The sequence below is a fragment of the Coenobita brevimanus genome, chromosome 95 (assembly GCF_032717465.1).
Source record: "Coenobita brevimanus isolate Jiangsu-jjx chromosome 95, ASM3271746v2, whole genome shotgun sequence".
NCBI classification, from domain to species: domain Eukaryota; kingdom Metazoa; phylum Arthropoda; class Malacostraca; order Decapoda; family Coenobitidae; genus Coenobita; species Coenobita brevimanus.
In genome coordinates, this window is record NC_137048.1 from 26,628,861 (window position 1) to 26,917,218 (window position 288,358).

The 288,358-nt window shown below is 42.2% G+C and overlaps 1 protein-coding gene and 1 pseudogene across 1 annotated transcript; one reads left to right on the top strand and one right to left on the bottom strand.

Annotated features, from left to right (window-relative positions):
• The first annotated feature begins 41,543 nt into the window (after nucleotides 1-41,543).
• LOC145413262 (uncharacterized) lies at nucleotides 41,544-184,434 on the top strand. Its single transcript, XM_080282991.1, has 17 exons — nucleotides 41,544-48,867; nucleotides 49,093-52,539; nucleotides 65,769-65,981; nucleotides 75,472-75,599; nucleotides 81,053-81,232; nucleotides 93,252-93,456; nucleotides 96,837-96,935; nucleotides 106,901-107,060; nucleotides 110,400-110,605; nucleotides 111,702-111,922; nucleotides 119,082-119,429; nucleotides 119,988-120,111; nucleotides 121,013-121,157; nucleotides 125,274-125,427; nucleotides 136,530-136,574; nucleotides 163,200-165,287; nucleotides 184,422-184,434. The coding sequence occupies exons 1-16, from the start codon at nucleotides 41,574-41,576 to the stop codon at nucleotides 163,449-163,451; spliced, it is 13,221 nt and encodes a 4,406-aa protein (XP_080139117.1). The 5' UTR covers nucleotides 41,544-41,573; the 3' UTR covers nucleotides 163,452-165,287; nucleotides 184,422-184,434.
• On the bottom strand, nucleotides 155,289-155,407 carry LOC145413350 (5S ribosomal RNA; annotated as a pseudogene).
• Nucleotides 184,435-288,358: the final 103,924 nt, after the last annotated feature.

The window sequence follows — 288,358 nt, forward strand, 5'->3', positions numbered from 1 at the left end:
CCTTCAAAAAGCTTGGGTCAAAGAAAATGAACTTGGTGGGAAAAAAGTGCTGGGAGTTTACAGCAGAAGTAAACTTCTGTAGGCAGGTGGCGGGGTAGTTTACATGAGGGAGAGACGGAATATATGTAGCCAGGGAGAGAGAGAGAGAGAGAGAGAGAGAGAGAGAGAGAGAGAGAGAGAGATCGGTATCCTTTCTTGATGGCCCAGAGTCAATATTAGCAGAATGGTTTACCCCCTAACAGCGAAAGAGAGATAGGTAGATAGATAGATAAACAGATAGGTAGGTAGGTAGGTAAGTAGGGAGTGAGAGAGAGAGAAAGAGAGAGAGAGAGAGAGAGGAGATAACAAAAGAGAGCAAGGACCAGTAACAGGTGGCTGCAAACAGTGACTAAGAGACACAAACAGACGTCGTGTGGTGGGGCAACAGACTTTCAAGGCAGCACATATGACTTCCAGTATTAGCACATTTGCATACACATTCCTTAGGGATTTACTCTTCTCTGCCTACTCCCCCAGCCCTAACCTACACCTGTTCATCCCAACCCTGATCTACACCTACTCACCCCAACCCTGATCTACACCTACTCACCCCAACCCTGATCTTCACCTATTCACCCCAACCCTGATCTGCACCTACTCACCCTAGCCCTGATCTACACCTACTCACCCTAACCCTTATCAACACCTGTTCACCCCAACCCTGATCTACACCTATTCACCCCAATTTTACCTTCCCTAACCCTCATCTTGCACAGCCATTACTTATCGTACCCCATGTCGCATCCACTCCAACTCAGCAGTGTAGCCTAACCCAGCCAAACCTAATATAACATAGTTTTATAACATATACTAACGCAGCTTAACGTAATCTCATTAACCTAGCGTCATGTGATGTAACTCAATCTAATCTTACTTGACGAACCTAAGCTAATCCACTGCCTTTACTTAACTAGCCTGACAATACATAACTAAAGCTAATTTGCCTCAACCTAACCAAACCTAACCTAGCCTACCATAAATTACCCTAACCTGGCACTTGCCGTCACCAACTCTAAGCAACCCTTAATTGCACCACAGCACCGCACATCCTCTCCCACACTAAGAGTAACCACAGTTGAATAATCGACAGCAGTTCTGTACTGAAAGTAACCAAACCATTTCTATCCTGACCTGACCTGATCTAACCCAACCTCAGCATCCTTCACCCAACCCAGGCAACCCTTGTTTGCCACACAACTGTCCCCTTTCCACCCCAGCTAAGAGTTACGACTTTCCAGTGACCTCCAAACCTGTTTTCCCTCCCAACTTAATGCAGCCTAATCTGGCCTAACGCAGCGTCATCTGATCTAACCTAACCCAGTCCAACCTAACCTAGCCAAATCTTACCAGAATTACCCTACCTTACCCTAACCTAACCCTAACTACCCGAACCTAACCTGATCTTGTCTGACCAAAGCCAACATAGCCTGGTCTAACTTAACCTAACCTAACCGCACACCAACCCCACCCCACCCCTCACCTTATCCCTCACCTCACCCCAAAACACATTCTTTAACCCACTTCCTCCCCCACCAAAGAGTTACCACTCTTTAATAACCCCGTGCCCTGTTTCTCCCATCCATCCTGACTTATTCTGACAGGTATAATTCCCCTCTTAATTTCTCCGTGATGAATTGACTGCTCCCTCATTGGATTTCTTAAAGGGAGGATGGAAACTGTTCGCTGATTGGTCCTGGGGCTTTGTTTACTCTTGGACTGACCAATGGGGTGCTAGTTGCTTTCCTGTGAGTTATTGTTGGTGCGATTCTGGGTAGTGTTTTTCTTTCCCCTCTCTCTCTCTCTCTCTCTCTCTCTCTCTCTCTCTCTCTCTCTCTCTCTCTCTCTCTCTCTACGAATATCTGTCTCCTTCCGTATTATTTTATTGTATTTGTTTCCTTTCCTGTTCTTTATACTCTTACTTTCATGAATATTCCATTTTGTTTCTCTCTCTTTTCTAGTCTTTTATGCTTTCTGGATTTCTTCTTTACTTTTATATTGTTTTATTTTCCTGCTTTTTTTTCTTCCTTACTTCCGTTGTTCTTCTTTCCAGTTGTTGTTCCGTTTTTCCTTTTTCTATTTTTTTTCTTTCGTTTTATTTTATTTCCTGGCTTTTTGTCTCTCTTTTAATTCTATAGGTCTCCCTTTTCTCAGTTTAACCTTTAATCCTTCCTTTATTGATTTTCTTTCGTGTTTTCTTCCTTTCTTTTAGTTTCAGTATTTCTCCTTTTTTTCTTTATTTCACCCTTGATTCCATCTTTGTCGCAGTTTGATATTTCTTCTTTCCTTTGTTATTGTCATTGATGGTACTGATCTTCTGGTGTCAGTGTCATGTGTCATGTGTGGATAATAGATAGAGCTGGGTGTCATATGGTGTCAGGTGCGGATGTGTGGTGTGGTGGTGTTTTGTCAAGTGAATATGTGTGGTGTCGTATGGTGTCAAACTCCGTGGTGTTAATTCGTATCGTAAGTACAGTGAAGTGTGGTTGTGTCATGTTGAGTGATGTAATGTTGTGTCATACGATGTCAAGTGGTATTATATGTGTTAATCGTGTTTGTGTGTTGTCGTGTCTTGGTGTCATGCAGTGTAATGGTGTCAAATATATATGTAGTGTTATGTGTCAGGTGGCGTCAGGCAGTGTGTAATGGAGTCAAGTGTCTGTGGTGTCATGTTTCAGTTGGTGTCATACGAGTATAGTGTATAATGATATCAACTATGTATACAGTGTCAAGGGTAGTGGTGTCATGCGGTGTGTAATGGTGTCAGGTGTGGCGGTGTGGTGTCAGATGGTGCCATGTGGTGTGTAATGGTGTCAGGTGTGTCTGGGTGTAATGTTGAAGGGTGTCAGCTGCCGGGGGTGTGACCTCGTTTATACGGAAGAGAGGCGAGGTCAGTCTGCTACGGGTTGTTGGCCCAGGGCGGGGCTCCTCTCATGCCCCCCACCCCCACCCCTTCCGCTTCACTCGTCTCCCCACCCTATCTCACCCTTGCCACTTCCCCCTTACCCAACCCCACCCCACCCTTCCTGTCCGCTTCGCTTCTCCCCACTTCACCACTCTCCCCACCCAACCCTTCCTTTCCACCTCACCCCTCTCCCCACCCTATCCAGTTTCTCTATTTTATTCATTTCCCCTCACAGCACCCCCACCACCCCACCCCACCATCCTTTCTCTGCACACCACACACCTACCTCCTTACATTTCCCCCCAACGCTACTCTTCTTTTTTCCCTTCCTTGTCGTCTCTCTTGCCTCCCTTCCCAGTCACCCCTCTCCTTCTCACAATACTTCCCACCCCTTCCCCAACCCTCTTGCTTTTTCACTGCACCCCTACCACGTCCTTCACAGCACCCTTTCTCCTCACCCCCACTACATCCCTCTCTCTCCTCACTTTTCCCCTCACCCTCGCAAACTCCTTCTCCCAACTCCCCACCACCTCTGTACCTCTCAGTCAGCTCTCCCCTCTCCCCTTCTGTCCTTACCCCTCTCCTTTTCGATCTCATTTTCATGCCGACCCCGACTGTAGAGCGTGGTGGTTGTAAGAGGGGAGCCTTGTTGTTTTATTTTCCTTATCTTTGACTCATAAAATTGGTAAGCCTAAAACAGCCTACCATGGGCACAGTAGCTCTCTCTCTCTCTCTAAAAAAAAAAAAAAAAAAAAAAGGAAAAAAACCAGTAGCTTTCTTGGTTTCCTTTTTTTTATTCCCTCTTAATCTTTGTAACCTTCCCCTCGGGCCATCTTTTTTTTGTCTCTTTTCACGCTTTTCCTTTTCATCATTTCCCTCGTGCCCTCTGTTCTCCTCTTCCGTCTTTCCATCTCCTCTTATCCTCTTCTCTCCTCTCCAACTCACTTTCCCCCTTCGTCATCCCTTATTCTTCACTCGTATCCCTCCACCCTGCAAATTTTACCCCTCACCCCTTTTACTCCACACAACACCTGTCCCACTCAGCACTTCTTCCCTCACTCCATCACCTCTCCACGTCCTTCTCCACCGACTCCTTCCCCTCCCCTATTCTCCTTCCTCCTCCCCCTCTCCCTGCTTTCTCCTCATCTCTTTCCTCTCTCTTCCCACCCCCCATTTCCCGCCTCTCTCCCCTTTGCCCTCCACCATCACGTACATTTCTCCCTTCCTTCCCCCTCCCTTCCTCCACCATACGTCACTACCCACTGACCTAGTTCAGAGAGAGAGAGAGAGAGAGAGAGAGTTATATATTTTTACTTACCGTCTTTCATCTCTTTCCATTTACGTCATAGTTTACTCAGTCTCTTTCACTAGTGTCAGTCTCCTCCCTTTTCATCTTAATCCTTACTTGATTCTCTTGCTCTTGTATTTTATTTTTCTTCCATCCATCTCTCCTTTCTTCTGCCCTCTCGTCTTATCATCCTTATTTTTCACTCTTTAAGATTTAGTTCTTTCATAGATATTATGTATTCATTCATTCTTGTAGCCTCACACACACACACACACACACACACACACACACACACACACACACACACACACACACACACACACACACACACACACACACACACACACATATATATATATACCCTATATATCCATACACTCCCATCAGTGTGTGCCATACGTTCTTTCGCATGGTCTCTCCTTACTTGTTATATGCTATATCTCATCCTGTTTTTATTTTTTCTATCTCCGCTCCGATTTGTGCTTTAATTCCATAATTCCCTTTGTTTTTCATAGTGAAGGTGTGTCTTCCTCCCCTCCACATCGTCTCCTCCTAGTCGTCCTTCTCTGTAACGTCTCCCTCTCCTCTATTCTTTCCTTCTCCTTTAATAATCACATTTCCTTCCACTGTCTTCTTTCTGTCTTTTATTTCCTCCCTCCCCTTCCTCCCCTCCTTCCCCTTCCTCCTCTCCTTCCCCTTTCTTCCTCTTTTCCTCTTTTCGCCAGTCCTCTCCTTTCTTACCTGCTTCCCCTTTCTCACTCCGTCTTCTCGCATACTCTTGTCTCCTCTTCCTTCCTTTCACCCACTTTTCTCTACATCCCTACTCCAATCCCTTTGCCTCTCCTTCTTCTCTGTCTCCTACTTCTTCTTCCTTCCCCTTCCTCTCCCTCTCGCTCTTCCTCTCATTCTCCCTCTTCCCCTCCATTTTCTGTCTTATACACATTTTTTCCCTCTTCCATGCCCTCCTCTCATTTCTCTTTGTATTGTCCCGTTTCCTTCTCTCTTTCTACATTTTTATTTACTTGTCACATTTGTCCCTTTCCTCCCCCTTCTCTCCATTTCCCCCTTGTTTTTCTTCTCCCTTCCCTTCCCATAATATCCCTCTCTCATCTTTCCCTTTCTTCCCTTCCCATGCTATCCCTCTCTCCTCTTTCTCTTCATTCCCTCCCCTTCACTTCCCTTTTCCCTCCTCTTCCTCCCTCTGCATCACTCTCTTCTCTTTTTATAACATTTCTCCCTCTACCCCACAGTTTTCTTTGCCTTACTTTCCTCTCCTACCCACCCTCATCTTCCACTTTCCTTTTTCTGTTCCTCTCCCTTTCACTTCTTCATCCCATCCTTCTCCTCACATCCTATTTTCTTTTTTTCTTTTTTTTCTCTCTCCTCCCCTTTCCTCTCCTTCTCCTCTACCTTTTCCTCTCCTGCTCCCTTCCCCTTTCCTCCCCCATCTCAGCATTCCTATTACACTCCTCTCCCTTTCCTCTCCTTCTCCCTCTCCCCTACTGTTCTCATCCTGTTACCCCCTCTTTCCTCTTCCCTCCTCTTCTCTGACTTCCACTTCACTCCTTCCTCTCTCCCTTACCCCTACCTCTCCCCCACCCCTCTCTCCACACCGCCTCCTCGCCTCCAAGTCCTCCCCCCCCCCTTCCACCACGTCGTCTGCCAGGCTGTCTAGTGTCAGGAGGGGGCGTAGATCCCCCTACTGCCTTAACCCCCCCTTACTTCCCCGGACCCCAACCTCTTACTCCCCTCCTCCCTTGTATTGGCTCTGCTCTTTTGCGTGGAGAGAGAGAGAGAGAGAGAGAGAGAGAGAGAGAATGATTGTGTGCTTGAATGTACAATACTTACATGAAATATACCCGAGCGTATGTTTACGTGGGCGTATGTGCTCTCTCTCTCTCTCTCTCTCTCTCTCTCTCTCTCTCTCTCTGTATATCTATAGCTATATATCTTTATCTTTCGCGCGTGTTCGTGTGTGTGTGTGTGTGTGTGTGTGTGTGTGTGTGTGTGTGTGTGTGTGTGTGTGTGTGTGTACGTTGGTCGATCTAAGAGAGAGAGAGAGAGAGAGGAGGGGGTAGAGCCTAAGCACGTTAAGTAGGAGCGATTCTATTTTTCGCGGTATTTTAGCGACATGTGAGAGACTGAAGGTGAAGGCTGGCTATTTTCACACAATGGCGAGTATCAGGAACCACCAATACACATTTATAAGACCTCCAATATCCCGTTCTTCTCCTGATAATCTGTTTAGGGCAAGATTTTTTTTTTTTTTTTTTTTCACTCTTAGTACCGAGAGACGATTTTATTCAGCATAGAGGAGCAACGCGATTTTTTTTTTAATTCTTAGTACCGAGAGACGATTTTATTCAGCATAGAGGGGCTTGTATTTGTGGAAGGATTGGAAGTATATATCTGCATTACCCCTCACTTCAGTGCCTAATGTTTTTATTTTAGTCTTGCTTCCAGGAGGTGTCTCCGCTCACACCTTTATAATTTGCATGCGGTAACAACATAAGATTTTAAGAAATTACTTTACATACAGATTTAAGGTGAAAGGTGTCAGTAGCGGCATCATCATCGTCAATATTCAACGAGTATTTCACATTGATAAATAGAATACTGTAGATTGGATACGGAAAAGAAGAAAATGAAGACAAATACGTAGGAGAACTATCAACTGAGTGCCCAGCTAAAAAAAAAAAAAAAAAAAAAAACAGCAACAGGCTTTGATAATCACTTCCGTATACCTCTGAATCCCCGACGCCACCAGCACTACCTCGTGTGGCAGAGAGGCATCGTACTGTACTGATTTCACCTTAACTTGGCCTAGATTTTCACACGTTTGCTGCATATTTCACGTAGCTCATTGACAGAAAAAGACAAAGCTATGCATCATTTCCATAGAGCACTTCCTCTTGACCAGCGCCAGATTCTAGTGTTAATCTCTTGTAACGGGTCAGCATTCAAAATAGAGAGATGACACTTTTAGGCCAAGTTAGAGTGAAATGGGTATAGCTGGCTACACTAGTAACCCCTTCACTGCGAGAGGTCTTCCATAATACGATTAACATTGTCTAGTGAATGAAAAGTGAAGATAAAAAATAAGCGATCCTGTTGAAAAGCTAATTGATTTTCATTTGCCCGTATATTCTTGTGCCAATTTTTTTATGTTTTTGCAATATACAGACGATTTTCTTCAACCTTAGGCAATCTTTATTTTTTCTCGTTATCTCGTCTTTATTTTTTGCTTGTTTTCTCCTCTATGTTTGTTTTTTTCTCATTTTCTTCTCAATTTTTTCTCGTTTTCTTTCCTTTCTTTATTTTTTTATCTCGTCTTTATTTTTTTCTTGTTTTCTCCTCTTTGTTTTTTTTTCTCGTTTTCTCAGTTTTTTCTCATTTTCTTTCCTTTCTTTATTTTTGTCGTTTTCTTTTCTATATTTTTTCTCGTTTTCTTTTCTTCCATTTTTCCACATTCTCCTTTCTTTTTTCTTTCTTTTTTGGATCCTTCATTCTTACTGCTAGGATGATATATATTTTTTCCCCACTACAGTCGTCTGGCAGCAAAAAAAGCCTAAAAATGACGTCCTCTGTCTGAAGGGGCGAATCTCAGCATTATGGGAGGTCTCTGGTGATATATAAGCGTGTAAGAAGAGCAAGAGTATTATGGGGGAAAAAAACATCGTACTATAGGGGTTAAATATTTCAGAGAAGAGGTAAAAGTTTCTCTCTCTCTCTCTCTCTCTCTCTAACATTTTTATTACTGATGAATCTCTTATGCTTTATTTCTGACAGGTCTGTAAAAATGTCATTAGTATATTGACCTGAATGAATGCTACTTGTGATGAGAGAGAGAGAGAGAGAGAGGCACACAAACAGACAGCGACAAAGAGAAACAGAGAGAGACAGAGACAGACACGGGGCGTAAGAGTTGAAAGGTGAGCGAGACAAAGAGAGAGCGATAAAAAGTGAGAGAAAGAGAGTGCGAGCGTATATGAGTGAGATACGCCACTGCCAAGGGTTAAAAATAATTGGTCAGAAGAGAAGGGGAACAGGAGGGTGATGGGGTTAGGAGGAGCAGAGAGAGAGAGAGAGAGAGAGTTTGGAAAAGGGAGAATGTAAATAGCAAAAAAAAGGAAAAAAATGTGTGTGTGTGTGTGTGTGTGTGTGTGTGTGTGTGTGAGAGAGAGAGAGAGAGAGAGAGAGAGACAGTGTAAAGAGAATATAAATGGCGACAGAACGAAAAAGGGAGGAAATACATGTGCGTGAGAGAGAGAGAGAGAGATAGAGACCGGTGAATGATAACAGGATAGAGGGTGGACTGGTGAAAGAATATTTTAAAAGAGAAAAGGCAAACAGAGGGATTAAAACCGGAAGAGAGCGAGAGAGAGAGAGAGAAGGGGGGTACATTAAGACAGTGTATTAGGGGAGATTAGGGGGGAGAGCAATAGGCTTAGTGTGAGTGAGCAAGTATAAGAGAAAGTGAGAGAGTGAGAGAATATGAGGAACTGTGTGTGAGATAGGGAACTCGTAAATGTGTGTGTGTGTGTGTGTGTGTGTGTGTGTGTGTGAGAGAGAGAGAGAGGGGGGGGGGATAACTGAGTAGATTGGTACAAGCAGCAAACTTAATTAAAGAGGAAGTTATAGGCAATAAATGTAAGAGAGAAGATGAAAGAGCATGAGAGAGAGAGAGAGAGAGAGAGAGACTGAAAGAAAATGGGAAGGCGTGAGATAATAAAAGCAGATGAATTATAGGAAAACATAGATGACTTTTATCTTTATTTATATGTTGCCTGACGCTGCATCATATGAGTAAAAAAAAAACACACTAGAAAAGAATCATGTCTTATTTTTATCCCTACTTAGCAACGACCCCTCCCATCACCACACGTCACCCTTTTTCTAAGTCCTACATCGCTCTCGGTCTGCTTCTCCTTCCTCCAATAGCTACACTTCCATACACCCTCCCTCATAGACCATACCCTGTACTTCTCCAGCTTGCCTTACCACTTCATACTTAATCTTCCTTAATAAAAACCACAGTCATAAATTTGTTGGATTTAAGAATAGCATATCGGCGTTCATAAAACAAGTGTAGAATAATATGTTGCCTATATTAACGAAAAATATCAGACGTATGTGATGTTTTAGTTAACGTATCCCCCTGTCTAACTCGTCTCTTGGTAGGTAAGTTATGCATACATACGTCAAGCACACACACACACACACACACACACACACACACACACACACACACACACACACACACACACACACACACACACACGAACATGGAGATTAGGCGGTTGGTAGTAGACGGAGAAATTACTTAGATAACTATGAGAAATTAATATACTGTTGAGACTTTGGGGTTTCTCGATACCTGAATAAAATTACTTACTGACAGCGAGATAGAAACTAAAAATAAAAAAAATAATAATGTCTCAAAGGAATATATTGTATTGTTAAGCTGTACCGGGTAATGGGGTTTGTTGGAGCATGTTATTGTTATCAGTATTAATTAGCAATACGGATCTTATCTGATTGTTGAGGAGATATGCAGTTGAGAGAGAGAGAGAGAGAGAGAGAGAGAGAGAGAATTCCTTCACCTGCACTCCCTCTGGTACATATGCAAAGGAATTAGAATGGCATGTTAAACGAAATCAGTATATAGGAGACGAAGGAGATAGGAGGTACGATTTTTTCTCCCACCCACGAGTATAACATCTGCAAGGAAACTGTCGAGAAATATATATCATGTCAAAAATATAGGAAGGAAATGAGAGATTAGAGGGAAGATAGATGATAAGAAGAAAAGGAGATAGAGATTGGATATAAGACAGGCCTTCTCCTCAACTACCTCTCCCTTTGACAAAAATTGACAGGGAAACTTTTGAAATGATGTTGTGTCCAAGAAATAGTAAGAAGAGATGATCAGTATGGAGAGAAAAGAGAAGATAAAATGTAAAGGAGACAGAAGAGAGGGTTGGAAAGTTTCTCGCAATTATCATTTCCACTGACAGAACACAAAGCATGGAATCAGTAAAAAAAATATTATGTCAGAAAGAGAATAAGGAGAGAAGATTTGAGATTCATGGAGTAGAATGGCATGGAAGATAAGAACCAGAGGAGATAAGCAAAGTGATAAGGAAAAGAGACTGGGGATTTATGGAGAAGAGAGAGAAAATAAGAACCAGAGGAGACAGGGAAGAGAGGAAATACGGACGGCTCTCTCCTCACCCACCAGTCCCTCAGAATGAAGCTGTATCAGATGAAAGCAAATTGATTTTATAGGGAAACGTAGAAGGGGAAAAAGGAAAAAAATTGTAAATATTTGAGATAGGGAACTAAATAGGAGGGATGGAGGAATTGAGATGCGAACCATGTGAAGGAAAAAGTAAAAACAGACGAGTAAAGGACATAGAGAATTACTGAATATGCAAGAAAGGATGGATGACTGAAGGAAGGATAGATGGATGGGTAGATGGGTGGATGGATGAAGGATAGATGACTGAATGGATGAATGAATGAAGGATCGATGAATGAACGGATGACGGAAGGAAAGATAGGTAAACGTATGGATGAATGAAGGATGGATAGATGAATGGATGGAAGAATGAAGGAGGAATAGATGAATGGATGGATGCGTGAAGAAGGAAGGATGGATTAATAAATGGATGGATGAAGGAAGGATAGATGAATGGATGGATGTATGAATGAAGAATAGATGAATAGATGGGTGAATGAAGAATAGATAAGTGTATGGATGAATGAAGGAAGGACAGATGAATGGATGGATGAATGAATGAAGAACAGATGAATGGATGGGTGATTGAAGGAAAGATAGATAAGTGTATGGATGAATGAAGGAAAGATAGGTGAATGGATGGATGAATGAATGAAGGATTTGCGTAGATGAATGGATGGATGGATGAATGGAAGAAAGAAAGAAAGATACCAGTACAAATATCGGAAGACATGTAAGAAGGGGAAACAGTTGTATATAGAGTGGAAAGAGAGGGGGGGAAGGTAGGGAAGGAAGAGGGGAGAGAGGGTGAAAGGAGAAGGGAGATGAAGGGAAGAGGGGAAGAAGACAGTGAGGGAAGGGAGAGAGAGAGGGGGGGGAGAAGGAAAAAAGGGAAAGGGAGGGACAGGTAGAAATGAGAGTGAGATGCGAGGGGAGAAAATGACAGGAAATGAATGAGATGGGGATGATATAAGGAAAGGAAAACGAACGGGAAGATGTAGGAGAGAGAGAGAGAGAGAGAGAGAGAGAGAGAGCGAGCGCAGATAATTTCAGGAAGTTAGAGAATTTGAGAAACAGAGGGGAACGTCGAATGTCAACGAGGGGAGAGAGACGGACGTAGAAGGATGGGAGAAGGGGAAGGAAGGAGGGGAGAAGGAGGAGGGAGGGAGGGGAGAATGTAAGAAGTGAGAGGAGGTGAAGGAGGAAAAAAGAGGGGAGGAGGGAGGGGAAAAGAAAGAGTGAGGGGAGAGTTTGTATGACGTATAAGAGAGAGAGAGGTTAGGAGAAAATGGAGGGGGTTAGGGGAAGAATGAGAGGAGTTGGAGAGGGGAGAGTGTATATAGGGTAAGGGGAGGAGAGGGGAGGTAGGAAGAGGAGAGAGAGGAGGAGGGGAGAGGGAGGGGGGAGTAAGGGAAGCATGTATGGGGGGGGATGGCGGAAGAGGGCGAGGAGTGAAGTTGTAGGAATGAGGAGGGGAGAGAGAGTGGAAGAGTGAGGGGGAGAGGTGAGGGGGGAAAGAGAGTGTGCAAGAGTGAGGGGGAGAGGGAGTGGAGAAGTGAAGAGGGGAGGGAGAGAGATGGGGGGGAGGGGAACTGTGTAGGCTCAGCAGAGAGAGAGAGAGAGAGAGAGAGGAGGGGAATACTGAGAGAAGAAGGGGAGAAGTGAGGAAGGAAAGACGTGATGTGAGGGGAAGAGGAAGGGGATTCGGAAAGGGAAGAAAAGGGAGGCTAGGGAGAATGCAGAGGGAGAGGGGAATATAAAGGAATGGGAAAGGGTGGAAGGGAGGGGAAAAGAGAGAGAGAAAGGTGCAACAGAGGGGAAAGCGATGGGAAAGAAAGGAGAGAGGATGATGAGATGTATGAATGATAGGGGGAGAAAAAATGAGGTAAATTAAAGGAAAGAAGGGAAATGTGAAAGAGAGGAATAGGAGAAGGGGATGAGCTGAGAGGGGAGGAGATGGGGAAGGAATGAGGGGAAAGAAAGAGGGGAAGTATGGAGGGAAGAGACGGGTGAAGGAGAGAGGAGAGGAGGGATGAGGGGAGGGAAAAGATGGGAGAGACGAAGGAGAGGGGAGAGGAGGGATTGAGGGGAGAGAGTGGGGTGTGTTTGGGTGTGTATGTGTGTGTCCCCTCGTAGCGTCAGTGTGTGTGTGGCGGTGGTGTGCGGGTGAGGGCAAGTCGCTCCCCTCCATTCTGTCCGTCTCCCCTTACTCTTGTATTACCATCTCTCTCTTCGTTCTCTATCTCTTATCTTATCTTTTGGCCTCTTATCAAATCGGTCTTTCTTCTGTCGCTGTTTCTTCTCTTATCCACACGTATGTCTCTTTTTATATTACTTATTCTCTGTCTCTTATCCTCTCTCTACCCTTGGCCTTGTATTACCAGCCTTTCTCTGTCTTTGCTGGGTCTTTTTCTCCTATCTTATTCATTGTTCTCCTATCGTACTCTTATATCACCTTTATCATCCCCTCCTCATTCTGTTATCACTTTCCCAGTCTCCCCCCACTCGTGTATTACCCTCCTTTCTTCCTTGTCTGTTTCTTAGTCACTCTTGTCTCTTCTCTCTCGCTTTTCACTCTTGTATTTCTGTCCTTTCTCTGCTTTTATTTGTAGTTTCATTCTTCAATAATTCTTTTCTCTGTTGTGTCACTCTTGAATCACTTATCTCAGTCTGCCCTCTTTCCGCTTATCTCACTCTTCTCACACACTCATATCACTCTTCTCACAGACTCATCTCACTGTTCACACACTCATATCACTCTTCTCGCACACTCATCTCACTCTTCTTACACGCTCATCACACCCATCTCACACATACATCTCACTCTTCTCACACACTCATCTCACTCTTCTTTCACTGATCACGCTTGGCTCATTTTCATCATTATTTTATCACTCCTTTAGTCTCCCTTTCTAATCACACTCTTATTCGTCGTTGTGTCAGACTAGGTTTGCATTCTGCCATTCTCTCTCTCTCTCTCTCTCTCTCTCTCTCTCTCTCTCTCACACACACACACACACACACACACACACACACACACACACACACACACACATACATCCCTTGTCTCATTCTATTGCCTTACTCTTCTCATTCTTGACTCAGTTTAACATCATTCTTACTAGTAAAAAAAAAAAAGTTTATTTTAAGATCATTCTCAGCTCATTTACCGTCCTCGTCTCATACAGTGTGGTCTTATCAGTATTAAATCTCATATGTTCTTTTTATTCTTATATTCTTAGCTTATCATTCTGTTGCCTACATTCTCATTTCTGGACATTCTAACCTTACATACGTTCTTATTCCACTTTTGTCTCATTAACATTCTAGTACTTACATTCTCCTTTAATTCCTTTATGAATATTCTAGTCTCTGATGGTCTGTTAGTAATTTTCTTCGTCTCATAAATATTCAGAATTCAAGAGTATTCAGGGATCACTTTAATATATATATATATAGTTTAATTCCTTCAGCATAGTGGCTTGTTTTATATTGTATTCATGCTTTCTGTAATTACTTTTATCCAGGTTAAGAGAAAGACACTTCATTTAGACGGATTAGTAATCATCTCCATTCCATTTTTAAGATATTGTCAGTACCAAGACTTAGATTTTGAAAAGTTGTCATTTTACCGATGAGATCAAACATATTCATCTCATTCTCGTCTCACTCATCTCAGTCTCGTCCTTGGGTCACTGCTCCGAATATTAGCTTACGTTGTTTTTCCCCAGTAAGCGTCTGTATTTTTCCCCTCGCAGTTCGATAAGATTAGGATTTGAATTTGTTATCTCGCTGCCTGTAGTGTCATTCTGTTGTGGTGATGAGTGGTGGTTGGTGGTGCTAGTGACTCCTCTCTCTCTCTCTCTCTCTCTCTCTCAACCTTCTGTCAGTCACTAATCTGCCTTCTCCCTCATAACAGCACTTCTCTCTCTCTCTCACAAATACACTCTCACTCACAGCTGTCACTCTCACCCACACCCACAGAAGCGATTATTCACTCACTTTCCTTATTCACTTTCTTACCCACTGTTTCCCACTCTCTTTCTCATTTACTCACTTTCTTTCTCACTTACCCTTGAAACAGTCTTTCTCATTATCACTCGCATACTTACTTATTCACACTTATAATAGCACTTTAATACCAGTAGATTAATATTCGCTTACCATAACAGTGGCACTCACTCACTGATACACACTTATTGTCACACTTCTTCATGTTCACACATGGTTTTAATCATCATTTGTTTTTCCACATTTGAATCAGTTGAATTATCGTCCTCTTTCTCTTTCTCTCTCTCTCTCTCTCTCTCTCTCTCTCTCTCTCTCTCTCTCTCTCTCTCTCTTTCACGAATTAACAAGAAAAGAATCATAAGAATGTTCATCAGAAAAGAAAGTGACAAATAACTGAACATGGATCTAAAAACTCGACATCAGAATTGAAAACAAAACTTGAATCAAGACAACTAGAAACCTGAAAACCAAACTAGAAAACCAAAAGAAAACTGTGCCTACATGTGAAACCAGGAGTGTAATTCTCCCAAAGTGACGATGTAGTGATGTAGTGACGATGTAGTATAGGAAAGAAAACATTAAGTGAAACCAGACTGAGTGATAGAAAAATGCGTTGTGTGTGTGTGTGTGTGTGTGTGTGTGTGTGTGTGTGTGTGTGTGTGTGTGTGTTTTACCTAGCTGCGGTCGGGGGATAAGCTTGGTAAATGAAAACACTGATGACTGCCAAGGCAATGACTTTCATTTGGGAATATTAAAAAAAATATAAATGTTAGTCTTTTCGGTATTATCAACACATACACACACACACACACACACACACACACACACACACACACACACCTGTATACGGTTTACGTCCTACCCATCCGTACTTTTTCCGTTCCCAGTCTTACATTCTCGTGACCTTACCAGATAACCAACGGAGACAGTCTAATTAATTGATCTTGTGTAATCGACCCATCCTACGCGTCCAGACATTGTTACTGGGCACGAAATGGGGTTTAGAGTAGTCACCCTTTTTACGTTTTCTTTAATGTTAATATTATGTCTTTGCACTTTGACTTACCGACACACGCGCACACATAAACGCACTTTTTTGCGCACTCTCTCTCTCTCTCTCTCTCTCTCTCTCTCTCTCTCTCTCTCTCTCTCTCTCTCTCTCAGTAACTGCTTGATGGGCTATAATCTAAACCATAACACATTCCTAAGTCAGCCTTTTTGGTGGATCTTCTCGGCCATTCGCAGTTCTCAAATAATAAACACTGGCTTGGCATAGTGTTAGAAGTAAAAGCTTATATATGAAGAATTTTTGTATATATATCAAGAATTTATGTATATAACTTAAGGTCGCATGGAGAGCCAAATGTATCAAAGGGAGTGGATAGAAACAACTTTGATGGGAATATTCACCCCTTCACAGCGATGATTACATTTCTGTTTTACTCTTCTTACTCCCGGACCTTTATTAATTTTTCCTTTCTCTCTTTGCTGTTATTATTATTATCAACTTTTTTTTTTTTGCTTACGAAAGATGTATAATGAAAGGATTAAAAACAATCGCCAATACGAATATTTCACCGATACCTCGATGCCTTTCTAATTATATTACTGCCTTCGCCAGCCTTTTTTTTTTTTTTTTTTTTTTCCCCCAGCTTTGGAGAGACCCCTTTGTACTGGAAGTAAGGAAATGGAGAAGGACTTTGAAATATAGGGGAAGAATGCATGGGCGACGATGAATTAGGGTGCCGCGAAAATGTGTGATAGGGAATAGATATTTTTGTCTCGGCCGCCCTGGTTAAACTCCGGGAATGGACGTCTGGTAATAGAGAAACTGATTGGCGAGGGAGAAAGGATTGTTCCCTCATTTTCGTTGTTATCATTACTTTGGTCAGAGAACTGGAATGGCTATATCATTAGAAAATACGTGTGACTACAGTATCACAGGACGTGTTCTCTGGTAAGCCCGATGGAGTGATGAGTATGGTGAGGAAGGATGAAGGTTATTATGATTCCTCGCCAGTTTATTGCACGCACATGCGGTTCCCTGCTCACTCCGGTAGACTGTCTGTATGTTGCTAGACGCTTTATCCTATAGTTTCCCTTGGCAGTGGATGCGAAGGTGGGGTCAAGCCCTAATTTGGAGTGGCCCTTTACTACACAATGTGCATACCCGGTACATTAAATAAACCAAAATTTCAAAATGGTGCGCCAGTCGGGGGACCATGGACCTCTGCGGCTACGCCCCTGCTTCTCTGGCTGGCCAGGATCTTGGTCGAAGTTTGTTTCCCCATTGCCCTTTCTTACCCAACAGTTGGACACCTGGATATGGATTCGATTATTGGGTCTCTTATAGTAAGGGAAGATATGGGGCTTACTAAAATAATCGTCAGTCTTATTAACCCTCGTATACTCGATACTCGCTAACCCTCGTATACTCGATACTCGCTAACCCTCGTATACTCGATACTCGCCAGTTTAAGTTTTTATTTTTTATATGTAGTTCATGCAGGATGTGACAAAATATCTTTCTGACTTCCCCTTGTCAGTTCCTCACCAATTTCTCTCTATACTCCAAGTCACCCTTCCTTAGGTACTCTCTTTTTTATTGCTTTGTCTCCTTCTTGATCTTCACACGCCCAAATCCCCTCAGTAAATTCCTTTTAACCCCTTAAATACGATAGGCACATCGTAAACTGAAGCACATCCTCTCCTACCGCCCATAATAGAAATTGTTGTGCTGAATTTAACTGCACCGCTGTTATCTATTTCGCTCCTGCTTCATCACACTCACTCATTTTTCCACGGTCCTTTAAACAGAAGAGCCATAAGTCTGGATCCACTTTGCCGAGTGAGTTGAAGGTTAATTTAGCATGACGTGACACTTACAAGTACCACTGCTCAAGGCGCTCTTTTGGCCGAGTGGGGAACGTGTGGAACGCGCCCTACACTCCCGGCCTTTTGTTGTCAGAAGTCATAAAGCGTTGTTGTTATGGTGGAGGGGAATGTGTGAGTTCTCGAGAGGCAGACCATACACAATTTTTCTCCCTATAGAGAAATGCCGTGTCTTCACTCCTTCCATTCCGATTACGCATTTTTATTTATTTACTTATTTATTTATTTATTTATTTACTGCAACCTCCAGACATTTGTACTCATAACAGAAGGGTCATTGGGGTTTATTACTAACCTGTTCGCTACCAGATGTCCCCCCTTTTCAAAATAAAATCGTCTAGTGATACAATAGAAAGTTATCATAGAAAAATGGTTAAGCACCTTTTGGTGTCGGTTAGGAGCTGGATACTAGAAGAACAGAGAGAGAGAGAGAGAGAGAGAGAGAGAGAGATTGTCAGGGTAAGGGAATGGGGTGTCAGAGGCAGGTAGGTCATACTCTATTTTTTTCCGCCTAATGAAGTATCGTGCCTTAAGCTGATTCTTGAAGTATCGTGCCTTAAGCTAATTTTTGAAGTATCGTGCCTTAAACTAATTTTTTAAGTATCGTGCCTTAATCTAATTTTTGAAGTATCGTGCCTTAAACTAATTTTTGAAGTATCGTGCCTTAAGCTAATTTTTGAAGTATCGTGCCTTAAGCTAATTTTTGAAGTATCGTGCCTTAAGCTAATCTTTGAGGTTTTGTGTCTCAAGCTAATATTTGAAGTATCGTATCTTAAGCTAATTTTTGGAGCATCGTACCTTATGCTATTTTTTTGAAGTATCGTGCCTTGAGCTAATTTTAGGGGTTGGGTGAAGGGCAGAATACTAGGAAGGGAAAGAAACGAGAAACTAATCAGTGGAAAAGAAAACTGTTGAGTCAAATTAGTTATTAGAAGAGAAAAGACGGCTGTTTATTAAAACGAATGCAATAGGAATACAGGTATAATGATAAAGCAAAACAATTCATGGACCGTATTGTTTGTCTCAGTAGGTAACGCCATTCATAAAACTGTTTCGATTACTGCTACCGTGAATGAGGACAATGAAACAGTGGAGAGAGAGAGAGAGAGAGAGAGTAATGCCCTCGAAAAACAATCACCTATACGAGTACATGTGCGTCGCGGTTGCAGGGTCATTGGTCGTTTCTTCCAGCTTGGCCAATAAATTCTAGACAGTCATAAATCGTGGAACATGAACAGTAAAATCTGAACACAGCGATGAACATTAACAGCCTCTTTATTGAGCACCAGAAGCAATGAACACAAAAAATTCAGGTCTAAACAGTCTCATACTTGAAGACCACGAAGAATAAACTTTTAATCAGTCGTAGTGTTTAGAAGTGCGAAGAATGAACTAAGATTCGTATACATGAAGAACACGAATAATGAACTCTTATCAGTATTATAAGAAGACGTAGAATTATCCCTAATCAGTCTCATGAAAAATGGGCTGTTATCAGTCTTATAGCTGATGAACACGAAAATTGAGCTTTAAATAGTCGTACAGCTGAAGAACACGAAGAATGAGCTCTTATAGGTACTGCAACTGAAGAACACGAAAAATGAGCTCAAAACAATCGCATAATTGGAGAACAAAGACATTATACTCTAAGTATGTACATAATGTTACAATTGAAAGACAGAACAGTGAACTTTAAACAGCCGTATCATTAGGCAACAACAACACCAAGCCCATTATGACTGAACACGAACAAAGAACAGTGAACAGTCTTTCCAGTCCTATACATGGATAACACGAACAGTGGAAAATATCAAGTGTTCTAACCAGCCTAGAACTGGATAACGTAAACAGCGAAAGATGAAAAATAAATTCTTCTAACTAGCCATATCGGTGAATAAGTAAAACGATGGAAAGCGAAAAATAAAATCGTTTGACCAGCCTTAACTCTAACCAAAACAATGAACAGTTGAAGATAAAGCCTTCTAATCAACCTCACAAATGAATGAATAAAATGAACAGTGAAAAATAAAGTCCTATAGCCTTACAAATGAACAATAACAAAAAATGAGGAAGAAGTAAACAGCATTCTAACCAGCCGAAGAACTCAACAATAAAGCAATGAGCAATGAAAAAATAACTTGCCTTACAACTGTACAAGGATGAACAATGAACAGTGGAAAGTGATATCTTCTAACCAGCCTTACAATTGAACAACTTGAACAATGACCTGCGAACATTGTCATCTCTAAACGTCACAAAATAAAACCCCACCAAAATGCCTGTACAGAATTCCTCCCTTCTTCTGATGGAACAATACATAGCCAAGTGTAAGTACATAGAGAGGATTTTGTGTGTGTGTGTGTGTGTGTGTGTGTGTGATGTTTTCCTGGCTATGCGTATGTGTCTGTGTAGTCTGTGAGTGTGTGTGTCTGTGCGTCTGTTGTTTGTATATATATTCTTATTATTTAATGTAACTGGAAATTCAAACAGTAACTATTTACATTCCTCCATGTCAGGAATTTAAAGCCAAATATTCATTGAACTTTTGTATTTCATCTCTCTCTCTCTCTCTCTCTCACACACACACACACACACACACACACACACACACACACACACACACACACGCACGCACACGTTGTCTCTTTTTTCGATTAAGCAATTACTGGATCTTCTTTACTTTTTTCATTTTCATTTTTATAGCACTTTAAGACTACGCGTATTTTTAAAGAAGTTACGTGTTCTTCAGAATTCATGGATTATGTGGTTTCAGTTATATTATTGTCTCGCACATTTTAGTGAATGTATGATTGTAGATCCGCAAAATAAGTTCCCTGTTGACATGCAGTAGAAGGAGAATGATCACTGTTTGCGTATTCCCTGCATGTTGTAAAAGGGAACTAAAAAAGGCAGGAGTGACGGAGTGAAAATGCCCTCTTTTGTATCAGCCTTAGAAATTGTTGATCCCACCTCCCAGCGTCTGTGTTGTTAGAGTTCGTGTGCCAAAACTTGGAGATTGTTCATATTTCCAACATTTTCTCGACGGTTATTGGTGAAGTAAGACAAAACTGCGACTCTACATTCTCCCCGTGGCACTTCTTCGTGTTAGCATCATATTATAGCATTAATCTCTTGTTACAGCTCAGCATTCAAGATGGAGGAATGACAGTTATAGGCAAATTGAAGTGAACGGAGTGTAGTAAGTCTCATGGCGCAGGAGGGTGGGGGGAGCACCTGAGTCTCATGCTAATTTGTTTGTTCCCGAGGAGATGAGACAGCTTGTTCATGAGACTTAAGGAGTAGGATGGTGATGATGATGATGATAACGCTCTAAGGATCCTAGAGCTCACGCTCACCTGAATAAAATCGTCTGGCGTTAGCTGGAATAGAGTACTAGAGTTGTCCATGCCATGAGAGGGTTATTTACTTATCGATAAGGCGTGGAAAGCTAAGAAAAAGTGTGCACAGAAGCAATGGTGACAGGAGCATGAGGAGGGAAAAACCGAGAAAGAGGCTGAAGAAGAAAGTGGGACAAAATAAGAGGGTTAGATTGGTGGGAGTGGTGATGGAGAGGCTTTGTGTGTGTGTGTGTGTGTGTGTGTGTGTGTGTGTGACGGAGAGGTTGAAACTTCTTCTTCTGCCTCGCTTTTTCCTTCATATTATCCTGGTATTTATCACTCGTCAGGTCCTCATATTCTCTTCTTCCGCTTCATCCTAGTGTTTTACCTCTAGCCTTTTGTGCCGTATTTTCCACCTCCAACGTCAATTTGTTTACTTCCCGTTTTTCTTCTTCGTTTTCTTTTATCTCCCCATCACCACCTTCATTATTTTCTTCATCACCTTTTGCCCTCACTATACCTGTTTTTGTCAACATTTATTTTTTCGTCCTAATCTCTTATATCCTTTACCCTTTTTTCCCGTATTCATCTGTTGCATTCTGTACTGTACGTTATTTTTTCATAAACTTTTTTTTTTACTCCTAAATTATACCTCCTGTCTGTCCTTTTTTTCTCCTCATCGTCTCTTACTTTCTCTGGTGTACATCTTCTCTTTGTCATCTTATTTTTCCTCCACTACATCTATTTTCTCTCTTATCTTCTCCCACCACATCATCGCCACATTTACCTCCCTCACCTCCCCGTCTCCGAAACCTTACAACGCCTCTGACCTCGTCCCACTGATCTCATACCCAACTCCCCATCCATGTTCGAGACGACTCCTAAAAAATAAGTCACACGGGCGCAGTGATCAATGCTGTTTATATATCTAGTCACTGTATAGTCACTGTTTTGGTTATATATGCTGTCTGTTACCGGGAGATATATTTGTAAAGGATATTCACCAGTTTCCCAGTAAAAATCTCCATGGCGGCTATGTATTGGAAGGAATAATTTGGTTTAGCAGTATATTTCTAGTTTAGGTACAAAATCTTTAGTGCGGTAGTTGTTTATGATAAAAATATGAGCATGCAATCTTTTACACGGATTGGTATAGGAAAGTTTATAAATTCGGCTCCAGAAGATAAAAGTATGAAGAAGCAAGTCTTATACACGACACATGCTTAGGTAGGTTTATAAATATTACCCCGGACGCTGATAGTATAAACAAGCAGTTATTCGACGAGTGCTCAGGAAATTTTATAACTGTGGCCGCAGAAGTCAAATCCCAGAGTTTATCCGAGATGGTCATGATAAAAATCCCTGTAATTTGCTCTTCTGCCATCTAGTAATTACCACTCTCTTCCACCAACCCAAATCGCTTTCCCTCATGTACTTTTCCACCGAGTCCTTCCGCCTCATTCTTGGTCATCCTCTCTTTATTTTCCCATCATCTTGACTTAAGTACTTTTTTTTTCCTCCTTCAGTCTGTTGCTTTTTATTTATTTATTCATTTTTCAGTCCCTGGACGATTTTGTTCGGTTAAAGATAAACGTCGTGTGGTGAAGGAAATTGTTGAAGAATGTATGTAACTTTTTCAGCTCGTAAGGGGAATAAGCTTGCCTGTTAACAACATCATCATCAATAACAGCAAAACAACAACAAAAACAACAACAATAATAATAATAATAATAATGATAATAATAATAACAAGCCTGTTGGCGATGATGGCCAGCTATAAGCGGACCAAGCTTTGTCAACGACTGGAAGTGATTTCGGTGTAAAAAATCACTCCTTTATGGCGGTACCGAAGTACAACATCCCACCCCAGACTCATGTCTCAGGGTCAGTAACCTTCGGATCCTTAGCATTTCACGCGAACCTAGTCTTGATTTTATTGATTTTAGTTGAAGTGCATTTGATGACTTTTGAACCCTGGCCTAGTGGATATAGGTCATGTATGTATGAAGCACTTGTAGTACTCATTAACGTCTATAAGCATGCAAAGTTTCATTCGAGAGCTAGGGAACTTGAAATTCGCAGAATGGTCCACCAGATGTACAATTTCTAGAATGCACTGCCAGCGACTGGAAGTGAGGTTCGACACTAAATGTCATTTTTGTATGGAGGTAGTCCAGTGCAACAGTCCGTCCAAGAATAAGGACCCTGGTGTAATAATCTTTGGAACCTTAGCATTTTGCGAGAGTATAGTTGTGATTTTAGCTGTTTTCACCGTGTTCGCATTTGATGACCCCTGACCCCTGACCTGGCCAATGTAGCACATAGGCGTACGGTAGAAAGTTGTAGCTTATAGTCAGTGCCTATAAGCTTGCAAACTTTCATTCATTTCCATCGGCCCGCTGGGGAACAAGGTGAGCATTTTTGAAAACCGGTACTGGTTGCTAGGGACGTTGAGGCCAATATTTGCAGGGATGCCACTCGAAAACTAGAGGAGAGAGGGGAAAATGAATGGCATACTTCCAATAGGGAATGACCTCAAGATTACGCCTAAATAAGTCAGAGCTTTCTGCGCCCACTGATAATGTTTCTACAGTTCAAAACGTGAAAAGTACGAAAAAAGCAGTTTTTCGGCCGTTGCTATGCAAGGAGTAATTTCCTAGCAACCAAACCTTGCGGACACAACTAGGTCTTATGCTGGTCATTGTGTCCAAAGTTTGTCAGAATCGGCTAATTCTGGAGGGTAGAAGTGCCTGCCACAATTAGACAAGAAAGAAAGACCAAAAGAAAGAAACCAAACAAGAAAACGCGACTAACAATAAGGGTAGCATGAGTTTTTTTTTTTTTTCTTTCTTTTTTTTAAGCTGGCCAAAAGACCACCGCCTATCCTCAGATACTCTTCCACCTAAGCCTTCCTCCTCGTTCTTGGTCTTCCTGTGCCCATTCACATAATTATCATCTTTGCCTCTGTACGTTTTCTTTAATGCTTCCAGCATACTGACACCACCCCAGTACATTTCTAATAGTGAAGAGGTAGTCTTTTCTTTATAAAAACATTCCTTGGAAGCTGAATGAAATCGTCTGACTTTAGCAATAAGGAAAAAAAGCAATTGTAATTCACCGAGTCGGTCAGAATCACTTGATGGTCGTGATCGTCAGCTTTTACCCTCCCGGAAGAGAGCTGAGAGCTCATATAGTCCGATCTAAGGGCAAGGCTGTGACCTGCACACACACACACACCCGTCCCCTTGATCGAGGGGGACAGTAACCGCCCACTTCGTCAGTGAAACTTTTCGCAGCCTGAGCGAGGCGCGAACTCCCGTCTGCCAGATGGCAAGCGAGAACGCTACCGAGCTAGCGAGCGGTGTGCTATAGGGGTTGTGAAGAAAATGTATTCCTATTCCAATACAAAATGTATCCCCTGAGATGAATAATATTATTTGGCAGGAGGATTTTAAAAATCTATCGTACGAGGACTCAGACAAGTATAAATGTTTCTCGTGATTTCGTTGATCTGTCTAGTTATCTGGCTGTCTGTAGTCAGACGCCATACTCCCGTTAAGGGGTGGCGGTTTATCTTTAAGTTAGTTGTTTTACGGGGAGGGGCTCATTCCCATACGAGTTCCCTAAGTGTCAACAGGTGGGTTGGCGGAGGGTTAATGCCCCTCCCGGTAAAACAAGCAACTCAAACGCCCACCCCTTCTGGATTATGGCGTCTGGCCGTAGATAGATAGGTGGATAGATTTATTTTTATTACAAGTAATCATTGGTCTGTTGAAAACAGGGAAAGCGTACGCCCCCCACACCCCCAACATCTGTTGCTGAGAACAAAAAATCATTTTTAACGTTTGTGCGTCAATGCAGGACGTTATATTTTTACAGCAAAACTCTGAGTTTATCCTAAAATGTTTCGTTTTCTTCGAAGTATCATTTGAAGAAAACGTTTTCATTTAAGAGTTTTATAAATAACTCTGGTATAAAGTTATTAATTACGTTATGTATGAAATATAATTGTGTGTGAATATTCAGTAGTCAGTTGGGGCGTACACCGTCACCAACCCTTCAGTGTTCAAGACTGTGGTGCTTTGTTTCGAATCCCGTCACCTTACAAGATGCAGTATAGTACTGTTACAATTCTTTATATTTATTATTTTATACTATGAGTATGGGTGTCATGAGCCCAGGAAGTATGCAGGGAAGATGAGATTTGGGAGAAAATACAAATGTAAGAATCTGTGAGGAAGAGAGAATTGGGTAAAGGAGAGGCCGGTGTCGAGTACTGTGGCAACGCTTTGGTGACGCCGTTGTCGAAACCACAGCCTTCCTCCTACTACGAACTCCTCCCGTCGCCGCACCCTCCCCTCTCCTTCCTTTTCCTCTACTTTAGCCTCGCCGCCCTTCCACGCCCCTCTCCCCTACTCCCTTCCACTATCCCAGACTCTTATCCTACCCTCCTATCTAATTCCTCCACCCTCCCACAGCCCTTCTCTCCTCTCCACCTTCATGCACCAATCCCCTCCAGTCTAACCCCTCCACCATTCCATTCCCCTCCACTCTAACCCCTTTACCCTTCCTCTTCCCTCCACTCTGCCCTTTACTTCCCTCCATTCTTACCCTTCACTTCCTACATCCCTCCCATCCTGTCCACACTAACCCCTCCACTTTCCCACACCCCTCTCCTCCCCCCTCTCTCCTTCTACGCCCTCCTCCCTCCTTAATATCACCCTGCTCTATGTTACACACCCTCGTCTTTGCTTACTACCCTCTCAGTTCCACCACCTTTCATGTTTCACCGCTTCAGAACCACATTTTCATGATCCGTCAACTTCACTTCCTTTCATTTCCATCCTCACAGTTTCACCACGTTTCATGTTTCACTTTTTCAGCCTAACATAATTGTATTCCTCCATTTCAGCTCCACCTCTCAATTCCATTTTTTTTTTTTTAGACCGAGGATGAGGTGGAGGGATGGAGTTGGGAGGTATATGAGGGAGGGGGGGGTGAGTTGGGGGGAGGGTAGTCAAATGGTGGGTGACAGCGACTTGGAGGCGTTTTGTCGGCGGCCACCCTTTGCGGGATTAGGGCGTCGGGCTATAGATAGATAGATAGATAGATAGTATTCATCACTTTCATAGCCATTTTCAATCCCGTATTTCACTTTCTGAATTTAATGCCACAGCATCCAATAAGTCTCGTCCATCTTTACTGCCACACATTTCATTCTTTCATCCAATGTTAATCCGATCGTTTCATTTGCCTTTTTCCCGTTTTTTTGTGCATTATTCTTGTGGCTTTCATCTTTCATTCGTCAATCCTTAATTCCTGTTCTGTTCTCTGCCATTCAGTGTTCACACGCTAATATAATTCCCACAGTTTTTGGTTTGTGTTGTTGCTTTACTGAAAGCGGCGATGAGAAATAGGGAGGTGAGTATGGAAGTTAAGAAGTCACTGCATGATAGTATTGTGATCCCTACCCTTACGTATGGATTCGAGGCGTGGACCTTGCTAGAGGGGAACAAGTCAAGAGTGAGAGCAGTGGAAACGAGTTACTTGAGAGGAGCATGTGGAGTGACATGGAGGGACAGGTTGACGATTGAAAAGTGAAAGAACGTTGTGGGATGGATGTGGATGTGATTGAGAAAATTAGGAGAAATATAATGAGGTGGTTTGGACATGTGGAGAGAATGAAGTGAGTTGGGGGTAGGACAGTCAAATGGTGGGTGACAGTGATTTGGAGGCGTTTTGTTTGCGGCCACCCTATGCGGGATTAGGGCGTTGGGCAATAGATAGATAGATAGATAGTTTTAACTCCTTCATCTCTCGTGGCTTTATATTTTAATCTTCAGTTTTCAGTCTTCACCCAGTATTCCTCTTTTACTTTCTGTCGTCCAGTTTACACTCTCTCTCTCTCTCTCTCTCTCTCTCTCTCTCATAATTTATTCACTTTCCAATCTTCGTCTTTCCTACTTCGTCCTGTAATCTGTTTCATCATTCTTTACCCTTATCATTCACTGATCTCCCTTTATTCCAATTCGTCTTTGTCTTTTCGCTTTTCCAGTTCTCCTAATCCCTCTTTTCCTGTGAAACTCGTTCTCACACCCTGCCTTAAGAGGATTAGGAGGGGTACAGGACGTAAGGGACGTGGAGAGTGAAGGAGGAAGATTGCTTTTCTGGGGGTGGTGCATGTATTAGCACGTCCACCTGGCAACTAGAAGAACCCTAGTTCGATTATCGGACTGGTAAGACTCTCGGATAAACATTGTTACCATATGGTCTGTCCCTGTTCACTCAGAAGTAGCCGACAGCTGGGGACGAATATAACTTCTGTTGTTGCGTGTTGTATCTAGAGGATAACTGGGACTTAGAAAAAATTAATTGCCCGTTTTAAATATGGAAATGCTTGTGCTAGGGAAATTAGCTACACTAATCTTAATAAGATACAAACTTAACAGTCATGTGCTGTTCATAGTAACAGTTTTATTTATGTACAGAAACTGATTTTATGTTACTGTAGTATAAGAAAATGAGTTAAAGGAACTTACAAATGCACAAAATTAACCCGTACATTAAACTTGGCATTATAACGCGAAATTTTTATAATAATTACAAAAGACTAAGTATATAATTTCTCTTCTTTATATATACTGTACGTCTTTCAAGAAAACAGTTTACACACCGTACTTGAGCACGCTTAGGATGATAATGGATTCATCAAGCTTAATAGTGGTTCACTTTCACCTCCCTTTCCACTATACTGTTTGTCTCTCACAATCTCACTGTCTCTCAGTTTCCCTTCTCGCTGTCCCAGTTTCCCCGCGTACAAGGTCAGATTCCCAAGAGAAGCCGGGGGGGGAGGGGGGGTTACTCATGTATAAAGGCAACATAGGGTGCAGGATGACCATGTACCCTTAACTCCTTCGTTACGATTACATGCTTTATTTATTCATTCAGTTCTTTATTTATTGCTACGTCCAGAAGACTTAATTCGAGGGGAAAAAATATAGCTTTAAAAGGGTTAATGTCTGTATCTAACCTCTCCTGTTCGAAAAGGCGCTCCTACAAGGTATAACATAAGGAAGAATGATCACTGCACATCTAAAACAAAATCGTGATCCATTATATATATATATATATATATATATATATATATATATATATATATATATATATATATATATATATAATCAGTTAATACTTCTCGGTATTATAATTTTGAATTCGTGTACCAAATATATTAAGTAATAAGATTAAATTAATGTAAGTGAAATATAAACTAAAGATACGTTAAAAAGAACTGTCGTTCACAACTTGATAAACTTGATTATGAAATAAATGGAGGGTAATGGCTGTAGAAATTTGTACAATACAAAAATTGTACAATTAGCGAAAAAAAAAAGCTTAAAAAATAGTTAAACTTTGTGCAATCTCCTCGTAAATATTTGCGAGACTACTATAGAAATTCTGAGTAGGCTCTTGCCAAACTTTTTCCATTTCCCCAAACAAGTATTTTTGATTGCACATAATCGGTTTCATCACTACACAAAAATCAGCTTGATCACTGCACAAATCGGATTGATCACTGCTCATTTTGTGATCACTGCACACTTATATCAAACACTGCTCTCCTAACCTGAATCAAATCGTCTGACAATAACGAAAACAAAATTCAAATGATATACTAAAGGAGTTTAGAGTCACGAGACAAACTTCCGGTCGATTCCATGTTGCACCAGAAGAAGATTTGCATATACATAAAGGCACAAGAGACACGGCGAAATTCACACTCTTTCATCTTACCTTCCATGCAAAAAAAAAAAAAAAAAAAAAATCCTAGATGCGACAGGGAACTGGTCATGACTGTAAATCTGCTTCCTGGACTGCATTAGCCTAGCCCAGGACCCTTACACCTCAGAGGGAATAGCATGAGATTGGCTGTTTTTCTTTTCGTTCCTTTCTTTGCTTGTCTGTCTCATTACTGCCTCCTCATATAGTCTCCCATACTGCACCTTCTGTCTATCACTATCTCGCTGTGTGTTCTGCCATCTCTCGCATTCAGTTCTTCGGTTTCATACAATTTCCTGTCTACCTCTCCTTTAGTCTCCATCTGTCTCTCACAATCTCGCTGTTTGTACTGGATTCCCTTACGTCCAGTCTCTCTCAGTCTCACATCATATTCTGTCTGTCTTCATTTCAGCTACTTCACTCGCGGTTTTCTCTCACCGTCCCTTGCCTCTGCCTTGTGTCTCTAAATCCATCTCGAACAGCTTCCTTTGTGTGTGTGTGTGTGTGTGTGTGTGTGTGTGTGTGTGTGTTTATCATGTTTGTCCGTCTCTGTCTTCTGACTGGCAATCTCTCTCTCTCTCTCTCTCTCTCTCTCTCTCTCTCTCTCTCTCTCTCTCTCTCTCTCTCTCTCTCACATCTTCCACCTTGCTTTATCTCCCTCCATCTCTCACCATGCTTCCTATCTGGCCATCGCAGCGTGCCTCTTTACCCATCCCTGTATCTCAGTTGTCACACAGATCAGCAGCCTCTGTAAAACACTTCACCCACCCACTGAGGAACTCCATCTTACGAGGTGTAACACTAAGACGACGGGAGAAGCCTTAAAAAAAAAGACAGAGAGAGAGAGGTAGAGGGAGAGAAAGCTAGGAAGGAAGAAAGAAAGGAAAAAGAAAAATGTGAGGCTAAAAAATATCATACGGCGACTTCTTTTTTTTTTCTTTTCTTTTTTTTCGTTTATTTGGGCTTCTATCAGAGGGTTTTATGGAACTTAGAAATATCAGCTGAAGTGACGGGGTTAATTACATCGCTACAGCAAGAATGAAACTAGAAAACACACACAGAGAGTGCCTCCGCCAGAACCAATAAAATTCATGGCATACAGCTGTAATTCGTGTTTCCTACCAGACGAATACCCGTACTTTTACGGTCTCACACAGTCATTTAATTCTATGTTCTGAGACTGCTCTGTTAAATAATCTCAGAGATCGTATACCTTCGCCAACGCCAATAAAGTTTTAGACTTCTAGCATCAGAGTTCACCTCAAAATTTAATAAACTCTTCCACGACCCACTTTCCACTTGTTCACCAGATTTCATTGGGGTCCATTAACTTTTTGAGATACCCTGTACACTTTTTAAGATATCTTGTACAAAAACAGACAGAAAGGCACTGACGACTACATAACCTCCCGCAGCTTCCGAGGTAATAAAATCTGCATCATGGACTGAGGTGGTTAAAGAGTAATGGACACGGAAAAGAAAGTAGGAACAGGGCTTAAAAAATGGAAAGAATTGGAGAAAGGAGAAGGAGGGAAATAAGCGAAAGGGAAAAACTGAATAAAGGAATGAAGACTATCATGATGGTAGAATTACAGAATTTGACGGAAAATATTTGGAAAAATTGAAGAAAACAGAAGCTGAAGAAGGGAGAAAGAAAGAAAGGAAAACAGAGAAAGCGAAATTAATAAGACGAAGGGAAGGAAAGGGTACTCAGACGGAAAAAAAATGTGAAAAAGAAAGAGAGCAGTGAATTAAGAGAAGTAATGAAGGGGAGAAAAACCGATAAGGAGATATAAGATATACACAAGGATGACAGATAAGATGAGAAAGAAACAAAATGGGGGGAAATGAAACATGAAAGATACGAAAGGAGAAGAATTAGGGAAAAAATGAGTCGAAAAAAGAAGAAAAACAAGGAGGAAAGAAAGCGGAAAAGAAAAGAAAGAAGATGAAATGGAGAAGCGTAAAGATGAGTAATATAAGGAAGGAGAGTAAATGTACGAGTAGAAGACAAGGAGAGAGAGAGAGAGAAGAACTGCCACATACTCTGCCAGCAAGGTTCAAATTCCCTACATTGTTCCCTGCCTCACCTCTGCCTCACTTCCGCTTGTCGTACCCTACCTGCCTCACCTCTCCTGTGTCACCCCACTATACATACTTCCTCCTGCCTCACCCCTACTGCCTCACCCCTGCCTCATTTCCGCCCTCTCCTCACCCCTCCTGTGTCACCCATCATACTTACCTCCTTTCCTCTCACCCCATTCTCTCTCTCTCTCTCTCTCTCTCTCTCTCTCTCTCTCTCAGATATTGCCATTTTTTTTTATTTATCACTTAATTATAGATAGTCGTGTGTGGATAGTCACATGTGCAGATAATCAGGTGTATGGATAATCAGGTGTGTGGATAAACAGGTGTGGATAACCAGGTGTATGGATAGCCAGGTGTGTGGATATTCAGGTGTGACGGTAATCGGATGTGTGGATAATCAGGTGTGTGGAAAATCAGGTGTGTGGATAATCAGGTGTGTGGATAGTCAGGTGTGTGGAAAATAAGATGTGAAAATAATCAGTTGTGTGGGCAACAAGATGTCGGAATAATTAGGTTTCTAAATCAGTTAAACAAATTAGGCACTCTATACCTTGGTATAAACAGAGGGCGAGTATCTCTCTTGCCTGATGCCGTATCCTGTGAAGGGTGGGTATGACGTAAGAACCATCGAATACTTCTATCCCTACTCTGTAACGATCCTTTTTATCACGACACATCACGCGCCTTCTGTACTCCACTAGATCTACCATAGGCTATTACATACATCTTAGATCTTCCAAGCATCTTTGTCCGTACTCATAACTGACCCCCCCTTCTACAACTTACCACCGTCACTCATGTTGTAATCTGTTGATGATGTGGATGGTATGTGAATATATGTGTAGGAGCATTGGCGGTAATATGCTAGCAACGACCCTTGGAAGTACAGACATAAGAATGAAGTTTGGATACAGGCTCGGTAACTAGCCACAAAATGATACCTTCTAGACAACCACACGTATGCATAATCGTGGCTCAAGCTGAGGCTCTCACTTAATTATTGGTCTATTACGCAATTCAGATTTCTCTTTCCTGGTGTACAACGGGTTGTCATTCTCATAGGGAAAATGGCCATAAAATCTGCCTAACAGAGATGTCTTGTGGTATCTCTGATGCTTCAGGAAACCACACAACTTGTAAAGCGTCCATTAGGTGAACTCTTCTTACCCACACAAGCATGGAACACTAGCTTTCAAAATGTCAGTACTACTGAAATACAGTTGCCTCCACGTACAGCTACAGGCGATTGTGTGTTTGGGGATTTTATGTGGCACTAGTATATTTGTTTGTATTTCTTCGTGACCTCACCAGTACAAGGGAGTAGTTACAAAACAGTAGACTTGAGATATAAACAATTACACTAGTGTCACAGGAGACCAGACCTCCAACACTCTACCCCTCGATGAACTGGTAAATGGAGACTGTAGCACACTCAGTTAAAATTCCTTCTCCTACGACACAACACCCTCCCTCATGATCCTCCCCACATCAACCATTTTGCATATTGATTTCTCAGCACCAGTCACACATGTCCCTGCTCGGTAAAGACTCCTATTTCCGCGACACAAGCCTCCCTCATACAATTATCCTCCCCCTCCCACGCCCACCGCACTGCGTATTACTATCCCGCCAGCACCGCTTCTTTTCCTTATACTTTTCAGCGGCGATGCAGAACCCATAATTAAGGAGACGGAAGAAGACAATTGTTTCTTAATGGCGGGTTGGGTGGGGCTTTTGTCACCCCTCAGCAATGTCCTTAGCACCCTGTATTATATAGGATGTCGAATATTATCTGACATGATAGGCAGTTTTTCTCTCTTTGTATGGTGTGGGAATTGGACCCTTGTTCTTGTTTTTTTTTTCACGTTTCTACTTCTTTCTCATTTCATTTTCATTTTCCCTTTTTCTTTTTTCCTCGTTCATTTCTGACAATGGCATGGTATCCACATTAGCACGGTGAAGGGTTTTATGTGTTTTGTTATGAGGTTCATGCTTATGGCAGGCAAGTTTATTAAGTGAGGAGAGACCTCTTTGAGCTAAGGAAGTAAATATTCTGTATTATGTTAGTATGCAAATTTGAGTAAATATTAAAAACTTATTTTTTTTTTTTTTAATACCAGGGTGAAATATGCAGACTAAATCTCTGTTTAATCTTCTTCTCTCACGTGAATACCGCTTCTGGTGTGTATGAGTAAGTGAATACATAAAACTCTGGACGGAAGGGTAGACAGTCAGAAGATGGAGTGAGAGAATAATCCACAGAGGGACCCAGATACGAGAGAAATTTCTGAGTAATATTTAGGTATCTGTTCTTTTTTTATAATAATTATTTAAAGTGTTTGAGTATTTTTTTTTTTTTACTTTTTTTTTTTGCTACCTATGTTTTAGTACCATCTACTGTCGTATTCATATATTTCTTTCTCTCTCTCTCTTTCTCACACACACACACACACACACACGCACACACACACACACACACACACACACACACACACACACACACACACACACACACACACACACAGTCTCTCACTACACCCCGTCAGCCTCATTATCTCACACATCCCCCCCCCTCTCTCTCTCTCTCTCTCTCTCTCTCTCTCTCTCTCTCTCTCTCTCTCAGCCAGACAGTCGCTGGCCACCCTAAGCAACCAAACTATCGAACTCGTCTCCAACATCATTTCGCCTTCCACCCTGTCCCCTTCTCATTTAACTCTCCCCCAGCCTTTCTCATTATCTCTAACTCGTCCCTCCCTCTCTCACTATCTCTAACTCTATTTTCTCTCTCTCCCGCAGCCATACAGTCGCTGGACACCCTCAACGATCAAATTGTCGAGTTCGTCTTCAGTGGAGCGGGGGACTTCGAGGAGGAGCAAGATGGCGGCTGCCCCAAGCAACGCGAGGCCCTCAAGTCCTCCATGGCGCTTATGAGGAGGCTCCTTCTTGACGCACAGGTGAGAGAGAGAGAGAGAGAGAGAGAGAGAGAGAGAGAGAGAGAAGCATGTCTTAGATTGTATTAACTTTTTTTGAATATATCGATAAACATATAAACAGATAAATAGATAGATAGACGGATAGGCAGATAGACAGATAAATAGAGAGAGAGAGAAAGAGAGAGAGAGAGAGAGGGGGGGAGGGAGAATTGAATCTGACCTCTTAGAGCCATTTAATTGAATCCTCCACTTAACACGTCATCCAGTGAGGGGGCAGTGGCAGAAGAAACCATCACTTGTTTTCAGGAATAGATTTCTTGGAGGGTACGCTGCTTTACCGTGGCGAAGAGCTATACCCTGTTTACTCTAACTTGGCTTAAATTTGACATCTCTGTATCTTGAATGCTGAGTTGTAACACGATATTGACACTAGAATACGATGCTAGTCACGATAAAGTGCTATGCAAAGGACACGGAGTCGTGGTATTGCCTTATTCTGCCACTAAACTACGTGAAATGAGCTGCAAAAGGACGAAAACTAGGGCCAAGTTAAGGTGAAAAGAGTAGAGTCAGGTGCAAGAATAACAGGCAGGTTCACAATTAGGGACAGACGGAAAGCATTCCTCTCGCATCACATTGTCAGAGCCGGGCCTACGACGTACTGGGCCCACATTCCTAAGCCATTGTAACAAGTTCTAGTAAGCCATCGATGCAAGTCCACAGCAGCCACAGAGCAAATCGCCATGGTGATTACGTGTGAGACTCGTACTCCAGAGTCATATTTTCACATCATCATATAAACAGTTTTAATCCGTCCATAATTTCCCCTGAGTATAAATTATGAGTACAGAAAATACACAGCACAATGAAATAACTTACTGTGCATTTTTTTTTTTTTTTAACCAGACTATGATATCACGCCATGATATTTATTCATCGTAGGCTTGCAGACCCTATGTGCATTTCCAAGATATGTTGCAAGTATAAATTTCCAACAGATTTGTTTGTGACTTCAGTAATGTTAAACCAGTATGTTTGTCGTTTGCCAGTGACTTCAGGAATGTTAAATCAGTATGTCTGTCGTTTCCCTGTGACTTCAGTAATGTTAACTCAGCAAGTCTGTAGCGTTTCATTGCTTTACACTTTAACTGGCGTCATTAAGATCAATTTGCTGTAAAATTCAACCATCCAGGCAGAAGATATAATAGCAGATTCGGTCATTACTATACACTTTTAAATCTAACTTGGCCTAAAATTGCAACCTCTCCATCTTGAATTTTGAGTTATAAAAATTAATACGAGAACAAGCTGCAAGTCACGAAGTAGTATGGAAAGGATGTAGAGCCGTAACATTGTCTTTCCTGTCACTAAACTTCGTGAGATAAGTACGAAAGGACGAAAAACGGGGCCAGATGAGTGTAAAAAAAAAAAAAAAAAAAAAAAAAACTATACAACACGACATTCACGAAAAAATGGGCGAAAATCCGATCAAGTTAATGCAAAAGAACTATACAACACGATATTTACGGCGCCCTAAACCTTCAACAGACAAGGGAACAGTTGCTGGGTAAAGTCAACTAGGATAAGGCTGGGTTAGAGCTTTACCCTGACCTGGCAACGTGGGTGACAGATGGAAGAGAGAGAGAGGGGGGGGGGGAATGAAGGTGGGGAGTAAGGAAGAAAAAAAAGAAAAGGAGGACAGTGGGAGAGGAAGGGAACAAGGAAGAGAGAAGAGGGAGAAAGGAGAGAAGGATTCACAAAAAGAAGGATACATGAGCTAGGATGGGAAGTGGTGGAGGGAGGAAGGAAGAGAGCAGGGAGGGAGAGAGAAAGAAAGAAAAAATAAGAAGGGAAAGGGGAGAGGTTGAGAAGGCGTGTGGTGTATGTAGGAAGGGGATTAGGTGAAGGGTGTGTGCATGGGGACAGAGAAAGAGAGAGAGAGAGGGAGAGAGAGAGTGTTAAAAATGTCAGCGTCAGTCATAGTTATATACTGTATAGACAGTTTTCTTTTCGCATCTGTGTAGGAATGTGTTAAAAGAACTGACCAGTGTGTATATCAGAAGTATAATTATCCAGTTCCAACCCATATACCTACCTGTTTTCTATCATCCTGTCCCTCTCTGTCAATCTGTATGTGTGTATGTATGTCTGTTATGCAGTATACTAATGTATATTATGTACATAATATATATATATATATATATATATATATTTATTTGTTGTTTTTCCCTATCAAGCTATCTCTGTCTCAGTCAGTCATTCTATATCTGTCACTGTATCTATGTATCCCCTCTTAGAGTAAATTCCGCAAGATGGTGGAAGACAACAAGCAGCTTGCCTCCCGCATCGACGGTGACCTGCAGACGGCGCACCAGGAGGTGAGCCTACTGCGGCAGGAGCTGGCCGACACCAACCGCCGGATCACGCAGCTGCAGGCCCTCAACCACCACCCCAGTGACGAGGATCAGGGCAAGGAGGAGGCACAGCAGGACCCACCGCCACTGTCACCAGATCCAGCCTCGCCTATCAATGGCTCGAATAAATGTGAGTATTTGTGTGGGTTTGCACGGTCGTATACTTAAAACTTAAATCGCGAAGGGGAGGTATCTGTGGCTGTGTCTGTATCACTCACTGTTAGGTCTGCTGCAAGACCGGGCTTTCTCCTCAGAGGGAAAGTAATTGCCAGATTTAGCCCTTCCCCACGCTGGCGAAGTATGGATCAGGAAAGGACTGTAGGAAGAGTAATGTATGTGCAAATGAATGTGTTGTATTGGTTCTGTTTTGTGTGTGTCAAATTGTATACTACTTCGGCAGTCTTCAATTTTTTTACAATAATTTCTGAAGCACATAATGATAATGGAACGTTCTGGGTTACTCTTTGATTTTGCTGACAGTACTCTTTAATGTTGGAGACAGGTGTTCAAATCTAATAGTTACATGTGTTCTGTAAATGTGTGTAAGAATTTTAGAGCTTGTCATCTCCTTCGCGAGTTAAGTTTTAAGCATATGATTGTCAGTTTCTGACATGAACCTCCGTCACTGTCATGTGCCATAATCTTTTTCTGTTACATTTTGTATATGAGCTAGGGGCCTGTGTTTTCCTTAGTGCGCGTCCATACATGTCCTTGAACATGTTTTGACAACACAGCTGGCAGCATGTTTGGATACATGTATGCAGCAGTGTTTGGACGGTTGTATGCAAACATGTTTCAGTGCAGCGTCGAACTTACTGGCAGCAGAGGCGATGGGATAAGTGTGTCCATACGAGGCAGCTGAGACTTCATCATGATGTTACCAACATGATCTGGACGCTGCTGTTCCGAGCATGTTTGCAGCTTGTTCGTTATTGGTTTGTTTACATGTTGCCGGTACTTGTTCCAGCACACGTGTGGACGCGCACTTACGCGTAAACAGGAGTTGCTGTGCGCTGATAATGTCACCTGCACCATACCACTGTCTACGATCATTACCTGCTTTTTCACCATGTGTGCCTCGTATCTCCTCTGTTCTCCCCCGGTGACTTTACGGTTTATATCTTCATCAGCTTACGAGGAATTCAGACATCTCTTAGCAATTTATTATGCATATTATACAGATATATTTTTGTATGGTATTTTCCTCCTTTCTCAGTTCAGATATTTTACAAAAATAATGTGGAAATATACTGAAGATTAAAACGCACCCTAACCGAGGACAGGACGACTTTGCCCAATTACCTGCTTAGATACTGTTTTTCCACTTCATTGGCAAAGAATAGGAAATATCATATAGTGCGGTGTGTAAGCAGTAGCAGTGATGTTTTGATGTGTTGGTGGACTGATGGAGAAACTAAAACAGTACATTATTCTCTTAAAAGTAGTGAAATTGCAATCTTTCTATCTTGAATGCTGTACTATACGAGATTTACACTAGAATATGATGATAGTCACGAAGAAGTGCTATGGAAAGTGTGTAGAGCTGTGGCATGGTCTTACTGTGCCACTGAGCTGCGAGAAATATGCTGCCTGAAGGACAAAAATCTCCGCCATTTAAAGTACATGAACTATAATCACTACACAAAATCAAATAATACCTTCTTGATACACAGTGATTCAGCCATGTAATGTGGGTGTGCTGTGTGGGTGTGGGTGTGGGTGTGCTGTGTGGGTGTGGGTGTGGATTTACTGTACGTTTGGTCCGTGGGATGTAGGAATAATGGTGTAGATATCGGTGAGGGTGTTGGTGATATGTACAATTCCTTTTGGGTGTGGGTGTATTTGAGTCCCGTGTGGGTGTCAGCGTATGGGTGTGGGTGTATGTTAGGCCCTAGTGGGTGTAGGTGTGGGTGGGGACGGGGTGGATGAGGGCGTGACGGGGCGGGTGTGGGGTGTCGACAGGTTTGTGACGCAGTGACAACTTCGTCCCCCCCCATCTCTCTCTCTCTTGCTAGACACCGTTTATCACTTAATCTGCCCTCTGCTCTTACCTCCCTACTGTGCTCTCCACTTCCATTCTTTCCTGTCCACGCCTCTCCTTAATCGACACTTAACTTCCTCTCCATTCTCCCTCCCCTCCCCTCTCTCTGTCTCTCCCTCTTCATCCATTATCTCTCTTCGTTCATCCCTCTCATACTACATTGTCGCCTCTCTTCCCTCTCCCTCTTGTTCATTGTATCCCTTCTTCCTCCCTCCCTCTCTCTTCTTTCTCCCCCTTTGTGTAGCTTTATTCTATTGTTTCTTAACTTCCATACTTTTCTGCCTTTCTTCTACCATTTCTCGGATCTGCCTATCCTTCCTCTTCCTCTACATTTCACTTTCTCTTTTTTCCTCTCCTTGCACTTCTCCTCTCCTTTTACTTCTGTTTTCCACTCCTTTCCTTCTCATGTTCTCCTCTTCTTCTCTTCCTTCTGTGTGAAAGCATTATTATAAAAACCTATGAAGGACTTCAGAAAAAAAGGAGGAAAAACTAATGGAGTGGATTTTACAATCAAGGAGACGGAGGGAGGAGGGAGGGAGGGAGGGAATGCAGGAGAAACGGGGAGGGAGAGAGGGAGGGAAGGGAGGGAGGGAGGGAGGGAGGGAGGGAGAGAATGCAGAAGAAGAAGAAGAAGCACTGGGGAAGGTAGAAAAGAGGAAGGCATGTGAGAAAAGGGTCGAAAGAAAGAGACAGGAAGATAGAAAAATATGTGAAGTGATTAGAAAGCGAACGAAAGTGTGTGTGTGTGTGTGTGTGTGTGTGTGTGTGTGTGTGAGAGAGAGAGAGAGAGAGAGGTCATGTTAGGTAATGGGAGGTGAGGTGAGTTCAAAGTGGCGCCATCAAGTTTAACCCTTTTAACCCAGGGTATATTTTTTTATCAGTCACTCTGCCAGTCGATAACTCAACTTAGAAAGACCCTTTGAACTTGAGGGTTAGATAAAGCTTTCATTAACCTCTTTATTACTGAGAGTTCTTCCTAAGTTGAGTACAGTCTTCTGGAGGCAGCGGGAATTAAGCTTAAAAATCTTATAGTACTCTTAGTGCAGTGCTTAGTACGATCAAGATTTTTATTTATTTTATTCATGTTACTGCCTGACTTTTTTTTTTTTTTTTTTTTACTTATAGAGACCTCTTATTTTGATGGAGTTAGTTGCAGTCTTTGTTACTCGTACCCATTTGATTACAATTGTCCTTTATTATTAAATCCTTCGAGGTAATGACTTCATTTATTTAAGAAATCATACTGAAGAGGTTGAAGGACATTTGTTTTTAGGGTAAAATCTGTGTAGTTTAAAAGGGTAGATAATTTTTTGGTTCTTGTCATGGTTGTTTAGCTGTTGTACAAAGGAGTACAAAGGAAGGCAAACAGCAACAGACTTTATAGTCATTTTGAAGCTGTTTGTTAGACACTATACTGTACTTGTTTGTGTTGGTGACAGGTGGACGCTTGTTGTGGTATTGATGGTTGGTTGTAGAGGTGGCAGTCGTGGTAGCGGCGGAAGTGGCTGTGGTTGGCAGGGACTAATATGTGTGGTAGCAATAGCAGTGGTGGTTGTAGGGACGAGTGTGATGGTGGCAGGAACGGTTGCAGGGTGGAAGTAGGGACAGATGTGGTTGTTAAGGGAACAGCTGAGGTGGTGGCAGGAACAGCCGAGGTGGTAGTGGGAACAACTAAGGTGTTGGCAGGAGCGGCTGTGGTAGTGCAGAGTGTATGGTGGTGGCAGGATATATTGTGGCGGCGGCAGGATTGGAAGTTGTGGTGTTGTGGCGCTGTGATGGTGGGTGCTGGGGACATCTGCGTTGGCAACACAAGTCGTCACTGATGGCATAGTGGGGACAGGCATGAGGGAAGAAGTGATGTCAGAGATGGGCGTAGTTGTGGAAGTCCTATATGTGATGATGGCAGTCACCAGTGTGGCTATTGCAAGAAGGTGGTAGTAGTAATGACAGATGGATGTTGCTATGGTATCCAGATGTGATGGTGGATGAATGGAATGTTATTGAGGCAGTATTTTATGAGATGGGTGTTGGAGGTGAAGTCAGGAAGGAGGGTGGTGATAATGACAGTGATGTGTGTGATGGCAGGAAGGAGGATGGTTGTAATGACAGTGATGTGTGTTATGGCAGTGTTGTGACATGGTGATGACTGGAAGAAGGGTGGTGGTGGCAGTGATGGTAATGACAGTGATTTGTGTTGTGGCACTGTGATAGCAGTAAGATGGATGGTAGTAATGATTGATGAGTTTTGTTTTATCAGTACTGTAAATGATAGTTGGCAGTAGCGGTGGTGGTGGTGGCAGTGAAGGAAGATGGCAGCACAAGTCGTCTTTAGCGGTGTACAGTAGTTACGAAATATTGTCTCGATGGCATTAAAGAGAGTGGAAATTATGGTAGTGGGTGTCATGGCAGTGCTGTGATCATGGCGGTTGTCAGTGGAGGTGGTGATGGAGGCAGTGAAAGTGGGAGCACAAGTCATTTCAGTTGGTGTAGTGGTTGGATGAAATACTTCAGCCATATTATTAAGGAAGTTGTTAGTAATGGCAGTGGGTGTTGTGGCAGTGCTGAGATGATGACAGTGGATGTTATGGCAGTGCTGAGATGGTGGGTGGCAGTGATGGTGACAGTGAAGGAAGGTGGCAGCACAAGTCGTCTCAGGTGGCGTGGGGCTCTTACACGGCTGGCTGCCGCGCCCTTGTGTCTGCCCACCAGCCCGAAACGCCTCTTGTCTTGGCATAAACATGATACGGGGATGACGCTCTCGGTGCCGCCTCGCTAACACCCGCTCAGTTGCTCATTTGACTCCCACATGTAAACACTGGCCAGGTGAATTCGACCTTAAAGATGTTTCCGTGTAGGCTGGGATATTTGCTCACAGCTTCACGATACTGATAAGTAGACTTTCCATTAAGAAATATTTCTAAGGCTTTATTTTGCTGTGAGTATTTTTTTTATATATATTATCTGCAAGGGTGGATAAAGAGAAAAAGAACTGGAGTGTGCAGGCGTGCCGAAACACAATGTCCCCGAATCGATAAAATGCCGATCGTCCGTGATGGAGTGGAAGGGTCTCTGGACGTACGTTGGTCACCTCATCCCTGGGTCCGCCAGGACGGACAACGACGTGGAAGATGAGGAGTTTCTGGACGTCCCTGAGGTGATGGAGCCGAGGAGGAGAAGGCGGGGGAGGGCAAGAGGAAGGAAGATGGGATTTGAGGAAGAGGGAAGAGGTGCGGCGTCTGTCGGAGGGGGACCAGAGGGCTCATGTCCCCAGAGATCCGTAACAGAGACAGAAGGACGAGGCTTTCCCCACCCACACAGCGACAGTGAAAGCGACAGCAACAGCGAGAATCCTGAAGAACGGGAGGAGATGCAGGTGGGTGATGATGATGATGATGATGATGATGATGGGGACAATGAAGATAGTGAGGAAAACGAAGAAAATCCCGACGTAGAAGAGGTGGATGAAGAGGAAGGGGAAGTTAGTGATGAAGAGGTTGTAAATGAAGACAGGGATAATATAGACGAGGCTCCCCCAAGCTCCTCGAGCTTGAGTGAAGAGGAGGGGGAAGAAGAAGAGCTGGTCGATACGGAAGTGGAAGACAACACAATGGGAGAGGGACAAGAGCGAAATGAAGAGGTAAGAGAGACAGGGGAGAATGAGGAAGAATCTGGTATGGAAAAACAAGGGCACCCAACTGAAGGTACAAGAAGTGAAATATGCAGTGATATAAATCTGAGCATTGGGGATGATGGAGAAATGGAAAGTTTTAATAAAGACGTAAGTGATGGGGCGAGCTCAGACAAAGGAGCAATGAAAGACTCGTTAGAAGGAAGATGTGGGGAAAACAAAGATGGTGATGGTGGGACAGGAACAAGTGGCGAAACTGAAGATATAAAAGATTTTGCAGAGAGAAAAGACGATGGAGAGGTTAAGAATGATGATATGTGTGGTAAATGTGATGACAGCACAGCAAAAAGAGAGAAATCAGAGAGAAATGGAACAGATACAGCTGATGATAAGGCAGGTGAAGAGGACAGTAGGAACATCACGAGTGGCATAGATGGGGCAGATTTGACCGAACGTGATGATGGGGACAGTGAAGAGGGAGAGACGGGAGAGGAAAGCGATGAAAATGGGACGGAAGAGAAGAGTGATAGAAATGAAACGAGCAGCGAAGAAGATAAATGTGAAGTCGAGAATAGTGACAGCGAAATAAACACTGATGAACAAGAAAGAAAAGCACAAGGCAGAATAGGAGCAGAAGGGATAAGCATAGAGAATTGTGAAGAATCAGACTTTGGAGAGAAAGTGAAAAGTGAAAATAACAAATGCAGTGAAGGGACGGATGTTGATAAGAAAGAATATGTTGAGGAGGACGGCACAGAAGAGAGGAAAGAGAGAGCATCTGACGAAAAGGGAAAGAGAGAAAAGTTACAGGTAATAGAGAAAGAATCGATAAGCCATCATTTGGAACCCAACGAAACTAAGTACGAAAACAGAGAAGAAAAAGATGGGGATGAAGGCACATATGGCTCAAAAAATAAGTTGATGATTGACGATAACGTAATAGAAACAGGCAAAGAAAATGTTAAACTGGAAATTGATGAGCCCAAAAGTGGAGAGGAAGTGAAGAAAGAAAATAAAAATTACGAAAATATACAAGTTGATGTCGAGGAAGAAAGAACTGGAAACAGAGAAGACTGCCATAATCATGATGATATGAGGCAAAGTAATGAATGCAGTAACTGTGGAACAAAGGAAGTATATGAAAGGTCCCCAGCAGGCAATGAAAGTGAAGATGAAAAAGAGAAGAATGACGTAGAGAGCAAAGACAGTAAAATAGAAGAACACAGACAGGCCGAAAACGAAAGCTTAGGTGCAGAAAACAGAGGATATAACGAAGACAGACAAATGAATACCAAGAAAACTGGTGTTGACGTAAATGCGAAAGACAGCAAACAGAAGGAAGAGGTTATTGAGGATATAAGAATCGATCAGAATAAAAGTGAAGAACACCAAGTTCAGAAAGAAGAGGAGGAGGCAGAAGATAACTATGAGAGGAAGATAGAGAGCAGTGGCGATGCAAAAGCCGTAAAAGATTATGATAATGATAAAGAAGAAGACGAGGAGAAGAGAAGTAGAAATGAACAGGAAGAAAATACAGGCGATAACCATGAAGATAAAGAAAAGAATGACAGAGAAATTAAAGATAAAACAGATGATACGATGGAACACAAAGCTCAGGATAAAAATGGAAATTCGAAAGACAGCAACAATGAAGGTGGGGATGGTGATTTGAAGAACGATGGCAGGAAAATGGACGATAGTAGACCCGGAGACATGAGAAGAACATTAGACAACAATAACGATGACGAAGAGAATGTTGTAACTGAAGACGAGAAGGACATGGACGAAAATAATCACGGAGACGAGAATATAAATAAGGACAGTAATAATGAAGAGGATGATAAACCGAAAGGCAGGAAGAAAATAGAAGATAACATTGAGACTACGAACGCTGAAGGAAATATAAAAGCCAAGAAAAACAAAGATAAGGAGAGTCTTGCAGAGAAAGACAAGAAGATAACAGACGACACGGATGAGAATACAAGCGACGAAGGAAGCACAAAAGCCAGGAATAACGAAGACGAAGAGATTGTTGCAGAGAAAAACGGGAAGAGAACAAAAGATACTGTTGAGAATTCAAATGACGATGGAATAACGAGAGGCAAACATAACGAGAACGAAGAAGGCGCAACTGGAAAAGACAGGGGGAAAAATGAAGATAAAAACGAGAATGTGGGAAGCGAAGGCAGTGTTGGGGAAGAAGACAGGAAGAAAAATGAAAACAAAGATGAGAGTACGGGTGCAAATGGGACTAGCATGGAAAAGAAGAGATTACCAGAGGAGGACTTAGCCTCAAAAGTGCCTCAGTTTTCCGACGTGGCGAAGCAGATCATGAGGGAGGTGCAGGAAGGGCGCAGCAGGAGGAACAGGCATCTTAGGGACCTACGAAGCATCAGGCCAAGAACCAGAATATTCACCATGAGGAGGTACAGGGAAAGGAGTGTGCCGGTGGGAAGTGGAGGAGCTGGAGAGGAAGAGGATGAGGAAGGGAGGGAGAGAAAAGAGAGTGGAGGACGGGAGAAGAAGGAACAGGAGGAGGAAAGCAAGGAAAGGAATGCAGAAGAAGAAGAGAATGGAAAAAGCGACAGGAAAGAACGACGTAGTGAAGAAAGGGAGAGGAATAAACAGGCAAATGAGTGTGACCAGAGGAACAAACAGGAGTTTGGAGGAGGGATGAAACGACAGGGGGAGGAAGGAAGTGAAAGGAACAGACTGGGAAAGGAAGGTAAAGAAAAGGAAGAAAATAATCAAGGAAATGAGGGAGGAGAGTGGGAAAAACGGGAAATTGAAGGGGAGGTAAAACTGCATGAAGGAAAAGGAAAAAGAAAAGGAAGAAAAGAAAAAAGGAAGACTAAAGAAAAGGAAGAAACTTCGGACATGGAGAATAAATCTGTATCGTCGGAGGAAAAGACTGAAGCAAATACGATTCGGTCGCCCACAAAAAGCTTTGAGGTTGGGGCGTTTGTTTACTCCTCCGTCGAGTTCTACGAAACACTGCAGAAAGCACAGAGGTCGCCCGAGATGGAGGAAGGGGCGGGGAGACAAAAGCTCAGGCACACGAATTTACCTTATGACCCAGGAAAGCAGAGGAGAGTCGCTACTTCCCCCCAGAAGGTAAAGGGAGAGGATTATGCAGAGGATTTTACACCTGAGGGAGCGACCATAGCCCACACCCAGACTGTTGAGGGGGAGTATGCAGCTTTTAGTCAGACACAGGAGAAGTCAAAGAGGGTTTATTTGGAGGGTATGATAGGCAGGAGTGATATGGTTGAAATTTGGCATTCAGATAAGAACCAGGCAGTAGAGAACACGGCCACACCTGAAATTAAACAAGTGGAGTCCTCTGGTGGCGGCCATACGAACCCGTCTATGGTGGTGGGCGGGGAACAGCAACCTGACTCTCGTGATCCTAAAGGGTCGGAGGAGCAGGGAGGAGCAGGAGGAGCGAGGGAGCGACAGTGGAGACAGGTCGCGGGTGGCGTTAAGTCGCGGGTCCACAGCGCTACCACACTACCACCACCACACCACCTTGCCACCACACCTCACCCCACCTCACCCAACGTCGCCACATCCCTCCCCACCACACCTCACTCCACCACATCTCAACTCTTTACACCTCACCCAAGGGAAGTTGTGTTACTCAGTGGTGATGTTGCTAGAGGAAGTGATGTTAACAGTGACGAGAATGAGACAGTGAATAGTGAGGCAGTTTGGTCTGTTAGAAGAAGAGACAAAGGTGGGCCAAGAGGTAGAGAAAGAGAGATAAGGTGCACAGAGGGTTTTGATTCGGTGCCAGCAGAATGTAGTCAGTCTCTCAAGGCCGTGTGTAGTGAGATCCAGAGCTGGTCAGAGAGTCGCACCTCACAGGACGAAGCCACAGCGTTACCACAAGGCCCGGGTAACTGTACTACCGTCTGTCTGGAGGTCCAAGACAACGCTAATAATGAGAACAGAGAGAACGTAACCAAACCTCTTAAGTGGTATGGCGACAGTGATGTTGATGGAGTGAGTGGAGACAGAGAAGGGTCGATGAGATCAGGCAGTGGTGGACAAGGTAAGGCAGGCCCCACGTCCTCGTCAGAAGATGGGGGTGAGGTGGAGGGGCTGGAGGGGCCGTGGGCAACCCCTCAACTAGCCAGAGTGGTGCAGGAACTGGTGGTGTCTAGGAAGTTCAATATGACGTCAGCACAGGCAAAGGAACGTCAGCAACACATCAGTCGCCTGGATGGGCGACAGAAGGACCGAACCTTAATTTTTGACAGCTCTAAGATCGGTAAGGTGAAGGCGTCGCAGCCTGAGGACCGGCCAGCCACCAGGGTCGGTCAGGGCGAGAATCCCAGGGCGGGGCTAAAGGGGGCTTCGAGGACCACAAGACGAGGCAGCAGTGACAACACATCCCAGATCACTGTCAGAAAGTCATCGCAGCAAGTGAATATTGAAAGTGACAGAGCCGGCACATCAGGAGACAGTCAGAGCCCTGGAGATGAGAGCGACATCTTTAACACTAGCACCGACACTGACAGCACGACCCACAGACACAGAGAGTCCCAGCGACAGTCCTATGGTAGACACACGCTGGAGAGGGTTGGGAGGACTGACGGCAGGAGAGGATCAGGTTCGGCGGGGAGACAGCGAAAAAAATCCATCGGAGACTCCAGCAAGGGCGAGACAGGGCGCATGAGAAGCAACAGTGCTACCAGCAGAGTCCAGCCCTCGCCCAGAATAGAGAGGCTGTGTCGGTCGCCGCAGGTCCGCAAAGGCAGTCTATCTAGGGACACCACCACCAAGTCCACCTCCCCCAGGCACTCCCCAGCAGGCCGCCGTCGTCACCCACACCCCAGAAGCTCACATCAACCGGAGTCTTCTAAACTTGCCGTCGAGATGACAGGAAATTCCTCAAATTCAAGTTCATCCCAAAAAGAACAGTTATCATCGAGCTCCACTACCGTTATTTTATCCACTGAAGGGGTAAATGTGGCAGGTGAAGCTCAGAGTTCATCTGCAATGCCACTTGACGAGGACTTCCAGACTCCTGAAGAAGTGATAAGTGTAAATACCCGTGAAGATAATATAACTGTTTCAAAAAGGAAGGTCGTTAGTGAGTGTGATAAAGAAGAGGAGAAGGAGGGTTGTGAGATTTTAGAAAGCCCCCCAAACAAGACAGAAACAGAGAATAAATCCCAGAGTGATGAAACGAAAGACATAAATAACCCTCAAGAAAGTCCCACATACATCCCTGGAAGTAAACAGACAGACACAGAATCCTCATTGCCTCCCCAGGCTTCACAGCAACAGACAAACGAGGATTCAGTCAGCCAGATTTCTCAACCATTCAGCAACGACCAACCCCAACAACGTACTCTTTACATGGCGGGTAAAACGAGTGGCAAACTGGACTCTGATATCATCCAATTTTTCGAGGCACAGCAATTGAAACCGCGGGAGATATCACGCAATGAGAAGGCAATTCCCGAGCACTTCCGAGGCGTAGGTGATGGAAGAAAGTTGGATGATGATGTGCACAGTTCTGATGATTGTAACGAAGATGGAGAAGAGGCTTGTCAGGAGGAAAGCAGACTTGAGAATACGAAAACTAATGTTGTGTCACCTACGAAAAAGAATGTTACATCCACTTTTGATATAGTTGTAGGGGAGAGAGAGGCGATTGTAGGTAAGGATAGCACAGCAGCAGGAAAACAAAGCAAAACATACAAAACAGATGAGAATGCTGGGAAGAACAACAACATTTTCACAGCTGATGTAAATGTTGGAGCATGTGAGGCGATTATAGTTATGGAAAATACAGCAAAAAATAGACAAAATGAAGAGGACAAAGAAGAGAATTTTAGTATTAAGGAGGTTAATGACACGCACACCGACCCCCTCGAGTGTGGTGACAGCAGCGGTGAAGGGTTAGGAAGGCGTGAAGAGCTGGGTGGAGATGACGAGGCTGACGGAGCACAGTGTAGCGAGGGAGGCACGGCAGGTTGGAGTGCTGTCCCTGCTGTAGGAGAAACAGGGAGTGTGGAGGGAAGTGAGACGGTGACGAAAACTCCAGTCACAAGATACGGAGATGAGAAACAGACGCAGTGTAAGGATAGCAGTGTGAGTGGAGACAACATAGGTGGAGGTGACAAGGTGATGAAAGCTACAGTCACGAGGAGGGGAGATGAGAAGCAGAGGCAATGTGAGGAAGACAGTGTGAGTGGAGACACCATGAGTGGAGGTGAGGCTGGAGGTGAGACGAGGATAAAAACTATAGTCACGAGCGAGGAAGATGAGAAACAGCGATGTTGTGAAGGAAACGCTGTGATTGAAGAAAACAAAAATATTATAACTTCTGGAGGAGAGGCTGAAAGTGAGACGATGATGAATGTTATATTCTCAAGCGAGAGAGATCAGAAACAGAGGCAGTGTGAGGAAAACAGTGCGATTGGTGAAAGAGATAGTGTTATGCCGAGTAAAGATGATGGAGGCGAGACAGTGACAGTAACAAGTGAAGATCAGAAACAGACACGATTTGAGGATGAAGGTGTGAAAGCGAGTGAGGCAAGCATCGTCAGTGGTAGCGGCGGTGGGGGAGGGAGGGAGGCGAGGGATGTTGTGGGAAAATGTGACACCAGTCGCCAGGTAGTGAAAGGAGACAGGGATGAGAATGAGAAGGAGGCGAAGAAGAATGCTTTTGTTGCGGAGGTGGACGATGAAACCCCAGGAACCACAAAACCAGCCAAAGCAAGATTCGTAGAAGAAAATGGAACCGCGAAACCAGCAGAGACAAAAACCCTAGAGGGAAATATGATTGACAAGAGAGACGAGATGATCGCTCGCTTCAAACAGGATGACGGCATGATGATTGAGAAGATACGCTCACGAAAGGGCGCGACAACGGAGAGAAGCAAACCTGACGTGATGGCCAGACTGAGTGAGCAGGCGAAGGAGGAGATCTGCTCTGTTTTACGAAAGTCAGTTGCTGGGGAGAAACCTGGTATTGTGGAGGCAAAGGGAGAGAGAGTGCTGCAGACAAATGAAGTTGACGAGGCAGCAGTGACAGATAGTGTAAACGAGGGTCAACTGAAGGAAAAATGTGACTCTGAAGTTGCCAGCGGTCCATTGCGAGAGGGAGTTCTAAATGTGACTGCTTCTGATTTCGTGATGGATGAGACGAGGGTGACGGATGCTGGGAAAAATAAAACCCAGGATGAGGGTAGGACACCAGAGGGGATGGGGACTTGTGGGTCAGCCGTGCAAGACGATCCTACAGCTAAGGTTGCCAGTGCGTCCCTCAGCAAGAGCCCTGGGCAACTGGGCACAATACCTTCACCCCCTCCTCCCCCTCCTCCTCCTCCTCTCCCTCTCCTCCTCCCCCTCCCTGGCTTCTCCTCATATCACTCCGTTTCTCCTCCCCCCATCGTCCCTCCCAACTCACCTGACATAAATATCACTGAATCGACCAGTAACCCTATGAAAGCCGATACAATCACTCCCGCCGATGCCACAGATACTAGCAACCAGGATGTAACTTCAAAAATAAAGGAAAATACAAGTCGGGTATATTCAGTGGTGAGGGTATCGGAGAAGAAAGATTATAAAAAAGTCAATAGAGACTCGATCACATTTCAGCTAACGTTGGTCAGAAGTGGTCAGGGTCAAGCTGGTGGAATGACTCAAGTACTTAGTGACGGTAATACTTCCATGATTGCTAAAACTCCTGAAAGGAACATGAAAAATAATGAAAGTATATCTGAGGCTAATAACCAAATTTCAACCGTCGGTAGTGAAGATAAAGGAAAGGATAGAGGAACGTTTTTAGAGACCTGTGTTGACGATTTGGTGGGTCAGAGTTCCACCAAAGGCAATGGTAATGCCAGCATGAAGGAATTAGCGAGTGAAACTGATGAGATACGACAAGAACACGGTAGCAACATCGCCACTGGAAGTCCACCTAGTGAAAGTGAGAAAGGAGGAGCAGGAGAGGGAGAAGTATCAGGAGGTCAAGGTACACGCAGATTGGTAAGAGGAGGCCATCGGCGGCTCACTAAAACTATTTCAGAGGGCAGTTTCAGCATGGTCCAGAACAGCGATACAGGAACCCCACAAAAGCTGGCCAAACCCCCTCACCCGCCTTCCTTGGAGAGAAGCCGAACTGAGAGTGAATTCAGCCCCGAGAAGTTGGTGTCAGCCGCGTCAGGAGGTACTAAGGTGTCAACAGTGAGTGAAATTTTTGCACGTGGTGTGTGTGGCCGCCTGAAAGCGAAGAGCCGCAGTGTGGAAAACATTCGCCTCTCCAGTCTCAGCTGTGTTGAGTTCCCCAACTCAGCCGACGCCCCCACCCCGCCACCCTCTGCTCCACCCATATCCTCGTGCAGGATTGTGGGTGTCCTCAGGAAAAAGGATTCCAGGGAAGATGTCCTTGATTTAATGACCGCACCTGCATTAGAGAGCCACCAAGTTGTCGACACAGAAGCAGCTTGCATCAGTCTCCCGTTGGCAGTGGAGAGTAAGCTGAACCTCAGTAAAGAACACAGTAAAAGTACAACAAATACACCAGTAACTGATTGTGCAAAGCCAACCGTGATGGAACAAAGTCAGCCAAACCCAATATTAGTTCAGCAAGAACAGACACAATCAGCAGCAGTGACTGAGGAGCAACCATTGTCTGTAGATAGTCAGCAGATGTTGCTTGTAAAAGAATCTCGCACAGAGCAGCCACAGGTACCAGCAGTTCAGTCAGGAAATCTTAATGAGACCAGTGATAGAGAAAGAAAACTTGCAGGTAATCATGATGCTCGTCCAGCGAAGCTGTCTCTTCCTAGCGCTGGCCTGAACAACGACCCCATCTATGAAAACGTGGGCGAGGCACTTCAGCACCAGCAGAAGACATCAGAGGCTGGGGACCACACGCCCACCTCACCAAAGCCCAGGTCACTCATAGCAAAAGCAATTCACATTTATGAAAATTTACCGATTACAGCTACTAAAGGTGATGTGGAAGGTCCGGTGAAGGCAGTGCAACACGACAAGGAGCACAGTGAGGACAAGAAGCCACCTCAGTCCCCTGGTCTGAGCAGCTGGCCAGCCACACCACCATTGCCGGAAGTTTCTTCACCCCAGCGACGTTCAGCATTCGAGAAAACGTCCCTCAGGAGGAAGCAGCAGCCTGAATCAGAGAGCAGAGCAGAGAAGCAAAAATCGAATTATATGAAGCAGAGGACAGCCAGAGTTAGTATTTTAAAGAAACAAAAATCAGACATCACAGGTGTGAGGCTACAGAAGCTCCAGTATTTCGACAATGAACTTCCAGGTGAGCTACGGCGATCATACTCAGTGAGTGGCAATGTCCAGAGGAAAGGCGGGCTGAAGGTCGAGGATGACCGAAGCCCAGACAGCCCTGAATGTGATATAGGTATGAGGGAAGGAGAAGTGAGTAGATCAGAGCTGAGTGAACTAGAAGGGCGGTGTCAAAGCTCCATCAGTGCGGGCAGCAGCAGCAGCAGAAGTAGTGCTATTGACAGGATCCTTCAAACTTGTGCCCCCTGCATCTCCAGCAACACTACCAGCTCCACGCTCGACCTGTCCTCCTCCTACCCAGCCCACTCCACTCCCCGTCAACCACACACCAAAAAAGACCCCAGCCTGGATGAGGATGAGGCTGGACCGTCCTCTAGCTATGCGAGATCCATCCCTCGCCGCCGCAACCAGCGAGCCAAACGTCAGTATAAGTCATCCTACTCCTCCCCAGACGTCACAGCTCTAGTTGGTGGAAAAACTTCTTCCATAGGGGCAATAAACCCAACAGGAACATCGATCACTGAGTCTGTCACACCCTCGCCACTTACTTCAGATAAATCAGCTTCTAATTCTAAAACAGGCAAGGAGACAGAATCTCAGAGAAATAACAATGAACAGGTGCTTGGAAGCAATATGACTTCAGTTCCCAGCACCTGTGACAGTTTGGAGGGGACAGACCATAGTACTAGTGAGCAGGGAGGTGGTGAGAATAGCTATGTGAGCTTTGAGAAGGACTGCCTCACCCCTACACCAGAGCAAGGCACCAGCGCTGACGACACAGACTTCTACAGTGAACTTCTGGATACAATTCTTAGTGTGGTTGATGCAGAGGATCCGTCCTCTCCTACACAGGTGGAAACAGAAACCAGTGCATGTGATGCTGAAACGTCACTCTCACAAGCAGTTTCACAGGCTCGAAAGGAGGAAGGGGAAGAAGAGAAACATGGATTAGCCTCTAAAGGTAAAGGGGATCAACACACAGTGTCAGAAGTAAATGAACATGGGAGAATCTCTGAGGATAAGGGAAATAAGCAAGCAGTGACAAAAGTAAAAAAACCTGGGAGAGTTATAGAGGGTAAGGTGAAGGCTCAGTCAGTGAAGGGGTACACTGATCGTCCAAGTGACTCAGACTCCACCACCAGCGTCGATTCAGAGCTGGCAGAGGTAAGGCGGAGGATCACTGAGAGGTTCCCCCCCGTGCCACGTGCCGATCCTGAGGCCAGCCAGGAGTCTGTGTTGGCGTCCCCTAGTGCTGTGTGCCCCATGCCAGACTGCACTGCATGTCGAGCCTCAAGCAACTCCTCCCAGCCTCTTGTCTTCACCTTTGACACGCCTTCCACTGAGCCTGCACGCGCTGCAAGCCTTCCTTACGTCGACCATACCTGCCAGGGCACCTCACACGATCTCTTCAGCCGGTCGACCAGCCTCCCACATGACCCTGAAGTCTACCACAGCACCCAGGTCGTGTGTCGTGGGGATGAGGAGGACGAGTATTGGAGTGCCGGAGAGGAAACAACGAAAGGTACTCCACTTGTCACTCCACGTCAGGCCCTACCGCGTCTCTCCTCTCCCCAGAACTCCCCACCAGACAGTTCCTCACCCCATGACGCCTCTCCCCAGGCGGACTCAGGCGTTGAAGGGTGCAGAAGTGATGCAGGTGAGAAGAATAAGTGTTGAAGTGCCTGGATCAGTTGAGTATTAGCTTGTTATTTTTCTAATCATTATTCTCTCTCTCTCTCTCTCTCTCTCTCTCTCTCTCTTCTTTTCTTCTGTATCCCCGCTGTTTGCTTTCCTCTGTTCCTTGTACTCTTGTACACCGCTCGTCACCCCTCCCCCTCCGACTCCTCTCTCTTCTTCCTCTCCTCCTCCATCCCCATTCCCTTTTTCGCTCTTCCTCTCATTCCCTTGCCCCTCTTCACTCCTCCCCTTCCCTCCCCTCTTTCTTATTTCTCTCCCTTCCTCCACTTTCCGCTTTTCTTTCCTCCCCTCACTCCTCCTCCGTCGTCCCCACTCCTCCCATCTCCTCCTCCCCTCTTACCCCCTCCCCTCTCCCGTCCATAATCTTGCTACGCCACTCATTGCGTAACAGTTTAAAATTTCAGAAGTTTTGCGTAATCTGATTAGATGCTAATTGGATCCAATCTGCAGTAGCAAAGGTTTTAATTCTCTGTATTGTGGAGTGTGAGAAAAAAGGGTAACGTGAAGGAGATAGAAAAATGAAGTGGAGGTATACATGAGGGAGGGCGGGTTGGAGTGGTGTGATCCAGTACTATGAATAAATGAGATGAAGTCTGGGCGTCGTGCAGTAAATAGATAGACAGAAAGGCAGATAGACATATTAACAAGAAACAGATAGAAAGACAGAAAGTCATAGGTTGAGAGATGGACTTAATTTTCATCCGTTACTTACCATTGCTGAACACCGATAAAGATAGACAGTAATGGAGATTTAATTTTTTAACTCCTAGCAATGCCTTTTTATAATTTCTTCTTGCTACAACAAGGCTATTTTATTTTGGTTGAAAGCCTTATGTAAGTGAAGGGTTAATGATGGCAGTATGAAACCCCTCCAGTCCAAAAAGCGTATTCTGAGCTGAATATAATCGTCTGGAGATTGCAAGGATGGAAATTATAAAGACGGTATCGTAGTGAGAGGTTTCAGGTGGATGAGCCAGTTGGAATGTGTAATATTATGTGAATTGGGAGTATGTAATATTGTGTGTACATAGTTGAGATTTTGTCTACCCAACAGTGCTTAAGATGCCAATGAACCGATGGAGTGTGTGTGTGTGTGTGTGTGTGTGTGTGTGTGTGTGTGTGTGTGTGTGTGAGAGAGAGAGAGAGAGAGAGAAAGCGAGAGAGAAACTCAGTAGCTACTTAAGCCTTGTAGTGGAACTGTGGAACTGTCTTTCCTCAGTCCATCAGATCATCTAGTATTAGCAAGAATAAAATTTTGGACGTGCCTCGCCGACTGAAAGTTTTAATTGAGGTAGATTTTTTCCTGTTCATTGAAAAAAAAAAATCCTATCAGTTCGGTAAAGTCATCTGCCATTCTAATATAATCGTCTGCATCTTAAAATACATAGAGGAGTATGATGTCACTTTCCTTGTGGATTTTTTTTTACCCTCCACCTGACAGTCAGAGGAGGGTGTTGTTATCACTGGGATCAATAGGTGTGCGTCCGTAGAGCTAGGCGGTAAGGTGGCTGACCGGGCGTAGAAATTTCGTTTCCAGGCCAGAACTCAGAAAGTATTCACTATAGAGTCATGAAATTTTACATAGTTATGTGTCGTATAGTGGACTGGTGCCGTTTGATAGATAGAATGCTGTGTGTTAAGTATTTTTTTTTTTTTCCCGGACTAGGACTCAGAAACTGTCACAGGAATATGTATATTAATATGCCTCCTGGTGCCTTTTGGAGGTTAGAATGCCATGAGATATTATAATGTTATGAAATTGCAAAAATACACTAAACTGATTATTTTCATGCATTGTTTCTATTAATTTTTTGCATCTATTACACCTAGGAGGCAGAAATTGTACATGATAAATGGTTATACGAATATCTAATTATGTACGAAATTCCATGACTGTACCTATTACGCAGTCATACAAGAATGGCTGCCTAAATGAGAAAAGCACTAGTCATAATTTCATCAGATCTGCTTATAACATTATTACCATGGATAAACTGCTGACATTTTTAAGCTTCAGTGTCTCTGTGTTATACAGGGGTGACGGGGTGAGGGCCGTTTTGCACATGGTTAGGTGTGCAGGGAGGTGGGGGGGTACGTACTTGGTCAGATGGAGAGTTGCAACAGCGTAATGTTGCTTTTTTTTTTTTTTTTTTTTTTTTTTTTTTTTTTTACAACCAGATAATCATGAAGATCTGAAGATAGGAAAAGACACTTTTATTTATACTTTTACCTGTGACTAATTAACATACTGGAAATTCTCTTATCCAGAATAATCAGGGAAAGAACGCTCAGAATTCTTATTATTCATATGATAATTTGGTTGAACTGGAGGATTCTTCGGATACCGGTATTCTGCTCTGCACCTGGAGGGAAGCTGCATTGGCATATAGTCCATTAATCCGGTCACATATTTTGAGGCGCCGTAGCTTTCAGTCGCATAATTTGAGGCGCCGTAGCTTTCAGTCGCATAATTTGAGGCGCCGTAGCTTTCAGTCGCATAATTTGAGGCGCCGTAGCTTTCAGTCGCATATTTTGAGGCGCCGTAGCTTTCAGTCGCATAATTTGAGGCGCCGTAGCTTTCAGTCGCATAATTTGAGGCGCCGTAGCTTTCAGTCGCATAATTTGAGGCGCCGTAGCTTTCAGTCGCATAATTTGAGGCGCCGTAGCTTTCAGTCGCATATTTTGAGGCGCCGTAGCTTTCAGTCGCATAATTTGAGGCTCCATAGCTTTCAGTCGCATATTTTGAGGCGCCGTAGCTTTCAGGAAATTATTGACCCACATTTTATTTTTTAATATCTGGAAGACGGGAGGCTGTCCTGTGGCAAGTAAGATCGTATAGTGTTAGCCAGAGTAAAATGTATATAAAGTCAGCCGCCACTTACGGATTAATCCACGAAGTTAAAATTTCACTGGTGGTGTGTGGGGGGTGCTCACCATCCACTCACTCGATGTAGTGCTGTTTTGGGTGTCTGCCCTTTCCTCTCTTCTTTCTTTCCTCTTCTGTCTTTCTTTCCTTCATTCCTTCCTGTCCCTTCTGCCTACGGGTGACTTTACACTCCCTCCTCAGTCTTTCTTTCCCTCATTCCTTCCTTTTCTTTCTGCCTATATGTGACTCTACACTGAGTGATAAGCCAAATGGTTTCCTATACACCAGGAAACTATTTACTACGCTGGGTGATAACCATATAACCGAATTATGGCGCCTGGTGGTAGGTGTGTAATTAAGTTGCTCCAATCGGACTGAGCCTGTGTAGGTATATATCCAAGGGATGGTTGGGATTTATTGCTCATTTAATGCCACTCAGGGATGAGTGAGGCTGGTCACTCTCATCTTATATGTCAGGACCAACTTGCCTAGCCCCGGGCTCCTATGCTCCTCATGGAGCAAGGTAGGATTGGGTGATGGATGGATGGATGGTTAAAATTTCATTGCCTGTTTCGGAACGCAAAGTAGAGAGGAGTAAGGACACTATATTACTCGTATTTATTTGTTTATTTATGTATTTATTTAGTTATGTTGACTTTGGTGGGAATTGATGGACCGGTAATGGCGAAAATGATAATTTGCGAAAAAGTGCGTACGGAACCTCAGAGCTGCAGTGTCCATAGTATTTTCTCCGAGTAATTAACGGCACTTTTAATGAAAATGCGAGTGCCATTCCGACATACAGTACTTTCCATTCCAACAGTTATGGACTTCCGAAAGGGCTGATTCCAGGTGATTGATGTACTGTAATTTATTTTCTACATCCACCGCCCCAGCATGACCAGCGGTGTCTCCCACATGATCCTCTGAGACGTAACAGTTTCAGTTTCCTCTGGCCGTGAATAAATACACCTGTAATAACGTCTCCCGCGTGATGCCTGACTGGCATGTAAAGAACTGCCGACTTGTCTTCGATCAGTATTGATGTCCTTCAGCTCCCTCTTACCGTCCTGATGACGATTATTATTATTATTATTTTATTATTATTATTATTATTATTGTTGTTGTTGTTGTTGTTAGTATTATTATTATTATTATTATTATTATCACCATCATCATTCCTGCGAAATAAGATGGTATAAATTTCGGCAACTCGTCCTTTACCGTTGCGTAAGATTCCGCCTGTGTGTGTGTGTGTGTGTGTGTGTGTGTGTGTGTGTGTGTGTGCGTGTGCGTGCGTGCGTGCGTGCGTGTGTGTGTGTGTGTGTGTGTGTGTGTGTGTGCGCGCGCGCGCGCATTAACTCCTCGTAGGCTATATGATGGATCTGAATGAAACTTCCCAGGTGGGTTCCTCGGGTTACTGGGAAGGTCTTCCGCTATAAACAACTTTTTCACCCATGATATTTAGGGGGGTCAGCCTCCCTCACCAAACTAATATTTCTCAGAAATTGTGAAAGGAGGGCATATACGGCTTTGATAACTTTGTACATGACTCTGATCCGTATTGCGATATATGGGGAGCGCAACCATTAGTCATTCTTCTCCTTATTTTTGTATTTCTAATGTCAACATACTTTGCCTCAGCAACTTATAAGATGGTGAAAAGGTGTAATATGCGGAGTAAATCGCTGAAGTCCGTGTATCACCCAAAATACGACCCTTAAATCTCTGACTGCGAGAATGGAAGTGAGTAGTTTAGTCCAGCTACCCTCAGGCGATTTTATTCATAATACCCACAGCAGCAAGCAAGCGAAAAGCTATATTTGAAAAGCTATATAGTTACTTTTTAGCCATGAATAGTGAGCTTTGTATTTATTCCAGCTAACACCAATTATTTAGCTGGAGAGAGACCGCCATAAGGAAAGGGTTAATCTAATTACAGCCAAAGAATATAGTAAGTTTTATTATTGTTTCATTACTTGCCTGAATCAACGTCCATTAGAACTTTTCAATTCGTGTGTAGAGTAATTACTGTGTGTTCCTTGAATATTGACAGGCTTTGGTCATTCTCTGTTCTAGCGGTCTTCAGATATGTGTAAAAAAATAAAATAAATAAAGCCCCTGTGTGTTCTTCAGCCATTGAAAATCAGATATTCCTTCAAGCATTTAAGTATTTTGTTTGTCTCGTTAGAGTTTGTATGGTTTAAATTTAACTCTTTGTATTTAGTGTGTTCTTCAGTAACTCAGTATTATTATATTTCGTTATGGTGTTCCTGAAACGACCAAAGCCAGTTCTTATTTCCTCATGGCTTTTTTCAGTGTCGCGAAGTACGTGTGCTTATGCGTTATGATGTTCTTCAAGCATTTATTTATTTTCTCCCTTCTTAAACATGTCCCTTATACAGTCCAGTTATTTTCTTCTTCATTGCGTTGTTCAGGTATTTTATTTAGTGTCCATTTTGGGGGAGTATTCAGTAATGGCATTCGTTGCAAAATAAATATGTTCAGGGTTTAATTTCATGAACACAATGACGCCTCTTGTTATTTGAGCTTGCTGCTGTCACTCGGTATTATTAGCTTGTAAGAGACCTTCGAAGTGAAAGGGTAAAAAAGTGCCTGGTAAAATTTTCTTGTGTGATAACCTACTCTTCATCTGCCACCCCCGCCTCTTCTTTCACCACCCTCTTCTCTAAAAGTTGATGGATTTTTTTTTTTTTTCTGTCGTAAGGAGCATCTAATATCTCTCTCTCTCTCTCTCTCTCTCTCTCTCAGGTCCTGTTAAGTTTTGTCAATTTCGAAGGCTTGAATGATGAGTAGAAAACTGAATTAGATTGTTGTTGTTGTTGATGCATCGAAACTCAGATGGTGCTTTTTTTGTTCTCCGATAACTCAAACTCTCATTACATCATTATGGCTTTTTTTTCGAGGAATGTAGGACTGTTTCTTCCTTCCTTCTCATGTTTTTATTTTATTTTATTTTATTTTTTTTTTTAGCATTTCCTTCAGTAACTTAAACTTCACTTTGGCGATTTTATTGAAGTATTTCATTATTGCGTATTTCTTGTAATAGATTGTTCTCAAATTGTGAATCTCAGCCTTTGTAGAAAAGTGCAGTCGTCTGAGCGTATAAATGAGAATAATGTGATGATTTTCGATATTGTTTGGTCAGTTTCATTATTTCATCTTCATTCGCTCCGTTAGTTCGTTCATTATTGTGATGTGAGTTATGGCTGCGATGGAAGCTAATTTATGCTTACCGGTATAATGTAGTTGATTATTCCCATGGCTCTTCTCGACTGACGGGTTTGATGGGAGAGACTCGACCTCAGGACAGCTCAGATGTCGACCACAGGAGCTACCAACCCGTCCCTCCCTCTCCCCCTCTTTCTTCTCCTCCCGCTGCACCTCCCTCACCGCTTACTACCTCAGTCCTGGTCCCGGCCTCAGTCGTACACAGGTCCTGCCTTACCTCTGCCTCGCCTTTGTTGTCTTATTCCTGCCTCACTTTCAAATACTCCGACCTCGCCCTCCGGCATCTTTTCGTCAGTTGCACCTCATCCATCCCCCATTGCTGCGCTAACTTGACTCATTCACTAGGCCTACCTCATCTCTTCCTTACCCCTGCCTTACTTGTGCCTTAGCCCATCCTCACATTAGTCCCAGTTCTGTCTCATTCTTGCCTGAATCTGCCCGTCGAAATCTTAAACTGAGGCAGTGTGACGTGAACTGTAAGGCAAGATGAGATTTAACGAAGAACATTCTCCCTCATACGACCCGCCTTGAGTGTACAGGATCGTAAGAAACGTCGAGTCTGCTGGAAGTGAAGCGACGCGGATTGAAATGAGTGTTATACAACGAAAGAAATTCCTCCAGATCATCTCTCATATTACAAAGAATGAATACACATCACATAGCTGAGAAAGATTCGTTGTGGAATGAGTTACGTAGTTTAACTAGTGCCTACAAGGAACGTTAACTTATTCTGTTGCACTGTGACAGTCGTATGATAAACCAACCTGACTTATTTACCATCCGCCAAAAGTAATGAACAATATTTGAACAGTGTAAGTGCGGCCATGTGATATTTCTCTCATCTGAGACGTCTCATATTGGTCTCTAGAGCGCAGTGGGGTTCCTCTGGGCTGAATGAAATCGCCTGATATTAAACGAAGTATTCGAATATTCAGATATCATAGTTATTGTCCGGAGACTCAACATCAGACAGTACTGTTTTCATGACTGATCTGTTTGTGCTTCTAAACTGTGTGCTTTAATCCACTCAAGCCTGAAAAGGTTAATGATCGGTGAAGAAATATAAACTCGTCAACGACACCATGGCATTATTACGCTCGGTCAAGTAAATGAACGTTAAAACAAAAAAACTGGCAACAGAGTCGGCTAGTACAGCACGTCCCATACTCAGACGCTCGAAACAGTAATGAAACTACATGTCATAACTATGCTGCATTTCTTGTCGAGTAAAAACTACGATGTATAAAAATAACAAAATGGGCTCTAGTATGGAGGATAAACGTGCTCTATAAATTAATGCACTGGAGATGATATTTATAGAGTACATACGTGCAGAGTCATAATATAATAGCGTATTAGCGTCGGATTCTAAAGTGTGTTCATAATCAAACATTCGTGAGATTTTATTTGTTAAATGCCGTGCAAAAATATATTCAGTTGCGAAGTGTACCAGCACCTGATACTACGTAGATCTCCACAATAAAATACGTAAATTCAGGTATTCGTTCATGATCAGACTTTCTGGACTTCATTTTTATTACGTTTCATTCCGCGTAAGACTACACAAAAATCCCGAGATGGGCAACAGCGTCGGGTACTACAGCGTGTCCCGTGATCTGAGCACCAGTCGAGTCAGCAGCCCCGCCCTCACAGACCTCTCCCTGTTGACGGACCCTGGCGGCGGAGCGAGCAACGTCCAGCGCCTTTCCGTCACTTGTTTGGACTCCGAGTGGCATCTTCCTCCCCTGCCCTTCCTCACTCCTTCGAAATCCATCGATATAAAGACCGCCACCTCCTCGCGTAGTGTGAACAGTGAGCGCTCCGTAAAGTCTTGCCCGGAGGTTCGAAACAGTTTGGAAATACCTGACAGTAGTTGCGTGAGGGATGATATTGCATATGGAGAGGAAGCACTGGGACAGCAGAATATTAGCAAGCGGTGGCAGCAGGAGGATGACAGTGACTCCTCCAGCCAGCCATACGTGGATTCGGTTCAGGATATGATTTATGCTATAGAAGGAGAGGGCAGAGAAAGACTAACGTCCCAAGGAGCCACAGATACCAATCACACTGAGCCAGAATGCATGCGAAAGGACTACCACACTCCAACCACGTCCACTAGAGTTATTGAATCTTTAATTAGTGAGCTGCAGGGGAATGATGGGAATTCGATCGATGTGACCACCAACAGGGTGCTGTTGTCCCTAACTGACGAGGATGAGGAACTGCTTTTCAGGGATCGTCCGGTTGTGTATACAGCCAGCAATGCAGCGGACTGGAAACTAGGCACTATTTTAGAAGAGTCCGATAGGAACGGGGACAAGAATTTGAAACCAGTAAAATACACTGCTAGAATTGATTTACATAAATGCAGCTCGAGCGAGGACGAAGTAGGCATAACTATCGGCAGTGTAGTGAACGTGAACGACATTGAAGCTGAGCGGGAAAAGGAGAAAGGGATTCAGCAGTGCCTGGAACCGTATGAAGACAAGATTGTGAAGATCGAGGAGTGCCTCTTGAACAGCAGCGACAGCCATTCGAGCATTAAGGACTCTCAAAAGCGAAGAGAAATGGAGAAGCCTGACCGCAGTAGCAGTCGAAGGCAGTCTAACGTCGACGTGTCCACTGTGATCGAAGGAAACCATAACATAACGTACTTACGTTTCGGCGCGGGTTTAGAGGATGACGTCACTGAAATTGTAGCGTCCGAATACTCGAAGTCCGACTTAAACAGTACCGAAGAAACAATAATTGCCGAGGACGCCTTGCTGAGCGAAATTCACATGCTTATTAATGACTACACTGCCTATAAAGGCGAACAAGTGGTGCAAGGAGTGAGAAGCGAGGATGGCGGGATAGAAATCAGTAGTGCAGTCCAAAGAAGGGGAAGTACGAGACGCCGGGGAGAGTCTACGAGCGTAAATAAATCTTGTGGAAGTGGAGAGGTGACAAAAGATAGTGAGAAGAGGGAACGGAGTGCAGGTTTTGATAAAGGAAGCGGGCAACACCAAGAAACGTCCATAGAGATTACGGAAGTGAAGGAAAGCTGGAGACATTTGTACTTCCGACACCCCTCAGCTGGATGCTCCTCGGTCCTTAACACTGGAAAAACAGGTAGCGCCATCACGTATTTACGAGTATGTGTCTAAAAGGTGCACGTATTATTCCATAATGTAGTTGACTGTGTGTGTGTGTGTGTGTGTGTGTGTGTGTGTGTGAAGCCGTCGTTTAACAGCCATGATAATTTATAGCAATTAAACACAATCAGTTCGTAATCCGCATAATACGGAGCTTCTTCTCTATGCTGTTTCAATCTACGCTAGTTCTAAAGACTTTTTTTTTTTTTTAATTCTCTGTAGGTTTCCATCACTTACATCCACTGCCCATGACCTAGTAAAGTTTTCCACAGTCCCACTTCACTTCTCTGCTCATCAATTCCTTCACTTCCTCACATTTCCAGTCTTCCTCTCCTCCTCTTATTCCCCCACTTTTTGATCTCTCCACTCTTCCTTTCTTCCACTTCCTGACCTCTCCAAGTCTTTATCCATCCACTTCCTCACCTCAGAATTCTTCGATTCATCTACCTTCACATATCCCCACTCTTAAGCGGGTATCACACGGGGACCCGTGAACATTTTGTGCAGCACAAAATGGACGTCCAAACTGAGCTTGGACGTCCATACCCTATCACACGGTGGACGTCGACGGCCACCTTCTTCTTCTTTATCGAGTTCACCCCACGCGACTGGGAGGTCACTTCCAACTCCCTAGCAGATGACGTGTTTATTAACATCAACAATGGATATGAACCAGATTGTGACTTGCAATGGGTGCTGCAGTCCTAACCCTGCAGGATGAGGAAGAAGCCTCTGCAAGAAGACGAAGGAGGGCATTGTGGATGAGAGAATGGCTCCCACGGAGTGAAGAAAGCAGCCAGTATAGAAATCTGCACAGTAGTGCTTTCTTCCCAAGTATGCCTTTCGAACGTGCGCGGGCCTCTCTTGGAAACAATCAATCCACATTTCATCATATTTACCCCATTTTGGTATATATGAAAAGTTTCTGTGACAAACAGAAATATTAAAAGTACAAAGTTTACTGACGGTTTTGAATTATTCATAATATTATATACCACCTCAACTAACTACAGAGTAAAAGATAGCAGAGGACACATGCTACATGTAAACTCCATAGAGAAGAAGGAGACTACCAAGTCGTGGACGTCCACGGTCACCGTGGACGTCCACGAATGGGTCAGGCGGACTTCCACCCGTGGACGTCCATGACCCTCCCGCGGGGGCAAATTTGGACGTCCACGGCCAGTTTGGACGTCCACGAGTCTCCCGTGTGATAGCCCCTTTAAGCGGGTATCACACGGGGACCCGTGAACATTTTGTGCAGCACAAAATGGACGTCCAAACTGAGCTTGGACGTCCATACCCTATCACACGGTGGACGTCGACGGCCACCTTCTTCTTCTTTATCGAGTTCACCCCACGCGACTGGGAGGTCACTTCCAACTCCCTAGCAGATGACGTGTTTATTAACATCAACAATGGATATGAACCAGATTGTGACTTGCAATGGGTGCTGCAGTCCTAACCCTGCAGGATGAGGAAGAAGCCTCTGCAAGAAGACGAAGGAGGGCATTGTGGATGAGAGAATGGCTCCCACGGAGTGAAGAAAGCAGCCAGTATAGAAATCTGCATAGTAGTGCTTTCTTCCCAAGTATGCCTTTCGAACGTGCGCGGGCCTCTCTTGGAAACAATCAATCCACATTTCATCATATTTACCCCATTTTGGTATATATGAAAAGTTTCTGTGACAAACAGAAATATTAAAAGTACAAAGTTTACTGACGGTTTTGAATTATTCATAATATTATATACCACCTCAACTAACTACAGAGTAAAAGATAGCAGAGGACACATGCTACATGTAAACTCCATAGAGAAGAAGGAGACTACCAAGTCGTGGACGTCCACGGTCACCGTGGACGTCCACGAATGGGTCAGGCGGACTTCCACCCGTGGACGTCCATGACCCTCCCGCGGGGGCAAATTTGGACGTCCACGGCCAGTTTGGACGTCCACGAGTCTCCCGTGTGATAGCCCCTTTACTCTCCTCCACTTCCTCACATCTCCACTCTTCTATCCATCCACTTTCTTACCTCTTCACTTTTCGATTCACCCACATCCTCATCTCACGACTCCACTTCCTCACCTCTCCACTCATCTATGTATCCACTTCCTTTCCTCCACTTACTCACCTAACCACTCTTCTTTTTATCCACTTCCTTTCCTCCACTTACTCACCTAACCACTCTTCTTTTTATCCACTTCCATTCCTCTCCGTGCTTCCCGTCCTCCATTTACTCACCTCCACTCTTCCACTTCCTCCTTTCTCCACTCTTCCTCCGCTTGCTCCATTCTCCGCTTCCTCCTTTCCTCTCTTTTATTCATTCACTTCCTCACCTCCTCCACTTCCTAACTTGTCTGTTCTCCCACCTTTTACTTCTCTCTCTCCACTTCTGTCTTCTCTCCAGCTTCCGTCTTACACTATTATCAACCTCGACAATTCTCCACTTTATTCCCTTTCCACGACTTCCACCTCTCCACTTCACTTTCATCTCCCCACTTCACTTCCACTTCTCCACTTCACTTCCACCTCCCCAATTCACTTCCACCTCCCCACTTCACATCCACCTCCCCGTTTCATTTCCACCTCCCCGTTTCACTTCCATATCCCCGCATCAATTCCACGTCCCCACTTCACTTCCCATACCATACTTCACTTTCACCTCCCTACTTCGCTTCCACGTCTCCACTTCACTTCCACCTCCCTACTTCGCTTCCACCTTCCTACTTCACTTCCACCTTCCTACTTCACCTCCGCCTCTCTGCTTCACTTCCACCTCCTTACATCACTTCCACTTCCCTACTTCACTTCCACATCCCTACTTCACCTCCACCTTTATGCTTCACTTCCACCTACCTACTTCACTCCCACATCCTTACATCACTTCCACCTCCCTACTTCACTTCCACCTCCCTACTTCACTTCCACCTTCCCGTTGCACTTCTACTTTCCTGCTTCACATCCATATCCACACTACATCACATGTTCTCTTTCCGTGATTTGCACATCACTTTCACTCTCCACCTCCCCACCCCTTTTCTCTGCCTCTCCGCTGTAATTCAGTAAGATGCAATTCTGACATGAAATTATAATAACAGTAATTGCTAATCATGACCTCGCTCCTTGAACAGTTGCATAGGGACCTGCGATATAAGCCTACAGGTCATTCATTTTAACTTGGCGGAGATTTGTATCCTCTTTCAGCTTATCTTCCGTAGCTCATTGGAAGAATAAGGCAATACTACGCCCCACCATCCTTATCATAGAACTTCTTCGCGACTGGCACCATATTCGAGTATTGAAATTGTTACAGCTCGGTACACAAGATGGAGAGATGGCAATTTAAAGCCTAACTGCAGTGAACAGAGTTCAGTTTTGTAGGCTGTTATGCTCACACACACGTCACCTGGTGGGTGGTGCAGGGTGGATGGGATTTAACTAACTGCCAAGTTGCACCTTTCTCTCCCCTCCTCCCTGGCCTGTCTAATTGTAAGCTAAGATCTTGTGGAGGTGTTTTAGGTTAGCCCTAGTAAAAGGAATATCTTGTCCCCCAGTTACAGAACCCACTGAGCCTGGGGACGTAATTTTCTTTTTATTCATCATACCATTAGATGATTTTACTCAGCTTATGAGAGACTTTGAACAACAGGGATCGATATAGCTTGGAATTCGATGGGCCTTTCCAAAGGTGAATAAAATCGTCTGGTAGCAGCAAGATTAAAAGGAGAATGACATAATCCGGATTGTAAGGATTGAGAGCTAGCGTAAATCAAAACACCTTCTTAAGGCCCCGAAAGGTTTCGTAACGGTGAGCCAAACTTACCTGTATTGCCCATAGAAAAATACTCTTAGTCGTCCCCAGAGAGTTTGAGAAAATGACCCTCGTGCTGTTGATAGGTATAGATCTAACCTTTCTTGTTTCTAACCCCCAACAGACCACAGTGAAGGCACAAGTAACCAGCTGGTGGAGGAACTGTCACAGCTTCGGGTGGAAAATGAGAAGCTGACAGCCTGGAACCGCAGCCTGCAGAGCGAAGTGGATGAGCTGAGACGAGTGAAGGAGACCATGGTGGAGGGAGACGATAACCTCAAACCGAAGATAGACGAGATGGCCATGGAGCTGACACATGCTAAGGAGGCGCTATCTGGTGAGGGACTTTGCAAGATTTTGGGGGGGTTTAAATGGAAAAGGGTGCTGATATTGGAGAAAGGGAACTGGTGATGGGAGGTGAAAAACTGAACCTAAAGATTGATTAGATGGTCAAGGAATTTATGTGCAGGAGACTCTTTCTGGTGAGGGAGTTTGCAAGCTTTTGGGATTTAGCCTTTTTACATCGAGATTTTTTTTTTTTAATTATTATTTTTTTTTTTTTACTACCCTGGAATGATTTATTCAGCTTAAGAGATTTCCAAGTAGAATAGTTGGATGTAGCCTTCATTTTCTCTTTCATCATAAGAGATCTCCCAAAGCTAATTAACCCCCTCGCGCACCATGAGTTTTCTGTACGTATGTGTGACATGATCAGAGAAAATGCCACGAGAGCAGGCTGGACTTGCGCACAAAGGAAAACATTCCCACGTATTTTATTTGCCCCAGAAATTGGCAGTAATGGTATAAATTGTATACCAACAACTTCCCTGATGTTTATATTATACGATAAGCTAATAAAAACACACAAAACTGATGAGTAAAAGTACTGTGAAAGTACCGAAATGCGGTGAGAATACTGTTGTTCAAACAGTGAAAGTAACTGCCCTATACTGTAGCACAAAACTTTGCTTGCATGATGCAAGAGCTAAGCATATGTCTAGATGCAGAATTTCATGAGCTTTCATGTGGTATTGGATTCGGATACTACTTATAGTTTTCGAGTAAATCACCAAAAATCGTGTGTGCCTCCTCCCCCCTGAACTAAAAACTGAGAGAATGTCGACTGTTTGAGGGTGTTGGCTTGGAAATAGACACCCTTCCCTGTGATGCACCATTTATTGGCACATTTCATGCTAAAACATAAGTTTTGGTGAATATTTTTATCCAGAATTGCCTAATCAGCATCCCTTCAGACCGCCACTGCAAGTGCATCATAGTGCGTCATCAGTTCCTCTTCAGACTAAAACCGTTTTGACTCTTATTGAGTCATGGTGCGCAAAGGGGTTAAAATCATATTGGATAACATCATTAAATATGAAAACACATCATCGGATTGAAGGGCTTAAATTGGATGAAGGGAGCTGAGGTGACTGGAAGGGACTATGGTGGAAGGGAGATGATAACATGAGGCCGGGAGATACTGGACAGCTTGTTTGGGTTTAATCTGTTGGGAGGGAAAACATACTTTTTCTTTTTTATTCTTACTAACTCTAGACAACCATATTTAGCTTCAGAGAGATGTCTGGTAGTGATGGGGTAATTAACTCGCCCCATACCCACAACGTATGATGCACATTGCAACTTTTTTTCACGCTCAGGCCCCACAACGTGCGATGAACGTTTTGCTATTGCAGGGTCCGTCGTTTGCACATTTTTCAAATTTCGCACGTGATTTTTGGTACATATACACGGGACACCTTCCTCTACCTGATGCCAGGCAGGGAAATGCCTTAACCCTCGTGACCTCTTCCCCCCCCCCACACCATTGTCTCAGCAACTCAACTGTTACCATTGACCTGGCCAGTAAAGACATGTCACACCATGGTACGAAATTCAAGGCCAGAGTGATTCCCCATCAGTGACAATGTGGAGGACAAAGTTTACGTAGTGTTAGAGGAAGAAACAGTCAGAAATGATGATCAGGTAATGTTGCCAAAAAAGGTGCGGTATGTTGATGTGTTTGGTGAGTGAAACCGCTTATATCGCCTATATTACTGTGTGAAAACTAATATACTCTTGTACTACATATAAATTCGTATCAAATGAAAAAAATTAATGCTAATTATGAGTGGTCTGGAATAGTTATGCCTTCCATAGAACAAGTTTTCTCTGGAACCAGGTGCCATTGAAAACAGAGCCAGGTGAGGGTACTGTTAGCTGTAGCGGCATTTAAAACCTCAGGTGAACAGTTTCTCTGTGAATTTTCGATGTTTCACATGAAAAGCATAGGTTTGAGCAAAAAAAAAAAATCGAAAATTTTTCAGGTTTTGGGGGTGGGTTTTGTAATAAATTAGTCTGTACGGGGTGGCTTAAATGTCATATCCAATAACCCCTCAATTTCAAAACGTCTTTACGCAGTGAAATATGAAAAAGTCATCGAAATGAAGGAATTCTTTTTCCAATCCATTTCATTATGATGATGTCATGCTTATTAGCAGTCACGAGACGCATTTACTCAGCTACAAAGTCTTTCCAGTTAGAGAAAGGGTTAATTACTGATTAGCAATCGTTTGGTGGTGGTTTCAGCATTCAGCTCTCAAATTACAGGTATTATTATTATTTTTATTTTTATTATTATTTTTATTTATTTATTTATTTTTCCCCCGGCTCTGTACGTTCGATCCTTGCATCCCCCATCCTTCATCATCCTACACAGTTTCCCCTTCTTCCATCCCCAGCTACTCCTTCCTTCCTTACCTGCTTTCCCTTCCCCCTCCTCAGATTTTACAACTCTCTCTAGCTTCCCCTTCCACTCTCCTCAGCTATCCCTTCCAGTCTTCCCAGCTTTCCTTTCCATTTTTCTCCTGCCACTATACCCCTGCATCCCCCTCCACTCTCCTCAGCTTCCTCTTCCACTCACCCCAGCTTCCCCTTCCATCCTTCCCAGCATTGTGATAAACATAATTCTGCATAATATTAAGAAAATGAAAGTGTTCAGTTATTACAAATGTGTGTGTGTGTGTGTGTGTGTGTGTGTGTGTGTGTGTGTGTGTGTGTGTGTTCTTACCGAATTGTATCTTCACAGGAATGAGTCAAGCTTGTACTGTCCCATGTATTAAACCATTTTTATTGTACATATCCTTAAATTTATGAATTGTTTTGGCACACACTATTTCGTTCGGTAGTGCATTTCACTGATCAGTTGCCCAATTTGGGAAACTAAATTTCGTTACGTCTTTATCACCTCTCTTTTTATGCAGTTTTTTGCAGTGCCCTCTTGCCGATGCTTCCCCATAGGTTATATATTCACTTATGTCTATTTTCTCCTTCCCTGAGTTTCATTTATATGGCATAATCGTCTCCACTTTTCCTTCTCTCCTGTAGTGTTGGTAGATTAATTTTTTATAGTCTTTCTTCATAGCTTAGATCCCTTAAGCTTGGTACCCATCTTGTAGCAGTCCTTTGAACTTTTTCAGTCTTAGCTATGTGTTTTTTGAGATGAGGATTCCTGACTCCAGACTTCTGATGCATACTCCAGGGTTGGTCTTCATTTATGTATGTGAATGCTATTCTCAAATTTGCCAGCAGTGTACGCATGTTCCGTACCTTCTCACTGATGTGCTTAGCCGGAGATAGTCTGTTATTGATAATCACACCTAGGTCCTTCTCTGTTTCTGATGTGTGTAAGGTTTTGCTTCCTAACTTATAATCCCAATCAGGTCGTTTTCCACTTTTTCCAAACTTGATTACATGACACTTGTCCACATTGAATTCCATTTGCCATGTATTGCTTCATTCATGAGGTTTATTTAATTCTTCTTGTAGCTCTTTACAAGAGTTTGTGTTAGTAATTCTCCTTTGTATTTTTGCATAAAATGATCCACAGGTATACATGGCGAGTGATGAGAAGGGTGGGTGGTGAACTGAGTGAAAGGAAGGCAATGATTGATTATGTGTGTGTGGATGAAAGGATGCGAAGATGTATATTGGATGCAAGAGTTTATAGAGGTTGGGGGAGTGGACTTTCTGACCACTACTTGGTGGTGGCCAGAATTAAAGTTCAAGTAACATGGAGGAATAGAAGAAGGGAAAGACGAGAGGAAGGAGTAGTTGCAAGGAGAGTGGAAAGGTTACAAGAGGATGAGAAAAAGGCAGAGTATAAGAGAGAAGTGGAGGAACGATTGGGCAAATATGAATTGCAGCAGATGGGGGACGTGGAAGGTGTGTGTAGAATATTTACAGAAGAAATATGTGCAGCATGTGATTTGGTGTGTGGAAGGAAGAGAAGACGGAGGGGGGTGCAAGGAACAGCGTGGTGGACTGAAGAGGTGAAACGGGCTGTGGCACAAAAGAAGAAAGCATACAATGAATGGATGAGAAATAGGGGCGTGGAAGAAGTTGAGAGGTGGAAGAGAGAGTTATATGTAGAAAGAAAGAGAGAGGTGAAAAGATTAGTAAGAGAGAGTAAGAAGAGAGTGGATGAGGAATTTGGAAGGAATTTGAGTGTAAAGTGGAGGGACTGTAAGAAAATGTTCTGGAAAGAGGTGAAAAGAGTAAGACAGGGTGGAAGTGAAGTTAGCAGGGGAGTGAAAGATAAAAATGGTAGATTACTAGTGGAGAAGGGAGAAAAAGTGAGCAGATGGAGAGAACACTTTAAGGAATTGTTGAACGTGGAGGATGGAAGTAATGCGAGTATAAGTGGCTGGGGAATGGCTGGGAGAAGGAGGGAGGTGAGAAGACAGGAAGAAATCAGTAGGATAGAAGTTGTGGAAGCAATGAAGAAAGTTAAATCAGGGAAAGCCCCAGGAATTGATGGAGTGTGTGGTGAAATGCTGAAGCATGGGGGAGAGACAGTAGTAGAATGGATGTGGAAGATGTGCAGATTGGCCTGGGAGGAAGGTAGAGTCCCGGAGGATTGGAAGTCAGGTATAATTATGCCCTTGTACAAAGGAAAAGGGGAAAAAGAAGTGTGTGGTAATCATAGGGGCATTTGTCTTCTTAGTATAATAGGAAAAGTGTATGGTAGGATACTTATTGACAGAGTTAGAGAAAGAACAGAGAAATTAGTTGGAGAAGAACAGGGAGGCTTTAGGAAGGGAAGAGGTTGTGTAGATCAGATATTCATTCTCAGATGTTTAGTGGAAAAGTTTCTAGAGAAGGGAAAGAAGTTGTATGCGGCTTTCATGGATTTGGAGAAAGCATATGACAGGGTGGATAGACTAGGATTGTGGAAAGTGTTAAGAATATATGGAGTAGATGGGAAGTTGTTGAACGCTGTGAAGAGTATGTACGATGGTGCGAAGGCTGCAGTGCGTGTGGATGGTGAACTAAGTGAATTTTTCTCTTTGAAAGTTGGGTTGAAACAGGGATGTGTCATGTCTCCATGGTTGTTCAATCTGTACATGGATGGGGTAATAAAAGAGGTACAAGGTAGGGTAGTGGATGTTGGAGTGGCCCTGGTGAGAGAGGATAGTGTTTGGAAACTCCCTGTACTGTTGTTTGCAGATGATACTGTGTTGTTGAGTGAAGACGAAGAGGAGCTGCAAGGCTTGGTGGATGAGTTCGAGAGAGTGTGTAAGAAACGGAATCTAAAGGTGAATGTAGGGAAGAGTAAAGTGATGGTCTTTGAGAGAGGTGAAGTCATTGAATGTACAGCGAGGTTGGATGGTGAGGAATTGGAAAATGTGAGTACGTTTAAGTACTTGGGTAGTGTGATGAGTAAGGATGGAGGTTTGGAGGGTGAAGTGCTTGAAAGGGTACAGCAGGGAAGAAACGTTGCTGGTTCTTTGAAAGCAGTGATAAGAAACAGGGAAGTGAGCATGGAAGTGAAAAAGTTACTACATGACAGTATTGTGATACCAACTCTAACGTACGGAAGTGAAGCTTGAACGTTGTTGGAAGGACACAAGTCAAGAGTGAGAGCCGTGGAAATGAGTTATTTAAGAGGAGCCTGTGGAGTCACATGGAGAGACAGACTGACGAATGAGGATATAAAGGAGCGTTGTGGTGTTGATGTGGATGTGATAGGAAGCGTTATGAGGAACACACTGAGGTGGTTTGGCCATGTGGAGAGGATGGAGGGTGAAAGACTGACGAAGAGAGTGTATGTGAGTGAGGTGGAGGGGGAAAGAGGGAGGGGGAGGCCGAGGATGAGATGGAGAGATGGGGTGGAGAGGTATATGAGAGAGGGGGGTGTGAGTTGGGAGCAGGGGAGTGAAATGGCGGGGGACAGGGCGACTTGGAGGCGATTTGTTTGTGGCCACCCCAAACGGGATTGAGGCGTCTGGCAATAGATAGATAGATAGATAGATTTTTGCATCATCAGCAAACATATTTAGATAGCTTTCATATCCAATATTGCTATCAGTGTCATTTATATACGGTACACAAAACATAATTGGTGCCAGCACTGAGCCCTGTGGAACTCTGTTTGTTACTTCCGTCCATGATGAGTAATTTCCCCTTAGTACTGTTCTCATTTCCCTTTTTCTGAGGAAATCTTGCATCCAACAGCACAGTTTTCATTGGATTCCTCCTTGATGGTACAGTTTCCATAAAAGTCTTTGGTGCGATACTCTGTCAAATGCTTTCTTGGAATCTAGATAGATACTGTCCACCCGTCCTTCTCTTTTCTGTAATGTTTCTGCTACTCTATCATAGTAGCTCAGCAGGTTAGTAACACATGATTTTCCCTTTCTGAAACCAAACTGTCTTTCTGTTATCATATTGTGTTCTTCTAGATGAAGAAGATGATTTACCCAAACTTTTCTTATCAGCTTTTCTAATATCTTGCTTTCAACACTGGTTAGTGATACTGGTCGGTAGTTGAGTGAATTTTGACTCTTCCCTTTCTTGAATAAGGGAACAATGTTTGCTTTCTTCCAGATATCAGGTAGTTTACCTTGACCCAAGGAATCCAAATATTAAAGATAATGGTCTGCTTAACTCCTTTGCACATTTATGTAGCACCCACCATGAAACTTCATCAGAACCATTTGCATTTCTTTTATCTGATTTACTTAACTCCTGTATTTCTTTTTTTTCTGATAATTGTATATCTGGTAATATGTGTGGGGATGCATGTTCCATATCATCCCTCTCAGAATTATTTTCTTCTGTAAAAACTGATCGGAAATTCTTATTTAGTGCTTCACAAATATCTTTCTCTTGTGTGTAGATGATCCTTTCATCCTTAATGGATTGTATTTTATCATTTACTTTGGTTTTGCTTCGATTGTAGCTGTAAAATAGCTTCGGTTGATCACTACTTTTATTTATGATGTCTTAAACTGTCTTTGGTCTTCTCTTCTTATTCTTGTATAATCGTTTTTTGCTTGTTTATAGTTGTTATATGCCATCTCACTATTGTGTCTTCTGTATCTATTCCACAAGTCTCGTTTTTCTTTTGATTTTTTACATTCTGTATTAAACCATTTCGATATTTTCTTTTCTGCCTCGTTGTGCTTTGGGATGTAATTTTGGACTCCTATTTCATAAAGTTCACAGAATTTTTTATATATAACATTTAAATCTTGTCCTCAAAGCTCCTTTCCCAATCTGTTTCAAAGAAGTACATCTTTAGTTCATGGTAGTTCCCCTTTTTATAGTTTAGGCCCTTTTTGTAACTTTCATTACTGTTAACTGTCATATGCAGTCCTGAAGTTGCAATTTAGTACTGCATGGTCGCTTTTGCCAAATGGAGGGAGATACTTTATATTGTCAGTATCGTTTTCTTGTCTAGTAAATGTAAGATCTACTACTGATGGTACATTGAGTCCTCTTCTTCTGGTGCTTTCCCTTACATGTTGCGTTTGGAAAAACTCCTGCACAAGATCCAGGAGCTATTTATCCCAACAGCTTTCATGGCTTTTTACATCTAGAGTATTCCAATTTATATTTGAATTGAAGTCTCCATTTAATATATTTCTTTCAGATTTATCTTCCATTCTATGTAGTAATATCCTTAAACCTTGAATTGTACTTTCTGCCAGATCTTCATATTCACCCCTTTTGCAAGTGTTTGTTTTGAGTGGCATGTATAAATTTGTCACAGTTAATTTCCCTTCAGATGTGTTAATTTCCAATGCAATCAGTTTTACTTGTGAGGTTGTATCTAGTTTTATTTCTTTGACTTTTAGATTTTTCTTTGTTAAGATTATAATTCCTCCTCCCTTTCCTAAATTTCTGTCTCTTCTCCATGTATTGTATTCCTCTAAGTTTAGGGTATCATTTGATATCTTTGGGGTTAATTTTGTTTCAGTTAGGCAAATAATATGTGGTTCCTTTTCTTTGGTATAGTCTTCTGTCTCTAATAATTTAGACACCATTCCATCTACATTTGAGTACATCTACCTAATCATCTTGTTTACACACTTGCCATAACTTGAGTCTACTACCTTCCTCCTTTTTGTTCCCTGTTGGTTACGTACCACTTTTGTACTTGCTATCTATCTATCTATCTATAGCCCGACACCCTAATCCCGCAAAGGGTGGCCGCAGACAAAACGCCTCCAAGTCACTCTGTCACCCACCATTCGACTCCCCTCCCCCCAACTCACCCCCCCCTCCCTCATATACCTCTTAACTCCATCCCTCCACCTCATCCTCGGTCTACCCCTCCCTCTCCCTCCCTCCACCTCACCTACATACACCCTCTTAGTCAGTCTTTCATTCTCCATTCTCTCCACATGTCCAAACCACCTCAGTGTATTTCTCCTAATCTTTTCAACCACATCCACATCTACCCCACAACGTTCCTTCACTTCTTCATTCGTCAACCTGTCCCTCCACGTCACTTCACATGCTCCTCTCAAGTAACTCATTTCCACTGCTCTCACTCTTGACTTGTTCCCCTCTTGCAAGGTCCACGCCTCTGATCTTCCCTCATTTTTTTTTTTTTTTTTTTTTTTTTTTTGCCTCCTCCTCCTTTTCTATTTTAGTATTCCCAATTTCTTTTGACTTAGGCACCTTTTTATCCATACTTTTTCAAAATTCCTCTTTTTCTATGAGTGTTGTTTGCATTTTTTAGCATTTCCTCCACAGTTTTCATACTCTGGAAGGTTACGGTACTTTCAGGGACTTTGACTTATTTCTCTCATATTTCCCTTGTCTTTTGTGTTCCTCTGTGTCTTTATTACAGATTTCCTCTGATGCTTCCTTCAGTATGCTCATTATATTTGCCATCTCATTATTGTCACTGGAAATTTTGTTTTTTTATTTCTTCCTCCTCTATACCAGTGATTACCATAGATTTGTTAATATCTGCTGAATCATTGACCAATTGTGGGTTGTTTTGGATTATTTTTTTCACTTCCTTTCTTATGCTTCTTTCTTCGACTCATGTTTCTAAGTCTTTCATCTTTTTCACTGTTTCAGCATATGTAGTTTCCACATCATCTTTGTAACGTTGCATGACTTCATTCACCTGGGTTATCTTCTCTTCAGTATCTCTGCTTTGGTCTCTGTATCATTTCTGAACTCCTCCATAATACTTTCATGATTGACTCTGTAGTTGCCATTTCACCAATCTTCCTTTTGAGTGAGCCCATCTCAACTGATAGCTCATCTATTGTTGTGTCTTTCTAGTTTAATTCCTTTACTAGTTTTTAATTTTCCTCCTTCTGCATGTGCAGTTGCTTCTTAATTTCCTCCCTTTCACTCTGGAATGCCCATCACAATTTGTTCACCCTCTCTACTAATTTGTTGTGTGTGGGGGGGGGGGCCAGTGGGTCATATTAGGGTATTATAAGTTAACTTCACTAGCTAATTAAGTTAGAGCATATCAGAATGTAGTTTTGTGTAATAACCACATTTTCCTTTCTTCACAGCCCTGAAAGCAGACAGAAAACGTTTGAAAGCTGAAAAGTTTGATTTAATAAACCAAATGAAGCAGCTCTACGCCACATTGGAAGATAAAGAAAAGGAACTACGTGACTTCATCAGGAATTATGAGCAGGTATTGTAGAATTAAGAATTTACCTCAGCCCATCCTTCGGTGGGATCAGAGGTTGAGACAATGATGAAGAATGTCTTATAATTTGGCAGGAAAAAAGTATAAGTCATTATGCATTAATGCAAAATTCCTTTCTAATGTAAGAGGTTGAAGATTAAATTTATTACAGTACAGTATTCACTATTCCTTGTAGAAATTTTTCTCCAGTGTTTATTCCATCCCAGAAAACTGGGAAGAAAACTCAGTATAGTACAGGCGTACCTCAGGTTAACAATGTAATTTGTTAGGTAAAACCTAACAAATTACATTGCGGGGTATCATATATCGGGGTACATTTTACATGTAAAGTAATGTGGAGCATTTACCATCCTTGGGTTTCCTCCCAAACCAAGCCCAAAACTCACCCAAATGAGCCCAAAAACAAGTTTAAAGCAAATTTAAATGACCTAACAGCTGTCAGAGGAGCTAACCTAAGCCTGACATCATTAAATAACTCCCTAAAACCAACAACAAAAATTTGAAAATCGTCAAATATAAGTCTGGAAAAAATCAAACTTAGTAAACTGTACCCCAAAATGACAATATTCACCCCACCTATGGCTAAAACACATTAATCTAAGTCTAAAAGCAGTTTGTAAATCAACCTAAACACACAATTTTAGTCTAAAATATCATCAATATTGGTAAAAAAAAAAAAAAAAAGGTTAAATGTGGGTTTGGTCATCTTTAGGCTGGGTATGGTAATATTTCTACCCCCATCATTAAGCCAGAGTATCGTTTATTGAGGTATTACTGTATTCTGGTGGTGTACAGTATAATTCCACTACATCTTTAAATTACTATCATCATGAGAATTTATCGGTACGTATGGTTAATAGCTCTGTAGTGGTATTTAGTTGTCATAGAGCAACCCCAGTCTGTCTGGTTGAACAAACCCATCAAATGCAGCAGGCAAGCAATTGCCCTTACAGGGCTATCCCATGCAGTGAATCAGTGTTCCCAGCTGCAGGACAATGCCTCATGAGGTATGGTGAATATTCTGGAGGTTTTGTTCCTGGATGGATGCTGCATTTGCATCTCTCCATCTAGTTAAGAGCGGCATCATAAAAGGCTTCACATCATCCTGTAACAGTAATCCACTGTTTATCCATCTCTGCATTAACTAACATATGTCCTTATCTGTTACAGCAAAAAATCCAGCTGAAATAACATCCATCTTCAACAGCATTATCTGTCAGTGTGCATGGAAACTGAATTTTTCAAACTATCTGCTACTCCTTGCAGTCTCAGCAAAATCCCCATCACCCATGCACTGCCGATGATTCCCCCCAAAATAAAGTGTGGAGCATATATTGTAAGCTGTACCCCCTCCACCTCAGGCACAGAGAGTAAGCCATTTGATGTTGGCCTGGGTGAAGTTAGTCATGGAGTTTGTGGCCTTTGTTGTTTTGCCTCAGCTTTTCCAGGAGCATATGTTGCGTACCCTTTTGCTGGAGCAGGATATAATCGGGAGATCGAAGAGTTGTCGATGAGCCATGTGGTAAAGCACTAGGCTGTACCTTATACCAACCTACAGGACATCAGGAAGTCCCGAGAGAAGCTCCTGAATTATCAGGTGGAGCATGAGCAGACCTCACAGGATCATGAGTGAAAAATTATGACCAACCCACGACGTGAAGCTTTGGCCAAGGTAATGCTAAAGTGGTACTGTTTGCAGCATGGCAGTGGCATCATGGTGAAGGTGACTACTGTCCTCAGGGCAACAGCACAGAAATTCTCATACCACCTTAACATCCCCAAATTCAAGGTCTCCAAGGGTTGACTGAATCATTTCAGACTTTGACGAGGGCTCTCTAACAAGAGGACTCTTGGTGAAGCTTTAGACATCTCAGATATAGGAATTGACCCGTTTCAGCAGAAGCTTAAAAAAACTGATTAATAAAAAACTGATTGATGATGAAAGGCTTGTCCTCAGTCAGGTTTATGATGCAGATGAGGCCTCTGTTTTGACCAATACCCTGGCAGGTGAGAGGGAGTAATCTTTACCTGGTTGCAAAGTGAGCAAACAACTTGTGCCAGCTTTATGTTGTGCAGATACAACAGTTGGATATTGGCTTACATCTATTATCACTGGGCATGGAAAACAATCACATTACCTCTGTGGGATAATGCATAGACTTGAGTAGTTTATTACAGTTCCATGAAGGTGTGGTTCACAAATAAGATTGTTCTCAACCGAGTTTTATAGCCACTTCTGTAATGAGATTATCCATAATCAGACAGAGATTCTTGACATTTTGCTTGACCAGATGAGGGCTGTCCTACTCCTCGACAATGTACCTGCTTGTACTTCAGAGAAAGAGTTTGTTGGCGATCATGGGTGTATTAAGTGCCCTTTTTTGCCACCTGTTATGACTTCGATCCTTCAACCAATGGCCTGGGATATTATTGTGACAATGAAGTGGCTTTACTGTTGGAGGTTCTTGGACAAGGTGATGATGATGTTCAAGGATGTCAAGCAGGAGGCAGCTGGTATTGATGTGAGGGGTGAGAGGGCCTTGGAGAACCTGATGAAGTACAATCTTCAGTCAGCCATCTTCAGCTGGGCTCAAGCATGGAGAGATGCCTCCATCAGCACTTTGGAGAACAGATAGAAACAGCTCCTGAAGGAGAAGGAACCCATCATCAAACCGCAGGGTTTGAGATGATCGACTTCTACCAATGTTTTCAGAGTTCTGATGAGGCCATAGATGGGAGTGCCATCCCAGACTGACTGGAGATTGATGAGGGAGACCCAGGCCACCAAATTATGTCCAGCAAGGAGATTGCTGCTGTCAAGATCGAGGAAGGTGCTGAAGAGGATACCGATGATGAGGACACGGTACCAGACATCTCAATGCTGCAGACAGTACTGGAGGATATGGATCTGAAGGCTGAATACATTGAACACCCCAGCACCAACTATTCCATTCTGCAGCCATCACTGGCCATTGAGCTTGAGAGGAGCTTGAAGTGCTAATGTGGGTCCAACAGCATTGACACTACATCCTGTCCATTATCAGATCAAAAACACCAGATAGGCCTTTGCTCAGGCTTCAGCCTAGCACTTCAGGCAGTCATCTCCTCCCTATTTCTTCTCCCCCTCTGGCAGCCACTGAAACCCTGCCAGGCACTTCGACGACTGTACTATCTTCCTCTTCCCCCATCATAGTGGCCTCACCATTAGTTTCTTTTACGACTGTATCTGAGGCATCAATTGACTTCATGCTGAACTACCCCACCACCGCCCCATCACCAGCACCCACCCCTATGCCCTTAGTTAACATTAAGGTGGAGATGAAAATCCTCTCCTTTACTCTATTAACCAAGTAAGATCTAGCGGTGCTCCACTGGCCACAGATGATCTTTGCTACTAACCACACAGGAATAATATAAAAAATTTCTTTCTCTGTTGAGTATACAGTAGCTGTATAGTCTGCTGTAAAGTATTAAACTGTACTGCATGTCTTTTATTTACTGTTCAGTATTGCTAAATGTCTATTTTTTTCAGCATGCATTACTGTACAGTATTCTGGTATGTAATATAATAAAGTGGACCATGACATTTTATTAAGAAGATTATATGGGCATGTTTTTCTATATTTGGATAGTCATACAACACAGTACTGTATAGGGTTTTATAGGGGTCAGAGGGGATTGTATGGCATCATCCATCAGGATGAATTATCCGACAGGGCCTTGGCATAATTCAGATGGATAAACTTAGAATTACTGTACTGTACTGTTTGGTTATATAGTTACAACCAAGTGTTGTTAATGGTTTCCTGTTTTACAAGAAACCATTAGGCCTGTCATATTAACCCTTTCTCATCAGGTGGCACATTAGCATGTCATCAAGGAAATGTCTGTAGCCATTGTGTGGCACATATACATGTTCTGGACTTTTTATATTTGTGTGCCAGTACCGGTGGCCCGTTAGTGGTTCAGTATCAGGTGGCAGCAAGACTGAGGAGTTACCATCACGGGGGGACCATTTTATGGTCCGTTATTTTCGTCAAGTATGAGAAGTATGTTGAGGCATGCGGTATGAGATGTTTTGCTGCCACGGCAGATTACCTGGATCTGATGGAAGCAATGTCTGATGAATCAGATTATGTTGTCAGACGAAAGTTAGAGTGAAAATTAAAGTGCTGCTATTAAAGAAAAAAGAAAGAACAGCTTTGAGGTCATCATTATACCGAATGGCATACATCTGGCAGTGGAGGAGCTCCAGCACCACAGGTGTTGACAGCTCACCACACAGGTAATCATTTTTATTTTTGTTTATTTTTTTTTTTTGTACATCATGTTAGACATCATATTACTCAGGAAATTTTGGTCAGTTTTTTAGTGTGGAATATTTTATCAAGACAATTATCTTTATATATATCAAAACCCTGATGTGTGGGACATCCAGCCCAAGAAAATGAATAAATAAAAAAAACACCCGAAGTAAAAGGGTAAAGGAAGAAGTATGCAAGACTACTGTACATTAAGTGAATGATGGCCCCCGCCACCTACCACTGTGGTTGCTACTACCTACCACTATAAATCTTCATGCAGTTGAATTCTGTGGTTCATTGAGATATTTGATGAAGAGTGTTCTGAATTATTCTAGCAGTTGATGAGGTGCAGAATATATAAGCATTAACTAAACAAACAAACCAGTGTATCATGTGTGGAATACTGGGTTACTGGAAGGGAGCTTGAAACTCATTCCCTCTCATGTATCAGCATAGGAATGTGGTGACTCCATACAGCCTTGTTGTGTAAGCTTTGTACTTTCCTCAGCACAGCAGGGGTGATCATGCATTAGGCTTCCATATCTTCAAGAAAGTTGAAGATGTGTGTGGATCTTCTAGTCAGTGATTAGGATAATGATGGTATTTTATCATTCCTAACTCGGTTGTTTGTGTTGATATAGAGTGGGGAAATGAGAAAGGTTCTTTTACTTTATAATCTGAAAAACCTTACTTACAGCCTTCCTCTCTCCTGTGTCAAAGGCAGTATCAAACTACTTAAAATACAGTACAAGTTCTAGTCCATGGGATTGCCACATTTCTTTATTATTATGAAGAGGAGGGTTTTCTAAATCCACTTCCATTCCTTTTAATCTTTTACAATATGCAGGGAAGACCTGGGATGAGGTGATAGAATGTAATCTCAGGGATGAGGGACTGAACAGGGAGGCTGCCAGAGATCAAGCAGCATGGAGAGCCACCATTAGGTGACCAAAGCCAATGACATGCAAGCATGTTGGAGCCTTTATAAATGATATGAACAATACGATGCTGTGTTGTACCTGAATCCTGTTGTGTAGTATATTTCATTGCCTGTGACCAGGGATAACAGTTATTGATACTTAAACTTACTTAATTAACAACCATCATAAAACAAATATATACTTGACTTTACAGCGTATGAAAGAGAGTGACGAATCCCTGAGGCATCTAGCAGCTGAGAGGGATGAGACAGAGAGGGAGAAGTGGAACATCCTCAAGCACGCGAGGGACGAATCTGAGCGAGTGGTCAAGCTCTCAGCGCAGCTTGGACTGAAGGAGACTGCACTGAAGAAACTCCAGGAAGAACTTGAAATGGTATCAGTGTGGAGCTGTTTTTCTTTGGATTCCTGTTTAATCCTTTCTATACTGATTGACAATTTTAGCTAAAGACTGTAATTGATATAAAGAGCTGTTGGACTTGATTTCTGGACATGGTACAAATATTTTGAACATACAGTTGTGACTGTTGCTGAAATCATGACATTATCTATACCATTATGGTCCAGACTGTGGTGTGTATACCCCGGAGGGTATGCAACATTGTTCAAAGGAATATGCAAAAAGGATAATTTTTTAAAAATTTGATTGAATTACAATGCTTTAACAAAAATTCATAAAAGAATATCAGACTAACTGAATATGGGCAGAAGAGGAAAGGTGAGTATTTATGGAGGTGAGAGAGAGAGAGAGAGAGAGAGAGAGACAGACAGAAAGATACATAAATGCACAGATTATATAGGCCTTTCAGTCCAAACTAGGTGGTCTGGTCTTAATGCTAAATTCCTATTCTGTATAGTAGGAGAAAAATAGCTGTGTAATTGGAGAAAAGGATAACATGGAACAAGGTTCCCTTCCCACCCTCCACTCCTTCCAGCACGGGGCCACACATGAATCAGATACGTGAGGCTTGATGGAAATTTTCAGAGGATAGATTTAAATTAGAAGAAATTGTATTCTGTAGTCATCAATAACAGTAACTCATCACCAAGTACTAATCTGTATATTTATTTATTTTTTTAATTTTATTAGTACAGCCTGCACTAGTACTGAAAGAATGAAAGTTAACTTGTAACTAGATAGTACTCTTCAGATCTTAACCAAACCTTATGCCATTGTTGAGTGCATGCTGTTTGTAGGGTTGGTACTAGTTATCCCTATATGAATGAGATGTTTATGTAGTCCATAGGCTACTGACAAGCTGCCACACTATTTTGAGCATTGGCCCTCATTAAGTTTCACATATACAGGGGTGGGTATTTATCTAGTCTGTATCCTCTGAACTACCACACTGTCTTGAGCAGTGGCACTAAGTTATACCTGTGTTGGCCAGATGTTTATCTAGCCCTTTTTAAAACATTGATAATGTTGCTGTTAACAATACTGTATCTACAAGGAGACTCTTCCACGCATTAATAATTTTGTAGTGTTTATGTTTTTTGCTTTGTCAAGGTTAGCTCTTTGTCTCATTCATTTCTTTCCATCACCCTAAGTTATGTTGTTGTAGTCGACTGTTAGTATTTTAATAGCATCGACATTGTTAAACTCATCCGAGATTTTGAAACATTTTGTGAGTTGGTCCCATAATTTTCTAATCTTTAGGAAGAATAAGTTAAGCTTTTTAAATCTTTCATGATTGACCCGTGGATTTCGAGCCACAGCTCAGGCTGGGTAACGTTGTGTTGCGAGCCACAGCTCAGGCAGTGCTAATCTTCCAGTGGCCGTGCATCATTTCTAATTACTCCACCACTATGCAAACTTACGCATGGCTTTATGCAAAGATGGAGAGAGAGAGAGATTTTTTTCATTTCACTTGATGATGCCCTGAATGATTGTCTTCAAGTCTATAATAAACAAGAACGAAAAAAAATTTGTTTTTTGCATTTTTTGCGCACCCCGGGGTGGGATAAAAAAGGTTATTGCACAATCCATGGGTTAATGATGGAATGAGCTTGATAGCTTTATGTTTCACACCTTCTAACTTTTTTGTATTTTTTACTAGGTATGGAGCCCAAAACTATGCCACATATTCTAAGTGGAGTCTCACTGTACTTTTATACAGTTTCAAAACTATGTCAGTATTATAGGTGAAATTCCTTTTAAAGAATCCTAGTGCTCTGTTAGCTTTCTTCACAGCAGTTAAACATTGAGTAGGGGATTTCAGATTTTTTGTTGTGGTGACACGCACCATAACACTGTTGATAGTCTGACCATTCAGCTCATATTCATATAGCTTGTTTCTCGATCCAGCCTGCAAAACCAGGCATTTATTTACGTTAAAGGGCATCTGCTCTTTGTTGGACCATTCGCTTATTTTATCTAGATCTACCATAGTGATTTCCCATCTTCTGTTAACACTGAGTTCCCCATTTTTGTGTAATCCACAAATTTCGATATACTGTATAATGGCTTAGTCTGTTATATATGGTAACGAATATTGGGCCCAGAACATATCCCTGTAGAACCCCACATGGACCCAGCTCCATTATACCACATTAATGATTATTCTCTGTTTTCTTCCACTAAGCCAGTTTTCTATCCAGGTACAGTATTACCTTTGCCTTCTATTCCTAACATTTTTACCTATTCATTAATTCATTATGTGGAACTTTATTGAATGCTGTCTGGAAGTGTAAGTATAATGTATTAAGTGATTTCGTTTGAACATTCACAGAGAATTGTTTATGATAAAATTTAATTAGATTCGAAAGGCAAGATTTTTTACATCTGAGCCCATGCTAGCTGTCTCTGATAAGCTGATGGGTTTCAGAGTGATCAACAGTTTCATCTCTGATGATAAATTCTAACTGTTTACCCACTACTGAATTTAAAATGATGGGTTGGTAATTACCTGCTTGCTTTTTGTATCCCTTTTTGAATATAGGGGTTTCATTTGGGGGAGGCGGTGACTGAATTGGTAGAGAGGCGGCCTGCAGTCCTAGTGGACCCAGGATGGAATCCTGGCTGGGGCAGGGAACAGTTTAAGGATTTGAATTTCCTAAAAGCAGACTTTTCTGATATACCAGATGACCCACCAACTTTTTTTTTTTTTTTTTTTTTTTTTTTTACACCAGGTATCCCCGAAGGGCTAAGGCATTGCCCCTGGGTAGAGGACTTTTGGACTGGAACGTGTAGCATTTTATGACCGGATGCCCTTCCTGATGTCTACCAATGACCCTTGGGTGGATTCGATCCTCCGACCCTTCGGTCAAAGTGGAGCGCTCTAACCCACTGAGCCATGGCTATTACCAGTACACCAGTCCTGTATGAGACAGTCCTAGCACGTATGCAGTATGGATTGTGGGTGTTGGCATCGAAGTGGTGACATGTGGAGGTGTAGGACTACTGGGCCTTGGGATAGATCACTGTCGGGGAGTGCATGTACAGATTGTCCGGTTTGAAAGGATTAATCTCGCTGGAGAGTCTCCTGAGTATATGGAGGAGTTTTGTTATTTGGGCAACACATTATGTACTGGAGGTGGGGTGAGACCTATCTTTATGGCAGGGGAAAGTGGTGGTTAAATGAAGTTCAGGAAACTGTTATCACTCCTAACATTGAGAAGGCTTTCCCTCCATGTTAAAGGATCATTGTATACAGCATGTGTTAGGGGTGTACAGTAATACTGTATGGTAGTGAGACCTGGACAGTAAAGGAAGAGGATATTTGTAGGCTCAGGTGTACAGAATTCACAATAACTACATGAATGTGTTGTGCATCCCTGATTGTGAACCCTGGGGGGCCTAGGATTGAGACTGAAGAGTTGAGAGGAAGGATGGGACTTGAATGTATTGGTGTTATGATGAGGAGAGGTAGATAGAGATGGTTTGGGTATGTTGAGAGGATGGAGAATGACAGGTGCATAAGGTTCGAAGTATGAACGTTGGGGACAGGGTTGCGAGAGGCAGACCAACAAAGACCTGGGTCAGGGTCATAGAATGTGACCCCTGGGGTAAGGGACTGAACTGGGAGACTGCCAGAGATCAAGTAGTGTGGAGAGCCACCATTAGGTGACCAAGGCCAACGCATGCAGGCATGTTGGAGCCTTCATAAATGATACATGCAGTACATGTGTGAGCAGTTTTCCGGTTGTCTGGTACTGTCCCTTGATCTAGAGATTTGTTAAAAATAAGAATGAGGCCATCTGTTATTTCTGAGCTAATATTCTGGGGTAGAATAGGTTAGAACATGTCTGGTCCATGTGATTTACTTATATTCATTTTATTAATGGTATCAAGAATATCTGAAGGAATTCCGTCAATCTGTCTATCTAGTGTCAGATGCCTTAATCCCGTATGGGGTACCCACAAACAAATCACCTCCATGTCGCTGTGTCCCCTGCCATTTCACTGCCCTGCTCCCAACTCACACCCCCCTCTTTCATATACCTCTCCACTCCATCCCTCCATCTCATCCTCGGCCTCCCCCTCCCTCTCCCCCCCTCCACCTCACTCACATACACTCTCCTCATCAGTCTCTTACCCTCCATCCTCTCCACATGGCCAAACCACCTCAGTGAAGGATGTATTGTTAAATTATCAGTCACATTCTCCTTGAATTTATGCTTATTAGGCATGTTTCCAACATCACAATTTTCAGTAAAAACTGTGCTAAAGTATTTTAGTGCATTGGCTATATCTATATCTTGCATCAGTACTAATCCTTCATTGTTTGCTGTTGGTCAAATACCATTTCTGTTTTGGCTATTGTTATTAATATATTTTTAAAAGGATTTGGAGTTGGTTGTACTGTCCATTGTGATGTTAATTCATTTTGCCATTTTGCTGATCTTATAAGTTGATTTACTGGTCTTCTGGAATGTACATAAAATTTGGTTATTTCATCACTGTTGTTTCGTTTCTTAATTTTGTAGAATTTGTCTTATTCTATTGCTTGAGTAATATCTGCTGTAAACCTTAAAGGTTTACTACTCTCGTTGTTGCATCTTGAATTCATTGGTATAAAAGTACAGTATCCTGGGCTGTAATATTCAGTATTTATCTTTAAATTTCATCCTCATATCACTGGTATCAGTTAACTTATCAAGATGAGTACTAATATCTCTGATGGCAGTTTTCATTTTGCTGTAATCGGCTAGTCTATAGTTGGATACTAGAGGTGTATTATTGGGATTATCATGGTTAATATTAATACCTTCACTCTTATCTTAAATGTCGGGACCAACTGCCTAGCCCCGGGCTCCAACGCTCCTCATGGGGCAATGTAGGATTGGATGTTGGATGGATGGAATATTAATACCGAAGCCCTCCATATTGTGGTCACAAGGGTCCTGATGTTTGCCTGCTTCAACATTTGATATCAAGTCTTCATTGGTTATTATTACTAAGTCAGGTACAATATATGATGCTGTCTGGTTGGCACTATTATAAGCTGTGGTAGAAAGTTATTGTCCATAAATTTGAGTAGTCTATTAGAACTGTGGACTTTGCTTGTGGTGAGTAGCCAGTCCATTCTTGGTAGGTTAAAATCACCCACAATAATCTAATAATCAGATTCTAGTGCTTCCTGTAGAAAACTGTATAGGTTATATGATTGGGATCTTCAATACACGATCGTAATACTGTATTAGTATTTAAATTATTGACATTCATTAGAGTGCAAACTAGCTCGGCATTGTTGTTTTGGGATTAGTTCACAAGAAGAGAGTTACTTTTTATGTCTAATGCTATCCCACCACCTCTTCTGCCTATTCTTTCCATATGATACAGAGTGTAAGAGTATAATTCAGCTGGGTGGTCCACATCAGTATGGTCAAATATGTTTGTTACATAAATTTATGTACCTCTTTGTATTCAAATAGACTTTTGAGTTCCTTAATTTTGTTGAACAAACTTCTGGCATTAAGAAGAAATTTGATTTCTGTACATATTTCATGTTATTTCCTCAACAAACCTGATCTGTGTGACATAAGCAAAAGAGACCCATTCAGTTTTCACAAAAATCTCTCTTGGAATATCATTATATTTTATGACAGGAGCTATGACCTGAGCTATCTGGGTTTTGAATTACATTCCCTACCTGGTTCACCTCACTCAACCCACCTGGCCTCTCTAGGGTGTTGCTAACTCCCACCACCCCAATACTGGCCTATATGACACCTGACTTCATCCATCCATCCATCATCCAATCCTACATTGCCCCATGAGAAGCTTAGGAGCCCGGGGCTAGGCAGTTGGTCCCGACATTTAAGATGAGAGTGACCATTAAGAGATTAATTCTTGCCCTCTCACATCGCTAATTAACTGCTGAATTCAGTAATCCTGCCACAACTTCCCTTGTCCTTTTTGATAAGTGTATACCATCAGGCCTATACAGTCTTCTGTTACCACGGGTGATCCTCAGAGCATCAGCAAATACGACATTCACTTTAATGCACTTTTCGTTAAGCTTGCTGTTTACCTCATATATCACCTGGGAGGTGTGATTGTTGTTATAGAGGCTGATCAGAATTCATCATTACAGATTTATTTGTTTTTGATTTCCTCTCCTTGACAAGTTCTTTATATTGTACTGTACTTAGCTAAGATTTTCTGCATATGCACACTGCTTCGAACATGAAGGTGATTATTGCCAGCATTAACTACTAGACAAGGTTCTGCAGTAGCTGTAGACTACAGTAGTTGCATTCTACTTGATTTGTTTAATGTTGCTTCCTGGGATCACCATTTCACATCTGTTCTTCCCTTTCTTGTTTGATGCAGATACTCTTACCTGCCCATGCAGAATTGAATCTGATGGGATATGAGTGACTGATTCATACTTACTAATTTGTTCTGGTCTACTGTGGCACACATTTGTTGGCATCTTGTACACACCATTCTGCCCTTGGGGATCACAGTGCACCTCATCTGTTTCTCCTAATACTTTGAATCTGTTTGAAACTTGCATGTTGTCATCATCATTGTCTCTCTTCTCACCCCAAGCTTTATTCTTATACTGTACCTGACTACTTCAGTCCTTATCCAAATTCTGATTATCTGCTTGTTTGTCAGCCAGCCTCAATTTTATTACAAGATTTTCATATTTCAAATTATCTATCTCCTTTGTAGCCATCACTAATACACTGAAACTCCTTCAATTTCTCTCTTGTACACTGAAAACAGACTTCAGATGTTTTATTGTTCAACTGTTCACTGTCATTCTTGCCCTGACACAAACAGCATGATAACTCATTCACCTTTGTCTGTCAACTTGTACCTTTCCTTCTTGCTGGAAGTTTGCTCTCATTCAGCCAGTCCCAAAGAAGGGTGACCACTCCCAACCCTCCAACTATCGTCCAATTGCTTTAACATCCTGTATTTCAAAAGTTTTCGAGTCAATTCTCAGTAGAAAAATTTTAAGGCATCTTTCCTATCACAACCTTCTTTCCGATCGTCAGTATGGATTCCGTCAGGGACGCTCCACTGGCAATCTTCTCACCTACCTTTCAGACTCCTGGTCATCCTCCTTTCGGGACTTTGGCGAAAGCTTTGCCATTGCACTTGACATCTCAAAGATTTTCGATCGAGTCTGGCATAAATCTTTAATTTCCAAACTGCCCTCCTACGGTTTCTATCCTTCTATCTGTGCCTTCATCGCTAGCTTCCTTTCTGGTCGTTCTATAGCCGCTGTTGTAGACGGCCATCGTTCTTCTCCTAGATCTATCAACAGTGGTGTTCCTCAGGGCTCTGTCCTATCACCAACTCTCTTCCTTTTATTCATCAATGATCTTCTAAGCTGTACATCTAACCCTATCCACTCATATGCTGATGACTCCACCCTTCACCTTTCCGTTCGGTTCCCGCAACGCCCATCTCAACAGTTACTTCAACAAACAAGGGATGAGGCTATGGCACACCTAATGTCTGACTTGGCTCGTATCTCTGACTGGGGTAAAAATAATATGGTTGTTTTTAATGCATCTAAGACTCAGTTCCTACACCTATCAACCCGACAAAATCTTCCACAGGTATACCCACTAATGTTTAATAATATTCAGCTTAATCCTGCATCATCCTTGAACATGCTTGGGGTTTCATTTACTCGGGACTTATCTTGGAAAGATCATATTACATCTCTTTTAAAATCTGCTTCCAAGAGATTGGGTGTGCTAAGCCGACTCCGCTCTTTCTTTCACAATTGTTGACTCTATACGGGGGTTTATCCGCCCCTGTGTGGAGTACAACTCTCATGTGTGGGGAGGCTCCCCACATACAGCTCTTCTCAATAGGGTGGAGTCAAAGGCTTTTCGTCTCATTAACTCTCCTCCTCTTACCGACTCCCTTCAACCTCTGTCTCTTCGCCGCACTGTTGCATCTTTATCTCTTTTCTATCATTACTTTAATGGTCACTGCTCCTCTGAACTGTCTGCTTGCATTCCTCCACCTCTACGACGGGCGCGTAGCACCCATCTGGCAGCAAACTCTCATCCCTTTTCTGTCCAACTCTCTAATGTAAGAGTTAACCGTTACTCCCAGTCTTTCATTTATGCAACAGGTCAGCTCTGGAACTGTCTCCCTCTGTCTGTATTTCCTGCTGCCTATGATCTCCAGTCTTTCAAACGCAGTGTGTCCAGGCATCTCAAAATGATCGGATCTTGAATTTGGCTCTCTATTGTATTTTGTTTTTCTCTTGGAGGGAACTGTTACTGTGGGCTCATGGCCTTTGGTTCCTTCTTCCTCGCATTAAAAAAAAAAAAAAAAATAAAAATAACTTGGTAAGTGCCATTTCACAACACTAGTGGAACTGTAATGATTTTAAATGTCCAGTCTAAATAAATAAATAGGGGTACTTATCCATTCCCTCACTCACTGAGGTGTTTGGTACAGGGGTGAGGGGTTGCTGACCTGACCTCAGCCCTGAGAGAGAGCCATAAGCAGACGTCTGAACACATCAACCACTCATTGAAGACTGACAGATGACTCAGAGAGAGAGAGAGAGAGAAAGTAGAGAGGGAGTGAATGGGAGGGAAAGAGGGAAATAAAGGATGGGTTGGAAGGAGAGGGAGAGATAGGGTGAGAGAAGAAGAAACAGAGATAGGAACAGTGTTCATGATAGAACCAAGCTGAGTTTTCACTGTTAGTATATAGAAGTTTTTATATCCATTTCATGACTTCTCTGTGAAAAGGAGTTTTCACTCATGAAGTGAGCTGTAATACTATACTTTGGAGTTTGAAATAATGTATTACTGTTTTACCATATTTCAGTTACTGCCATCCCTTCTTCACTGCATGTCAGCTTCCACTTGAGTCATAGATCAGTGATGTGTCAATCACAGAGGTATTCAGGTGAAAAATATCCATGGGGTGGTAGAGAATCTGAAAATATTTGAACATCACTGCATCATACCACTTCCACTGTGGAAGTTACTGGACCAGTTTTCATCCCTGATTTTTTTCTAATAGCCGGCTGTTATAAGTTTATATAAAAGTGGGTGTGTACATCTTGTGGTGGTGCTTTTGAACATCAAGCCCTCTTTGGTTTATCACTTGATCATAAATATGATAACGAAATATGAAGTATGGATTCCATTGTCCTTTTTGGTTTGCGTAGTAGGAGGTGGCATAAAGTGCTGCCTCCAGCAACACTTTGGACATAACCATGATTTACCAAAGGGACTAAACAAGAGTATGTTGAAGTTTGAAGGGAAGAATCAGTAATGGAAAAGAGAATAAGGTGATAGAACTTATAGAAGGATGAAATTGTCAGCCACATGGTGGAGGTGACCTAATGGTTGATGTTGGTAGTTCCAAAGTTACAGGCTCAATAACATTAAGATTTGAACCCTGGCGTGGGCAGTGGTGCCACTGGACTCAGGGATCCAGGCACCCTTTAGGGCGGTTGGGTCAAATGAATACCTTCCCTGTGGGATAGCACCTTCAGAAGGTAACTCTGGTAACTTGGATGATGCAGTGGCATTGGCTCACAGATTATTGGGTAAGTAACCCATCTTAGGCTCAAAAGCCTAAGTTATGGAGATGAGCCCCCCCAGCTAAACTCTGCAGAGTGTCTGTCTTCCCACCTTTGCCTGATATATGCTAAAGGTGAGATACACAGAAGAGAATTTGAGTCTGAAAATAAACAGAGATGGATATAGAGGCGTGAAATGATCAGAACAAAGATATAATAGAAGCAGATGAACTATACGTGGTAAGAAAACAGTGAAAAGATGCAAGAAGAGAGATAATTTGTTATATAATATTGCAATAAGTATAGCCTTGAAGGAGTTAATAGAGGCATTGAAGATCTATCTATCTATCTATCTATAGCCTGACACCCTAATCCCGGAAAGGGTGGCCGCAGACAAAACGCCTCCAAGTCGCTCTGTCACCCACCATTTGACTACCCTCCCCCCAACTCACCCCCCCTCCCTCATATACCTCTCAACTCCATCCCTCCACCTCATCCTCGGTCTACCCCTCCCTCTCCCTCCCTCCACCTCACCTACATACACCCTCTTAGTCAGTCTTTCATTCTCCATTCTCTTCACATGTCCAAACCACCTCAGTGTACAGTATTTCTCCTAATCTTCTCAACCACATCCACATCCACCCCACAACGTTCCTTCACTTCTTCATTTGTCAACCTGTCCCTCCACATGCTCCTTTCAAGTAACTCATTTCCACTGCTCTCACTCTTGACTTGTTCCCCTCTTGCAAGGTCCACGCCTCGCTTCCATACGTCAGGGTAGGGATCACAATACTCTCATGCAGTGACTTCTAACTTCCATACTCACCTCCCCATTTCTCATCACTGCTTTCAGTGTACCAACAACTTTCCTTCCCTGCTGTACCCTTTCACGCACTTCATCCCCCAAAGTTCCATCCTTACTCATCACACTACCCAAGTACTTGAATGCACTCACATTCTCCATATCCTCACCATCCAACCTCATTGCACACTCTGTGACTTCATTCCTCTCAAAAACCATAACTTTACTTTTGTTTACATTAACTTTCAGATTCCTCCTCCTACGCACTGTCCCAAATTCATTCACCAAACCTTGCAACTCCCATTCATCTTCACTCAACAATACTGTATCATCAGCAAACAGCAACACCGGAATCTTCCAAATCTCACCCTCATTCATTATTGCCACCCCCACATCCACTGCCCTACCTTGCACCTCCTTTACAACCCCATCCATGTATATATTAAACAGCCATGGAGACATCACACAACCCTGTTTCAGTCCCACATTGAGATCAAAGAACTCACTCAGCTCACCATCCACTCACTCCGTAGCCCTAGCTCCCTCGTACATACTCTTCACAGCACTCGACAATTTCCCCTTCACTCCATATATTCTTAATACCTTCCACATACGTTGCCTATCTATTCTGTCATAAGCTTTCTCCAAGTCCATGAAGGCCGCATACACTTTCCTTCCCTTCTCTAGATACTTCTCCACTAAACATCTTAGAACAAATATCTGATCTACACACCCTTTTCCCTTCCTAAATCCCCCTTGTTCTTCTCCAACTAGCTCCTCTGTCATATGCCTAACCCTATCAATGAGTATTCTACCATATATTTTACCAGTCACACTAAGAAGGCAAATACCCCTATTGTTACCACATACTTCTCTCTCCCCTTTTCCTTTGTACAGAGGAACAATTACACCTGATTTCCAGTCCTCTGGAACCCTTCCCTCTTCCCAAGCCAATCTACACAACTTCCATATCCACTCCACAACAGTCTCACCCCCATACCTAAGCATTTCACCACACACTCCATCAATTCCTGGGGCCTTTCCCAACTTAATCTTCTTCATCGCATCATCACATTGAAGATACTTCAAAGTAATATGCCTAGAGAAATGAGAGAGGGAGAGAAGTAAAATGCATGATGAAAAAAAAAAACAAGGAAGTGAGTGTAAGCTTAGTCTGGAAGAAGAGTAAATAATCAGTATAGGCATGATAAAAAGAAATACTGTAAGACATTGATGGGAGCCAGAGGACTGAATGTTAATGGAGGGGTAAGATGGTAAAGGTCTGAGTGTGGATGGTAGTACTGTATGCACAAAAATGAGGATGATGATGTTGAGAGATGGAGAGAATTTTTTGGCTCTCTGGCATTACTAGATATAAAACAAGTAATACTGTATTTACATTCAGGAACATAGATAAAGGTGTTGGTACACCAGTGGTGCAGGGACATATAAATACTGTAGAGAGGAAAATTAATAACTTAAAGCAATACTAAATCCGATCACAAAGCCACCTCTTTTCATGCCATATTTCAAGTGTTCCATCATATCTGTTATGTATTTTTAATAAAGAGTTAATTAAATCATGACTTATCGAGTGCAAGAGTTGACAATGAGTAATTATCTTTCAGGTCCGTAAACAGCTCACCTCTGTTGGTTACTACAGTGATGCAGAGTCTGTCAGGACAAATGGTCTTCCTACTCCTACAGCATCCACTCCTACATGCTCCCCCCTTCCAGTGGCCACCCCTACCCCCACTCCCAATGGCCGGGGGTCATCAGCTGACTCAGGTGTCAGATTGTCCAGTGACCGTGACTCTACTGCTAGTCATGATGGTAAGCATGATCCTCAAACTGTATATATTAGTTAGCATTAATTAAAAAAGTATTTTATTAATTCCTTCACTGTTGAATTTATATAATTAATGTTTTCTGGAAATACCAAATATACATTCAGTACAAAGAAATGACCAAGCTCGTTCCATCAGTCTTGGCAGGAGTGTATTCAAATCAGTCTTCAGAGAACTGTATTCAAATAAGTATAACATCCTTGTAGTAGAATATGTGTGCTTAGGTTGAGGTGAAAAGTATTGGTGACTGTAATGACTGTGTGCTCTGGGTGAGGTGAAAAATATTGATTATATTATGGTCATTTATATGTTCTATGTTATTTGCATATTTTTTTTGTTGATATAATATTTTGGCTTATAAATGAATTTTTTTTAGAAAGTATTAGGACTACCCAGATTAGCAACATGGCTTTTGCTGGTACCAGTAATTATTGATTTACTATTACTGAGGTTGCCTCACAGTTTGTTAGTTTTTTTGCTAGCCGGTCAGGTTTTCATTCTAGTTCCAACTTCACTTGAAACTGACTTACATTTCAGGTGACATGCATGCACTGTGTTATTGTGCATGACATTTATTGACATAGATTATTAGACTGAATATTCAGTAGGCAGTGTAATGACTCTGTTTTGCAAGTTAATAAATAACTGATACTGTACTGACAACTTCCACATGCACACCAGTGAATGTTTCACTTGTGATTTTCAGCATTGGAAGAAAAAAATTTAGCTCACTACAAAGACAGACTACATTCCCAATTTTGAGTGAATTTATATTGGATTGCTAGTGTGCCTTATAGGACCATGCATGCGGTAGATTATTGATTTAAATAACATACATTATACTCATTTTTTTTTATCGAGGCGAAGATGCACTTGACAGATTGGTGACTATTGCCTGAATGCAACATTACTTCATAATCTAGCATTATTAACTGACAACAAATATCTGAGGGGGAAATTTGGGTTAGTAAATATTTTTTGGACATGTTGCATTCAGCCAATCATCATCAACCTGTCAAGTGCAACTTCGCCTCAATAAAAAAAATGGAGTATAGTAGAGGAGCAGTTTTGGGAAAAGAAAAGCTGAACAGCTGTAGATTTTTTTGTGAAGTGACATTGTTGATATAATATACAGAAACATGAAATATGGTCAGTCAATTCTGATATCATTTGGAAATTCACATATTTGTTAAGCACATCTCCAGTTTACTGAAGTCTTCATTTTATGAGGAAGATTCATTGTTGTTAAATCAAAGGTTTCGTATTAACTAAAAAAAAAAAAGTACAGTACTAGTACATATACCTGTACAGTAAATCTTTATATTGAACCTCATTAAACTCAACTTCAACAAAACCAACCACCTACATTTTACCAGACAACTTCGTTATACATCTAACAAAGGGTTGATATGGCAAGGGCACACAGCTGCCAGATCAAATGAAAGTAAGTAAAGAGGACTGTAATTTTTTCATTTTTTCTCTTCTGTTGTTCATTGCTGAATGTTACAGTATATGATGTTTATCTATGGAGTATCAAGATACACAGTATAAATGTACATAAAATAAAACTGTGAACATACAATAAAACTGTGAACATAATAACTCGGTTAGGTATCCACTGAACAAGATTCAGTGTGCATCAGACTTGGGTTCTGTATAACCAACCCTACAGAACATCAGTTATATCGAACTATTAGTTATATTATCAGCCTCTTCCTTCAGCTGGTTAAATATAATGAGGGTTCTCTGTACATTCATAACAGAGAAAAGGATATCATATTGTCTTCAGCTGTGCGTATCATCAGTTACTCTAAAAGACTGAAATGCATCTGTATCAATGAAAAGCTTAAATCAAAGATCTACTGCCACATGTTAAGAGTAAAAGAGTTTTTCTGAAATGGATGGTAAATGCTTTGTAGTGGATAGTTGTAAATGAAGATAATATACCCTGGGAAAGTTATACAGTATTGTTGATGAGACATATAGTGTTGGGAGAGGAAGATCGCAGTTGGAATGGGAAAGGAAGCAAAATGGGTTGTTTGTGGGAAAGAAATTGCATGGATGATGAATGATTAAGAGAATTTATAAATTATGCCAGGAGGAAGAAAACTGAGTTAAAGTGATGTACAGTACAGTATTTGAACTGTTAGTACTTATTATCTCTCTTACATTAAGAAAAACTTTGCTAAAGCAGATCACAGCAGTTTGAAAATCATGTACCTCATGGTTTGAATTGCATTGTAGTATGTAGATCATGTTCCTCGTTCAGTACCCTTGTGTCCAAGGCGGTAATATTGTCGCCTGAGGGTCCTGTCTAGGATGAAAAATGTCTTGGACCAACACAAGACCTTATGGAAAAAATTAATATTGTAACAAAATCTTCAAAAAGAAACCCTAAAAACATCAACCAGACTTATTTTGGCACAAAAAGAAATTTCCTCACCTTGAAAGTGTGTTTCTGAGCTAACCTCCAGCTTAGTAGCTCAGTTATCTCCAACTTAGTATCCTGAGTTAGATGGTGACGCTTCAAGGGGTTAGCAGACAGTTTCCTAGGCATGGTTACATAAGGAGAGGCAATAACCTAGAAGCAAACGCTGAGTGCTACGCACGGTAAATGTGTCCACGATCCTCCGATGTGGGAGACAAAAGCAGGCCCTGCTTGTTCATCAGGTGACCAGATGCCAATATTTTATTGGACAACATCTCAACCATGTCACTCTTCCGGGCGCAGGGAACTGTGTTGGACCGGGTGAGATGTCATAGCTGTATTCTCCTCGGATTTGGGCCATTATGAACCATTGGTTCCGTATTGGATGTATGCAACCGTATTACAGCAGTATTTTGGATTTTTGCTTATGGTTTCCGTCTTGGACGTGAAACGTCTTGGACGCGAGGGTACTGTATTTAGGTATTGCTGTTTAAGTGTCCTCATTATTGGTAAAAAAAATTAAGAGTAACGAATTACCAGTACCTGCATATAGAAGTAGCAGTAGTGCCTTCAAGTGAGGAAGAGGTAGTCGTTACTTGTGTAGACTGGTTGAGAGTAAAAATGTTTAAATGTTTTAAAAGGCATAGGCAGTTTATTACTAGTAAGTACTGAGAGAGAGAGAGAGAGAGAGAGATTCACCAGTAATTGGAAAGATGGTTTTGTCTTTGACTGCACCTAAAGATGTTACTCTTCTTCATATTTCAGTGAACCTGAAATATCTTCACTAAGTGTATTGTTTTCACATTACCACATTCCCCACGACCTTAACAGCACCACCGCCATCAGATTACCCTGGCTTTACTCATTGCTTCCAAGCTAACGATAGTCTTATGAATGACAGTGTTGATAAATGCATCACAGAGCTCCTTAACTTTTAGGCACCTCTGGCTATGCTGTGGAACACCGAGGGTCTTTGGACTGTGAGACACTCTCAATATACTCTTCATCTGCAGTATCCCAGTACTACTACTATGCGTGTATGTTGACTGTGGATACCTGTGTTGATTATGATCTCCCTTGAAGGATTGTTGCCTGCTTTCTGTGGCATGTTATGTGCATGGAACAATAGTTTACCACCAAATGATTACTTTATGGTACACATGCTAATTTACATTTTCTGCTTATTACATTGTTATTTAGCTTATGATAATCTTAAAATATAATTATCATTAATATGTAAATAAGCAAAATATTATGTAATGGGACCTACAGAGGCTGCACTTGGCCAATATTTATATGCTTTAATAATGTTAAATACACTCAAGTAAATGTACAGCACAACTGATGACTTGTGACACAGGCAAACCATAGCACTTTTCCACTAGGAGATTGTCCAGTTAACAACTGTTCCTTATAAAGAGATAAGGCAATACCAGTAAGCCTTGCACATGTGCCAGTGTTCTAACCTAACTCAGAACCAGTGCCATGTGTGCTCTTGTTGTGCAGAAAAGCATCTGGAGCTTCTGTTTCAAAATCCTCTGTTCACACCAAATTATTATTTTACTGTACTGATATTAGTTTGAGATCTTAGGCTTCAACACTTTGCCACCATAATTTTCATTATCATCTTCATCATCATCATCATCATCATCACCGTCATCATCAGTCATCATCATCATCATCATCATCATCATCATCACTGTCGTTGTTGTCATATCATTGTCGTCATCAGTCAGTCATTATCAGTCATCATCAGTCACCATCCATCATCAGCTATCATTCATCCGGCAGTCATCACCACCATCCTGCTTCGTTTTCCAAACCTTGGGTGGGGTGACTTGAATACCAGAAAGCCATCCATCCTTCCATCCACCATCCAATCCTATGTTGCCCCATGAGGAGCGTAGGAGCCCGGGGCTAGGCACTTGGTCCTGACAGAAAGCATGAAAAATAGTACAAGAATTATTCATCAGCATTCCCAGTGAAATGAGCTACACACTCTTTCACCTACTATTCAAACCCCAGGAATCCTGACCCTCCCTCACAGGCACACCTCACCACACACATGTGCCTCATAATTATATATAAGGCAGAGTCAGTCCAGTGACTGTTAAGTTAAAAAGAGGGATGCCAGACCCTTGTTATGCACTCCTCCATATAAAATTAATCCAACTAGGTTGATTCCTCCACATTTCCCTAACCTTTTGAATCTCATTACCATGCTTTCTTACACATTCATTTACCATATCCATCCGCATTCTTCTTGGCCAGCCATGCCTCCTCCAACCTTCAACTCATTCACCCTTTTTGGTGCTGGATAGAGACACCTTCATGTGATGACACTGATATAGCTGGGAAGGTGTGCTGCCAAATCACATAAGCATCCCCCAGCATCCTCCCTATCACCCAAAAGGTGGATGATGGGCTGTTGGAGAAGGACAACGTCAGCTTGCAGTCCACTAGGTTCACATTTCATCAGATCCTGGGGCTGCAACTACTACTACTGCTACCACCCTATTTATATTCAGTCTTTCCTTATGAATATATCATCTAATTATGCCATCTTCAGCTCTGTTGTCATTGCGCATCCTTATTTCACATCTTTCACAAAACACATTCTTTTTTATCGTATCCATTCATTGCACTCCGTACACATTTCTCAACAATCACATCTCCAGTATTCACTGCTGTAACTCTTGACTTATTGTTTTCCTGCCACAGCAAAGTCTCTTGCCCATATGTTAATGTGGGTACAAAAATTCATTCATGCTATCCTCTTGCAGCTGCCACACTCAGACCTCTGCTTCATATTAAGGTCTCCACAACACAAGCCACTTTCCTTCCTTTTACCACTGTACATTCCACTTCCTCTACACATTTACGCCTCTTTTCTGTTCCTGCTCCCAGGAAATTAAGCATTTTACATAGGTATTTTTCCTTGTTTTTTAACAAATTATTTTTTTCTAATCATTTAAAACTCTAATAATGCATTAACTTTTTTAAAGGTGAAATAACCCCACCCATTGATGTATCGTTGTTCAGTTGCAGGCTAGGAAGATTATAAATGAAAGGTCTTTTATATTTTGCACAGTATTGGCTGTAGGTGCTGATAAGCTTCGCTTTTACACAAGGAGGCAACTTCTCCTTGTGCTCCCTATGCTGTTTTTTGCATAGGAGGAAGTGATTCCTGCAGTTATTTCTCTCCTCACACATGCCAGGGATACTGAGAGCAGCCTTGGGCCCCAATATGATACATTTGCTTAGTTTGTTCCTTAGAAATCACAAGTACGAGACAAGAATATGGATCAACTTCTTGCATTTCTTGATCAAAATTAAACCACACTACATGCATTACAATTACATATACCAGGCAACACCACAGCCCATGGGTATGTGGTAGGTGCAGCACATCCACAACATTTCTAGGATGCCACACACAATTCCCCCTACCTCTGCCACCTACTCATGCAACCACTGTCCCAACTCAGCTCCAGTGCACAAATATGACAGTTACAAACTAGACCCAAGTTGAATGTAGACCACCTCAAACATGCAGCTTAAAGCTATTGCAACCAAATGTCCATGGTTTCAGCTCCAGAAAAGAACTTGTAAGGCTTTCTTATCCTCCACAAAGTTGACAATGCACTCCTACAAGAAAACACACACACACACACACACACACACACACACACACACACACACACACACACACACACACACACACACACACACACACACACACACACACACACACATGTGTAATAATTTCAAGAGTAAATGAAAAACGTATGACAGTAAGATCAGAAAGAGAAAGAGAAGAACTGAGTAAGGTTAAAGAGATAATATCAGTAGTTATGGAGGGTAACAATGAAGCTCAAGAAGTGATAGAAGTGTTTAGGTTAGGAAAGTACTAGGGAGGAGGGGTGAGGCCACTTAAGGTAAAGTTTAAGTCCCAGGTAATGGTAAATGAAATCATCAACAGAACATGGAAATTATCAGATAAAGAGGGGTTCAAAAATGTTTGGATAAGGAGAGATGCAAATAAGGAAGAAAGAGCTAAAATAAAGGAGTTAGTAAAGGAAGCGAAGGCAAAAAACGAACAGAGAATGGAGGAAGAGAAGACAGTGTTTTATTGGAGAGTTATGGATCAGAAATTGGGGAAACGGTACTTACGGAGAGAAGAGGGTATAAAAAACAACAAAAAAAGTTTGAAAGTGGCATATACTAATGTTGATGGTTTAATAGTGGCATGGATAGAAATCAGCAACTTCTTTAGGGTACATGAACCAGATGTTATGTGCTTTGTAGAGACCAAGTTAAGAGAGGATATTGATATCCTTATGGGAGATGATAAATATAAACTGTGGAGAAGAGACAAAAAAAAAAAATGGGAGGAGGAGTGATGATAGCTGTGAAGAACAACATAAATGTGGATACTGTGGACATGAGAGAGGGTAGAGCTGAAGTGATAAATATGAAATTAGAAACTGGAGAGAATGGCAAAAGAGATATGGCAGTAGTATATGTTCCCCCCAAGACAAGAGCTTGGAATGATGATGAATACCAGGAGATGTTGTCAGACATGGTTAGTTATCTACAGAAAGTGATTGAGAAAAGCAATAATATAATTCTAATGGGTGATTTTAATTGTAAAAGAGGTGAACTGGGAGGAATGGGACTCAGGAGGCAGTGAAGATTCATGGGGCACTATATTGTTAAATATAGCAATGAATAATATAATGACACAGTGGGTCAAAGAAGAAACACGATTCTGAGGTGATGACACACCAGCAAGATTAGATTTACTGCTAACCAAAGAACCTGATGTAATTGAATCTTTGAAATATCAGTGTCCTATAGGAAAAAGTGATCATGTGGTCATTGAGTTCCAGATGATAATAGGGAATGTGGTGCCAAGAGACGAGCTTTATAGGCATGGAATATACAACTTTGGGAATGCAAAGTTTACGGGATTGAGAAAATTTTTTGAACATGCAGATTGGAGAAAATTCAGAGAAACAGAAGAGATACGGAGGAAGTGGGATATCTTTCTAGACCTTTGTAATTCGGGAGTGGAAAAATTTGTGCCAAGAGTAAGTGGGAAAGAAAACAGGAAAAAGGAGTGGTTTAATAGAAGCTGTATGATAGCAAAAACAGAGAGAGGGACATTGCATGGAACAACTAGAGAAAGAGAGGTAATAACAGAACAAAGGAAAAATATAAAAGACCTAGAAATGGATATACAAGAATACATAGTGAGGAAGAAAGGAAGTTTGAAAAAGGTACACAATAAAAGCTCGATTAACCGGAATGCGTGGGGATTCTTCCATTCCGGATGTGAATTTTCTGGATAATCGAAAGTTACTCTTAGAAATTTTGTGGGAGGTCAAACAAATGAAATGGGCTACCAGACTTGGGACTTTATTTCATAAAGTACATCATTCAGTATTAGATACAGTACAGGTAAGATACAGTACAGGTACACTTATGCTCACTAATATCTGCTCAAGGGTGCCCCCTTCCTACCTCAGAATACCCAGGGAAGAGCAGAGGTGGGGACGAAACGAGCTCCATCCCCCACTACCCCAGCTCCCGACCATCCCCCATACCCCTACCCAACCCCCCACCCCACTCATCATTCTTAACTAGCAGTTACATCTCAAGCTGATTTCATGTTTAACACTCTTGGTCTCACTACTAATACAAACAAAGAACATTAGGATATGTTAAAAGAATATAACTATCAACATGTTGCAGCAAGAAATTAATGCATTATGACATTGACAATAAAACAAAAACCTTACCAACTGCCGCCTCATGCCTCCTGTGTTGGGTGCACTGCTTTGCAAACACACACACACACACACACACACACACACACACACACACAGACACGGACTCATGCAAACACCCAATGCATGAGGCCTGGGATGGGGGTTGTTAAGGTTTTTGTTTTATTGTCAACGTTATAATGCATTAATTTTTTGTTGCGGCATGTTCATAGTCATATCATATACTTTTTACATATCGTAGTGTTTTATATTTGTTTATTAGTAATGTGACTATGAGTGTAAAGTAGCTTGAGATGTAACTGTCAGTTAAGAATGACGAGTGGGGGGCTGGGAGGGGTAAGGGTATGGGGGAGGGTTGGGAGCTGGGATAGAGGCGTTGGAGCTCGTTTCATCCCCCCCTTCCCATCTTCTCTAGGTATATGGGGGTACGAAGGGTGCACCCCTGAGCAGAAATTAGTGGTCGTGAGTGTACACTACAATACCAAAAAAAGACAGCAAGAGAAATTGTACAGGACTGAACACAATCCAGCAAACATTACCAAAAAATTATTTGAAGAAAAATTTAGCCCATGTTACAGACCAAAATAATTTTGAAAACTTAGCTGCTTACACTACTTTACCCTGTACTGTACAGAACTAATCAAGAATTATAGGGGGACAACCAGTATCTGGAAAACTTTAGACCCTATGCTGGATTGAATTTGTGTTCCGGTTATATGGATGTGCCGATGCATCGGATGTCGGTTAATTGAGCTTTTACTGTAATTGACAAATGTAATGAAGAACCCAAATTGTTTTATAGATTTGTCAATGGCAAATTGAAACAAAAGGAAGGAATCACCAAACTAAAAGTAGAAGAAGAGGTCTATAAAGATGTGGCAATACAAGCTGAATTAACAAACAGATGTTTCCAATCGGTTTTCACTAATGAAAGGGATTTTGTGGAGGGGGAGGGAGTGGCTAGAAATGTAGTGTAAAAGATATAAAAGTGGAAGTGCAGGAAGTGTATAAATTACTGGAAACTCAGGATGTAAGAAAAGCCCCATGACCGCATGGAATCTCTAATTGGGTACTGGAGGAATGCAGAGAACAACTGGCGGGTAGGATTCACAGTTTAATTGTTTATTCTCTGGAAGAGGGGAAAGTGCCTCAGGAATGGAAGAGAGCAAATGTGGTACCAATTTATAAGGGAGGAAACAAGGAAGAACCCCTGAATTACAGACCAGTGTCCCTGACCAGCTTGGTCACAAAATTGTGCGAGAGAATCCTGAAAGATAGATGGATAAAATATCTGGAAGAGATGAACATTTTGGCTGAAAGTCAGTTTGGATTCGGAAGTGGAAGGTCATGTGTTTCCAACTTGTTGAGCTTTTACTCAAGAGTAATTGACATGCTACAGGAGAGAGACGGTTGGGTGGATTGTGTGTACTTAGATTTAGAGAAGGCCTTTGACAAGGTACCTGATAAACGACTATCTTGGAAATTGGAGCATATAGGAAGACTGAAGGGTACCTCCTAGAGTGGATGGGAGACTTTTTGAGAGACAGACAAATGAGGACAGTAATAAAGGACAGGATGTCTGGAGTCCCACAGGGCTTGGTGTTAGCGCCAGTAATGTTTCTGATTTACGTAAATGATATGGCAGATGGAATGAACAGTTATGCAAGTCTGTTTGCTGATGATGCAAAGATCTTGAGGAAAGTAGAAGTTGAGGAAGACTGTAAAATGCTGCAGGAGGATCTGGATAGGATACATGATTGGAGCCGGATATGGGAAATGAAATTCAACACAAAAAAAGTGTAAAATATTGGAATTGGGTAAAAATACCAAGAGGCCATCACTGATGTGATGGGTAATGAACCAATCACAAAAGCAAGAGAAGAGAAAGATTTGGGAGTGCTAGTCCAGGATAGTTTGTCACCTGAAAAACATTAACAAGATGGTTAGAGAGACGTATAAACTCTTGACTAACATAAGAGTAGCATTTCATTACATGGATGAGATGATGAAAAAATTGATAGTGGCCATGATCTGCCCCAGGTTAGAATATGCAGCAGTAGTGTGGTCCCCATACAAAAAGAATGATATAAACAAGATTGAGAGAATACAAAGAACAGCAACCAAGATGGTCCCCAGCCTGGCAGATCTTTCGTACAGAGAGAGGCTGGAAAAGCTGGATTTGCCCTCCTTAGAGGAATGAAGAGAGAGATGATTGCAGTGTTCAGGGCCATGATGGGAGTAGATAAAATTGACAGAGAAAATCTGCTTTTATGGGATACGAGAGTAACAAGAAGACACGGAACGAAACTGAAGAAGCCAAACTGCTTGAAGGATATCAAGAAATATAGTTTTCCTTATAGATGCATAGACCTGTGGAATAGCCGGGACAAAGAGATCGTCCAGTCTAAAAACTTAACGAGTTTAAAGCAAAGTTTGACTTATGGAGAAACAGAGACTGGACCCCACAGTCATAGCTCATTTCCTGTATATCACAACTAGGTAAATACACAGACACACACACACACACACACACACACACACACACACACACACACACACACACACACACACACACACACACACACACACACTCTTTGTCACCCGTAAAACACATTAACAAGATAGTTAGAGAGAGACGTATAATCTTTCGACCAACATAAGAGTAGCATTTTATTACATGGATGAGAAGATGTTGAAAAAATTGATAGTGACCATGATCCGCCCCAGGTTGGAATATGCAGCAGTAGCGTGGTCCCGACACAAAAAGAAAGATATAAACAAGATTGAGAGAATACAAAGAACAGCAAGCAAGATGGCCTCCCACCTGGCAGCTCTTTGTTAAAGGGAAAAACTGGAAAAACTAGATCTGCCTACCTTAGAAGAAAGGAGAGAGAGGGGCGACATGATTGCAGTGTTCAGGGCCGTGATGCGAGTAGAAAAAATTGACAGAGAAGATCTGTTTGTATGGGATGGGAGAGTTACGAGAGGACACAGAATGAAACTGAAAAAGCCAAGTTGCTTGAAAGATATCAAGAAATATAGTTTTCCATATAGAGGCATAGACCTGTTGAATAGCTGGACAAAGAGATCGTCCAGTCAAAAATCTTAAACGAGTTCAAAGCAAAATTTGACTTACTGAGAAACAGAGGCAGGACCCGACGAGTGTAGCTCATTTCCTGTATATCACAACCAGGTAAATACAACTAGGTAAATACACACACACACACACACACACACACACACACACACACACACACACACACACACACACACACACACACACCTCTCTCTCTCTCTCTCTCTCTCTCTCTCTCTCTCTCTCTAACATTCATCATCCATATTGAATACATGATAGGGCTGCCTCATACAGGACTGGTGTACTGACCTTTGCAGGGGGATTTTTACGACATGTTGGCGGGTCTTCTGGTAGATCAGTAAAGTCTGCTTTTTTATGAAATTCAAATCCTTAAACTGTTTCCTGCCCCAGCCGTGATTCAATCCTGGGACTGCAGGCTGCCTCTCTACTAATTCAGCCACTGCCTTCCCCAAAATCTGATCACAAACAAGAAATCAACATTTTTAACATCTACATTCCCCCAGCAACTCTAATGCCATACTAGTGCCTATATATGTTTCTGTTACTTACATAACAGTACATACTGTATATAGTTAGTTGGTCTAAATTGTTGCAAAAGGGAAATTTTTGGCTTGCAGTTGGATTGCTTGGTACCAGTAAGGAAAAATCCCAAAGGTTTTGTGCATTTGTTAATGCACAACTTCATTATCATGTGCTATGCCTAGTACTAATTATGCACAATAACCAAGGGATCACTGTACTCAACCCCGCAAAACTAGCAATCACATTGTGTGTCCGGTCCATAGTCACCATTTCTGTTTATCAGTTAATCCAGCAATGGAAGCAAAGTGTATAGGAGGTAGTTGCCCATGCAAAAGTTTATTCTGTGACAGTAAAAAAAGCAGCTGGTACTGATGAGGAGTCTGCACATGATGGCAATGTGTACCCTGGGTGGAGCAGCTGCTGCATTCATCAGGGAGTCAAACCTCCTCATATTTTTCTGCACCTCACCTTGGAAAGGACTTTGCTCCAATGCTGGTGAGGTGCTGCCTGCCACAAGGGGGTACCAGATTCCTACACAGTGTATATACTGTACTGTACCTGTAGGAGTGCCACACAGAAACAGTTGCTTATACCATGGTTGATGGGTTTGCTTGGCCAGACAGACTGTGGTTAAGCAACATCAGCAACAACAACAAAAAGCAACTGTCGGTACCAGTATCGTCAAAATGTAGTATAGGATATAGCAGTACAGATGTGAGGTATTTTATTGTACTATGAAGATGTAAAATTATTTATTCTGCCTTAGACTTCTTATTTTACATACTGTATAAGTCCATAAATATTGATTAGTAAGTAAAGGTACATCTTATATACTGTATAAAGTTTATTGACCACATTGTAACACTCATTGTTTCAAGGCAGTTTGTTATAGTTCATAACAGTGACATGTCTTTGAAGAAACTTTTTTTTATTATTATTATTTTTGCATCCCTTGCTTTGTTTCATCCTGGTACTCCTAAATCCATCCGTATCCTGCTGAATTTGTGCCCATTCTTTTATTGAGTTTACATTATATTGACACTGTCTCCAACAAAACTTATACTGTATATTATTTGGAGTTGGTCAAAAATTTTACCTTGAGAGGGAAAGAATGTTTGCTTTGTCATACAAAATCTAGGAAGTGTAATTCTGTACAGTAGTATAATGTAGTGTAGGGCTTATTGTATTGTTGTCATCACTGGAGTACTGAATCCTGGGTTTTGTTTGCCATGTTACTCATTCTGTGTTGTTTTATTCCCAGTATTTTTGTGTATGTTAATTATATACCCTTATTTTATTTATTTATTTTTTTTCAGAAGTAAAGTGTTGTTTTTCATACTATTGACATAAATGAATGTTATGATCTAACTTTCTTTAGGAGTAGAATACAGTACCTTAATGCATGACTGGAAATTTCTGAGCAGAAATCCCCTATGTATCATAGTAAACAGCCCTGCAAATAGTGAAAAATTTTGAAGAAGTACATGGTCATATTAAAGTAGTGATCTCAGCTGACAGTCAGCCTTGCTTATTTAACTAAGGGAGAAAATACATTGTAATGACTTATTATTCATCTTCAAAAATAATATAGGTGGCCCTGGGACACCAAAAGAGTCACCATCACTGTCCCCGCTGTATGCAACTCCAATGGTTGCTCGAGGGGGAGAGGACCAGACCCCAACCACTGCCATCCATGCTCACCCACCTGCCACACACTCATCATCCACACCTCTTTCTGGACTGGCCAACAGGTAAGATTTAGTGAATAATGAGACTGAGATAGACTTTCATGTCAACCTGTTATATTTTGTACCGAGAGATGTAATCTTTATACACTGTATTGTACATCACTCAGTAGTTGGTTCCGTTAGCACATGAAGACATCAAATGCCACAACAAGGAGGATGATTATAGCTGACATGCAGTAAGCGTGGCATCAGAAACTTGGTTGTGACATGAACAGTCGTAGTGTTTAATTGTGACTCTGTTGAGTGGGGCTGAGTTGGCTGCTGCCAACACAAGGTGGTGATGGTTGAGGTTGTTAGTTGGAGTTATGTGATACAGTTCAGATAAGATCATCAGCTACAATGTGGGGGCAGCTGTGGATGTTTGTGGTTGCTGTTGTTGCTTAACTCCATTCCTTCTGGCCAACCAGAGATGTTGGCCACAGGGTAAGCAGCTGCTTCTGTGGGGCCATCCTACAGTTACAGTACAGCATGTGTGCCATGTAGAGAATGGGCTCCCCCTTGTGGTAGACAGAGCCTCACCAGGGTCAGCCCAGGGTCCTTCCCCTTGGAGAGGCGCAGGGAAATATTAGGAGCTTTGTCTTGCAGGTGCATGCAGCAACTGCATTGCTTCACCCAGGGTACACAGTGTCGCCAAGTGTAGGCTCATCAGCACCAGATGTGTATGGTAGTAGTATGTAGCTGAATAGGAGTTGAGCTGCAGCCTCTGACCAAAAATGCATCTTCTGTCACTCGTTTTTGTTTTCATTTTTTAAGGCTCCAATTTGCTTGCATGCATCTGTCTTGGTCACCTAATGGCAGCTCTCCATGCTGCTCGATCTCTAGCGGCTTCCCTGTTTAGTTCCCTAACCTTGAGGATACACTCAGTAACCTCGTCCCAGATCTTTTTCAGTCTGCCTCTCACAACCCAACCCCCAGCATTAACAGTTCTCACTTTCTGCACCCAATTATCATCCCCCATCCTCTCCACATGCCCAAACCATCTCAGTTTGCCTCTCCTTATCATAACACCAATACACTTCAGTCCCATCCTACCTCTCAACTCTTCCATCATAAACCTAGCTCTCCCAGGCCTTGCACTCAAGGATGCACTGCTCATCCACCTAATCATTGCCATTTCTGTACATATGAGCCTGTGAATATCCTCTTCCTTTATTGCCCAGGTCTCACTACCATACAGCATTACACTCCTAACACATGCCATATACAAAGATCCCTTAGCATGGAGGGAGAGCCTCTCGTGTCAGGAGAGGCAACAGCTCCCTGAACTTCTTCCAACCACTTCTTACTCTAGCCACAGAGCTAGCTCCTGCCCCACCGCAGCATATAACGTGTCTCCCAAATAACAAAGCTCTTCCACACACTCAAGATACTCACCAGCAAGTTCAATCCTTTCACGCCAAGCAATATCCACATGCTCTCCCTGACACACCGCACACATGAAATCAGCATTATCTCGCAGTCTACCTCTAATACCGCTACATTTCATATTCACCCACTTCTCACAAACACTGCACAAGATGGAATTACTTTCCATACCCTTGTGACATATCACGCATGGCCACTCTCCTTCCTCTTTGATGGTACTGCCCTTAGCACTAGAAAACATCACTTTTGTTTTCTCTGCATATACTCTTAAGCCATTGTGCCCCATACCATCTCTCAACTTCTTAAACCTTTCCTCCGCCTCCCTTTCATTCTCAGCAACCAACACCAAATCATCAGCATACAACATCTCCCACAGGAGTCCATTTCTGAAGTCACGTGAGAGGGCTTCAAGTATCATGATAAACAACAAGGGGCTCAAGACTGACCCCCTGATGCACACCAACATTCACAGAACTCTTATCACTTAAATCTCCATTCACACTTACCTGGGTGTGATTACCCACATACATGGCCATAACGACCCTAACCAGCCACTCCTCGATCCCAAGCTTTCTCATTGCCCACCTCACAAACTCTGTAGGAACTCTGTCAAAGGCCTTCTCCAAATCAGCAGAAACATAGTACAGTTCCCTTTTCGTTCCTGAATATTTTCCTGAAGCTGTCACACAATGAATATGGCATCAGTGGTCCCTTTGCCTGGCATAAACCCAAACTGCATCTCATCAATATTCACTTTTCTCTAATCATACCTTCTAGAACTGTCTCAGTTACCCTCATTATCTGGTCTAAAAGCATAATGCCTCTGTGATTTCCTCTTTCCAGGGCATAGCCAATCATCTGGGACAACACAATCATATATAATCGTATTTATCTGGTCAGTGACTATCCTCACTCCTATATCTCCTGAGGCTTTTAACATTTCAGCATTCAACCCAGACACATCAGTTGCCTTTCTCACCTGCATCCTGCCCATTGCCCTGCTCACAGTAGCAGCATCAATCAAAGGCCATGGGCCTAACACTGGGTCTGCAGGCTCCAAACCTTTCCTGTCCCAGTCAGACTCCTCATTCAACAACCAGCTGTCATGCTCTCTCTGTGTGTCTTTAATATCCTTGCTATTCACCACAACCCTTCCTTCATCATTGTTCACACACTACTCACCTGTGATATCCCTATTCTCCCTCTTCATCTGATTTGTCTCCTTAAAAATCATATTCTTCCCTTCCACACGATTTAGGTTATCAGGTAAAAGTCTCTGTGACTCAGACTTCGTCCTGTAAACCTCTTTCCTAGTCCTGTGCTTGGCAGTCAATTATTCCTCTTTGTACACCTGCATCACTGAGCAGAATTTTTGCTTTAATCATTGATCAGACATTGATCTTTAGTCAGTGAACGAATGCTCGTGGGCCCTTCGGACCCCAGGCACTTGCTCCTGCAGAGGGCTCTCACATTTATGTGCTGTTCTAGTGTAACGTTGTCACTTGGATTTTTTGCAGCTAACCAATTGATCATGTTATTCACAGCTTCGGGTATGGAACCCAAGTTGTCCGAATGCAAGTCCAAGGTACACACACAGACACATGGCTACTGCTACAGTTTATTTTAGTTCTACCTCTGGCCAAAAAATTCTACGCAGATCCTATGCCGGGCTCTGGGAGCAGCGTTTTTTGGTCACAATGTGATTGGTCATTAAATATAGCAAAAATTTTTCAATCATGATGGGACCAAGTTTTTTTACATCAGCGATTTTTGTGCCAATTTTGGTGCAGTTTGAATGTGTAGTTTTGGCTGCCCAAAATACACACACACACACACACACACACACACACACACACACACACACACACACACACACACACACACACACACACACACGGCTACTGCTATAGGATAATAGATGGACGTTGGACTTCAGTCATTGAATAGAAGCTGAACTGGCACCTTCTGCATTTGCAGTAGTGCCTGTTCAGGTGGTCTGAGTCGATCAGCTGAGCAGCTTTGTGAGCATCTGACAGAGGGAGGTGATGCAACCAAAGGGGGAAGAGGCACCAGCACCCTCACTCGTAAAAGTCATAAAGGTGGTGGGGGCACTTGGGGCTCCATCTCCAGAGTGTTTGCCAGGCAGAAGAAGCGTGCTGCTCTTGACACATCTATATATGATGGTGAGGAAATTTATCTCTTTGTACACCTGCATCAAACACTAAAACTTTTCTTCAATTCAGCTGCTGCCCGGTGTGGTAGATAAAGTAAAACACTGGCTTAAGCGTATGTTTCATCATATTTACTGGTAACACTTAAATTGTGTGATACATTGGCATTTATATCCAGTTACAGTACCAATACATAAGTATTATCATGAGGATGCATAAACAGATGAATAATCCTTTACTTGGTTGTAGGAATGTCGAGTTTGGAGGACCTGCCTTCAGCCCTCACCAATGAGGAAACCAAGCACCCTTAGTTCCCTAATGTTTTTCTAACTGTGTGTGGTTCTTGGTAGTCTGCTAACTTATAGTTGTGTTATAAAAACCACTGTACTAACTTTTTTTTTGTGTATGTCTAGTTGTGATTCAGAAGATAAGAGGCACAAAAAAAAAAAAAAAAGGAACTTGTCCTCAATTCTGCTTTATGATTTCTGGCAACTAATAAAAATGTGATAAAGAATGTTTTGTACATACTAACTTGTACAGTAATGTTTTCTTTAGAATTCTAACTGATCAGGGTTTTTGCCATGTTATCTTTCTTGCTTCAGTTTTTAATAACACTTTGCATACACCATGGGATAGTAATTAAGTAACAGTAATTACAGATATAGCAGTGGTGGGCATGGCAAACAGGCCATCAGTGTCCTGCCTTGTGCAGCATGTGTTGATTTAGGATGATCTTCAGAATCCCTTCTATTAACAGTTGATATTAATCATTGTATGGTGATAATATATAATGTTCTTGCAGACTGTATAGCATGTGTAATTTCCTTACATACTACTCTTCACCTATATCCACCACAACTTTAACCACCCATAAACATACTCATGATTTCACAGTATGCATAAAACAGTTGTACTGTTTGTATCTTTACAATATACTACAAGTCATTATGCTAGCTCACCTTATCCTGTATACTGTATTCATAGTTCATGCTGTAGCTACATAATAATTCTGTATGCTGTACAAATCCTGTCACTGAGTTTTATGTACCTGTACAAGTGGTGATGCTAATCCCTTTGATGTGTATGTCTGCTAACTCTGGGTGTGTAGGCAGTGGGAGTGATAAGCGAGCCTCCTGGTCCCCAAGTTCCTCACTGTGTGCATCGCCGCTGACTGAGGAGAGCTACTCTGAAAAGCTGAGACTACTTGAGGAGGCACAGCATGTTCCCTTAGAAAGATGGAAGGCACCCACAGTTCTGGCTTGGCTGGAGGTGACCCTGGGAATGCCGCAGTATGGAGCCATGTGTGCAGAAAATGTTCGCAGTGGCAAGGTGAAATGTTGCTTGTATATTTTATGATTTATGATCCATATTAGCAGACTTATCATTCAAACTAAGCATTTGGAAAGAACACTGTCTTAACTCCTACATATCTTCTTTATTTGTAGTTTGTAAGATAACATGTGTACATGATACATGATTGTTGAATAATTTCATCATCCATCCATCCATCATCCAGTCCTACGTTGCCCCATGAGGAGCGTAGGAGCCCGGAGCTAAGCAGTTGGTCCAGACATTTAAGATGAGAGTGACCAACCTCACTCATCCCTGAGTGGCATTACATGAGCAATAAACCCCAATCACCCCTTGGATATAAACTTTCACCGGCTCAATCCAATTGGAGCACAATAATTACTCACTAAACCACCAGGTGCCAAAATTTGGTTATATGGTTACCACCCAGCATAGGAAATGGTTTCCTGGTGTACAGGAAACCATTTGTCTTGTCACTAAGTGTAGAGTCACCCACAGGCAGAAAGAAAAGGAAAGAATGAAGGAATGAAAGACAGAAGAGGGAGTGTTAAGTCACCCGTAGGCAGAAAGATGAGGAAAAAATGAAGGAAAGACAGAAAAAGATGGAAGGAAAGAAGGATGGAGGAGAGGACAGGGCAGACACCCAAGAGCAGCACTACATTGAGTGAGTGGATGGTGAGCGCCCCCACCTACCACACTTGAATAATTTCCCATCAATATATTACCATTACTTAGAGTGAATTAGCTAATATATGTTACAGGTTGAAATTTTTTCATTGCTGAACTCTCTTATTTACCCATTTCTTAACCCTTAGCCGCCGGGGGGTTCCCGGCTGCAGCACACACCTCCCTATGGGCGATTTCCGAGATTTTGGGAAAAATACCCTTACTTCAAACCCTTATATCTGACAATCTATAATAGCTAGAGATTCAAATAAAAGTTCGTAAGACTCACCAACTCTTCCTCTTTCCAATGATGGTATCCCGAGGTCTCTAGGTGGTCCCGTTGATGAGTAAGGTTAAGTTGAAGACGAGTAGTTTTTCATGTTTTGGCACACTGCTCCGAGCGCGAGCCACTGGCTGCGGCCTTGGCCCAGCCGGCTAGCGTTGGCAGCACTGCCTGGAGTGGTGAGTGTAACACTGCCCGTGCATCCTTGGAAGGAATGAGGAAGATTCCACTCGTTTTTTCCACTCCTCCTTACTCACCGCCGTGAAAATGAATCATCACCCGGTTCATGTGGCTCACCCAAGGATTTACCGCCCGCTCCATAATGCCTCTATGCCCTGTAGGTGTGTGGGAAGGGAAATATCTCATCGTTTTTCTGTATTCACTTCTTCCATAAGGAATATTTCTCCTTTACCTCGTTTTTCTGTTCTCACTTCTTCCGTAAATAATCATATTTCTCCTTTACTATGACACTTAGAACTGCACTGTACAGTACTCGTCAGAAGTATTCAGCGTTGTCCGCTGGGCGCGCAATACTTATGGCCCAAAAAGAATCACCCATTTTTTGGGGTAAGAATTGAGCCACAAGTTTGAGCTCCGAGCATGACGTCACGGTAGCCTGAGGCCTTCCGACACGCTGGTTGGGTCCCGCCTCAGTTGCCCACGGGCTGCCTGAGAGAGAGGAACTCCGCCGAGTGTCCCTCTCAAATTGCGCCATTTTTTACCGAGTGTCCCACAGTGTTTTGGCCTTTAAAACTTTGTTATGGCGCCTACCCGTGAACTATCGAGTGAAATCATATCCCAGATCATTGCTCTAAAGGAGGCAGGCCACCAGACAAAGGAAATTAGTGAATTGGTTGGTGTGGCACGATCGACAGTGCGTCGTTGGTGTGCGCGATTTCGGGAGGAAAACAGTGGTGAAGTTCCCACAAAGAAACCGAGGTCTGGTAGGCCTAGGAAAACTTCCCCAAGGTCTGTTAATGTTTTAAAACGTGCAGTGGAGTTTAATCCTCATGTGAGTGCAAGGAAAATTAAGGAGAGCAACCCAGAAGTGTTTGGTGAGGTGTCAGTGAGAACAGTGTCTCGTAGGGTGCATGAGCTTGGTTACACAAGTCACAGGCCTGTGAAAAAGCCTCTTCTCTCTAGCAGCCAGAGAATTCGTAGGCTTGCCTTTGCTAATAAATATCTAAACTGGGGTGAGGAGCAATGGTTGTCAGTGTTGTGGTCTGATGAGGCAACGTTTAGTGTTACCTGTAACAGAGGAGCACGAAAAGGTAGTGACCCACTTGACCCACGGTATGTAGAAAGCACAGTTAAACATCCTGATTCACTCATGGTATGGGGTTGTTTCTCAGGGAAGGGTTTGGGGAAGCTTGTTGTACTTCCCAAGAACCTCAGAGTGAATCAGGATGTTTACCTGGAGCTTCTGTGTGATCATTTACCAGACTCCTTCGAGCTAACAGGTGCACGAGTGTTTCAGCAGGATGGTGCACCTGCTCACAAGGCCAAATCGGTCACCAATTGGCTTCGTGACTGCGAGGTATCATTCATGACAGACTGGCCAGGAAATAGCCCAGACCTCAACCCGATTGAAAACCTCTGGTACCTCGTAAAGAAGAGTCTCCAAGGGAAGGACGTGAGCTCTCTGCCTAAGCTGGAAGCCGCCATTCGTGACTCCTGGGACAAAATACCGCTCCAGCACCTCAGGAGCCTCGCCCTTTCACTTCCAAGACGTCTCAGGTCCGTGAAGAAACGTAAAGGCTACCCTACAAAGCACTAAAGGTAAATAAAATGCATTATTTTTATGTTTTTTCAATGTTGAAAGGTTTGTTTCTCAGGAGGGACGCAGGGCGCTCCATACTTCTGACGAGCACTGTACATCACCATTATACATAATTACACTTTGACAAGTAAATGTTGTTGCTCTTTCACGCATTATTGTAGAGTATGAGGTAATTATTTGTACTGTAAGTCATACTGCTTTGTACTGTTCAGGGTTATAGTGAAAATCATATAAATGTTTCACACGTCACATCACAGATACACTGATGCTCATATTTGGCACAATCTCCCTGAGTATTGAGTGAAATAATTAGGTATAGCCAAGCAGGTATTTTTCTTTGTGGCCCGCTCACAAGTGGTTTTCTTTCAGGTATCACGTAGGCAAATGCAAAGTATTTCCAATAATTTTCAAACCAATATCCAATACACAGTATCAGTTTCTGCATTACACTTACTGTAAATCACTTATTTGCACTTGTTGAACTTATTATAAATGACTTACATCTTAGCACTTACTATACTTCACTCATACTATCACACTTTTCACTCATTTATGAAAATACACAAACTTGTGCATTGCTGTACATTATTTACACTTTCCCACACACCTGCTCAGTATTCACGCTTGGAGTGATACTCTGAGAAGCATTTGGGGCATAGGGGGACCTTGTATTCTGCACATTGGTACGAGGTCTCTTTTCGTCCTGGGGAACGGCGTTTGGTTGTGCGGAAGACGTGGCAACGCCTGTATGCCAGACGACCTGCTGCTGTTCTCCCGATCTCCACAATCTTGTGCCGACGGAAATACTCAGTACAGCTGAGCCTGTCAGCTGGAGCCGCTGTCCCCCGCCTAGCACCTGTCACCTGAGCAGTTGAATATTGCTCAAGGAGTTCGCGTGCAAACTCTCATAAAGAGAGAGGTTTCCTTACAAGCTCCTTGAACAGTATGAAACTGTTCAGGACGGCGATATCAAGGAAGTGTAAGAACGCCTTCTTGTACCACCTGCAGGACTTACTAGGCAATCGACCTCACCAATTTGCACGTCCGATTTATCAACCAGCCGCATGTTCATATTGTAATTGTTGACTGCATCTGGCTTTACCACGGGTTCCCTGGTCCTGTAGTCTGTTTTACCAGTTTCCTCCAGCACACCCTTATGAACTGTAGACAACATGTTAACCTGTGTCTTGTCATGCCAGAGAAGGGCTAACATGTTCCCACATTTCTTTGTCAGAAGGGCTCCTTTCTCAGTATTTGCCTGAAATGCTGGGAAATTCTTTCTGTTGGCCCTAACAGTTCCACAGGACTCAGTACTATGGTCAAGCAAATACTTTATCAATGCCGGGGCTGTGTGATAATTATCGGTATACAGAATGTGGTGCCTGTTGAAATACCTTTCCATCAGCACTTTCACTACTGATGCAGAGAATCCATGAGGATCATTGCTAGGTATATCAACATCTGTCGCCGAGTAAACTATTACATCCAGCGCATATCCAGTTTTACAGTCACAAAGTGCAAAGAATTTCAGGCCAAATCTGTGACGCTTTGATGGCACATAATGAATAAATGCAAGCCTGCCCGTGAATAACACCAGCGACTCGTCAATAACCACTTTCTGGAACGGACGGAAAACCCTGGAGAACGACTCTTTCAGCATTGTCAGGATTGGTCTTATTTTCCATAACCTGTCGTTCAGTGCAGCCCCATAATTTCGATTGATATGTAGGAACCTCAGGATTGCCAGGTACCTATCATGGGCCATGTACTTTCCGAAGACAGGTGTGCCAACGAGTTCATCCATCGACCAATAGTCGTGGAGCACATGTTTTCTTACGTGCGCCATCAGCATGGTCAGGGCAAGCCACACAAACATCTCCCCCACCTCAACAGGTATCCATTCATGCATATACGTGCTCTCGCTAGCAGGTACGTCCAGCCAACACACGCACATGGCCTGGTGGAAATTAATTTCATCGACCAGGTACTGCATAATTGCAGTCGTGAAAATTGCCTTGAATGGACTACTAATAGTCCAAGGCCTGGGGGGAAGTGCATCCTCCTGCACACCTGCACCCTGCTTATCAAATGCCAGCACAGATGGCTTAAAGCAGGCACCATCCTCCCACACAAATGTATCTACTCTACCCACACGTGGTAGAGCAGGCTGTCTGGCAGTTGCACTGCTTTTTCCAATCACTCGCGCACAACCACATGCATGGCCACGGGCAGGGGGGAGGGGAGGAGAGGGAGAGGGAAAGGTGGGTGAGTAAGTGGATGATGACTCACTTGACGCGGAACTTTCCTTAGAAGACGCTTGGCGCTGCGTATCACCACGTGGCTTCCGTCTAGGCAGTACTACTCCTCAAGGGCCTGGTTGAGGTGATTCTGCCCTTGAAGTGGTAGGCTGAGCTGTGGGGAAGTGGTGGAGGAAGATACGTCGGCGAGCAGGTGGGGAGAGTGTGGGGGAAATGGCTCTGCGGCGTTTTTTCCGCAGATGTCCGCCAGGTCCACGGCCACTTTCCCGTTCTCCTGGGTCATCTACTGCCTCCTCATCACCAAAATCATCACTCTCGTAGGCTGTCCCTTCCTCCTGTAGAAGTCGGAGAGCCCTCTCTGGCGTCGGAGAGCGAGTAGGAGATGGAGGGCGAGAGAGCTCGCTCTCCACGTGGTAGCTGTCTTTACCCTCAGAAGACGTACTTTCACTAAATGTCCTAGAGAACACAGTTTTGTCTAGGGCACGTCCTATGGCACTGTCAAAAAGCCCTTTCCCTGGCACAAAGGGCATGACTTTAGTGGGGGTCTATGAGGTGATCGGCCTTTCACGTGGTGGAATGGAATCGGACGAAGTCGAGGAAGATGACATGGTTCCTCTCGCTACCACTGCCGAGTACAGACTGAGCCCTCAACCTCGGGGTACCTGTGGGTCCTACCTACCCCGTAGGTATCACAGAAAATGGTCCCGCACTCAAACAGTGGTGGGAAGGTGAGTGCGGTATAGCAAGTAAACTGGCGGCCCTGCGCGCCCTGAATCCTGTCGTGCATACACGTCAACCGGCGGATAAGGGTTAATAGTTTATGAAAGATCCCTTTCTTTTTCAGTGTTATGACTATTAAGAGGAAATAGTAAAACTATATACAGGTTGTCAAAGAATGAGCTTTGGATTGTGGTAGCTACTGTGTAATTGTTCTGTAAGGAGTTCAGTTTAGTAAATCCTCAACATAACAAGCCTCTTTACACGTAATTTTAGCAGTAATGAACTACAGTATTTGAGCCTTCTTTACAATATTTTCGGTAAGGGAATGCAGTTAGGCATATAACAACAGTGTGGCCATCCAACCAAACAACCACATGAATGGATAATATAACTCGTTTTGCCTCACTTTTTTGTTACCCTTCACACATTTCACTCAGTTTTTGCCACTTTTGAGCTCAGAACATATATATTGTTAATCTAAAGTGTAGTGCAAAGACAGTATTTAGGACAGTTTTTTCACTTTGATATGTGATAGTCTGTTTTGTAATGGTGTAGTGGTGGGCATCAGCCAGCCAGCTGCTAGACATTTGATGATTTTAAAATACTTTTCACATGTTAATTCAGTTTTTTTCACTTTAGAGCTCAGAAAATAATTGTCATTCGCATGTGTAAAGCACAAACTATCTATCTACCTATCTATTGCCAGACGCTTTATTCTCGTAAGGGGTGGCCACAAACAAATTGCCTCCATGTTACTCTGTCCCCTGCCATTTCACTGCCCTGCTCCCAGCTCTCACTCCCCTCTCTCATATACCTCTCCACTCCATCCCACCATCTCATCCTTGGCCTCCCTCTCCCTCTTTCCTCTTCCACCTCACTCATATACACTATCCTCGTCAGTTTCTTATTCTCCATCCTCTCCACATGGCCAAACCACCTCAGAGTGTTTCTTCTAATGCTTCCTATCACATCCATATCACAACGCTCCTTCACATCCTAATTTGTCAGTCTGTCCATCCAACCATCAAGTAGAAAAATTCACTCAGTTCACTATCCACACACACTGCAACTTTATCACCCTCTTCACAGCATTCAACAGCTTCCCATCTACTCCATATATTCTTAATACTTTCCACAATCCTTGTCTATCCACCCAGTCATATGCTTTCTCCAAATCCATGACAGCCGCACAAACTAAACTGCAAATAATCAAGGCACACTTTGACTGGGGCACTGTTTGTTTATGTGGTGTGAATACTTATGATTTACCCACTGAATTTGGGTGGGTGTAGTGTATAATGAGGCTGTGTTTATAAATTGTAATGACCATTGAACATCGGATATAATTAATTTTCACATATAGCATCAGCCTCTTTCCCCATTTAGTTTGCTGTAATGAGGAAATATCAGCCATTTCCTAAGTTATTGCTGCATAATTGTTGTTAAGCTTAAAGGATTATTATCTTATAGGTGTTACTGGAGCTGAGTGACTCAGAGCTAGAGATGGGTTTGGGCATCACACACCCAATGCACCGCAAGAAGCTGCGCTTGGCCATAGAGGAGATGCGTGAACCTCGCCTGTCACGATTCCCTCGCATCTCTGCTCTAGGCCACACTTGGGTTTCTTCTGAGTGGTTGCCAGACTTAGGCTTACCTCAGTACTCAGAGGCTTTTGCCAACTCCTTAGTTGATGGGCGGTTGCTGGAGGCACTTACAAAGAAGGAACTAGAGAAGCACTTGGGAGTCCACCGCAAGTTCCACCAAGCCTCCATTATACATGGTGTACACCTCCTCAGGATTGTCAGATTTGACAGACAGGTATGTTGACGTTGAACCTAAAAGGATGTAAACATTTGTACCACAGCATAGGTTTATTAGGTGGCAGGTAGTGACGTACTGTATGCATATATGAATGGATGATGGCATGTGAACTTTTACCATAGTTCTCTTTGGCATTTATCTTAAGTTTGAATTATTTGATCATGTTAATCTGAATGTTATTATCACTTTTTCTACCAGTTTTTAGCATGAGCAGTGCTATAGCCATCCTGCCTTTAGTGTAATATCACCATAACATGACTGTTATGAGTAATGCTCTTACTAACATTTTTTACATGAAATCTAGTTAGCTCAGTGGTCATAATTGTATTGATGATTTTCACATGTTATTTGAAAAGAAGCAAATGTTTTAAACAGCTGTCTTGACCCAGGGTGATTATTTCATTGAATTATAGGTATTGCATTCCATATCACTGTTAAAAAATTTATGACCATTCAAGTCATACATCTGAGGCATACATTACTCTAAATGACTGGGGTAATATGTGTTGCATATTGTAAGTGTAGTAGGCATAATTGTGTATGTTGGTATGACAGGTGTTGGCAGAGCGACGGCGGCAATGTGAGATGGTTGATAGTGACCCAGTGGTGTGGACTAACATGCGTTGGGTTCGCTGGGCTCGCTCTATTGACCTGGCTGAGTATGCAGATAACCTCAAGGGTAAGCCACAAGGCTCCATTTCATACTTTCCTTGATCATCATAATCTTTTTGTTTTCAGTGTCCTGAAAGTGACTTAAAATTCCAAATCTCCTCAAAACAGTTTTGATATTCCTTTAATTTAGTAATATATTCATGTTTTTTGTACAATCTGGTAGATGGGGGCATTCACCGTCCACTCACTCAATGTTGTGCTGCTTTGGGTGTCTGCCCTTTCCTTTCTTCCTTCCTTCCTCTTCTGTCTTTCTTTTCTTCATTCTTTCCTATTCTTTCTGCCTGTGGGTGCCTTTACACTCCCTCTCCTGTCTTTCTTACCTTCATTCTTTCCTCTTCCATCTGCCTGTGGGTGAATCTACACTGAGTGACAAGCCAAATGGTTTCCTGTACACCAGGAAACCATTTACTATGCTGGGTGGTAACCATAAAACCAAATTATGGCTCCTGGTGGTTTAGTTGGCAATTAAGGCACTCCAATCAGATTGTGCCTGTGTAAGTTTATATCCAAGGGGTGGTTGGGGGTTTATTGCTCATGTAATGCCACTCAGGGATGAGTGAGGCTGGTCACTCTCATCTTAAATGTCAGGAACAACTTACCTAACCCCAGGATCCTACACTCTTCATGGGGTGACATAGGATTGGATGATTGATGGATGGATTAAGGCTCTTCAGTTGGATTGAGCGGTGCAGGTTTATATCCGAGGGGTGGTTGGGGTTTATTGCTCACATAATGCCATTCAGGGTTGAGTAAAGCTGGTCACTCTCATTTTAAATGTCAGGACCGACATGCCTAGCCCTGGGCTCTTGCGCTCCTCATGGGGCAACATATGATTGGATGATGGATGGACAATTTTTTAAAAATTGCATCTTCTGATTTTTAAAAGCTGCTATTATATTGGTAAACAGACAGTGGTGTACACGGAGCCCTGGTGGTGCTGGAGTCTTCTTTCACATCAGACACCATGGCCACTGCCCTTGGTATCCCTCAATCCAAAAATATTATCCGCCGTCACTTGGCTACTGAGCTGGATGGCCTTGTACTACCAGCCAGGTGAGAAGTTGTTTCACTTTGAAGTCTAATTTACATGGATCTTCCTTATACTTCTCAATTCAAGTTTTCCAATCATGTTGCCAAAAGTTATTTCATGGGGGGGGGGGAAGCCAAGTCACTTCCATATTATTCCTTTGAATTTAGAAGATTTTAGTGCACAGGAGGATGTGAGGCTAGGGCACTGTAGTCCAGATCATTGTAGCTGTATAAGACCATCCTGTGCCTCGTGATAGAAAAACCTTTGGCTGCCACATGAATTCAAACCATAGGACATTAATGCATAGCTTCTTTTGACTGGAAATATATTAATTTTGTAACTTTGGTATTCCAACACCCTTTTATCCTAGGTGTCTTGGCATTTACTGCATTGTATATCCGAAGTGTGAAAAATATGGTACTTTTGTTGTCTGAATTGCCAGACTATCATGCACAGATTATTGAGGACAAGAGATGCCAGTCAGCAATGACTGTGTGTCCACTGTATTCCCTCTTGTCCATGATCTCATCAGTTATTGATGTTACAAGTACTGTACAGCTTTCCCTCATCTGGCAATCCAAACCTGAGGAATCACACCCCATATACACAAACTACTCATACAAGAAAACAGGGTGGACAAAATCCACTTAAGAATAGAGCAACACTTCAAACACACTTAAACAATTCACTCATCACCAACATCAACAGGCACATTACGAAGTTCACTAACATCATATTAAGTGCAGACAAACACTACATCCCACGAGGCAGCTTAGACATTACTGTCCAGACTTTACACCAGAGATTGACTGCCTTACAAGACAGCATGACAGATTTAAACACAACTCACCTTTACCGTACACACAAGATATCATAACGTGGCTCCAAGAACTCAACACTGAGATGAACAACAAAATTAGTACTAGGAAAATGGAAAACTGGAAGGCTCTTGTAACAGTGCTTAGTCACTTCACAGATGCCTATTAGCTCTACAGAACTTCCGAGACCCACACTGCAATCACCAACACCCAACACAGTCCTTCATACAAAGAACAAAACATACTGTATTCATAAACCACTATGCAAACTCAGTCCACTTAACACCAACATGCACCACATCTGCAAAACAACCCTCTCAGCATAGGCAGTCCTTTCCACTTGATCACAGTGCATCCACCTTCACTCCGGAACAGATACATAACATTATCAAGAAAACAAAGAACTCTATATGCACAGGGCTGGATATAGCATCAGCAATCTACACCTGAAACATCTAGGACCATAAGTCATTCAGGCCTTCATAAACATCAGCATCTACTAATACGCTCACTGTAGTATTCCCAGTGTTTGAAAGCATGGAATAATCATTACTGTACTTAAACCAAACAAAAGATCCAACACTCCCTTCTTCATACAGACCCATAACACGACTTAGCATACCACCCAAAACAATGAATGCCTCATTCTCAACAGTGTCACTCCCTCATGTCCCCCTTGCTCCTTGACAACACAGATTCAGAAAACTGCACTCTAAGAGCACCTTATTGACTAATCTCACACAGTGAGCGTTAATGGCATCAGCTCTGCAACACCCGCTGAGCATACGCTTTTCATCTCCCTACGTGTCAAGTGGGGTTGGTGGAGGATTAGTGCCCCTCCCTGTAAAACAATTAACTCTAAGCCCTTGGCCACCCCGTTTGGGATACATGGCGTCTGGCAATGAATGAATGAATGAGATGCTAGTAAAGCCTTCAATGCCATCCTGTGATGCAAACTAATTGCCAAGTTGTACTACACAAATATGGAGAACAACACCAAAAGCTGGCTTGCCAACTATTTATCTGGTAGAAAAGCACATGTTACATTCCAGGGCAAGTCATCACGAATACAAAAATTTCATTAACGAAGTTCCACAAGGGCGTCATTTTCTCACCTACACCCTTCACCTTGTACATACATGATATTCCCACCTAACAACCCACAAACTTTGCCTCATATGCAGATGGTATCACCATAACAACCACACATCACATTGCACACACAGCCTGCACACTGCAACAAGACACATTGCAGCTCTTGGTTGAGTACAACAGGCTGAAGATCACCCCAGTTGAATCCACTACCACACTCATCACCAACAGTAAGCTTGAAAACAGGTACTCTCCCCACATCGCACTAAACAGCATATGTGTGCCACATACACACATCATTAACTCGCCGCATCTCGGCAAATTTTTCACCAATGACACCCCCCAATCCTGGCAGATTTTTGGAAAAAAATTTTTGTGGCTAAAACTTCTGTTTTTTATGAGAAACATCAAAAATTCTGAATGTGCTTAGTTGAGTTTAGAAATACCAATACAGGTAACAGTACCCTCACCTTGGTACTGTGTTCTCCCAGGCCAGGCTCCAGAGAAGACATTTTCTTGAGAGGGATAACTATTCCAAATCACTCATTATATGTAAATATTTATTTATTTGGTACTAATTTATATGTAGTACAAGAGTGTATTGGTTTTCACACAGTACTATAGGCAATATAAGCATTGTTCATCACCAAACACATCAACATATGGCACCTTCCTTTATGACGTTACCGCCCCATCACTTCTGCTTGTTTCTTCCTTTGTCCTCCACCTCGGGAATCACTTTCGCCTTGAATTTCATCATTGAAGAGACCGTAGTGTGACATGTCTTTACTGTCCAGGTCACTGCTAACAGGTGAGTTGCCAAGAAAATGGCATGGGGGGGAGGGGGGGTCAGGTGGGGCCAGGCATTATCCCCACCTGTTGTTGGGTAGAGGAAGGTCTCCCACATATGCCTACCAAAAATCACCTGTGAAACTTGAAAAATGTGCAAATGACAGACCTCGCAATTGCAAAACGTATGGATACGTCATCGGGTGTCACTGTAACAAAATGTGGTGACGTATCCATATGTAACGGGACGCCTCAGGTTAAGTTCCTTGGAGTGACATATGACACTGGATTCACCTTCAAGGACTATCAACAAGACATCAAGAGCTGGTGCACCCCTTGACTCACTGTGCTCAGGGTAACAACGGCCAGACTTTGGGCAGCAAAAAGAATCACTCTCCTCACACTTCAAACAGTACATTAAATTAGTGTTGTCCTATGCATCTCTGACATAGGCTTCCAGCCTGTCTAATACCCACTGCAGTGCCATGCAGATTGCACAGAGCAATGCCATACACAGAACAGTGGCTGCATCAAAACCACTCCCACAGCTCACTTACACTGAAAATAAAGTCTTCCCTGTCAAAGACTACCTTGATATAAGAGGCACACAGCTGTATTCAGCAGCCTTTTCCAATACACAAGACCCCTGTCATTACATGAAAGACACACACAACACACCTAGTCACATAAAACAATCACCACACAAACATTATCAAACCCTTTACAACAATGTCCCACCTCCAGGTATTCTGACACTAGCAGTGAAAAAATACCTACATACTCACTTCACATGCAGGGCAATATAACATCTCTATCACTACATCATACCACCAGCCTTTCCCTCCTGACATCCACCCATCGGTGTCCTTAACTAGAGATGATTGAGTTCGCCTAGGTAGGCTTAGAGGAGGATCATCACCCAGCCCTCCTCAGTTACCAACTTCGATTTGGACTGGGTGGAATCACAGATAACATGTGCCCAGCTTGTAGATTAGGCCCACATAATATAACAAACATAATGAAGCACTGCAGTGCACATGCCACACTAAGATGCAAGCACAATATCAACAGTGTAAGGAACTTACGAGACCATCTCATAGGGGCAGTGCTTACCTGTGGTCAGTGGGTCTGCTCAGTCAGCAGACTGAGGTTGAGCAACAAGAACAACAACATGGAGGATATATAGTATCTCAAGAAGATAATTTATGAATTTCAGATTCATTGATTCTTACAAGATTAAGAGTTGTAGGGTAACATGCTTAACTTAGCATACAAAATAAGTGTTAGTTTCACCGTAAATATGACTTCAAGAAAATAACATAAGCTATGACAAAACTATATGCAACCTCAGTACGTACCTGAATACTTTGCATATAGTCTAAAGTTGTTGTATATTGTTCCCCATCATCTAAACTGCAAGTAAAAACCAATATCCAACAGGCAACAACTTGATGAACAAGCGCGATATGCCAAGATGGAGAGACGGAGACAAGAGAAATTGGCCTCCGGGGGCAGCTTAGGCCGGTCTTTCTCTCGCAGCTATGGTACTGGTCTAGAAAAAGGTGACAAGGAGAGGAGAAGAGCCTCATTAAGAGTGAGTACACCTTGCAAACTTGTTATTTCTTGGTTCATATATTTTGAAGGTGATTAATATCTTAGTTGTTAACCTCAGACAGTTATATGGTATTTACGGCTACTAAAGCATGAATGGAGTTTCCTTTCCTGTGACGAGGATTTTTAGTTGTGGAGCTGTTCCTATACCTGGGTTCAGACAGTTAGGCCTGATCACTGAAGTCAAAGTATATAAATGCTGTGATATGTGTAGAATTTTTCCTTAATACCTTTAATGGTTTTAGTGATTTACTTGTAATTTTTCTGTAATGTGGATTTGAGTAAATGACACCCATTAGTCAATAGGATGAGAAAGTCCTGTGACTTTGTTTCCACTGCTACACCACATTCACCTCATGCTTGCTAAAATGTACAGTGATGGACAGATTGCATCAGTTTACCTAGGCATAGGGGTTCAACAACCTCATTGTCAGTGACAGGTGGTGCAGTTAGCAGTGTAACTGTGAAACTGTGAGTCCCATTTCCTTCATATGATCTGTCCCTCAAATTTGAGTGTTGCATAACCAGCATATTTTGCCATTACTGCATACAGCCACAACCTACAGTAGTACTGTGGGGATGGATGAATCATTTCATACCAGTCACTAAGTGAGGCTGAGGATGAACAAAGGCTTTGCCATGTGTAAATTTATCATGAAATATCCCCAGCATTTTGTAATTCATTGTTTCTTCCATCTTAGGGATTCTCTGGCTTGATGGCAAGCCAGTTGCAAAAAGTGTCACATTGGTATCTAGTATTGTACCATGAATTAGCTTAGCATATCTATATACTGCCATGGGATGGTGGCTTGTTACCAGGCCAGAACATTAGACAGACTGAAAGCTAGTACATTTATAGAACATTTTATGCAAAGAGGAGTTATGTGTTTTTTTGCTCTGTCTCAGCAGGTGACTAATATCAGTTGTTTCTCCATTCCCATTGTGCCTGGTGGTGGTTGTAAGCCAGCATCCTTAGATGCTGGCCCTACCATTGTTTAAGGGGAAAGTAGAATACAAAGACATCAGGACTAAGATCTGTCCCTGCCTAGAGCTGTTATTTCCTGTTAAATTAAGTTGGCTTGTTTGGCTGTGTGGGATGTGAGAGGAGCGAATGACAAACAGGAAATGAGAGTTATTGTTGCCAAAGAAAGAATGACAAGATGTGATGACACTGAATGAAAGATGAAAGAGGGTGAGCTGGATGAGGGGGAAGAATGACATGTGCAAGCTTGGGCATGAGCACTTATGGAAGAAATGAAGAAAGAGTAAGATTTTAACCCGTTAACTGCTCTATACAGCCTGGGCTGTTCCGAGTACAACTGCTCAATACCGCCCTGGCTGCACAGGTGAATTTCGAATATAGTGCCATGGTGACCAAGGCCAACCCATACAAGCATGTTTGAGCCTTCAAAACTGAAACCGAAACCGAAAAAGAAAACGAAAACCATACATTCCAATAGGGAATCAGACACTTCGATGTTCATCCATGGCTTTACCAAGGTAAATATTGAGCTAATATTTTGTTACGATATACTTTGGCATGTGTTCTCTCAATTCCTAAGACAAAATTTGGCCTTTGGGAAATTTCATTTTTACCCCTATGTCTGTGCACCACGGACATCTCCAAAAAACTGCCATGATCAGTTAACGGGTTATTAAATGACAAGTGGAGGAGAAGAATGAGTGACTGTTTAGTATACAGTACTGTACTTTCTTAATATGCTTACAGGCATAAGTTAAATCTGAGATGTTTACAATAGTAGGACTTTTATAATGGCATAATTACCATGAGGGAAAAAAAAAAAATGGAAGAGAAAGATGGGTTTTTGGATCAACTAGATCAGGTTGTGGAACATGTACACCTTAGTAAGCTCAGAGTGCAGACGTCTTATTAGTAGTTATGGGAAAGATTTATGTGCTTTTTGAACACTTACAGTAGTAGCTCTGCGAAGATCTATGTCTAATTTATTTATTATTTGTTAATTAATTTATTTATTTATTCATTTGAGACAAATATCTCAACCTCATTAAATGCAAGTGTTAGGCTGTAAGCATAGTAAGAAATGGAAGTAATCCCTCCAGTATCCGGACGCCCATTTTCCGGACATCCCCAATAACCGGACATTTTCGTCCCGGGATCCAATATTCCCAAAATGGGCCAAAAACCGCAAAAAATTCGAAAAAATCTGACTTTTTTCCCACCCATAATTTGAAATTGCCACGTGGCGCTGAACAGCTGTTACACCATGGTCCCTTCACCCCTTCCTTCCAACCCCCTCCCCTGTCAGGGTTGCCATTTGGTATTTTTCATTACCAAATGTAGGCCAATTTGGTAATGAAAAATTCGTTTGGTAATGAATCAGAATAATACAATACCAAATGGATTTTTCACATGTATGAGGATACACAGGCTGGAGATGGTGGATTGTTTGCTCTCTTTGATTAATTTGGTAGCCATTATAGCGTGATAATAATCAACATGCTGTTAATTATAAGAAGAGTGATTACATGTATTTCCACTTGTGTATATAATTAGTGAAGAATAGATGCTAGCTTTACGAATTTGGTAATGAAAGTTAAAAATGGTAATGAAAAGTGAGGAGTTTGGTAATGTGGCCATTGCGATCTGGCAACTCTGTTACCCCGCCATCATCAACAATCACAGCCTAACTCCATCGAGAGCAGATGCTTATAGCAATGCAAGCCACAGGTGCTCTTTTTTTGTGAATAAACAGTGAATAAACTGCAATACCTCGCCACTAGAACACATGGGAATTTACAGTGTTGTGCAGTGTTAAGAAATTAGAATTTAGAGTGCAAAGGATTAACTGTGGACTGCAAACTGACAGTTCAAACCAGTCCAAGAGCCAGGGACTTGTTGTAAGTACCCAGAATGTTTAATATTGTATAAACTCACCTCTAAAACCTCATTTTATGGTTCTTTTGCATTTATTTCAGTCTTTTATGTCCCTTATTGGTGTGATTTGGGTCTTAAATAGGTGCTATGCGTGTCCAGAGGGAGTTGTATTGGTGTTTTTCTGAGTTAGGGTCCATAAGTACAAGTCCTGGAGGCTGGGGCCCAGTATCCGGACAGGATCACTCTCCGGACATGCCTTTGGCTCTTTTACTTCGGATATTGGAGGGATCACTGTATTTCACATCTGATGTATGTAAGTGATACTGTACAGTCATTACTCGTTTTACGATGGGGTTACGTCAGGTCATACCTTATCATATACCGATTTTATCGTAAATAGGGAAATTGAAACCCATTATAAAAAGGGGGTTACATCAACTCAACTTCCCAAAGTCACCTAACCAAGACTGAACCAAAAATAACAACCCACCTTCATTCCTTCCTGTGTTGGTCCAAGTTGTCCCCCCCGAGGCTGTGGGACAGCCTGTGCTTACAGGCATTAGTGGTCAGCCTCTGAGTCAGACAGGAACAGGTTAGGGGGAGGGGCATCCGGACCATACCTGCACCACCCTTAGCACTGGGGCCCATACCTGCACCAACCTTAGCACTGGGGCCCATACCTGCACCAACCATAGCACTGGGGCCTACACTGGCACTGACCTTACCATTGGGCACACAAATCCACAGTACTGTACGGTAATTCACCAAAAGAAACACTATCACACCAGTACTGGCAGAGTTACTCACATACAGTAAATCGTTGCAACAACACAACACAGTACAGTAATCACACTTGCGTAAAGTTGGCCTGGTGCTACATGATGTCTACTGTAGTATGATGTTTGGCTGAGAGATGATGATAACAGGGGGGCACACATCAACAAGTTGAAGAGACAAGGCTTTGAAGGGGTGGCGGGACCTGAACCATAACAGTGCGCTGCACGCCAGGGCAGCCATCTTGCCTGAAACAAGCGACGGTCACCTTGCGTGTGCCTGGCGCTTTCTGATGGCAAAATCTTTATAGCGGAAAATTTATCTTAAATCGGATTTTTGGGTGGAACTTTTCTATTATCGTTGTAGCGAATTATCATAAACCGAATCATCGTAAAATGAGTAATGACTGTATTGCTTTCATACAGTGAGCTAGGTGTTTTGGACATTGGTTCAGATTTTTTTTTTTTTTTTTTTTTTTTTTTTTTTTTTTTTTAATGAGTGAAAATGATTTACTGTAGAGAATAATAAAGTGATACAGTAAAAGTCCTCTATTTTGGCATCTGGCCTTACAGTCTTTTGTCGGTTTTGATAAATAGTCCCATTACAAAAGTTCTCTGCTTTTTCCCATCTGCTGAGCCGATCAGATATCCTCAGTGGGGTCATTGGCGCGACTTTGGTACCCGTGTGCCCATGGTTGCCAATTTGACACTGTTGGTGCTAGATCTAGCACTTTTCATAATAATTTAGTAACAGTAAATATTAGATTTTCTTCTATATTTAGTGCATTTTGAAGTCCAAGTTAGTGCGAAAAATTGAACAGTTCACCTATAGCTTAGTGTGTTTTAAAGTTTAGCTTAGCACTTTTGAAGATTTCTGCTTGCCAGCATTGTATGTGCCATCAGTCATCATGACACAAGAGTGTCTGGCTTTGTAAACGGGACCTTTCAAAAGTTTGGAAACTTTGTCGTGCTATTTTATGGTGTACATATGTATATACACCTAGGTCAAGGTAAGTTCATGTGTATTGTATCATTAAATACGTTAAATAGGTATGGTGGTACGGAGAGCTGCACAGTATGTAAGGGATGCAAATGGTGAGGTGAAAGAGAGAGAGATTGTTCAGGAGCTTGAGGGTGTGAAAGTAGATGTATGTGGATTAAATGAAACTAAATGGTGAGGTGAGAGTGTAAGAGAATGGGAGTATGGATGGGGTATATGCGCGGGAGTAGGTGAGAATGAGAGGGCAAAAGAAGGAGTGTGTATTGTTGTGAGTAACAGATGGAAGGAGAATATAAGAGAGTATGGATCAGGTGGCTCAAGGATTGTATGGGAAAGACTGAAAGTTGGAGTACAAATGTGGGCAATTGAATGCGTATATGCACCAACACAAGATCATGCAAGCAGAGTGAGAGAAGAGTTCTGGACAAATATAGAAGTGTGCATGGAAAAGTTTGAAAGGAATGAGAGAGTGTTTTTTATTGGAGATATGAATGGAAAAGTAGTGAATGTGAAGGTGGATGGAGTAGTTGGTGAGTGGGGTGTGCCTGCAGAGATGGATGAGAATGGCAGTGCTTTAGTGGACATTTGTGCGAGGAGGGGGTTGGTGATAGCCAATACCCTCTTCAGGCACAAAATGATCCACAGGTATACGTGGCGAGTGATGAGAAGGGTGGATGGTGAACTGAATGGATGGAAGGCAGTGATTGATTATGAATGTGATTTCACTCTCATCTTAAATGTCGGGACCAACTGCCTAGTCCCGGGCTCCTGCGCTTCTCATGGGGCAATGTAGGATTGGATGATGGATGGATGGATGGATGACAGGATGAGAAGGTGTATAATGGATGCAAGAGTATAAAGATGTTGGGGGAGTGGACTCTCTGACCACCACTTGGTGGTGGTCAGAATCAGTGTCCAAAGGAAATGGAGAAAGAGAAAAAGGGAAGGTCAGGAGGAAGTAGCTCATACAAGGAGGGTGGAAAGGTTACAAGACGATGAAAAATGGGCGGAATATAAGAGGGAAATGGAGGAGCGATTGGGTAAATATGGATTGGAACAGGTGGGGGATGTGGAAGGTGTGTGCGAGATATTCACAGAAGAAATCTGTGCAGCATGTAAGGTGGTGTGTGAGGTGAAGAGAAGATGAAAGGGGATGCAGGGAACAGCATGGTGGAATGAAGAGGTGAGAGAGGCTGTGGCACAATAATGAGTGGATGAGAAACGGGTGTGGAAAAAGTTGAGAGACAGAAGAGAGAGTTGTATGTAGAGAAGAAGAGAGATGTGAAAAGATTAGTAAGAGAGAGTAAGAAGAGAGTGGATGAGGAATTTGGAAGGATCTTGACTCTAAAGTGTAGGGAATGTAAGAAAATGTTCTGGAAAGAGGTAAAGAGGGTTAGACAAAGTGCCAAAGAAGTTAGTTGGGGAGTGAAAGATAAAAATGGTAGATTACTAGTGGAGAAGGGAGAAAAAATTAGTAGATGGAGAGAACACTTTTAACAAATTGTTGAACATAGAGAAGGAAAGTAATGCGAGTATAAGTGGCTGGGGAATGGCTGGGAGACAGAGGAATGTGAAAAGAGAGGTAGAAATCAGTAGGATGGAAGCTGTGGAAGCAGTGAAGAAAGTTGAAATGGGGAAAGCCCCAGGAATTGATGGAGTGTGTGGTGAAATGTTGAAGCATGAAGGAGAGATAGTAGTAAAATGAATGTGGAAGATGTGCAGATTGGCCTGGGAGGAAGGTAGAGTCCCAGATGATTGGAAGTCATGTATAATTATTCCCCTGTACAAAGGATAAGGGGAAAAAGAAGTATGTGGTAATCATGGGGCATTTGTCTTCTTAGTGTAATAGGAAAAGTATATGGTAGGATACTTACTGACAGAGTTAGGGAAATAACAGGGGAATTAGTTGAAGAAGAACTGGGAGGTTTTTGGAAGGGAAGAGGTTGTGTAGATCAGATATTCATTCTTAGATCTTTAGTGGAAAAGTTTCTAGAGAAGGGAAGGTTGTATGTGGCCTTCATGGATTTGGAGAAAGCATATGACTGGGTGGATAGACAAGGATTGTGGAAAGTATTAAGAATATATGGAGTAGATGGGAAATTGTTGAATGCCGTGATGAGTATGTATGAGGGTGCTAAGGCTGCAGTACGTGTGGATAGTGAACTGAGTGAATTTTTGTACTTGATGGTTGGATTGAAAAAGGGATGTGTCATGTCTCCATGGTTGTTCAGTCTGTATATGGTTGGGGTTATAAAAGAGATACAAGGTAGGGCAGTGAATGTTGGAGCGACCCTAATGAGAGAGGGCAGTGTTTGGAAGCTCACTGTACTGTTGTTTGCGGATGATACTGTGTTGTTAAGTGAAGATGAAAGGGAGCTGCAAGGCTTGGTGGATGAGTTTGCAAGAGTATGTAAGAAACAGTATCTAAAGTTGAATGTAGGGAGGAGTAAAGTTATGGTCTTCGAGAGAGGTGAAGTCAGTGAATGTACATTGAGGTTGGATGAGGAGGAAGTGGAAAATGTGAATGCGTTTAAGTACTGTACTTGGGTAGTGTGATGAGTAAGGATGGAAGTTTGGAGGGTGAAGTGCTTGAAAGGGTACAACAAGGAAGAAAGGTTGCTGGTTCCTTGAAAGCAGTGATAAAAAACTGGGAAGTGAGCATGGAAGTGAAAAAGTTACTACATGACAGTATTGTGATACCAGCTGTCAGGTATGGAAGTGAAACTTGGACCTTGTTGGACGAACAGAAATCAAGAGTGAGAGCTGTGGAAATGAGTTATTTGAGAGGAGCATGTGGAGTCACATGGAGAGACAGATTGACAAATGAGGAAGTGAAGGATCGTTGTGATGCAGATATGGATGTGATAGGAAGCATTAGGAGAAACACATTGAGGTGGTTTGGCCATGTGGAGAGGATGGAGAGTGAGAGACTAATGAGGAGAGTGTATGTGAGTAAGTTGGAGGGGGGGAGAGGGAGGGGGAGGCCAAGGATGAGATGAAGGGATGGAGTGGAGAGGTATATGAGAGAGGGGGGTGTGAGCTGGTAGCAGGGCAGTGAAATGGCTGGGGACAGGGCGACATGGAGGCGGTTTGTTTGTGGCCACCCCTTATGGGATTAAGACATCTGGCAACAGATAGGTAGATAGATAGATAAGTTGCTTTTTAAATATTTAGTGCTTAGGGTTGACCAGTAATACTTGCTAGACATTGTGATTTCATTGGGGTGACCAACCAAGGTTACTAGAAACTTTCTGGCTGGTTTTCCCAGTCATCCGGCAGTTTCTGCTCTTTCGGCACCTGCTTGGTCCCGAAGATGCCGAATGAGAGGACTTTTACTGTAGTTGTTAAAAGAGAAGATAATTCACACTACTGCGTAATGTTTATGTGGATGGACAAGCACTTAAACTGGTGGAAAAGTTTATTTTCCTTGACATAGCAATGGTATGGAGAGGGAAATATAAAAAGATGAAAATCAGAATGGATCAAGGAAGCAGATTCGCTGATGCTATGAGGGCTGTGGCACCAAACAGAAAATCAAGTTGTTGTTGTTGTTGATCAACTCCAGTTTGCCTGGCCGAGCAAACCCACGAACCGCAGGCAAGCAACTGCCCCTGCAGGGCTGTCCGATATGGCTAACTGTTGTTGCTTCGTGGTTGACAGTGCCTTGCAACAGTGAGGAATGGGGATAAGTTTGAAGGTTTTGTTCCTGGATGGATGGTGCATTTCTATCTCTCCACCCAGTTAACAGGGGCACAATAACAGGCTCTGCATAGTCCTGTTATCTGGTTACGTGGTTGTCACCCAGTGTTTTAAATAGCTTCCTAGATTACAGAAAACCATTAGCTTGTGTGGAGCTGCCTGAAATGGAAAAGAGGAGTAATAAAAAAGTGACAAGAATGAAAGGGAATAATAGAAAGAAAGGAGGGCAAGCACAGAGGTAGAGTAATAAAGGTGAAGGGAGACGTAGACTTCACTGCATCAAGTGAATGGATAATGGTTGCCACCACCTACCACCAAAAAATTGAGTAAAATGCAGAAGCTGCAAGAGGAGTGCATAAATGAACATGTCAGAACCCACTTCGTTGTATGGATATGTAAGGCATTAGTGTAGCATGAATAGAGAGAACACTGGAGATGGGACTACTTTGAAATACATGATATGAGGGCTGTTTTCACTAATTGGGATAAAATTACAGGGCAGTATTGTAGTTAGATATGTCATGGAGTGAGGTTAGGAAATCTGCTGACAAAAGAGTAGATGGTAATGTATGATCTTTTACAGAACGCAGATAAGACTAAGGTTGTAAAATGGTGTACCAGGAATATTGTTAAGTTTAGTGGTAGGAGGAGGTGTACAAGTCAAAGAAGATAGCTTGATATGAAATATGAAAGTGTGAGATGGCATGGAATGGATGGTGAGGAAACAGAAGAACTGACAAACGATAGCTGTAAATGATTATGTATGTAAGGAGTTCCACATGAACAGAATAACATTCCTTTTTTGATGTGACTGATGACAGAATGGCTTTTCTTCATTGGTGTAATGAAAGTAACTGAGATGATGGTGTGTGATAATGGTACTGTGTAGTCTTTGGGGTGGAACTGGAAGTTTTAGAAGCTTTTAATAATTAGTGAAGAACATTATATCACTTTTCATTAGGCATGCTGTTGATGCTATCTGTTGTTGTGCTCTTTTATTATTTCTTGATCCTAGCCACCTCATTAAATTCAATGAGTATTTGAGTTTTGGTGATACCTGTATTTTTGTTTTTGATGATGATGAAAATGCTTATGATGATGATGATGTTCATGATGATGATGATGATGATGTCACACCTTTGGAGCAATGCAAATTGAGTTACACACCCAGGCCTCTGTATTTATGATTAAACAGATGTCATGCTTACCAACTGTCTGTGTTTGGTGTATTTTTTTCTGAGGAAGATAGACCCTTCAGTCTCAGAAATATAATACATTTCTGTATTTTGGTTTTGCAGTCTTTCCAACAAACTTCCAAGTGTGATGGTCTTATAGTAAAGTCTCATGCTTCCTTATCGTGATACAATGCATTTTATATTTTTGTACTTTGTTACTTACCTTAGCAGCTCTTTCACCAGCATATTACATTACAAAATTCCTCTCTGTTGACTAAGTTCTTGTTCCACACTAATATTCACAGGCATTTTCATAAACATTCTATGTTCTCATACAGTACATTCCTTAATGTTCCTCATTATATATATATATATATATCTGACTGTTACAACCCTTTTGTGACATTAAGTAACCTTAGCAGCTCTTTCACCAGCATATTACATTACAAAATTCCTCTCTGTTGACTAAGTTCTTGTTCCACACTAATATTCACAGGCATTTTCATTAACATTCCATGTTCTCATACAGTACATTCCTTAATGTTCCTCATTATATATATACATATATATATATATATATATATATATATATATATATATATATATATATATATATATATATATATATCTGACTGTCACAACCATTTTGTGACATTAAATAACCTATTTAACTACAGTTTCCCTCCTAATCTGCTTATAACCCTTTCCTGTTTTCTTAATATTGACTTACCATGCATATTTACTTTTCAACAATCAGGAGTGGATAGCAGAAGTTAGTAACTGTGGAGTTCACTTCACACTGTGTGTCTTGCATCTGATTGCTTTAGCTTTTGCAGCAAAGCTTCATAATGTCTGTTCAGCAGTATGCTATATAATCAGGCAATGAAAGTGGAGATGAGTAAGACTTGCATTATGGTACTTGCTTGTACATTGGTGTGAGTGTATGCAGTACATTTTCTTGGCACTGGTTATTAATACAAGGAAGGTATTTGTTAAGCTTGCTACAGCACATGCTCATTGGAAATGACCAAGGTACTATTTATACTCAGTGTAATGCAGATGAACCTGACTTATTCAATACCACAGCACTGCACATTTATTTAACACAGTACCAGTTGCGTATGAAGCACACTGGGAGCACATTTCTTTGACTAAACTGCTATGTACAGAATGACCACCTCTGAATGTAGGGTGTTAAGATTTTTGTTTTCTCATAAGCAGTACAGTATTATGGTTTAAACATTTTATCAGCTGCTTATACTCCCAATATTTCAAGTTAATGATGAAAAAGTAGGAGTATAGGGTGAATTTTTAGAGACACAGCAATGAGATTATGCCATTTGATACAATGAATATTACTTGGAGAGAGCATACGTCTTTATCTCATATGAATGCAGTTGTCTTTTCTGATGCAACCCACTTACGGTATATAGATTACTAATGGTTAAGTCTGAGGGGCAAGTAAGGGGAGTTCCTATGATGGCCTCTGCTGCTTTACTAACAAACTTGTCCTCTCCTGCTTTCTTCCTTTTTCTGCCTCTGCTGCACCCACATAACCCACTCTGCTGACTCCTTGTTCAGCCCATGCAGAAAAAGGTTTATGTATTTCCAACACTTCCTTCAAAGGTATCAATACCCTATATTGTATGTAAAAACTACAGATATTACCAATTTGAATAAATAAATGAGTTCAGTAGTTCTTACCATAAATGCTTGACTTACAGTCATACAGTATTTAGATGTAAACAGATAGCAGTAGCAATACATTATTAATATGCTAAAAATTGGCAGTTTCTTAAGCATCATTATTGCATCCAGCACTGTTGGAGGGCAACATGCATTGGTACGCTCACCTCCAACTTATAGTCTTTGAATTTCAGCTGAATAAGACAAAGGATCATCGAAGCTTAGTAATTGAAGTGAATGTCACAGTTTATATAGCTACTATAATAGGCGCAACAGGATATGGAACACAGAAGAAAGGGGAATTTCTGAAGTTTGCATGGCAGTGACAAGCCATGTGAAGTTTACGTTATAGCAGTTTTGTGAAGGATATTTGATAGAGATGTTTCTTCTTCATCAGACCAAAGAACAGAAGCTGGGCAACTGGAGATTAGTGTGATGACAGCCTAAGTAAAGGTAGTGAGAAAGAATCCCTCTGTATGATATTATATGATGTGATGGATGATTATTACTTTTTCTTACTTTAGGATAGTGTGGAGTGCAGGTGAAAGATATTAGGAAGTGAGTGTGTCAGCTGATTTAATTATCATTGTGGTTTTGGAGTTAGACTAGTAGGAATTCTCATGTTTTAATTACTGTATTGTGACAGGATAACTGATTCAGTTTCATATTTTACAGTATTAATAGTCATTCTTCAATTCTTGGTGAAAGATTTTGATTATCATTGGAGAGTATAGTTAGTGACCTTGTTTCAGTTGAGAAAAGCTCATAGAGCTTGTGTCACAAGGGTTTACACATAGCATTGTATGCATAGTTTGCTGATGTTAGAAAGCAGTTGAAAGCCATTAATAGAGTATCTTTTCTGGCTTCTTAAATTTTATAATTTAGAAAGAAAAAAAGAAAAAAAGGTAGTGAATGCTAAGGTCCAGTAGATATTGTAGTACCTCATACAGTGTATAATACACTTAGTTGCTAAAAATGTTAGTTTTATTCTCATAGAATGTTTTCGTAGTTATGTGCTTGTGCAAAAATTTTTAGTACAGTATAGTCCCAGAGAGGTGTGTGCGGGTGTGCGTGTGTAGATAATGACTGTTTAGTGTAAGATGTATACTGTTCTGTATTGATGTTTTTTTTTTTACTAGTACCTATACATTTGTGGTTTCAGTACAATAACTGTTCTCCTTTGCTTAGTAAGAAATGGATACGTATGAGATAACTCATGCAGTTTTTGATAAATTTATGTAACTGTATGTAATACAAGTCATGGCACAAAATGTGTCAACTTTTGTGTGTGGGCTATACTGCCTTCACAGTCATAAAGTTATGTATTGAACTGCTTTGTGCTTGTCTGGTATTACATTGCAGTTTGATCTTACTATGTACTCTAGAGAACTTGACTACATTCCTATGCTAATCCCTGATCCTCACAAGCCCCGAACTTTACATTTTGACGTAAAACGGAGCAGGAGTGGAAGTTAGAGAATTATGCTCCATGACATAACACTGACCTCAGCCTTGTCTTGCCCTGTAAAGTTTGGCACGTGGCGCAGCTCACAGGTGCTATCCTAGGAAGACTACCCCCTCACCACCTGCATGAATGTATGTATTCCTCTGCTTCTGCTTATTGGTTTGGAGTCTCTGCTTTGCAACCCTTTGTCTAGCGGTATAATCTCTTATAACTAACCATTTCTAATAGTTCACAAGGTGTATGTATACCTTTACAGACAACAGAAATATTCCATGTTCCTATGATATGCTAGTAATATGTTAAGAATAAGCCTAATACTCCCAAAATGTGTTTTGTGTGGCAAGAACATACTGTGAATATATAGTAAGTCCTCTTTCTTTAGGTTTTGATAGAGATATAGTAGAAAAGGAATGGTCACATGGGCACTTGCCTTGACTGAGAATCACTGGTGGTAAATTGCCATGCTGATTTTGAGGGAATTTGCAGTCAGTTTTAATTATTTAAAGTTCAGCCAAGTCACAGAGTAAAGCCAAGTTTTATACCGTGTAAGCTCATCTATTTGATTCAGTGTTGAGACCAAGTCATACTTGCATAGTGCAACAACTCTGAATCCTCAGCTACATGAACATACAAGAACAGCACTGAAATGGATGAGCACATGTCAATTTATGTCATACAGTACTCTTAGACATACTGTACAGAAAAATAAACAAAAGGAGAAAGAAAGGAAGTGTTGATGAAGTGGTGATTTGCAGTGTGACCTGACTAGACCATGGTACAAGGCCTTCCTTGTTCATCAAACCTGCCAGCCGACCTTTGTTTTTCTGTAATTCCCTCTTATGACTTCATATTGCCTACCTCTCAATAACTAATTGGTTGTGTGAATTTATGTATTCTGAACTATTGACTATATCAATATTTAATTCCAAGGCAACATTTTAGAAGGTTTTATTGATGTCAGACAAGAGGCTTCAAAACTGTCTTTTTACAGTACTGCCTACAAAGTTTAGGACAGCGCATATTACCCCTGCCACTCTACACATTTTAAAGTAATGAATATATCCATATACAGAATGTGAATAATTCCTCCACAGCCAGAAAAATATCACAGGTGGAGCACCAGGGGACACCTTGAAAGCTGGTGTTGCAACACAAGATGAATAGGATCATAGTTCTCTATGTCTCAATGAGTTTGCCTCTGAATGGTGTTGGTGACCCAGGGCGGTAATTTTCAACTGGGATAAAACACCTGTGGGACCAGGCCTTAAGTTAGCATAATGTTGGATCAGTTGCAGTAGTAAGATCCAGATATGCAACAGTGGTAAACATTGATGAATTACGTCATTTTATTTCATGCTAATATGTTCCATGTAGCATTTTAATGCATAAAACATACACTTTCATTATGCAATATTTACAGAGTATGGCTGAGGTACTGAAAGTAAAAGATACGGTATTTGGTAATACTGTATTGCATAGTACATAGTCAGGCCTCTATATTCACAAGGGATGTGTTACAGTCTTTCCCACGTGTGGTGAAACTCAACAAATACAGCAATTGGCACCCCCTAGAAATAACCCATACAGTCTAAATTTCAGTATGTGGCTCCCTAAACCCCCTTGTAGTGCCCCAAAACGGTTTTAGAATATATGTGCTTAAATAATATTTTGAAATAATTAACACCAGTATGTTAATAATTGGAAAATATATTTTATGCAGTTGTATTTTTTCATAATTATTAACATGTTAATAACCAAAACTGCAAATGGCAAGCCTGTTAATATAGAGGACTGACTGTGCAATAATAATGAGAATTTGTGTGTACAGCAAACATGATTATACAGTGCTCTGACTTTTCTGCAGTACCTCATAGGCATGCTTAATGCTTAACTTTTCTGAATTACAACCTTTTAGACTGGAAGAATGAAGTGCCACAACACAAGAGAGCCTGAACAAAGTGGACTTACTACAAGTAAACAGAACCAATGGCCTCTTGGGTATAATGCCTCAAATGCCACTTATCCCACATGCCATACCAAGAATAGACTCCCAGGAACTTGATTTGCTTGGCAGAGAAAAACATTTTTGAAGAAATACTTTGATGAGACATCACTTACCACATGGACCTACTCAGAGGATGATGTGTGAATACAGCAAAGCTTCATTCTGCTAGCACTGCATGCAGATCATTTGTAATTTACAAAGCCATCTTTGTACAACTGCAGCATCTGTCTGCCATTGTTTGTGGCTGTCCCTGTGTTTTTTAGCATTGTGGTATTGATTGTTTTGTGGAATTGCCCACGTGAAACTTCGGAGCTTCTTTTATAGGTTAAAGCATTTTTATGGTTAGTTTAACTTGTTTCTGGGACAGCCTGCCAGCACTTTTGCTTACAATCCCATGGAGTTGCTTTTCTTGTCCTTCTTCTCATGTGCAAGCTTTCTTCCTTGTTGTTTTCTTTTGCTCTATTCCTGGATTTTTTTTTTTTTCATTCCAGGTTTTTCTTGCATTGTTCCTATGAGAGTAAAGTTGTATACGCTTTCCTAGGGCTTTGGTCTGCCCTGAGGAATTTCTTCTTACCTGTGTCAGCTGGGGAAACAGGCATGTTTGTTTCCAATGTTTTGGTAATCTTTTGGATGCTGGTTGAAGTGTTGCCCCATGTGGCTTATCTTTGTCTTGGCCTCCTTGACAGTCAACTATGAGACTCCCTTGGTGTTCCTCAGTAGTCACAGCTGAATGTGGGACATAGCAAGCAAGATGTGGGACTCTCACAGACCAGTTCCTTTCTGCTTCATCATGTTAGGTCGTCCTTGGTGTCTCTGGCCACTTCCTGACATGACCCTGGTCTAAAGGGGAACTATCATTTTGGTCCTTTCCTCCTTTCACAGGCATCACATCCATTCTAAGTGGGTCATATTTGATATACTGTAGGACCCTGCTGCCTCACCTGCATTAATTGTATCTTATGTGTGACATGCAGCTCTATATACGGCATGCCAGTGGATCAAAGACTGGTCACCCCTGTATTGTACTGATGCCTCACTATTGGCGGAAGTCAGTGTGATGTGTCATGTAACAATTCAGTCGGATGTCACCTGTAAGAACAAAAATACTTTATGGAGCACTATTACCTATTATTATATATATATACACAGGAAAAAGCTTGATTAACCGGAATGCATGGGAATTCTTCCATTCCGGATATGGAATTTTCTGGATAATCGAATGTTACTCTTTGAAATTTTCTGGGAGGTCAAACAAGTGAAGTACTACCAAACTTGGGACTTTATTTCATAAAGTGCATTATTCAGTATTAGTGAGTGGTAGGTGGTGGCGACTATCATCCACTCACTTGATGAAGTGCTGCCTACTTATTCCTTAGCCTTTATCATTCTTTTTCTGTTCCTGCCCTCCTCTCTTCCTATTTCTCCCATCTTTCCTATAGCTTCTTATTGCTTTTCATTATTTACAGGTGGATTTACATTGAGTGACAAGCCAAATGGTTTCCTGTAAGCCAAGAAACCATTTACAACGCTGGGTGGTAACCATTTAACCAAACAATACATGCTTCCTACGTGTCAGCAAGTGGGTTGGTGGAGGGTTAGTGCTCCTCCCCGCAAAACAAATAACTCAAAGTCAAATGGCCACCCCTTATGGGATAATGGTGTCTGGCAATAGATAGATAGATAGATAGATACAGTGCAGGTAAGATACAGTACAGGTACACTCACGCTCACTAATATCTGCCCAGGGGTGCCCCCTTCCTACCTCAGAATACCCAGGGAAGAGAGGAGGGGGAGACAAAACGAGCTCCACCCACAACTACCCCAGCTTCCGACCATCCCCCATACCCCTACCCAACCCCCCACCCCATCCCCGTCATTCTTAACTAGCAGTTACATCTCAAGCTGATTTCATACGTAACGTTCTTGGGCCCACTACTATTACAAACAAAGAACATTAGGATATTGTTAAAAGAATAGAACTATCAACATGTTGCAGCAAGAAATTAATGCATTATGATGTTGACAGTAAAACAAAAACGTTAACAGCGGTCACCTCAGGCCATCTGTGTTGGGTGCACTGCTTTGTGCACACACACACACACACACACACACACACACACACACACACACACACACACACACACACACACACACACACACACACACACACACACACACACACACTGAAAAACACAGACATAGACACATCCAAACACGCAGGCACAGACATAGACACATGCAAACACCCAATGCATGAGGCCTGGGATGGCCGTTGTTAACGTTTTTGTTTTATTTTCAACGTTATAATGCATTAATTTCTTGCTGCAGCATGTCCATAGTCATATTATATACTTTTTACATATCCTAGTGTTTTATATTTGTGTATTAGTAATGTGACTATGAGTGTAGAGTATGAGGTTAGCTTGAGGTGTAACTGCCAGTTAAGAATGAGAAGTGGGTGGCTGGGAGGGGTAGGGGTATGGGGGAGGGGACTGAACACAAACCAGCAAACATTACCAAAAATTATTTAAAGAAAAATTTAGCATATGGTACAGGCCAAAGTAATTTTGAAAACTTAGCTGTGTACACTACTTTATCCTGTACTGTACAGAATCTAGAATTATAGGGGGGCGACTGGTATCTGGAATATTCAACCCCATGCCGGATTGAATTTGCATACCGGTTATGAGGATGTGCCGATGCATCGGATACCGGTTGATCGAGCTTTTACTGTATATATATATATATATATATATACTGTATATATATATATATCAAATGTCAGGACCAACTTGCTTAGCCTGGGCTCCTATGCTCCTCATGGGGTAACACTGGATCAGGTGACAAATGAATGAATATATATACGTATATATATACTGATCAGCTAGTCAGGTCAGGTGCGGGTAAGGGGATGGGTCTGTTATGATGTGGCAGGGGTAAACCAGTTCTGCTGTCGGGCCCTGCTGCGGATGTCACTGATTGCATTGCCCAGTTGACCCTTGTGCGGTGTGGTGCGGTGAGGATCTGTCCGTTCTCCCCTTTGGGGCTAAGATGCGAATGAATGTGTTTGAATGGATGAGTAAATGGAGAGTGAGTCATCCTGTCTCGGCTACCTCCCTTTCCTTGGGGGAAGCAGCCTAGGTATATAGATAGATAGATAGATATATATACTTTATATATATATAATATATACAGTAACCTCTCAACTACCGCGAATTTAAAAAACGCGTTTTCATTTTAACACGAGCAAATATTTAAGGAGATATATTTGACTAACAATGGTTTCTCGATTTAACGCGGCTTTACACGAACGTGATGGTTTCAAATTAGCCGTGCGTGCCTTGGACAGTCCCGAGCTGATAGACCGTGTGTGGCTGTTTATGCAATCAATTTTTTATTTGCTTATTGCTTAAACTAGTTTTATTCAAACTATAATATTAGAAAATGAAGTTTGGCCCCATTCTGAGCTATTTGGCTCATTTTCGGACAAAATTGGGCAGGAAAGTGATGGCAGATCTAAATTGTTACAACTTGATGCTGCAGAACAGAAAGAAGAAAACCACTCAGACCAAGATAGAACAGTTCTTTATGAAGAAGACTGAAAACTTAAGGAAGTTATCTTTATCACCAGTAGCATAGGAGTCAGAGTCAGAGGAAGAGGAAGGAGAGCAGAGCCAGGAGGGAGGGACAGCAGAGCGAGGAGGGACAACAGATTTAGGGTGGGGAGTGGCAGGAGGTGGGGGAGGTGAGGAGGGACAGCAGCAGATGACCAGTGATGCATAGATGAAGTGAGGCTGTGTGTTGTTATTGTTTGTGACCTACTTAATGTAATGAAAATGTTGCTTTTATTGTAGTGTTTTTATGACCTACTAATGTATTAATAATGTTGATGAACTTTCACAGTGCCGTGAATGAAGCCGAATGGAAAGAAAATCCAAGTAAAAAATGAAAACACTATGTATTTCGGGAGAAGTAAACAACGCTTCGGCCCAACTAGGGCTCAAATGTTGTTTATTTCTCCCCAAATATACTGTTTTTGTTTTTTATGTGTATTTTCTTTCAAATTAATATTGTTGCTTTTAAGTTTAGAGTAGCATAACTCCCCAAATGGGTAGACTTTCCCAGAGTCCAGGAACGTAACCCCCAATATTACCATTGTTTCTTATGGGAAAATTATGTTTAAATAACGCGTTTTTAACTAATGCTACCTCTCCAGGAACCCAACCCTAGCGTTATTTGAGATGTTACTGTATATATATATATATATATATATATATATATATATATATATATAGTACATCCCCACAGTATGCGAGTTCCGTGTACGCGATCCCCCTTGTATGCGAGGACCTTTTTTTTTTTTTTTTTAAATGCAAATTCAACTCCTTGTAAGCGAGACGGGCAGCAAAGAGCATCCCAAATCCGGGGTTACCCCGAGTACGCGACATTGTCCCCCCAAGAAGCGATAATGAGTAGAGGTGACCAGCCATATTCTTGTTGGTTTAATTAAGCCATATCCTTGTTGATTTACCTAGTTAAGCCATAATCTTGTTGGTTTACTGTATCTTAGGTAATATGTCTTAGATAGTTTCCCTGTGTAGTACAGTAACCCCTCAAATATCTGAACGCCCAATATCCGAACATCCCCACAAACCGGACATAATCCTCCTGAGATCCAATATTCCCAAAATGGTCCAAAAACTGCAAAAAATTCGAAAAAAACAAAAACAAATTTTTCCCGCCCGTAATTTGAACTTGGCGCGCGGGGCGCGGGACAGCTTTGTTGGGTTTCAGGACAATTCACCATCAAGTCAATTCGCAGTCACAACAATAACAAGACAATTCGCCGTCAGGACTTTTCGCCGTCAGGACGATTCCGCATCATTTATTTACATACTGTAATAGTCTTTTAAATATACCAGTTTTTAAAAGGGGGGGTGGTTTATTGTTTTTATAATAAATGTAGTGACATCTATTGAGGCTTAGCCATATCTTTCCCCACGGTTTGCGTCCACTATGGCCGATCAGAATAACACGTTGGATATTGTCATTTGAGATGAATATATACTTGTACCTCTTCAGAGTCGTTTTAAAATATACCCAGGATGTTGTAGTACCAATGAAAATTAATGAAGACAGCTACGGGTGACGCTAGAATATAATTCAAAGTCGACTACAGCGAAGTAGAAACACGTTAATTATTGGCTAAAAGTGCAACTTATAAATGATATCCAAAGCCTACGCTATTGAATGAACATAGACTTTGATAGATTTCCTGAAAATTAGTTATTAAAATATTAATTATTCAAAAATAAGTATATTTGTAGAATGACGGGGAATCATCCAGGGTGCGAATTGTCCTGACAGGGAATCGTCCATGTTTTGATGAAGAATTGTCTGAGGGCGAATTGACTTGACGGCAAATTATCTTGGAACCGTGACTGTGGCGCGTCATTCCTCCGACGTCCGATAGAGCGCTCGTGCATCCTCCCCACTTTCCGCCTGTCTCTCGTCACGAGTGCACGCTCGTCGTCATGGCTGCCCACGTGCTCGCTTTTGTGGTGGTGCCTTACCTGCTGCAGGCACTCTTGCTGCTCTCGTGCCTCTTATTAGTGTGTTTGATGATGGCCCCGCCGCCTGAGAAGAGGAAGAGAGTGGTGTTGACTCTGGAGAAGAAACGGGAGATACTGGAGAAAGTAGATGCAGGGTGGTCTTCTTCCCCCATCCTCTGCGAGTTCAACCTGGCCCGATCTACTTTGTTCGATATCAAGAGATCCCGAGACAAACTCATGCAGTACACGGCTGACTTCTCGTCGAGAAGCAAACGCAACATGGAGAGGAAGGTGATGTTTACTCCCAAGTTTGCTGAAGTTGACCGCTCCACGTTGATTTGGTATCGACAGCAACGTGCTGCTGGTGTGATGGTACGTGGTACGGAGCTGAAGGCTGCTGCTGAGAAGTTCGCCAGGCTTCACGACGCCCTAGACTTCAAGGCATCCGAGGGTTGGCTCTTCACGTTCAAGTTGCGACATGGCCTTACCAACCGTAAAGCTCATGGCGAAGCATTGGACGCTAACAAGGATGGAGTTGACGAGTTTCGGCACAAGGTGAAGGGCTTGATCGACAGGGAGGGCCTCACTCTCGGTCAAGTCTACAATGCTGACAAAACTGGTTTATTCTATCGCTCTTTGCCAACGAACACTAGCCGAGGAGACGGAGAAGTATGTACCTGGCCGCAAGCTCTGCAAGCAGCGGATGTCTGCTTTGTGTTGTGCCAATGCTAACGGCATGCACTGGCTTAAGCCTGTTATTGTTGGCCGTGCAAAGCAGCCTCGGTGTCTTCGTGGGGTGATGGATGTCCTTCCTGTCGTCTGGTACCATTCTTTGAAGGCTTGGTTTACAGCCCAGATCTTCAAAGACTGGTTCCACCGCCACTTCGTCAAGGATGTCATACATTACCAGACGAAGACACTGGGAATCCCGCACGACCAGGTAAAGGCCCTTCTTCTCCTCGACAAAGCACCTGCCCACCCGTGCGACAAGGACTTGGTGGCTGAGAATGGCCGGATTAGATGCATGTTTCTGCCACCTAATACGACTGCTCTCATCCAACCAATGGACCAAGGAGTGATTGTGGCAACAAAGGCCTATACCAAAGGAAGTTCCTGGACGAGGTGATGGTTGTTCTTGAGGAAGAGGACGAGCGCAGGGAGGGACGGGACACGTGAGGCCAGCGGACTTTGGAAAACCTTCGCTGCTACATCAAGTCTGCAATCTACAACTGGGCCAGTGCATGGAAGGAAGTCCCTGTCAAGACTAAAAAATGGTTGGTCTCGTCTGCTTCTTGGAACGGATGTGGAGTACGATTTCCTAGGTTTTGACGTGGATGACTTCCATGCACGTCTACTTATGCATGGCGACGATGTTGATGTGGACGATGTGCGTGAGTGGTTGGATGACGACGAGGGCGATCCTGGGTATCAGACATTGTCTGATATCGAGATCGCATCTTCAGTTGCAGGTGTCAGTACCCAGCTTGAAGATTCCGACGAGGACGGCGACGATGATGCGGACTCCTCTCAGCATAACACTACTCCAGCCATCCCCAAGCTGAGCGCACTCCGGGAACACCTAGAGTTCATTCTGGACTACCTGGAGCACTCGAACTGCAACAGGGAGATGGGGCCCTTGGGACTTGTGGAGGAAGTGCGTGCTTTCAGGCAGCGCATCATCAATCGTCAGTATCGTTGTTCCTTGCGTCAATCAACGATTGACAGTTTTTTCAGGCCCGTGACCCCCGCTGTGCCCAGCCCTGGCTCCACTCCGTTGCCTCCCCAAGACAGGCCATCATGCTCCGAGCCATAGCCCAGCACATCATCCACGGTGGAGTCACCTCTTGACATGAGTTTGCGTCTATCTTCAGAGTCGTCTGCAGTGGGTACGCCATCACCACGACCCAGCGATGCACCCCTAGATCACCTGCCAGTGATACTGTAGGACTCTGACAGTGATTAAACAGCAAGAACTTCTCCACTAGACCACACGGGAATTTACAGTGTTGTGCAGTGAAAAAAACAGTGCATTGTGTTAAGGATTTACAGTTGTGAATGAAAAGACAATTTTTGAACTAAATTTAACGTAAATAGACTTGTTTGTTTTTGCTTTAGAAAATGTTTAGAAGAGTGGGAAAAGTTAAAGTGCAGAGTGCAACACTTAGTAAGTTACAATGGAGCATAAGTTAGACAAGATTGGGCACTGTGAAGAGAACGGACTTCTGAGTGCGATTGACTAAGTTCGGTGCAAGACTTCATGTACAGTGTACTGCAAGTGCTTCAGGAACTCCTTCTTACTGTCAGAGTCTGAGAGGAGATGGGTTATTCATCGAGATGGCCAGGGACTTGCTGTAAGTACCCAGAATGTTTCATATTGTACTGTATTTTCCATACTGTACTTACCTCTAACACCTCATTTCACTCTTTTATGTCCCTTATTGGTGTGAATAGGGTCTTAGGTGGTATGCATGTGCAGTAGAGAGGTATTTGTCTGAGTTAGGTTAGGTTAGGGTCCATAATTACCAGTCCAGGAGCCAGGAACTTGTTGTAAGTACCCAGAATGTTTAATATTGTATAAACTCACCTCTAAAACCTCATTTTATGGTTCTTTTGCATTTATTTCAGTCTTTTATGTCCCTTATTGGTGTGATTTGGGTCTTAAATAGGTGCTGTGCCTGTCCAGAGGGAGTTGTATAGGTGTTTTTCTGAGTTAGGGTGCATAAGTACAAATCCAGGAGGCTGGGGCCCACTGTCTGGACAGGACCACTTTCCAGACATGCCTTTGGCTTTGTTACATCAGATAGTGGAGGGATTACTGTGTGTATATATATATATATATATATATATATATATATATATAAATAACTCACATATATCATGGGTTTGTTAGCCTCGGTTTTTTGATTCACCGTACCTTTCCAGCCAAACCATGATCATTTCGTATGTCACGGTAACAAGTTTTATCAGTTTGATAGCTGCAGTCGCTGTCCCAAGTGACTCGTTTAAGAGGAGTTTTCCAGGTCACGGCATCGTTTACACTAGTCGCAGCTGGAAGCCAATCATATTTAAGCATGACAGGCCAATCACAGTGCTTCCCACCCATACCTAGTGGGAAGCAGGCGCACTAGTCCTTTCTGTTGACCCTGCTACTACCACACTCGCCTCGTGCTGAGAGGCCATAGTGTGCCTCGGGCCTCAGAACACCTCCCCCTCCTCCGTCCACTTAAGCATTGTTGTCAGTCGGAGTCGGGTAAAAACCTTACAGTATTGTTCATTCCCATTAATTACATGCATTACCTTCTGTTTTGAAAGGGTGTTAGTATTTGCTGGTGACTAGTTGGGTGTAAGTATGGTGGTAGGGGGCAACTTTGCTGAGAGGTTAGACTTATAAGTAATTTTCCTCCTAAGTTATTTATCATTTGCAGAATTTCGGAATTTCTAAGTCACATTAGGTATTAAGACTGAAATAACTGTGAATTACCTGAATTCACTGTACACAATATATATATATATATATATATATATATATATATATATATATATATATACAATACTCAATCTTCGTAAATCGCGGCAATTTGGGTCTGGACCACTGCCGCGATTTACAAATTCCGTGGTTTATAAGTAAAAACTCTTATGTGTAAAATGAATTTGGACTTTGGCCAACCACCCCCCACAGCACCCTACCTACACCTATCTAGGCACCATCAAACACAAACATACAAATTTAGGAATATTCAGTGCATGTATTTAATAGAAATAAGCAATGTTTAGGGATCTCACCTTAATCCTATGACGAAATTGCTTAAGTGAATGGAGTGGGATGGTGTTGGGAATAACTTAGAACCTCTCAGCATTTGTTCTTCTCAAACCCTTTCGCCAGCTTTGAAAGCTTCTCTTCCCTCTCAACACGACGAATGAGCTCCAAACGTTGACTGTACAACAACTGCGGCAGCTTCTTGACGCCATACTGCTTAGAGCGCTTCATTGGGGGGTCGGGAGGGGCCATGGCAGGTAGGAGGCGGGGAGAAGTTGAACAAAAAAGGCAGTTAGCTCTCGTACTCCACGGCGACGGTCTGTATTGTGCGGACTGGCAGGACAAGAACAACAACAACATGGCGGCATTAGTATGCACATATGCCACCAGGGACTCTCGGTAATTGGTTGTCGGGTCGTGATTTTCAATTTGAATGCCACGGTTTATGATTCTCCTCGGAAATGGCCCATTTCGGTGCCTAGGTCCGCGATTTTCGTGACTTATCGGCGATTTAAGGGTTCCGGCAGTCTGACAGCCACTTAGCCGTGATTTACGAATCCGTGATTTATAAACACGCGATTTACGAGGATTGAGTGTATATACAGTATATATATATATATATATATATATATATATCTATCTATCTATCTATTGCCAGACGCCTCAATCCCGTTTGGGGTGGCCACAAACAAATCGCCTCCAAGTCACCCTGTCCCCCGCCATTTCACTGCCCTGCTCCCAACTCACACCCCCCTCTCTCATATACCTCTCCACCCCATCCCTCCATCTCATCCTCGGCCTCCCCTTCCCTCTTCCCCCCTCCACCTCACTCACATACACTCTCTTCGTCAGTCTTTCACCCTCCATCCTCTCCACATGGCCAAACCACCTCAGTGTGTTCCTCATAACGCTTCCTATCACATCCACATCCACACCACAACGCTCCTTTATATCCTCATTCGTCAGCCTGTCTCTCCATGTGACTCCACAGGCTCCCCTTAAATAACTCATTTCCACTGCTCTCACTCTTGACTTTTGTCCTTCCAACAACGTCCAAGCTTCACTTCCATACGTTAGAGTTGGTATCACAATACTGTCATGTAGTAACTTTTTCACTTCCATGCTCACTTCCCTGTTTCTTATCACTGCTTTCAAAGAACCAGCAACCTTTCTTCCTTGCTGTACTCTTTCAAGCACTTCACCCTCCAAACCTCCATTCTTACTCATCACACTACCCAAGTACTTAAACGTACTCACATTTTCCAATTCCTCACCATCCAACCTCGCTGTACATTCACTGACTTCACCTCTCTCAAAGACCATCATTTTACTCTTCCCTACATTTACCTTTAGAGTCCGTTTCTTACACACTCTCTCAAACTCATCCACCAAGCCTTGCAGCTCCCCTTCGTCTTCACTCAACAACACAGTATCATCTGCAAACAACAGTACATGGAGTTTTGCAAACACTATCCTCTCTCACCAGGGCCACTCCAACATCCACTACCCTACCTTGTACCTCTTTTATTACCCCATCCATGTACAGATTGAACATATATATATATATATATATATATATATATATATATATATATATATATTTGTATATGTATAGAAACTTTGTAAATAGTACACCAACTAGCCGGCATAGCATGATTGCGATGGGAGTGCTGTGTAGGAGCAACTTTGAGCTTAATTCAAACACTAGCCACATCACACAACATCACATAGTCACCGAGGTGCACATGCTTGAGAAAACATGTGTTTAGTGCACTTGGGGATTTGTTGCAAGTGAAACAATGAAGGATCTTGAAGAGCAATGCATTTGTGTGAAATTCTGTTTCAAATTGGGAAAAACATTTACAGAGACTTTTCAGATGTTGCAGCAGGCTTATGTGCAGGATTGTTTGAGCCACACACAGTGTCACAAGTGGTTCCAGTGGTTCAAATCAAGAAGAATGTCCACCAAATCTGGATGGCTTTCCACATCAACGGATGATGATCACATTGAGAAAGTGTGTGCTGTGATCGGTGAAAATCGCTGCCTGACTGTCCGTGAAGTTTCCGGAGAAGTGGGCATCTGTAAAAGTTCGTGCCACGTGATTTTAACCGAAAAGCAGAAGATGCATCGTGTTGCCACAAAATTTGTGCCATGTCTGTTGACAGATGAGCAAAGAGAGAACATGTTGCAGTCAGTCAGGTGCTGTTTGATTTTTTGCAAGCAAATGAAAGCTTTCCAAAAAATGTCATAACAGGTGATGAAATGTGGATGTGTGGGTAAGGTGTTGAAGCATAAAGGCAGTCGTCACAGTGGGTTGGAACATCGTCACCACAACAAAAAGAAGCACATCACAGTTGCCCAAATGTGAAGATGATGTTGATCACTTTTTTATTGGAAGGACATCATTCATCATGATTTTTTTTTTCTTTCTTTTTTTTATGCAAGGAAAGAACCAAAGGTTAAAAGCCCACAAGTTGTTCCCTCCAAGAAAAAATAAAAACAAGATAATAGAGAACCAAATTTAAGATCCATTCATTTTGAGATGCCTGGACAGATTGCGTTTAAAGGACTGGAGGTCATAGGCAGTATGAGTTTTTTTCCATGTGGTCAGACAGTCAATAAAGAGTTTTACTTGGACATCCATAAACATTTGAGGGAGGCAATGTGAAGGAACAAAACCTGGATGCAGCACCATGACAATACACCTTACTCCTTATCCATGACACTTTGGTGAAGCCTGAGACAGCTGTCATCACCCAGCCACCCTACTCTCCAGATTTGGCCACTGTGGACTCTTTTTTTGTTCCCAAAGTTGAAATCCACCCTGAAAGGTTGCAGATTTCAGATGACAGTTGAAGAAGGAAATTTGCAACGAAAACTGTGCACCATCCCTGAAAATGCATGCCAGGATGCATTCCAGAAGTGGAAAAAACATTAGGAACATTGTATGAACAGTGGAGGGGAGTGTTTTGAAGGAGACCATTCTGATTAAAATGTAAGTAAAGCAATAAATTTGTTGTTTGAAAAGTCTGTTTTCTTTCTGAACAGACTTCATATATATATATATATATATATATATATATATACAGTCGATTCTTGAAATTTGGCAGTTTAGAATTCGACGATTTGAATTTCGATGCATTTTGGAGTGATCCACCTACCTCACTTTTCGATGCAAAATCGCATTTTTCAATGCTGTCAGGGCTTGATTCCATCCCAAACAAGCAAAGATAATATTTTTTATGCAAACCAAAATGCTAGATGTGAAGGAAAATTATAGGAAAAAGTATGAGCATAACCTAATATGTGACATGTGTCAAGAAGAGAATGAAAATCAACATCATTTTTTCATATGTGAAGCATATGAAGATATAACAAGAAAAATTAAAGGAAAAGAACCAATAATAGAAATACTATAACAAAATGAATTACAGGTGGTAGCAAACACAGTAGGCAGAATACTGAAACAAAGAGAAGTAATTATGAATATAAGGAGCAACATTGAAATGAACAATAGGGACTGAGAAAAAAAATAAGTCATCTTGTTTAAAGACAAGAACTTCTGGATGGGAGTAGATGCCAACAACAACAAGCCATGTGCAAGGCAGTGTTCTATTGTCGGCGGCTATCTTGCAACTGTTCTGCCAGCCCTCTACAGCCAAGCGCCGCACTTTCAGCCTGTACCTTCCACGTGTGGACGTGCATTTCGCTGCAGTTTAGTTGTATGTATTTTCCTTATATTTTCGTCGCAGTGTACCTGTTTCAATATGGCAAGCAAGAGTGGTTCTTTGGGTAGCAGTGGTAATGGATGAGAGCAGCCTGGCATCTCTGAATCTTTGCAGCCAAAGGAGAAATGGCAATACAGGAAAGGGCAGAAATACACCAAGTATACACTTGCTGACAAGGCGAAAATTCGTATTCTACACTACAGCATGGCAATACAATGCAGAATTACAGTTACTTAACCACAATTATAGTTCATAAAGGTTACAGGGGGTGTGGGCAAAAAATCATGATTTTACGTTGTGAGGTTCAGAGGCCCTGGACCCAAACTAATTTTTCCCATAAGAAGTTCGGTTTAAATTTCAGTGGTTTGAATTTCGTGTTGATTTTTAGGTACCCATGTCCATCGAAATTCGAGAATCAAGTGTACTGTATATATATAAATATGTATACAGTTACTTAACCACAATTATAGTTCATAAAGTTTACAGGGGGTGTGGGCAAAAAGTCATGATTTTACGTAGTGAGGATCGGAGGGCCTGGGCCCAAACTAATTTTTACCATTAGAAGTTCAGTTTAAATTTTGGTGATTTGAATTTCGCGTTGATTTTTAGGTACCCATATCCATTGTAATTCGAGAATTGAGTGTATATATATAAATATATCTATCTATCTATCTATCTATTGCCAGACGCCTCGATCCCATTTGGGGTGGCCACAAACAAATCGCCTCCAAGTCGCCCTGTCCCCCGCCATTTCACTGCCCTGCTCCCAACTCACACCCCCCTCTCTCATATACCTCTCCACCCCATCCCTCCATCTCATCCTCGGCCTCCCCCTCCCTCTTCCCCCCTCCACCTCACTCACATACACTCTCTTTGTCACTCTTTCACCCTCCATCCTCTCCACATGGCCAAACCACCTCAGTGTGTTCCTCATAACGCTTCCTATCACATCCACATCCACACCACAACGCTCCTTTATATCCTCATTCGTCAGCCTGTCTCTCCACGTGACTCCACAGGCTCCTCTTAAATAACTTAAATAATATATATATATATATATATATACAGTATATATAATTTGTGGTAGGTGGGGGTACTCACCATCCACTCACTTGATGTAGTGCTGCTTTCGGGTTTTTTCCCTTTCCTCTCCTCCATCCTTCTTTCCATCCATCCTCTTCTGTCTTTCTTTCCTTCATTCTTTACGCTTTCTTCTGCCTGCGGGTGACTTTACACTCCCTCTTGTGTCTTTCTTTCCTTCATTCTTTCCTCTTCCTTATGCCTGTGGGTGACTCTACACTGAGTGACAAGCCAAATGGTTTCCTGTACACCAGGAAACCATTTACTACGCTGGGTGGTAACCATATAACCAAATTTTGGCGCCTGGTGGTTTAATGGGTAATTATTGCACTCCAATCGGATTGAGCCGGTGAAGGTTTATATCCAAGGGGTGGTTGGGGTTTATTGCTCACGTAATGCCACTCAGGGATGAGTGAGGCTGGTCACTCTCATCTTAAATGTCAGGACCAACTGCCTAGCCACGGTCTCCTACGCTCCTCATGGGGCAACGTAGGGTTGGATGATGATGATGGATGGATATACATATCTATCTATCTATCTATAGCCAGACACCATAATCCCATAAGGGGTGGCCGTTTGTCTTTGAGTTAGTTGTTTTGCGGGGAGGGGCACTAACCCTCCACCAACCCACTTGTTGAAACGTAGGGAGCACGTATGGGTTGGTTATATGGTTACCACCCAGCGTTGTAAATGGTTTCCTGACTTACAGGAAACCATTTGGCTTGTCACTCAATGTAAAGCCACCTGTAAAGGAAAGAAAATAAGAAGTGACATGAAAGATGGGAGAAATAGGAAGAGAGGAGGGCAGGCACAGAAAAAGAATGATAAAGGCTAAGGAAGAAGCAGGCAGCACTACATCAAGTGAGTGGATGATGGTCGCTACCACCTACCACACTATATATATACAGTATATATATATATATATATATATATATATATATTTCATTCATTCATTGCCAGACGCCCTGTATCCCAAATGGGGTGGCCAAGGGCTTAGAGTTAATTGTTTTACAGGGAGGGGCACTAATCCTCCACCAACCCCACTTGACATGTAGGGAGAACGTTATGCCAACAGCATCTGATGTTCCCAGGCGGTCACCCATCCAAGTACTAACCAGACGCAACGTTGCTTAACTTCGCTGATCCGACGGGAAGTGGTGTACTCAACATGGTATATATATATATATATATATATATATATATATATATATGCAACCACAGTATTTACTGGGTCTAAATTGAATATAAAAAGAAAAGTTTGTGTTACGAGTGGGGTGCCCAGCACCAGTCAGGATAAATGCATAGGTTCTGTGCTTTCATTACACACAGTTTCATTACTGTGCACTGGTCTTGGTGCCAATTATGTGTGAAGGGATCACTGTATATGGCATAGTTTTTTAAGCAAATAAATTAACAGTGCTAGATGCCAGCAGTAAGCAACTGATCTGTACTCATATACATCATCCCCAGGGTAGGTTCACATAATCAGTAGTTTCTCACTGAAGTATTTCTTTGGGAATATTTTCCTCTGTCAAGTGAACTATGGTACTGTCCATAATCTTTGGACCATCATGAGATACGTAGCATTTGAGGCATGACACCCTTTGTGCCATTAATAGTAGTTCACTGTATGGTCATCCAGAGGTAAATTTGTTGTTGCTTACTTGATGTTGTCATTGAAGAACCTTATTCACAAAGCCCTTGACTTCTTGGATGATGTATTCTTGCCTGTTCATCATCCCAATTCTGTTCTGCCACAGTAAAATTATACTGTATAGCCATCCCATTGTTTCGCTTACCAAACTTACTTTTTGCTCCTTTTTTCATATACTTTCACTCTTCAGCTCAGATTCCTTTTCTTATTATCATGATCCTTAGCATGCAAAGGGATGGATAAGATTCGATCGAACATCAGTTCCGTTTTCACCTAGTCATTAAAGGGTATCTAATGTGAAAAATTTATTTGCTGACAGAGACAATTTGTTGACATGTTACACTTCCATAATCAGGCACATACAGGAGACCTCTGATTACCTGTATACTTTGCCATTATGTTAAAATTTACAATCATTTCATATTGGTTATAATCTTAACATTTATAACTGCCGCTGTTGATAATTAAAAAAAAAAAAAAAAAAAAAAATCATTCTCAGTGATTTTCAGCAGATAAAGTTGGTGAAAGGATGGTTTGAATAATGAAATGAATGAACATTACAAAATAGACATGGAAACATGCTTCACATTAAAAAGAACTTTGCAAAAATAGCATGAATGAAAATTTTGAGGTTTGTAGACAAATGAACTCTCTGATCATCATAACCTGAGCAGTCAGGTTCTGTGGATAATGGAAGTTGTACTGAAAATAAGAGTTGATAAGCTATTTAGATCACATGATTGATGTAAAACAGCACCAAAGGTGTTTGCATAGCCATGACAAAGAAATCAATGTTTTCTCTGCCAAAAATCAATTTTCCTCCATCTGGAGGTCATTTGCAGTAGGCACCTAATGGAAGGTGACAGTCACCACCACTAACCAGTGTATGGAAAGGCACAGGAAGTAAGGTGTCAGTTTTTGAAACAGCCATCATTTTAAGAGATAGGTGCTTATTATTAATGTAGTTTTAAAAACTGGCCCTAAGGTCTTTTAAATTCCAACATTGGCTGTTAGTGTCTGATTGCTTGTGCTAACTCTCAGTGACTAGAATTCAGATACCAAAAATGAATTTCTATTAGGCAATATTTTTGCTTTGTAAGACCAAGAGGGGTGCACCAAGTATCATCCCTTTGTAGATGCAAATACTGCACAGCACTCCCCTCCTAAGGTCTTGAATCTTTAAGGAGTCAAAGTTTCTTTTATTTGACATCCAGCCACTAGGTGGCCATATGGTAACAAAGGATATCTTGGAAAGTATGGGAGAGTAAAACATCAGTGCTTTGCATGTTTTGGAGGAAGGTGGGTGTTTCTTGTGGGTGGAAAGTTGACAGAACCAGCATAACAGAGACTGATTTTACTGAGGCAAAAATTATGAGTACAGTTTGGGTTATTCACAGCTTCACAGTGTTGCAATCCAATCCTTCCCAGTTCTTTATGGCCGTATTAGAAGCATGGAGAGTTAAGGTTAGGCTACTTGCCTCTGAATGGCATTATTTAAGCAATAAGCCTCAACCATCCCTCCATTTGGCGTGTCTTAACTCACTAGACCACTGAGTGTCATTTGATTACTGTACGTAGTTACCACCCAATGTGGTAAATGGCTTCCTGAGTTGCAGTAAATTGTTTGGCTTGTCACATATTGTAGGGTCACCTGACTGCAGCATTTCGTCAGTGAATGGATGATGGGCCATAATATCTGTCCTGGGGAGAGACAGACATTGCTACCCTCTGGAGATGTTCATGTTGATCCAAAACCCAGTGCATATAATCATCTCTAGTGATGGTTGTAATGGCCACATGTCCATCTGTTGTGAGCTTGGGTTTGTCGTTCATGGGGCTTTCAACCAAGCACCCCAGGACTGGAACATTTGAGTCCAGGTTCAAGGATTTTGGAGGATAAGTGCCTCTGCTGTAGAGGTTGCTACGTGATTGAGACGGGTACCTACACTGTAGGGCTGTAGCAAAACTGTGATTCATTAGGGGGCTATCAGTAATAGATTTCATTCTTCCTCACACTGCATGGATCATAGACGATTGTCACTGCTGAACATCCCCTGGAGAAGACAAGGAGTTGATGGTGATTCTTATCTCAGTAGTGACTGCCATCAGGAGGAATGCCTGCTGAAGGGGGTAGGCCACATTGCTTGGAGGGTTGAAGTTCATGTGGAATAAGGATACCACATGTTGCATGAACCATACTGGCTCAGTTTTTGCAGGGTTGGAGAAGTATTCTTGTTTGGAAAAAGCTGCTGCATTCAAGATAGAAATTCCTGGATGTCTTACCTATTTTGAAAATGTACTTAATGTAGTGGTCTGTTATTGCAGTTCTGTAAGTTATGACAGTGGATGGTATTAGTGTTTCACTTGGAGAAAGTGCACCAGGGAAGCCACAACCACTTTTTCTGAGAGGTTTTTGGATTTGTTGTTCCTAATTTAGACATGGAAGTGTAACCATACCATCTAATAATGGCATGGTGTCTGTAGCCATAAACACACCACACCTGAAACTGCTGCGGCCTCAGAACTGAAGTGGGCTTCCCAGTGACCCATTTCAGAAGCATCAGATATATAGCCAAAAACTGCAGGTGACAGTGTTGTACCAGTACCCTAGAGGGGTATGTGTTCTGGCAAAGGTAGATGCACTGTGGTCAGGGTGTCTATCTTGGAACTGATAATAGAACCTTCTCTTTGTCTGAAGCACAGTTTGTAGGTTGCCTGGGGGAAGAATGCTGTTGGAGGACAAAGATGCATCTAACACCATCAGTTCTAGTGTAGCAGCAGTGGTGTTCCGCAAGTGAATTGTGTTCAGTCAGGGAGTTGTAAAGCAATAGAATAGAATCTTGTGATCCTGAGGGCAAATGAAGTTGTAACCCTGATGTGTCTGCCCACCATATGATAGTCTGGATGGTGGACAGTGTCAGTTTTCATCTTATACTGGTGTCTCACTGAAGTAGAGGTCATCCACCCAATGGAAACCTGCACCTGGGATGTGGGAGATTAAGAGGATAATTGTCTATGGATCAGTTTCAGTCAACTTCATCAGAAGTATAGACAACATTAATGGCCCTTGGTGGTTCAGGCATGCCACTGCTGAAATAATTTCCATTGCAGACTCAGTGCTACAGAGAGCTTTGGACAGGTGAGAGCTCTTTGAGATTGATATGTTTTACCTTTACCTCCCTGTGCCCCTGAATTGGTTGGGCATGTTCCAGGTTTGAAGTACAGTAAATTATGTTCTTGAGGTCCTCCCATAGTGACCAGAGCTATACAAAATGTTATGGATTTCCTTGTAGTTTTTGTCACTGTGTCATCAGGCAAGGCAGAGTTCTTGGAAGTAGAATCTCATGCATACTAAAACTATTTTAAGTTTGCATCTCTGCTTTCTAGCAGAGGTGAATGAATGCCTTTGGCTACCATGCATCCCTACCAGTGAATACAGTACCTCCTCCTTGTTCTGTTTAGTAATGATGTTTGTGGCTGCCTCAAGATGTAAGTTGAGAGTGTTTTCAGGAAGATTCTTCTGTACAGGAAACCCCATCTTCCTTTGTCCTTGGACTCACCTCTGAAGCTGGATAGGATAGAGTCGATGGAAACTGGTGTGTCTTTGTTATATGTAGCTGGGGTCTCTTCCCCATCAGAATGAACCACATAACAAGAACTCATCAGGGTTTATTTTTAGTCCAAGAAGGATTGTAGTTCCTCAGATAGGGGAAGTGCACAGAGTAGTTACCCCCTCTTAGTCACCTGCAGTTAGGAAGAACAAGACTTCACCATGACCAGTTGAGGATGTCTTGTTTGTGGTGTCATGGTTGGCATGCACCCTGTCTATGTAGGGCAGGCCAACTGCAGTACAGTGGATATGGTTCCTTCACTTAGATTCAGAAACAAGATTCCTTAACTTGTGCCACCCTTCCTGTTGGAAAACAATCTCTACCAAGTACCTCTGGTAATTTGAGGACCATTGATGACCACAGTCCACAGACCTAACAGTGCTTGGATGAGTAGAATGTTGGTTTGCTGAGGAAGCAGGCATGTGGTTTGCTGCAAAAGGACTGGAAGTCATTGGAGAAGCATTGTGGCAAAGGATGATTCAAACAGTGAAGTTGGAACAATGTTTACTTCTCTCCCTCCCCCCCCCCCCCTTTTCCCCCAGGACTGATCATAAACTTGGTCCACTCTCCAAGACCCTCCTACATGCAACACACCTTCATATGTCACCTGAGCTGTCTTGGCAGGGCTAAGAAAACCTAATGACCTCTGGGATTCATGACCTTCCTTGCCCTCCTAAACAGAGCTCTTGGTGGTGGGAGAAGAGGTCAGCATCTCTGGGTGTGGATCCTTTTCTGCCATGTGGGCAGGGAGCAAGATTATTAGGTGAACATTATTGTGATTGATGACATGTAAAATGAACAAAAAGATATCACTCCTTCCCTTTAAGACTTAGTTCTCCACCACTCCTGAGTAATAACCCATAGTGAGGTTACAACTCTTGAGACATAAGGGTGGCACCTCAAGAATGTTTACCTCCAAAGTGGTAAATGGGAGGGTAGCAAATGGAACTGTGCCATCATGCTATTGAGACAGTCCTAGAAACCAGGGGCGCACCCAGGAATTTTCTAAGGGAGGGGAGGTTTGGGGAGAGCGGTAGCTCGGTGGTAGGGTATCGGGCTCGTAATCGTGAGGTTGCGAGTTCGCGCCCCGCCCGGTGGCTGCTGTGCTGGGAGGGGTAGCGCTCTCCTGTAACCCTAGCAGGACTATATGATCTGATGAGGTCTAGCTCGGGGATTAATCCCTTTCTAAGGGGGGGGCCTGTAGTGAGGTGAGGTCAGGTAATCTGATAATTACGGGGAGGTCACATGCAGGTTTAGAGTCGGGGAGCTGCTGGCTCATGTGTTACTCTTTGTTCGTACTTGCCAATTTTTCATGTATTGCTGGTATCGATATAAATATATATAAATTTTTAAAGGACCCACAGAGCTAAGGGAGGGGCCTGGGCCCGGTGGGCCCCCTCCTGGGTGCGCCCCTGCTAGAAACACCAATGGTGCATGATGCTGGGCCAAGACAAGGCAAGACTGGGACTGATCTGACTCAGCTCACACTCACATCATATGATGAGGATAAAAGTAAAACTTGAGCCATCTCATCAAGTGTGATTTGCACACAAAATCTACTGCACTCCCTCCTCCCCCCTTTGGCAAGAGGAGTGCACTCTGCATCCGTATGATCATGCATGACCCATTGATTCCTCCTTGTGCCCAGGCACTCTTTTCCTGAAGTTACATTGAAATAGAGCAAGTATCCTGTTAGAGATACTTGTCTTGTTTTGGATGGGTCCATAGTGGCAGTGGGGAGTACCTGATGATGGCACAAGTAAGATGAAGAGAGGGAGGGTACAGACATCCAGTGCATCTACAGCTGTGCCCTCAGTAGCACCACTTATTGTGCCTATCATGAGGATGGCCTGGAAAGACCTCCCAGGAGAGACCCTACTAGGGGCTGCCTGCTGGAGGAGGGAAATGACTTCAAACTCATGATATACCACCACCAGTGGCTGTATCAGAAACAAAACCTGGCTAATACAGCATGTAAAATTCTGATGTTTGCATCATTAAGAAACCTAAATACAGTGTAAAAATAATTGAAAATTAGCAGCAAAGGATGTAAGCAAACTCAGATGCCTTTAAAACAAAGAGCAGATGCACCATGAAAGATACAGTTCGAGCATACCAGAATGTGCTGGTCCAACAGGTGTAGGTATCTAGAAAGAGCACAAGGACAAGCGTATAGCAACCATGAACAGAAAAATACACGTGGAACCAAACATAGCCATGGAACAGGTAAAGCACCATATACATCCCTATAGTGGCAACATGGAAGTTATAAATCCTACAGGGCTACTTGGTAGAGAGACACAACAAAACAAATAATGATCCCAGGAATAACCTTGGCAGAGCAACAAGCAGGTTAACCTTAGGAAAGAATGGAACCTATCATGTAAAGTAGAAAAGTCTGGGAGAACACATGGAGCTAGGACAAACACATAAGACGGCACAGATCAAAGTAGCAGTCTAATGCACTGGTAGGTAACCAAATAAGAATGCTGACGTGGCTTACAAGAAGGGGTTACACAGGGTTGTTCAGATCAGTGACAACCTTGGCTATAGGCTTCCCCATACACTTGCAGCCAGTGTTCTGACTGAAGATACTGGGACACTGCATAACTTACAAGCACAGTTTAGTTACAATATCTCCCTCCATAATTGATGGCTGCATTAAGACTGACCCCTCACTTCCACAACACATACACTAATGGATAGTAAAAGTAGCTAATCAAGTTTTCCTTAAGATGCCATGATGACTTACCGGGAGTGAAAATTTTGCATTAGTTTGGTTATCAGCTCTTTATGTTCATGGTGTCAGAGGCAGAAACAGTACTGAAACTATTGTAGTTCATGTATACTCCTTACACATCATCACCAGCTCTTGAGTTGAGTGGGAATACATACATGAGCTAAATTCAGTAAGTTATAGTAAAGTATGTATAATATTCAGGCTTATTACACAAGGGTTGTAAACAGATCCCCTATTGTTAATGCAGTATTAGTAGAGTATAAGGCATGGAATACTCATAAGACATAAGTCCCTTGGATAAAAATGTATGAAGAGGTATGTTCGACAAATAAATACTAGTATGAACTATGTACAGTAATATGTTTATAACTGCAACTCAGTAGATTAGTATAATTGCATGTATTGGTTTAAAAAGCAAAAGAAGAATTTGAATTAAAACCAGCTTGACTAAAAGTTCATTATAGAATATATTAAGGTAGCATTCCCTCAGTTACTATGTTATTCAATTACAGCATCGAGCACATAAGCTGTGTGCTCTGCATAATGAAATATGAAAATGTTATTGGTTATTGTTATTTACAGTATTCCATATTTCTTAAAACAATCAGTATTTAATCAGATTATTTAGTCTTCTATTTAGGTATGTGCACATAAGATCAATATATAAGTCAAATTGGAATGTGAGATTTGTTTTATATATACTGTAGTGTTTTTGTGTTTATATAAGGCGAACATTGTGCACCAAAGTTTTTGGGAGGAAAGGATATCATGGGAGACATGGTTGGAATGTGCATTCCAGTGCATGTAACATAACCTTCTAGCTAAGAGTTTTGTATTACAGCTGGTTACTCTTAACAGCTTGCAAGTTCTCATGTACTGGTAGCACAGAACATACTATCTGTCCCATAGAATCACCTTCTCTCAAGGCTTTGTAATATTCTGTGTAGTAACTGCCCCGATTACCCTGTCCAGGGATCATTGAGTCGGGCCCTTGGGCTGCGTCTGCGGGATGAAGCAGCAAATGGGGGAGAGTCATCTTCATCAGGTGGCCAGTCCCCAGCTGTGACCATCCGTACTCACTCCCCTCACCATCAGTACCACCCCCATGGCCGCCCTCGTTCCTCCATCATGCCTTCTTCTGTAGCAGCACACCTTCATCACGAGACTCACCGAAGAGTTAAGAGCATTGGTGATATTGAGACAATTACTGTGACTCCAGTTTAGCAGTTTATGGATGAGACTGTGGTAGAGCCACTGGATAGGCATCTGCCAAAATATTAATTTGTTTTTTCTTTTTTTTGCCAAGAGTGAGGTGGTGTTTATGAAAATGGATTTATGAATACAGTTTTAAGGTTGAGTCTCATAGATGTTCAGATATGTTTAGTTTTGATAGTTGTGAAATACAGTGCACACAAGGAATAATTGTTCTGTTTCAAGCCAAGAATATGTGAGAATTTTTTGTAGTGAAAAGAATCTCTCCCTGAACTGACCTAGGTAGTGACTAAGGGGATATTATTGCAGTTACAGTACCAGCAAGTGCCAGAGAAATGAAGCTCCCACCTTATAGTTTTCAGCACTGCAACTACTGCCACTTGAAATATTTTTGCGTATCATCTGAAACACAGACTCAAGTAGAAAAAGTTTCGTATACTATAATCTAATCCTAGTCGAGTACAACTGATAAGCAGCCACAGGGACCACAAGCAAATTGCCTTCCTCGTGTGTAGTCCTCAGGCTGTAAGTGTTTATAATATTTAATTTGATGTATAGTTCTCAGTGTCTGAACTGACTTAAGCCTTGACATGCTTTAATCATGAGCAGAATGGTAGATTAACTGCAGAAAAAGTGTAAAAATTTTGGTTATATTCTGGATATATGTTTACAGATTTGATATAAATGGTACAAGCTGTGCATTGCTGGAGAGTACAGTAGTTGTGTCCCATCTTTGGCCAGAAGTTGCACTGTTTGATGCCAGGTCTGGTGAGCAGAGGTGGGACTAGGGCTGTTATCACCACAAGGCTCCATATTAGACACACCAGGCCCTCACTGTCAGTACTGTGGTCTTTCAGTCACTTTGCACATCAGACCTTGTTGCATAAGACACTAGATACTTCCACCACATTTAGGTTGCATGGTCTGAGCTTCTTAAATCTTGCTCTGTTCATTATATTTCAAGGAATCGTGGATGGTTAGTATATTACTGAGAGTTCCAAGTTGGTTAGGCCTATCTGTCTCAGGAGGAATTAATCAACTGTGCAGGGCTTAAGGAGTTTTGTGACTTTACATTCAGACTGGTGGAGTTAGTGAGTGCCATAATATGCAAGAGGGTCTCCAAAGTGCAGGGTTTGTGTATCTGTCATGTTCTCTCATACACTGCTTGAGGCCTGGTAACTGCTCATGTCTGTGTATACACATATTTTAAGAAACATATGTTTGTAAGTATTACAATATATCATTACTAGCCCTCAAGAAGTGTCCAAGAGTTAGGACTAGTTTTGTGTACAGACTGTGTAACTTTTGTACTTAAAAGCTACAGTGTATGTATCATTATGCAAGTTGACTTATTTTTAGCTTCTTTTACGTGCAGTACAGTACTTGGTTGTTGTGTGTTATCCTTTTAAACCCCATTTTATTGTTGTGTCTTGGCAACTATAAAACCTGAAATTTTATTACATTGCTTGTGAGTAGTTTTTAGATCATATGATGCTGCCATGCACAATTTTTTTTTATCAACATGTTCCTTTACAGTGGATTGTATTAGCAATGACTTATGCTATATACCATAAAACCTGAATAAAAAAATCAGTGTGTGTTATTCATTTATGGAATTTCTCGATGTGAAAGTTACTAGTCAGACATTTGTTTTGTTAGTTTAAACAGGTAAGGTTTCATGTCACTCTTACTGAAATAATTTATGCATATATCAACACAAGGAGTTTACTCTTGTGGATAAGTCAGTTGTTACATGTTGATTCAAGAAGGAAATATCAGTTCCCGAATGTGCTGTTCTTTAGTTTAGTATCAATAGTGAGCCATTATACAGCAACACTATATGCAAAGGTTTAAAGAGTGTGGTACAGTAAGAGGAGTACTTTTGTATCATCTTAACTAACTAGCTGTATAGCTGTTAAAATTTTTATACACCATCACATTACACACATATATATACACAATGAGTACTCCTTTTCAGGTGTATCAAATCACGTTTCTCTTTCCCATGACATTTAAGGTGGTGTAGTATTTTTTGCTCTTTCAGTACCAAAATCAACCAGTACTGCTAGAAGAGAGGAAATTATGACTTAAATAGCTAGGACAGGAATGCAGTGAATATAAAATACTTTGGTGATGTAATACCAGTAGCTGTAGGTAAGAAGAGATAGCCAGGTATGACAAATACGAGTGATTGATACACAAGGTAGAAAATGGTAACTGGTTGTATGGTGCATTAAGGTGTTACTAGCATCTTTAAAGCTTTGATGCTACACAATTAAATTTATTTGAAGAATAGCACAGTAATAAACCCCAGGATGAGGATTGTGAATATCAGGTTTATGTTGATAAATTAGTGAACAACATGTAGTAACTGAGATGTCCTCAAAATGGACTGTAACTTTGCATTTCATTTGGATGCAGCTGTTGCTTGCCTTTGGGCTAAGCATACCATATAGGTCAAGTATTTAAAAATAATCACAGGATGGCTGGGATTTCTGAGCAGTAATTTTTATAACTTCTTGATAGTACAGCTTATGGTTATTTTCATTCATAATGTTTACCAATGTTTTATTTTAATATATCACTGAGACTGGAGCTGACCTGTAGTGGCCTGGTATTATAATTAGATCATAGTAAAACAAGGTATAAATTAAATCCATTTAATAATGAGGCAGTACGACATCAAATAGCAGTCTGTAATAATTAGCAAAGCTCGTTTTAATAAGAGTTGTTTGACTTTTAAAAGTTAATACTGTATCATGTCTAAAACTAAAATGTAACTGAATAAATCTGACATTTGCCAATTAAAAACTTTACAAGTACTGTACCAGTAATTTCATTGCATGACAGTAAAATTAACTGTACTGGTAATTATTCAAAATTCTGAAGAAATTAACTGTACTGGTAATTATTCAAAATTCTGATGTAATTACAGGCTATTCTTATACAGAACTATGAAACTGAATATATAATCCAACTGTGTAATGTAGCTAGGATAAATTTGCATTAACTCAGGATGCATTTTGAATCCTTACTTCTGACTAAAATTGCATAATAATAACCACAATAAAATTTCAAGGTGTTTTTGTCATATGTAAGAGTGTAAAAGTAAATGAGGAAGAGGTTACCAGAGTAAGCTTATTAAAGTTACAATATTTTGATACATCATCAAATTTTAAACCAAGATGGAAACAGCTGCTGTCCAAAGAAAGTGCATAGTATTTTTATATGGGTGTAATTTATGCCAGTATGATGTTAAAATGACTTGTATATAGAAAGCTGATGTGTGGCTTTTCATGCAGTTTGTCACGGCCTGAGATAAGGAATCGGTTGATGGATTTATGCCTGCATTTGACTGAAGAACATTTAAATACCAGTAATATTTCTACTGTATAATGCTTGCAGTTCAGTTTGAAAAATCATATTATATTATTTAAAAGATGGGTATTATTCCCATGATGATGTATGAAAGAGGGGAAAGTTTAGGTCTGGGTGATGGTTGCAGTGCAAATTTGTTGGTAAATTTATCATTTCTTTGGATACTAATAACTGATTCTAATTTGATTTTTAGCTAGAGGAAAACAAATTTGATATTTACCATATAGATATGATCTTATAACTCAGTTACTGTCACTTGGACACCCTGGAATACAGTTAAGATTTTGAGCTTTCTGTTTTTATTCAATTATTCAGGTAATTAATGATCATAAAAATGGGCAACACACCACTCAAAGGTCATTGATGAACTAATTTTTTGAACATTCCAAATTTGTTTCTAATACAGAAACAATAAAGAAATTAGCTCTACTGCTTGTTTGAAAACCTAAGTTAATGCTGTAGTATGGTACTGTATTACAATAGTTATATTACAAATATTCATGTTAAACAGTCAAGTCTTGTTACATGCCACTTTGTTATGTGATGAACTGGTACAATGATAATTAAAAAGTTTATTACCTTTTTTCAGAATAACGATAAAAAAAATTATTGTGATTTCGCTTGAATGACAACTGTGGCAGCTGCCTCCTAGAATCTCATGCGGACGTGGTGACGCATGCAAGCTGACAGCAGCTGTCTGCACCAACATGGCTGTCCAGTGTGTACATGTGCAGAATCCCCATCTTGGGTCTCTGTAGGCAGAGGCCTTCAAACTAACCCTTTTGAAAACTCCATCTCATTTGCCCACCCACTCATGTGTCCTGTTGATTGTCTCCTATGCATTCTCTGAGTTACGTAACCCTCTTGTGTGTGTAAGCAATAGGAAATTGAGAGAGACCTTTTAGTGTGTGAAATAAATGAAACTTGTAAATTGGAAATACACTGATGTATAAATATGATTACATATAAGTGTGTTGTCCCAGATGACTGGTTGAAGAGTGTGACCGTTAATGTGTATGAGGGGATAGGTGATGCCCTGGAAAGAGAAAATTACAGAGACATAAAACTTTTGGACCACATAATGAAGGAAATGGAGAGAGTTCTAGAAGGTACGATTAAAGAAGGAGTGAATATTGATGAGGTGCAGTTTTGGGTTTATGCAAGACAAAGGGACCAGTGATGCCATATTCGCTGTTTGACACCTTCAGGAAAAGTACTGTATATAGGAAAGAAAAAGGATCTATACTTTGTTTTTGTTGATTTGGAGAAGGCCTTTGACAGAGTTCCTAGGGAGTTGGTGACGAGGGCAATGAGAAAGTTTGGAATTGAGGAGTGGCTGGTTAGAGTGGTTATGGCTACTTATGTGGGTGTTCACACCCAAGTGAGGGTGAATGGAGATTTAAGTGATGAGTTTTCCATGAACGTCAGTGTGCATGTGGGGCCAGTCTTGAGTCCCTTATTGTTTGTTATAGTGCTTGAAGCCCTCTCACATGACTTTAGAAATGGATTCCCATGAGAGATGTTGTATGTCGATGATTTGACGTTGATTACAGAAAATAAAAAGGAGGAGGAGGAAAGATTTAGGAAGTGGGAAGATGATATAGGGCACAAGGGCTTAAGAGTAAGTGCAAACAAAACAAAAGTGATGGTATCTAAGGCTGGGGCAGTTCTGTCGAAGAAGAGGGAGAGTGGCCTTGTGGGGATTGTCACAAGGGCATGGGAAGGAATTCCATCTTGTGCAGTATTTGTGATAAATGGGCACATAAGAGATGTAGTGGTATTAGAGGTAGACTGAAAGATAATGTTGATTTCATGTGTGCAGTGTGTTGGGGAGAGCATGGGGAGATTGTCAGGAATGAAAGTATTCCTCTTGCTGGTTAGTCTCTGATTGTGTGGAAGAGTTTTGTTACTTGGGAGACATGAATCAAGAGTGGTTGGAAGAAGCTCAGGGAGCTGTTGCCACTCCTGACATTGAGAGGGTTCTCCCTCTTTGCTAAGGGATCTTTGTATGCAGCATTTGTTAGGAATAATGCTGTATGGTAATGAGACCTGGACAGTAAAGGAAGAGAATATTTGTAGGTTCACACATACAGAAATGACAATGATTACGTGGATGTGCAGTGCATCTTTGAACGTTAAGCCTGGGAGGGCTAGGTTTATGATGGAAGAGTTCAGAGGAAGGATGGAAGTGTATCAGTGTTGTGATGAGGAGGGGTAAACTGAGATGGTTTGTGCATGTGGAGAGGATGAGGGATGACGATTGGGTGCAGAAAGTGAAATGTGTGAACGTTTGGGGTAGGACTGTAAGAAGCAAATCAAAAAAGACCTGGGAGGAGGTTACAGAGTGACCTCAGGGATAAGGGACTGAATAGGGAGGCTGCCAGAGATCGAGCAACATGGAGAGCCATCATTAGGTGACCAAGGCCGATGCATGCAGCATGTTGGAGCCTTTATTAATGAAACAAAATGATGTATGATGCTACCTCTAGTGGAAAGCATGGTGCTAATGATGCTTCCAAGGGCAATGCATAGCCTTTCCCTTGATGAGAATTTAATGTTGATAAGTGCCATAAGGAGAGGCAGGAACTGCACAAAATTACTGATGCCCTGAAGCTGCCCCAGTTCATGGTTGTGATGATCATAAAGGTATCCAGTCACAGAATGTGCCTTCCCTGACTGCTAAATGAGTAACTCGATTATGGGAGCCTGTCATAAATGGGATAGAGTGCCTCCTAACTCGATGGGTCAATGAACTGACCCGAGCAAAGCTGCCTCTTTTCTGCACTTTCCTTTGCAGCAAGTCTCCCGATCTGTGGAAAGATCTCAGGGATAAGCAAGGTATGGAAGCCAAGGAGGAGTTCAGTGCCAGCATGGTTTGTTGTGTGATTTTAATGCCTATGCTGGCCACATAACCATGCATGTCAAGGCTGTTAGTTCAGACCATGTGGTGGCTGAGGCTTTCCCTGCAAGGGTGAAGGCAAAGACAGATTAAAGGGGATACTGTATTATATAAAACAGGTCTGAAACTTTGATGAGATGGGCCTGGTTTGGAAATGGCTATCCCAGAAAATATACATCAACAAGAAAGAATGACGTCTGCTAAGGTTTAAGGCAGCCAAGGACCTTCTCACCCTCCTTGGTACGAATGCAAAAGGAGACATGAAGCTCAAGCCACTCTTTGTTTACCAATGGGAGAACCTCCAACACTGGCAGTGTTCATGAAAGAGAACCTTGGGGTTACTTGCAAGAGTAAAGTAACCCCAGAGCTTGGCTGACCTCCACACTCTGCTGCTTATATGTAGCAGTATACCTGTCCCCCTGCCTGTGTGACTATGCCATCTAGAGCAACCTTGTCAACCATTTCATTCTGCTGGTTGACAATGCCCCAAGCCCCCCTGGGGTATGGAGGACTGGAAGAATAAAATCAAAGTGGCATACGTGCCCCCAACACAATATCATTGCTCCAGCCGAACTACCTGCCCAGTACCATGAAACAGACGGTGAGAGCAGGAGACTCTGGGGCAGGTGATGCAGTGTGGTGGTTGTGGAGATATTAAAACATCATGCACACCACTGACAACATATTGTAATGGCGGTGTGGAAGGAGGTGCAGCCAAGCACAGTGAACACCATTTGGCAGAAAGTTTGGTCAGAGTGTGTTTAACTCCTTCACAGGGTTCCTGGTGGTGGAGAATATCAACGTCTCATACAAGGCAAGATTTAGGGATGTTGATGAGGGAGATGTGCAAGAGGTCCTGGATAGCCACACCGAGTAGCTGTCCACAGAGGAGCTTACTGAGCAATGGGAACTGGTGGCAAGGGTGGTGAAGAAGGGCACCATTGTTCTCAATGACCTTGAAGGCATTCCTTGCAATAATGGATAAGGGAATTGCATTCATCCGGGGCAAGGACCTGAACCCGGCGAGAGTGATGCGTCAACACATGGCACTGAACAGCACTTCAAGGCATACAGGGAGCTCCTGACAACTATGAAAAGAAAGCACAACAGACCACCATCATCTCCTTCTCCTCTGCCAGCAGTTCAAGGAGGAGCCACGGCCATCAATGAGTGGTTTGCAAATGCAACAAACTTCATCACTTGCCTCTGCCATGTTTGTCCTGTCTTCATCACTGATTGGCACACTCATATCCCACACTACCACGCTCTCCCTCACCCTCGCTGCCACCTCTCCATCAGCCTCACTGCATCACTCTCCATCAGCTTCAGCCCAACACTCTCCACTGGTCTCAGTGCATCACCTTCCCTTGGCCTCACCACATCACTCTCTCCATCTCTCTTCACCTCATTCTGAGGACCTGGAATGATTGTCCAGGCCCTCCAGCTGTCCTCCAGCCTTGGGGTGAACCTTTGGTGACAACTCGGACCAACCTAGGAGGGTGGTAGAGTTTTTGGGGAGATCCTAGGTTCTGTGGTTAAGGGCACCTTCATGTTGCTGCCTGATAATTTTATTCAGCTTGGAAAAGGTTTCATGTATTGAAGGGGATTAAGGTAATATCTAACACTCCAGTCTGAAGTGTTCATCCTAAGCTGAATAAATTTGTCAGGAAACTGCATGAATACAGAGAAAAATTCTGTCCAGAGCTCAGTAGATTTTAGACAAAAAGCATGGATGAGTATATTTAGATGAAATGAACACCATAAATTGCTAAGGAGGTGTTATGATATTACTGTACTTAAGCCAGTAAGGATGCAGCCCCAAGCTCATAAGCTAAATGTAGCCTCCGAAAACTAAAGAATTTCATTATTATCTGGATGACTTTGAATTCATTCAGAAGGAAAGAAGAGGAAGACTAGAAACTAAAATATCATTGATTGCTCCAGTTTTTATAGTTTGCAAATTAATTCACAAAATATATTTGAAATATGATGCCAAAAGAAACTAGATTATGTAAGAATCCTTTATTTGATCATATATAGAGCATGAAAAATTATATATGTGTGTAGTGAAGGAATTGTGATATTGTAGATAATCACCGAAGTATATGCATGATATTGCTGTTAAGGCTAAAAGATTTATCCAATTAGGTATTTTATTTTCTGTACAATAGTCCACCAGGTTCTTGCAGGCAGAGTATTCCAAGACCCCCTATAGGGGAAGTAGAAGGAAAAACACTGCCTCATTAGGGTTGGAGAGAAGGAGCTACAGAAAGGAAATTGGGGAACCCCTCATTTGAGAAGAGGGGGTAAACTCCAAAAGAGGCATGAATGGTATGGGGTGGGGATCCAACCAAAGGAGTTGAAGATGGCAGTGGAGGGAGGGGACATCCAACTAGAGGTGGGAGGGAGGAGGACCACAACCTCCACAAGGAGGGGGGGTAAGGGGGTACACTAGCTATTTACCTATTTTACTTACCCATCTACATATTTACCTTTGTCACCTAATTTCCCATTTACCTGTTTTACTTACCCATCATGGTGGTAGTTGGGGGAACCCATCATCCACTCATTTGATGTAGAGCTACGTACTTCTTTCTTCATGTCTATCATTCTTTTTCTGTGTCTGTCCTCCTCTCTTCCTATTTCTCCCATCCTTCCTGTCACTGTTCATTACTATTCTTTACGGTTCAGGTGGCTCTACACTGAGTGACAAGCCAAATGGTTTCTTGTAACTCAGGAAACCATGCTGGGTGGTAACCTTATAGCCTTATAACAGGGAAACGTGGAGCCTACTATGGTGTCCCTGTAAAAATGAGTGGATAGAAGTAAATGTGGCATCCACCTCAGAATCAAGCCCACACTAGTCCCTGCACATCACTGTGGCAAGGCACATTCTTCCTTCTTCTACCTTTCCTTGCTGCTGCTTTTTATAACCATTATGCCTACCAGTGTACCTAATTTACCTACCCTACTCCCTTTTTTATGTACAGTACCCACTAACCTATTTATCTATTTTACATAGTGATTTGTATTGCCTGTTTTACCTATTTACTGACCTACTCATTTTACTTAATGTGTGACGTGTTTTACCCAGCATCCTATTTATCTTTACAACTGAATTACCTATTTTTCCTTCTCACTTATTTCCTTGGTTTACCTTCCCACCTACCTATTTACCCATTTTACCTACCCACCTACATATTGCATAATTTTACCTACCAGTCTACCATTAACCTATTTTATGAACCCTTTACCCATTTACCTTAAGTACCAGTTTATTCTGCATAAGGAACATTATTATTATCTAGTATATTATTTATGCAATCTGTGTTGATGATGGAAGTCATATACCATACAAGAGAATGAGAAAGTGTACAAATAAAAAGACTAAGAAAAGCTTATAGGCTGATCCATTCCATAAGCAAGCTTGGTGTATTTTTCTAGATCATTCATATTATATATCATATTTTATGTTATTCATGAAATAGATTTTGTTAATAAAAGGACCTGTGTAACTTTCAAAGGCTTGGGGAGACATAAAATGGTAAAAAAATTGCAGTGGTATAAGAATAAGATCACACAGTTCAAAGATTTATTTCCTGATCATTTTAGACTCTATATTGACTCTATATTGTTAATGGAAAAGACATATGTGGCATCCAGCAGAATGATAAGGCATAATATGCCCAATAAATCATCAAGGAATAGGTAACAAGTTACGACCACTGTAATAAAATGACCCATTACTTAAGAGAGATGAATGTCTACCACATTAACATCCACTGGTATTTTATTTATGCAATTTGTGTTTGTAATATAAATGCATGTTTGGCTCATATTAGCATAAAAAGGTGTAATATGCCCAGAGATGTAGCTCTGAAAGAGGTGTGAGAGTTTGCCATTTGGTGTTTTTCATTACCAAATCTAGGCCAGTTTGGTAATGAAAAAAAAAAAAAAAAAAAGTTTAGTAATGAATCTGCATGATTCATTACCAAACGGGTTTTTCACATAGGTGGGGGTGCTCACCATCCACTCACTCGATGTAGTGTTGCTCTCAGGTGTCTGCCCTTTCCTCTCCTCCATCCTTCTTTCCTTCCATCCTCTTGTGTCTTTCCTTCATTCTTTCCTTGTCCTTCTGCCTATGGGTGACTTTACACTTCCTCATCTCTCTTTCCTTCATTCTTTCCTCTTCCTTCTGCCTGTGGGTGACTCTACACTGAGTGACAAGCCAAATGGTTTCCTGTACACCAGGAAACCATTTACTACGCTGGGTGGTAACCATATAACCAAATTTTGGCACCTGGATTGAGCCGGTGAAGGTTTATATCCAAGGGGTGATTGGGGTTGATTTCTCATGTAATGGCACTCAGGGATAAGTGAGGCTGGTCACTCTCATCTTAAATCTCGGGGCCAAGTGCCTAGCCCTGGGCTCCTACGCTTCCATGGGGCAATGTAGGATTGGATGATGGATGGATTAAGATACAGAGGATGGAGACACTGGATTGTCTTCTCTCCTTGATTAATCTGCTGGCCTGCATTACGGGAAAATAATCAACATGTTGCTAATTAAAAGGTGAGTGATTATTTCCATCTGTATATATAATTGGTGACGAATAAAAGTTTGCTTTAAAATTTGATAATGAAAAGTTAAATTTGGTAATGAAAAATGAGGAGTTTGGTAATGTGGCCGAGATCTAGCAAACCTACAGTAATATCAGTGGCGACTGTGGCGTCGCCAACACTTCATAGATAGCATAAGGCATAAGGAAGAAGGAGAAGACCCAGGGCTGCCTCGTGATTCCACTTAGCTACAGAGGATTATTTACATAATTAGTATTTTTTAAGCACGTGTTATCCATTATTTAAGATGACTTTACCAACGAGAATGATGCCCAGCAAACATGGGGTGGGGTCATGCTCAGGTAAGTCTTACGGCTCGTAAATGTAGGCCATATAAAGAAGTTGGGTTAAAATGGCAGCCGGGATCGCTTTCGTTGTCTCAGACCAACCGGTAGAACCTGGTCTTCCGTTTAGCACCTGCTGTATATTAATTATCACTCCAGATTTGCAGGGTAAGGCCAGTCTTGACTTTGGAGTGGGTAATTAGATTATTTACTAGGCATTAAAAGATAATACTGATCCCTAAGCTAAACTCGCCAATTCAACTTACCTTTTTACTTTTTCCTGGATAAAACCCAGCATTTAATTTTCTCGAGTTGTAGGAATAAATTTTGATAATTGCAGTCACCTTGAAAAGTTTCAACCAGATCTTTAGGTAGATAGTACATGCATACCGTAAGTTAGTGTAATTGAACAAGTGCAGTTTGCTTACCTTTAGTGATAGTTAAGAGGCATAGGAGTCAGTGCTCATAAAAGGTGCCTCTTCTCTGTTTTACAGTCTCAACATACTTGTCATACGAATTTTTAAAAGCATTCATACTCTGGCTCGTGACTACTTCATCCGGGAGACTATTCCAATGGTTCACTACTCTTGCATTAAAAAATTTTGTCCTTGTGGTTCTGTGCCTGAGTTTGCCTAGCTTCAGGCTGTGTCTTCTGGTGTTTGGTTGGTTGTCTCTTGATGCAAGTTAAAGAAAATTTCCATCTTTAACTGCATCAATACCATGGAGTACCTTGTATGTCTGAATCATGTCACCACGTATCCTCCTTTCCTCCAGTGTGGTGAAGCCAAGATGGGCCAGCCTTTCCCCGTAGGACAGTTCGGTTAGCTCCGGGACTAGTTTAGTGGCTCTCCGTTGTACTTGTTCGAGCTTGTTAATGTCTCGACGGGTGTTTGGTGACCATGTTTGGACACTGTATTCCATCCAGGGCCTGATCAAAGATTTGTACAATGGGAGAAACATCTCTGCATCCAGGAATGTGTAAGTTTTTCAAGAGTCCCACCATGGAGTTTGCATTGGCTGCTGCCTTGGCAACTTGTACTGTTGGCTTCAGGTTGGGGGTAACATATACTCCTAGGTCCTTCACCTCCTCTGTGGTGGTTAGTGGAGCGTCACCCATATGGTACCGGTACTCTGGATTTCCTCTCCCAAGATGCATGACCTTGCACTTCTCCTCACTGAAATTTAGAAGCCATTTTCTGCTCCACTCCTGTAGCCTGGTGATGTCCTCCTGAAGAATCTCTCCATCTGCAGGGTTTCTTATTCTGTAGAGCTTGGCATCGTCTGCGAAGAGCTTATTGCTTGACCGTACCGAGTCCATAAGGTCATTTTTGTACACCAGGAAGAGTATCGGCCCAAGCACACTCCCTTGGGGTACTCCACTCCAGACCCTTTGCCACTCTGAATGTGAGTCCTTGATGACAACCTGTCGGACCCTCCTGCTTAGAAAGTTCTCAATCCAGGCTAATATATCACCAGTGATTGCCATTGCTCTTAGTTTGTTGAGTAAGCAAAGGTGGGGGACAGTGTCGAAGGCTTTCTTGCAATCTAGATATATGGTGTCCACACCAACCCCCTCGTCAAGTGCATCCTCTATCTCTTCAAAAAACTCCAGTAATTGTGTCAGGCAGGACCTCCCTGTTCTGAATTCATGTTGGGACTTATTTATAAGATTGTTATTTTCGAAGTGATTGACCATTTTCTGTTTTAGCAGTTTCTCCATAACCTTATATGGTACAGAAGTTAGGCTTACTGGCCGTTAGTTGAGAGGGTCTGACTTATCTCCCTTCTTGAAAATTGGGGTGACGTTCGCCTTTCGCCAATCCTCGGGTATTCTTCTATCAGTGAGGATCTTCCTAAACAACAACCAGAGAGGGAAAGCCAGCTTGGATGCACATTCCTTCAACACTTTCGGGTGAACTCCTTCTGGTCTGGGTGCGGAGTTTTCTCGAAGGCTTTCTAGTAGTTTTCTTGTATCATCCACTGTGAACTCGCATCTACTTAACTCTTCGCCTTCGAATTCGTGCAGCGTCCTTGGAATTGGGGTGTTCGTCTCTTTGGTGAAAACCTTCTGGAACTCCTTGTTCAGTAACTCACATGCTTCTTGGGTAGAATTTGTTAAAGTCCCATCAGGTTGTTTGAGCCTAGACACGGATTCCTTTATTCTTGTCTTATTTCGAGCGTAGGCAAAGAAGGCACCCGGTTTTTCTTTGACTTCCTGTGCAAGGGTCTTCTCAAACTGGTACACAGCTTCTCTTACCGCTCGGGTCGACTCATTCCTTACTCTGCAGTAAGCTCTGTACCTTGCTCTGGTTCTCCTCTGGCGGTATCTTATCCAGGCTGCTTCTTTCTGTTTTATTTTGTTCAGTGCTCTCTGAGTCATCCATTTGGGTCTGCTTTTTGTTACACTCCATGTAGTTGGCTGCACTGGGACGCAGACTTTGACTACTCGACTGTACTCATCCAAGAAACCTTTCCAGATCTCCTCGACACTTTTGTCCATAAGTTCATTCCGGTCCACATCACTGAGCATTGCCTTCGCCCGCACGTAGTCACCTTTGTGGCAAAGTCTCTTATTACTAACATTGTCACACTGTAAAGCACCATCCACAGCCATCTTAAAGACTAGTACACAATGATCACTGGCTCCAATTGGAGCTTTGTACTCTATGTCACTTACTTCTAGTTTATTTTTAGTAAGGATGAGATCTAACAAAGACGAGGTATTGCTACCTCGAGCTCTAGTGAACTCTGCTACGTGCTGATGTAGGAAGGCTTCCTGGCAAGTTTCATAAAATATGACCTGTTCGCTCTATGGTCCTCCTTCTACGTAGTGATTTTCCCAGTCTATCTCCTTAAAATTAAAGTCTCCACATATTAATACCTGTTTTACTCTAATATTGCACAGTTCAAGTAGATTCTGCCTGAGACCACGATTGTATTCCTCTGTAGAGTTTGGTGGCCTGTACATACATCCCAGAAGTATTGTGTTACCTCCAATGTTCACTTCACACGCTACAGCCTCAATGTTTTCTTGAACAGCGTATGTACATTCTGATGAGGGCACATCATTCCTCACTAGAATGGCGACGCCTCCACCAGTTCTGGCTACTCTGTCTTTCCTGTACACTATGTATGAATGGCAATTGAGGTACCAGGCAGATGATTCCATTGAACTCAACTTAGTCTCTGAAATGAATATGATTTGTGGTTTTTCCTTAACAATAGCTAATCCTAGGAGATGACGCTTGTTGGTGGTATTAATGCCATCAACATTTGTATACATACAGCTGAGCTCATTTATTGGTCTTGTACTAAGGGAGAAGGAAACTGAAGCTGGGGTGATCCCGGCAGGGATGTGTTCAGACTCGGCAGTGGGGGAGCTATTGTAGGTCCCACATTCTGCTCCCCCACTGCAACTAGTTTCAGCCTTCCGCTCACTACGATCCACTTCTTCCTTGTGTTTCCCTGTCTCATCAATATTTCGTTTTTTTCATCCCTCTCTTTGACTAGCTTTGCATGCATTTGTCTTTCCTTGTAAGTACGGTCTGGCATTATTCTTATGTTCATCCTATCAGGTCTAGCCATTTCCTTTAACTTTTTGCTCTCCTTTAAGATTTTCCACTTCATTTCCTCTTCTCTTAGTACTACTTTGAGAAGTCTAGGTCTTACCTGAGTTGTTTCTGTTGCAGTCTGTTGTTGAGCACAATGGTTTAATCTTACCATTGACTTAATCTCCACTTCCCCAGCAACACCAAGATCCTTGACTATATCTTTGTGAGAGAAAATGTCATCATTAAATTTATCACTGGGATCTGTAGCTGTTGATTCGGGCACCCCTGACAGGATCAGTTTAGGCCTCCTGAAGTCTTTCTCTCTCTCATCCTGAGGGTACTCACATATCTGTTTCTGTACAGCCTCCTTGAATTCCTCAATTTCTTGGTAGTCTGTTTTGGCTTCCAGGTTTTCTATTTTCTCTTTCATGGTGGTCATTTTCTTCTATCTATCTATTGCCAGACGCCTCAATCCCGTTTGGGGTGGCCACAAACAAATCGCCTCCAAGTCGCCCTGTCCCCCGCCATTTCACTGCCCTGCTCCCAACTCACACCCCCCTCTCTCATATACCTCTCCACCCCATCCCTCCATCTCATCCTCGGCCTCCCCCTCCCTCTTCCCCCCTTCACCTCACTCACATACACTCTCTTCGCCAGTCTTTCACCCTCCATCCTCTCCGCATGGCCAAACCACCTCAGTGTGTTCCTCATAACGCTTCTTATCACATCCACATCCACACCACAACGCTCCTTTATATCCTCATTCGTCAGCCTGTCTCTCCACGTGACTCCACAGGCTCCTCTTAAATAACTCATTTCCACTGCTCTCACTCTTGACTTGTGTCCTTCCAACAATGTCCAAGCTTCACTTCCGTACGTTAGAGTTGGTATCACAATACTGTCATGTAGTAACATTTTCACTTCCATGCTCACTTCCCTGTTTCTTATCACTGCTTTCAAAGAACCAGCAGCCTTTCTTCCCTGCTGTACCCTTTCAAGCACTTCACCCTCCAAACCTCCATCCTTACTCATCACACTACCCAAATACTTAAACATACTCACATTTTCCAATTCCTCACCATCCAACCTCGCTGTACATTCACTAACTTCACCTCTCTCAAAGACCATCACTTTACTCTTCCCTACATTCACCTTTAGGTTCCGTTTCTTACACACTCTCTCAAACTCATCCACCAAGCCTTGCAGCTCCCCTTCGTCTTCACTCAACAACACAGTATCATCTGCAAACAACAGTACAGGGAGTTTCCAAACACTATCCTCTCTCACCAGGGCCACTCCAACATCCACTACCCTACCTTGTACCTCTTTTATTACCCCATCCATGTACAGATTGAACAACCATGGAGACATGACACATCCCTGTTTCAAACCAACTTTCAAAGAGAGAAATTCACTTAGTTCACCATCCACACGCACTGCAGCCTTCGCACCATCGTACATACTCTTCACAGCATTCAACAACTTCCCATCTACTCCATATATTCTTAACACTTTCCACAATCCTTGTCTATCCACCCTGTCATATGCTTTCTCCAAATCCATGAAAGCCGCATACAACTTCTTTCCCTTCTCTAGAAACTTTTCCACTAAAGATCTAAGAATGAATATCTGATCTACACAACCTCTTCCCTTCCTAAAGCCTCCCTGTTCTCCAACTAATTTCTCTGTTCTTTCTCTAACTCTGTCTCTAAGTATCCTACCATACACTTTTCCTGTTATACTAAGAAGACAAATGCCCCTATGATTACCACACACTTCTTTTTCCCCTTTTCCTTTGTACAGGGTAATAATTATACCTGACTTCCAATCCTCCGGGACTCTACCTTCCTCCCAGGCCAATCTGCACATCTTCCACATCCATTCTACTACTATCTCTCCCCCATGCTTCAGCATTTCACCATACACTCCATCAATTCCTGGGGCTTTCCCCGATTTAACTTTCTTCATTGCTTCCACAACTTCTATCCTACTGATTTCTTCCTGTCTTCTCACCTCCCTCCTTCTCCCAGCCATTCCCCAGCCACTTATACTCGCACTACTTCCATCCTCTACGTTCAACAATTCCTTAAAGTGTTCTCTCCATCTGCTCACTTTTTCTCCCTTCTCCACTAGTAATCTACCATTTTTATCTTTCACTCCCCTGCTAACTTCACTTCCACCCTGTCTTACTCTTTTCACTTCTCTCCAGAACATTTTCTTACAGTCCGTCCACTTTACACTCAAATTCCTTCCAAATTCCTCATCCACTCTCTTCTTACTCTCTCCTACTAATCTTTTCACCTCTCTCTTTCTTTCCACATACTCTCTCTTCTGCCTCTCAACTTCTTCCACGCCCCTATTTCTCATCCATTCATTGTATGGTTTCTTCTTTTGTGCCACAGCCTGTTTCACCTCTTCAGTCCACCACGCTGTTCCTTGCACCCCCCTCCATCTTCTCTTCCTTCCACACACCACATCACATGCTGCACATATTTCTTCTGTAAATATCTTACACACACCTTCCACGTCTCCCATCTGCTCCAATTCATATTTGCCCAATCGCTCCTTCACTTCTCTCTTATACTCTGCCTTTTTCTCATCCTCTTGTAACCTTTCCACTCTCCTTGCAACTACTCCTTCCTCTCGTCTTTCCCTTCTTCTATTCCTCCATCTTACTTGCATCCTAATTCTGGCCACCACCAAGTAGTGGTCAGAAAGTCCACTCCCCCAACCTCTATACACTCTTGCATCCTTTACACATCGTCACATCCTTTCATCCACACACACATAATCAATCATTGCCTTCCTTTCATTCAGTTCACCACCCACCCTTCTCATCACTCGCCATGTATGCCTGTGGATCATTTTATGCCTGAAGAGGGTATTGGCTATCACCAACCCCCTCCCAGCACAAATGTCCACTAACGCACTCCCATTCTCATCTGTCTCAGCAGGCACACCCCACTCACCAACTATTCCATCCACCTTCACATTACCAACTTTACCATTCATATCACCAATCAAAAACACTCTCTCATTCCTTCCAAACTTTTCCATGCACACTTCCACATTTGTCCAGAACTCTTCTCTCACTCTTCTAGCACGATCTTGCGTTGGCGCAGACACACACACAATCGCCCTCATTTGTATTCCAACTTTCAACTTTACCCACACAATCCTTGACCCAACTGATCCATACTGTCTTATGCTCTTCTTCCATCTTTTACTCACAACTATACATACTCCTTCCTTTGCCCTCTCATTCTCACCTACTCCTGCACATATACCCCATCCATACTCCCATTCTCTCACACTTTCTCCTCTCCATTTTGTTTCAGTTATTCCACATACATCCACTTTCGCACCCTCAAGCACCTGGACAATCTCTCTCTCTTTCACCTCATCATTCGCTCCTATTACATTCCATGTACTCATTACCAAGTCCTTTGTCCGGTCCTGGGTCGTCATCGTTTGGTCAGTCCTTGTCCGAGGCTTCTTGTTTGTTTTTTTAGTTAGTTGTTTTCCGGGGAGGGGCACTAACCCTCTGCCAACCCTTTTAGTCGCCTTTTACGACAAGCAGGGATACTGGGGGAGTATTCTTGAAAACCCCCCTACCCCCAGGGATCAGGAACATCACTGGAACATCCATTGCAAATATATGACCTACCATCCTTACTGAAAAAGTTAAGGACTTCTCTTGACATACCTACACATTCACAGTGATACCATTTTGTACAGCCGTCACAGGCTATCCAGTCACTAGGTCCTGATGCTTGATTATATATACATTTTCCATTTGGCCCACCTGCACACTGGTTATTCTCACTTGTAGTCCCTTGCCCATTACTGGGAGTAGTTGCCAATACTCGCTGATGTTGAAGTGGACCAGTCCTGTGTTGTTGTGGTGGTGTAGTTTGTTGCACGTGTGTAGCACCTCCTCTTTGTTTTGGTGTGGTGCTGGCGGCGCTGTATCCGCGTCCCCGACCTCCACGACTCACTAAACTTCTGGTTACTACTCTTTGAGACATGCACCTTGATTGTCTGACATTTCATCCACTGGACTTTTATGAGCACTTTTTCGTATCTCCCAGCCTATTTATACTCACTGATAAGCTATATAAATGTAGGAAAAGGGGAGCCTCAGCGCACCACTCTCACCCTGACAAATACCCCGCCTTCATTTAATTGGTAAATATGGGCGCATCTTAAGGATAAATGGGGAAAAGCAGCACACATGGTTAGGTAGATGTTTATAGGGAAAATTATGCTTACAGTTAATAATTGTTCATGCAGATATCATACAGATACGGAAGACAGTGAGGAAATATCAAAACATATACAGTACTTGAACATTTTAAATTAATTAAAAATCAATCTTACGAAAAGTTTTCATTTCAGTTTGGCTGTGGTTTTTGTTCTCTGTGGCAAAATAACCGTTAACCTGTGTGCGTCCCAGTCTTAACACTTCCTGATTAGCATCACTCTCCAGTGTTAATCTCTCTCAGCTTTCAGGTAAAGAGATGACCGTTTTATGCCAAATTAAAGTCAAAAGGGTTTATTGTATCAGATACAAAAACACTTGGGAAGGTCAGGCAGTAAATTTTTGAAAATGCACCCAACACCCTAACCCGCCGCGTGCCAGCTGTTTTTAGCCCTATGGGTCGCCCTAGTGTCGGCCGTTTTTTTTTTTTTTTTTTCTAAAATGATAGATTTTGATGTGGAAACAACGAATTTCACCATTAATATGCTCGCCGAGGCTCAGAAATGGGTTTTATTGAGTCCTGCATACTTGTATACAGGTATAGTCGCTCTCACGCTTGCCACGTAGGTTAGGGAAAGCCGTTTGCTATGTAAGGTATACTCAGGTATTTACTGTATGCTGGGAACGTATAGCAATGTTCAGTACACTTTTCTAATTACTTATTACTTCAACATCTATCTCAATTTGCGTGTCTTTCTCACTGTGAATGCATTATCGTACACTTGAAGATTGGTACAACCTGACTTCATTACGTACAGTCCTGGCACTTACAAGAAGGTATTTACAACATGACTTAACTACAGTATATAGTCCTTACACTTACAAGAAAATATTTATAACTTACACTTACATGAAAATATTTACAAAATGCCTTCACTATGTACAGCACTGGGTAAGGCACACAGGCAGAGTGAGCGTGAGGGGAGGAGTGGGTGAGTGTATGGCCTTGACAGCCTAGGGGATGATAGAGGAACAGTTACCGTACATGCCTGCCAATTTTAACCCACAAATCTTGAAAAATGCAGTCACAGTGAATTTTTTTATTTTAAACTGTTTTAAAACGGCATTGGCACTGGCCGCGGAATTATGTCAGACTGTTTTAAAACGTCACTAGCACGCGGCAGGTTAAAAAGCTTAAAAATATATTTTTCTGAAGGTTTTTAGTTTGTTTCGTATGAATCTGGTATCTGTTTCTGTCAGAAATCAATCGTTTTTGAGTTATTCCCCCCCCCCCCCATCAATAATGGGGGACCTGTGGAAGCTGGGGTTTTAGGGAGGGGGAAACACACAAAACGAATGACTCACAGTAGAATTGCAAATCAGAATCAAATAAATCACCCCAAAAAAATTTGAAAAAAACTTTAAGCTTCATTATTAAACCAACTGAACCTAACCAAACCTTACCTTACCTTCTGGTAACCAATCTCTGCCTATCCAAAATAGACCTATCCAGCCTAGACCTGAGTATTTACCTACCAATTTACTGTGAAGACAGTCCATGAATTGGTTCCTCGTCCTCACAAAAAATAAGAATTTTCCCTTGAGTTGGGCGCTTTGGGGATGTTGAGGGTATAACTCCATGCGATTGCATGAAGGCCATAGCTTTATTGTCTTGTTAAATTGTGATATAGCATCAAAGTAATGCAATTTGCAGCCTTCACACTTTGCCACGGCTGGAGACAAACTGAAATTCATACCCCACAGGCCCAAGCATGGGAGCAACATTCAATTTGAAATCCTACCGTTTGATTGGCTGGCGGATATGAATCTGGTTGGCTTGAACCGGCTCATGTGCTCTGGTCCACCCATACATGCACTTTATAAACCCACACACATCATACATTCAAACAAACACACAGCTCTTGGACTACTGCAGTGGAAGGATCTGTCTGTCCCAGGGAATTAATTACATTGTAAATTTAATAACTCAGTAGTGTGTGATTTCTGACGAAAGTGCCATAGAAGAGAAATGCTTAGAATTGTCTAAAGTGTTAGATGAGTGCAGTAAATATATTTTTTTTGTCATTTATTTGGGTGCATTTCCAAAATAATACCGGACAGGCTTGGCCATCAAAACAAGCTCCTCTGTCAGGATGCATGTGGAAATTTATTACTCAGATAGTAATATGGAGGAAAGTCATCAGGGAAAAAAAAAAAAAAATGAAATGAAATGGCATCTGGCAGTAGCTACAGGTCTGCTGTGTTAGAAGATGATACCATCTGATTGGGAATGAGTATCATTGTTTTTGCCGTAGGATGAACGGTTTTCATGGTTTCCGGGGGCTTGAATGATGAGTGAATGGAAGCGTGGCCCATTGGATCGGGCAACTTTGGGCTGTCTGGACATTGCTACTCCTCACCCTGCCCTTGGGTGGGAAAGGAGGTCCAGATGATGATGATTATTATTATTAGTATTATTGTTGATGTTGTTGTTATAACCTTCAGTTAAGTTTGCTAGAGGTGTTAAGATTAGTTAGAAAATGGTGTTATTTGATGCAAGGATTGGTTACAATGTAGTATTATCTGATGGGGTCTGGGGTGACAGGGGGTATCAGTTTCATTATTTTGCAAGATTTTTTTATTTTGGTCATAGCCATCTGTTACATTAGCATGGGGCCAGAATAGCTCAGTGGTAGCACTCACACTTCATTACCTTAGAGTTGGGAATTTGAGCCCACACCAGGGTAGGGTATTTCTGGTGAGAGATGCAGCAGTCTCTCCAAAGGATCTCTCCTTGCCCTGCGGAGCTTTATGGTCCATTGATCCTAGCCCAAGGGGATCCACCCTTATTACATTAGAAAGAGGTGTTAGGATTAGTTAAAAAGGGAAAACAGATGTTAGGGTTAGTTAGAAATTGGTATTAGGGTAAGTTCGCCAATTCGAACGCAAAAAATCGTATATATTTTGCTTCCGCACTTTACCAAAAATACATTTTGTGACCTAGATTCTTATTTAAATGCTTAGTGTACTGAGAAATGATTATATTATCCTCTGTATGATGCAAAATAAAATGTCTTCATTGGTTTTGCAATACAGTATTTTATTTTCAGTGTTAATGCATTCGAATTTTTTTGAAAATCCCTAATGTGAACGCATATTTTCCAAATCGTATGATGCGCCCTATATTATGGAAATGAATAAAGATAATTAACTCACCTTTGATTAAGTTGTAGACCAAGGCTTCTTGAGTATTTTTGTTTTAATGATTTTTGTTCCACAGACGTCCGTTTTCCGGTTACGTGACAATGGAGTAAAAAAAACAATTTTTTGACAAAAATCTTTTTGTAAAGGTAGAAAGTGGCTGGAAAACAATATCAAGGCACTCATGAGGCAGAAAGTAGCAATCACACTCTTCCTGAATGGGAAATTGTTCATAGCCATGTGTGTGTGAAAGAGAGCAATGAAATTACTGACTCTGTCGTCCTCTTCATCTGAGGTAGGCAGACCCCTCACACTGAGTTCAGGGCTGTACGGTCGGTTGACAGGTATTGATCTACAGGCAGGTACTGGTAGAGGCCTTTCATCTCTGGATGGTCCTGGCTGAGGTTCATCATTATTCACATCTGGGGTCATGTCTTGCATGTGCTGAGTGTTGGAGCTTGCTAATTTCCTTCTCTTTTTCTTTGTGTTTTCTTTTTGTGTCCTCTTTATGTGTGTTCTTTTCTTCCCCACTTCTGCCTCTTTTGCATCCTTAGCTCTCTTCATTTCATCAATCATCCTTTGGGAAGAAATAGAGAAAACTCTGTCTAGTACATTCTTAACAGTTTTAGGTCCACGTCCTGCTCTGCGTTCAGGATAGAATAAGTGGGACATCATGGCAGGACTGATTGTGCTTTGTCGTGATGGTCTTGAAGTGGTAGGTGTATTAGCAATACTGGCATCCCTACTCGATGCAGGACTTTCTGATGTACTTGAGATTTTTGAGGAAGGAGTCTGTGATTCCTGATTGCTGGGTCGAGTTTTTGTAAATTCAGGTACTGCACACACTGTGAAGGGGGTGTGCTTGTACTCTTTGAGAAGTGCAGAATGGCATTTACATTCTAATACCATATCACACACAGAGCCCCTGAAGTTGAAGTACTCCTGGTGTTCATACTCAGTGGTCACACATGTGGAAGGCTTTGTTTGGACTCCTCTGTTGATCACTAGTACTGGTGTGGTTTGGGCTGAAGCTTCCTTAAAGCCTCCTTGATCAACACCTTCAAAAATACTAGAACTGTGCTCGCTCTGGGCCGCAGCTGACTGTAGTTTGGCATAATCGGGACTGTCTGGATTAAATGGCACCAGTCCCCATTTCCTGAATCCAGCCTTTATATTCTCAGCAGTGAAGCTTCTGTAATAAACAGGTAGGAACACCTGAGCAAAGTTAATCTGTGTTAAGACTTTATCATTATTTTCTTCTTCCCAGCATTTTACTGCTCTTGTCCATTGTTTCTTTAACGGACCAAAAACTGCCACATCTAGGGGCTGCAGAAGGTGGGTTGAGTTAGGTGGGAGGCCATACAAAATTATATTGGGTTCATGAAGGGTCCTTGCTAAGTAATAATTGTTCTCCACATCGGACGCCTAGCGCAAGTCCTTATCAGTACGTATGCACTCTTATCTGAGCGCACGTACGTAAAGGAACTTGCGCAGTGCATTCGATGTGGAGCTAGTCTAGCCCAACTTTGAGTGAGTATGGCATAATAACAATTCACGGAAGAGGCACCCTAATATCGTTCTCTGTTAGGGCGAGGCCCAGATTGTCTTATAATGTGGCTTGTGTCCCTCTTGCATCAAGTTGAAAAATTGGCATTCGAATTGGAAAAAGTATTAATTTCATTCCCTATTCGGACGCACATCCCTTCCCCTTTCATCTCTCATGTTTCCTCCATTTTCTTTACACCCCCCTGCAGTTCCGTTCTCCTTCTATCACCCTGAAACAAAAGAAAACGGAAGATCCTAATTGAACGCACTTTAAACCTGGTCTGAAATCAGCTACCACTGTTACGTTTCGGCTAAGGAGTTTTCCCTTTTTGGACATAATTTCGCACAAAAAATTGTGGCATATTTCAAAACGAAAATCAGTAGTTGATTGTTTGTGTGGACATAGCAGGATGACTAAAGTAATTTTTGAGACATAGTCCATTAGCATAAAGCCACTGGCATTTCGGGGGGAGTTGTTTCTGTAAAATCGCGTTCGAAATGGAGTAGGTACGTTCGAAATGGCGACCTTACCCTATCTGATGGGAGGGGGGATTGGCATGGCAGGGTGGATGGGTTATTACATTTGCTTTAGGACAAATAATTTTCAAGATGTTTAAAGATTACAAGAGAAGTGCAAATACCTGACGTCAGGTGAGTTCATGTCCAGAAGATAGCCCATAACTGCAAGAAAAATTCACTCAGAGTATCGTAATAGTAGTAGTAGTTCCCTAGGCAGTCTGGCCGAACAGCCCCGAGTCCATTAGGAAGGCCATAGCCGAAGCCGGACTTTCCCACAGAGCTCTCAAAGAGTGTACGTTGTGTTGGTGTAGGTGATTGTGTGTAATGCAGTCTTCCATAATGTGCTTAACCCCTAAAACGCGGCTGTGTACAGTCGTTCCCCCCCGAGTGGCGGGGTTGTATCGCGGTCTGAGTACCTGTAGGAAAATATTCGCCAAAAGTCAGAGATTAACCCTAGAACATTATACTTGGTATGGCAGATAGTACTTACATTCAGCTTTCTCCAGAGACAGGTGTTGAGCCTTCGTGGACTACCCAAGGACTTGTGGAGACTTGCAAAGTTGGGTAACCAAATCTTCACTTTCACACCTCCAGCAACCCGGTTTCCCCTCTACCACAGCCTCATTCTGTCACAGTAAACTTTATACTACAACGTAAAGGTAGTTAGGAATCCGTATTTGTACAATAAGCACTGAAAATAAGGCTAAAATCAACGGAGCGTACGGCCGACATGCACTGTGGCGGCGGTCTTCCTGTCACTCAACAAACATTTCCATTTTCACAGCTAAAAACATGTATACTACATTATTTTCAATCATATTACTTCCCAAAAGATCACCACGGCACGCTTTTTATTCTGCCTTACGTCTGCCACTTTATTCTCGTTCCTGTTGGCCGCTTGCACTGACTGGGAAGAGCTAGAACTCGCCATAATCTCACTTTGAAAGCCTGCAGTAAACTGACGCTAAACAGAGGCAAACCGTGAGAAAAAAAGCTAGTGTTACAACTGGGGAAACAAGCGTTTCCTAGTAGCATAAACTGCTTGTGAGAGGAGATCGCAGATTTACAGTTCTGAGCGCTCAGAGCGCTGCCATGTATCACAGCCAGGCTGGCCGGGCCGTGGTGGGGGGGGGGGACGGGGGGAAAACGTGATATTTGGCAACAACTGAGGTCAGTAGTACAAAGGTAAAGTATGCTAGTTGTAGCTAGAGGGTGGTGGTACTGATAGACAATACCAGCTGGAGCCTGCTTGCCCGCGGTTATTCAAAATTTACTAAAATCGCAAACGCGACGACCCGCCGTCCTGCCCTGTTGGCCGAGCGTCGCAAACGCGACGATCCGCGTTTTAGGGGTTAATAGTATGGGGTGCTGTGTTGCATCCTGGACAGGCATCAGCAACTGAGTCATCCAGCCTCTTGTGGTAGCTTAAGAGGGCTGGATGGTGCCCACATCTCAGCCTGGCCAGGTGGACCTTGTCCAATCGAGGAAGATAGGATTCAGAAGGATGGATGTCAGGAGGCCGTGCATGCAGCTGTGCTGTCTTTAAGTGACTGAATGGAGTGGTGAGTGATTTGAGTGTGGATATGCTTCTGGAAGCTAGTCTGAGGTGGGTGAGGGGGGAAAGATGACAGTATTTGTGAATGAAATCGTGTGCTGGGTGTTGTTTTGATGTTCTTTGGTGTGGGTGGATGTGTTGTCATGTAATATAGTGGATGTTGTGGGTTTGTGGAGGCTGCAGCAAGAATCTGGGTGCCTCTCATGTCTAGGTGATCCTTGACTTTGAGGACTTTGGTTTCTTGATGTAAGTGGTCTGTGGGTGTAGTAGCTGTGCAGCCTGTGATTATTTTTAGGGCCTTGTTCTGTATGGTCTGTAAAGTGTTGTAGTGCATTTTGGTAAGGTTAGGAGCCCAGACAGGGCTTGCATAATTCATCACTGAACGTATGTATTGTTTGTATACTGTGGTGGTGGTTTCTTTGTTGTGTCTGAATGTTGTATGGGCAAGTGACCTCAGGGCATTGAGTCTTGGTGTTATTTTATTTTTAATGTTTGTGATTTGTTGTTTAAATGACATTGATGTATTGTATGTTACACCAAGGGTTTTGTGTGTGTGTGTGTGTGTGTGTGTGTGTGTGTGTGTGTGTGTGTGTGTGTGGTAGGGGAGTGTTGTTTATGGTGAGGTGTGGGATGTGACTGTGTTCTGCTGTTCAGTTTGTGAGAAGGTTCACTGTAGATTTGGCTGGGGCTATTTTGAGCCTGTGGTGAACCATTCGTGTAATGTGTTGAGGTAAGGTTGGATGATGTGTGCAGCTGTGTTTGCGTTTTGGTGCATACATGTAAGTGTTATATTATCTGCATAGGAAGCTATGTGTATCTGTGGTGTGTGGGATGTGGGTATGTCGTGCATGTACAGGTTGAAGAGTGTAGGGGACAAATCAGATCCTTGGGGGATGCTGTTTGTGAAGTTTCTGATGTTAGAAGACTGACCGGCAAATGTTACGTGTGCACATCTGCCTGCCATATAGTTTGCCAGCCATCTTCTTGTGTTATTGTGCATTTTTGTGTTGAGTATTTTGTTTGTGAGGTTGTGGCGGGGGATGGCATCAAAAGCTTTGCTGATGTCTAGTGTGATTAAGAGTGTTCTATGTGGTGGCCTAGCTGAATTCATGCCATTGAAAACTCTCTGTGTAAGGTCTGTAAAAAGGGTGTTTGTGGAGTGTAGTGGCCTAAAGCCATGTTGTGACTGAGCTAGGGGAATGTGGGGCGTGACTACTGTAGTTTTAGTACCAGTCGTTCACTGACTTTAGAGGGGGTGCAGAGGAGTGTGATGGGGCGGTGTGAGGAGGGTAATGTGGGGTCTTTGTTGGGTTTAGGGATAGTGATGATAATGCCATGCTTCCAGATGTGGGTATTATGTTGTGTGAGTAGCTGTAGTTTGATTTGTTGGTTAGTGCTTTTATGCCTTGTGGTCCAAGATGTTTAAGGTGAATGTTGCTTATGTTGGCTGGTCCACAGGCAGATGAGTGCTTAAGGTTGTTAATGATGTGCTTCGTCTGGTTATAAGTGAAAGGTGCGTAGTCTAGGTCTGTGGGGAACTGTCTCTTACGTCGGATGATACGTCGGTCTTCCGGATGGGGGTTTAGATGGCTGACTTGTGAAAAGTGATTGATGAGAGTATTTGCTTGTTGTTTATTTGATGGTATGGTGTCTTTTGTTGTGATGGCAGCGTGTGATTGTGTGGTGTTGCTGTTGGAAAGTGTGATGCTATTTAGTGTTTTGTAGAGTTTGCTGATGTTTGTTTTGTGGTCAAGTGTTTGGAGGTAATTTTTCCAGTTTAGTGTTTGCTGTTTTGATATTTTATTGTTTATTTGAGTGTTGCATTCTTGTATTTGTTGTACGGTGTTTTGTGTATGGGGTGTTGGGAAGTGTCGCAGTGTGACCCGTTGTCTGATGAGGCCTTGAATTTCTGGTGTGAAGTTGGGGTTGTGTCTCTTTCTGTTGCCTGTAGGGATGTGTCTTTTGTCTGTGTTTTGTATAATTGTACTGAAAGTGTGCACAGCAGTTTTGATGTCTGATGGGTGTACTGTTTAGTGTTTCGAAATGTTCTGTTTCAGTTACAAAGGCCTCCCTGTTGGCTGTCTTATAATTAGTGTATGTGTTTGTGGCCAGCTGGGGTGATTCTGGTTTTGGTAGTGATGATGATTGGGAGGTGATCAGAATTTTGACCACTCTCTAGGATGTAGTGGGGGCGAGATTTGGGGAGCAGAAGGTTATGTCTGGGAATGATGGGAGGAAGAGGGCTTGATGTGGGATATGGGTATGTTGGTCTAGATTGTTCAGTATGAAAAGTTGATCTGTCTGGGATTGTAGTACCATCCCTCTGTCTGTGTCAAGTTTGTTGACATGCCAGGCCGTCGACTTGGCGTTGAAATCACCACCCAGGATGATGCTGGGTGTGTTAATGATGTGGTGTATCTGTGGAGAGTAATTGTTTGGCCAACGACTTGGCGTTGAAATCACCACCCAGGATGATGTTGGGTATGTTAGTGATGTGGTGTATCAGTGGAGAGTAATTGTGTGGTACTGTGGGGGACGATTGGGGGGGAATGTATGCGTTAGCGATTGTTATGTGTGATTTGTTACCAGTGCATATTTTAATTGATTGTATTTCTGTTGTGATGTCATGTGGGGGGAGAAGCGACTGTGTGTGCACTGGTATCTGCAAAGTTGATGGATTTGTGTACCAGGGTGATGAGTCCACTGCCACCGCCATCGGCCTGGTCTTGTCAAATGATGGTGAAGTTATGAAATGTCGGTGTTTTCTGCGCTCTGTGTAGTTTTGTTTCTTGCAAGATGGCAATGTGTATGTTCTGTTGTTTGATGAATTGTGTGAGTTCTTGTTTTTTGGTGTTTATGCCATCTGTGTTTAACTGAAGGATTTCTATGTTGTGTGTGCGATGTGTGTTGTTTGCTGCAACACGGGGGGGAGATGTGGTGTGGGTGGAGGGAAAGGGGTAGGAGGAGGTTGTGATGGAGGTAAGGGTTGAGGTGGATTAGGATGGGTTGGAATGGGAGGAGTTGGGGGATTGGATGGTGTGGCAAGGATCGGTGGGTTTGGCTGTGGAGGTGTAAATGAAGTTGGAGTAGGATTGGTGGGGGGGTTAGTGGGTGGGAGGAAGAGAGCAGGTCCAGGTGTTTGTGTAATGTTTTCTGGATGCAAGTGTTGTGCAGGTGTAATGGGTCCAGTTCTTGCAGGAATTGCACAGAACTGAACCCTTTGTCTGTCGGCTCGACGTGATAGGTTTTGAGCATGTTGGACATATGTATTTGTTGGTGGGTCCTGGATTGCTCTCAATGTCCCCGGCTAGAAGAAGTCGTCAAGAAATGACAGCCTGGGAGTCATTTCTCGGTGTAGAAAAAACGGTGTTGTTGTGTGTGTTGTGTTGGGAGATGTGGTACTTGCCCGTGCGACCGAAGCCACTCCCAGGTACTCGGGCCCCATGAGGGGCCAGGGAGGTTTGCGGTGGTTTGGCCCCCATGCTGTCCTCCTCTTCTCTTTGACAGCCTCTGGGGGGTAGACCCAAGAGGAAGATGCCACCGCTTCAGGTCCTCAGAGAATCGTTGGCCATAGTACAGTAGTCCCTCCCTCATGATGGGGTTTGCTCTTGCTGAGGTCAGTTATTTGTGGAGAGCTGATGGTTATTCTTCAAAGACGTCAGAGACTTGCTGGAAAGCATCGATGGGGTTCTACATGACACGTTATTCCCACCCGCACAACCCCTTCCGGTCTTTCTTGTGTGGCCTGCACTGTCCCCTTGTTTGCCCTGCTTGGTCCTTGCCAGTTTTGCCAGCTTGGCAGAAAAGTCACAAAATGTAGTGGTTTTACATATCTGGTTGCAACTCTACCTGATTCATACGAAGTCATTCATCATGTACGGTACAATGAAACCTCAATAAATTGACCCTGCAGAAGGCGGAATTTCCAGTAAGTCGAACTCTGACCGAGGTGTGACTCAGTGTTTATTCAAAGGGTTACATTTTAGTTTCTTATATTCTAAGTTCTAAATCTTACTTTATCATATTCCAAGTGTGACATTTTAGTTTAATTGATTGTGTCTATTCTATTAGGGAAGAAGATGAGAGAGAGAAGAGAGAGGTGTATGTGAGCAGGAGAAGGGAGGTTAAGAGACTGGTGAAGGAGAGTAAGAAGAAAGTGGATGAAGAGTTTGGGAGGAATCTGAGTGTGAAATGGAGGGAGAGTAAGAAATTGTTTTGGAAGGAGGTAAAGAAAGTAAGGCAGTGAGAAAGAGGAAATAGTAGGGGAGTGAAAGATAGGAATAGTAGATTGTTGGTGGAGAAGAGAGAGAAATTGAGGTGATGGAAGGAGCACTTTGAGGATTTGTTGAATGTAGATAGTGAGAGCAGTGCGAGTATAAGTGGTTGGGGAATGGCTGGGAGAAGAAGAGATGAGAGGAGGGAGGAAGAGATCAGTAGGGTGGAAGTAGTGGAAGCGATGAAGAAGATTAAGTTGGGAAAGGCCCCAGGAATTGATGGAGTGTGTGGTGAAATGCTTAGGTATGGGGGTGAGATTGTTGTGGAGTGGATATGAAAGTTGTGTAGATTGGCTTGGGAAGATGGAAGGGTTCCAGAGGACTGGAAATCAGGTATAATTGTTCCTTTATATAAAGGAAAAGGGAGAGAGAAGTATGTGGTAACCATAGGGGTATTTGCCTTCTTAGTGTGACTGGTAAAATATATGGTAGAATACTCATTGATAGGGTTAGGCATATGACAGAGGAGCTAGTTGGAGAAGAACAAGGGGGATTTAGGAAGGGAAAAGGGTGTGTAGATCAGATATTTGTTCTAAGATGTTTAGTGGAGAAGTATCTAGAGAAGGGAAGGAAAGTGTATGCGGCCTTCATGGACTTGGAGAAAGCTTATGACAGAATAGATAGGCAAGGTATGTGGAAGGTATTAAGAATATATGGAGTGGAGGGGAAATTGTTGAGTGCTGTGAAGAGTATGTACGAGGGAGCTAGGACTACGGTGCGAGTGGATGGTGAGCTGAGTGAGTTCTTTGATCTCAATGTGGGACTGAAACAGGGTTGTGTGATGTCTCCATGGCTGTTTAATATATACATGGATGGGGTTGTAAAGGAGGTGCAAGGTAGGGCAGTGGATGTGGGGATGGCTCTAATGAATGAGGGTGAGATTTGGAAGATTCCGGTGTTGCTGTTTGCTGATGATACAGTATTGTTGAGTGAAGATGAATGGGAGTTGCAAGGTTTGGTGAATGAATTTGGGACAGTGTGTAGGAGGAGGAAGCTGAAAGTTAATGTAAACAAAAGTAAAGTTATGGTGTTTGAGAGGAATGAAGTCACAGAGTGTGCAGTGAGGTTGGATGGTGAGGATATGGAGAATGTGAGTACATTCAAGTACTTGGGTAGTGTGATGAGTAAGGATGGAACTTTGGGGGATGAAATGCGTGAAAGGGTACGGCAGGGAAGGAAGGTTGTTGGTACACTGAAAGCAGTGATGAGAAATGGGGAGGTGAGTATGGAAGTTAAGAAGTCACTGCATGATAGTGTTGTGATCCCTACCCTTACGTATGGAAGCGAGACGTGGACCTTGCAAGAGGGGAACAAATCAAGAGTGAGAACAGTGGAAATGAGTTACTTGAGAGGAGCATGTGGAGTGACGTGGAGGGACAGGTTGACGAATGAAGAGGTGAAGGAACGTTGTGGGGTGGATGTGGATGTGGTTGAGAAGAGTAGGAGAAATACACTGAGGTGGTTTGGACATGTGAAGAGAATGGAGAATGAAAGACTGACTAAGAGGGTGTATGTAGGTGAGGTGGAGGGAGGGAGAGGGAGGGGTAGACCGAGGATGATGTGGAGGGATGGAGTTGAGAGGTATATGAGGGAGGGGGGGATGAGTTGGGGGGAGGGTAATCAAATGGTGGGTGACAGAGCGACTTGGAGGCGTTTTGTCTGCGGCCACCCTTTGTGGGATTAGGGCGTTGGGCTATAGATAGATAGATAGCTCTATTCTATCTATTGCCAGACGCCTTAATCCCGTAAGGGGTGGCCAGAAACAAATCACCTCCATGTCACCCTGTCCCCTGCCATTTCACTGCCCTGCTCCCAGCTCACAACCCCCTCTCTCATATACCTTTCAACTCCATCCCTCCATCTCATCCTTGGCCACCTTCTCCCTCTTCCCCCCCTCCACCTCACACACACACTCACATACACGCTCTTCATCAGTCTCTCACTCTTCATCCTCTCCACATGGCCAAACCACCTTAGTGTGTTTCTCCTAATGCATCCTATCACATCCACATCCACACCACAATGCTCCTTCACTTCCTCATTTGCCAGTCCGTCTCTCTATTTGACTCCATACGCTCCTGTCAGATAATTCATTTCCACTGCTCTCACTCTTGACATGTATCCCTCCAACAAGGTCCAAGCTTCACTTCCATATGGAGGAGGAGGCTGTAGCACAGGCCAAACAGGGTGGTACTCCCAAGGGGAACGAGAATGCTGGTGATAGGGAGAGCTGGAGCTCCTGTTTCACTAGCTATCTAGCAATCCCCCTTTGCTGACCTTTTCAGTGTGACAGTAACATGGAGAGTAGACCAGCATACTCTCCCAAACATTTCCTCTGACTATCTTATGCACTACACCACATGCTCTCTTCATTTCACACAATGTATCCCACTACGTTACAGGGGTTGGTGCCAGTAAGGACATGCGGCCAGAAAACTTTTACTCCCGCTACCTAGTGGCAGACTTTTGCAGGGGGCGTGATGGGGGTTCCGCCGGCATAGATCATGGGTCTGGGGTGAGATGGGGCTCGAACCTTTGCTAGAGGGTACAGGGCATTGTGATTCCTAGACTGCTGCTTCTGCCCAATAGAGACGGGTCTGAACCTGGGAGTAGGGCCCCAGGAGGCTGCGATATCAGTGGGTGTATAATAGCGGGACAGTTTCAGTGCCAAGGCGTGCTTGGAGGGTGTCCCTGCAGCTGTCCTGGCAGCGTGACCCGAGGCCACTACCACAGCCACCGGTAAGCTGGTGGGCTAGGGGTCCCAGATCCATTGCCTGGACCTGGGACTGTGCAGTGAGTGGGGCCTGTGGTATGTCTAACCCCTTTATTATTACCGACTTTGACTAACTACAAGAATAAGCTTCAAAGCAGGCCTGAGGACATTAAATCACCCAGGGGGATGAGACTGAGTTAATGGAATGTGGGAAGTTTGAGGGGAAGAGCAGGGGAAATCGATGAGGTATTCAGTAGGAGGTGGGTGGTTGTGGCATGTTTGCGGGAAGTCAGGTACAGGGGTGGATCAACCAGAAAGATTGTTGGGAAGGATTGCTACTATGAGTTGTTTTGGCAGGGAGGGACAGACAGATATGGGGATGTGGGTGTGTTGGTTGCGGAGAAATGGGTGGAATGTTGTATGAATGTTATGAGAGTAAGCGATAGGATATTGGTAGTGAAAATTTTGTTCGGTGGAATGACGACTGCAGTTATATCGGCATATGCTCCACAGGCAGGCTTGGATGAGGTAGAGATGGATAGATTTTGGGATGACTTAATATGTGTAGTAGGTGGTATGGGGGATGATGAGATAATGGTTTTGGGAGGGGGCTTAAATGGTCATGTAGGTGAAACAGGTCAAGGTTATGAAGGAGTACATGGAGGATGTGCCTATGGTATAAGAAATGCAGAAGGGGAAAGGATACTCGAGTTTGGGGAGGCAATGAACATGATTGTGTACAACACACATTTTAGGAAAATAGAGAGAGTAGGTTAATTACATACAAGGCTGGGGGAAATAGCAGTCAGATAGATTATTTTCTGATCAGGAGGAATGATACGAGGTTAGTGAGGGATGTTACAGGAAGCAAGGAGTGTGTGCAACAGCACAAAATATTGATTTGTGATGTGATGCTTAAGGAACGAGTGATGAAAAAGAGGACTTATGTACCTAGGAGGAAAATATAGAAGCTGGAAAACCAAGCAGTAAGGGATGCCTTCTATAGCGAGATGAGGAGAGTGGTGGCTGAACAGGGAGCTGTAGACAGAGGTGTTAATGAACGGTACAGAGCCCTCAAGAACAACCTCTTGAGAGTTACTGATGTACTGTAATATGCAGTTGGACAAGAGGCCCACCAAGACATGAAGTAACTTGGTGGTGGGATGAGGGTGTAGAAGCTGCAGTTAAGGAGAAAAGAAGGCTTTTCTGAGAATGGAAGAAGAGTGGTAACAAGGAGGAATACTTGGCTGCCAAGCGTAGGACTAGAAGACAGGTATACAGGGTGAAGTCTGAGTCACAGAGACTTTTATTTGATAACCTAAATCATGGGGAAAAGAAAAATATGATATTTAAGGTGGCAAATCAGATGAAGAGGGATAATCGGGATATTATAAGTGAGCACTGTGTGAAGAATGTTGAAGGAAGGGAGTGGTGAACATTGGAGATATTGAAGATGCATGGAAAGAGCATTATAGCCGGTTATTGAATGTGAAGTTTGATTGGGACAGGGAAGATTTGGAGCCAGCAGATCCAGTATTTGGCCCTTGGCCTTTGATTGATGTTGCTGCTGTGAGTGAGGCAATATGCAGGATGCATGTGGGGAAGGCAGCAGGTGTGTCTGGGTTGACTGCCAAAATGTTGAAGGCCCCAGGAGATATAGGGGTGAGGTTAGTCACTGACCTGATAAATATGATTATATATGAGTGTGTTGTCCCAGATGAAATGTGTACAAAGGGAAGGGTGATGCCCTGGAAAGAGGAAATTATAGAGGTATAAAGCTTATAGATCAGATAATGAAGGTAATGGAGAGAGTTCTAGTAGGTATGATTAGAGAAAGAGTGAATATTGATGAGATGCAGTTTGGGTTTATGCCAGGCAGGAGGACCACTGATGCCATATTCATTGTTCGACAGCTTCAGGAAAAATATATTGGGAAGAAGAGGGATCTGTAATTTGTTTTTGTTGATTTGGAAAAGGCCATTGACAGAGTCCCGAGAGAGGTGGTGAAGTGGGCAATGAGAGAGGTTGGGTTGGAGTGGCTGGTTAGAGTGGTTATGGCCATGTATGTGGGTGCTCGCACCCAGGTAAGAGTGAATGGAGATTTGAGCGATGAGTTTTCCGTGAATGTTGGTGTGCATCAGGGGTCAGTTTTGAGTCCCATGTTGTTTATCATGGTACTTGAAGCCCTCTCACGTGACTTCAGAAACGAACTCCTGTGGGAGATGTTGTATGCTGATGATTTGGTGTTGATTGCAGTGAATGAAAGGGAGGCAGAGGAAAGATTTAGGAAGTGGAGAGATGGTAGGGTGCACAAGGGCTAAAGGGTAAATGCAGATAAAGCAAAAGTTATGATATCTAGGGTTGGTGGCTGTACAGTCAGAGAAGAGGGAGAGTGGCCATGTGCAGTTTGCCACAAGGGCATGGGAAGTAATTCCATCTTGTGCAGTGTTTGTGATAGGGTGCACAAGAGATGTAGTGGTATTAGAGATAGACTGCGAGACAATGCTGATTTTGTGTGTGCGGCGTGTCAGGGAGAGCGGGTGGAGATTGTTAGGCGTGCAAGGATTGAACTTGCTGGTGAGTCTCTTGAGTGTGTGGAAGAGTTTTGTTATTTGGGAGACATGTTATGTGTTGGAGGTGGGGCTTAAGCTAGCTCTTTGGCTAGGATGAGAAGTGGTTGGAAGAAGTTCAGGGAGCTGTTGCCTCTCCTGACATTGAGAGGACTTTCCCTACATGCTAAGGGTCTTCGTATGCAACATGTGTTAGGAGTGTGATGCTGTATGGTAGTGAGACCTGAGCAGTAAAGGAAGAGGATATTCGCAGGCTCAAATGTACAGAAATGACAATGATTAGGTGGATGTCCTGTGCGTCCCTGCGTGCAGGCCTGGAGGCGCTGGGTTTATGATGGAAGAGTTGAGAGGTAGGATGGAACTGGAGTGTATTGATGTTGTGATGAGGAGAGGTAGATTGAGATGGTTTGGGCATGCGGAGAGGATGGGGGATGATAATTGGGTGCAGAAGATGAGAAGTGTTAATATCGCGGGTGGGGTTGTGAGGGGTAGACCGAGAAAGACGTAGGACTTGGTCATTAACGGTGACCTCAGGGTTAAGGGACTGAAGAGGGAGGCTGCCATAGATCATGCAGCATGGAGAGCCGCCATTAGGCGACCAAGGCCGACACATGCAAGCATGTTGGAGCCTACAAAAATGAAACGAAATGTTAGAGTTGGTATCACAATACTGTCATGTAGTAACTTTTTCACTTCCATGCTCACTTTCCTGTTTCTTATCACTGCCTTCAAGAAACGAGCAACCTTTCTTTCTTGTTGTACACTTTCAATCACTTCATCCTCTAAACTTCCATGCTTACTCATTGCACTACCCAAGTACTTAAATGCACTCACATTTTCTATTTCCTCCTCATCCAACCTCACTGTACATTCACTGACTTCATTTCTTTCAAAGACCATAACGTTACTCATCCCTACATTCACCTTTAGATTCATTTTCTTACACTTTCCCAAACTCATTCACCAAGCCTTGCAGCTCCCCTTTGTCTTCACTTAACAACAGTATCATCTGCAAACAACAGTATAGGTAGTTTCCAAACACTGCCCTCTCTCGCTAGGGCCGCTTCAGCATCCACTGCCATACCTTGTATCTCTTTTATAACCCCATCCGTATACAGATTGAACAACCATGGAGACATGACATCCTTGCTTTATGTAATTATGTGACTGTTGCACCTTTCCATCTATGCAGCCTCCTATCCTAGCCTAGCCTATGACATGCAGCAAATTGTTTTATTGTTTATTTTTATTGCATTATAAATGCTTCTTTAGTTCAGTGTTAATGCACAAGTAATCACAGTTTGCAACTATAGGGGGGTAGTGTTTCTCTCTCTCTCTCTCTCTTTCTCTCTCTCTCTCTCTCTCCGGTTATTTCCGGTTAGTTGGAAAATTCTGTAAACCGAACTACCCTAGAGCCCCATATCTATTTCTCCTCTCTCTGTAATCTCCATTCTAGGAGATTTCAATGTTCACCACCACCTTTGGCTCACCTCTCCTTTCACTCATCCACATGGTGAACAAGCTACATCTTTTCTATCCTTAACGACCTAGAGCAGCTTGTACAGAACCCTACCCGTATCCCTGACCGCCTTGGAGAGAGCTCCAACATGTTTGACCTCTTCCTTACAATCCGTCTGCTTATGCTGTTAATCTTTCCTCTTCGTTGGGCTCCTCCATTCACAGCCTTATTACCTTGACCTGTCCTATCGCTCCGGTATGGCCTGTAGACCCCCAAAGAAACATCGACTGTCGCACTTTGGAGCTGCGGACCGGGAGGCCCTTGGGTAGTACTTATTTGATTTTCCCTGGAATGATTATTGCTTCCATGGCCGGGAGCCACCTGAGTTTGCTTTACGCATTACGGAGGTTACCATATTCTTTCGGGCATGGAAGCATACATTCCCTTCTCATATCCGTTGACTAATGCAAGCAAGCCTTGGTTTAATCATGCTTGTTCTAATGCTGTCCGCAACAAGGAGAGGGCCTATAAAAGGTACCAGAGCCAACCCACCCCTGAATCACATCTTGTTTATGTTTCTGCCTGGAATTGTGCAAAGTCTATTCTTTGCCCTGCGAAAAATAATTTCATCCGTACTGAATGCTCTCAACTCTAACTCAAATTCTTCCCGCTCCTTCTGGCACCTTGCCAAAAACCTTTCTAACAACTTTACCTCATCATCCTTCCCTCCTCATTTCTACTCTGATGGCTCTGTAGCTATTTCTTCTACTGATAAAGAACATCTGTTCGCTCAGACTTTCTCCTCCAGTTCCACCTTAGACGATTCCAGTACTGTTCCTCCATCACTTCCCCCCCCTCTGACTTCCTCATGACTGACATTAAAATTTCTTCAGCTGATGTATTTTCTGCCATCACTGGCCGTAATACTAACAAGGCATATGGGCATGATGGAGTCCCTCCTGTTGTTCTCAAGAACTTTGCTCCTGTGCCTACAACCTGCCTAGGTAAACGCTTTTGCCTTTGTCTTTCAACTTGTACCTTTCCTTCTTCCTGGAAGTTTGCTCTCATTCAGCCAGTCCCAAAGAAGGGTGACCGTTCCCAACGCTCTAACTATCATCCCATTGCATTAACATCCTGCCTCAAAAGTTTTCGAGTCATTTCATAACAAAAATTTTAAAGCATCTTTCCTAACACAACCTTCTTTCTGATCATCAGTATGGGTTCCGTCAGGGACGCTCCACTGGAGATCTCAGCTTCCTTGTAGACTCCTGGTCATCCTCCTTTCGAGACTTTGGCGAAAGCTTTGCCATTGCACTTGACATCTCAAAGGCTTTTGATCGAGTCTGGCATAAATCTTTAATATCCAAACTGCCCTCTTACGGTTTCTATCCTTCGATCTGTGCCTTCATCTATAGCATTCTTTCTGGCCGTTCTATAGCCACCGTTGTAGACAGCCATCATTCTGCTCCTAGATCTATTAACAGTGGTGTTCCTCATGGCTCTGTCCTATCACCAACTCTCTTCCTTTTACTCATCAGTGACCTTCTAAGCTGTACATCTAACCCTATCCACTCGTATGCTGATGATTCCATCTTTCAGCTTTCCATTTGGTTCATGCAACATCCATCTCGGCAGTTACATCAGCAAACGAGGGATGAGGCTATGGCACACCTAATGTCTGACTTGGCTCATATCTCTGACTGGGATAAAAATAATCTTGTTTTTAATGCATCAGAAACTCAATTTTTACACCTATCAACCCAACATAATCTTCCTCAGGAGTACCCACTAATGTTTAATAATATCCAGCTCAATCCTGCATCATCCCTGAATGTGCTTTGGGTTTCATTCATTTGGGACTTATGTTGGAAGGATCATATTGCATCTCTTGTAAAACTGCTTTCAAGAGATTGGGTGTGCTAAGCTGACTCCGTACCTTCTTTACCCCTGCACAGTTGTTGACTTCATACACAGGTTTTATTCGCCCCTGTGTAGAATACAACTCTCATGTGGGGAGGCTCCCCCTACATACAGCTCTTGTCAATAGGGTGGAGTCAAGGGCATTTCGTCTGATTACAGTATCTCTCCCCCTCTTACTGGCTCCCTTCAACCTCTGTCTCTTCGCCGCACTGTTGCATCTTTATCTTATTTCTATCACTACTTCAATGGTCACTTCTCTTCTGAACTGTCTGCTTGCATCCCTCCACCTCTATGATGGGTGCGTAGCACCTGTCGAGCAATAAACTCTCATCCTTTTTCAGTCCAGCTCTCTAGTGCAAGAGTTAATCGTTACTCCCAGTCCTTCATTTATGTAACAGGTCAACACTGGAACTGTCTTCCTCTGTTTATATTTCTTACTTCCTGTGATATGCAGTCTTTCAAACGCAGTGTGTCCAGGCATCTCGAAACGAACGGATCTTGAATTTAGCTCTCTTTTGTATTGTTTTTGTTTTGTTCATGGAAGTACTGGTAAGGGTTTGTGGGTTCCTGGCTTTTGGTTCCTTCTTTCCTGCATAAAAAAAAAAAAAAAATTGACTTATGAAGGATTTACTGTACCACAGTTGATATTATACCATTGTGACGATGGAAACTCTATGATGTATGACATAAAACCAGATAACATTCAGAAGTTCTGTAAGTTACCTACAGAAATGCATTAATAACAGTCTTTGCATTGGAAACTCTACAGTATACGACTTTCCAAATCAGTGTGATAAGATGGCAAGTGAAAATACAGTACAGTAAATATCCCTTTACCATGCAGCAGCACTTGGCAGATGTCTTTATCTGATGATTTTTACTCATATTTGAGAAAAGCAGATTTTTTTTTGGTAGGCAGCAGTCTCCAAAATAATTATTTTTCATGATATCTGTCACTGTTAAAGCACAGTGCAAGTGACGTTCAAGTAAATTACAATGTAAGCACTGTAAATATTAACCTCGGACATTTTTTTTTTTTTCCTTTCTCCACACACATGCATGTGTGCTATTCATAGAAGATTACATTGATGCAGACTTAGATAAGTGTTCATTATCATAAATAAATCATCAATAAATGGTAAACTAAGCATGGAGTTATTGCACCACACCAAACATATCAGTGATAAAAAACAATCAGCTGATCTGCTAATGAGAGGAAGGCTGTGGTGGCATGTGTTAGGAGTGTAATGCTGTATCGTAGTGAGACCTGGGCAGTAAAGGAAGTGGACTTCACAGGCTGAAATATATATAAATGACATTGATTAGGTGGGTGTGCAGTGTGGCCTTGAATGCGAGGCCTGGTGGGGCTAGGGTTATGATAAAAGAGTTGAGAGGTAGCTAGGATGGGACTAGAGTGTATTGGTGTTGTGATGAGGAGAGGTAAATTGAGATGGTTTGGGCATGTGAAGAGGGTGGGTGATAACAATTGGGTACAGAAAGTGAGAAGTGTTAGCATTAGGGATAGGGTTGAGAGAGGTAGACCAAAAAACACCTAGGATGAGGTCAGTGAATGTGACTTCAGGAATAAGGGTATTGTGAGGCTGCCGGAGATTGAGCAGCATGGAGAGCTTTCTTTAGATGACCAAGGTTGACACTTGCAAACAAGTTGGAGCCATTATAAATGAATGAAACGAAATTTGTGTGTTTCCACTGTTAAGTAAATAATGTATGTAAAAATTTCTCTGACAGTTCATTGGTGGATGATAAATATGAAAACATCTGCTCAGGTGCTTAAGAACTGAGTGAGCATACAAAGCATGAGGAAAGAGGTAAGATAAGTACTTTGTGGTTAATGGCGGGGACAATATGATGCCGACAGTTATTAGCATCAGATAAATTGTATACAGTATGTAAATGGTCTGATGTCTGATGATTTGGGGGGAAATACAGAGTGTGATAGACAGCCATCTGATTTATTACTACTGCAGGGCCCCTTTGGGGCCAGTATTCCCTGCAATTCGGTATTTGCGGGAATCTCTGCGATGTACCCCCACAAAACGGGAGGGAGTACTGTATAGTGCCAATCCTTTAATTTTTGCATAGGAATGTGACATATATGTGAGAACAGCAGAAAAATATACGTTGATAGTTCGGTCTTTGATGTAGTGCCAGGATTCTAAGGGCTTGAATGAGTCATGACCTGGGTATGATGTAATGGTTGCCTCATGTTCATACTTTTTATTCTCTTGTTTTCTGGATCCTACCTCACCCTTTCTTTGATGGGAAAAGTAAGTCATGATGGCAATATTGCATTTTTGTAGAGTTGAAGTATGTGAAAAAAATTTGTTCCAGCATGTTTTTATGTATTTAATATTTGGGTGCCTGGTGGTCAAGTGAGGTGTTCCAATCATATATGACCCATACAGGTGGATCTGATGGGTGGTTGGCACTTGTTGCTCATGTAATGTTGCCAAGAGGTGAGCAGCTGGTGTCTCTCACCATAAATGTCTCCCCTGAATAGCCTAGTTCTGGACACCAGTGCTCTTGATGGGATAGCCCTGCACCAGAATTGATATTTAATGCTTGTGTGTTTTTGGACCTTAAGTCACTTATCCTTGAGATAAAAAGTCAAAGATGGTGTAGTTATATTATATTTTTTCCATAGGAACTGTACTGAATCTTTCAAATGACAGGATTGAGACTCATGAATCACCATTAGGTGACCAAGGATGACTCTTACAGGAGTCTTGGAGTTTTTATATACAAAACAGATTGTTGGGTCTGCCTTATGCTGCATTGTTGACTGGTAACCACATGACTTCATCATGAATTATTTAAACAGGTAAGGAAATTACTGTATTTGATTTACTGTTGCTTTTATAATTCATCCAGAAGTTTGGAAGTATATTTTCTAACCTGCTTGTTCCGTTTTTTTTTTTTTTTTTTTTTTTTTTTTTTTTTTAAGGCAGAGTTTAAAGGATAAACTCCGTTATATCAGTGATGTCCTTTATGTTGTTCTTAGTGCCTCCTCCTTGATGCAAATGCAGAGGGGGACCTGAAGTTCAAACCGCTCCTGGTTTGCCATTGGGAGAACCCCACAGCACTGGCAGGGTTTGTGAAGGAGAACCTTGGGATTGTTTGGAAGAGTATCCCCAGGGCCTGTCTGACTGCACTGTGACACTTGTACATGGTGGGATATCTGTCCCCTCACCTGCATGACTATGACAGATGGAGCAACCTTGCTGGGTCACCCTGCGAGCATGGGAAACTGGATGGATGATATAAAAAATGGTGTACCTGCCTTCCAGCACAACACTGTTGTTCCATCCAGCCCATGGATCACGGCATCATTGCAACACCGAGGCCTACTACCTCTGCTGCTTCATGGAGCAGATGGTGAGGGTGAGTAATTCTTGGACAAGCATCGAGGTGCGGCAGTTCTGGAGAAATTATAACATCAATCATACCATCAAAAACATTACAGTGGTGTGGAAGGAGGTACAGTCGAACTCATTGAATCCCACCAGGCGCAAAGTACGGCCGGAGTGCATGCACTCCTTCACAGGGTTCCCGACAGTGAAGAACATCCACCGAGATATCCTTGACCTCCCTCATGTTAGGCAGGATTTAAGCAGGCTGATGAGGAAGATGTACAAGAGGTCCTGGACAGCCACACTGAGCACCGTTCCACAGAGAAGCTCATTAAGCTTAGGGAATGAGTGGTAGTGGCACAGGAAGGTGGTGAGGACAGTGTTGAGTACAGGCACCTTCATGTTCTTAATCTACAGTACCTTGGATGAGTTCCCCGCAATATTGGACAAGGAAATTGCATTCATCTGGAACAAAGAGGAGTGATGCATCAACAGCATGGTGCTGAACAACACTAGAAGGTGTACAGGGAGCTCCTGGCAACTATTAAAAAGTCCACTACTGTGCTTTCCCTCACCCTCACCGCTACACTCTCCATCGGCCTCACCACGTTGATCCTCATCAGCTTCATCACATCACTCCCTTGGCCCCAGTGCATCACTCTCGCCATCTCTCTTCTCCTCCTGAGGACCTGGAGTGATTGTCCAGGTTCTCCAACTGTCCCACAGCCTCGGGGTGTGGGGGGGGGGGAGACCCTTGGTGACAACTTGTACTGGCTTAGGACTTGCTTCAGGTGGATGGCAGAGTTTTTTTTTTTTTTTGGGGGGGGGGGATTTTAAGTTTTGCAGTCAAGGGCACCCTCCTGATCCCCCCTTCAGATCATGTTATAGCTACTGATCTCATTATATGATTAATCGTCATGTAGTAGGTTTTCACGTGATGTGACCCAGTGGTATAACAAGTAGTGACTTGACAGTGTATGTTAAGAAAGATAAATAGCATAATTTTATGTATATGTATAAAGAAAAGAGCTTGTGAAGTAGCAGATATGAGATGGAAGACAAGTTGATGTGTGCTGTCTCCAAGAAGTTTGATTGAGGAGAGATAGGTAAAGAATAACTTTGCTTCATACACCACAACATCCAGTTGAAAAGAACCGTTTGACAGCAGAGAGTTACCTATACGGGTCACTCGTTTGATGCTGGAGGTTTCTGGAGACTGGATGAGAGGTTATGTGGCAGACAAGTTGGTAGGCAGAACATGAGTGCAAAGTTGCTTGTTGGGAATGTAAACTTGGTTTAGTTAGGATAGTTGTGGTGCTTGGTGCTAGCACTTTAGTTAATTTCATTGGTAAATTCAGTTGTGGCCATGCTGACAGCTAGGCTGGTAGTCCATGAGTCTGATCTGTTTCCTGTTTGATTAAGGTTCTCTTTAGTGCAAAAGGTTCAATCCGTAGGGGTGACCACCCTGTTGAGTCTAGTGGTAGTGGGTATACAGGTGAATTTGAACTGGGACTGGAATGTACAACTGGGTCTTCTAGACTGAGTGTTAGTTGTGTTCCAGTAGCCACAATCTGTTGCCTTAATTCCTGATGTTTTGTGTCTTTTACCACCAGAGATCTGCAAGTCCAGATCTTTGGGAGAATATACTGGCTGCTCTGAAGAGCTTGACCATCATAGTCTTCAGATCAGCTACCTACCAGCTCCTGCAGTTACAGCTCACCTTCACAACAACAGCTCAACTACTACTACTACCACAGTACTACCACCACCACCACCACCACCACCACCACTACAACTACTACAGCTACTACCATCCATCTGAGATATGTGAGTTGTAGATATGGTTTGTCCACCTTAACTTGGCTGAGATTTTGTCCTTTGGTAGCCTAATTCATGTAGCTTAGTTGCAGATTAAGACAATACTGTGACTCTGTATCCTTTCCATCCACAATTAGGTCAGGTTGAGGTGGACAGAGTATGTTAACAGTTGCTTCCCTGCTTAGGAAACTTAATCGAGAATTCCTCACCCCATCCTTGGGTGGGAAACAGAGGTCGCTCTGATGATAATGTATAATTAGAAGATGGTTCCTATTTCCATAACTTGGATCTTTGATGCTGTGGTAGATTATTCAGCCATAATGGTATACAAGGCCACATTATCTTGGGCTCCAAAACTCAGGCCTTTGACCCCTGTAGCAGATTATTCCACTACTAAGGTATACAAGGCAACAGCAACAAGATTGTAGTTCTTTAAGGTACTTTTTTCTTACCTACCAATCCATGACGGGTGAATGGACACAAGCCAAGTGGTGTCAGCTACTGATACCAGATTCAAACCCTGGTTCTATCAGGACGGCAGCTTCTAGTCACTTGACCAAATGATAATCTATGGTGTTAATCTCCTTAACTTAGGCCTTTCATATCCTATGATGGATTATTCCACTGCTATGATATATGAGGCCTTGCACCATGAGCAGATGATGATTATAGTAATAATTATGATAATTTGCTTACCAACTCAAAAAGTGTAGATGGACACTTAAGCCGAATCCTGCCAGCTGTCAGCTACCAGATTCAAACCCAGGTATTATCAGGCCGGCAGCTTCTACCAGCAGTGATAACCACTTAGCCAAATGAATATTTAATAGGCATTGTTAAGACGATGACGGTAACAGTGATACAGTTGGTGCAACGCTTAGGAATCTACCCACTTGGCCTATAAAATCTTAATCGGTAAGTACACATGTAAACAAAAGTTCTCGACAGTTCGTAAGTGGGAGAGCAACTGTCTTTGTTCCAGCTAACACCAGATGATATTATTCAGCTGAGAGTGAGTTGTAGGAGCTTAGGGGTTCTTAAGTGTTCCTAAAAGGTAGGCAAGTAATGAGATCTCCCCCCACTCTCTCTCTCTCTCTCTCTCTCTCGTTTCATTTTACACTTATCAGTTCATTAAAGTATTTGGTAGCTCGGTAATAGAATAATACAGTACCATAACTCTGCATCCATTCCATTGCTATTCTTTGTGACTAGCATTTATAAATACAGTCCCTTGTTGTTATCTTCCCTTCACCCTGGTTTTGTCTATTTTGCATCTAATTCATGCTGCTCAGTGATAGAGTAACAGTACTATACAGGTAACTCGCACGGAACACGAGGGTTTCGTTCCTACCGTGCCGTGTTAGGTGCGAAACCGCGTATATTTAAACTACTCCGTATTTTGCTCCCTAGACCCCCCAAATGTGTTGTTTTGCTGTTATCTGTCACTAGAAAGCACTTTAAGTGGTTAGAAGGTTTATTTAATGTTATAACTCACAAATACAGTACTCCTGAGCAAAACTTCAACACACAAATACTGTACGTAAACACAAGGAAACATTCCGACGCCGATCATAGGTAATAAATTAGGTTAACTGGTACCAGTGCTTTAACTTACAAGTACATACCAGAACAGTACATATTTAACTTAGAAATGCAGTACTGTGATATCGAATGATTTCAGTACATAATCTGTTAGGAATGGCTGGAAAAAAAAATGTTATGAATACATTTTCACCTTTTTGATATATGTTTATGGTAGTTTCGAGTTATTTTCTACGTTATCGTTGTGCCCATGCTTGGAAAAGGGAGCGAAAGAGTTGAATTTTCAGTCCTAAATGAGAAAACTGCACGTCCTCCAAGGCTAGACTCTGCCACGGGAGAATAAAGTGGAGGGTCAGTCCGATTAGCAATAAGGAAGTTGTGTCACAACTTCCAGCTCCCACACCACGAGAATGGCTAAAAATAGAATCGTAATGCAGTTTCAGAACTAACAATAAGTCTAATTATTACGAATACAGATACAAAGCAGAAATAAATACGTTTACAGACAGGGAAAACGTATTTCTTCCGTCATAACATGTTCATCTTTCTCAATCATTTTACGTTTATCATTTTACCTTGTTATTTTCGCAATATATATTGCTGTCTCGTAAACAGGGTGGTTGTTTGTGTTTTGCAAGGGAGGAAAAAGGTTGTATTTTCTGTCTGGGTCGAGATAATGGATGTAACTATGTGTGGTTAGGCATGGCCACGAGCGAAAAAATCGTACATCCACTCATCACGATAGCCGGTGGTGAACTGACAGAGTGACAGATGATACATCATACATGAGACGGTGAAGTCAAGGTCATGTCCCAGATTTTCGTTCACTTCCCGAAAGTTTTCACAGTTTTCTACAAGTTGCAAACCATTACAGCAAACCTGAGCAAGTAGGTAAAGATACCAAGACAAAAATGTATTTTTCTCTTATTATAAGTCTTTAACGAACACACAAACAAAAGGCAATATTCCGACGCCGATCATGGGTAATCATATAAATCAGGTTAACTGGTTACAAGGCTTTATTTAATGCTTTAATTGCTTACAAGTACATACCAGAACAGTAAATATTTAACTTACAAATACAGTACTGTAGAAAAGCAGTACAGTAAGAGTTTAACGAAGAAACAAACAAGGCAATATTCCGACGCCGATCATGGGTAATCATATAATTCGGGTTATCTGGTTACAAGGCTTTATTTAATGATTTAACTTTATTTAAGTGCTTCCAAGTACAGTACATACGAGAACAGTAAATATTTAACTTACAAATACTGAACAGCACTGTGGAAAAAACGAACAAATAAAAAAGGCAATATTCTGAAGCCTATCAGGTAAACTGGTTATAAGACTTTATTTCTTGCTTTAACGTTATTTAATAGTACTTTAAGTTGCACATAAACTTACCAGAACAGTACAGTACTGTAAATATTTAACTAACAAATACTGTGCTACTGTACTCGGGAATGTCTCACTGAATAATTTCCTGCCTAGATCGTCACGTAATCAAAACAAACCGCGCGCTGCGGTGACGTTCGAGGATTTGATCATTCAAAGGGCTCTCCTGCGTTAATTTGTAGTTTTCATAATGGTTTTTTAATCTTACGTTGTCTTATATGTATCCCAGCCCTTACCGTGTATAATTGCGAGCGCGTTCCGTGAGATTGTGTTCCGTGCGAGTTACCTGTAGTTGCTTTCATTGCACTTCGTCATGACCAGCATCATATTTGAGTGCTAAGCCATCATTCCAACTAAGCATTTGTGATAGGGATGTGGTGATTTTGCCCGGTTAGAGTAACAAGAGTATAGGAGGCAAATGCCCCATGTATACCAGTTGCAGTTACAGAGTTGCTGCAGGTAGTATTTATGCCTCTGACTGTTAGTATTTCTCTCAGATGCAATGTAGATAAATACACATACGTAAGCAGATAGGTTGATTGCTAGATAGATATTTTAAGTATATGGATAGATAGGTTGAGAGAGAGAAGGAGATGGATTAATGGCATGGTATACAGATAAGTAGTTAAGTAAACATTTACATAGGAAGATAGTGATAAATGGCAGGGAAATTGGTATTTTTGATTTATGTTGGCAAAAAGATACACATAGTTAAGGAGAGATATATTTAGGAGATAGGTGGATAGACAGATACACACAAGTAGGTCAGTTAATAGACGGGCATCTGCACATAGATAAGTAGATTGTGATAAATGGTAGGTAGGTAGATAGTTTAGGTTGATTGGTTGGTAGATAGATACACATATATATGGAGATATAATAAGACAGGTAAATGGATAAACAAATACTGTACACAGATACATAAATGGTAGATAAACATGATCAGGTTTTTACATAAGTGACTATGTAGGCAGAGGTTCCCTGGGTTATATATTTATTTTTCTTTTTATTCTCACGAATAAAATCTGGTGTTCGTTCAGTGAAAGTGGTGTGTATTCTTTGTGGTTTTGGAGATTAAATAGCATCATCTCTTAGTAAGCCTCCTATGCCACAAAGACACCCAATGAATTATGCACTTGTTTTATTATTATTATTATTATTATTATTATTTGTTGTTGTTGTTATTGTTGTACTGTTACTATTATTAAAAGATGTACAGTTAACATGGGAAATATTATAGTATGTGGCTTGCCTCGTTCTTTCACTCAGAATACCACATTTAGCAACCCGAGGAAGAGTGAGGAAGACATAGGCAGAGAACCAGACAGTAAGATGAGATTCAGAGGTTTGCTGGAGTAGGATGGAATTGGCAGATAGTCGGTTAAAGTAGAAAAATTATGATGGAAAAAGATGGAAGAAGCCTTTGTCCCATAGTGGACTCACATAGGCTGAAGACGATGATGATAACAATAATGATAAATACTCTCGTTGGTTTTGAAAATGATGTCCACAATAAAAGGAAACAGATGGGAGAAGCCTTTGTCCTGCTGTAGACTCAGGTTGATGGTGGTGATAAACTTTTCATTGGTGATGATGGTTGTTCTTTTAAAAACACTCATTGCTTTTGATGATATGACAGTAAAACCTCTCAGTGGTTGTGTTGATGGTTGACCATGATAATAATTGTTGTGATATTAAAAACACTTACTGGTTTCCTGGAGTACACGAAGCCCAGTGGATTACCTAGTCTAACCCCAGGTCCCTGCTATGCTACCAATGGGAAAACTCCAGTCTCAGATGTTAATCCCTCATGGGCCACATCCGATTGGAGTGCCTTAACCCACTATACCACCAGTTGTCCATTTATTATCACCCAACGTACTAAAGAATCTGCTACTCAATCCAGACACTTATGGTACAGCTCATCCCTCAGTGAGTGTATGATGTGTAAATTAACCCCAGCCTATATAATGTAAACCCTTATGGCCACATCTCGTTCGAGCACCGTAACTTAAAATACAAATCAGGTGAGTAGATGTTAGGTCGTAGTAGTAGTTCTGTCATAGTTACAGACAACTGAATGCAGCCACAGACTATAATATTGATACCTAGACTCTTGTTTGCATGAACAAAACTCTGAGACAATTCTGTGCCAGCTGTGACAATTTGTTACATGAATTAGAAGTATTAGTAGTAGCAATCCCAGTCTCTTCCAAACATGAACCTAATGGACAGACTTGTTACCCTTCTGCCATAGTCCACATCCTTGTTTGTGGAGACTGTAAGGGGATTTAAGGTCATTTGTATAACCTGGCAGCTTCATTACCCAGCTATAATGGGGCTGCCTCGTGGCAGTGTCCCTCTGTAGCACCAGCAGAAAGAGATGAGAAGGAATTTTACGCTCTGTCATATGGGGAAGACTAAGAAAAAGAAAAATGAAAGGCAAGAAACAAAGCTGGCAGATGATTGTTGGCAGACTTCTGCACATGCATGTACATCACAACCAGATACAGTTGTCCTTGTTATATGTTATGTGTTAGAAAATACAGGGTAGTCCATATTTTTTGTGTCTGTTGTTATGTATTTTTTCCTTGCTTTCTGGACTTTATACCTCACCCCATCCTTCGGTGGGAAAAAGAGGTTGGGATGGTTCTTATACCTCACCCTGTCTCTAAGTGGGAGAATAGGTCTGGATGATTACACATGTGATTGTAGTTATGTTGCATATAATAATGATTATTATGATCATTATGACTATGTGGAGAATTGCTCAGTCAGTGTTTACTTAATATTTTCTGTTTCTCAATTTTTAAACAGTAACTTTGCATCTCTTGATTGCATTGTTGATTTGCTATTTAATAAAACCAAAGATCTTGCTTTTGCTTTATTGATTCCATATAGTTCTCTTATTTTAATTCGGTATTTTCATCCTAGTGCAGATTGTTTCCCAGCGGCAGAATATGATAATATTGTGGCACAACATCCTATATGTAGAACTTCTTCATAACTAGCCCTGTATTTCAGCATTGGTTCAACTCCTCATTTGCAAAGTGAGATGGTAATTTAATCCCTAGTTAAAGTAAGCAAAGTACAGTATAGTTGAATAGCTGTTTGCTAAACAGTCAAAATACCTGCATTCCTCACTAATGTAGGCTTAGACATTCCCATAACACACCAGATATTTATGTATGGACAACCCTGTATTGCACGTCAATAAATTTGGTTCTGTAAATTGTGGATTGTTGTTGCTGTGGTCCTGGACTCGTCCAAATTGTGCTGTAAACAAACCACTTCTCCAAACTGTTATATCATCAACCTCTGCAGTTTTACCAATATAATATTTGCATCCTGACTCAGCATGTTGGATATAAGGAAACAGTGTCAATGTGCATTTGCCTTTACACTTGATCATTGTCTAGCTTATATGTGTGTGTTGATTTTCATTACTCATGTACATGTATCCCCTGTTGATTAAGGTTTAGAATAGTTTTTTTAAGGATACATGTAATTTTCAAAAGCAGACTGTTGATAAGAAGATGCAAACATGTCTGATACTTATTGTGATGATTGTGTAGTAGAGGATAATCTGTGCAGTAAAAATAATTTTGGAGTGTACAGTATGATCTCAACCATAAAAGCGCAGACTGCCTGTCAGCTGTTTGTTAAATTCAGGTAATTAGTTTCTGAGTCATTCAGTGTGTCTCTCAGGAATAATTGGTTTAAGTGACCCTTGGGCCACAGCAAAAACAGGTATTATAGTCGGACTCGCGCCCGTTTGCGGCTGTGGTGTGGCCCGCACCTGTGTACAATGGTGCCACGTTTTCCCAACTTGCGATGTGAAACGGAAGCTATTTATGTACAAGGCATCACAAATTCGATAAATTCAGATGAATAAAACTTACACTTGTGTATTTTGATGGATGAATCAACAGTAATCTTATTATGCATAAAATATTTATACAGTAACACAGAAACATGGCATACATATTGTACAGTGTTGCTAAAAGATATTGTAGTCACTTTTAATGGTTTTTAGCGTAGTTTTAGGGTGGGTAATAATATCACAGTTATGGATATAAGATAATGAGCCTGAAAAAAGAAGAAATATGCCAATATCCAAAGTAAAAGAAATAATTCATGTAATTCTTGTGAGTGGCAACACTTACACACCCAATCTGGCCTAAAATAAAGTACGTACCCCTCCGTATACCCAACCATAGCTTGTACAGGTGTTGCTTGGGAAAAATGCTCACATTTACTGGCTTTTACCATAATTTTAAGGGTGAGGAATAATCACATTTATAATCATAAGCTAATATGTAGGACAAAATAGTAGGCATATGCCAATACCGAAGTAAAAAAAAAAAAAAAAACATTATTCACTCGCGAGCGGCAACACTTCCACACCCAGTCAGGGGCCTTGACAGATAGCTTCCCTACAGAGAGAGAGAGGGAGAGAGAGAGAGAGAGGCAGGAGAGGGGCATGCATTGAATGCATTGTCGGCATCACTAAATATAACAAAACCAAATTAACAAATGAAAGCACAATTATAAATAACTTCTAAAAGAATCAAAAGTACTCAGGGTGGCTCACATTTCCCGCCAGGAGAGAGAGAGAGAGAGATAACGGTATAGAAAACGTGGCAACACTGTACACAGGTGCGGGCCACACCACAGCCGCAAACGTGCGCGAGTCCTACTATAGTAATACTTTAAGGAGTTAGCTGCCCCCCTAAACATGTGGCATATAAAAGGACTAACTAACAGCCATTGTTCCTATTTAGTCAACAATAAATATAGGTGTTATACATTTTTATCCTACATGAAAATTTATATAAGTTTTGTTACATTTTTATTCCTGTTCATTTGTATTGGTGGATATTATTTTAAATTCATATTTTTGCCTTGTAATACTGTTGTGCTGTACGGTTTGTCACAGGAAAACGTGTGCAATTAGAGTCCTCATTTAGATTTTGTTTGGAGACATTGCCTATAACAGCACAGAGAAGCAAAATGATTAACATCCTGAGATGTTTACCTTCATTAATTTTTAATGTCCCGAGTTGTTTACCTTCATTAATTTTATAATATTTGTCATGAACATGTTTAATAGTTTTTCATTGTTATATCTTCCCGTTGCTAACTAAGATTTTCAACAAATTTATTTTCTGTTTTGTAATATGTACATAATTTTTACTTTTCTATGTTATTGGTTTGTAAGTGTGGGAAAATGTGCCTTTGCTTGGCATGTTCAGCTTTGTTGTGGAAAAATCATTAGGTGCCCCAATGAACTGAAATTTTGTTATATACTGTATTGAGTAAAAATCACAGTACAGGTATTCACAAATCACAGAATCTTTTTAAGTTTAAAATTTACCATTTTCTTTTTGAGCAACTAAAAGAAATAATTTGCCTGTCAAGTCCCCTCTTCTGTTTGCTCAAGATAGCTCAGAAATCTTCATTGTTATATGTTAGGCAGATTATTTTGTATTCTGTATTACAGTTATGCTAGGCAGAACACATCATATAAAGTTGTTAAATCTCTATCGTTACAGCCAGTTATTTAAGCATTTTAAGAGTAACTACAGTACAGTCTCCCAAATCTGGACATCCAGTTTCCATAATCCTCCACTTCTAAAATATTTTTCATACTATGGGAGGCATGTTATCTGTCCTCACACGGTCAATGCATATTTGAAGACAAAAAGTATTCTTGGACAAGTATAGCAACAAATATTATATATTAATTCAAAGTACTTCACTGCTTTTACTCTTCGTATTGAAGTTTTTTCATGATTCTCTTAAGGGGCTATCACACGGGAGACTCGTGGACGTCCAAACTGGCCGTGGACGTCCAAACTTGCCCCCGCGGGAGGGTCATGGACGTCCACGAGTGGAAGGCCGCCTGACCCATTCGTGGACGTCCACGACTTGGTGATCTCCTTCTTCTCTATGGAGTTTACACGTAGTTTGTGTCTTCTGCTATCTTGAACTCTGTAGTCAGTTGAGGTGATATGATTAATTCAAAACCGTCAGTAAACTTTGTACTTTAAATATTTCTGTTTGCCATAGAAACTTTTCATATATACCAAAATGTGGTAAATATGATGGAATGTGGATTGATTGTTTCCAAGAGAGGCCCAGGCACGTTCGAAAGGCATACTCAGGAAGAAAGCACTACTGTGCAGATTTCTATACTGGCTGCTTTCTTCACTCCGTGGGAGCCATTCTCTCATCCACAGTGCCCTCCTTCTCCCCTCCTTTGTCTTCTTGCAGAGGCTTCTTCCTTATCCTGCGGGGTTAGGACTGCAGCACCCATTGCAAAAGTCACAATCCGGTTCATGTCCATTGTTGTTGCTGATAAACACGTCGTCTGCTAGGGAGTTGGAAGTGACCTCCCAGTCGCGTGGGGTGAACTCGATAAGGAAGAAGAAGGTGGCCGTCGACGTCCACCGTGTGATAGGGTATGGACGTCCAAGCTCAGTTTGGACGTCCGTTTTGTGCTGCACAAATTGTTCACGGGTCCCCGTGTGATACCCGCTTTAGTTACCATGATGATCCTACTTTCCTAATGTTCATCTTGAATATTCCAGTTTCCTTAGAGCATTTGGAACCACGTATTTCAGATTTAAGAGTTTGTACTGTATTGTTGTGCATCTGAGGTGGTCAGGATTCCAAGCCATTCACTGCATATGCTGTTGGTAGGTCTCCCATTTTTATGCTTTCTCTTTGTTGATGAATCTTAAGGTGTTTAGGATGGTTGTTTAGTGAGTAATTATTGCACTCCAATCGGATTGAGCCGGTGAAGGTTTATATCCAAGGGGTAGTTGGGGTTGATTGCTCATGTAATGCCACTCAGGGATGAGTGAGGCTGGTCACTCTCATCTTAAATGTCGGGACCAACTGCCCAGCCCCAGGCTCCTACGCTCCTCATGGGGCAATGTAGGATTGGATGATGGATGTCGGGTCAGTAGGCTGCTCTGGATATAGGAAGCCTGGAAGGAGCTGTAAAAATGAGTTGGGGTTGAAATGTGGAAGTGTGAGGGATGAGTGACACACTTAAAATAAATGGAAGTGAAGTTAGGAGCAAATATAAATGATATTTGAAAGGTTGATAAATGTGAATGATCAGAGAAGACTAGTCAAGTAAATGTGTGTACGGCAAAGTGCTACGATTCTGGACAAATGCAAGTGGCAAAAATGAAGATTGTATTGAAAATGTTGAAGAATGGGAAGGCATCAGATGTTGAGGGTATATGCAGAGAATACTAATTGTAGTGAAGATATGAGTGTCACGGGGTTTTTATAAATAAATGCTAAATATTATTTAATTGATAATAATATTCAATAATATTGAAGAGCAGGAACAATGTCTTACTAAATCAAACAACGATTACTTCACGCTGGCCTGCTTCGCACGATTCTCTCAGAACGAGAATTTATAAACTTTCTCAACAGTACACGGCAGAGACTAATTACTCACAATTGCTGAATTACTGTACTGTTAGCCTCTGGAGAAAGTTACTTCACCCCTGACAATAAATAACTAATACTAACATCAGGTTCTTGCTGAAGCTTAACTCCCAGGTGGCACAACGGATTTTAAGTTAATACGACAAGACTGGTCTAAGCACCAGTTATGAATAGCAAAACGTCTATGCAAGCTAGGAGCTATATGGAAAATAAGCTTAATTTGGAGAAATGAAACAAGATTTTACTGTACATTAAGCTCAAGAAAAAGAACTGTTAAATTTATTGATTACAAAATAAATTTAACGTTACAATTCAAAATCAAATTAATGAGATCGCACTCACTCACTCACAGAAAAGCTAAATACTTACGCCTAGGAAAAAAAAAACACCTTAACTAAACTCTTAAGACTACGAAAATACAAAAAGGAAATACTGATCGATGAATGCTGTGTATCACCAGGGGGTGGGAGCTTGGATTAACTGTACTCTGTGGAGCTTGGGTGCTAGCTGACCTCTCACACTTCTGGAGCACAGGACCTCTCTCCGTCACAACAAACACTCGACTGCGTAAGTCGTGGGAAAAAATGGGGAGCAGTAGGCCGCATTTTTCTAACGGTCGAGTGAGCGAAACTCGCCCAAAACAAATCGCTCAGCGGAAGCGCTAATGTCTCACACAGAGACGATCACGTATGACAATGCAAAATTGATTTGACAAAGCTTCCGTCTGAATGAGCGGTTAACTGAACGATAAACAGTGAGTTTTCCACTTATAGTTCGTGGCTTCTCATAAAAGGGAAATGTCGCGAATTTGATTCGTGACAGTGAGATTGAAATGCTTCTTGGATATATTATGTAAAAAAGGTTGGATGAATGGAATTGTACCAGTGGAAAAGAAGACTTTGAATGTACCTTTATGTGCAAGTATAAGTAAATGAAATGAATTCAGTAAAATGATCCAGGTACTATAGGAAAGGTGTTTAGAATAACAGAAATGAGGAATGTATCCGAGTACCAGGTGAGTGATGAACAAGGTGGTTTTTGTAAATGGTAGGGAGATGTGTGAATGAAATATGTGCATTGAGAAATAGTGAAGGCTTGTGAACAGAAGTGTAAGCTATGTCATTCATGGACCAGGAGAAAACCTATGACTGTGAATATTGAAGGATTGTGATAGGTTTTACTTATGAATAGAAAGCCGCTGAGTGTTGTTAAATTTATAATGACTGAAGCTTGTCTAGGATTTCATAGATGAAATGGTCTAATGTCAGAGTGAGACAAGGATGTGTGATAACCCCTTGCTTGCAGAAGAGTTTGTGTGTGAAGTAGGGTTTTGGTGGTTGTTGTTGTTGCTGCTGCTGCTGTTATTGTTGCAACCTCAGATTCATCGGGATTTGAACCCAGTCCACTGTAGGAACCCTGGCCAATTCAGCATGTTTCTCTCAAGAGGTCTTTTTTATGGTCATGTAAGGTTGTCTGTGTTGTGATAGTGGGGTGCATAAGGTGAACAAGTGTATTGTGGTGTGAGGAACTGCACTGCAGTGTGGACACTGTGGATTGTGAGTTGTATTTTGTGTTGGTATCGTAGCAAGGAAGGATAATGACTGCTTTGCAGTCCCACTAGGTGTACTCATGTCTCTGGGAAGGGTGCTTTCTGAGCGGTGATGTCTGGTGGTGGTTTACGATGCTGTTTGGATGGAGATTTTAGATTACTGTAGTGGCTATTTGCAGTTAAATGGTTGATGATCACAGCCATTGGCTGATGGTTGGGGCCAGTGATATATGTTTTGAAGTGATATCATATGCTTTTCACAACACAGCTCTTTTTTGGATGGAGGTTGTTTAAGTTGGGGAGGGGGAATCTGTATAGTGTGGTATTGGGTAGAGGGATTGGTCCCTCACAGCTATTGGCAGGGTGGAACCAATGAACAGTATTTTTAAATAAAAACTGCTTTTCAAAATACAGTTCCATTCACAATCCTTTGGATGGAAGTTGCTGGTGTTTGTATGTGTATGTGTGTGTGTCCAGTTAGGCTTGTAAGTGTACTTGTGTCTTTGCAAGTAGGGTTATTTCTAAGGGGTGAATGCCTGGTGATGGTTTATGAAGGATGCTGTTTTACTTCGAGATTTTGAGTGGCAGTTTCTGAGTAGTTAGTTACTGGCTATGTGCGGTGTGGAAAAAAAAAAAAAAAAAAGTTGGCTGACCATCACAGCCATTGATGGATGGTTGGGGCAAATGATTGTGTTTTGACGTGATTTAGCTATGCTATTCATAACAGTTCCTTGGATGGAGGTCATATAGGTAGGGAAAAAATTCAGATGTGTTGGTGGAGGAGGCAGGATTTAGTTTAGGGACTTTTGTAGAGTTAATTGACTGTGATGGGTATGTGTGGCTAGGTAATAACTAAGTACATTAAGAAATATGTAACAAAAAGGAAAAATATAATCCATAAAAAAAGAAAAAATGGTTGGTGGCCACTGCCATTGGCAGGGTGATGTCAGTTGACTGTAATTTGGCATGATAATGCATTCATTTCTTTAGACACTTCCATTCATGCTATATTCAATATATATATATATATATATATATATATATATATATATATATATATATATGAAGGTTCTTTTGGAATAGTGCCCAATTATGTAGATCACTCTCATCTTAAATGTCAGGACCAACTGCCTAGCCCCGGGCTCCCACGCTCCTCATGGGGCAATGTAGGATTGGATGATGGATGGATGGATGTGATGGTTTTTCCCTTCCTGTCTGGATTTTCTTTGAATATATGTGATACGTGAATGGGGCAGTGATTAGAATGTCAAGTACAGTGGGGCACCAATTTTCGCGCCTAATTGGGTCAAAAAATAATGCGCGAAAGTGGAATTAGCGAAAGTTGGGGCATTGTCTTTATGGCAAAAAGGCTAATTGGTTCCCGGTTATCCTAAAGTAACATCAGATTTTCATTTTCACTTGCAATACAGTACATCAAATCACTATTGTACATTGCATTGTGAGATACAAACAATAAAAACTGTACAGTACACATTATATTATACTGCCGTTTCTTCACTCCAACACGATACTCTCTTTTAGCCTTGGCCTTTCCTCCCGACATTGAATGTCCCGGCCACTTTTTATCACCACCACTGCCTCCCGGCCCTCCCCCCACACCACCAGGCCCTTTCCCCACACTACCAGGTATAGTAGAGGCCATTGAACCATGAAAATCCAACACAATGGAGCAAGCACGCTCGTACACAATGGCGGGAATGGGTGGACAGAGTGTTGACATGACGTCATTCAAGATGGCGGTGGGTTGCGGGCGGGCGGTGCAGGAAATTCAAAGTTCAAAATATTGTCCCAAACCCAAAATTTGTGCGTGAAAATCGATTTTTTTCAAGCGAAAGTGGAAGTTAGGGAATATTTGGTGCATGCCGCGAATCCTGCTGTAGCGAAAGTTGGTGCACTACTGTATACAGAGGTTTTCACTTTGATGAGGCTGAAATTTTAATCCCTTTGAAACTTGTTTTCCATAGCTCCATGGCAGAGTCTTAAAGTACTTATCATCTATATCCCCTCTGTAACACATTGTCACCATCACATATTGTCATCTCTGGTTTCAGGTTGGTATTGAAGAGGAAGAAAGAGCAATTTCAAGCCTAGATGAAATTGTTTCAGTGACTAGAAAAGACATACTAAATGTGAGGATGGGAAAAGACACTCTCATTTAGTCGTGTGGAGGTCTTGTGGTGTGGTGGTGCTTTTGGATGTTAACAATTTTTGGTTGGTGTGTAGAGGAGCCCTGCTTGTGTCAAAGGTTCATTCTGTCAACCAGAGGGTAGTGAGTAGTGACTCTCAGTGTCTTTAACCCCTCCGTGGCCAAAGGCCCGGAATTTTCCGTGCATGCCAGGCCAACGCTGGGGCCATTTTTTGAAGTTTCGAAAATTGATTTTTTTCTTGCCACATTGAAGAGAAAGTTCAGATGCACCTAACAGTGCAAATCCCAGCTTCCTAGACGCATTTTGTGGTGTGCAATGGAACACGGAAGTTGCAGAAATATCGGCAGCCAATATCTGCTGCCCAGGGGTTGCTGCTGCAATGCAACTGGGCAGGTGGTTATTTTTTTTTTTTTACCTCCCAAAACAATGCGAATGGTGCTGAAATGTTGTGCATATGTGAGATATGATGATATCGAATGATTTCAATACATAATCTGTTATGAATGTCTAGAAAAAAAATTGTTATGAATACTTTTTCACCTTTTTGATATAAACTATGCTTAGGGTAGTTTCGAGTTATTTTTTAAGTTATTGTTGTGCCCATGCTTGGAAAAGGGAGCGAAAGAGTTGAATTTTCGGTTCTAAATGAGAAAACTGCATGTCCTCCAAGGCTAGACTCTGCCACGGGAGAGTAAAGTGAAGGGTCAGATCCGATTAGCAATACGGAAGTTGAGTTGCAACTTCTAGCTCCCACACCACGAGCATGGCTAAAAATAGAATCGTAATGTAGTTTCAGAACTAAGAATAAGTCTAATTATTATGAATACAGATACAAAGCAGAAATAATTACAGTATGTTTACAGACGGGGGAAAACGTATTTTTTTCCGTAATAACATGTTCATCCTTCGCTATCATTTTACGTTCATCTTTATCATTTTACCTTGTTATTTTCACAATATATATTACTGTTTTGTAAACAGAGTGGTTGTATGTGTTTTGCAAGTGAGGAAAAAAAAATCGTATTTTCTGTCTGGGTTGAGATAATGGGTGTAACTATGAGTTTTTAGGCATGGCCACGAGCGAAAAAATCGTACATCCACTCCTCACGACAGCAGGTGGTCTGGCAGATGATAATGTGAGAGAGTGAAGTCAAGATCAGTCTCATGTCCCAGATTTTCATTGACTTCCCAAAGGTTTTCACAGTTTTCTACAAGTTGCACTGCATCAAATGATCCAAACATTACAGCAAACCTGAGCAAATAGGTAAAGATGCCAAGACAAAAATGTATTTTTCACTTATCATGTCTTTTTTTGTATGTGCCTGTATTACTTCATAATTGTAAATAGGTGGTTGTGTGTGTTTTGCACAAGAGGACAAATATGATATGTTCTGCCTGGGTCGAGATAATGGGTGTATTTGTGCATGTTTAGGCATGGCCAGGAGCGAAAAAATAAAAAATCCGCTCATCACAGCAGCAGGCTCTGAACGCTTGATGAGGTGTATGAGAGTGTAGTGTAGGTCAGTGTGAAGACGTTCAGACCGTTCATTCACTTCCCAAAGCTTTTTGCAGTTTTTTATAGGCTGCGCTCCAACAATGCCTGCGGCCATTTATCGGCTAAACGTTATTTGACGCCGGCGGCCACGGAGGGGTTAAGGCATCAAGTTTATGTGTTGTTTATACTGATGCTTGTAGGTTAAAAGGTTGTGTGGGTATCCAAGTAAAGTCCAGGATTTCAAGATGTCTAGATTATGAGTGATTGAAAAGGAAGACTGTAGGTGCATTTGAGATTTTTATCAGGAATGAAAATAGTAATTGCTGATTTAGTTGGTGCAGCAGTCATTATGTTATGTGTGTGCTAGTGTTCGAGTAACTGTTGGTACTGTTTGACACGAGCTGCCGTTAATTTAGTGTGAGTGTTGCAAAAGTGCTGCTTGGTCATCTGCATAGGACAATACTGCTACTGAAGAAAGGAGGAAGGAGTAGGTTGTGAAGAATAAGAGTTAAAAGTGATGGTAAGAGGATTTAGCAGCACAAAGAACGACTGAACAGCACTGGTGTGCTTGTAGGACACTTGCACCGTCAAGTGTCGAACTGGTCTTGCAGTACGATCATTTACTCTGAATTTCAGTCATTGGGTTACCTCAAAATACATACTTAGTTTAAAATTGTTTAACATTTAAAACGTAAAGGCACTTTCTGCACATTATTACAATTGTATTTTTAAGTTTTATTTTTTACTCTTGTAAAATGCCAACAAAAGTATCTTGACTTATAAACAGTAATTCCTCACTTAACAATGAAGACATATGGCTAAAAACTATTGTATTAGGTGAATATTGATCCAAGTAATGGTTAGGTTCCAGCAGTACAAGTTATTCCTTATAAAAAAAAATACCAGTGTATCTGCCCAATAAATTTTAATCCATAGACAAGGAAGTAAATTTTTATAGAATGCAGCTAAAAGCTTTTGTGATGTATTAACCTCAATCCTTCACTGCACATCTTCACAGCATAATTATGAAGTGTATACTGTATTATGTGAATATTGTTCATAATTTGGCCAGCAGTTTTGTTGTGAAAAATATGTTAGGTGAAAGCTTGTTAAATGAGGAATTTACTGAAATCTGTGGTTTCACAAAATTTGTGTTTATATATTTATTTATTTTTTCTTTATCTATTTTTTTCTAATAGTTATTGACATAAGTTTCTGTATGATTCCACAGTTTACTCTAAGGCAAGTTTCACAGTCACAAAATTTGTGTTTATATATTTATTTATCTATTTTTTCTTTATCTATTTTTTTCTAATAGTTATTGACATAAGTTTCTGTATGATTCCACAGTTTACTCTAAGGCAAGTTTCACAGTTTCCACCCTGACATCTCACATTAAATAAGATCAGTAATAAACAACAATTGCTTCACACTTTAATCAGATGTTTCCGAGCTTGTACACTGATGCATCACGTGAATCATTTACAGTAATAGTAACATGAAGAGAATGATATTGATAGTACTGATAATAATTATTGAAGATATGAAAGTTTAACTTCATATTTTAAATAACAATGCTTTTAACTTCATATTTTAAGTAACAATGCTGTCTTTATGTTTAATATTACTAGCCATCAGGAAGTTAATGATATTACATAAAGTTGTCCCTGCCTTTCATATTCATAATATAACAGAGCTAAGCAATTGAACCACATTTATTTTACTAAAAAAAAAAAAAAAAAAAACTTGTAAGCATTGTACCTCGGTTTAAGAGATTTTTGTTTGCATTTTATTTTTGTCCTGTTTATCATTATTATGTATTTGATCTATAATGCTTCCTGCCCTCATCCTCACCTTCCATATCTTCCTCCCCCACCCCTCCCCTTTCTTCCTTCTTTCTGTTTTTCCTCTTCATTTTCCACATCCTCATCCTCCTTCTCTTTCCTCTCCGTGTCTCCACTTCCTCTCCTCCCCCCCACCTTCTCCTCTTTGTCTATCTTTCCTAATTTCTCTTCTCTTCATCTTCTTCCTTTCCTGCTACTTTTTCCACCTCCTCATCTTTGTTTTCTTTCCTCATCCTCAGTCTCCACTTCACCTCCTCCTCTTTCCCCCCCCCCTCCTCCTCTTTGTCTTCCTCTCCTAATTTCTCTTTTGTTCGTCTTCTCCCTCTCATACTACTATTCTCCCATCCATCTCCCTTCTCTTACTATTTCTTCTTGCTCCTTCCCCTCCCCTGTCTTCTTCACCCTCTTCCTCCATGTTCTCTTCCCTTCTTTTCCTGCTCATCTTCTACCACTCCTGTCTACTCTTCTTCCTCTTCCTTTCCTTCTTCCTCCATCTCCTTCCCTTCCTGTTTTTACCCTCTTCCTCCTTGCTGTCTTCCTTTCACTTTTCATCTTTTTCTCCTCCTCCTTATCTCTCTCATCTTTTTTCTCATCCTCCAGCTAATCCATTTTCTTCACCCTCTTTCTCCTTTCCTGCTCCTCACGCTTTTCTGTTCCTCCAACTTTCCTCCTCCTGTCCTTCTCCCTCCCCCTGTCTCCTCCATCCTCTTTACTCCTTTCCTGTCATTTCTCTTTTTTTCCTCTACTCTCTCTCATCTGCCTCTTCTCCTTTTCCTCTTCTAGCCCTGCTAATTTCTGTTCTCCCCCTTCGTTTCCAACTTCCCTCTTCCTCTTATACTCCCTCTTCCATCCCGCTCCATTTTCTCTGTTCCTCTACCATTTCTCTTCTCCTCCTCTTCACTCTCTTCTCCTTATTTCTCATCTGCCTCTTCTCCTTCTCCTCTTCTAGCCCTGCTAATTTCTGTTCTCCCCCTTCGTTTCCAACTTCCCTCTTCCTCTTATACTCCCTCTTCCATCCCGCTCCATTTTCTCTGTTCCCGTACCATTTCTCTTTTCACTCTTCCCCTATTTCATTTCTCCTTCTGCACCACCCTTATCTTCTTTAACTCTTCCCTCCCCCATTCTTGATTTTCTCCCATTTCCCCTTCTTTTTCTCTCCTCCCTCTCTTCCCCCTCCACTTCTTCCACCACTTTCTCTTTTCCTCTCTTCCCTTTTCTTTACTTTTCCTCTTGTCATCTTCCTCTCCTCTCCTTCTGCCTCTATCCCCTCCACTTCCTCATTTTCTCTTGCACCTTCCTTTCTCTTCTCTGTACTGTTCTTCCCTCCCTGTTTTCTTTTCATTCTCCTGTCTCTTCCTCCTCCTCCTCCCTCACCTTCTTCCTTCCCCCCTCCCCCCTGTTCTTCCTCTTTTCCCTTCCTTTCCTATTTCCAGCACCCCTCTTTCTCCTTTGCCCCTTCATTCTTTTTCTACCCTGTCTTCCCTATCCCATATTTCTCCCCCCCCCCCACTTCCTGTCCTCTACTAACCTCCCATACTCATCTCTTCTATTCCTCCCTATTTGTCTCCTACCACTCCATCCTTCCTCTCCTACACCTCCCCTTCTGTTCTATCCCCCCTTTCTTTCCACCACCTCACCATTTTCTTACCCTTCCTCTCCTACTTCTGTCCTCTATTCTCCCTCCTTCCTCCTCTTCTACCCCACTTCCATTCCTTTTCTAACCCCCCTTCCTCTCTTCCCTCATACCCCCCCTCTTCCTCTTTTTTTCTTCTACCCCTCCCTACTTTTCCTCCTCTCTTCTATTATACCCCCCCTTCCTCTTTTACTCCTCCTTCCTCTCCTCTCCTCTTTAACCCCCCCATCTCCTCTTTAACCCCACCCTTTCCTCTCTCCTCTCCAACCCCACCCTTTCCTCTCCTGTTCTACCCCACCCAACCCCCCCTTCCTCTCCTGTTCTACTCCTCCCTCCCTCTCCTCTTTTACTGTACCTCCCTTCCTCTTCTACCCCCCTCCCTCTCCTCTTCTACCCCCTCTTCCACCCCTTCTTTCCTCTACTGTTCTGCCCCCCCTTCCCCTCCACATCTATCCCCCCTTCCTCCTCCTTTATTCCCTTTTCTTTCCTCATTCTACCCCCCCCCCTTTCCTCCTCCTGTACTCCCTTTCTTTTTCTCTTACCCCACCTTTCTTACCTCCCCCCTTCCTCCTCCTCTATTCCCTTTCCTTTTCTCCTACCCCCCCCTTCCTCTCTTTTACCCGTTTCCTCCTATTCTACCCCCCTTCTTCTCTTCTAAACCCCCCCCCTTCCTCCTTCTCTACTCCCTTTCCTTTTCTCCTTCTACCCCAACTTTCTCTCTTATCCCCCCTCCCCTCCTGTCCTCTTCTACCCCCCCCCTCCATTTCCTCCTTGTACCCCACCTTTCTCTCTTACCCCCCCTCCCTTCCTCTCCTCGTCTACCCCCTCTCCTCCTCTCCTCGTCTACCCCCTCTCCTCTCCTCATCTATCCCCCCTTCCTCTCCTATTCTACCCCCCCCTTTCCCTCTTCTATTCCTCCTCTACTCCCTTTCCTTTTCTCCTTCTACCCCACGTTTCTTACCCCCCCTTCCCTTCCTGTCCTCTTCTACCCCCTTTCCCTCTTTTATCCCCCCCTTCCTCCTCCTCTACTCCATTTCCTTTTTCTCCTTCTACCCCACCTTTCTTATCCCCCCTTCCTCCTCCTCTACTCCCATTCCTTTCCTCCTTCTACCCCACCATTCTCTCTTACTCCCCCCATTCCCCTCCACCTCTATCCCCCTCTTCCTCCTGTTATTCTACCCCCTTTTCCCTCCTCTATCCCCCCTTCTTCTACTCCCTTTCGTTTCCACCCCACTTTTCTTATCCCCCCCATCCCCTTCTCTCCTCTTCAACCCCCTCTTTCCCTCCTCCTCTACTCCCTTTCCTATTCTCCTACCCCCCCTGCCTTCCTCTCCTCTACCCCCCTTCCTCCTCCTCTACTCCCTTTCCTTTCCTCCTACCCCACCTTTTTTACCCCCCCCCTCCCTTCCTCTCCTATTTTACCCCCTTGCTCTCTTCAACCCCCCCATTCCTCTCCTCTCCTCCTCTTCAACCCCTCCCAACCTCCCCCTTCATCTCCTAGTCTACCCCCTGCTCTCCTGTTCTACCCCACATTTCTCTCTTACCCCCCTCCCTTCCTCTTCTGCCCCCCTTCCTAATCCTCTCCTCTTCTACCCCCCCCCCTTGCTTTCCTATTTTACCCCCCTTGCTCTCCTATTATACCCACCTTGCTCTCCTATTTTACCCCCCTTGCTCTCCTCTTCTACCCCCCTTCCTCTCCTCCTCTTCTACCCCCCTTCCTCTCCTCTTCTACCCCCCTTCCTCTCCTCCTCTTCTACCCCCCCTTCCTCTCCTCCTCTTCTACCCCCCCTTTCCCTCCTCTACTCCCTTTCCTTCTCCTTCTACCCCCCCTTCCTCTCCTCTATCCCCCCTTCCTACTCCTCTACTCCCTTTCCTCCTATCCCCCTTCCTCTCTGCTCTTCTGCTGCCCCTTCCTCTGTTCCTCTTCTACCCCTCCTTCATCTCTGCTCTTCCTCCCCCCTTCCTCTCCTCTTCTACTCCCCCTTCCTCTCCTCCTCTTCTACTCCCCCTTCCTCTCCTCCTCTTCTACCCCCCTTCCTCTCCTCCTCCTCTTCTACCCCCCCTTCCTCCTCCTCTACCCTCCTTGCCTCTCCTCCTCTACCCCCCTTTTTTTTTTTTTTTTTTTTTTACCTTCCCTTATTTTTTTTTTTAATCCAATTATTTTGATGTAGCTTGTGCTTTGTGTAGACAAAAAATTAAATGGTATAGACTTTCTAATCCATTTTATTCTTGCCAGCACGATAATTTTATTTAATTCTTGCTGAGAGGAGAGGAGGAGGGAGGAGGAAAGGAGATGAGGAGAAGAGGGAAGTGGGAAGGAGAAGAAAGATGGAAGGAGAGGAGGAGGGAAGAACAAGAGGGGGGAAAGAGGAAAAGGAGGCAGGGGAAGGAAAGAAGAGCAAGAGGGAGGGGGATGGAGAGGGGAAGGGGGAGGAGAGAGAGGAAGAGGGGGATGGAGAGGGGAAGGGGGAGGAGAGAGAGGAAGAGGGGAAGGGAGGAGGAGGAGGAGCAAGAGGAGAAGAGGGAGGAGGGAAGGAAAGAGCAGGAGGGGGGAGAGGAGGAAGGGAAGAGGGAGGAGGGAAGGAGAGGAAGAGCAAGAGGTAGGGAGAGTAAGAGAAGGAAGGGGGAGGAGAGGAAGAGTACAAAGCAAAGGGAGCATGAGGGGAGGGGAGGAGAGGAAGGGAAGGGGAAGGAGAGCAAGAGGGAGGAGTAGGAGGTGGTGGGGGGAGAGGAAGAGCAAGAGGGAGGAGGGAAGGAGAGGAACAGCAAGAGGGGGGAAAGGATGGGAAGGAAGGGGGCATAGAGGAGGAAGTGAAGAGAGGAGAAGGAGAAGAGGGAAGATGGAAGGAAAGAAGAGGGAAGAGGAAAGGAGAGGAGGAAAATAGGGAAGAGGAAAGGAGAGGAGGAGGAAAAGAGGGAAAAGGGAAGGAGAGGAGGGAAGAGGGAACAGGGATAGAGAGGAAAAGCAAGAGGAAGGGAAGAGGGAGAAGGGAAGGAGAGGAAAAGCAAGAGGGAGGTGGAGGAGAGGAAAGGGAGGAGGAGAAGAGAGGAAGAGGGAAGGGGAGAAGAGGTAGAAGGATGGGGAGGAGAGGAAGATGGAAGACAGGGAGAGGGAAGAGAAGGAGAGGAAGACAGAAGAGGGGGAGAGGACAGGAGGAATAAGGAGGGGAGAACAGGAAGAGGGAGGAGAGGAAGAAGGAGGAGGAGTGGAAGAAGGAGGAGGAGAGGTAGAAGGATGGGGGAGAGGAAGAGGGAGGAGGAGGAAGGAAAGACAGGAAGACGGAGGAGAGGATGTATAGCAGAAGGAGAGGATGTAACGGGAGGAGAGGAAGAGGAAGGAGGGGAGGAGAGGAAGAGGGAAGAGGGCAAAAGGTGGAGGAAGAAATTGACAAAGGCATTTTTAACACATCAAGAATTAATTTTCTTGAACAAAATCCACTCACCAGTACTTGGAGGAAAAAATAAATAATGCTTACTGTACAACTATCAACCACCCGACTGATGATAATTTCTGGAGCTGGTGCACAGTAATGCACAAATGCAGACAGTTTCTTTTTTCTATTTAAAAAACTCTACCTTAATTGTATTACTGGCACTTGAAAGCCATTGCTGCATCATTCTTATCTTAATTAGATCAGTATTTATGTCTGCGTATGTACATTACAGTGCTGACAATATTAACAAGAGTTATCAACATAAACAAAATAATCATGAAAAGACATTTGTCTATCACGGAAGGTGTGAACCATACACTGCATTAATTAGACCAGTGTGATATGTTACAACAAAAACAGCACCTACATACCAGTGTACCATATTAGCTGAAAATATCTACTAAAACAATTTTTATTACAAATGTTAACCCACTGAGCAATATTATGTCATTTTATTGTTACAGTATTATTAATATTATTATTATTATTAGCCTTCTATTCTATCTTGGGACAAGCTCTTTAAACTGAAGGAGTTAAAGGCAGTTTTGGTTAAAACTTTCATAATTAAATCTTTCCTAAGTTGAATAAAACAATATAGCATTGATAACAACTTTCATAATTAAAGACATTTCTCAGTTGAATAGAACAATCTTGCTGCATCAAGAACAAACTGAAAAGGATATTATCAAGACTCAAAAGACTGACACACTAAAGAGTTAATCATTGTTACCATCCCACATCCTTTTTCTCACTTAAGGATGGAGTACGGTGACGTCCAGAGAGCAAGGAAGGAAAACATGAAAGTGGAATACATGAGCAACAAAATTACTAATGAAGAGAGCCAGATACTAACACACTATTCAAGGCCAAGAATCCTATATTCTGCTTCACAGGCATAAGTACATTGTACATATATTTTTGAATAAATGCACTTCACGTTACAATGAATACAACTCATTTGGATGACTGGAATGGTTAGTAAAGTTAAATATTGGACATTAAACTTTTATCATATGCTCTCCATACATAATTCATCCAACCAACTCAAGCCAGTCCATTCCCTAGCCCCATCTTTAACTGTTTTTGTATACAGTACTCATTCATTATATCCATCCACATTCTTGGCCTACAATACCTCCTCTCACTTTCACTCACTCGTCTATTTTTTCACCATCTAAAAAATAGTGAAATAATAAATAAATTGCCTCAGATATAAAGGGTCCAACATACTTGCATGTGTCAGCCTTGGGTACCTAATGTCAGCTCTCAATGCTGCTTGATCTCTAGCAACTTCCCTATTCACTTCCAATAACCTAGCAACTGTTTCACAACACAATCTCAACAGTTAGCAGATAATCCCCAACAGCACCTACGATACACTCACTTTTAACTCATGTAACCACATCCATTGGAAAGACATCAAAAATTCTAAGTTCTACTATGGGCACACACGACTTCTCAATACATAGATAACATCAGAGCAAAGGCCTATCATAAACTCAATGTCTTGAAAACAATAACAGGTAGCACCTTCATACAACATAAATTCTATGAACAACTGATTAGAACAGTGACTTGCACAGGATGAGCCCTCTATTCAAATGACACAAAAATGGAAAAGCTTAAGACAACACAAAACAAAGCCTTTGGAATAATGACTAGATGCACGAAGGCCACAAATTCAGATCACTTCTATCAAGAAACAAAAGTACTCCCAAACAAGGATCATACAAGAGACACAGTTCATCACTTCCGGTTAACATTCTTCTTAACCCTCCAACTGTATGTTGCATCACTTTCCACCACAGAAAAACAAAGAGGAAAACCACCAAACACTATACAAATTGCTTCACCAACATTCCTCTTTCTCCACACACACGCACACACACACACAGCCATCCAAAACCTTCAACCAAATAACACCCTTTACAAACCTCCACCAGACAACACCCCTAAGAAACCAACCAACCCAGAAAGACACCTAACCAGAATGCAACACAGTCACCACCCTTCCCTTCTACAATGCCAACACAAAATACAACTCAGAAAATTCAATATGCACAAACTGCAATGCAACCTCTCACACCACAACACACTTTCGCACACCAGGTACCAGTCATAACACAAGCAATCTTTGAACATAAAACTCAACAAAATATCTATAAGAATGACTACAGTATGCATTTTACAAGTTTTCTAAATTCTTCTACCAACTGAGACATTCTGTCAGAGCTGCATCCTGTGTATTCCACAGGTCAGAATACTACTCTTAGCAAATACTTCAGATTTAAAAGCATAGCCTGCACAGTATCATAACAGTCAACCTAGACAAAGCCAGAAATCCAGAGTTGCAATGCTGTAAGCACTGCAAATTTTGTCCATAATACAGATAAATAATCCACACACAACTATGTTCATGAGACTAAATTCGTGGTATAAAGGAAATACATCAAAAGAAGCTATTTGAGGTAAGACAAAATATATCTGAAAAATATAACAAGCATAATACGTGGTGGCAACCATCATCCACTCACTTGATGTAGTGCCTACTTCCTTAGCTTTTATCATTCTTTTTCTGTGCCTGCCCTCCTCTCTTCCTATTTCTCCTATCTTTCCTGTCACTTCTTATTCCTTTTCTTTCCTTTACAGGTGGCTTTACATTGAGTGACAAGCCAAATGGTTTCCTGTAAGCCAAGAAACCATTTACAACGCTGGGTGGTAACCATATAACCAAACCATATGTGCTCCCTATGTGTCAACAAGTGGGTTGGTGGAGGGTTGGTGCCCCTCCCTGTATAACAACTAATTCAGTGTCAAATGGCCACCCTTTACGGGATTATGGTGTCTGGCAATAGATTGATAGAAACGATAATACCAGATGTGTAGTATAAATAAAATATACTAAAAGAGCCGATATGAAGTATAAGACAAAATAATCTGAAAATATAACAAGCATAATACTGGACTTGTGGTATAACAGGAAATATACAAAAATAAGCGATACGAGGTATAACAAGGCAACATACATCAGAAAATTATAATAAGCATAATACCAGACTTGTGGCATAACAAGAAATATACCAGAAACATGTATGTGGTATAACAAGGCAAAATATATCTGAAAAATATAACACACATCATACTGGCCTTGTGGTATAACAGAAAACACCAAAAAGACGCAAAAAATGCGACAAAATACTGTGCCCTCATTCTGACCTATGAAAGTTCATCTCAAACATGTACATATAAAATACAATATTATTACACTATGCTTTGTTGGATGGTGGGGTGATTTTTTTTTTTTTTTTTTTTTTTAACCCTTACACCGCGGCCATGTTTCCCAATGTTTTGTGTGTCCCGTGGGGTTATTCGGGCTCCAACAGACTCTCAAAAAATATTTGCCAAAAATCAGTTATTAGTCCTAGAATATTAAAATTACATAGGCATATGGCACATACCTTCAGCTTTCTCCTGGGATGTTTGTTGAGCCTTCGTCGATTACCGTAGGACCTGTGGAGACCTCTGAAGTTGGGTAACGAAGTCTCCACTTTACGACAATCCGTAATGTGATTACCACAGCCAGATATTAACACTAAAAACACTACTCTATGATTATCAAGTAGTTTGAGATCCATACTCCAAAAAAAAACCACTGTGAAAGCAATGAAAATTACGAGCGCATATGACTTTCCCACTTGCGCTAGTTCGCTGTTGGTATTCTGTCATTTATTATTCATAAAACCCCTCACACTTTATATTTCTATTACTATATAACACTTATATATATCTACAGTCTTTATCCATAAGTTTCCTTCAGTAATAGTAGTTTATTGTCAATGTAGGGATTCAATTTCTTTCGGTAAAATACGCAGCATTCACTTTCTCGTTCTGTATACTAGCATTGAGAGTGAATGTCACTTTCACCTTCACTCTCATAACTCATAGTATTCATACATGCTAGAGTGAAACTTCCACTTTCATTACTCCTAGGGTATATACTCGTAGTCTTGTAATGCTACTCATTTACATTTCTATTTACGTTCTCTATTTTATTTAGGTTATTTACGTTTCTATTTTATTTACACTGTGTTATGTACTGTCACTTGAAGTAACTTATAAAACTATTTTCCACTGTTCACGTATATTTACATTCAATACTTTCACTTGCTGTTTACACATTATTTACACATTATTTACAATTCCACTTGCACTGTTTTACTCAATAGAAAGATCGTAGTCACTCTTTTATCAATTGTCAGCCCTTTACCTCTTTCCACACGAGGTTTAGTAGGGGGTAAAGGTCACAGGGCCCTTTGCATGGGGGTGAAAAGTGGCTGAAGTTAGCAGGAGCAAACAGACGTACCTTCACATTGGAAGATGAGAGTGAACTGATAAGAGTGGGCTGGGGTGGTGGCCTACCTAGGGAAATGCATTACTGCCAACGTCAGCCTCTTGACAGCAGCTAATATATAGCAGTGAAATGATTGGCAGGAAATCTAGACAATACATAATAAATTAGGTAGTTCCAGGTGTATGTAAATATCACTTAGGCTTCTCCCTTCCCTCCTTATATGTATATTTATTACGAAAACAGATTATACGGCATATTTCAAGGGGAAATAAACAGTGAAAATTAGCGAACGAGTGCACGTGAGGTGTTGTCAGGTGATAATTAGCCAATTCCAGGTGTATGGCACTATCACTTACCTTATTTCTTTTTTGTATATATTATTTGGTATAAGAGTTGGGCATAGGGCTTATTTCAATGGATGAAATCAGTGGAAAATTCCAGGGAAGATTTACTTAGCGTAGAATACAGTGTGGTGGCCTGCAATAATTAGGTAGTTCCAGGTGAATGTAAATATCACTTAGGCTTCTCCCTTCCTTTCTTATATATATTTTTATTATGAAAATAGATGATACAGCATATTTCAAGGGGAAATAAACAGCGAAAATTAGCAAACGAGTGCACGTGAGGTGTTGTCAGGTGATAATTAGCCAATTCGAGGTGTATGGCACTCTCATTTACCTTATTTCTTTCTTGTATATATTATTTGGTATAAGAATAGGGCATAGGGCTTATTTCAATGGATGAAATCAGTGAAATATTCCAGGGAAGATTTACTTTGCGTAGCACGGCTGGGCAGGTGAGAGGATAGGGTAATGGAGGGGGGGTAGGGAGGGGAGTCAAGAACGGGGAGAAATGGCTAAATTGTCAACAATGGATGGGAGTACAGATGAGATTAGGAGTGCTGACTAGTGTTGGACATTGGCAGTACTGATAGATGATACAAGCCACCACTTGAAAGCCCAGGTGAATTCAAAATAACACAGAATCACAAAAGTGATGCCCCGCGGTTAAGGGGTTAATGAAACTGATTTGCTTTCGGATGTCATCATTATTTTAAGATGTCACCAAACCACAAAGTAATCAAAGTACCTCTTATCACTAAATCTCTATGCAATGTCACCGAGTATTATGTTACCAAACCTTTTAGTAATGTCACCAACCATATATGTCACCAAACCTCTCTCTCACTACAAACCTTTCTGCGTCACCAAGCATATTTTGTCACCAAGCATATAGTTTAATGTCACCAAGCATATATTTTTATGCCAACAACCATATTTTAATGCCACTAAGTAACTTGTCACCCTCATAAGGAAACTGCCTAAGTCATTTTTTCTACTTTTTGGGAAATCGAAAAAAAAAACTGTCTCATTTTCTTAATTTTCATTGACTTCCGCAGAAATTTGAGGCACATTTTAGACCACTCACACCCTAGCCTTGGCAAAGGTAACTATAACAATAGATGCACCACGTGATGAAGAATTGCTTTAGGCAAAAATCCAGAAATTGCCGAAAAATGACTTAGGCAGTTTCTTTATGAGGGTGACAAACTGTGTGTTGCTAGACAAAGTTTGTCAATAAATTGCAGCTTTCAGCAAGAGTGATCTTCATTCATGCACTTTTAGTAGCTCTAATACAGTATATGGTCATGGAGAGGGATGCCTTCATGTGGTGGCACTGATATAACTGAGTGCTTCTACTGCCCACCTACACAAACATCCCTTGATTCATCTCCCAAACAAAGGTTGTGGGCTGGAGGAGGACAATTTAAACATCCCACGACTCTTATCTCCCAAACAAGGGTTGTGGGCTGCAGGACAATTTCAACATCCCCAGACTCATCTCCCAAACAAGGGTTGGGGGATGCAGGATAATTTCAGGCTGCACTCCACAGGGTTCATATTTCCCATGAACCTGGAGCCAAAGCAACAATATATACATGAAGATCACTCTACCCAGGTCCACCACGAGGAGGTAAGCTGCTCGGACCCACACCATGCCCGTCCCAACCACCCTACCATTGGACATGCTGCCATCATCATTGCATATGCCTTGCAGTTTTACATGTTAGTCTGTCTCTGTGTTGACTGATGGCAGTAAACGTTCGATTTTAGGAGAAACGTTTCAAACAAGAGACATTAAATATAGCTTTCAATTTCTTCCTGACCTCGTCTTGATCTTTTTTACAACACACTAAGAACAGGAACTTGTGCATGTGAGGAGAAAACACACCAATAGGAACTTGTGTGTGAGGAGAAAACACGCACAGGACCTGATGTATGTAAGAAGGAAAAAACACACCAACAGGAACTGGTGTGTGTGAGGAGACAACACATCAATAGGAACTGGTGTGTGTGAGAAGGAGAGAACACACCAATAGGAACTGGTGTGTGTGAGGAGAAAACACACCAACAGGAACTGATGTGTCTGATATGAAGAAAACACACCAATAGGAACTGGTGTGCATGAGAAAGAAAACACACCAACAGGAACTGGTGTGCGTGACAAAGAAAACATACCAATAGGAACTGGTGTGCATAACAAAGAAAACACACCAGGAACAGGAGCTGGTGTGCGCGGAATGATGAGCTCACAGAGAACAGGACTGAACGCCAGCTGCAGACAAATATCCGGTCGCGCAAAACGGTCGCACATACATGGCACCTTCCACCCAACTAATCTACATCAAAAGAGTTTTAGCTAATGAATCAAGCCAAACATATCAAGGACTCTGCGCAGATACTTTTGTAAGGTGTAGCTTGGTGACATTTTGGTGACATCTTACTTTTCTAGTATAGAAAAGTTTGTCCAATTTGGAAACCTTATCGTTTGGTGACATAATATAAGTAGGATGTAGGATGTTTTATATTATATATAATATAAAACAATTTCACCCATTTAGAAACCTAACAGAATGGAGGCACTCTAGGATTATGATGTAGAATATTCAGGTGCTGCATGTAGATGTGGACGAAACAGATCTAAATCATGACAGGTGGTTGGGGTTTCTTGCCCAACTGTGTAAGGGAACGTGAAGACTGAGAGGATGTGCCTATGTATCTGCGTCCCACGTGTGACATTCAGATAAGTGCTAGTGCCCTGATTAACGAGCAACACATCGGCTCAGACTATACTCAATTCAACAAGTCCAACACCATCAGGAATGACAGCAATGCCTCAGATGTTGATGACCTCACAGACATGGTGCCAGGCAAAGTGAAAATGGCATATAGCCCAATTGTTTGTTGTGCCCAAGGGTTATGGCCTCAAAAGCGTCCTCTCAGGTACATCCAACACCCACACAGCATATAATAAACATTTTAGATAAAAATTATAAAAATCAAATTGAAAAGACATTATTCAATGGAAAAAAATAAAAAACAAGCAACCACGTGATTGTCACACGCAAGGGCCGAGTGCATGTGATGGCCGGAACGTCCCACCTTTGTGACATCTCGCCATTCACCTTACGTGCCTGTTGTGGGTTCGCACGGTACACCCTAGGGCCAGGGCATCGCTTTTAAGACCCCTTCTTAGCAACCCCCTGGACAGATGCCCATCCCCACACAACCACCACACGCATGGCGGATCGACATCAATTTGACAGAAACTGGCGGGGTGTGTATGTGTGGACTATTCTAAGTGACCCAGCCACCCAGACTTCACATGAAGAGACAGTGAGAGAGATAAAGATGGAAGGGAGGGGGGGGGGGCATTTACTCAATTTAGCCAGTGAAAACACCTGATGTTCAGTAAGATAAATGATACGGTAATGAACCATACCATGTCAGGGCTTGGCAAATTTTTATGGCCGAATCCCCAATCCTGACACCAACCCTCCCCTATTTATCCGGGCTTGGGACTGGCACTGAGTTGAGCTTGCTTCCTCCTGGGATCAAACGCAACTCAATGGCTGGGTTAAAATGTCATATGCTCCTTTCAATCTAACTTGGCCTAAAACTGCACTTTTACTCCCATCGATCCATAAACAACCAGAGAAATAGGACATAACTTCGATAAATTCAAAAAGAGTACATGAGGCAAAAAGAGGAAATGTACCATGAAATTTATGACAGAAATAAAAGGAGGGAAGAAATCCATGGAGAGGTTACTTAAATACCTCCATCTCCGAAGAATCTCACTCTGACGACGAGAAGTTAACTTAAACGTCAACAATGCCAACAACATGGAGCTTGATCACAGGAAGCAGAAGTTTGATCTGACTAATAACTAAGGAGATTCTAAAGCTTGACTGCAGAAAACAGAGGTTTGATTTGACTGGTACCCAAGGAAAGTCTAAAACCTGACTGCAGGAAACAGATGTTTGACTAGTAACCAAGGAGATTCTAAAACTTGACTGCATGAAACAGAAGTTTGATCTGACTAGTATTCATGGAGATTCTAGAGTGTGATTGCAGGAGAGGTTGTGATCTGACTAATAACCTGATCTGACTAATAACCAAGAAGATTCTAAAGCTTGATTGCAAGAAACTGAGGTTTGATTTGACTAGTAACCAAGGAGATTCGAGTGTGATAGCAGGAATGAGTCCGATCTGACTAGTAACCAAGGAGATTCTAGCGTATAATAGCAGGAAAGAGGTACAGTATGACATGACTAGTAACCAAGGAGATTCTTAGTGTTAACTAACTCTCCAGTACCTTTAGCTAGTATTCATCTGGTGCTGCTTCTTTCTCAGCTTCTCCACTTCATTTCCACTAAAAGTACAGTACTCCTCTCTGCCTATATTCATCACACTCCTCTCGGTTTTACACTGCATACCAGAGTCACATAATCAGATAAACCTCTACATCCTTCACTCTCTATGCTCTTGCGTTCGGAAAATTAAGTTAACAGTACAGTGTACCACACTTCACAAACATAGCTACCAAAACATTTGAATATCACAATTAACAAGTATAAAGGTAATTAATCCTTACTCCATCCTTAGCTGGGAAAAAGCAATTCAGACGATGGAAAAAAGTTAACAGAAAATTATACATAATACTGGAGTGCTATTACTCTAAGCAATGGTTTGTCTTCAACCTGGAAAAAAAATGACCACAAAATGGATACTGCATGATTTTACAAATGCCCTTCAACTCTCTACCAATCCCCCAAAAGAAGAATGGTCAGGGGACCATTTCAACCAGCAATACACTGGGTTTATAACGAATGACGCTCAGGCCACAACACTAACAAATGGTTAGATGTCAGCTGTGCATAAACTGAAATTCATGTAGAAATTAAAAACGTAAAGCCATAAGTTTTCTATAATATGCAGCATTCTTCACTTGAGCAATGGTACAATGTATGGGTATAACAAGGCAGCCTAATGAAATACAGTACTGATAACCGTTGATTTCACACATCCCAGTCATCAATCATGCCTTTGCATGATAATATACATTTTATGATGATGAATGTTATGCTGGGTGTTTTTAGTCCGACCTCTCATCCTAAGAACACCAACGATTGAGCGGGGTCCTCTTTCCGGACAGGAAGTAGAGCACCCACAAATGAACAGACATAAAAACCAGGCAGTACACCTCAACACATCTATTGTCTTAATTCCTACACCGTTACAATATAAAACATATAGATACTGGATATGCTTTGGAGAGGGACACAGAGTTGGCCTTTAATACAAATGTTCACAGTTACACTCAGGACATAGTAGTCTTCACTTACACATGGATAATGGGTTCTAATATCGCGATACCCATATACTGTTTATAGGCAGAACTGATATTTTGTATATTAAGTCCGATGCACTAGGGGAGGACAGGGCCAAGGGTTAGGGGAGTGAATATTACTATAAGTGTGCAGGGTGCGGGTAGCGACACTCGAGAAAGTCACTTAGTCGCAGTAGTACTTATTCACAGGTCTTTGATTCTCCCGCGCACCACTGGTCTTGACCCATGATTTCTATAAGTTCTCCTGTATATAGTTATTGGTATTTTCTATTCTGGCGGGTATCAGGCCTTAGTGTGTTATTGGTAACTTAGTCACTTATATTATTCGGCCTTCACTTCGTCTTGTCACTATACATTCCCGTCTCGACTGTTCACGACACAAGAGGCGTTGAGGTCACTATATACCCGTATTTCCTGGGTATAATCTGCTGCGGTGCCCGGGCGTGAGGGGGAGGCCCTATGGGAAACCTTCCTGCAAGGGGCAACGCACTGCCTGGGTCGTAGTCGTCGGTGGTGTACAGGGAGGTCCTCCTGTCTGGGGGCCTCAACCTGGGAGGAGGCCCTCGTACTGGAGCCTCGTCGGTGGGGTGCAGGGAGGCCCTCCGGTCTGGGGGCCTCGACCTGAGTGGTGGCCCTCGGGGACTAGAGCCAAACAGCTGCAGGAGGTGGCCCTGTCGCCTCTGGCTCCGGGGAGAGAGTGAGCCTGGGTTGCCCGGGTCTGGGGTCTGCTGGTCAGGCCTGGGGGTCCAGGGGCTGCAGCCGCCTGCAGGAGGAAGCATCATCAGGGGTGAACTGCGGCGCTGTCTCCATCGGGCATCCGTCAGGGGCAGGGACCTCCCAGGGGTAGGTGGTAGGACTTGGATCGGGCCACGCCACCACTCTGGCAGCACCTCCGGGGAACCACTCCTGTAGGGAGACAAAGGGGGTCCCACACAGCCGAGAGGGAAAGGGTCGGCTGCGCAAGGGACCTCCTGCTTCGGGAGGGCCTTCAGACTCACGAATGAAGGGGGTACAGTGGCCGCTCCTTCTTCATCATGTACGGTGGCCGTGAGCGCGGTTTCGTGACTCCTAGGGCCCGCAGTTGAAGGGCGTACAGTGGCCGCTCCTTCCCCCGCACGTACAGTGACCGTGCTGGCGGTGCTGCTCCCGAAGGAGGAAAAGGCAGGAGAGGGGTGCACGGAGGCCGTGCCCTCTCCAGTATGTGCAGAGGCCGTAGCCGTGGGTCTGTCTACCCGGGCACGTACAGTGGTCGTAGCCGTGGGCCTGACTGTCCTTCGGGAAGTAACTGAAGGGTGTACGGTGGTCACTCCTTCCCCGTCATGTACGGTGGCCGTGAATGCGGTGTTACTCCCGTAGTAGGAGGAGGTAGTGGATGAGAGGCTTATGGTGGCCGCTCCCTCCCCGTCGCGTACGGTGGCCGTTCCCTCCCCGTCACGTACGGTGGCCGTGAGTGTGGTTCCACTACTCCTGTCTCTGCCAGTCGGGGCGCATTCAATAACTAACACCCCGAGGCCGTCCCCAGAGGTGGCTGTGACCGAAAGGCGTACGGTGGCCGTGATGGCAGAGTCACAGGGGGCAAACAACTGAAGGGCGTACAGTGGCCGCTCCTTCCCCGGCACGTATGGTGGTCGTACCGCGGTGTTGCCTGGGACTGACTCTGGATCAGTCCCACCTCGAACCTGGTGAAGGCTGCCCCGCTCACAGGGTCGTTGCCTCTTCCCGCTTACTTGATGTTGGGACAGTTGCAGGAAAGAGGGACTCAGGACAGGGGTGTCCCGGTGACCCTCTTGTTCCGGGTCAATAGCCCCGCCGTGGTGTCCTCCTGGGGTGGCGGTGTGGTTGTGGCTTGGTGGTGGGGTGGGGGGTGGCGGGGTGGGTGGTCCGGCAGCGGCGGGTATTTTACCACCCTCCGTGGTGAAAAAGTCACAGCCCCGTGACTGGTGGTGGTATGTGATGGTGGTGGATGTCTTGTGGGCCGGGTAGCGGGAGAGGCGTCCTGATCTTGTGGTAGTGGGAATTGGTGTTGGTGGTGAAGGTGGGGAGGCACGTGGTGGCGTGGGCTTCCCGTCATGGTTGTTGGTGGTGGTGTGGGGTGTCGTGTGTAGTGGGCATGATTGGTGAGTAATGGGTGGCCAGGAGTGGATGAGTGGGTGGACTGGGTGGCAGGTGGGGTTGGTGCACGTGGGGGGTTGGTGGGTGATGTGTTGCATGGGGCGGTGCGTGGTGGGGTGCAGGTGGGGTGGGGTGGGAGTTGTGGTGGTACGGTGGTGGTCGTGGTTTCTGTGGCGGTGAAGGTGGGAGTTGGTGTTGGGTAGTGTGGTGCGGTGTTGGTGGTAGGCGTAGCGGTGGTGATTGGGAGTGGTGGGTTGGAGGAGGTGGGGTAGCCATAGATGTAGGCGGAGGTGAGGTTGGTGAAGGATCAGAATCGGAGGAAGGTGGTGGAGGGTCAGGTGAAGGTGAAGTGGGGGAGGGGGTTCATGGGTATGGTAAGGTTGAGGGTGGGGTGGGGGAGGTGAGCGAGGAAAGAAAGGCGGGTGAGAGTGAGGAGGAGGAGGGTGTGATAGGGAAGGCGAATGAGTTGGCTGTGTTGCCGGGGAAGATGAGTGGTGGGGAAGTGATGGTGGTGGGTGGTGTGGGGTGCTAGGTGGAAGGAAGTAGATAGGAGGAGGTGGTTTTAGGAAGTAGGTTAGGGGAAGATGAGGTAAGGGTTCAAGGAGGCCTGTGATGGGGAAGGCAGGCTTTGTGTTGGGGAGGAATAGGAAGGAGGGGGGGGGGGCGATAGTGGTGGAGAAAGTGGTGTGTGAGGTGGGAAGGTTAGGAATAGCGGAAGGCAAAATAGAAGAGATAGTGAGAGGAGAGGAAAGGGAAACATGAAGTTTCCCCCTGTCGTAGCCTAGGGGAGATGTGAGGTGGCCCCCGTCATTACGGTGGGATGCGGGGGCAGTGGGGGAACGCCTTCTGTGCCTCCCTCATCTTATTTTCTTTCTTTGAGGCTTGAGGCAATCGGCGTATGGTGGGGAGGCTTGTAGGTGCTCTCGTGTTGTTCTGCTGCGCCGGGCAGCTTTTAGATGCTCACGGATGTCGTGGATTGGGCACTCAGGGTAGCAAGGAGAAAATTCCCACGGATTTATGGCGATGAGATCCGTGGGGAATTGTTTGATTTTGCCGATGCGTTGGGGGGGGGGGAGGAGTGGACGGCTAGAAGGCGCCTTATTAAATTGATTTCTTTATTCAGGTCTCCCGTCGGTTCATGTATTATAAAGCGTTCTTTAATGAAACCGAGGAGGATCCTGAGGAGTTTGTGGAATATAAGTTGTTCCCGGGTTTTTGCGTCTGTGTCCGGGTACGCAGCGGTGACGAGTCGCCTAACCTGGATGAATGTGTCATCGAGGCTTCCATCATATGTGAGGGCGTCTAGTTGCAATGAGGCTACAACTGTGCCCAGAGATGGCGTCACCGCCTGTTTCACAATTTGTTTGAATTGATCCCGTTTTAGTCTCGGGACGAATTTCGGAGCTACAGTAGCAATTATTTTGCCCAGGTTGCGTAGTGTGATGGCTATCTTTTCTCTGTCGGTGTCGAACCCGATGTCTAGGAGGGGTTTGACCATATCCAAATATATGTCAATGTCATATTGCTCTGGGTTGAACCTTGGCAACTGGATGTGAGGTTTGGCTGCCATTGTGCAAGTGTCCTTTATTGTTCCTCCGTGCTTTAATCGGATCCAGAACCACCGCTGGCCACCAATGTTATGCTGGGTGTATTTAGTCTGACCTCTCGTCCTAAGAACACCAGCGATTGAGCGGGGTCCTCTTTCCAGACCGGAAGTAAAGCACCCACAAAGAAACAGGACATAAAAACCAGGCAGTACACCTCAACACATCTATTGTCTTAATTCCTACACCATTACAATATAAAACAGAGAGATACTGAATATGCTTTGGAGAGGGACACAGAGTTAGCCTTTAATACAAATGTTCACAGTTACACTCAGGACATAGTACTCTTCACTTGCACATGGATAATGGGTTCTGATACCCATATACTGTTTATAGGCAGAATTGATATTTTATATATTAAGTCCTATGCAATAGGGGAGGACAGGGCCAAGGGTTAGGGGAGTGAATATTACTATACGCGTGCAGGGTGCGGGTCGCGACACTCAAGAAAGTCACTTAGTTGGAGTAGCACTTATTCACAGGTCTTTGATTCTCCCGCGCACCACTGGTCTTGACCCACGATTTCTATAAGTTCTCCTGTATATAGTTATTAGTATTTTCTATTCTGCCGGGTATCAGGCCTTAGTGTGTTATTGGTAACTTAGTCACTTATATTATTCGGCCTTCACTTCGTCACTTGTCACTATACATTCCCGTCTCGACTGTTCACGACACAAGAGGCGTTGAGGTCACTATATACCCGTATTTCCTGGGTATAATCTGCTGCGGTGCCCGGGCGCGAGGGGGAGGCCCTATGGGGAGCCTTCCTGCAAGGGGCAACGCACTGCCCGCAGGGGTGTCACTGCCCGGGTCGTAGTCGTCGGTGGTGTACAGGGAGGCCCTCCTGTCTGGGGGCCTCGACCTGGGAGGAGGCCCTCGTACTGGAGCCTCGTCGGTGGGGTGCAGGGAGGCCCTCCGGTCTGGGGGCCTTGACCTGAGTGGTGGCCCTCGGGACTAGGGCTGCAGGAGGCGGCCCTGTCGCCTCTGGCTCTAGGGAGAGAGAGTGCCTGGGTTGACCGGGTCTGGGGGCTGCTGGTCAGGCCTGGGGGTCCAGGGGCTGCAGCTGCCTGCAGGGGGACGCACCGTCAGGGGTGAACTGCGGCGCTGTCTCCATCGGGTGTCCATCAAGGGCAGGGACCTCCCAGGGGTAGGTGGTAGGGCTTGGATTGGGCCACGCCACCACTCTGGCAGCACCTCCGGGGAACCACTCCTGTAGGGAGACAAAGGGCGTCCCACGCAGCCGAGAGGGAAAGGGTCGGCCGCGCAAGGGACCTCCTGCTTCGGGAGGGCCTTTGGAATCACGAACGAAGGGCGTACAGTGGTCGCTCCTTCCCTGTCACGTACGGTGGCCATGAGCTCGGTTTCGTGACTCCTAGGGCTCGCAGCTGAAGGGCATACAGTGGCCGCTCCTTCCCCCGCACGTACAGTGACTGTGCTGGCGGTGCTGCTTCCAAAGGAGGAAAAGGCAGGAGAGGGGTGCACAGAGCCTGCACCCTCTCCAGTACGTGCAGAGGCCGTAGCCGTGGGTCTGTCTACCCGGGCACGTACAGTGGCTGTAGCCGTGAGCCTGCCTGCCCTTCGGGAAGTAACTGAGGGCGTACGGTGGCCACTCCTTCCCTGTCACATACGGTGGCCGTGAACGCGGTGTTACTCCCGCAGTAGAAGGAGGTAGTGGATGAGGGGTGTACGGTGGCCGCTCCCTCCCTGTCACGTATGGTGGTATGGTTCCACTACTCCTGTCTCTGCCAGTCAGGGCGCGTTCAATAACTAACGCCCCGAGGCCGTCCCCAGAGGTGGCTGTGACCGAAGGGCGTATGGTGGCCGCTCCTTCCCCCTCACATACGGTGGCCGTGATGGCAGAGTCACAGGGGGCAAACAACTGAAGGGCGTATAGTGGCCGCTCCTTCCCCGGCATGTACGGTGGCCGTACTGCGGTGTTGCCTGGGACTGACTCTGGATCAGTCCCACCCTGAACCTGGTGAAGGCTGCCCCGCTCGCAGGGTCGTTGCCTCTTCCCACTTACTTGGTGTTGGGACAGTTGCTGGGAAGAGGGAAGAGGGACAGGGGTGTCCCGGTGACCCTCTTGTTCCGGGTCAATAGTCCCGCCGTGGTGTCCTCCTGGGGTGGTGGTGTGGTAGTAGCTTGGTGGTGGGGTAGTGGCTTGGTGGTGGGGTAGGGGGTCTGGTGGCGGTGGGTATTTTAATGAACAACAGATACTTCAAAAATAATATGCTGGGTACATACAAATGCTTCCAGACCTACACACACTGATGATTTTTTTTTTTTAATTTTTTTTTTATTTTTATTTTTTTTTTTTAATGCAGACAACCATTTTTTTTTCTTTTTAACATCTTGTACAGTAAGACCTCAATGCTCAATGGATACATTATCCAGGTGGATCCACTGCCTGGTTATACTAACATCCCTCAACCACTTCTCTATCCCCAGAACGAGTTATGGTGGGCTGCAGGAAAAGGGCAATTTGAGCCTCCAGTCCACTACGTTTATCTTCCACCAATATGTATCAATATTTCACACCTTTTTCAGACATCTAGAACTGAAAAATTGGTGACAATGCCAATTCAGCATTTATATGCACCAAATTTGCTTTAACATCCAATTTTTCTGTAAAGTATTGTAAAGAAAATAAATAAATAAATGAATAAATAAACATATGAACTTTCAGTATTACCTATGAAATGTCAATCATTTTCAACACCCTATGCCATCATTCAAAAATGCTTATAAGTTCCCACACAACCAGCCCCTCCACCTATCAGCTGTGTTGGTCTGGAAAGTGTAAACCAGTGCTGGTGGGGGATGCCTTCATGTGGTGGTACTGATACAGCAGGGAGGCTCCACTGCCACTGAGCTAGGGTAAACAAGCTGCAAGAGGAAAAGCCCTTGCCAAGTAAAGGCGTACAAAGAACTGTTGGGTCCCAAGGTGTAACAGATCTGAGAAAAGTGTGCTGTGAAAGAACTGGCAGAAGTACCACTGGGGAAGAGATGTAAACTGGTATGTTTGGAGATGATGAAAGGAAGGGGGAGGGTGACTGGCTGAAGAGGGTCGCAGATATGTATGCTGAGGGTAGTATACTAGTAGCAGTTACAACTCAAGGCTCATCTGAAATACAAACCTAGTGGACTGCAGGCTTAAGCTATCGTACTCTTGCAATCCACCTTTCTCCCTTTATGAGGCAAAGAAATAAATGTAGGACCTTTGTAAATGTAAAACTGCTACTGCTCTGTCTAAAATACTGTCACTGTACACAATACTATAGTGAGAGAGAGAGAGAGAGAGAGAGAGAGAGAGAGAGAGAGACCCAGTACAAAAAATAGCTCCAGGCAAGGATATAGGTCCACGAAAGATACGGTTCCTTCATAATGGGGAGAATAGGTCTATGTGGAAAGTAAGTCCAAGAAGGGAATACTTGCAAAGGTGAAAGCAGGTCCATTGATGACAATAAATCCATGAGTGTAATAGGTCCATGGGTGACAATAAATCCATGTGTGAATAAATAGGTCAATGGATGAAAGTAATGTGATACTAAAATAGGTCCACGGGAGACAATAAAGACCTTGAGTTATAAAAAAATAGGTCCATGGATGACTAAGTCCTTAGGTGATAAAAAAAAAATAGGTCCATGGGTGACAGTATGACCTTGGGTGATAATAAAATAGGTCCATGGGTGACAGTATAACTTTGGGTGATAAGAAAATAGGTCCATGGGTGACAGTATGACCTTGGGTGATAATAAAATAGGTCCATGGATGACAATATGACCTTGGGTGATAATAAAATAGGTCCATGGTTTACAGTATGACCCTGGGTGATAATAAAATAGGTCAATGGATGACATTATGACCTTGGGTGATAAATAGGTCCAAGGGAGACAGTAAGTCCTTGAGTGGAAATAAAATAGGTCCATGGATAACTAAGTTCTTGGGTGATAATAAAATAGGTCCACGGGAGACAGTAAGTCCTACAAACCTAGTGGACTGCAGGCTTAAGCTATCTTACTCTTGCAGTCCACCTTTCTCCCTTCATGGAGCAAAGAAATAAATGTAGGACCTTTGTATATGTAAAACTGCTGCTGCTGTCTAGAATACTGTCACTGTACACAATACTGTAGTGAGAGAGAGAGAGAGAGAGAGAGAGAGTGTGTGTGTGTGTGTGTGCATATATATATATATATATATATATATATATATATATATATATATATATACAGTATATAAATATATATATATATATATACAGTATATAAATATATATGTAAAGAGAGAGAGAGAGAGAGAGAGACCCAGTATCAAAAATAGCTCCAAGGAAGGATACAGGTCCACAAAAGATATGGTTCCTTCATAATGGGGAGAACAGGTCTACTGTATGTGGAAAGTAAGTCCAAGAAGGGAATACTTGCAAAGGTGAAAGCAGGTCCATGGATGACAATAAATCCATGAGTGTAATAGGTCCATGGGTGACAATAAATCCATGAGTGATATTAAAATAGATCCACAGGTGACAATAAATCCATGAGTGATAATAAAATAGGTCCATGGGTGACAATAAATCCATGAGTGATAATAAAATAGATCCATAGGTGACAATAAATCCATGAGTGATAATAAAATAGGTCCATGGGTGACAATAAATCCATGAGTGATAATAAAATAGGTCCATGGGTGACAATAAATCCATGAGTGACACTAAAATAGGTCCATGGGCGACAAATCCATGAGTGATAATAAAATAGGTCCATGGATGACAATAAATTCGTGAGTGATAATAAAATAGGTCCATGGGTGACAATAAATCCATGAATAAAATAGGTCCATGGATGACAAATCCATGAGTGTAATAGGTCCATGGGTGACAATAAATCCATGAGTAATAATAAAATAGGTCCATGGATGACTAAGTCCTTGAGGGGAAATAAAATAGGTCCATGGATGACAGTAAATCCATGAGTGATAAAATAGGTCTATGGATGACAATGAGTCCTTGGGTGATAATAAAATAGGTCCATGGATGACAGTATGACCTTGGGTGATAATAAAATACGTCCATGAATGACAGTAAGTCCTTGGGTGATAATAAAATAGGTCCATGGATGACAGTATGACCTTGGGTGATAATAAAATAGGTCCATGAATGACAGTAAGTCCTTGGGTGATAATAAAATAGGTCCATGGATGACAGTATGACCTTGGGTGATAATAAAATAGGTCCATGGGTGACAATAAGTCCTTGGGTGATAAAATAGGTCCATGGGTGACAGTAAAGACACTGAGTGGAAATAAAATAGGTCCATGGATGACAGTAAGTCCTTGAGTGGAAATAAAATAGGTCACTGGGTGAAAACAGGTCCACTGGGGGACAATAAACCACTGGGGGGGGGGGATACTGAGGTGTGGGGGAAGATGGATAAATGGGGGAAAAAATAGATCCACTGAGGGAAAATAGGTCTAACCCCATCTAAATTAAGGAATGGGGGGATAAAAAAAAAGCAGGATAATTATTATTATCATTACTCTGACCTTTATTCCCACCTACATGTGGAGATAAGTAGAAAGGAGATACTGGCTGATGAAACTGATCTGAAGCTTCAAGTAAAATGAATCCCTGTTCAGAGTGGCTATTTTACACGGGGATTATGCTTCACAGACATGGAACTCAGAATGAGTGAAGCATCAAACCTGAGTCTGCAACGAGTTAGGCAAACCATTTGGCTGTTGGCTCTCACAGAGTGAAGTGCTGGTGCATGGAAAGGCTTTATCTATGCTCTCCCCTGTAACTGTGCCTAAAACTGCCATCTCTCCATCTTGAAAGGTAAGCTGTGACAACAAATTAACCCTAAGGTATGGTGAAAGTAATGAAAAAATTTCTTATTCTGCCAATAACCTGCAACATATGGTGCTATGCAACATATGGTACTAGTGACTCCTGGAAGTGTTTGGGAATGAAACCCACCTATAGTAACATGCACTCTTAATCTGGCAACAACCTGTAACATATGGTACTAGTGACTACTGGAAGTGCTATGGAATAAGATCAGACTTATAGTAAAATACATTTTTAATCTGACAATGACCTCTAACCAATGGTGCTAGTGACTCAGGGAAGTGTTATGGTATGAGAACAAACCTATAGTAAAATACTGTACTCTTGTTTTGGGAATTAGCTGTTACTGTGCAAGATATTAACACTAGTTTATGGTGCTAGTCACAAAAAGAAAGGTTACAAAAAAGGTGTAGAGCCAAAGCACAATCTTCACAATTCACCCAGGGGAAATATGCTGAAAATGGGCAAAAACCACCGCTAAGTCAATGCTGTGAACTATAAATGAAAACTGCCTCATAATTTCCTTCAAGCAATACTACGAAAAATGACTGAATGAAAGGGAAAGTCTAGTGAAAAGTCCTTAAAGTACGACATAACCATGCACCTATGAGCCTTAAAACTCAATAACTAACAGCAATGTGCTATGTCTATTGTTGAAACAGGTACACCAGACTGGGACAACATCAGTGTGACACCAGGGATAAGCGACTGATCAGAAAGGCTGCAAGAAATCGAACGGAGCGAAGACTTGCAATCAGGTGACCAAGGCCGACGCATGCATGATGGAGTCTTTACAAGCAAACAAATATCAGCATAAAGAAACCATGACATTAAGATCTGTGCCCTTTAGGACAATACAACAACATGAACTGAAACCCTATGAAGCCAACAAAAAGGTAAAGTACTGCTGAATTTTACACATGTACATTACCTAAACTCATTTTATTATTAATTGGCCTAAATTTGCCATCATTTCATGCTGAAAACAGCTGCAACAACAGAATAAGACCACAATACAGTCAACCTTACCAAGTTCAAACTCCTTGGGTTGAAGCTGTTTAAATTTTTGAAAAAACCGAGAGCTTTAGAAGGGTGTACTCTAGTATGAATTGATTTTTTTTTTTCCCCCCAATCTATCGAGCAGCATGGACAGCTGCCATTGGGTGACTAAGGCTGATGCATGCAAGCATGTTGGAGCCTTTATAAACGGACAAAACGAACGAATGAAATGCACCCAGCTTTCTGTTCATACTGACACATAGTCTTCTTTTCAGTCAAAATTTCTTGTTTCCATTATCCTGAATACGGATAATCAAATTACAGTGACTGAAAAAGGCAAGGAAGCATTTATCAGAACAACAATAAAATTATTTTACTTTTCTTACAATACATTAAGTTCGAATCCTCACTGGGGCAGGGAACAGTTTATGGTTCTGAATTTCATAGAAACACAGGCTATACTGATCTACCTGTTGACATGTCATAAAAACACCCCTGCTAATACCAATACACCAGTCCTGTATGAGACAGCCCTAGTATGTATTCAACATGGACAGTGGGTGTTAGTGATGAAGTGGTGACACGTGGTGCTGTAGGAGGACTACTGGGCCTTGGGGATATGCCTTGAGGATAGGCCCTCAAACCTTTGCCCAGGTCGGAAAAAAAAATAAAATAAGATAAAATAAAACCTGGGGACATAATCAGCTTACTTCTAACTTCTGTAACAATGTACTGTCTTTCAACTTTTTGTACAATGGTAAGTTTAACATTTTTCTATCTTTGGAGCACCGCATTCAAAACTAACAATAGGTTGCATTTTGGTGGCCACTGTCAAGAATTAAAAAATCAAATTAGTGTAGTCTAAAAGAAACACATATGCACTGTTAGCCTGCAATTAATTCAGGGACTGCATATGGATTGCTAAATGTTGTCTGAGCATCAATTAAACAAACAGTAAAACTCATAAACAGCCATGTTTGGGCAGTTAGTTTACTGGACTTGAACACTGAACATATTTCATGCCTATAAGTTTGAACTTGGGAAGGTTGCCTGCAAGATGATAGTCATAAAGAAGTACTATGGATAAGAGGTTGAGCCAAAGCAATGTCATTTTCTGCCAATGAGCTACAGAGACTAAGCTACAAGGTAAACACTGGTACTTAGACCAATTTAAGATAATTATAATACAAAATGCTGTCACAATCACACAGAAACACACATGATGTGTACTCACAAAGTTTTTAATGTTGCCTATATAGTTGCAACCCAATTCATAAACATTCATGTTCAGAACTTTTGAAGGTACATGCTTTTTAGGAATCATGCTGAGTTACAGTTAGTGCATTGTATCTACCAAACATTGTACTGTACAGAATACTTGTGATAAAAAAAAAAAAATTGGTACTGTGCTTCAGTTGCTACCAGAGTCCACTTCTTCACCACTAACTACTATATTTTTATCAAGAGTAAACAGTATTGGCAATTTGCATGTTCTAACTTTATGAATTATGGACCAACCCAGTCCCAATTAAGTTCATAAGTATTCATACAGAAGCAACTGTATTATGAATGTCCCTGCTTTATTTTTTATGGTTATTCATTGTTTTCTATTATTTTATGACTTTGTTCTCTACTTATTATGATTATTTGTCTTTTTTTTTGTATTTAAAATTATGTTCTTATTTTGTATTTATGATTGTTTGTCCATGCTCTTTATTTATTGTATGAAAGTTGTTCTGGCTTTATAATGATTTTAAAGAAGGCCTCCTTCATGTCCTGAAACTAATTATAAGGGGGTAACTGCATTATCCAATTATACACAGATCCCCCAACTTCCTCCCTATCCCTCAATGGTGTAGGGAACCTATAAAACAAAACCTTAAGGGCAGGTGTTTCCCTGTGGTTGAAGGGTCTGTTCAGACAGTTAGACTTGGATAAAGCAAGAATAAAAACAACAAAGCTCATCAACCACATTTAAAAATTCCTCTATACATTCCAATACATATTTGCAAAGTCTATCCTGACATGTGCAGCCCTCTTTCCTTGTTCATCTATACACATAACACAATCAAACTCTATTACATCCTACAGCCTACTTCTGACACCAATGTACCTCTCATGTATGCCATTACAAGCACTCTGTCAGGTTTAAGTAACTGTAATGTGATCCTCTTTCCTTGGCCACCCATACATACTGTACAATCATGCCATCCATCATCCACAACTATGTTGCCCCACGAGGAACGTAGAAGCCCGAGACTAGCTAAGTTGGTCCAGACATTTAAGACGAGAGTGATCAGCCTTACTCATCCCTGAGTAGCATTACATGAGCAGTAAATCCCAACCACCCCTTGGATATAAACCTACACAGGCTCAATCCGATTGGAGCCTCAATTACCCACTAAACCACCAGGTGCCATAATTTGGTTATATGGTTACCACCCAGCATACATGAAACCATTTGGCTTGTCACTCAGTGTAGAATCATCCATAGGCAGAAGGAAGGGGAAAGAATGACGGAAAGAACAACAGAAGCCAGAGTATAAAGTCATCCATAGGCAGAAGGAAGAGGAAAAAAAGAAGGAAAAATTCTGCCACATACCACAGCACCTTTTGTGCACCCTTTTATTGCAAATATTACATGGGTGCTGAAGATGGATGTCTTCATCTAGTAGCACCAATACAACCATTAGGCTGACCAGTGATGTCCCTCAACCCAGTGGCGTGGCTACCATTTTTTCTGAAAGGAAGGGGGGGGGGGTGTTAAGGGTCTAAAAAATTTACAGAACTGGGCACCTCCGCAATCACTTCAACAATAGTGGACCGCATGATTTCAGTTGCGGAATTGCAATTGCAGCAAACTCGTCTGAAACTTGAGGTGTTGCGTTGCGGAAGTACTTCCACAATCTCCCATGTGGCGGTCAGTGGCGGTTAGTACAGGCTACAGCATGACTCAGGAATATCATGCTTGAACAGGATTCCTGGCCACCAGCAGCAGCAGGCAAGGAGTCGCTGTGTCAGTTAGCAGTCGGGATGGGCAATACCAGGAGAAATTATCTGATATGATACGATATACAGTACTATAAGCCAGCATGGCGGTAAATTCTGTGGCACGCATAGCTAATCATGCTCATCTGTGACGTGTGGATGTGAAGAAGTGTCAAATGTCATAAGTGCGAACTTCTGAACTTGAACTTCTGGGTCAGTGAGGACTCTGATAAGTGGTCCGAGTGAAGTTAAGAATGGAGTCACTATTGAGTAGTGAGGGTCAGTGTGACTGAGTGTTACTGTGGGAAATTAATCTCATAAGCAGATTATAAATACGATACAGTAATTCACTACATTACCAATCAATTTACCCCCTGTCTGTGCACTTCGTATTGAAAATTGTGAAACTGGATTGTGGTTGTGGTACTGAGATAACGGAACTGCACATTACAAGTTTATTGCGGAATTGCGTTAGCAGAAGGTAAGGGTCAGAGGCTGCGGAATTGCAACTGCGGAGTTGAATTTTAGATTGCGGTGCCCACTCTGAAAATTTACTCCACCATTTGTGACACAAGGAACTTTAAGAAATTGAAATGCTTATGCCTAGTTCCATCCTTTCTGGGCTGTCTTACTATTGTTTCATCATCCTAAGCAATAACTGCTCAATACTTGACCTCAAGTGCTAGCCAGCTAAACTTAACCGCTAGGGTATGCAATTCTCCAGCCTCGACTACCCCCCAGGACGCAAAAACAGGCCAATTTTTTTATTTCCTCAAAGGTTAAAAGTTTCATGCCCGATTTATAGAGCTTGAATTTACACACCTGAAAACGCAATCCCCACCCTCCAAGACCCAATAGTTACTGAGCTATGGCCCGTCAAAGTTTATACAGTTACCTGTTGCAGCCCTGGTGAGAAAGAAAATACGCCGCTCGCACCTGTTTTCTTCACAACAATATGTACAAAAAGCACCAAAATCAATTTTTGTTGGGTGTGTATAGATGTTACAAACCATTGTAATGTGCATAGAAAAAATTAAAATAGTGACAAATCCCTCAAATAAATATGATAAATAAAAATTATCCTTCCCTCCTCTCCTCTCCCCATACCTCCAATCCCCTCCCTCCCCTTCCCTTCCCTCCCTTCCTCTCCCCTCCCCCCTTCCCTCCCCACTGAGCTGTCAAATCTAGCAAGGGAAAATGGTCATGAAACCCCCAATAAAAATATGATGAATAGTAAAAATCATCCTCCCCTTCTCTCCCCTCGCCAAACCTCCAGTCCCCTTCCCTCCCCTCCCCTCCCCTCCGAGCTGTCAAATCTAGCTAGTTTTCGTTTCGTTTCACTTCGTTTTAAAGGCTCCAACAGGTTTCCATGCCTGGGCATAAAATAAAATTTCTTTTTCAAGTGGGTTTCGAAAAAAGACAGCTAAAATAATTGTGGTGTGCATATCTGTAAGCAGACACCAGGTAATGACTCAAAAACACATGCCATAAAGCGTAAAAAAAAACGCAAAATATTCGAGGCCGGGGAGGTGGTAAGGCCAGGAGGGGGTGCATGAGGATGGAGGGATGAGAGAAGACCACCACAAGACACAAAGGAAGGGCCCCAGTGGAGTACAGGGACATGGAGGGAGGGTAGGGGGGAAATACCCTCCCCCCAGATAACTGGGAGGGGACATGGGGGGGATCCACATGGGAGGGGGTGGGAGGGGTTGTGGTGGTGGTAAGAATGGTGGGAGGTAGGGTAGTAACAAGGTAGTGGGGTAGAGGGACATGACAAGAGGGAGGTGGGGGGTACACCCACCACCGCCTGGTTACGGGCCTGGGTCCCCCCTCCGGTGTGTCCAACACCTAGTTCTGATTGGTTAGAAGCCATCTACGTCACAGTTGGGGTGAAGCCAGCTGCCGCCAGTTTTTTGTGGATGTTGTACGATCGGTGTTGCTCGTCCTTTTAAGAAATTACTCAAAAAGCTCGATCGATGATCTTAGTACTTTATGGTTAAGTACCAGTCCTTTGATCAGACCTTATAGCCCTGCAAGCTTTAGTATTATTGTTATGGCTCCCTAATTCTGGCTTTATCTATTCTACTTTTTTTTTTTTTTTTTTGTTGACAATCAAAATGAACCTATTTTAAATACTTAAAAGTGGTAGGGGGGCGCTCGCCATCCACTCACTCGATGTAGTGCAGCTCTCGGGTGTCTGCCCTCTCCTCTCCTCCATCCTTCTTTCCTTCCATCTTCTTCTGTCTTTCCTTCATTCCTTCCTCTTCCTTCTGCCTATGGGTGACTTTACACTCCCTCTTGTCTTTCCTTCACTCTTTCCTTTTACTTCTGCCTGTGGGTGACACTGAGTGACAAGCCTAAAGGTTTTCTGTACAACAGGAAACCATTTACTATGCTGGGTGGTAACCATATAACCAAATTTTGGCACCTGGTGGTTTAGTGTGTAATTATGGAACTCCAATCGGATTGAGCCAGTGAAGGTTTATATCCAAGGGATGGTTGGAGTTTACTGCTCATGTAATGTCACTTAGGGATGAGTGAGGCTGGTCACTCTCATCTTAAATGACAGGGCCAACTTGCCTAGCCCCGGGCTCCTATGCTCCTCATGGGGCAATGTGGGATTGGATGATGGATGGATGGATGGATGAACTGCAGTAAAAGTACCTCAGGTCAGCTCAGATGCTGCTGCACTGCAACACAAAATTTTCAGTAAGAGAATCACAAAGCACAAATCTGCTGCTAGAACTGCAACCTACTCAGCAATACACATCCAAGACTATGCCAGAAGCACAAACAGCATATGTAAACATACTGTCTGCAACTTTCACTGTGTAAATTTATCAGAGAGCCCTTTTCCTTTAAACCTTAGTACTGTACCAAGATTTTGAGGCCCAGCTTTACTTGTTCTGTAGTCTGCTTACTGCACTTTAAAATGCTTCCCAACTTTCTGGTATCACAGCTTCACCACATTTGCTTCTAATCTCTATACCTTCACTATAATTCCTAAGTTCCTTTTTTCATGTTACCCTATCATCACTGTGCAGAAATGCTTCCCCACCTTAAACTATGCTTCCTAGCCTTCATCCACTTCCACTGTTTCAATTTATTTCCCTGGCTTACTTCTAATGCCTTAACACTGTACTGTTCTACCTCCACTGTGTTCCCATAAATTAACAAATCTCTTAGCTTTCCTGCCATAACTTTTCCCCAACCACACAAGCTAGCACTCAACATCTGCTTGAGAACTTGATAAAAATTACATCTTGAGGAAGTATGACAGCAAATATTAGGGGAAGAAAAAAAGCCATCAACAGGTTTTTTCCAATTAACAGATTGCTGCTGTACAAATGACCTTTCACAATATAAAGCATATGTATAATAACCAAACATGTACCATGCAAACAGCATGTCTCTATCCATTACATACTGCAATACAGTATGCAGGATATCCCCCCCCCCTTTTTTTGTGTGTGGGCATGGGAGGGGGGACAACCTGACCCCCCCCCACCAACTACACCATTACCTCAAACTTCCCCCCATCCCCCAAAAAGCAGATAGTGGACTACACAAGGGAAACTTCAGTCTCCAGTCTTTAAAAAGCAATGTGTCCAGGTATCTCAAAATGAACAGATCTTGGATACGGCTTTCTTAACTGCATAAGCGCAGCATAAATCTTTCCAACTCTACCCAGAAACAAAAGTGTACCTTTTAGCCCAGCTGATGACCAGCAACCAATTAGATTCATTTCCACTTCATAACTAATGCTCACTAAATTTCATGGAAGCAAGACTTCACAATCAAGATGTAGAACTGGCCTAATTTCATACGACAAACAAACCAATTTCAGTAACGAAAATTTCATTTTTATCACATAACTAAACCTCATTAACTTTAATGCACTCATGACTTAGCATTCAATTTGTAGAGTAACCCATTCCCATCAGATGAAAACAAACCTATTATAGCCAGACCACCTTTCCCTGCTACAAAACAAACAAAATGCAACTCATGAAAAAATCCACTTAGCCCACACTGCAATGCAGCCTCCAACACCACGGCACACTTACCACATGCACCATAACATCACAAGACAGACAGTCCTTTCAACATAACCTAAAAAAAAAAAAAAAAAAAAAAAAAAAAAGGGAGTGACCAGCTGGTCACAAATATCCTGTACTCAAAAGTAAGATGTGAATGGGGTTTCAAGAACAAAAACACTAGACTATGAAGCTAATCATAGAAAGCTGCTATGAAAAGAATGTAAACGCCACAGTGTTATCTTACCTGACCACTGAGCTATAGCATGGGGAAAAAAAAAAAAAGTTAAGGTGAAAGATTGTCATTACAGCTTACATTATTTCCATACCAAAGTTGATGTGAGGTGAAGAGCTGGTTGGGTAAGTGTCCATGACATTTTTTGTGAGAATATGTTGAGTGCATTTAACCCTTAAACCGCGGGCTTGTTTTGCTTTGACTTGCGGCTCCTGCGGGCATATTCGCACTCCGACAGACACTCTAAAAATATTTGCCAAAAATCAGTTATTAGTCCTAGAATATTAAAATCATATATACTTATGGCACATACCTTCAGCTTTCTCCTTGGGTGTTTGTTGAGCCTTCGTCGAGTACCGTAGGACTCGTGGAGACCTCTGAAGTTGGGTAACAGTCTCCACTTTACACTTCCCGACAACTTGTAATATGATTACCACAGCCTGATATTATCACTAGAAACACTAATCTATGATTCTCAAATAGTTTGGAATCCATACTCCCCCAAAAAAAACACTGTGAAAGCAATGAAAATTACGAGGGCGTATGACCATCCCACTTCCGATCGTTCGCCGCTAGTGTTGTCTATTATTCATAAAAACACTCACGGTTTATAATTCTGTTACTATATAACACTTATATATATATATACAGTCTTTATCCATAAGTTTCCTTCAGTAATAGTAGTTTATTGTCACTGTAGGGATTCAATTTCTTTCAGTAAAATACATAGCATTCACTTTCTCGTCCTATATACTAGCATTGAGAGTGAATGTCACTTTCACCTTCAATCTCATAACTAATAGTATTCATACATGCTAGAGTGAAACTTTCACTTTTATTACTCCTAGTATATGTACTCATATTCTTATAATACCACTCATTTACATTTCTATTTACATTCTCTACTTTATTTACATTATTTACATTTCTATTTTATTTACACTGTGTTATGCACTGTCACTTGAAGTAACTTATAAAACTATTTTCCACTGTTCACTTATATTTACATTCATTGCTTTCTTGCTGTTTACACATTACTTACACTTTATTTACAATTCCACTTGCACTGTTTTACTCAATAAAAAGACCATAGTCACTCTCTATCAATTGTCAGCCCTTTACCTCTTTCCACACGATGTTTAGTAGGAGGTAAAGGTCACAGGGCCCATTGCATGGGGCTATAAAGCGGCGGAAGTTAGCAGGAGCAAATCAGACATACTACCACTTTCAAAGACGACAGTGAACTGATAGTGGTGGCCTCCTGCCGCCTGGCTAGAGTAGGTGCAATACTAACTTCAGCCCTACGAGACCTTCTTCTATTTTTTTTTTTTTTTTTAATGTGACCGACTCTGGGCATAGGCTTCACAACCTGCTTTCAAGGCCCAGTAGTCCTTCTACGTACCGCACACCTCCACATGTCACCACTTCGGCGCTAACACCCACCGTCCATACTGAATACATGCAAGGGCTGTCTCATACAGGACTAGTGTATTGGTATTAGCGGGGGTATTTTTACGACATGTCGGCGGGTCTTCTGGTAGATCAGTAAAGTCTTTTTTTTTTTTTTTTTTTTTCTTTCTTTCTTTTTTTTTTTTGTGATTCAAATCCGTAAACTGTTCCCTGCTCCAGCGGGATTTGAACCCGGGTCCGTTAGGACTGCAAGCCAACTCTCTCCCGATTGAGCCACCGCCTCCCCAAATATATAGCAATGAAATGATTGGCAAGAAACCAAGACAATACATAATAAATTAGGTAGTTCCAGGTGAATGTAAATATCACTTAGGCTTCTCCCTTCCCTCCTTATATGTATATTTATTACGAAAATAGATTATACGGCATATTTCAAGGGGAAATAAACAGCGAAAATTAGCGAACAAGTGCACGTGAGGTGTTGTCAGGCGATAATTAGCCAATTCCAGGTGTATGGCACTATCACTTACCTTATTTCTTTTTTGTATATATTATTTGGTATAAGAATAGGGCATAGGGCTCATTTCAATGGATGAAATCAGTGGAAAATTCCAGGGAAGATTTACTTAGCGTAGAATACAGTGTGGTGGCCTGCAATAATTAGGTAGTTCCAGGTGAATGTAAATATCACTTAGGCTTCTCCCTTCCTTTCTTATACAGTATATATTTTTATTACGAAAATAGATTATACGGCATATTTCAAGGGGAAATAAACAGCGAAAATTAGCACGAGTGCACGTGAGGTGTTGTCAGGTGATAATTAGCCAATTCCAGGTGTATGGCACTATCACTTACCTTATTTCTTTCTTGTATATATTATTTGGTATAAGAATAGGGCATAGGGCTTATTTCAATGGATGAAATCAGTGAAAAATTCCAGGGAAGATTTACGTAGCGTAGCACGGCCGGGCAGGCGAGAGGATAGGGTAATGGAGGGGAGGTAGGGAGGGGAATCAAGAACAGGGAGAAATGGCTAAATCGTCAACAATGGATGGGAGTACAGATGAGATTAGGAGTGCTGACTAGTGTTAGACATTGCCAGTACTGATAGATGATACAAGCCACCACCTCAAAGCCCGGGCAAATTCAAAATAACACAGAATCACAAAAGTGTCGCCCCGCGTTATGATCCCTTGCTCCCAAGCGTCACGAAAGTGACACCCCGCGGTTAAGGGGTTAAGGACATGGTTTACCTATTATTCATTTGTGTCCATTGTATATTTAACAGTTAGGAATATGTCTGTTACCTGGCTCCTGATTATCAGAATTATCAATGGGCAGATATAAACATAAATCAGAAATCTCCCAGCTGAGAATATTAGCCAGCAGAGGAAGGTGGGAAGTAGAGATGAAATCCAAGGTGAACTTTTGTCAAACTATACAAGATAAAGCATTTTCTAGTTCCACTGCACTGTACTGTTAATACTAGATGAATATTTGGTATAGTTGTTCACTTATGTACCCAGTATCAATAAGTTCAAATCACACACCATAATGCTGTAACCCTAATTACAAAAACATATATCATTTCCTTCCATTCTGCTTCACCTACTATACAGTACACATTATCCCATGTAAATTTTTCTACACACCTTAATCAAAATAATGACAATCACCATCATCGTTAATGTTCATCATCATATAATAACAATTATTAATCATCATAAGAGAGTATGGATCAGTTGGGACAAGGATTGTGTGGGTATGATTGAAAGTTGGAATACAAATGTGGGCGATTGTGTGCGTGTATGCACCAACGTAAGATCGTGCAAGCAGAGTGAGTGAAGAGTTCTGGACAAATGTGGAAGTGTGCATGGAAAAGTTTAGAAGGAATGAGAGTGTTTTTGATCGGTGATATGAATGGTAAAGTAGGGAATGTGAAGGTGGATGAAATAGTTGGTGAGTGGGGTGTGACTGCTGAGATAGATGAGAATGGCAGTGCATTAGTGGACATTTGTGCTGGGAGGGGGTTGGTGATAGCCAATACCCTCTTCAGGCATAAAATGATCCACAGGTATACATGGCGAGTGACGAGAAGGGTGGGTGGTGAACTGAATGAAAGGAAAGCAATGATTGATTATGTGTGTGTGTGGATGAAAGGATGCGAAGATGTGTAATGGATGCAAGAGCTTATAGAGGCTGGGGGAGTGGACTTTCTGACCACTACTTGGTGGTGGCCAGAATCGATCCAAAAAACATGGAGAAATAGAAGAAGGGAAGGACGGGAAGAAGGAGTATTTGCAAGGAGAGTGGAAAAGTTACAAGACGATGAGAAAAAGGCAGAATATAAAAGAGAAGTGGAGGAACGATTGGGCAAATATGAATTGCAGCAGATGGGGGACGTGGAAGGTGTGTGCAGGATATTCACAGAAGAAATATGTGCAGCATGTGATGTGGTGTGTGGGATGAAGAGAAGACGGAGGAGGGGTGCAAGGAACAGCGTGGTGGACTGAAGAGGTGAGACAGGCTGTGGCACAAAAGAAAGCATACAATGAATGGATGAGAAATAGGGGCGTGGAAGAAGTTGAGAGGCGGAAGAGAGAGTTATATGTGGAAAGAAAGAGAGAGGTGAAAAGATTAGTAAGAGAGAGTAAGAAGAGAGTGGATGAGGAATCTGGAAGGAATTTGAATGTAAAGTGGAGGGACTGTAAGAAAATGTTCTGGAAAGAGGTGAAGATAGTAAGACAGGGTGGAAGTGAAGTTAGCAGGGGAGTGAAAGATAAAAATGGTAGCTTACTAGTGGAGAAGGGAGAAAAAGTGAGCAGATGGAGAGAACACTTTAAGGAATTGTTGAACATAGGGGATGGAGGTAATGTGAGTATAAGTGGCTGGGGAATGGCTGGGAGAAGGAGGGAGGTGAGAAGACAGGAAGAAATCAGTAGGATAGTTGTGGAAGCAATGAAGAAAGTTAAATTGGGGAAAGCCCCAGGAATTGATAGAGTGTGTGGTGAAATGCTGAAGCATGGGGGAAAGATAGTAGTCGAATGGATGTGGAGGATGTGCAGATTAGCCTGGGAGGAAGGTAGAGTCCCGGAGGATTGGAAGTCAGGTATAATTATTCTCTTGTACAAAGGAAAAGAGGAAAAAGAAGTGTGTGGTAATCATAGGGTCATTTGTCTTCTTAGTACAATAGGAAAAGTGTATGGTAGGATACTGATTGACAGTTAGAGTTAGAACAGAGGAATTAGTTGGAGATGAACAGGGAGGCTTTAGGAGGAGAAGAGGTTGTGTAGATCAGATATTCATTCTTAGATCTTTAGTGGAAAAGTTTCTAGAGAAGGGAAAGAAGTTGTATGCGGCTTTCATGGATTTGGAGAAAGCATATGACAGGGTGGATAGACAAGGATTGTGGAAAGTATTAAGAATATATGGAGTAGATGGGAAGTTATTGAATGCTGTGAAGAGTATGTATGATGGTGCTAAGGCTGCAGTGCATGTGGATGGTGAACTGAGTGAATTTTTCTCTTTGAAGGTTGGGTTGAACAGGGATGTCATGTCTCCATGGTTGTTCAATCTATACATGGATGGGGTAATAAAAGAGGTACAAGGTAGGGTAGTGGATGTTGGAGTGGCCCTGGTGACACAGGGTAGTGTTTGGAAACTCCCTGTACTGTTGTCTGCAGATGATACTGTGTTGTTGAGTGAAGACGAAGGGGAGCTGCAGGGCTTGGTGGATGAGTTTGGGAGAGTGTGTAGGAAACGGAATCTAAAGGTGAATGTAGGGAAGAGTAAAGTGATGGTCTTTGAGAGAGGTGAAGTCATTGAATGTACAGCGAGGTTGGAGGGTGAGGGATTGGAAAATGTGAGTACGTTTAAGTACTTGGGTAGTGTGATGAGTTAGGATGGAGGTTTGGAGGGTGAAGTGCTTGAAAGGGTACAGCAGGGAAGAAAGGTTGCTGGTTCTTTGAAAGCAGTGATAAGAAACAGGGAAGTGAGCACGGAAGTGAAAAAGTTACTACATGACAGTATTGTGATACCAACTCTAACATATGGAAGTGAAGCTTGGACGTTGTTGGAAGGACACAAGTGGAAATGAATTATTTAAGAGGAGCCTGTGGAGTCACATGGAGAGACAGGCTGACAAATGAGGATGTAAAGGAGTGTTGTGGTGTGGATGTGGATGTGATAGGTAGCGTTAGGAGGAATACACTGAGGTGGTTTGGCCATGTGGAGAGGATGAAGGTTAAAGACTGATGAAGAGTGTGAGTGAGTGAGGTGGAGGGGGGGGGAGAGGGAGGGGGAGGCCGAGGATGAGATGGATGGATGGGGTGGAGAGGTATGTGAGAGAGGGGGGTGTGAGTTGCGAGCGGGGCAGTGAAATGGCGAGGGACAGGGCGACATGGAGGCGATTTGTTTGTGGCCACCCCGAACGAGATTGAGGTGTCTGGCAATAAATAGATAGATTAATCCCATATGCCTCAGGACAATTTTAATTCATTCTGGCAATATACTCATCTCAAGAGAGAGCCAATTGGGCTGCAGGGTTTCTTGCAAATGAATAAGAACATAACATTTTTTTTTATTTCAAACAAGTTTCATATTGCAAAGACAGTATATAATAAAAATAACAACAATCTATCTATCTATAGCCCGACGCCCTAATCCCGCAAAGGGTGGCCGCAGACAAAACGCCTCCAAGTCACTCTGTCACCCACCATTTGACTCCCCTCCCCCCAACTCACCCCCCCCCTCACTCATATACCTCTCAACTCCATCCCTCCACCTCATCCTCGGTCTACCCCTCCCTCTCCCTCCCTCCACCTCACCTACATACACCCTCTTAGTCAGTCTTTCATTCTCCATTCTCTCCACATGTCCAAACCACCTCAGTGTATTTCTCCTAATCTTTTCAACCACATCCACATCTACCCCACAACGTTCCTTCACTTCTTCATTCGTCAACCTGCCCTCCACGTCACTCCACATGCTCCTCTCAAGTAACTCCTCTCAAGTAACAACAATAATAACAGTAATAACTAATAACAACAGTACAGGTAACTCGCACGGAACACGTGGGTTTCGTTCCTACCGTGACGTGTTAGGTGCGAAATCGCGTATATTTAAACTACCCCGTATTTTGCTCCCTAGACCCCCCAAATGTGTTGTTTTGCTGTTATCTGTCACTGGTAATCACTAGAAAGCACTTTAAGTGGTTAGAAGGTTTATTTAATGTTATAACTCACAAATACAGTACTCCATAGCAAAACTTCAACACACAAATACTGTACGTAAACACAAGGAAACATTCTGACGCCGATCATAGGTAATCATATAAATCAGGTTAACTGGTACCAGTGCTTTAACTTACAAGTACATACCAGAACAGTACATATTTAACTTAGAAATGCAGTACTGTGATATCGAATGATTTCAGTACATAATCTGTTAGGAATGGCTGAAAAAAAAAAAAAAATGTTATGAATACATTTTCACCTTTTTGATATATGTTTATGGTAGTTTCGAGTTATTTTTTAGGTTATCGTTGTGCCCATGCTTGGAAATGGGAGCGAAAGAGTTGAATTTTCAGTCCTAAATGAGAAAACTGCACGTCCTCCAAGGCTAGACTCTGCCACAGGAGAATAAAGTGGAGGGTCAGTCCGATTAGCAATAAGGAAGTTGTGTCACAACTTCCAGCTCCCACACCACGAGAATGGCTAAAAATAGAATCGTAATGCAGTTTCAGAACTAACAGTAAGTCTTAATTATTACGAATACAGATACAAAGCAGAAATAAATACGTTTACAGATGGGGAAAACGTACTTCTTACGTCATAACATGTTCATCTTTCTCTATCATTTTACGTTCATCTTTATCATTTTACCTTGTTATTTTCGGAATATATATTGCTGTCTCGTAAACAGGATGGTTGTCTGTGTTTTGCAAGGAAGGAAAAAGATTGTATTTTCTGTCTGGGTCGAGATAATGGGTGTAACTATGTGTGGTTAGGCATGGCCACGAGCGAAAAAATCATACATCCACTCATCACGATAGCAGGTGGTGAACTGACAGATTATAGATACAGGAGAGGGTGAAGTCAAGGTCAGTCTCATGTCCCAGATTTTCGTTCACTTCCCGAAAGTTTTCACAGTTTTCTACAAGTTGCATTGCATCAAATGATCCAAACCATTACAGCAAACCTGAGCAAATAGGTAAAGATACCAAGACAAAAATGTATTTTTCTCTTAAGACAAAAATGTATTTTTCTCTTATTGTAAGTCTTTAACGAACAAACAAAAAAGGCAATATTCCGACGCCGATCATGGGTAATCATATAAATCAGGTTAACTGGTTACAAGGCTTTATTTAATGCTTTAATTGCTTACAAGTACATACCAGAACAGTAAATATTTAACTTACAAATACAGTACTGTAGAAAAGCAGTACAGTAAGAGTTTAACGAACAAACAAAAAAGGCAATATTCCGACGTCGATCATGGGCAATCATATAATTCGGGTTAACTGGTTACAAGGCTTTATTTAATGATTTAACTTTATTTAAGTGCTTACAAGTACAGTACATACGAGAACAGTAAATATTTAACTTACAAATACTGTACAGTACTGTGGAAAAAACGAACAAATAAAAAAGGCAATATTCTGACGCCTATCAGGTAAACTGGTTATAAGACTTTATTTCTTGCTTTAACGTTATTTAATAGTACTTTAAGTTGCACATAAACTTACCAGAACAGTACAGTACTGTATATATTTAACTTACAAATACTGTGCTACTGTACTCGGGAATGTCTCACTCACTGATAGATCATCACGTAATCAAAACAAACCGCGCGCTGCGGTGACGTTCGAGGATTTGATCTTTCAAAGGCTTCTCCTGCGTTAATTTGTAGTTTTCATAATAGTTTTTAAATCTTACGTTGTCTTATATGTATCCCAGCCCTTACCGTGTATAATTGCGAGCGCGTTCCGTGAGATCGTGTTCCGTGCAGGTTACCTGTAATTCCTCAGTGTAACAGTAATAATAACAATAACAGTAATTCCTCACAGTAAGTTCGTAGTATACAAAATTTACAATTCTCTGTATAATTAAGCAGGAAGATAATTTTCTGCCTTAAAAGTTTAGCTCCTATAATTCCAAGATATATATTTTATTCTTGTTACTACAAGACTATTTAACTGTTTGCGTGAGAAAGAAAACTACATGTAATTGGGTGCCTGTTGGTTAGTAACTGGGTAGGGGAGAGGGGGTACTCTTTATAAAGTAGGTAATAGTGCACAGCACTATTTTATCTCAAAAACTATTAAAACTACAGTAGCCCTACACACATCACTGAAGAGCTTGTGAAAAAGTGATGGATGCAGCTCAATTTACCTCTTCCAAAATGTTAGGGATGATTTGATAGGCATGGTTAGTGGTATGGAAACAATGAAAGGACATGAAGGGGGTGCAATGTGGGGTACAAGGTATGAGGAGGGCAAAAATATACCAGAGTTCGGAGACGCAATGAACATGACTGTGTTCGACACTGTTGTGAGGAAAAGGGACAGTAGGATGATTAAATGTGAATCCGGGGGTAACAGTATAAAGATTGGCTACTTCCTGGGCAGGAGGGCTGATAAGATGCTGATAAAGGATGTGAAGGTTATAGAGCGCAGAGAGTATGTACAGCAACACTGGTTGCATGCAACATGGTACAAAAGAATCACATACCGAAGATGAGACCTATGCACCCAGGAGGAAAAGAAAAAAAAAAAGCAAGGGATGCATTCTATAACAAGATGAGTAAAAAGGTGGCCAAACAGAGTGCTGTAGACAGAAGTGTTAAATAGCAGTACAAGGCTTTCAAGAACAACCCTCAACTGATTCAGCGTGTAGATGAAGGGGCCCACCGAGAGGTAACATGGTGGTGGGGTGAAGGATTAGAAGCAGCAGATAAGGAGAACAGACTTTTCCATGAAAGGGGTGGTGAGAGCGGAAGACTTGGTTGCCATGCACAGGACCTGAAGGGAGGTATACAGGGCAAAGTCTGAATATCCCAGACTTCTACTGGAAAGCCTAAAAGTGTCAATAGGAAGAATGTGGTAATTAAGGTGGCAATGGAGATGAAAACTGAAAACAGGGGTGAGCAGTGTGTCAAGAATGATGATGGAAGAGTAAGGATACTAAGATGCTTGGAGCACATTATAATCAGTTGTTGATTAAGAAGGTTTGAAGTCAACAGAAACAGTGTTTGGCCCTTGGCCTTTCAATGATGCCACTACTGTGAGCAGGGAAATTTGTAGGACGCAATTGGGGAAGGCAGCGGGTATGTCTGAGTTGACTGCTGATACTGAATACCTCAAGAGATATATGAGTGGGTTTAGTTATTGATTTGATAATTTCAATTACATATGAGTGTGTTGTTCCAGATGACTAGCTGGAGAGCACAACTGTAAATGAGTAGGCTACTGTATAGGAGGGACATAAGGGGGACAATGTTTCCCTGTAAAGATGAAATTATACAAGCACAAAAATTCTGGACGATAATTAAGGTAATGGAGAGTCTTGGTAGGTATGAGTGAGAGAGTGAATACTGTTAAGATGCAGATTGGGTTTATGCCAGGCAAAGCAACAACTGATGCAATATTCAGTGTCCAATGCTTCAAGAATGATATATAGCATGGGAGACAGCTGTACTTTGTTTCTGTTGATTTGAAGAAGGTCTATGACAGAGTTCCTACGGAGCTGGTGAAGTGGGCAACAAGAGAAGCTGGGATTGAGGGATGGCTGGTTGGAGTGGCTATAGCAATGTACTAGGGTGCTCACACCCAGGTGAGAGCAAACAGAAGTTTGAGTGATTAGTTATCTGAGGATGTTGGCAAGCACTAGGGATCAGCTTTAGGCCCTTATTGTTTATCATGGTGTTTAAAGCTCTCTCACATGACTACAGAACTAGACTCTTCGGAGGTGTTGTCTACTGATTACTTGGTGTTGACCGTGGAGACTAAGATGGAGGTGGAGGAAAGATTTAGGAAGTGGAGACATGGAGTAGGGTACAGAGGTTTGAGCATAAATGTGGACAAAACAAGTGATGGTATCTAGGGCTGGTGGGAGGGGTCAAAAGCAGAGGGAGTGTGACCATGTGCAGTATGCCACATGTATGTGGGATGCAGTTCCACCTTATGCACTGTTTGTGATAAGAGGGTGCATAGAGATCTTGCGGTATTGTTGGTAGACTGCAAAATAATACTGATTTCATGTGTGTGGTGTGCAGGGGAGACCATGCAGAGACTGAGAGGTGGGAAAGGATTGACTTTCCTGGAGAGTCTCTTGAATGTATGGACGAACTTTATTTGTGGGATATAATATGTACTGGTGGTGGGGATGGAACTAGCTCTTTGTCTAAAATAAGGAATGGTTGGAAGGGAACTGTTGCCTCTCCGGACATCAAAAGGACTCTCCCTACATGCTATGGGGTTCTTATATGCAGCACGTGAGGAGTGTAATGCTGTCCAGTACAGTTACATGGGCAGTAAAAGAAAGGATAATTGTAATCTCAAATGTACGGAGTTGATAATGATTAGATGGATTTTGGTGTCTTTAAATGACTGAAGAGGAAGGCTAGGATTGCAAATTGATAGCTAAGCAAAGGATGGGATTTGAATGCATAAGTACTGCATTGAGAAGGGGTTGACACGAGATGGTCTGGACATGTAAAGAGTAATAAGAACGATAACTGGATGCCGAGGGTAAGACGTGTGAACGTTGAGGGTAGGACTGCAAGGGCCAGACCAAAAAAGACCTGGGACAAGGTCATACTGGGACTGAATAAAGGCTGCTACAGATCAAGCAAATGGATAGTGGCCATTTGGTGACCAATGCCAACACATGAAGGCATGATGGTGCCTTTACAAATGATACAAACCAAAGGCTTGAAAAACTACTGTATCTTATGTAACACATCCTGTCATTGGTCTGTGTATCAATTGTCACCAAATTCTTTTTTACCCCAGATTTTGGTGATATAAAGTAATACGAGAAGCCAATCCCATAATGCCTCTTTTGAGGTGTAAGGGCCCATGGTTAAGGCACCACAGTACAGTATATTAATGGTAATCAACCAACTTCCCTAAATGACACGACTGAAAAACCCTCAGTCACCTTTTTGGATCTGAACCCATGCACACCATCACACTGACTGGGGTTTTGTAACCATATGATCACCAGGTGCTCTAGTGCATGTAGGAATTCCTTTAGACAAATAACAGAGAATTGTCCAAGATATTACAGCAGTCAAAGAGTTGGCAGATGAATTTAAAAAGAAATTCATAAAACTGATGCCATGATTCCTCTTGATGACATCCCTAATTTAGGTTAGCCACAGTACAGCTGATGTTTTCAAATAAACAGGAAGATAAACAAAGTGCTAAAACCAGCTATTTGTTTATTCCTAAGTGTGGGTCTCAAATATGAGACAGATAAAACAATAAAATAAAGTAAAAGGCATGAACGGATCTTGAATTTGGCTGTTATCTTGGTCTTGGTTTTGCTTTTTCTTCAAGGGAACAATCTTGCAGGCTCCTGACCTTTGGTTCCTTCTTCCCTGAAAAAAAAAAAAAAAAAAAAATCTGCCAAGGTACAGCTGATGTTTTCTGTGGAATGCAAGCTAAATCATCTATCAAATGGACTTAGAATGAGGAATTACTGCATGGTTCTGCCACATTACTGACCTGGCACAATTACTGTACAACCAAAATTTTACTGACACTTGCCTGCTGGCTGTTGAGTGGAAGGTGATTTATGGTATAAAGGAAAGCAATATGAACCAAACAACAAAGGGGACTGAGAAGAAAGGACACTCTTATCTTTGGGAAGAATGTGAAGTTAATTACACAAAATACTGAAGTGCTTGGGAAAGAAGGAGAAATAGATTACAGAAAATATTGTGATGTGTTAGCAGCATGAAGGGAACAAGAAAAAATATTAGTCTTTGATGTTTGGGATGGAATGAAAAATCTAATACATGAAATACTCTGTTGAGAGAAGCATATGACAAATGGGTCTGAGGAGGAAGGATACTGACATTCAGGGAGGAATGAGATATAGGGAAGGCAGAACACAATGCTGGCAAGGGACTGTCAGTCAACTTTTGCTTGCAGTTGTAACTCAGGTTCATGAAAAGCAGTGCCTGACTTATATTGTAATACACAAAAAAAAAAAATAATAATAATAAAACTATTGAACACGGGCATCTGCCAGTGTCAATGGTGCAGATAGGAGCTGCCAATATAAATGCCCCTTAACTCCCTCCCCCTGCAAGAAGGATGGGGGACTTCTGGGTTAGGAAGGGTCCAAAGCTCTTACACTTAATATGGTATGGGTACAACACCAATTTTCCAACATCAGATGGTCCAGCTTTTAATCTGGACAATATCATGAGAGGGCACTTGAAATTCCCGCACCTGCCAGACTAGTTTACCAGGTGGCCATAAATAGTGTTCAGTGTAGCGTGTGCTCACTGGAATGTCTTATGCTGCACATCTTGGTGGTGACACCTGTATTTTGTCAGATTCTTATTTTACTTACATTAACCCTAGCTACAGCTTCTAAGAAAGATGCAGATGTCAGTGGTGGTGTCATGCATAAACACCAGTCTATTCCAACAGTCAAACCTCCTCCATCATGGTTAAGTGGTCTGCCAAACTACCACAATGACAAAACCCATAATAACCAAATAAAGCAATTAATGATTCAAGGCCCCCAAGTTTAGAGTCACTTTTTTGCCTAATACCCAAATAATAATTCCAAAAATGACTGAAAGGAGTGGATCAGCAATGTTTACACCGATTCTGTTACTCGTGACTGCGAACCAGGCAGTCTTTTTCTCTTTTACTTCTAATTAATTTACTGAGCCACCATTGTTATCAATGTATTCTGTGAATACGAAATACTCACAATTAACCATTCCTAACTATCAATTTCTTTTCTTGTGAATACTCATAAAATTTCTCATTCTTTAGTTAAGTATACCTTTACGTACTATATCACCATTTCAGTTAATATTCTTAATGACTTCCACGGTAAATTCAAAAGATTATATTCATCACTGGTATCTATTGAAGCTTTATAAATGAGGGTGGGATGCATAAATTATTATGACATTTCAGAGTTGTTTCCATGTGAAAGCCACTTCCCACGACGTAGGCCATACCATAGTAACCAATACACTGCTACCCAGCGACCTACTGCACTTGCCACCCGTACTGTCAATTATATTTTCACTCACCCGTCTGGCCATAATAGTGTACTAACAGCTGTTTGGGGAGATTCAATGCGGTATGACATTTTTGTACGCTAACAACAAAAACAATGCACCAGGATAAGATGGAACCGCTGAAAAAATTGGACCGTGGTGTTCCCATGTTGATGTTGTGTGAATGCATATGGTACTGATTCCTCAACTGCTTATGATATCAAGAAGCAAAGGGAAAAAATACTGATTTTCTAGGAAGACAGTGAATCAAAAAAGCAAATGAGCAAGAGAAAAACAACGAAAGAGGGTAAGAGTACTGAACATGATATGGAATGGTTTCGACAGCATCAGATGAAGTAACTTGTCAGGTAGCTTGATAACGAACCATGCTCAGTTCTTCCATAAAAAACTTAAATTAAAACATGCGTGTGATTACTCTGAACGATAAAAAGTCAGAGGTGTACAGCCGAATTATTATACATGATCTCTTGAATTATTACATGTGACATAAGTAGCCTCGGTTAGTCCGGCAAAACAGCTCATCCAACATGGCTCTGGAATGAAGGGTGCCAGAAAACTGGTGTTGTACCTGTATTTAAAAAATGGGGAAATGAAACTCAGAAGCCTAACGTTTATTTTTGTTGATAAAGAGCAATTAGTAAGAGGGGTGCCTTCATGTGGTGGCACCAATACAAAATGGCAAAGTATAGGAATGCCCTCCAGCCATCTTTTTTCATATATCCCATGAGGAGGATTTTGGACTGCAGGAGAATGGATATTTCAGCCTGCAGTCCAGTGGGTTCATATCCAAGGGCCTCAACAACAGTTTAACTGAATGCCGCCCAAATCACAGACCTGTAATCCTCTGTCCAAACATTTCAATCAGTATCAGCTTGTAGCCAAATTCTTTAATACCATGCATTCCTAATGGCAAAATAGTAATCTTAGGTCACGCTAAAGTGAAATGCGTATACATATACACGAAAGTCTTACTCCCAGATGAGGTGGACAACACTGGCAGAACCATTTTTGTGCTAATGCAACAATTAATGAAAAGATATCTTGTTACTCACAAAGCCCACAAAAAGCAGCAGAGGCATTGGTGGTGGGGGGTGGTGATGGTTGTAGTGGTGGTGGTAGACACTTGTAGTAGCAGCACTGTTGGTGTCTTTTCTGTTTTCATTTGGAACATGAGGGCACTCCCTGAAATCCAATAATAGGCCTTAGTGCTCAGGTCTGAACATAGGATAACCCTTTTACTCTGGAGGAGTTACATCATAAATCTTTTTAGTCTAACAAATCAGTGCTGAAGAAGTATACCCTCACATGCTGGAAATGACATAACCTGGCAGCTCTACTACCTAGCTTTATAAACCTTCACCTCCTCCCTATTCCCCCAACAATGAATGATATGCTGCAGAAGGAAAACTTCAGCCCCCGTCCCATTTAGGTCATATCTAGACGAGGTTGGATCACAGCAAAATAATAACAGATAATAATTCTAATGACTGAATGACAAATTACAATTAATTTTTACAAATATCACATACTGTAAATTAAGAAATAGCAAATCAACTTTATCACTGGCAAGGGAATTTTATTACAAAAATTCTGTAAACTATACTGATGATTTAACAATAAATAAGAAGGCACAAAAATGCTACTTTACAGTAAGGGACTACCACTTTACATGCAACTACTAATACTGTGAATTGGGAGTTCATAAATTTATGAGCAGCAATGGAACTTCAAGAGGCAGTTTCTTTTTAATGACGACTTTCATCTACCTAACATTGAATAATAATAATAGTAATACAATAATAATATCAATAATAATAATAATAATAATAATAATAATAATAATAATAATGGCAATAATTATAATAATACCATTATTAGTAAAATAGATATATAGTAAACGAACTATCTAGCTACCATACAGTCAGACAGATTTTCATTAAGGCAGTGGCCACAAACAGTCTCCATTTCTCCATCCATCTGCCCTCCCTCCATGTCACACCACCTTTAAAAAGGATAACAGTTAGTGTTTTGAAAACCAAAGGTGTATTCTTGTGGGTCCTCATGGCCTTGTAGCATTTCTTCCATACCAATTTGAATATTCCACCTTAGCGTTCTCTGGTATGCTATTTATGTCTGTTTAAAGGAGCTGGAGAGGAATGCCTGCATAATAACTCCTACTATCTAATACCTCTGCTCCTGTGCTTCTTCACAGAAACATTCAACTACTTAACTATCCATCCAATGGAGGACTGCCAACTGGACAAAAATGGCAACTTCATCCTGCATCCCACTAGGCTTACTTTCAGATGAGCCTGGGTCCACAACAAAAGTAACATCTTAATGTTCTATTTATTAACCCTGAGAATAATTTGTAGTAGTGAAGTGTTTTATTAATGCTCTGTCTAACTGCTCCAGTCTGATACCTAAGCTGAACAAAGGCTTCAGTTCAAAAAGTTTAAGCTCAATGGAAATACAGAGCATAATATGCATGACCCTACACTAGAGATATAAATATTATCTTTTTTTATTTAATCAGTTATAGTCAGGTTTTTCTTAGCCTGCTTTAGAAATGGCTTCACTGATCCACTTCCACCAGTCCCTGGCTCAAGTTGTTCCAAGAGTGTTTCTTGTGACACCTGAATCAAGAAAGGAGATTTGTTTTCCTGTATCTACATTAATGTTTACATCTTTCTTGTATCTATATTAATGTTTATGTGTACACATCTTCACACATATACAATGTAAACTGTAGTGCCCAAGGGCTAAACATCATCATCCCACCTCTTTACCTCTTTATCCCACCTATGAATGGGGTGAAGTAGGATCCAAAGATGAGAGTGACCAGCCTCACTCATCCCTGAGTGGCATTATGTGAGCAATAACCCCAACTGTCGCCTGGATATAAACCTTCACCGGCTCAAGCCAACTGAAGCGCCACAATTACCCACTAAACCACCAGGCATCATAACCTGGTTATATGGTTACCACCCAGTGTAGTAACTGGTTTCCTGGTGTACAGAAAACCATTCGGCTTGTCACTCAGTGTAGAGTCACCCACAGGCAGAAGGAACATGAAAGAATGAAGGAAAGAAAGACAAAAGAGGAAGTGAACAATAAATAAATAAATGTCTGCAAGTTTAAATTTAAAGGGAAGATAATCCAATCTGACATGCTGCTAAATGGAAAAAGATAAACAGGTAAGAGTTTTAAAACTAAGTACAGTAACAGAAAAGTACTGTACTCAAAAATAATTAGTGATCCTTTGATTATCCAGAATAACAGAGCCAAAGGCATGACCGAATATGGGCAATGAACGGATATGGAGCAACATCCTCTTCTGTACCCACACCCTACCGATATCCATACCTATATATATGTACAGTACCCCTCCTAATTTACGCAGTGTTCTGCAGTCTTTCTGCTGTCTCCATACCTTCTTTACCCCTGCACAGTTATTGACTTTACATACGGGTTTTATTTGCCCGTGTTGAGTACAACTCTCATGTGTCGGGAGGCTCCCCACATACAGCTCTTCTCAACAGGGTGGAGTCAAAGGCTTTTTGTCTCATTAACTCTCCTCCTCTTACTGGCTCCCTTCAACCTATGTCTCTTCGCCGCACTGTTGCATCTTTATCTCTTTTCTATCGCTACTTCCATGGTCACTGCTCCTCTGAAATGCCTGCTTGCATCCCTCCACCTTTATGACGAGCGTGTAGCACCAGTCTAGCAACAAACTCTCATCCCTTTTCTGTCCAACTCTCTAATGTTAGAGTTAACCGTTACTCCCAGTCCTTCAATTATGCAACAGGTCAACTCTGGAACTGTCTCCTTCTGTATGTATTTCCTACCTCCTATAATCTCCAGTCTTTTAAATGAAGGGTGTCCAGGTATCTCAAAATGAACAGATCTTGAATTTGGCTCACTTTTGTCTTTTTTTTTTTTTTTCTTGGAAGGAATTGTTTGTGGGCTCCAAGCCTTTGGTTCCTTCTTACTCATACATATATGTATACTGTATATATATATATATATATATATATATATATATATATATATATATATATATAATATATACATAATATATATATATTTATAGAGGTTGGGGGAGTGGACTCTCTGACCACTACTTGGTGGTGGCCAGAATTAGAATTCAAGTAAGATGGAGGAATAGAAGAAGGGAAAGACGAGAGGAAGTAGTTGCAAGGAGAGTGGAAAGGTTACAAGAGGATGAGAAAAAGGCAGAGTATAAAGGCCCTATCACACGGTACCTCGTACCAGGAACGGCCGAGGAAGATTTAAGTGGAACAAAACTTGGACGCTATCACACATGTTCCTCGTATCCTCGGCAAAGGACATGCTTCTCACACTGTTGCCAGAGCCCCGTCTCGCGACTGTGGACAGTGATCGCTGTCGCTGACTCGATAAAGAATAAGGAGAAGCAACTTTTGTTTACAAACTGGTACACACGCGGAACTGCCTCAATTTCTCTATAAGGGCGAATTCAGCTGCCCTTGTCCAGGAAATCGATGATAAAGCCATCAGTACGTTGTTGTTGTGGTGGTGTTTTCAGGTGGCGACTGGTTCGTCTACTCTACCTGCGGTGGAGTCCTCAGTTGTAAACAAGTGATATTTTATCGACATCACAGTTTCCTCGGTGTAGGAAATATTAACTCTTTATAAGGCCTTCAAAACGATTGATATTTATTATAAAATATTAATAAGTATTCAGTGTTAGGCTAAATGTTTAATAATGTAGTGTGATATATTCTCTGTCGAGTAGCCTGGGTTTTGGTCACACTGTTTTGCCCGTCGTATCGTCGGCAGGAATCCATACAGACGGGTTGCAAATGCCCATGGTATCGTCGGCAATTTTACCACGTTACCGTTCCGATTTACCATCGTATCATCGGCAAACCTCGTATGAGGTGCCGTGTGATAGCCCCTTAAGAGAGAAGAGGAGGAACGATTGGGCAAATATGAATTGGAGTAGATGGGAGACGTGGAAGGTGTGTGCAGGATATTTACAGAAGAAATATGTGCAACATGTGATGTGGTGTGTGGAAGGAAGAGAAGACGGAGGGGGGTGCAAGGAACAGCTTGGTGGACTGAAGAGGTGAAACAGGCTGTGGCACAAAAGAAGAAAGCATACAATGAATGGATGAGGAATAGGGGGGTGGAAGAAGTTGAGAGGCGGAAGAGACAGTTATATGAAGAAAGAAAGAGAGAGGTGAAAAGATTAGTAAGAGAGAGTAAGAAGAGAGTGGATGAGGAATTTGGAAGGAATTTGAGTGTAAAGTGGAGGGACTGTAAGAAAATGTTCTGGAAAGAGGTGAAAAGAGTAAGACAGGGTGGAAGTGAAGTTAGCAGGGGAGTGAAAGATAAAAATGGTAGATTACTAGTGGAGAAGGGAGAAAAAGTGAGCAGATGGAGAGAACACTTTAAGGAACTGTTGAACGTAGAGGATGGAAGTAAAGCGAGTATAAGTGGCTGGGGAATGGCTGGGAGAAGGAGGGAGGTGAGAAGACAGGAAGAAATCAGTAGGATAGAAGTTGTGGAAGCAATGAAGAAAATTAAATCGGGGAAAGCCCCAGGAATTGATGGAGTGTGTGGTGAAATGCTGAAGCATGGGGGAGAGACAGTAGTAGAATGGATGTGGAAGATGTGCAGATTGGCCTGGGAGGAAGGTAGAGTCCTGGAGGATTGGAAGTCAGGTATAATTATTTCCCATTACAAAGGAAAAGGGGAAAAAGAAGTGTGTGGTAATCATAGGGGCATTTGTCTTCTTAGTATAATAGGAAAAGTGTATGGTAGGATACTTATTGACAGAGTTAGAGAAAGAACAGAGAAATTAGTTGGAGAAGAACAGGGAGGCTTTAGGAAGAGAAGAGGTTGTGTAGATCAGATATTCATTCTTAGATCTTTGGTGGAAAAGTTTCTAGAGAAGGGAAAGAAGCTGTATGCAGCTTTCATGGATTAGGAGAAAGCATATGACAGGGCGGATAGACAAGGATTGTGGAAAGTGTTAAGAATATATGGAGTAGATGGGAAGTTGTTGAATGCTGTGAAGAGTATGTATGATGGTGCGAAGGCTGCAGTGCGTGAGGATGGTGAACTAAGTGAATTTTTCTCTTTGAAAGTTGGGTTGAAACAGGGATGTGTCATGTCTCCATGGTTGTTCAATCTGTACATGGATGGGGTAATGAAAGAGGTACAAGGTAGGGTAATGGATGTTGGAGTGGCCATGGTGAGAGAGGATAGTGTTTGGAAACTCCCTGTACTGTTGTTTGCAGATGATACTGTGTTGTTGTGTGAAGACGAAGGGGAGCTGCAAGGCTTGGTGGATGAGTTTGGGAGAGTGTGCAAGAAACAGAATCTATTGGTGAATGTAGGGAAGAGTAAAGTGATGGTCTTTGAGAAAGGTGAAGTCAGTGAATGTACAGCGAGGTTGGATGGTGAGGAATTGGAAAATGTGAGTACGTTTAAGTACTTGGGTAGTGTGATGAGTAAGGATGGAGGTTTGGAGGGTGAAGTGCTTGAAAGGGTACAGCAGGGAAGAAAGGTTGCTGGTTCTTTGAAAGCAGTGATAAGAAACAGGGAAGTGAGCATGGAAGTGAAAAAGTTACTACATGACAGTATTGTGATACCAACTCTAACGTATGGAAGTGAAGCTTGGACGTTGTTGGAAGGACACAAGTCAAGAGTGAGAGCAGTGGAAATGAGTTATTTAAGAGGAGCCTGTGGAGTCACATGGAGAGACAGGCTGACGAATGAGGATATAAAGGAGCGTTGTGGTGTTGATGTGGATGTGATAGGAAGCGTTATGAGGAACACACTGTGGTGGTTTGGCCTTGTGGAGAGGATGGTGGGTGAAAGACTGACGAAGAGTGTGTATGTGAGTGAGGTGGAGGGGGGAAGAGGGAGGGGGAGGCCGAGGATGAGATGGAGGGATGGGGTGGAGAGGTATATGAGAGAGGGGTGTGTGAGTTGGGAGCAGGGGAGTGAAATGGCGGGGGACAGGGCGACTTGGAGGCGATTTGTTTGTGGCCACCCCAAACGGGATTGAGGCTTCTGGCAACAGATAGATAGACAGATAGATAGATATATACTGTATACATATATAAATCAACACATGCACTGCAATATCCAATGTAATCCTAAATGCTAAGAAAACAATGCATTTAAAAAAAAATAATCTAATACTGCGTTGCCCCATGAGAAGCATAGGAGCCTGGGGCTAGGCAAGTTGGTTCTGACATTTAAGATGACCAGCCTCACTCATCCCTGAGTGGAATTACATGAGCAATAAACCCAAACTACCTCTTGGATATAAACCTGTACTGGCTCAATTCAACTGGAGCACCTTAATTACCCACTACAACACCAGGCGCCATAATTTGGTTATATGGTTACCACCCAGCGCAATAAATGGTTTCCTGACGTACAGGAAATCACTTGGCCAGTCACTTAGTGTACAATCAACTGTACGCAAAAGAGGAAAGAATGAAGGCAAAGAAGACAGAAGAGGGAGTGTAGAGTCACCAGCAGGCAGAAGAGAGAGGAAAGAATGAAGGAAAGAAGGAAGGGAGGAAAGGGCAGTCAATCGAGAGCAGCACTACATCTAGTGTGTTGAAGGTGAGTGCCCCCCTCAAAATATATGCAAAACCATACCAATATGTACTGTACCTCTCCTAATTTTGGAAGCGCTCTGTGGTCTTTCAGATGCTTTTGGCCATCAAAACACACACTGCAATATGCAATGTAATCCTATATATATATACTGTATGTATATATATATATATATATATATATATATATATATATATATATTTTATAAAACATATATGTGTCATTCATTCATTCATTGCCAGACACCATGTATCCCAAACGGGGTGGCCAAGGGCTTAGAGTTAATTGTTTTACAGGGAGGGGCACTAATCCTCCACCAACCCCACTTGACGTAGGGATGCCAACAGCATCTGGTGTTCCCAGGCGGTCACCCATCCAAGTACTAACCAGACCCAACGTGTGTATATATATATATATATATATATATATATATATATATATATTATATAAAACATATATGTGTATATATATATATATATATATATATACATATATATACACATATATATATATATATATATATATATATATATATATATATATATATATATATATATACATATATATATATATATATATATATATATATATACACCATTTATATATATATATATATATATATATCGATATATATATATATACAGCATTTATATATATATATATATATATATACATATATATATATATATATATATATATATATATATATATATATATATATATATATATACACACACATTTATATATATATATATATATACACATACATTTATATATATATGAATACATACATATATATATACATATAAAATACACATATACATATCTCATCTCATCTCATTAGCCGTTTGAGTGTCCACTGCAGGACCGGCCCATCCCTACCGAAGTGGGGACGATACAGCCAATGTATCTGTACCAAGTGGCTTAGGCTGTCTAGCAGAGATTGTATGTAGGGTGAGAAGTCCTTGTAAGTGTAACTGTAGTGTTGGAGTGGCTTTGGAAGCGTGTGTAGTCTGTGAACCAAGTGTAATCGGCCAGTGCAAGCCGACTGGGTGCAAGCATATATTACAGTATGCAACACTGGTTCACCCACAGCACCCCTTGTGTCCGCCAATGCAGTATGTGGTCTGAAGAACCCTCCCAAAGTTTGTTACCCTGGCGGGGCGCGAACCCTCGTTCTTCAGTGTACGAACAAGCACACTTTTTATACATATATATATATGCATATATACTCGTATACATATATATATATAAATACACACATATATATATATATATTATACATATATATACACACACACACACAAGTATATATATATATATATATATATATATATATATATGTATATAAATATATATATATATATATATATATATATATATATATATATATATACATATATATATATATATATATATACACACATATATATATATACATATATATATATATATACATATATGTATGTATATATATGTATATGTGTATATAAGGCAGCAGGTGTGTCTGGGTTGACTGCCGAAATGTTGAAGGCCTCAGGCGATATAGGGGTGAGGTTAGTCACTGACCTGATAAATAGGATTATTTATGAGTGTGTTGTCCCAGATGATTGGCTGAAGAGTGTAATTGTAAATGTGTATAAAGGGAAGGGTGATGCCCTGGAAAGAGGAAATTATAGAGGTATAAAGCTTTTAGATCAGATAATGAAGGTAATGGAGAGAGTTCTAGAAGGTATGATTAGAAAAAGAGTGAATATTGATGAGATGCAGTTTGGGTTTATGCCAGGTAGGGGGACCACTGATGCTATATTCATTGTTCGACAGCTCCAGGAAAAATATAATGGTAGGAGAAGGGATCTTTATTTTGTTTTTGTTGATTTGGAGAAGGCCTTTGACAGAGTCCCTAGAGAGGTGGTGAAGTGGGCAATGAGAAAGCTTGGCTTGGAGGAGTGGCTGGTTAGGGTGGTTATGGCTATGTATGTGGGTGCTCACATCCAGGTAAGAGTGAATGGAGATTTGAGTGATGAGTTTTCCGTGAATGTTGGTGTGCATCAGGGGTCAGTCTTGAGTCCCATATTGTTTATCATGGTGCTTGAAGCCCTTTCACGTGACTTTAGAAACGGACTCCCATGGGAGTTGTTGTATGTTGATGATTTGGTGTTGATTGCAGAGAACGAAAGGGAGGCGGAGGAAAGGTTTAGGAAGTGGAAAGATGGTATGGGGCACAAGGGTTTAAGGGTAAATGCAGATAAAACAAAAGTGATGATATCTAGGGTTGGTGGCGGTACTGTCAAAGACGAGGGAGAGTGGCCATGTGCAGTTTGCCACAAAGGCGTAGGAAGTAATTCCATCTTGTGCGGTGTTTGTGATAAATGGGTGCATAAGAGGTGTAGTGGTATCAGAGGTAGACTGCAAGATAATGCTGATTTTATGTGTACGGCGTGTAGGGGTGATCATGTGGAGATTGTCAGATGTGAAAGGATTGAACTTGCCGGTAAATCTCTTGAGTGTGTGGAAGAGTATATATATATATATATATACTGTTGTTTGCAGATGATACTGTGTTGTTGAGTGAAGACGAAGGGGAGCTGCAAGGCTTGGTGGATGAGTTTGAGAGAGTGTGTAAGAAACGGAATCTAAAGGTGAATGTAGAGAAGAGTAAAGTGATGGTCTTTGAGAGAGGTGAAGTCAGTGAATGTACAGTGAGGTTGGATGGTGAGGAATTGGAAAATGTGAGTACATTTAAGTACTTGGGTAGTGTGATGAGTAAGGATGGAGGTTTGGAGGGTGAATTGCTTGAAAGGGTACAGCAGGGAAGAAACGTTGCTGGTTCTTTGGAAGCAGTGATAAGAAACAGGGAAGTGAGCACGGAAGTGAAAAAGTTACTACATGACAGTATTGTGATACCAACTCTAACGTATGGAAGTGAAGCTTGGACGTTGTTGGAAGGACACAAGTCAAGAGTGAGAGCAGTGGAAATGAGTTATTTAAGAGGAGCCTGTGGAGTCACATGGAGAGACAGGCTGACGAATGAGGATATAAAGGAGCGTTGTGGTGTTGATGTGGATGTGATAGGAAGCGTTATGAGGAACACACTGAGGTGGTTTGGCCATGTGGAGAGGATGGAGGGTGAAAGACTGATGAAGAGAGTGTATGTGAGTGAGGTGGAGGGGGGAAGAGGGAGGGGGAGGCCGAGGATGAGATGAAGGGATGGGGTGGAGAGGTATATGAGAGAGGGGAGTGTGAGTTTGGAGCAGGGCAGTGAAATGGCAGGGGACAGGGCGACTTGGAGGCGATTTGTTTGTGGCCACCCCAAACGGGATTGAGGCGTCTGGCAATAGACATATTATATACATATATATATATATATATATATATATATATATATATATATATATATATATATATATATATACACACATATAAAAATATATACATACATATACATATATATATATAATATATATATATACATATACATACATATAAATATATATACTGTACATAAATATACAGTACATATATATGTATATATATAGTGCATATATATATATATATATATATATATATATATAAGTAAAACCTCGATATAACAGACTTCAATAGACCGGAATTCGCTTTTATCGGACTTGAGGAGCTACCGGACTAAATTCCTATATATTGGAAAAAGTCCGATAAAGCCAGAAGCAGTCCAGAGTGTCTGACCACTTCAGCTACGTTCACCACAATAAAGTAAATAAAAGACATGTATATCAGTGCACAGTACAGAATTATTATACATATTATACCATTTGATTAATGCAGTGAAGTAATAACACAGTACAGTAGTGCTGTGGTAGTCAAAACCGTTCATGCGACCCGGACTAATGTCTGATATATCGCAAAAAGTCCGGAATAGCAAGGGAATGTCCGGATGTCGCTTTTATCGGAATTTCGCATTTTTCAGAATGGTTTGGGCCCCAATTAGTCCGTTATAGAGAGGTCTTACTGTATACAGTAAAACCTCTCTATAATGGACTTCAATAGACCGGAATTCGCTTTTATCAGACTCGAGGAGCTACCCGACTAAATTCCTATACAGGTAACTCGCACGGAACACGATCTCACGGAACGCGCTCGCAATTATACACGGTAAGGGCTGGGATACATATAAGACAACGTAAGATTAAAAAACCATTATGAAAACTACAAATTAACGCAGGAGAGGCCTTTGAAAGATCAAATCCTCGAACGTCACTGCAGCGCGCGGTTTGTTTTGATTACGTGACGATCTAGGCGGGAAATTAGTGAGTGAGACATTCCCGAGTACAGTAACAATATTTGTAAGTTAAATATTTACAGTACTGCACTGTTCTGGTAAGTTTATGTGCAACTTAAAGTACTATTAAATAACGTTAAAGCAAGAAATAGTCTTATAACCAGTTTACCTGATAGGCGTCAGAATATTGCCTTTTTTATTTGTTCGTTTTTTCCACAATACTGTACAGTATAAGTTAAATATTTACTGTTCTCGTATGTACTGTACTTGTAAGCACTTAATTAAAGTTAAATCATTAAATAAAGCCTTGTAACCAGTTAACCCGAATTATATGATTACCCATGATCGGAGTCGGAATATTGCCTTTTTTGTTTGTTCGTTAAACTCTTACTGTACTGCTTTTCTACAGTACTGTATTTGTAAGTTAAATATTTACTGTTCTGGTATGTACCTGTAAGCAATTAAAGCATTAAATAAAGCCTTGTAGCCAGTTAACCTGATTTATATGATTACCCATGATCGGGGTCGGAATATTGCCTTTTTTGTTTGTTCGTTAAAGACTTATAATAAAAGAAAAATACATTTTTGTCTTGGTATCTTTACCTATTTGCTCAGGTTTGCTGTAATGGTTTGGATCATTTGATGCAATGCAACTTGTAGAAAACTGTGAATAAACTTTCGGGAAGTGAACGAAAATCTGGGACATGAGACTGACCTTGACTTCACCCTCAGGCCTCTCATGTATCATCTGTCAGTTGACCACCTGCTATCGTGATGAGTGGATGTACGATTTTTTCGCTCGTGGCCATGCCTAACCACACACAGGTACACCCATTATCTCGACCCAGACAGAAAATACAATCTTTTTCCTCTCTTGCAAAACACAAACAACCACCCTGTTTACGAGACAGCAATATATATTGCGAAAATAACAAGGTAAAATGATAAAGATGAACGTAAAATGATAAAGATGAACATGTTATGACGGAAGAAGTACGTTTTCCCCGTCTGTAAATGTATTTATTTCTGCTTTGTATCTGTATTCGTAATAATTAGACTTATTGTTAGTTCTGAAACTGCATTACGATTCTATTTTTAGCCATTCTCGTGGTGTGGGAGCTGGAAGTTGTGACACAACTTCCTTATTGCTAATCGGACTGACCCTCCACTTTATTCTCCCGTGGCAGAGTCTAGCCTTGGAAGACGTGCAGTTTTCTCATTTAGGACTGAAAATTCAACTCTTTCGCTCCCTTTTCCAAGCATGGGCACAACGATAACGTAAAAAAATAACTCGAAACTACCATAAATATATATCTAAAAAGTGAAAATGTATTCATAATTTTTTTTTTTTTTTTTCAGCCATTCCTAACAGATTATGTACTGAAATCATTCGATATCACAGTACTGCACTTCTAAGTTAAATATGTACTGTTCTGGTATGTACTTTTAAGTTAAAGCACTGGTACCAGTTAACCTGATTTATATGATTACCTATGATCGGCGTCGGAATGTTTCGTTGTGTTTACGTACAGTATTTGTGTGTTGAAGTTTTGCTCTGGAGTACTGTATTTGTGAGTTATAACATTAAATAAACCTTCTAACCACTTAAAGTGCTTTCTAGTGATTACCAGTGAGAGATAACAGCAAAACAACACATTTGGGGGGTCTAGGGAGCAAAATACGGAGTAGTTTAAATATACGCGATTTCGCACGGAACACGGCACGGTAGGAACGAAACCCACGTGTTCCGTGCGAGTTACCTGTATACTGGAAAAAGTCAGATAAAGCCAGAAGCAGTCTGGACTGCCTGACCACTTCAGCTATGTTCACCACAATAAGGTAAATAAAAGTCATGTTCATCAGTGTACAGTACAGAATTATTATTATTAAAAGTGAGGAGATGGAGAGAACACTTTAAGGAATTGTTGAACATAGAGGATGGAAGTAATGCGAGGATAAGTGGCTGGGGAATGGCTGGGAGAAGGAGGGAGGTGAGAAGACAGGAAGAAATCAGTAGGACAGAAGTTGTGGAAGCAATGAAGAAAGTTAAATTGGGGAAAGCCCCAGGAATTGATGGAGTGTGTGGTGAAATGCTGAAGTATGGGGGAGAGATTGTAGTAGAATGGATGTGGAAAATGGGCAGATTGGCCTGGGAGGAAGGTAGAGTCCTGGAGGATTGGAAGTCAGGAATAATTATTCCCTTGTACAAAGGAAAAGGGGAAAAAGAAGTGTGTGGTAATCACAGGGGCATCAGTCTTCTTAGTATAATAGGAAAAGTGTATGGTAGGATACTTATTGACAGATTTAGAGAAAGAACAGAGGAATTAGTTGGAGAAGAACAGGGAGGCTTTAGGAAGGGAAGAGGTTGTGTAGATCAGATATTCATTCTTAGGTCTTTAGTAAAAAAGTTTCTAGAGAAGGGAAAGAAGTTGTATGCGGCTTTCATGGATTTGGAGAAAGCATATGACAGGGTGGATAGACAAGGATTGTGGAAAGTATTAAGAATATATGGAGTATAGATGGGAAGTTGTTGAATGCTGTGAAGAGTATGTATGATGGTGCTAAGGCTGCAGAGCGTGTGGATGGTGAACTGAATTAATTTTTCTCTTTGAAGGTTGGGTTGAAACAGGGATGTGTCATGTCTCCATAGTTGTTCCAATCTGTACATGGATGCGGTAATAAAAGAGGTACAAGGTAGGGTAGAGGATGTTGGAGTGGCCCTGGTGAGAGAGGGTAGTGTTTGGAAACTCCCTGTACTGTTCTTTGCAGATGATACTGTGTTGTTGAGTGAAGACAAAGGAGAGCTGCAAGAGTTGGTGGATGAGTTTGGGAGAGTGTGTAAGAAACAGAATCTAAAGGTGAATGTAGGGAAGAGTAAAGTGATGGTCTTTGAGAGAGAGGTGAAGTCAGTGAATGTACAGTGAGGTTGGATGGTGAGGAATTGGAAAATGTGAGTACGTTTAAGCACTTGGGTGGTGTAATGAGTAAGGATGGAGGTTTGGAGGGTGAAGTGCTTGAAAAGGTACAGCAGGGAAGAAACGTTGCTGGTTCTTTGAAAGCAGTGATAAGAAACAGGGAAGTGAGCACGGAAGTGAAAAAGTTACATGACAGTATTGTGATACCAACTCTAACGTATGGAAGTGAAGCTTGGACGTTGCTGGAAGGACACAAGTCAAGAGTGAGCGCAGTGGAAATGAGATATTTAAGAGGAGCCTGTGGAGTCACATGGAGAGACAGATTGACAAATGAGGAAGTGAAGGATTGTTATGGTGTGGATGAGGATGTGATAAGAAGCGTTAGGAGGAATACACTGAGGTGGTTTGGCCATGTGGAGAGGATGGAGGGTGAAAGACTGACAGAGAGAGTGTATGTGAGGTGGAGGGGAGAAGAGGGAGGGGGAGGCCAAGGATGAGATGGAGGGATGGGGTGGAGAGGTATATGAGAGAGGGGAGTGAGAGTTGGGAGCGGGGCAGTGAAATGGCGGGGGACAGGGCGACGTGGAGGCGATTTGTTTGTGGCCACCCTGAACGGGATTGAGGCGACTGGCAATAGATAGATAGATTATACCATTTGATTAATGTAGTGAAATTATGACACAGTACAGTACTGCAGTGGTAGTCAAAGCAGTTTAAAAACCGGTCATGCGATCCGAACCAATGTCTGATATGTCGGAAAAAGTCCGGAATAGCAGGGGGAAGTCTGGATGTCGCTTTTATTGGAATTTCTCATTTTTCGGAATGGTTTGGGCCCCAATTAGTCCATTATGGTGAGGTCTTACTGTACTTTGTACATGTATAAATAAATATATACTGTATGTATATACTGGGTGCGTGCAAAACCCCTCCTAATTTTGGCAGTGTTCTGCAGTCTTTCGGCTGTTTTTAGACATCAAAACACGCTTTGCAATTCGCAATGTAACCCTAAACACTAAGAAAATAATGGATAAACAAAAAATAAAAAAACTACCAAAATGCACAGTACCCCTCCTAACTTCAGCAGTGCTGTGCAGTCTTTTGGCTATTTTTAGACACCAAAACACACACTGGAATAAAGAATGGAATCATTAAAAAAAAAAAAAAAAAAAAAAAAAAAAAAAAAAAAAAAAAAAGGGGGGGGGCACTTACCACCTAGCGAATAGCAGACAGGCATCATAACCTGCCAGACTGCTGCAGGTGTGCAGGTATCCCATGTGGTCTAGTTGCTAACAGAGCAACCTACTGTTGAAAAAGTCAAAGAATCCTCCTCCACCTGCTGAAGCTGAGTGATGAGCAGAGATGAGTGGCGAGGCACTGGAGCCCTACCCATTTCAGAACTCTCTGAAGACAGCAGCAAGCTCACATCTAATGGTAACTCAACGGCTGTCAACGTGCTTGGTTGTGGGTCCGTGAGTGAAGATTGAATTTAAGCAGGTGGTGGTGGTCGTGGTGAGAAGGGGCTGGCACTCATGGAGGTGGTGAGCTTGAAAGAGTCAATCTTCTTCTGATAATAGGTGTGGCGACTCTGTCGGAGTATGACAGCATCCCTGACTGCCCACAGATCCATGGCCAGCTTGAATGGCACCAACTCTCTATCCCACTGAGGGTACTTGGCATATTCGAGCAACTGCTCAGTGTCGGCCCACAGCACACCAAGATGAGGGAGTGTTGAAGTGGCAGGGTAACCAGTCAGGGTCCTCGTCCTCGTCGCTTTCCTCTGTCAGCCCCGCAGAGACAGCAGCAGCAATCTCCTCGTCAGTCAAAGTCTAATAACCTGGATCACTGCTGTCGATGTCCACATCATCACCTGTGTTTCATAGCCGAAGGTGGAAACTGTCCACGTCAAATCCTTCAAAGTCGTGCACTGCCTTGCATTCCTAAAGGAGACAAGACCAAGCACTTTCCAAGTTATTGATGGAAACTTCCTTCCAAGCACTGGCCCAGTTGAAAATTGCAGACTTGATGATGTAACGCCGTAGATTCTCCAAAGTCTGCTCGCCACATCTGTCGACCCCTTCCTTGTCCTCAAGCACCACCAACACCTCATCAAGGAACCTCCAACGGTACAGTCTCTTGGCCACCACGATAACACCCTGGTCCATTG

What these genes read in the sequence shown, in the direction of transcription:
- LOC145413262 (XM_080282991.1), top strand. Translation starts at nt 41,574, where the DNA reads ATGGGAGAGGGACAAGAGCGAAATGAAGAGGTAAGAGAGACAGGGGAG. An exon ending in CTCTACTGCTAGTCATGATG is followed by an intron (nt 93,457 to 96,836) that starts GTAAGCATGATC and finishes CTTAACTTTTAG; the next exon opens with GCACCTCTGGCTATGCTGTG. An exon ending in TTCCAACACTTCCTTCAAAG is followed by an intron (nt 136,575 to 163,199) that starts GTATCAATACCC and finishes TACCCTGTCCAG; the next exon opens with GGATCATTGAGTCGGGCCCT.